Below are 246,946 nucleotides of genomic sequence, written 5' to 3' on the forward strand. Positions count from 1 at the left end.
AATCTGCCTGCTATTTGCATCTTTATCCCAATATTTTGACTCGGTCAACCGTCACCCAAGGGCTGTGTGTGTTGCCCTTGGTTTTGTAGCCAACGCGATGATATGCCCCATGCGGTGGCGATACGCGGTCAAAGAAGCCTGAAGAATAGTCCAAGGCCGGGGTTCCAGCGGACCACAGCAGGGCGACAGATCTAAGTTCAGGATACCCTTTCAGATTTTGGAGATAATAGATACTATTACTTCTTTCCTTTGAAATAGGGATCCAATGATGTTTTATATTATTTTCGGTGCCGTTCTAGGGTGGGCTGCGGCACTGAGCCCGACTACCATCAGAATTGGTAAGTACATTGTAATTTATTTTGATGTGTTAATAAGGAACCAAAAAAGCCAGAAAAAAAATCCTTGTTGCAGCTTTAAGAAAAGCCCTCCTCACGCTAACGTACATGTATATCGGATATCAGAATTTTTCACGAGAAAAATAGGACATGGCCGACAAGTGATTTATGTTAAAGGGATGTGTAAGCCTGCGGTTTTCCCTATTAACAAAAACTACACGGGGTCACTTTCTCTAAATTCTTTGGTTTTTGCTGCATTTCGTCTCCTCCAGGCTTGGTTTTAGACGATGGCTCAACGATCAACGCGACTGACATGAACGCGGCTATCAACCTGGTGAACGTTGATAATACTCTGCTGGCGAACACCTCTCTTGATCTGGATACGATCACGCTACAGAGCGGACTATATGCTCAGAAACTGAGTAAGTTTGATCGGATTTTGTCGCATTGATTGTAATTTGAGTTTAAGTCTGCTATCCTGCCACATCACTTAAAGAGAGCCAAAAGTAAGAGCTCATTTCTTTTTTGTCCTCGCTGATCGAGGTAATTGTCACTGGTTTGATCGGGGAACCCACCATTGCGGTTTTCTATGTGATGGGGTTGATGGTGTGTGGCCAGTCCTCTTCCTGGTCACCACCAGTAGACTAGGTTATTGATATTCAGTATAACATTGTCACTCCCCAAAGCCAGGTCACGTCGGGTCCGAAATCCACTCTTTGAAGCATATAAGAAGGTAATGCAAAGAGATAGTGACACTACCTGATTATTTTACAGTATGCGATGCAGCCTCGAGAGGCGTTTCAACAGCGATCGCCGCCACGCGATGCAAGAACCTCCCCGCAGTCAAGTCCGCCTTCAACAACTTCAACATACCCGTGATCAACATCGGGCCAGAATCTTGTCCCATAGCTGATGACAGCCTCTTCCTAAACGCAGAAGGACAGCTATCAAACATGGCAATATTCGTTACGGAAATCGTGAAGAATCAGAGGTGGAAAAGGACTCACATTTTCTATGATTCTAGTTTTAGTGAGTCTTATTTTCTTCACTGGTACCTTGATCCACAAATATATCGCCTATCAACTGTATAATGCCCACTGGTTTAACATCAACAAATTCAACAAGAGGGCACTTCGATTTATTTCGCAGCAGTAACCGACTTGTAGTGGGAACCGTTCACTGATGGTAGCACAACGAGATGAGGCTAGCGGTTATGTCTGCTTTGTTTTGTAACGACGCACTTGGCGCAATGTGGACATCGCGTGTTCATAGAAAACGTCTTGACTTTGAACTGAACAATTCAAATTATTTCAGGCTTTGCTGTCCTTGACGATTTACAAAACCTACTCGACGCCGAAAACATCTACACCACTCTGATCAATCTGTCAGTCGTGTCGGACTTGGAGGCAACCATGAATATGATTTATAACAACTGGCAAACAGAGTATTGGCGGTACATGATCGCAGCGAATACTGCCAATACTCTGAACGTTTTGCAAAAGGTACGGTGATCTTTCATATAACGAAGTTAGAAGGTCTTGCAGTCGGCTCCGAGTCATATTAACTGGATTACTCCTCTATGTCTCCCTCTTATTCAGCGAGTATAATAATTATATCGGGTAGAATGGGATATTTGTAGTCCCTGCATTATTTGATGCATCGGGACATCAATCAATATCATAGGCAGGGGCTAAAATTAAACCAGGGCTTCAAATACCCCATAAGGCCATTCTACCTCACGGTAAACCTTAGAATAAGTGGCTCCACGCGAAAACAGAAAAGGCCGACCATGTCTTGTTATACGTGGAGACAGTGTAGAGTGACCCCACGCTCAGAGACCGAAGGACAAGAGACGAAGGCTGTGATATGGCAACTTTTATTGGGCAAGTGCATGTATATATAAATACCGCAAAACTTGGAATATAATAGGCAGGTTTCGCAAGCCCGACGAACTACGAAGGTCAGTCGTCTCTAAAGTATATCACATACTTCGTACTTCGTCGTTCGTAGCTCTTCGTAAGGATTGCGAAACCTGCTTAATAACGCAACGTGTACAACAACGCAACGTTTCATACTGCTCGCGCCGCTTGGGCAATCGGGCGGAGGGATCAGATGCGGGGTGTGGGGTGGGGTTTGGGGTGGAGGGTGTTGCAGTGTCGATAAGGATGGGGATGGGTATGGGAACAAAGGCAAATGGCAATGACATGATAACAATTGAACAAAGTACAGGTCGCTTTCAAGGTGGCAAGAACCGATTGATGACCAAAACAATGGCATAGTCTGTTAACACCAATGGAGCATTCTCTCATATCTTACCCCAAAACCGCTCAATCAAAATGGTGCAGAGACTTGATATTGACGTTGATTGTCTTCGAGAGGAAATTGTTCTCAAAACTGATATGGGCCTAAAATATTAATAGTATCCTACCTATCCTACCTAAACATTCTCTGGGCCTTCTGTTAAATTAGGCCTCCTTAAGAAAAAAGAAAGAAAAGCTAATAAAGATATAAGCCTTCAGAGCAATTATATTGATCTACAACAAATTCCTCTTGAAAACAAATAATGTCAATAAGGCGCATCTGTGCATCATTTTGAGTAATTAATGCAACGTAGAAACACTTTTTGCTGTGACCGAGACAACTACCCAGACAAATAACTCCATTGCTGTTGCACCTCGTGCTGAGAAATAAATCAGTCGTTATCAAGTCACAACCATCACCTAAAACGGCAAATTAATTGCCACATTGAAAACGGAACAAGAAATAGCAATATTCTGGATCAGCGAGTACATACATAAAGTGCTATTGATTCCAGCCCAATGGGGATTAAGCACATTTTTTTGCAAAGGTTCACTTGGAACAAAGTAACAATGTTTGATTGAACATTCATGAGTCAACCCAACAGCATAAATTACAACAAGAAAATGGTAAATTCCGTTGGGAACTGGTGTTCCCTGATCAGGGCCCTTGACCTCTGGCCTGGAATAGAAAGGAATATGGAAACATACAATTTAAGAAATGAAAGTGAGGATTTTTCATGACGTTTTTTTTTGGGGGGGGGGGTTACCTTCTATTATAGTATATCATGTATAATATGGCTATACATATGTTCATGTCTGTGACAGCCTCATTGGCACTAATGAGATGAATGAATTAAATTGAATCGAATTTTCAGGCAATGGTGGTCAAACTGCATCGGGTTTGTCCCAATATCAGTAACATGATGACGGAACTGAAGCCTCATTTCATCAACTGCAGCCAGCTTATCGAGTTTTATCTTATTTACCTCAATTGTGCTCCACAAATCTGGCATCCTGAATATTTCTACTTGTCCCCAAACGGGTAACTTCCCTCGCATAAGTGGTATCTGTCGCATTGGCTCGATTTTTGGGACGGGACAGCGAAACCACACGAGATAAAGCAATTATTCACCTGAAAAAATTGGAGACAATTAGAATGCTGTTTCAGTCAACAATGGGCGATCTGTTCAGGAGACGTCTTTCAAATCGCCCATTGTTTCATAAACGAGAGCTGAACAGACAGTTCCAGCTACTCTTTGCAGATTTCCTTCTTCCAATGCATCCATCGCGTTTTGTCTCCACCACACTTGCATAGTTATACTAGCAGTCTGCATTATTGTTTGCTTATCATAAATTTACTTTAAGGTCACGTGCAGGTCTTATTGGTAATTGCTGGGGTGAAACTTGGTACTGCTGGACAAGACTTACATGTCCACAAAACGGAGTGTCGCTGCTGGACTGATTTACAAGTCCACAAAACGCAGAATCGGACATGGACACCATTACCCCAGCAAGAACCCAATGTAACCCCACAAAATAGGGCCGTTTATAATGTTTAAGACATGTTTATACAATAACAATACTGAAGCTATTGCCTGCAGTGACCTTGCGAATGATTTTTATGTGGCAGGGGTCAGGGACCGTGACTATTGATAAAGTCCTCACGATATTATATTCGTCAACAATGGGGCACAGACTTTCAGATATTTTCGTGACTGACCTCTATTACCAGTACAGTCCAATATATATTTCTTTTTTTCGTGACTGACCTATATTACCAGTACAGTCCAATACATATTTCATTTTTCGTGACTGACCTATATTACCAGTACAGTCCAATATATATTTCATTCTTCGTGACTGACCTATATTACCAGTACAGTCCAATATATATTTCATTCTTCGTGACTGACCTATATTACCAGTACAGTCCAATATATATTTTATTTTTCGTGACTGACCTATATTACCAGTACAGTCCAATGATATTAGCATTTGTATTTTTGGTTTAGTCTGTATATCTTTCAAGGGCTGGGATGGGGACGGGGAAATTCTCCAGTGACAAACTTTTTGATTGTCATTCTGGTAAAGAAAAACACGTCCAAAGGGGAAATTTATTCTCATAACGTTTTACAATGCTCGAAAAAAACTTTAAAAATGTACATGTGGCGAGTCGCCACATGTACTGACTATACCTGTGGATCTAAATATATATATCAAAATTGAAATCCTTAGGGAAATTAATGAAGACAAAAAGGGTTCCATGCCCTGGGATTCCATGTACCGCGGACGATGCTAACGATAGGATTTAGCTGACAGGATTTGGCCACATGAACCCCTCCTGTCCAAAGACGCGGGGGTCGTCAGATCAATTTGAAACCGCCATGGACATCACTTCTTCCCCCTCACAAGTCGGTCGCGATGACCTCCATGTGCAAACCATTTTGGCTGTGGATGCCCTGGTAACCCATGTCGCCTAACCAGACATAGCGCGCTGCCTGACTAGAAGTTACCGCCTCTGAGACCCAGGGTTGAGACACTGGGGTCTGCCCCTAGCTGACAGGTGGCTGGAGATCCATATCATAGAGCATACCAACCGTACATAACCGGCTGGACTGGTACACCCTATCAGGCTCAGACTCCCCAACGGAGTCTATTGAGCGCAGCCGCAGCGCCAGTTAATATGGATGGATTTACGTCGTCAAATTTCTGTCGACCTGATGAGCATTCGTTCACGGTACATAGAGTTTATCGGGGTAGGGGGCGAAGAGACAAGACCAGGAACTCCTGTGGGGTTGCGGGCGCAATGCAACCCGAGGAACGAGATGCACCCAAAGTACAAGCTCGAAAATAACTGGCTCATCCTTCGCCATAGGTGTCAAGTATGAACCACTTATACAGACAGGCGTCATTAACGTTGGGTAACACCTCACAAGGAGTAATGCCAAACAGTTTTCAAGACCTCATATTTAACGAAAAGGTGTGACAATAATGATAATATATCAGATCCAATACCAGTCCCTTGACCAAACCCAACCATTTCTTTAAATTTCAAGGGGACGTCAGGGCTTCTGAAAGAAAAAGTATGGGCATGATAGCTACGATAGAAAGATAGATCGAAGTGATAGAAGGGCTAACTCGTTATCTGAAAAGGGTAAGCGTGTTGAGTGTTATAGTTACACGCAACAAGGTCACATATCCATCTGTGGCCTGCAAGTGTCGCCAACCCAACACTGTTCTCAACTGGAGCTACATGTAGTTTTTTTCACGATCACTGGGAAGGGTGTCGGAGCAATTTGAAGGTGTGTTTTCATCCTTAATTTCACATTATTTCTCTCGCATTTTCGGGAGTGAGACAAAACCAATTAATCCCAATTAATTTGGTCGAGGGCAATTTCATTTGTTTCCCACAATTAATGACCAGTTTGGGCCATCACGGAAAACCGCGAGGATAATGCTAAACCACACAACCACATACATTTTTTGCAAGGATTATGTACAAAGTACATTTTTCAAGAGCTCATTTAAAAGTTGGATAATATTATAAGAAATGTGATAATACTTGCAATTTTATTTGTACCCTTTTTAAAAAGAAGTTACCCTTTTTTAAAGTGGAACTATTTTTTCTCCTTGTGCATATGTGCACAAGGACCCAATGCATTCATGTTCCTCACGGTTCACCACGATGGCCCAGACTGATGACCTGGGCCATGATGCCATCCATGCACGTTTCAAGAAAATCGCCTTGGTAGAAGGCCTATTTAATAGCAATCATGTAGTTGTCCCTAAATCACCCAGCCAGCCCCTTTCACTGGCAGTGGTTCATGTATGGGAAGATTCAGATACTATGTAAGTAAAGGGGGTACAAGAGCTATGGTACAGGTGAGGGGTACAAAAGCCCCAGTATACAGTTAGATAATAAAATGGTTACAAAATGACCACAATTTATCTTCGCACACCATCTTTATTCTTGTATAGGGGTTATAGGTAAAACTTAATGGTGACCAGAATATAATGGCTCGCGAAAGAAATTTTAAGTCAGTCTTTTATGCTGCTGATTTTCTGCGGCTTTCAGCAGCTTCCTTCTACTGCACTTGGAAAGATATCTTTTGAAAGCCACCACGTGACCTCAGGGCCAATGCATTGTTCTCATTATTCACACTTAACAGCTTCGCGACCACTCCAAAACATACTTAAAAGGGACAATCTGGGTGTGGGATTTCTCTGGCCTGGAGATAATACCTCTGCTTGCCACAATGCGCCGGTACTTATGCTGATCTCGCCAGTTTTGGGCATGGCTTATGAAATGCAGGCAGGCCTTAAGGTTACACCCAGTTTTTGTACACTGTTTATTGAAGTTCAATGATATTTCAATGTTCCTGTTTGGAGAAGCCACGGTCCTGCTGGAAGCCATTTTTATAGGAAAAACCAACATATCTCATGCCACAGTTGTCCCTTTAATACCACTGAATACAAGAGGGGGTATCACTAAACTATGGTCATTTCATCACACAAGCCGTTTATCAAAGCTCTGAGATGCTGATCTCCTATCGGATAGGATAGATTGATACTCGATCGCTGCACTGGTCAAATGAGACGATTGGTAATTTCTGCCATGTCTTTATGTAAATGTCTTTGAACTACTTCGATTTTATGCCTCATCTTTCTGAAACGGCCAAGGTCCTCATCATACATATCGCATGTCGCAGTATCAAGGGCTGGTTGGTTCAGAGATAGAATGTGTTATGAGCACGTGACACATTGCGCCAAGCATAGGGCGTGTGACGTCATAAAACATGGCAGATATGACCGATCGTAGAGCAACTGCAGAATACACGGACACCCTGTGCTAAATGAGAGGAATGTGTACATAATGTACAGAGGGACAGAGTGTACATATTGTACAGAGGGACAGAGTGTACATAATGTACAGAGCTACTTCTGTCCCGGCTATTCTGCAGTTAGGCTGTTATTTCAATTGAGAAAAATGACTCACCATGATGGTGTTCACGTCGTTTCTTGTCATAAACCGGTTTGGCAGCGGTGGTTGAGCAGCATTAGGTGTGCTAGAAAGGACAACATGTCTGGTATCTGCAAGGAATGAAAATGACAAGATAAGATTCTACACAGTATCAAACAATAGTCACAAAAGTTGTGGAGAAAAGGTTGTGGAGAAATCATGCTGAACTTACCAATGTTGAACCAGCGCTTCGACCATGGAACATATGCCTTGTTTGTGTCGACACAACTGAACGCTTGTGTTCCCAAAACCGGTCTGTCATACCAGCAGCACAGCCAACTTACACCCCTAGTTAAGTACGTTACGTCAGAGAAATGACCAAACCACACATCTATTCAAATTGTGATTTTCAATCAAATTTAGATTGACCCATTCACGAAAATGCTCACAATTGAAAGCTGACGAGTCAAATGAATTAACCTCATTGGGCAAATAATGAGCCCACGGTCGGATGAACACGAGTCGAACAGAAAGTTATATAACTTCGCTGAATTTTGGCATTTATGGTATTTTTAAACGAGTCTATACGTGACACAACATGATTGATGAAATTCATTGCCAATTACGTATTTACACAATTTAAATTTTTTTTAAATTCAAGTTCAATTTTGCGCACATGTCGTCAAAGCAAAATTGCGTAGGGTGTGATATATCATGCAATCGAATTAAAATATATTTGACAGTAGCGGATTCAGAAATCTTTGGAAGGGGCTTACTCTGAGGAAAGAGTGGGGATCAGTGAATGTACCATCGTGGAAACCAGGATGGTACGAGGGCCCTGACCAAGAAATAATTTAAGTTTGAAATATGTGGTTTTCCGGCCATATCTGGAACCATCGCAGAGAATTCTGGAAGGAAAAAAATAAAAAGGTTCTCTCATCGGGACTCGAACTCGAGACCTGTGGTTCTATTTGCCAACACTCTTATCCTCAAGGCCAGTGGACTGCTTCAAGCGCATCGAAGCATTGGAGGTGTATCATGTTTCAGGCCGTATTCAGAAGGGTCTTTTGTTCGTTTTAATTTCTTACTATTGCCGCATGGGGTGCTCTGGTTTTGTGCATGCAGTTCAGCTTTAAGTGGTTAAAAGATGGATGTAGGATATTATGAGATAAACGAACGAATTTTATGACCTCTAAAGATGCAATCATTTCTTTTCGCAGGCACACAAAGTCGGTCTCCGCGACAAGGGTAAAATGTGGGTCCTGCTGAATCCCGAAGTTCCCTACACGGCCATCGAACCTGAACTCGATATCCTTGATAACATCGGGATCATTCGGAAAGTCATTCGGAGAGAGTCGTGGCTTTGTGAACCTCACCAGGTAAAATGTTGCAACATATCTTTTTGCTGACTATTTGGAGGGAACCACTTGGCTATGAGACAAAGCTGGTCGATCGCTCATTACTTGGTTGATACAGGGTCTTTAGTATTTTCATGTAAATGTGGCCGTTTGGTGTAATGAGGTATAAGATGAGAATAGTTTCCACCTCGGGTAAGAATATTTCTACTGGAGTTAAAAATTTGAGGAAAAAATAAATATTTGCAACCGTAAACATATTTACGTCAGGATTCCCCACTGTTCCAGCAACAAATATAATCCGAATAGTAGCAGTCATCAGTTTTGTCTACCTTCCAGACTGCCCTCGCGAAACTGATGAACACTGTGGCAAGTGCGTATCAAGATCTGATGGACTCGGGGACGTGGGAAGACCAGACAGTGGCAAACTGTAGCGGCGGCTGGTCACTGGGAGATGAACTCATGGCTTTCACGAAGGTACCGTCCCGTTTGCTGAAAATACGCAAACTCATCCTCTGACGATATCAAAAACAATTCTGTTCTGTACTGGCATAGTGGCGCTGTGTCGAAACGAACATCAGTGTCAGAGTTGCTGTGTTCGTTTCCCGATAGAAAAAGATCTACAGTCATTTGAGGTCGGCAGTTTGAACAAAATCTTCTCTGGTGCCGGCAAAATCATGGCGAACACTTAATGTGCCGGTTTGTTTTTCAGGCCCAAGCCAGCCCCCTCATCGACAGTTGCAAGAACTTCACCCAATACGAGCTCCGTTCCTCCCGTATGGAAGGTAATACCATGGTCCTGAATCGTGGAGCGATCTGGAATAAGCGCGATGGGATGACTGTGGATGGTCAGATGTTTCCTAACACCAACACCGGGTTCAATGGGAAGACCTTTACCGTTGGCACGTTAGCTGTAAGTTTGATATAGTCGTATCACGGGCGCATAATCACAACAAAAAATGTATCTTTAATTTCTTTGTTGACTGTCGTTAAGTGCGAAGAGCGCGTGCCGTGTTTTGGTGGTATGTTACTATGGCCCAGCATCCTCGCCTTCCGCAGTGTTGGTGCTCTTGACTATCAGTCTTCCTTTTCCTGATTGCTGACCACACCCCCCCCCCCCCACCCCCACTTCTTTTGGTAACCATGGTACCCAGTAGTATACTTAAGTTTAAGATAAAAACACCAGCTTATCAATAAAATGTTTACGAGTTTTCGGCTATTTCAGTATTCCTTCTTCCAAAGAAAGACCACGGATGCGAACGGTACGGCGCACTACACGGGACTTACGATCGATATCATGGACATTGTTGCCAGAAACATGAATTTCACGTGAGTATAAAAACCATCTCAGTTGAATCCTTTTGGCGACGTTCCTTATTTGTGACATCACCCAGCTAGATAGGAGGCAACAGCTGACAATTTCATAGACGGCGAACAGGGCACTGCCGCCTATAGGCATACTGAACTTCCAGTATGCCTATAGACACACCTTCACAGAATGGGCTTGCGCCGAGAATCATGAAGTAAAGAGAGAAATAGGCCTACCGGCCAAAAGGACAGAACTGTGACTGAGAAACTCTCCAGCCAGCCGATGGCAAAACTCACTTGGACAGCCGATACCTCCACTTCAATTGAAGCCCTTTACGGTTTCATTGAGAACCAGCAACAGTGAGAATATACATGTGTCACTAAATAGAAATCGTCGGAGAGTGTTCATATCCCGAATTTACAACATGCGTTGATTTAAGACTCTGAAACCGTTCTCGGAAATGATTTCTTTCTCTTTAGCATTCGATACGTAGAGCCTGCGGACCAGTACTGGGGTGCACCCGACCCAGATGGAAACTGGAATGGTATGATCCAGCAACTCATCGACAAGGTAACACTAGGCTACAGTCTCACGCGGATTTTGCGAACGTCCTCATTGGCGATAATACAAATCACAAACATGATGTTTTGATAAAAAAGCTGAAAGCGATTCAGTATCCGCTAAATAAAAAAACACATGCCCAAATTGATGCGACGTGGTCTAACATTATGAAGTGCTAAATGACTCAAATATTCATTAATGGTCGTCTCTGATTAGGATGATTGTTCTGCGTTTCCATCTCAACCGTGGACATGGTGCTAGGCCTCAGATTCAAGGAAAAAGTAGTGGTATGTTATATTTGCACAGCCCAAAAATACCTTTCTGGATATTTTGCATGGAGGATAAGGACCCTTTCATTTTCATTGTAGGAAGTTGACATCGTTGCGGCCGGCCACAGTATCACTTCAGCCCGTTCATCCGTGGTAGATTTCGCCGATGCTTACTATTTCGAACCCTCCATCATTATGCTGAAGAACCCTGGCGCTGGAAGCAGGTTAACTGTCTACATTGAGCCGCTTCATAAGTGGGTATGTATGGAGAATGTTCAAGGCTCTGGAGATTAGAAGTACCTCTCCAAAGCCTGATCAGGGCGCTACCTTACCAAAGCGGTCCTGAAACAACCAAATCTTCCCCCAACTTTTCAAAGTGTCAATGTTTGGAGAGAGTTTCACATGCCGTAGAGATGGATACCGTTTCACAGCAACTTAAGGAACACAGAATTAGATAGCACGATCTCCTTGGCAAAAACCTGTCCGAATTTTCTTCACAGCCTTGTCTTTCCACTCAGGTCTGGCTGTGCACCTTTGCCTCGATGCCAGTTTTGGCGCTATTGATGTGGCTGTTCACCAGGTACTCGCCCTTCTACACGAACCAGGACCCAAGCTGTTACCTCGAGAGCACGCCCCTCTTCAGCCTCGGCCGTTGCTTCTGGTATATCTATGGCTCAATGTGGCAGCAAGGTATGTAGAAGTTGGTGAAATATTAAGTCTATTTGCCCTTGCTGGTTTGGACCTTTCACCACCATGAAAGCTCTTCGTGGGGGTCGATGTTGTCACGTTTTGCCCAGATAGCCCAAGACAGCAGAACAATGGGAATTTAGGCCTAGTTGCGAGCGGGCTTTGTTTAAATACAGTATACCGTGTATTGTGCTCGGTCTGAATTCTTTTAACTGCGAGGTAAGGGCAAAATAACTTAATGATCTTTTGCCAATTTTACTCTTTTGATGCCAACTTTCGGTTTTGCCAGGCAAGGCAGCATGTATAAACATGTATAAACTAGTTTTTGAAGATGGTGCTTTTTGTTTTTAGGACAAAGCGAGATGCCCCGGGCAATGAGTGGGCGGTTTTTGTTATTGGTGTGGTGGACATTCGTGGTAGTGATATTGGCGACCTACTCTGGCAACCTCATCGCCTTCTTGACCGTCACCAAGGTTACATTACCGATCTCGACCCTAGGTGACCTACCTGCGCAGGATGACTTGAAATTTGGAACTGTCTTTGGAAGTGCTTTATGGAACTTACTAGAGGTAGGCTAATGGTGACTGCTACCAAGATTTGCATAGGTTTGACTCGAGGTGAAAAGTCTATTTTCGTCGTTGTGGCCCATTGGAAGCATTACCCAGGGTACGCTTACCAAATTTGTGACCCGCTCTACCAAAACTAGGCGCTTGTCGCATCTGAACTTGACAGGTTGATACGGACTTGTTGTTCATTTCCCTATTGTAGACCTTTTGTGAAATCTATTACAAACTGATTTGGTCACATTTCACAAAAGGTCTACAATAGGGAAATGAACAACAAGTCCGTATCAACCTGTCAAGTGCAGATGCGACAAGCGCCTAGTTTTGGTAGAGCGGGTCACATTTGTTATGGAATTTATGGCCATATGGATAGACCGCGGCCGAGGATTGCGTTCGCCGCTCACCGTGTTTAGCACGATAATCCCAATTTCATCTCTGGTGGATTCTTGATTTCAGATTTCAAGTACTGGCGCACCACGGAGGGTCTGGGAAGCAATGGACAAAACAGACCAACCCAATACATACGGAGCCGGCAAGGATCGAGTATTAAAAGGTAAGTTGGTGATGTTTTGGAAAAATATGTCTATAGGATACAGGATGAAGTTTCCGGGACAGAACATTTTATGATGAAGATTATTTTGTGAGAATATATTAATCTCTGGTGCATTGAAGTTATTTAGTCTTTATTGAACCACACCTTAATCGGTCAGTATCAGGGTTCATGTCGGTCCCCTGGTAGAAATAATGCAGCAATGTACACAATACCATGTACATTATCTCTGTGTACAAGGGCATCAATGTTTCTATGTCTCAGTGTACATCATCATAGGCACCTGTACCCCCCCCCCCCCCCCTTCATAATCATCAGTGTTTTATAATTACTTGGTCAGCAAACCTCTAATAAGTTTCCCTGAATTGAGTCAGAGCAGTGCATTAGGAATTGTTTTGCATGTTTTGTGACACGCTTCTCCTAATAATGACAGGTGATTTCGCACTTATCTGTGAACGATCCTTCTATGAAGACGAGGCTGCTAACAACTGCGACCTAACCAAAGTACCAAAGCAGGAATTCTTCTTCGGTAGTTATGGCATTGGTGTGCAAAAGGGATCGCCACTGAAGGACATGATTTCTGAACAGTACGTACGAGCAATGGCCAGTCATCGGGACAGGACAGATTTCGCTGTTAGCCTAATAAACATGTAATTCAAACGATTCTTCGTTTCGAGGAAACGCTTGAGTCATATTGATTTTCACGAGAGCCAGAAAATCGTTGCCACGAATTGGACCGATCGTCGTAACAATACCTTCATCAAACAGTGCAGAGTTATTTTCTTCATTCTTGCCAAACACAAAGATTAACAGAAAATCATGCAGTTTCAGTACTAATCATCTATCATCAAGAATTAATAAAGACCAGTCTTTGCTAATTCTTTAATTGCTATAACATATATCTCTGTTGCAGAATCCTCCTCATGAGTGAGTCGGGCCTTCTCAATAAGCTCAGCAACGACTGGATCCCGCGACAGGAGTGCGCCGGTCTGACCTACACATCATCCAAACCTGCCAGCCTCGAAGATGCGCAGGGAGCATTCATAGTGTTGGGCTTCGGGCTTGGATTCGGCATAATTGCCATGATAGCGGAGATTATCCATTTCCACTGCATCAAGGATAAGATCAAGGGCAAGAAATTTGGTCCGTTTGTTTTTGGAAGCGAGACGAGTGTTAGGAGCAACAAGGTTGCACCCTTCACTGATAACTGAATAGGCACCATATCATAACAAAGGTCAGCAAACCTGAACGCCCGTAAAAAAGGATGACGTTTTCATATTCAAATATAAACAACGTCATATTCGTTCTATGGTCACCATCCATGGTTCGCCTTGCGGTGCAACAACTTTTTTCCCAAATACAAAAGAGTTGCTGGCTGATCTATATCTTGACACGATTTGTATGAAAGAATAAATGAGAGAGAAATGCCATATATTCATTGTTTGTTTGACTGAATGCAATGTACTCGATGGATTGTTAGCCTGGACTGGTTCATGTATTATTACCCAAGAACGCACACGATATACATGTATTTGTTGAAAGCACTCTTGAGATGAAGCTCATATTTCGACGTGTGATGATTTCCATGTTGTTACAAGCAATGAGAAATTACCGGAAAATGATCGGAAAAGCCACTTTTCTCATAACACACAAGTCCAATGCATCGCAGTAGATCAACTTCGTTGGAAAAAGTGACGAAGTGAAATTCGTGATAATAAAAGGAAACTCACCAAAAGATCAACAAAATCTTATGGATGACTGAGGAAACTTCATTTCCCTATGTTACTGCATGATGTATTTGTTTAAACGAGGTACTATTGGTGTCGCACATTACAAAGTACATGTATGTCCACGTGTAATGCATATGCATATACGATGAAGGTGTATTACTGGAATAAAAGTGGTTTGCAAAGTGTGACGAGATTTATTGCTTTATTATCTAAATCGCAAAATATGTTCAAACCGAAGCCATTTGGTCAGGTTGGTCGTGAGCCTTCGTGTACATGTATATACCAAAATGAACCCTTGATAGCAAACTTAAGTTCGTACGTGCCTCTTGAGAAGACAATAGAACCAGCATCAACTCGTATTTTTCTGCCCTCCGAAACCTAATGCCCAACAATCTCAGTTAGTCGGTTAGTTGCCCGTCTAATTTTTTTATTTAGAGGACAAGTTTGGCTGTAATCGATCGGAATATGAAGGTCCACACATTTCAACCATTCGTCTAATCAGAGTCTTTCAACTATTTTTTATTTGAAAGACTGGTCTAATCAAGTCATTTGATGGTGCAATGGTGTCATCCATATGCCTGTGAAGTAAAACGTATCTTGTCCTGTATTCTCCGCTCCAAGGGTAGGTACTGAGCGGTATGCCTCTCCGGACCCAGGTCGTTGAACCTTCACACCCGCTTTAAACTGCATTGGGCCGGCGGGCGGACCCAGCGCATGACACAAAACTGTTGCTAGGCGGTGAAGTATAAAAAAGAGCCATTAACAACGTTTATTTGAACATGTATTTAATAACAAAAGAAACATTCCGTCATGATTTCAGAAATATAATGTTTACAAAAAGATGAAAAGAGTATTATGCATGAAAGTATCATATAAGACTGCTCAAAATTCTACTCACTAACGGAAGCGTTCGACTTCATTATCACAACACGGCTTCATGCCAATTTTGTGATTTTGCCTGTAATTTGTGACTTATACATTGTAACCATAAAACGGGAATGCTGCGTTATCCCGAGGCCTGTTTCGTTAACATTTGCTCCCATGCATTTGCTGCCCTGCTGCATTCTCTCCACCAGGGGCTGGTCCTGTCTGCGGTGGCTATCCGTCTGCCTGGGATGTTTGTCTGTATCCAGTCTACTGAACACTCTCACCAACACTAAATTTGTCTTGAAGCACAGGATAACACAACGGAGGTTGGTTTGGGTCAACACCTGGCGCCATCATCGTCTGGCCTGGTGGCGCCCCTACCGGCGGATATAGAGGAGCCGGGACACTCTTGACAACACAGCCAGGTTCTGCAGCCTCGCCTTCTATGGCTTCGCCGAAACCTAGCGTGAAATATATATTATCCCAGGAGTAGAACGGGTACGACGGATGAAATTCACCTAACTCATCCACGTCGACAGGTCCTTGTACTGCTTGGGTTTCCTCCTTTTCTTCACCCGCCTTCCTGTGTTCGAGTTTATATTGTTTCTGGAAGAACGGGAGCGGGACCAAAGACACAGGCGCTGAAAACAGATAAGATAAAAATCAGGCAAAAAGTATTCAACCAGTGGCAAAACATCTAACTATGGCAAGCTAAAGAGGAAATGGTTCAAGGAGCTGAAAGTTTATTCAAAAGGTTAAATTAGCATTCAAAGACGTAAAAACTTGTTGATTTATGCTACTTACGAATTGGTTGCATGCCTCCATACATAGTTTGCATCGGCACCGGTTGCTCTGTGATGGCAGCACTGCCGCTTAGTTGTTTCCTTTGGTAGAGGTTAAAGTTACCCGGTACCGGTATGGTTCCAACGTTAAATGGAAGTTCTATTATGATTGGTAAGCCTGTGCATAGGCCTATTGGATCAACCCAGATCTAAATCAAGAGAAAAAAATCACAGGTGTTGGAAGAGAAGTATTAGACGAGGTGCCTGCAGGTAACAGTAATGAAGGCATGCGTGTTACAATTTTACCTCAGGACTACTGCAACTCTCTTCTCTCCTTTGTGCAGCATGATGGTTTAAGTCATCAAATGTGCGAGGGACCTTCGCCATCGATTACCGTTACTGGCAGCTTCCGACAAGTCTTCACCAAGACCAACTGACGCACCATCTCACTTCACTACGTCAAGCCATCTGACGAGCGTCCTACCCTTCTCCTCTTACCACTCTTACTACTGTAACAGAGGTGCCTGGCATAATCTCAATGTTGGGAGAAGGGTAGGTCAGAGTAAGATATTATTCTCCTTCCAAGTTGTTGTCTTATTGTCTTAATGGAGTGGGACTAAATATAGTAAGCATAATCGAACATAAGACATTTGGCATTTAAAATGACGGCAGCGTTCTGCCATTTGATAACGTATCACCCACCTCAACATGATAAAAGAATTGGCAGTAGGTGAACATCGGGGAATCCGGTGATGGTGATTGTGGTGCGCATGGAGGAACTTGAATCGTGTCATCTAACTGCACCGTCTGGCCAGCGGGTATGATGCCAAAATCCTGACATGTCAATTCGTTTTCTTCGGATTCTTTGTGGCCAGTTATGTTACACTTAACTTTCTGAAAAATGGAATGGTGGAAAAATTATTTGTGCATTGGTCGCGGTGACATATTGAAATAAACTCCTTAAACACACAAAGGAAATTTCAAGTTCCACCTGTCATCTCTAGTCAGTTGCTCTTATGAGCAGTTACATCATTTCAAGTTCCGTGTAAGAAAAACAGTCAGGGTTGGACTTGTCTCACTAATAGTAGTGGACTTGGTCAAATTCTCGTGAAGCCCGTTTCGAATATGGTCGCAAATATGTATAGCGGATTGACAAATCTGTAAATTCGGCGAACTGAATGAGGCGAATTGAAATCTTAAGGCATTCTCGTGATCAATACGTAACACCAAAATTTCTCAGTTTTACGACTAATGTATTTCAAAAGCAACATACCCGTTTAAACATGACTGATGCCTTCAGTATCCTGTTAGAAGGATTAGTGACTGTTCCCGTGACCTTCACTGCTTCTCCACACACATACACGCCCTTGTCCAGTCGGAACTCGCACGTGACTTTCGGTGTTGCGCAACACAAGCAGCAGAACGTTCCGTCTTTCGACATCTCAACTGGTTCCTAGAAGAGCGCAACACGACATCATGAATACCCGAACAAGCATGCTAAGGTCAACCATATCCAGATCAAAACAAGCATTCATAACAGTAAAACGTCTGTATGTGACGCACAAGGATGTCTACAAATATCAATCTAGAGGTTGTGACAATGTCTCCGGCTCTTGTGTTTTTCTTGCGTGGTCTGACTAGTGTGTGGTCTCCTCGTATTGGAGTGGTTATGGTTCTTTCTCAGGTCAGGTTGTCACTGGATATGATGACTCTCTGAGAGACCGACTGTGACTTGGATCAAAGGCAAGCCCAAGTGACCCGACAGCGTAACCTAAAGAATCTGTGATCCGTAAGGACAAGGACTCGTTTACTTCTTCCAATGGAATTCACACAAAAAACTACTGACGTACGAGTAAAAGGTTTGTGATGTAGCGCATCGTTCAAAAACTGAAGTACGATGATTTCAAATCAGTTCATTTGTAACCAAACAGATTACGAGGACGAATACATAGAAGTAGTCTTCGTCAATCGTTATTCCTGGTTGATGCGGAGCCTCACTATTGTATAGATGCAGGTACGTACCCTAGCTGCGGTGTAACACTGATTCAAATCGACCGGTGTGGTCACCGTAAAGAACTTCGTCACTTCGTGGTCGAACCCCATTGGGATATCTACGGAGCACTTTAATTTGTACCTGACGTGCGCGTACTCGCTTTCCATGGATGTCTTCATGGCCATGTGGCTGTTGAGATGAAACCGAAATGGGTACGTGTAGCGGTTCGGCGGCATCTTACCCTGCGAAGCTGGAGAAAAATGGAGAAATGGATTTGTGTCTGAGACAAGTCTGTGCCTGGTTAGCCCCCGTAGGGGTAACCTGGTCTTGTGGTCGAATTCTGATTGATCTGCACATACTGGATTATACGGAACCGACTTATAAAAATTGCCACCAAGACCAGGCCACTGACCTTTTCGAGCCCGCATCCATTAAATAACCAACATGACAAGATTCGAGACCCAGGCCTCAGATGGATTTACCCAACGTAGACACGAGTAACAAACGATTGTAATACCTGGTGTGTATAACTGGATCTTTTCATGAATAATCTCTGTCTTCTCCAAATAGACCTTACGATGCCGCCCAGTCCCTTCAGTTATTCTCACATAATCTGTGCCCTTTGCTTCAATGGAAATTCCTGAAATGGAACAAGTGTATCGTTTTCATGTTCGGTTACAGGGTGTTACAAGTATTTAAAAGATAATGAAAAGCACCAAGAAATCCCTAACTGCTAATAAATCATTTAAAAAAGGGGCAGCATGCATGGAATTAGAAGCCTGTCTAATTTGGTTCGTACATCTTGTACCCACTGCAATCGCTATAATCAAAATACGATACGCCTGTGAGAAAATGTGTGACTCGCTCTACCAAAACTAGGCGCTTGTCGCATCTGAACTCGACAGGTTGATACGGACTTGTTGTTCATTTCCCTATTGTAGACCTTTTGTGAAATCTATTACAAACTGATTTGGTCACATTTCACAAAAGGTCTACAATAGGGAAATGAACAACAAGTCCGTATCAACCTGTCAAGTTCAGATGCGACAAGCGCCTAGTTTTGGTAGAGCGGGTCACATGTGTCATTGAATCAGGTCAGTTTTTAGCTATCGTCACACCATGCTGGAGTCATACATGGCGCATCTTCTTATGCTAGTATCGCTAAGAATAAAAACATGAATTTTACCTCGGACATTCAATTCCTCCAGAATTTCCATGGTAACGTAACCATCAACATATTCTCCTGGGAGATAGGATCCATGTCGCCTGCTTAAGGTTATTTCTAGTATGTTCACCTTCCCCATATTTATGAAGTACTACACTGGTACTGGTACTGGTGCTGGTTTTGATGATGTCCTACACGAAGGTTCGCTCAAACTAAGATGTCAGTTGTGTGCGAGAAGTATTTCCAAAGGTTTCCATTGTTCCTGAGATGGAAATACACATGAAGTAATGGTGTAACTCTCAACTCGACAACATTATTGGCATATGACAGTTAGCATAAATTTGAACAAGACCGCGTTCTATTAGCGTCTGTTTTCCTGGCTACCAAGCTTCAGCGCCGCATTTGATGTTGTTTCCTTCCAGCGAAAGTATATTGTATTTGATCAGTTACCCAAAGATTCCGGTTACCAACATCACCGCTTGCGATCAACACGATTTTTTGTTTTGCATCTCTATAGCCTCCATGGCAAAAGCACATTCAACTATTAATCGTCTAATGCGCTGTGGCCAATACAACGGTAACCATGGTGATACTGTTACCAGTTCTAGAGACGATTGTAGCACGAAATATATATACATGTATCTATCGCTTATCAAATCAGCCTGGAATTGTCTCCATAATTTTACCCGCATACAGGGAGGGGGAGCCGTTGATTGGAGCGCTGACCTGCCTATATGCCATCATTGCATTCTAACAAATTGACACAATTACTATTTCAGATGACAGAAAATTAGCTAGGAGTGGATACACAGTCATTACAGTGTCCGTGGAGGAAATATTGCACAAGTTCACTTTCGCATTCATAAGTTCAAGCATTGTTCTACCGTGTGGGGCATCATGAATTAAATGTAGTTGCGTTTAAGCAACATTTAGATGTACAGAACGATAGACAAATGATCATGTCCTTACTGTCTTTTAAGGTAGTACCGCACTCGCAATCCATTCGCTGATCTTATACTCATAGCCAACATTCAAAAACACAATCAGAAATTTACAGCCCAAAGCTATCCTGCCCAACTGCTAAGGATACGGTAATACATGTACATACCTACCACTAGCGTATACGTACGGCCATTTAGTCAGACTCAGCTCCAATACAGATAGTTGAGATGGTAATCATTGGCTCCACGGAGTGTACATGAACAGCTAGCAGCAGTGAGAATACTGGCCTTGCCAACCCACAAACGAAACAAATTCCCGGAAAAATTCACACAAAGTTTTGCCTTCTTCACAATCGCCGGGACAATGTCGAGTACCAATTTCCCCCACCATTCATGTTGAATACGGAATACCAAAATGAGAATGCATCTCCTAGCTAGCTCACGATGTTCTAATGGATTCAGTGTCAAGGTCGATAATGGGTTGCCAGGGAGAATCTGGATCGATAACAACAGCATCAGCTGTAGCTCCTAGGAGAGCATCTTTTCAGGGCGGTTAATGTGGTGGCGTCAGTTACGAATACGACCGACTAATGATATATGTACATGTACATATAATCAAGAATTAATAAAGACTAAATAAAGCACCTTGTTGTCAAAATTTGATACCTAATGCAAGCTGAGGCTGTTTTAGGCCTATTGCATCCAAATTCTTAGTCTTTAAAAAGTCTTGATGATATGATGGAGTAGGTCTATTTCTACTGTGCTTGGCGCTGTAAACCAGCCTTGTCCCAATGGTGGCGGTCGTCCATGAATTATCACTTGTTCAAGACGGATGCAGTGTGAACGTCGCATCGGCGAACGTATCGCAGCCGACACCAAATCGGATGGTTATCGACCCCGTTCTTAACACTGACAGTCTTAAACAGGCTTTTGTGTCACCCCTCCTGAAAAAGCCATCACTAGATTGTGAAGTTCTGAAGAATTACAGGCCAGTCAGTAACCTTTCCTTCATTTCCAAAGTCCTGGAAAGAGTTGTAGCATCGCGATTGAATGCTTCATACATGACAACCCACGATCTTCATGATTCATATCAGTCGGCCTACAAAGCAGGACATTCGACAGAGACTGCGGTGCTCAAGGTTCAGAACGACCAAAGAACCATGGCGGACCAACGTGGAGCTGCAGTTCTCGTGCTATTGGACTTAAAGTAGATCTCTCCATCTTACTGGATAGGCTTCAGAATCTCCTGGGCATCACCGGATTAGCCCTCGAGAGGTTCCGTTCCTACTTATCTCAGCGCACACAGCAGGTTGTGATAAACGGTGCTAAGTCCAACGTGAAACACCTTGACTATGGAGTCCCTCAGGGGGTGTATCCCCATTTCGCCTACACCCATTTCGCCTACACCCATTTCGCCTATTACCCATTTCGCCTACCCCCATTACGCCTACCCCCATTTCGCCTACACCCATTTCGCCTACTCACCATTTCGCCTACACCCACTTCGCCTATTCACCATTTCGCCTACTCACCATTTCGCCTACTTACCATTTCGCCTACTCAGCATTTCGCCTACTCACCACTGTGTTCACCTATAACTGAGTTCACTTCAGGCTGAGACAATAAATCAAACTTAATGAATTCCTTAAAAACAAATGCAAGTGAATCCTATTATATGCAATGTTTAATACTTGAACTATTTATGAAAGCTGTGAGGAAGAGATACCTGTATATTCAGCTAAATCACTTTGTAATCACTTTGTAATTTAATAATTAACATTAAACCAATTAGTAGTAAACCAATTAATCTAGCCAATAAACATGCATAATTGATTATTATACACTGAGTGTGTTTCTTTGTGATGTTTTGCTCAAACTAACACTTAACGTAACTCAATGCTGGCAAGTGTTCTTACAATACACAAAATGCATCCATATGAAAGCCATTTTCATCGATGTCAGATTATCAAGCTCTTGACCCTACTCATGGCCCTACTCAGTTCGTCTGATAGTATTTAGTTGGTATTTAGTTGGATAAACTGCATCTTTCTAAAAGCATTACAAAATTCTGGCACCAATAGACATTTCAAATTAGACTAGAAGGCTGAAACATCTTTTGAATTTGAAGTCACTATCATGGAGACACTTTTGGAAAGGAGGACATTGAGATACATCGAACATATATTCAAATCAGATAACATTTACTTAATGTTATGTAAGAACTTGTTACTGGAGGGAAGCGCGTCGTACCTGAGTAAAAACTTTATCAAAATCAGTCGGAAATATGGTTTTTGTAAATATGACGCTGTCCGCATAAATTACTCATATTCAATTGTAAATGGAGTTGATGAGAACACTGAATCATTTAGAATCGCACAGCAAAGAGGTACTAAAATTGAGGGATTCCGGTCATTGTCTCTTATCAAAGGAAGAGTTAGGACAAATTATAGACTTCCTTTGCACTATTTAATAATACATAAGATACGTTTTTGTAATGCACTTAAGGTTCAAAGACAAGTTAATCTGCACTATGCACAACAATCTGTACTAGTTTTGTACGAATAAACATTATATATTATAAAACATTTGAAATGATGTAGGCGAAATGGGTAATAGGCGAAATGGTAAATAGGCGAAATGGGTGTTGGCGAAATGGTGAGTAGGCGAAATGGTGAGTAGGCGAAATGGATAATATGCGAAATGGTGAATAGGCGAAATGGGTGTAGGCGAAATGGTGAGTAGGCGAAATGGTGAGTAGGCGAAATGGTGAGTAGGCGAAATGGGTAAATTTTGTAGGCGAAATGGGTGTAGGCGAAATGGGTGTAGGCGAAATGGGGATGAACCCCTCAGGGGTCTGTTTTGGGACCCTTGTTGTTCCTTATTTACATTCTTCCACTTGGTGACATTCTGAAGGGCTGCTCCATTAGTCCATTAATTAATTTATTTATTAATTAATTTATAGATAAATAAATAAATTAATAAATAAATAAATGAATAAATTAATTAATTAATTATAGTTAATTAATTAATTAATATTCTAATTCTAATATTTAGGTTGACCCGCGGTTTTGCATTGAAATGCTGAAACTTTTGCACCGTGTCTTCTCTAGATTAGTATTTTCAGATACACTGTCTTGCCTGTTATTTCCTTCAGAGAATAAATCCATTATATTAGTAACAAACAAAGCAGGGCGGAAATAACAGCAACATCAACAACAAAATTAGAAAAGAAACATTTACATTTATTTACACCGTTTTACAATGTATATACATGTTTATACATGGATGCATAAATTACAGTGAGAAAATGTACAAATAACTTAACACGTGTAATATGCAATGTCCAATCTGTGGACCGGTTGGAATTATGTTCCGTTGAATCTGAACACACAAAATTTTATCCAATCACAATCCGTACATGCATGACGTCAACGCTGCACCTGGCCTCACTGTATTTCGGTTCTGGTACAGACAGACTCCCGAGGCAGTTACAAGAGACACTGGCTTTTCGAATGCGTAAATGCTTCACAACGACGTATGATTTGACAACAAATATTCGGTATAGGTCTATATATACTATAGCGCACTCACACAGTGTCAACATTCATAACTAAAAAAATGCTGACAGTCAAATTTTCAAACTAGTAATTGTGAGTCACGTGAACAGTTTTGTTCAATTTCCGGAATACACATGTACAGTACAATGTCAATGTACATGTAAATGACCAAATCTTATTCAATGATAGTTTTCTGTTGATCTGACCCTACTCACGAGGCTAGATGATAGCATCAAGCCTCTGCTGCACGAATAACACCTTATTTTCATTCATTTTCCCGAAATCTATTGCAGTACCAGCACTCCACTTGCGAAATGAAAATATCGCTAAGTCAGTTTGCAAGACAAGTAACTTAAACATTACAAAGTCTTTCAAAATGCAATACTGTATTCGTTTTCATGTCAACTCATCCTCGTTTGAAGTCAATCGCCTTTCCTACTGCTAGTTATCCCTGAGCTACCTGCAAAAACGCAACCTCCAACCCATGTGTCCAAGGTCATAGTCTATGGCAATATGCGTGGGGTGAAGCCAAATAATGTTACTTTTTGCCACAACCCATCCGTATCGATCAGCAGCGGCACCGATGACCGCTCTCATCAACATCAAGCACCAACACACCGCCTCGTATCAAGGCTTCAACATCCGTATGCGCATGCGCAGTGCATGCTATGGCAACGACCTTGACCCAAGCTCGATCAGCTCGGCAAATGGTAGCACCTCATGATTCCTCCATCCACCGCTAGGAGTTTCTACCGGAACGACGAAAGAAGTTGGGCCTCGTTCAGCGTCGCATCGACATCAGCATCTGACTTTCTGTTTTGCGGACATTTTCGTGTTTTTATGCACCGGCTGTTGTGAAGTACCAACCCGGCTGGGCACTGGCAACCAGCCACGCACGGCTTCACACACGTTTCTTTTTTATCGTAGTTGTCGCACGTTAACGGGCAGGCGGGTCCGCAAGTGTCCCATATTGCTCCGATCGGACATTTGGGTGCTGGAAAGAGACAAGAGATACGGCACATGAATAAAGGTTAGTCACAAAAAAATCAAAAGATGAAAAGCGACTGCAGAGGCGGCTGTAAAAGCCAGAATAGAATAAGGTATAAAAGCACTGCTTATAAGGTCTATCTCAGCACAAGCGTTCCACGTCGCATATCAAATGAAAGGCATTTGGTACTACTGCCGATAAACAAGAGCGGACAGCACTACCAAGAATTCTTACAGATATTACGGCTGTGATTAATGACGGAAAATGGTAAACACTGACTAATCGTCCACAATATCAGCAGCAATTTCTTAGAATTAATTTTGATAATTCCGATAATGCTGATAGTGGGCTAATTGGTAGAGTAAACAAGTCAAGTGAGTTACTTTGGTATTTTGTCTCTGCTGAACAGGAAGGATATCATGCTTGAAATACATTGATTTCTATTTATTTTACATTTTTGATATACATGTTACTCTGTCCAGATAGTTATTTAAGACCATTTTGCCCTACGTGGTAGTAGGTGTTGTCCCCTGGATAATTAGTCCAAGTCTAACTTCTACATCCTGGATCCTTTAATCCAACACTATAAATCAAAACAGTGAAGAGGTTTCTACTACCGGGTATTCGAAAGATGAGTCACAAAATTAGTTAAATCACTCGCGCTATCTTGATAACGGATATTCATAATTTTGAATTTGATCTCGTGATTGCAAAGCAAGGGAGACAAATGAAGCAGATTTAATTTTAAATCAACTTTGCTAAATCTTTTCATTAGCACATAAAGGGGGAACGCGTGTATAGGCAGAAGCCAGGTAGATCAAATTGTGTTACACGAATTTGTCAATAGGGGTCTCTACTATCTCACAAAGCCATCGAGGCTATTCACGCTTGGCGACCCAGGCAACAGGAGATTAGTCACCCGAAGACCATGAATTCCCCCGGCAAGCTCCTGCCCATCGCCCCCTTTAAGAAGTCATATCACGATTTTGGCAATTAGTTATGGTGATGAAGCAGCAGGTTTTAAGAATTCCGTAAGCTGAACCGGCGCAGTGATAGCAGTGATCTTCAGTAACAAATGTCATATAGATGATGCTTATTCATTAAGATCCCATTAAGACTTTCCCATTTCTCTCAAAGCCCCGACCGATCTTATCCCACTCAGGCAATCAAGGGTCGCGCTGGCCAACAAGACTCGGCACTCGTAAACAAATTTGTGGAGTGAAGGACTGATTCCGCTGGAGCTCTTGCAGACTTCGGTCGCCGACACAATAAAACCTCACTTGGCACCTGCGGGGTATTGGGTAATTTGAATTACCCACCGTTGGTAGAAGCTACAGTATAATGACCTTAGCTCGATTGAGAGAGAGAGGCCATATCGTCTAATCATTGGGACAGTCGTAGATCCCATCTTAAAGATTCTGAGAAAACGTGGCAGGCTTCTTCAGACTGATAGATAAGGGTTGCAGATAGCCAGGACGGGTATTATGAAGACACCCTAATGATCATTACCACTTGAATCAAGAAGCACGCTCTGTCCGAGGAGTTTAGATATCGGGAAGAATTATACTCAGCAACGAGAATTGGTATCAGTTGCTGTGCGCATGAACACAGTATCATAATTTGGAAAGCGCAATGTTTATCCTATATATTTTCATCAGTTTGTTAAAGGCAGCATTCATCTCTCTATAGCTGCACATCCGCTATGAGCAGCACTATCTACCTCATCAGACATTCTACTCACAAACCTCAAACAGTCTATCTCAAATGGAAAACTGATGATGGTCACACTGATTGGGCTACGCTTGGCAACTGTCTGTCCCAGTGCCACGTCTTTCTTATAAAGGCAAGGCACGCTGCTCGAAGGTTTAATGACAAGGAAACTCAGCTTACCTCCACAGAACCTCGGCGTTCTCCACTCTCCAATATCGACACCTTCTCTCTTGCATAGACTCTGATAGGCCGTCATGGCCTCGCACGAACACTGCTGGTTGCTGGGGCAGTCGCATACGTCAGTCACACAAGACCTGGAAGGGAAATTCGGATGATTAAAATCTTAATCAACCAATAACACCCAAAATGATTGAGGGTAATGGGAACCAATTTTAAAAGCTTTCAATTCCTACTGCAAGCTTCGACACTGTGACTTTGACCTGAGATGATCCCCGCAATACGTCATAAGTGCACGTGTCTCAACTACCATGTGACAAAACTACATCAAGTCACCTGCAGTGTCATTCTATTGGCCGTTCCTTGCAAGATGGTCACCGATTTTGTATTCTAGATGGTCTCTCATTACCTGAAGTTGGTGTTGATGTGGAAACATACAGAATTCCTGCAATTCCTTTTATAAGTAAGCATGTTAAATGAGATATTTTGCCTACCTGTAATATGGTTTGACGTCCACAACATCTCGACACGGTTTAAAGGCAGCACTAAAGAAAAACCCGCACTCGTGATGTGCCAGAAGTTTCCTCGAGAAAGAGTTTCCACATGGTGTCGTTTTTGCCTTCTTCTTGGTTTTCTGACATGCCGATTTACTCCCTACTCGCCAGGTATCGCCAAAAAGCTCTGAGTCCAAATACATTTGCCCGTCCTTTCCGACAAAATCGTCCGAATCGAGTCCGTTGAAATTTCCGCAGAGTCCGCAGAGTTTGTTCCTGTAAGATGGTGGCATCGTGACTTCGAGGTAGCTGTCCCCGTCCCAGATAACCTTGATTCCGTGTGGGGTTGCAAACGTCACGGAGTGCCCCTCTTTTGTTATCGTGAACTCCCCCGCCCTCTCGAATGGAATCTGCACGCGTTTTCGGTCCACCTTGACGACGAGTCGCTGTTGTAGATGCACCCGGGTTCCATTGATGTAGATGGTCGCCATCTTTGTCCACGCGTAACTCTCGGTCAATCTCGCGTGGTTTCGAACCCGGACTTGGAAGCTACTTCCATGGCACGTCCTAACCAGTGTGTACTTGCATCTGCCTTGGAAGTTGAAGATTTTCCCGTCGAAACTTCTGTAATGGGGATCTCCGAACACGGTGCAAACTGCGTCACCTTAAAGAGGAAAATGTTAACGTAAAACCTTTGCAAATGTTGATCGAGATTTCAACAGTAAGTTTTCTTCTTCCTGTCGGCGCTCTTAGATTCCAGTAATGTAGTTTCATGTCAACACAAGTATTCAGCTCGGATCTACACCAAATAGTGGCTGTTCGAAGTGCAATGCACGAGGAAACCTACGCTAAATAGCGCATCATTGTCACAGACCGAGGTGTGTAAGCAGGAAAGAAAACATCTTGCCGATTGAAAAAAATGAAAATCTACTCACTCTCCACGCATCTTGGACAGCACTCTCCAGGCAGCTGCTGCAGGCGTTGACCTCGTGGGCACTCTAGTTCGTTATTGCATTGGGCACCTTGACAGTGGACGGCACCGTTGTCACACTTGCACGTGGTACATTGTTCTTTCTTCCAAGTTGAACCATGCTGCAAGTAAAAAATAAAACTCTCTTGAAGGATATCGCCATATCGGAAGGGTTGAAAGAGGAGCAATAGTATACAAGGAATGAAGGTCACTAAAGCAGATACAAAAGAGACAGATGCCCCACAATATAATTTCACTAATACATGTAACTGCTGCCCCAAACACGGAAACGCTGGATGCCACATTAATACATATTACTGATAGAACTTATCAATTGATCCCTTGGTGAAATCGCCCGAGAGATCAATACGGGGCGATGTTCATTGAGATTACGGTCGATACTTCGGATTCAGGTTTGGTGTGTCTATGCTTCCGAGCTAAGCACTTGAATGTGAATACTTAGTAATGATGCGGTGATGACATTTTGGTTGACGGGGATCGGGAGTAAGTAAAAGGCATTCATCCACATTAAGATTATTGTCAACCATGGTCAACGTTATGTTAGATAGATCATGGGAGACAGTTTTTTAACTTACGTCATATGTCTTTCCGTTACTATCACACTGTTTTTTCGGCTTGCATCTCGGGCAGCACTGGCCCTCGTCCGTCACTTGGTCCTCGCGAGGGCAGTTGACCAACGGGCAGGACTGGGCTTTACACAGGGACGTACCGTCCTGGAGGAGAAGGAGCAAAGAAATTGAAATATGATATTGCCATACGAGAGGATCGTTTCTCGGAAAGAAATCAGAAGATTATGATAGAAACAGCTTGGTATATTGATCTTCTTGTTGTGCTAGATGTAGACGAGAGATTGACTGTTGTGCAGCAGCTGCCGGCCTTATTTTTACACTTTTTTTATAGGTTTCTACTTTTGCGAAAGGCGCGCCCGGTCCGCAGGCTTTTGGTGACAGAAATGGCAGTCCGTGGTATGATTTGCTGTGCTTAGTATCATTTATTGTCAGACCGTTGACCGAAAGAGTCAACGTATAGACCACTCCTGAAAGTCTGTCCAATGTACAGATAGGGAGTTCCTTAAAACATTAACACCGACACAGCCAAGTGGACAAACGTCCTTGCTGATATTTTATCTAAACTTCCACTCGGATAAGCTTTATTCTGACTTTCTTAGGAGAAAAGGGAGCGAAGTCTGAAAGTGGTAAGCTGATCAATATCGCGTCATAATGAATAGGGATGGTTCTTGGTTTATAACCATATGGAAATGTCGTGAGACCAACTAATTTCGGGTGCCAAATAACCACAAATATCCAAGTTTAGATAGCAAAACTGATAATGATTGTGCTGTCGACAAAGAGAACTGGGAAGTGCCTAACCCGGAACACGTGCTGGGACTTGATATCGCGGCCCCTTGCGGTGAGACGCCCGGCGCCCTTGGAACAACAATGGAGCGCCAGCTGCGAAGCGGCCATTTTGGAATTTTTGAAACTCTCGCCGGCCACATGCAAATCACAACATGGGGGCAACGATGATTACGCTGTCAAAATCACACAATCTGACCTCCTGTTTTCAAAACGAATTAGAGTTGTGGGTCAAGTTGAAGTTTCGGTCAGAAGTTTTGATGAAATTTAGTCATTTTACACCTACCTGACACACGCACGAGGTACAAGCGTCTGCTTCAAATGTGGCGCCTTTTCTGTAGACATGGCGACCGAATAGACAATGGTTCTTCAGATTCCAGGTGGTTCGGGATCCTACAAAAGAGAGGGGATGATTAGACTCATGACTACATTAAACTCTTCTTCATCTTCTTCTTAATATTCACGATCATATTTTGTTGCAAACATTGTAGTGTTTGGTAAGAATAAATAAAGATCTGGGGGACAAAAAATTACTATGACTATATGAAGGTCCTGTCCAAGGAGCCAATAATGTGCTCACGTGCTCTCCATACAGTTATTCAAAGAAATATTTTTGTCCAGAATACTGTCTACGCTGTGCAAAGAAAAATCACCCTGGGGCGTCGGTAAAAATGTTTCTGCCAGACTTTTCGAGCAAGCCCCGTCGAGTATGTGCGTCTAGGCGACCACCCGCCTCCCCTTAACTCATTGCTTGAAGAGGCCTCTGCCAGTCACTCAACGCGCCATAATTCTATCAAACTACAAACACCACCATCGTTCAGATCTCACTCAAGATCTCGTTGGGACGTGAACAGCCACTCCCCTGGTTTAGGAGGGGGTAATTACCCATTCATGCTGTCAGCTTGACCAACTTCAACAACACTCGACCAGTCGTTGACTTTTGCTCGAGTTTTATTTTTCCAAATATTTCAAAAATGAAGTGGTATCGTTTTAAGACGCCAGAGTATATTTAGCGGGAGGTTCATGACATCACTCCTGACGCCTTCGGGTGATATTTCTTTGCTTAGAGTAGACACATTTCTGTGGCGATGGTAATTTCTAGTCTTCCGTGTTTGATTCACACGAATGAGTTGTTTACCCTTGGCTACTGTATTGTCTTCCGACGCCAAACTTCTAATTATTCATTGAGATATCACAGGAAATCGTGTCCATATTTACAACAAACATTATTGCAAATTTGCTGGGTGTTTCTGAGATTATGTCAATGCTTTTTTAGCTTATCGATCCTTTCGTTCTATCTCATTTGAAATACATAAACATGATATCTCTCCTGACGGTATTGGTTTTTTTCAGAAGTAGAAAGCTTTTGGAAGGCTTGAAGCAATAAAAGAGCCAAACATCTTCCCAATAATCAATCAGACGGCATTCCATACACTTGTATCAAAATCACAAAGACAAAATCAATGAGGATATTGGTGGAGGGAACTTGAACCATCGTGGGCATTAACGGTGTACTTACAAAACTGATGATGGGCACGATCTATAAATTCAAGTTTGGGACACTTCTTGAGATGCTTTCGGGTCATCCAGCGCCATATACATGTACGTTTGTACTCCCCTGGTGATCAGGGCTAGACAAGGAAACTACATAAACCGCATCTTACCTGTGCACACTGGACAGCAGGTCCCTTCCTCGTGGATTATGAAGGTAGCCGGACAGTTTGCGACAGGGCAGGCTTTCTTCGAGCAGATGGTATTTCCATTATGACATTTACACGAAACACAGGGATCTTGGGTCGACTGGAATGTTTCACCATCTTGAAATGTTTCACCATCAACTGAACAACCTGCAAATAGAAATAGAAGTTAGTACATTTTTATGTTACACCAGATAGATGTACGTTTTCGTTCAATCCGCGGCCATTTTGTCGGTGCGTCGTCCGCGCCAGAAGTCTTCTGAAGCATGCTCTATGCGTGTTCCTTTTCCATGATATTTGTATTTGATGTGGTGAAACGTACCTGTGCAGGCCGGGCAGCATTGTCCAGGTATCTTGGTGGGGTTGGAGCATGGGACATGGCACTTCTTTACTGTATCCGTCACGGCTCCTACCTGGAAATATAAAATATTCATGGAACATTGGATAACGGATCGAGGTTCATTGAGAAATGGGCAAAATCATTGTCTGAGATGTTACATACAAATAGTACATGTATGGTTTTTGGAATCAATTGCCTCTTTGGGCTAGCCGCTTTGCTACCTCAGCAGTGGTTGTGATCATCGGCATGAATATACGTCGGTGTGATTTTAAGCAATTTCCGATAGTAAAATATAGTATAACTGGAACTCTTCTCCGACGCACACACTCTTGGCCAATTGGTGTCCATCCTCAGTCGTAAACAGCAAACTCTCAAGGCCGGGGTGAGCGCAGCATGGAAGAAGATCGACTACGACACAGACGAAAAAGAAGGACTATTACCTGACAAGTTAGCACCCTACACGGGTCGGAGGGATCCGTCCACGTCTCTCCACTGTTGTAGGAGACTCCATTATGGACACATCCTTTGCACACGTCACAGCATGAATTGGTCGGCTTGGGATAGAGGATCTGGTGGCAGCCATCGAGAGGGGCACACGTGGTCTTGGCACACGTTACTTCACCACCCTGGGGATGAAAATGGCATGAATTATGAGAACAGGAAATGATAGCTATCACTCAGAGATAAAGTCTTTTTCCCCCATGATTTTCTCAATCTTATAGCAATTTTAAGTCAAAGTCGGAGAATTCAATACATCTATAGGAGTTTCAAGTTAGAGTACATGTATATAAAATATCGGCTCCGCTAAAACGTACCGCTTTACCGATACATGTACGTGGATGTTTATTTTCTTCTGCACCCAATATACGATCAGTAGCTAAGCAGATGGGGACCCCAATCTCTCTATCCACTTAATTCACCACTTAATTGCGCCGATAATGATAAGGGGACACGGGTAAAGTGCACAGCAGTCGAGAGTGTAATGCATCGATCTATTACAGCTGGTCGTGTATTAGAAGCAAGGACAATCGCATTGGTTTCCATCTTTGCAAATCCCAGTGTAGAAGTAGAAAACGTCCCCCTGTAAACATTGCCTGTCCTATTGTATTGTGACGGTTAGAGAATATAGTCCATCAGAGCTCATAGATTAGGCTGCATTATAGAATCCTTCATTCTACACTAGGACAGTAAGTTCTTACTTCTACAGCTGGACTGGTCAGTGACTTTCTCAGTAACACCATTAATCACCTACCATATAAACTGAATGGGTTGGTTACTACAAGGGCTACACAGTCGGGTTTAAAAGATGTTTTTGAAAGTGTATTTACCTTGCAAATGCACTTGATACACGGATCGTTTGCGACTAGATTCACTTTGACTTCTTTGCCCTCTTCTTCACACGTGGCCACGGAACCTGCAAATATAGTGAAAATGGAATGCATAAGAAAATAATTCTGTTTATACTTCTGTTTATGACCTTGGGCAAACTATTTTTCCTTTTTTGCAACGTTAGACGGAGGTGTGAAACTGTGCTGTTTATGTAGTAAGAAGCCTTTATTCGTCATCAAACGATAGGGTAGGACTGTCTCCATAGGGAATACCTTTACATTCCCACCAGCGCTATGAATTAGGCACACATGAAGTAGTCCATGATAAAGCGGTGAAGTCGGCATTTTAGAACGAATCACAAAGTGGAATTTAAAGCTACTTATATATACATTGTATGTGTTCTTTTGTCCGCTCATTTAAACTTATTTTAATCCTATAAAAGAGTCACCAGTTTTGAAGAAGTCTGTGTTCTCTAATTGGATGGGCTATACATGTACTTGTGTATTATTATGGAAGACGAGTCAATAGTCCCTTTTGGATGAAGTCTACAGGGTGTCACAGAAAAAACAACTTGATAAGTGTTTACGGGGCAACCCATAAAAAATCGTAACGTGTAGTTGCATGCGCTGAGCACTGAGAAAGGCAGGTGACTCATGAGCGACGAAACCCCGTCGCGATTCTGATTGTTCTGTGGATAAAACGATATTTCTGTCCCAAATCCGCCGCCAGAAACACCTTGGATTATAGGCTATATAGATCTGATGGGCAAGCCAGGGACTTGGATTTGATTAGTCAAAAGGTCAATAGAGTTACCGGGTATCTTCAGTTGTCGGGGCACCCCAAGACTGAGAAGCACGTAGCAATCTAGCACTGATTACCATAGAAATCAACCCTGCCTACTGTGATACCGTGACCTTTTATCAGCTGTCTTGCATGAAAGCCAAGGACGCTCCTTATTTTAAGAAAGCAATCAAGTGAGTCAATAATGTCAGCTAGCGCATAAATTATAATCGAACCGGCGACCTTCGGATTATCAAACCGCTCATACCTATGGCGCTATGGGTCCTTATCTCTGCCGAATTAACCCATGCGCAACAACATAGATAACATGACAATCGCTCACCCTTTAATGTCTCATATTATGTGAACAAATAAATACTAACAACACAACAATAAAGTAGTTTTCCACAAATTGGTAATAGCTGTTCAAAAGAGGCTAACTTTTATAATCATTTGAGTGGTTACTAAGATTTGTCAAGTCGTTGTTATCAATAGGTTTGGCTGCCTTTGAAGTGACCCCGGGCCCCATACCACCCACTCTCGGAAACTTTACTCACCCATCGCACTATATTATTAATCATATTTGAACAGGTTCTATGTACTGTCAAGATAGTTCAATGACAAACATAGTGGCAATCTTCACTTTTTGATCAACATTGATTGTATACGAGTTTTTCGAAGCCTTTTTCAGTTGTCAGGTAGGTCAGATTGAGTTGCAGGAAGTCACTCATAGAGGTCACTCCTGATCTCACAGCACATAAAAACTATCGAACCATACCTAAATCAATCAGCACACACACAATAGGAGGACACATTTTTCAGGGGACATTCAAAACTGCTACACCGTATGGCTACACTTGCCGTGTATGTCATAGCCGTGGGTGCAAAGACGAATGCTTACAGGGTGGTCGCCTTTCTGTTTGCCCAAGACGTCTCCAGTAGGTCACCCTGGCAAGGGACAATTAGGACAGGGCCGTCTCGATTGTGCAGTGCGCATTAGCCGAAAATTGGTCGAAGATAAGAATCTCGTGGTTTGTTAGTTCGAGTAAAGAGGAGTTTAATTGCATTAACAAAATTTTAAGAATTCGTGGGACCATGGGGTAAGTTTCGTGAACAGAGAGTTCACGTCACGCCAGAACACTGCACTGCAGAATACTGGCTGACGCGAACTACTATAAAGTATCTGCGATGGATTTTAAATTAACCTGGTTTAAGCATTTTGATTAAATTTGCATCGTCGAAGGCAAGATTAGCAGATGAATTTGTAAACTTGATACATCTATGAAACATGGTGAGATTATACCTATCACAGTGTCAACTACAAGACCCCTGCCGCGCCCCGAATGACCTCCTTGCCAAGGGCGACGCGTGTCACAGTCAAGTCTAAAACTGTCAACTCGTGAAACTGACCGCCACCGAAAGAGGAGATTGTCCATCCCGAGGACCCTTCCCATTGTCCCCGTGTGTAGAAAGCGTATTTTAATTCGCTCAAGTTTATTTGTTGAGAATCTTTAACATGGAAACATAGAGTTCTGTCCGCCAGTTTGGAGCCAAGTAAAATCAGGTTATTGGGTCCTCTGCAGTGTACTTGGACCGGTTCAAGAGACGTAGAAGCATTTCGGACACCGTTACCGGTAAACCCAAAAAAGATTTGGCATTAGTTGCTCAACTAAACAGTGGCCTCACGCAAGAAAGCGCTACTAAAAAAATACGGTTTTGTGCTTTTTTACACAGCGACAGATGCGTTAGTCGGCTGTGCTCGGTTAGAGATGTTACAGTAGTTAGGACCAGTACATGATGTGCTGTTCCCAGGTTTCAGCACTAAGTTAGTATATATAGGTTAGATTTGTGATGTTTGCAAAGATGATTTTTTTTGGTACAACCGTAGGAATTTCCCCCCTCCCACTAAAAGGCTTCTGCAACAGGCCACGATTTTCGTTGATGCGTATGCGCTCCTCTGAACGGGTTAAGGAAGTGAGCAAAGACGAACACCTCCTCAAAAACAGAAACCCGACCCGCCCTCGACCAAAAACCGCACCAAAATAGCCGGAGATGTAAGACATTCCCCTGGGCAGTGAAGAGGACACCGCTTACAAAAACGAACAAGATTGAGAATAAAGGTCACGTCAACAGGACAAGGGCTATAATTTGTGACGACATGATTTCCACGCGACACTCTTGAATAAAAACGTCTGCATTTTTTTCTAATAAGACGAGAGGTGTTTTTCTTCCGCCTGCGCCTCGTTTGGTAAACCTTTGTAATTTAACAGGCCTATTTTGACATCATAGGCCTACCCAGCTATTTTGCCAATTTGTTCTATAAACTTGGCTAATTTACTTGCCGGTTAAATTCCTGAATGCGGTGAGACAAGATACATGATTCCTACTTTGATGGGTTGGCTGGGAAAGGTCGACATCACATTTTGTTCAAACTCGGGATCCCGGTCACTTGGTTGTGACTCTGTTCACAAGATTTTTTGTCTTTCCATTAGAATAGGGGTCACAACTGAATTGGCTCTACAGAGCATGGAAAATGACGTGCTTGAAAAAGACATTTCACATTTTTGTAAATTTTGTAACACACTTTATATGCCTCTTACAGAAAATAAACCGACTTAATCAACAACCACCCATACGATTTAAATAGGATGTTTTATTTAAGCTGATAATTTGTTTATGTAGTTAGGGTGTTTACATATCCTTAAATGTATTTGGTCCGATCTTGAAATTGTCAAATCTAGGATGCGTAATATAAGAAGTGCGGCGGGAGTATTTATTTTGTAAATTTGAAATCCAGCCAGGATTTGTTAACTATCAGTGAATAAACGTTGAGGCTACACGTTTTGTAAAGTTGACCATCAGATCAAGGACCGGTTTTCCAAAAGAACGTTAGTCACAAGTGCTGGTGGTGCATAATTATAGATGTACGTTCAAATTGTCAATGTTTTGACGATCATATACATATCTTTGAAAGGACAATATCGGAAATATATGAGAATGAGAAGTTGGAATGATATTTTAGCTGCTTGGTACACCTTTTCCATGGCCTTATTTGAGATGCTAGGTCTGAAATTGGATGTCACCATGCTATTGTTGAAATTCTCACACAGTTCAGATTCCACAGAAGTGTTATTCCATTGGCAAACCCAATGCAAACAAACTCGCTAACTGCTCGAGATTATCATTGTTTTAGCCTTGAATCCGCCAATAAAACACTCTTTCTGGCGCCATATCTTGGCGTCAAAGGGAGGCGCGGTCTTTGTGAACGTGGTCCGCCTGTCCCCAAAATGTCTCAGCGCGGTTGGGAAATCTCTTAGGCCTATTACTTGGCGTGTGTGTACACAAGTCGTTATCAGTTTTCCAACAATTTTATCGATCTGTTTCGATACTGAATTTAGTTTCTAGGCCCAGGAAATGGTAAAACTACATTTTGATACGTTCATTTACAAGTCTTGTGAATTGAGTTTGCCCTGTAATTAAGGTGATTTTGTCATTGCGGTTATCAAGTCCGTGGTTGAGACGATACCGACAGGTGGGGCCTGCATAAAAACGTATTGACGTATTTCTGCCTCTTGTAGTAAATATGAAACATACCCATTAGTCTCAAAACAAATCATGTAATTTACTTTGCGTTTACGTTAACTATGTGTACGTGTAGGCGTTATCTCCTTCCATTAGACTTAACGCTGAAAGTAGCTAGCTTCTTTTGAACAACATGCGCCCTGGTAGCTAATTTGTCAGTTTATGAAAGGACTGTAAATCAAATACTATAATCGGCTGCAAATTACGTGTTACTTTTTCAAACATCGTTAAATACTTATAACCAAATCAAACTTGCTCCCAAACATGCTTTGGTGAATAGCTTTTGTTTGATCACCCGAAGTATGTTCATCTAATTAATTGGCTGTTTAATTGGTTGTTTGCGAGTTGATTAGGGTCGCATCTTGTTTGATCAGATCAGATTCTCGTCTTCTGTATCTCTGTTGCGGTACGCAGTTCGGACGGTTCAAACTTTCACTTTTATGTTTGGCAATAATTTTTACCAAAAAATTACTGACTACTTCTCAACTAATTTGGTAATCATTGGAGTGCACCTATGATCAAGCGATGAGAGAGTTAAACAAACAATACGACTTCAACAAAATGGTGAAATACGACACAATATGTATGATATACATGAACATATAAATCAAAAGCATTATTACATCATGAGTATACCAGGGTTTATTATAATAATTTTTAGGGAATAGGAGCTCTCTGGTTATACGTATAGGCTTTACAATTATTATTTGGCCAAGATTTAAACATCCTATAAACCTAAGGAAACAATTTCATATTTCACTCTCTGTCCTGCCATCTAAAAACCTTATTCTATATTCCAAAATAAGGTTGCTTTGGTTATTGGTGTCAGAGCTAACCAATTTTGACCCCCCTTTAATGTCAGCGAATTGTTGCATTAAACATTACAGATACATTTTATTAAAATATGAAAATGTACATTTGAATGTAAAAAATATCAGTCAATCTTACCTGCTATAAATGCGAAAGCCCCACCAAACAGCATGCAAGATACGAACAGCGAAACGAAAGCAACAGTACTCCACGTGGCAGCCATGCTTTAATTTAAATCCTGAAACTTTCCAATAAATAAACAAATAGATCCGAAATTATAAACAAAGAATTAAAAATCACAGTATAGTCCAAGAGTGATTTGATTTTCGTGTGCAGCTGGACAAGCTTAGGCGGATATGATGGTTTGATGCAGACTCCGTGAGTTTTATACGGAGAATGTGATTTTCACTCATTGCTAGTTTCTGACTGTCACCTCAAGTTCTATTTGGATTGGACTGTCAGACACTTAATCCGCGAGACTCGGTGGGGGATTGGGCACTGACATGACTGAGCCGTGATTGCGCTGATTGGCATATTCGTCCCCAGGGTGTGAATGGGCCTGGGGACAATTATCACTGACTTGGTATTATTTTAGATGTTTTGATTATCTAATTTGAATGCAAACTCCATTTATGTGATATTATTGGCTGTTTTTGCCGAAGGCGAAAAAGGTATTCTGAAAAATATGCATGAATGATGTTTTATTCTTTCTGACCTTGAAAAGGGAATGTGCCCCGAGTGTGGGACTTTTCTAGAAACCATGGGCGAAGTTTATTTTTAGAATTTGATGGTACTTTCCCGATGTCAAAACCGATACGGGGTAGGTTAATACATCGTACTGCACTAAGCGTCGCCATGTAATTGGCATTGGCCTTTTGGAGTACAGAACATACACGTTCTAAACACACATCAATGGTAAAAAAACATGCCTTTGTCGAGTTAAAGTGAGCGAGTTTTTATGTTCCCTTTCATTTAGATGCATCGTCTCTAAAGCATGGGGTATTCATTGGCTTCAACTATTGAATTTCAATCTACTTTTCGAATCTTTAACCAAGTTTTATTCTAAACAGCCATATTTATTCTATTATCACATTTGCAGTAACATGAAATTCCTCTAATCCATGTAATCTTGGAGACGAGGGCAGCACCAATCCGCTCTAGCCTGCGGTCTCCCGACCCAGATAATTACCCTAATTAGCATACCTGACTCCTAATTAGCATACCGCACGATTTAGATCTGAACACAACTCACTCCTGACCGAAATAGCATCACTTTTTTAGGTGTGATTTACTCTAAAATTTGCTGTAGTTTACAGTAAAACAGTGTTAAAAATTAAGTCTTTCGAACCCCGCCCCACAGACAAATAAGCTTTGAAAGCACTTCTGTTGATCTTATTAACAGTTTCATGAGAATAGTGTTGCCAATATTTTACGGCGTTTAGCAGGCCCGTCGTCAGACCAATTTTGGCGCCTGCGCTATCTGTTGTCATAGAACTCGGCACGCGCTTATAAAGTACGTGTAGTTTACATTCATTATAAAACAGTTTTAAAAACTAAGTCTATCGAAACCCGCCCAATTAACGACAAAATAAGCTTTGGACGCATTTCTGTTTATTTTATTAACAGTATCATGGGATTAGCGTTGCCAATGTTTTCACGGCGTTCAGCGGTCACGTCGTGAGGCAAATTTGGGACCTCGGATTCTAATGGCAAGTGCAAATCAGGCCATGTTTGTTTGGTAATAAGACGTAGGAATAACATGTAACGATATTCTACGGGAGACGTTTCTGACTTGGATTAATTGGCAACAAAGGTACTCTCCTCGGGCTGATTATGCGTCTATCAGCAACCGTTACCGTCCTCATCACTTCTCTCCAATTCCTTTCCGCGAACACTTGTTCTGGTCAGCGAACCAGTCAGGGCTACAAGTTCCACCGAATCAACACAGTTCATTTTCTCGGCAGCCAACTTCTTTTGCTTTTCGGTCTCTCTTCGTTCGCGCCGGTATCTCAATAAACTAAACACCAGCGCGCCACAAGTGATTATTACAGCGCCCACTAAGGGCAGCACCGTTGGGTAATGTCCAAGAACCACGAGTTGTAAACAATACGTCATCGGGATACTTGAAACTAAGACTGTAGACACCAAAGCTGCAGGAGCTTTCCAAAAAGCCGCCAAATATAACGTCTGAGCAAGCAAGGAAAAGAATATGTAGCAAGAGAGATAAATCCATTGCAAGGGGCTTGGAGGGAATTGCCACAACCCGAGTGCGGTGGCTGGGATAGCCGAGAGAACTGCATTGGTAAGACTACACTGTGCCAACGCCGTCGGAAAGAAGACTTTCCCACAACGCCGGATAAAAATGTAGTTGCAGGAGACAGCAATAGCCGAACCGAATGCTATTACTCCTGCAATCTCGCGAGAAATCACCAGACCCCGTGGTTTGTTATTTCCCCCAATTTCCGTGAAATTCTCAGTTCTGTTCACGATGTCGTTGAAGGAAAGAGTCATGTTGATGAATCCTTCAGATGTGTTCAAATTATTTTTCAAAATGGATACAAAAGCTTGACGAGAAACTCCGGCTGGATAACCAGCAGTACGCCGAAAATTATCACAACAGTGATTACAGCGTCCACCTTAGTGAAGAGTTCCTTGAGATAAAAATGCCCGATTATGCCTATCAGAATGAGACAAAGAAGATTTATTGCACTTGTGTCCCCATAGTTCATATGCGACGCAGCCAAGTAGAAGAGGGCGTTATTGAGCGCATTTCCTGTCGCAGCAAACCAAAGATAGCGATTTTTCATCAGTAGCACTGATTTCCTCTTGTAAAGCGAGCACGACACAGCTAAAACAAATATCGCGAGGCCACGAAATACTAGTATTTCGAATGAATCCATTTCACCTGTTAGTTTGAAGAACATACCCCCGATAGCACCCGATAATGCTGACAATAAAGCGAGAGAAACTCCCGCTGTTCGGATTATGAACTTCTTGGCATTCTCTTTGAGCGTTGCCCGCTTTCCTGATGTGGGATCTTCACCCTCTCTCTCGTGGTCCCCTTTACATGGCATTTGGTTGTGTTCTAGAATCGTCTCTCAGAGACATGCTACCTGTAAAAGGTAATGTGTAAGGTATAATAGGTAAAAGGTAAAGGGTAATCGATTGATGTCCGATTGTCTCACAAGATACCACCAGCCAAGAGGACGAAGGCCAATCGATTTCGACTACCTTTTTATGTAACTATGTGTCTAAAATATGCCAATTCAATTTCGTTCCCTTCCCAGATGCTAGTGGGTACCCGCCATGCAGAGCAGCCTGCACGTTACCATCGGTATTTACCACGCCACACACCCACTTTTCTTGGTGCCCTCTTGCAGTGTCAAGCTATTTGTACACGGAACACCATAGACCGGCCTGACCCGTCCCCTACACGAGGTCTGGTATCATGCGTTGCATCAGTTAATGTCGTTGCCGTGGTAATCATAATGGTATTTACCGACGTGTACCCTTGAACTCGCGCGGTGGACGGCGCGACCGACATGTTATCGGATAGGAAGTGTCATATCATACTTGTCACATGTCGTCCTGAACCTCATGGTCTATACTCCCTAACATAGCCGGGGTGTATCTTGATGAGATGAAAAAAGCTTGGCGGTCAAGATGGTTACATGTCGACCCATTTGTTTTAGAACACCCTACAATTTACTCACCTCCCTGCTCTGCTCCATGTCTGAGGAAATGTTAAGACGGTCAACTTGTATGTAATTGCGCTGTCGTATCATAATTTGGATAGGTCTATGTAGGGCTACTACATATCATGTATGATGTAGGCCTTGTTTGCACAACTGGTGCAATCACGGTGTCTAATTCATATGGCAATTTGATTTCGATTGGGTCAGAATGATTGTTTATCATATCATATAGTTCAAAGGATGTCATTGTTTTGCGAAATTCGCGGAGTTACAATAGTCCCTGACTGTTCCATTTTGACGTATTTCACGAGACAGGACAAGTTCGTGATCATATAATTCGCAAGAGTCATCGACCTTCGCGCCAGAGGGCGAGTGTGCGTGGCGGGCCTACGAGAAAGCCTTGGTCTGGCCTGTCCAAGTAACAACGGCAGAAGAAGATGAAATGGCGGCACTGTCAAGATCCCAGACACATGCCAAGAAGACAAAACAGCAGGAGTATTGGTGCATCGTAATACTTACATCTGGGAACCTTGATTCGTAAACTCCTCCTCCTTCTCCATACATGATCCCTTCCGCTTACTCATCTGACAGACATACAGCATGATGACGCCCAGGAAACCATTTATTGTAGAAAGGTCGAGTTGGACACAAGAGAGAACAAGCCAAGGGTGAACTAAAGCTCTGAACATGTGGTTTAGATATATATGTACGAGAACCTAAAACTATTCTTTGGTATACGTTTCGAATTTCGCAGACTTGCTTTGCACGCGTCGACCATATTTGTTTTTGATGTCATTTTCAATCAACTACCGATTTCAAAGCGTTTATATTTGACCTTTATATGCGAACTGTCAATGCATGTGAGACACCGCTTCCCTTATTATTGGCAAGAATTAATTTGGAAGCAATACATCGGGATCTTGCCTAGTACTCGGCACCACATTCTGACAGTCAGAGTTGATGAATAGAGTCGGAGTTCTGGAATAGTTGGGGCAGCTTTTTGAAAAAAAGAAGAATTTTTGCATTACTGAAGTTTCAAATTACTAATCTTTATTATCTTTTTAAAATACACATGTACATTACACGACTACAGAACTGCGTGGGGTGTGTATCTGTCAGCCACCGTCATGACCGTCGTCAGCACTTCCCTTCTCCCTATCGTGTCTGTTAACCCTTGTTCTGGTCAGCGAACCAGTCAGGGCTACAAGTTCCACCGAATCAACACAGTTCATTTCCTCGGCAGCCAACTTCTTTTGCTTTTCTGTCTCTCTTCGTTCGCGGCGATATCTCAATAAACTAAACACCAGCGCGCCACAAGTGATTATCACTGCGCCCACTGAGGGCAGCACCGTTGGGTAATGTCCGAGAACCACGAGTTGTAAACAATACGTCATCGGGATAATTGAAACTAAGACTGTAGACACCAAAGCTGCATGAGCTTTCCGAAAAGCCGCCAAATATAACGTCTGAGAAAGCAGGGCAGATGATATGTAGCAAGAGAGATAAATCCATTGCAAGGGGCTTGGAGGGAATTGCCACAACCCGAGTGCGGTGGCTGGGATAGCCGAGAGAACTGCATTGGTAAGACTATATTGTGCCAACGCCGTCGGAAAGAAGACCTTCCCGCAGCGCCGGACAAAAATGAAGCTGCAGGAGACAGAAATAGCCGCACCGAGTGCTATTACTCCTGCAATCTCGCGAGAAATCACCAGACTTTGCTGTTTGTCATTTCCCACACTTTCCGTTGAATTTTTAGTTCCATTGACGATTCCGTTGAAGGAAATCGTCGTATTGAATCCTTCAGAGGTGTTCGGATTATTTTTCAAAATGGTGGCGTTTGTTATGTTCCTGTTGGTGACGTCTTTGAAGTTGTCATCGTTATTCGGATATAAAAGCCTGACGAGAAAGTCCGGCTGGATAACCAGCAGTACGCCGAAAATTATCACAACAGTGATTACAGCGTCCACCTTAGTGTAGAGTTCCTTGAGATAAAAATGACCGATAATGCCTACCAGAATCGGACAAAGAAGAAAGATTGCGCTTGTGTCCCCATAGTTCATATGCGACGCAGACAAGTAGAAGAGGGCGTTACTGAGCGCATTTCCTGTCGCAGCGAACCAAAGATGGCGATTCTTTACTAATAGCACTGTTTTCCTCTTGTAAAGCGAGCACGTCACAGCTAAAACAAATGTCGCGAGGCCACGAAATACTAGTATTTCGAATGAATCCATTTCACCTGTTAGTTTGAAGAACACTCCCGCGATAGCACCCGCTAATGCTGACAATAAAGTGAGAGAAACTCCTGCTGTTCGGATTATGAACTTCTTGGCATTCTCTTTGAGCGTTGCCCGCTTTCCTGCTGTAGGATCGTCGCCCTCCCTCTCGTGGTCCCCTTTACATGGCATTTGGTTATGTTCTAGAATCGTCTCTCAGAGACATGCTACCTGTAAAAGGTAATGTGTAAGGTATAATAGGTAAAAGGTAAAGGGTAATAAATTGGTGTCTGATTGTCTCACAAGATACCACCAGCATTAACCACCATCTTATTACGCCACATAAGCCGCATATTACTTCATACAACCACCTTTCTTAGTGCCCCCCTTGCAGCGTCAAGCTATTTTACATGGACACCACAGACCGACCTGGCCTATCCCACTACAAGAGGACGGATAATCATAATGGCATTTACCGACGTGTACCCTTCATCTCGCGCGGTGGACGGCGGGACCGACATGTTCTCGGATAGGCAGTGTCATATCATGCTTGTCACATGTCGTCCTGAATCTCATGGTCTATAATCCCTTTAACCATAGCCAGGGTATACTCCCATTAAACATAGCCAGGGTATATCTTGATGAGATGAAAAAACCCTGGTGGTCAAGATGGTTACATGTCGACCGAGGTGTTTCGGAACACTCGACAATTTACTCACCTACCTGCTCAGTTCCATGTCTGAGGAAATGTTAAGAAGGTCAGCTTGAATGTAAAGTGCGCTGTCGTATCATAATTTGATAGGTCTATGCAGGGCATGTAGTTGGCCTTGCTTGCACAACTGGTGCAATCACGGTGTCTGATCAATATGGCAATTTGATTTCAATTGGGTCAGAGTGATTGTTTATCATATCAAATACAGTAGAGCCTCCCTTAGCCAGGCGGACACCTCTACATTACGGACACGTCCGGCCAGTCCCGATTTTTTCTAAGTCATTTCCAATAACAAAAACCTCTGCACGGCGGACACCTCTCTACTCCGAATTGCGGACAGGGCGATGGCCAATTTTTGGTCCAATTCCCTCCCAATTACAGATAGTAGGCAAAAACAATGGTTTCCCACGTGCGCTTGGAGAGTTGAGTAGGCCCGACAGGTGTGATATTTGCGTAATTAATCAACGTAATTACCCCATGGCGTTGTGTTTTTGTATCCTAATTAAGCCGCAGCATTTGTTTACTCATTTTTTCAACTAATCACATAGGCCTATTGTGTCAACGGACACTCATAAATCCACGCGGTTTTGTCAGTATTGCGGCGAATATGCGTTAGTAGAGAAATTAGAAAAAAATAATTATTAATCAAAGGTGGCTGATGGACAGAAATTATGGTGTTTTTTCACACATTATGACATGTCGAGGAGATTTTGCAATAAAAGGGGCACCTTTTACTCGAGAGATTTATATATTCACTCTCTGAGTTCCAAAGTAGCTCACGTCATTCAACGCAACATTACAAGCAAATACCGATCAGCCAACAGGTTTAAAGTTTCTACGCTAGATGTCGACACAGAGAAAACCAAGACCTGCAAGGCGGGAACTTCAAATCCACCTATCGGACGATTTAGCATAACCTCTCTATTGTGGACACCTCTCTATTGCGGACACCTGGGCCCAGTTCCATGGGTGTCAGCAATAGAGAGGTTGTACTGTAGTTCAAAGGATGTCACTGTTTCGCGAATTTCACGGACTATTCAAACAAAGGTCCCCAACTCTTCCATTTGATGTATTTCGCGAGACAGGACAATCGTCATCGATCATATAATTCGCAAGAGTCATCGACCTTCACGCCAGAGCCCGTGATGGGCCTACGAGGAAGCCTTGGTCTGGCTAGTCGAAGTAACAACGGCAGAAGGAGATGTAATGGCGGCACTGCCAAGATCCCAGACACATGCCAAGAAGACAAAACAGCAGGAGTATTGGTGCATCGTAATACTTACATCTGGGAACCTTGATTCGTAAACGCCTCCTACTTCTCCATACATGATCCCTTCCGCTTACTCATCTGACAGACATACTGCATGATGACGCCCAGGAGACCATTTATTGTAGAAAGATGGTGTTGAAAACACGACCGAACAAGCCAAGGGTGAATTAACGCTCTGAACATGTGGTTTAGATATACATGTACGAGAACCTAAAACTATTCTTTGACATATGTTTCGAATTTCGTATAATTGCTTTGCCCGTGTCGACCATCTTTGTGTTTGATGACATTTTCCATCAACTGCTGACGAAAAATAGCCGTACTACACTGGCTTTTGTTGATCTGATATACAGTATGCGAACTGGCGATGGCTGTACGATACCTTTGCCATTGATATAAACAAGAATTAACGTGGAAACAATTGTACAGCATCTTGTCTAGCACTCGGTACCGAATTCGGACAATAGAGGGCTTTTACAATATATTTTGTCAACTATTCCATCGCTACTAATGGCCGGTTTTTGTTTGATTTCTGTCATTGTTTGTTTATTAACCAAATGAGGAAATCGTATTCAAATGGGGTACCATTAACTCAAAGACATGCAAGCACCCATTGTCGAGCTCTTGCACTTCAAATGAAATAAATGTACATGTAGGGCAGTTTGTACTTTGACGAGGTCGAAATGCCCTGCATCTCCTTCAACTTTAAGGAGATCAGAGCTAGATAAGGCATTGTATCATTATGCTAATCTTGGTGATATATTTACAGTCAGAGTCGATAATTCGATCGAAGTTCTCGAATAGATGGACAGCCTAGCGTTTGGATAACGGAAGTTTCAAATTTCTAATCCTTATCATTTTTCATATCAATACACTACTAGGCCTACTACTGCGCCGAATATGCATCTGTCAGCCACCGTCATGACCGTCGTCAGCACTTCCCTTCTCCCTATCGTGTCCGTTAACCCTTGTTCTGGTCAGCGAACCAGTCAGGGCTACAAGTTCCACCGAATCAACACAGTTCATTTCCTCGGCAGCCAACTTCTTTTGCTTTTCTGTCTCTCTTCGTTCGCGCCGGTATCTCAATGAACTAAACACCAGCGCGCCACAAGTGATTATTACAGCGCCCACTAAGGGCAGCACCGTTGGGTAATGTCCGAGAACCACGAGTTGTAAACAATACGATAAAGGGATATCGAACACTAAGACTGTAGTCACCAAAGCTGCAGGAGCTTTCCGAAAAGCCGCCAAATATAAAATCTGAGAAAGCAGGGCAGTTGATATGTAGCAAAAGAGATAAATCCATTGCAAGGGGCTTGGAGGGAAGTGCCACAACCCGAGTGCGGTGGCTGGGATAGCCGAGAGAACTGCATTGAGGAGACCATATTGTGCCAACGCCGTCGGAAAGAAGACCCTCCCGTAGCGCCGGGTAAAAATGTAGTTGCAGGAGACAGCAATAGCCGAACTGAGTGCTATTACTCCTGCAATCTCGCGAGAAATCACCAGACCCCGTGGTTTGTTATTTCCCCCAATTTCCGTGAAATTCTCAGTTCTGTTCACGATGTCGTTGAAGGAAAGAGTCATGTTGATGAATCCTTCAGAAGTGTTCAAATTGTTTTTCAAAATGGTGGCGTTTGTTATGTTCCTGTTAGTGACGTCTTTGAAGATGTCATCGCTGTTTGGATACAAGAGTTTGACGAGAAAGTCCGGCTGGATAACCATCAACACGCCGAAAATTATCACAACAGTGATTACAGCGTCCACCTTAGTGTAGAGTTCCTTGAGATAAAAATGTCCAATTATGCCTACCAGAATCGGACAAAGAAGACTTATTGCACTTGTGTCCCCATAGTTCATATGCGACCCAGCCAAGTAGAAGAGGGCGTTGCTGATCGCATTCCCTGAAGCAGCGAACCAAAGATAGCGATTTTTCACTAATAGCACTTTTTTCCTCTTGTAAAGCGAGCACGTCGCAGATAAAAGAAATGTCGCAAGCCCACGAAAAACTACAATTTCGAATGAATCCATTTCACCTGTTAGTTTGAAGAACACTCCCGAGATAGCACCCGCTAATGCTGACAATAAAGCGAAAGAGACTCCCGCTGTTCGGATTAGGACCTTCTTGACATTTACATGGAGCGGGGCCCGCTTTCCCGCTGTAGAAACGTCCACATCCCTCTCGTGGTCCCCTTTACATGGCATTTGGATGTGTTTAAGCAACGTTCCTTAGAGACATACCACCTGAAAAAGGTAACGTGTAAGGTAGTAAAAGAAGAAGTAATAGATTGATGTCCGATTGTCTCACAAGAGCAAGCAGGACAGAGGACTAATATGGTGGCATTTACCGACGTGTACCCTTCATCTCCCGCAGTGCATGCGGGGACCAACATGTCCGCAGATGGACAGTGTCACATTTCATCCTGAACCTGACGGGCTAAACATAGGTGGGGGTTTATGTTGATGAGATGAGATGAAAAAACCTTGGTGGTCAAGATGGTTACATGTCGACCAAGGTGTTTTCGAATTTACTCACCTTCCTGCCCAGCTCTATGTCTGAGAAAATGTTTAGAAGGTCAGCTTGAATGTAAATTGTGATCTCGCCATATCATCATTTCGATTGACCTATGCAGGGCTTACATAGTAGGCCTTGCATGTGCACGGCTGGTACAATCACGGTGTCTGATAAATATGCATATGGTGATTGATTTCGATAGGGTCAGAGTGATTGTTTTATCATATCAAAAAGTTCAAAGCATGTTATTCTTTTGCAATTCTTTAAAAGAAATAGTCCCCGCACTAGACGGTTATAAACCCCTGAGGTCATTCGCGGTGATTGGTGGAGTGCCCAGTGCAGCAGCGAAAGCGCTCAATCAGAAGTCAGCTCACAAGTCGTGTCGTCAAAACAGCTGATAAGGAAAACATCCGGGACTTTCCTCGGCATCGGCCTTGTAGCGCGCATTTCTATTAACAAGCATATTATATACCCGTGGCGCGGGCTGTTCGAGGTTTAAAAATCGGATTGTGTTGGTGCTGGTATTTTGTGGGTTTGGTGTAAATGGGGTGCTGGTTTGTGATAGGTTGGAGGTGGTTGTGACTTTGTTTTCATTTTGAGGTCCTCTGGCGAGAGGTGGGGTGTGGGGTGTTCTCCAGCAAGCGCATGAAATGTGTGCTGATGACACGTTTTGTTGTGAATTCTCTGGACACTGGGCTGAAGTTTCCGTTGTTGTCCTTTATGAGGCGCCCGAAGTATGATGGAGCGTCTTTATGAGTGACGCTCTTGGGTTTGATGTTTGAGTGTTCTGTTGATAGTGGTGGAATTGTTTTGAAAGTGGACTTTGGGATGGAAGGCATTGATCGCATTAGGATCCTGGAAAGGGGGTGTCAGCTATGAAGGTTTATATATAATAACATGTTGATAATATCCTTGATACTTTGTACTGTAAAGACAGTGGTGGCATCATGAGAATGCTCCTTGACTTAATTAGGAGTTTCTTTGAGCATTGGGGGTTCATTTGCTGTCTTTTGAGGAAGGTATTGTGCAAGACTGAAATAGATTCTGGGTTGGACACGTAAGTGCATCATTTGGCTATGTTTCATGTGCAGATATATCAGTTGGCACAATTATGAGGTAGTTATTAAGTAGTGTTGTAGACATACAATACATGTTAACATTTTCAGCAGCAGGTTTGACTATGAATGTAGTACCCTTGGGTAATGAATTTTGGCAGGAGTTGTGTGTCTACAGAGCGGCGAGTATTCAAACATGCACCACATGCGCATGCACCACAAAACAGTAAGGGCTTCAGGGACGTTTCTTTCAAGTAAATAAACATTGACTAAAGAGACTTCTTTGCAATGTAGTCTCCCAGACTGTAGAGAGTGGTGTCAGCCTCTTGCAGATATGACGCTGTTGTCGCTTGGACGGACATGCGGAGAGAAGCTAAACGTTCTCTTGTGCGTGTGAAGATGGATTGATGAAGTTTATATCGTAACTCATGCATTGTAGTCTCAGTGGCTGCTGTGTTGTTCTGGCGTAGATTAACCTCAAGGTGGGCACTATTCCGCAGCCACGCATTCAGGGCTTCAGAGATGTCTGTAATGATGGACATCAGGATGTTGTGGTGAGGTATGAAAAATGCCATATCTGCAAGAGGAAAGAATCATTTATTACAGTTAATGGTGGAATGCAATTGTGCTGGGGATGCTGGTTATAGGAAGGTATGAGTAAGAGTCGGGACATAGGGAGAGCTGTGCATGTAAATATTATGATAAGGTGCTTCGAAATGAAGTTGATACCTAATTTGGATACCTAATTTGAATTAATTTGGAAGCAATACATCGGGATCTTGCCTAGTACTCGGCACCACATTCTGACAGTCAGAGTTGATGAATAGAGTCGGAGTTCTGGAATAGTTGGGGCAGCTTTTTGAAAAAAAGACGAGTTTTTGCATTACTGAAGTTTCAAATTACTAATCTTTATTACCTTTTTAAAATACACATGTACATTACACGACTACAGAACTGCGTGGGGTGTGTATCTGTCAGCCACCGTCATGACCGTCGTCAGCACTTCCCTTCTCCCTATCGTGTCCGTTAACCCTTGTTCTGGTCAGCGAGCCAGTCAGGGCTACAAGTTCCACCGAATCAACACAGTTCATTTCCTCGGCAGCCAACTTCTTTTGCTTTTCTGTCTCTCTTCGTTCGCGGCGATATCTCAATAAACTAAACACCAGCGCGCCACAAGTGATTATCACTGCGCCCACTGAGGGCAGCACCGTTGGGTAATGTCCGAGAACCACGAGCTGTAAACAATACGTCATCGGGATAATTGAAACTAAGACTGTAGACACCAAAGCTGCATGAGCTTTCCGAAAAGCCGCCAAATATAACGTCTGAGAAAGCAGGGCAGATGATATGTAGCAAGAGAGATAAATCCATTGCAAGGGGCTTGGAGGGAATTGCCACAACCCGAGTGCGGTGGCTGGGATAGCCGAGAGAACTGCATTGGTAAGACTATATTGTGCCAACGCCGTCGGAAAGAAGACCTTCCCGCAGCGCCGGACAAAAATGAAGCTGCAGGAGACAGAAATAGCCGCACCGAGTGCTATTACTCCTGCAATCTCGCGAGAAATCACCAGACTTTGTTGTTTGTCATTTCCCACACTTTCCGTTGAATTTTTAGTTCCATTGACGATTCCGTTGAAGGAAATCGTCGTATTGAATCCTTCAGAGGTGTTCGGATTATTTTTCAAAATGGTGGCGTTTGTTATGTTCCTGTTGGTGACGTCTTTGAAGTTGTCGTCGTTATTCGGATATAAAAGCCTGACGAGAAAGTCCGGCTGGATAACCAGCAGTACGCCGAAAATTATCACAACAGTGATTACAGCGTCCACCTTAGTGTAGAGTTCCTTGAGATAAAAATGACCGATAATGCCTACCAGAATCGGACAAAGAAGAAAGATTGCGCTTGTGTCCCCATAGTTCATATGCGACGCAGACAAGTAGAAGAGGGCGTTACTGAGCGCATTTCCTGTCGCAGCGAACCAAAGATGGCGATTCTTTACTAATAGCACTGTTTTCCTCTTGTAAAGCGAGCACGTCACAGCTAAAACAAATGTCGCGAGGCCACGAAATACTAGTATTTCGAATGAATCCATTTCACCTGTTAGTTTGAAGAACACTCCCGCGATAGCACCCGCTAATGCTGACAATAAAGTGAGAGAAACTCCCGCTGTTCGGATTATGAACTTCTTGGCATTCTCTTTGAGCGTTGCCCGCTTTCCTGCTGTAGGATCGTCGCCCTCCCTCTCGTGGTCCCCTTTACATGGCATTTGGTTATGTTCTAGAATCGTCTCTCAGAGACATGCTACCTGTAAAAGGTAATGTGTAAGGTATAATAGGTAAAAGGTAAAGGGTAATAAATTGGTGTCTGATTGTCTCACAAGATACCACCAGCATTAACCACCATCTTATTACGCCACATAAGCCGCATATTACTTCATACAACCACCTTTCTTAGTGCCCCCCTTGCAGCGTCAAGCTATTTTACATGGACACCACAGACCGACCTGGCCTATCCCACTACAAGAGGACGGATAATCATAATGGCATTTACCGACGTGTACCCTTCATCTCGCGCGGTGGACGGCGGGACCGACATGTTCTCGGATAGGCAGTGTCATATCATGCTTGTCACATGTCGTCCTGAATCTCATGGTCTATAATCCCTTTAACCATAGCCAGGGTATACTCCCATTAAACATAGCCAGGGTATATCTTGATGAGATGAAAAAACCCTGGTGGTCAAGATGGTTACATGTCGACCGAGGTGTTTCGGAACACTCGACAATTTACTCACCTACCTGCTCAGTTCCATGTCTGAGGAAATGTTAAGAAGGTCGGCTTGAATGTTAAGTGCGCTGTCGTATCATAATTTGATAGGTCTATGCAGGGCATGTAGTTGGCCTTGCTTGCACAACTGGTGCAATCACGGTGTCTGATCAATATGGCAATTTGATTTCAATTGGGTCAGAGTGATTGTTTATCATATCAAATACAGTAGAGCCTCCCTTAGCCAGGCGGACACCTCTACATTACGGACACGTCCGGCCAGTCCCGATTTTTTCTAAGTCATTTCCAATAACAAAAACCTCTGCACGGCGGACACCTCTCTACTCCGAATTGCGGACAGGGCGATTCCCTCCCAATTACAGAGAGTAGGCAAAAACAATGGTTTCCCACGTGCGCTTGGAGAGTTGAGTAGGCCCGACAGGTGTGATATTTGCGTAATTAATCAACGTAATTACCCCATGGCGTTGTGTTTTTGTATCCTAATTAAGCCGCAGCATTTGTTTACTCATTTTTTCAACTAATCACATAGGCCTATTGTGTCAACGGACACTCATAAATCCACGCGGTTTTGTCAGTATTGCGGCGAATATGCGTTAGTAGAGAAATTAGAAAAAAATAATTATTAATCAAAGGTGGCTGATGGACAGAAATTATGGTGTTTTTTCACACATTATGACATGTCGAGGAGATTTTGCAATAAAAGGGGCACCTTTTACTCGAGAGATTTATATATTCACTCTCTGAGTTCCAAAGTAGCTCACGTCATTCAACGCAACATTACAAGCAAATACCGATCAGCCAACAGGTTTAAAGTTTCTACGCTAGATGTCGACACAGAGAAAACCAAGACCTGCAAGGCGGGAACTTCAAATCCACCTTTCGGACGATTTAGCACGTGGAGGTATTATTAATAATACCTCCATGTTTAGCATAACCTCTCTATTGTGGACACCTCTCTATTGCGGACACCTGGGCCCAGTTCCATGGGTGTCAGCAATAGAGAGGTTGTACTGTAGTTCAAAGGATGTCACTGTTTCGCGAATTTCACGGACTATTCAAACAAAGGTCCCCAACTCTTCCATTTGATGTATTTCGCGAGACAGGACAATCGTCATCGATCATATAATTCGCAAGAGTCATCGACCTTCACGCCAGAGCCCGTGGTGGGCCTACGAGGAAGCCTTGGTCTGGCTAGTCGAAGTAACAACGGCAGAAGGAGATGTAATGGCGGCACTGCCAAGATCCCAGACACATGCCAAGAAGACAAAACAGCAGGAGTATTGGTGCATCGTAATACTTACATCTGGGAACCTTGATTCGTAAACGCCTCCTACTTCTCCATACATGATCCCTTCCGCTTACTCATCTGACAGACATACTGCATGATGACGCCCAGGAGACCATTTATTGTAGAAAGATGGTGTTGAAAACACGACCGAACAAGCCAAGGGTGAATTAACGCTCTGAACATGTGGTTTAGATATACATGTACGAGAACCTAAAACTATTCTTTGACATATGTTTCGAATTTCGTATAATTGCTTTGCCCGTGTCGACCATCTTTGTGTTTGATGACATTTTCCATCAACTGCTGACGAAAAATAGCCGTACTACACTGGCTTTTGTTGATCTGATATACAGTATGCGAACTGGCGATGGCTGTACGATACCTTTGCCATTGATATAAACAAGAATTAACGTGGAAACAATTGTACAGCATCTTGTCTAGCACTCGGTACCGAATTCGGACAATAGAGGGCTTTTACAATATATTTTGTCAACTATTCCATCGCTACTAATGGCCGGTTTTTGTTTGATTTCTGTCATTGTTTGTTTATTAACCAAATGAGGAAATCGTATTCAAATGGGGTACCATTAACTCAAAGACATGCAAGCACCCATTGTCGAGCTCTTGCACTTCAAATGAAATAAATGTACATGTAGGGCAGTTTGAACTTTGACGAGGTCGAAATGCCCTGCATCTCCTTCAACTTTAAGGAGATCAGAGCTAGATAAGGCATTGTATCATTATGCTAATCTTGGTGATATATTTACAGTCAGAGTCGATAATTCGATCGAAGTTCTCGAATAGATGGACAGCCTAGCGTTTGGATAACGGAAGTTTCAAATTTCTAATCCTTATCATTTTTCATATCAATACACTACTAGGCCTACTACTGCGCCGAATATGCATCTGTCAGCCACCGTCATGACCGTCGTCAGCACTTCCCTTCTCCCTATCGTGTCCGTTAACCCTTGTTCTGGTCAGCGAACCAGTCAGGGCTACAAGTTCCACCGAATCAACACAGTTCATTTCCTCGGCAGCCAACTTCTTTTGCTTTTCTGTCTCTCTTCGTTCGCGCCGGTATCTCAATGAACTAAACACCAGCGCGCCACAAGTGATTATTACAGCGCCCACTAAGGGCAGCACCGTTGGGTAATGTCCGAGAACCACGAGTTGTAAACAATACGATAAAGGGATATCGAACACTAAGACTGTAGTCACCAAAGCTGCAGGAGCTTTCCGAAAAGCCGCCAAATATAAAATCTGAGAAAGCAGGGCAGTTGATATGTAGCAAAAGAGATAAATCCATTGCAAGGGGCTTGGAGGGAAGTGCCACAACCCGAGTGCGGTGGCTGGGATAGCCGAGAGAACTGCATTGAGGAGACCATATTGTGCCAACGCCGTCGGAAAGAAGACCCTCCCGTAGCGCCGGGTAAAAATGTAGTTGCAGGAGACAGCAATAGCCGAACTGAGTGCTATTACTCCTGCAATCTCGCGAGAAATCACCAGACCCCGTGGTTTGTTATTTCCCCCAATTTCCGTGAAATTCTCAGTTCTGTTCACGATGTCGTTGAAGGAAAGAGTCATGTTGATGAATCCTTCAGAAGTGTTCAAATTGTTTTTCAAAATGGTGGCGTTTGTTATGTTCCTGTTAGTGACGTCTTTGAAGATGTCATCGCTGTTTGGATACAAGAGTTTGACGAGAAAGTCCGGCTGGATAACCATCAACACGCCGAAAATTATCACAACAGTGATTACAGCGTCCACCTTAGTGTAGAGTTCCTTGAGATAAAAATGTCCAATTATGCCTACCAGAATCGGACATAGAAGACTTATTGCACTTGTGTCCCCATAGTTCATATGCGACCCAGCCAAGTAGAAGAGGGCGTTGCTGATCGCATTCCCTGAAGCAGCGAACCAAAGATAGCGATTTTTCACTAATAGCACTTTTTTCCTCTTGTAAAGCGAGCACGTCGCAGATAAAAGAAATGTCGCAAGCCCACGAAAAACTACAATTTCGAATGAATCCATTTCACCTGTTAGTTTGAAGAACACTCCCGAGATAGCACCCGCTAATGCTGACAATAAAGCGAAAGAGACTCCCGCTGTTCGGATTAGGACCTTCTTGACATTTACATGGAGCGGGGCCCGCTTTCCCGCTGTAGAAACGTCCACATCCCTCTCGTGGTCCCCTTTACATGGCATTTGGATGTGTTTAAGCAACGTTCCTTAGAGACATACCACCTGAAAAAGGTAACGTGTAAGGTAGTAAAAGAAGAAGTAATAGATTGATGTCCGATTGTCTCACAAGAGCAAGCAGGACAGAGGACTAATATGGTGGCATTTACCGACGTGTACCCTTCATCTCCCGCAGTGCATGCGGGGACCAACATGTCCGCAGATGGACAGTGTCACATTTCATCCTGAACCTGACGGGCTAAACATAGGTGGGGGTTTATGTTGATGAGATGAGATGAAAAAACCTTGGTGGTCAAGATGGTTACATGTCGACCAAGGTGTTTTCGAATTTACTCACCTTCCTGCCCAGCTCTATGTCTGAGGAAATGTTTAGAAGGTCAGCTTGAATGTAAATTGTGATCTCGCCATATCATCATTTCGATTGACCTATGCAGGTCTTACATAGTAGGCCTTGCATGTGCACGACTGGTACAATCACAGTGTCTGATAAATATGCATATGGTGATTGATTTCGATAGGGTCAGAGTGATTGTTTTATCATATCAAAAAGTTCAAAGCATGTTATTCTTTTGCAATTCTTTAAAAGAAATAGTCCCCGCACTAGACGGTTATAAACCCCTGAGGTCATTCGCGGTGATTGGTGGAGTGCCCAGTGCAGCAGCGAAAGCGCTCAATCAGAAGTCAGCTCACAAGTCGTGTCGTCAAAACAGCTGATAAGGAAAACATCCGGGACTTTCCTCGGCATCGGCCTTGTAACGCGCATTTCTATCAACAAGCATATTCCCGTGGCGCGGGCTGTTCGAGGTATAAAAATCGGATTGTGTGGGTGCTGGTATGTTGTGGGTTTGGTGTAAATGGGGTGCTGGTTTGTGATAGGTTGGAGGTGGTTGTGACTTTGTTTTCATTTTGAGGTCCTCTGGCGAGAGGTGGGGTGTGGGGTGTTCTCCAGCAAGCGCATGAAATGTGTGCTGATGACACGTTTTGTTGTGAATTCTCTGGACACTGGGCTGAAGTTTCCGTTGTTGTCCTTCATGAGGCGCCCGAAGTATGATGGAACGTCTTTCTGAGTGACGCTCTTGGGTTTGATGTTTGAGTGTTCTGTTGATAGTGGTGGAATTGTTTTGAAAGTGGACTTTGGGATGGAAGGCATTGATCGCATTAGGATCCTGGAAAGGGGGTGTCAGCTATGAAGGTTTATATATAATAACATGTTGATAATATCCTTGATACTTTGTACTGTAAAGACAGTGGTGGCATCATGAGAATGCACCTTGACTTAATTAGTAATTTCTTTGAGCATTGGGGGTTCATTTGCTGTCTTTTGAGGAGGAGCTGCATGACGTGGAGGAAGCATTTTTGTTATGATGCCTGTGTTGGACTGTTTTGAGAAGGAAGGTGGACGTAATTTTGGAGATAAAACTTTTATTCTATTGTTCTTGGACTATAAAGAATTAAAAATATGAAAGAGGTTCTTTGCTGTCAGCAGGAAAGGCTGTTCTATACGGAACAACAATGCATGGGATGCATGGACAAATGAACACTTGCAAATGTAATCAGAAATGTGGCTAATGAATAAGGTACATTTGTATTGTGCAAGACTGAAATAGATTCTGGGTTGGACACGTAAGTGCATCATTTGGCTATGTTTCATGTGCAGATATATCAGTTGGCACAATTATGAGGTAGTTATTAAGTAGTGTTGTAGACATACAATACATGTTAACATTTTCAGCAGCAGGTTTGACTATGAATGTAGTACCCTTGGGTAATGAATTTTGGCAGGAGTTGTGTGTCTACAGAGCGGCGAGTATTCAAACATGCACCACATGCGCATGCACCACAAAACAGTAAGGGCTTCAGGGACGTTTCTTTCAAGTAAATAAACATTGACTAAAGAGACTTCTTTGCCATGTAGTCTCCCAGACTGTAGAGAGTGGTGTCAGCCTCTTGCAGATATGACGCTGTTGTCGCTTGGACGGACATGCGGAGAGAAGCTAAACGTTCTCTTATGCGTGTGAAGATGGATTGATGAAGTTATCGTAACTCATGCATTGTAGTCTCAGTGGCTGCTGTGTTGTTCTGGCGTAGATTAACCTCAAGGTGGGCACTATTCCGCAGCCACGCATTCAGGGCTTCAGAGATGTCTGTAATGATGGACATCAGGATGTTGTGGTGAGGTATGAAAAATGCCATATCTGCAAGAGGAAAGAATCATTTATTACAGTTAATGGTGGAATGCAATTGTGCTGGGGATGCTGGTTATAGGAAGGTGAGGGTAAGAGTCGGGACATAGGGAGAGCTGTGCATGTAAATATTATGATAAGGTGCTTCGAAATGAAGTTGATACCTATTAATTGGTCGGCTATCTATATCGACCTAGGTGTTCCCGAGAAATTCCGGCTGTTCTCGCAAGTGATCTTTTCCCTCCGCAAATTGAGGAACTGTCATTATATACGCTCTAAACAGCGTTTATCAACTGTTTCTTACTTACTTCCCAATGAGATAACGATAAGGGAATAACAGAAAACCAATACATTTTATTTTCTTACAAAAATCGTGAATAATTAATCAAGAAGAAGATCTCATACCGTTGGTATGCACAACTGATATACCAGCCTTCTAACTTCCCTGAACGCCGCGAATGACCTGAGGGGATTTTGTGGTGAGAGAGCAACGAATCCTGAAATTTCTGATATTCTCAGGATGGATAGTAGTGACGCAAAAGCATGATAATCAGGATGCGACGGTTCAACCTTTAGTATCTCCAAATTATTCGCAGTCAGCTCACACGGCGTTTCGTCAAAACAGCTGAGAAGGAAAACATCCGGGACTTTCCTCGGCATCGGCCTTGTAACGCGCATTTCTATTGGTCGGCTATCTATATCGACCATGGTGTTCCCCGAGAAATTGCAGCTGTTCTCGCAAGTGATCTTTTCCCTCCGCAAATTGAGAAACTGTCATTATATACGCTCTAAACAGCGTTTATCAACTGTTTCTTACTTACTTCCCAATGAAATAACAATAACGGAGTAACAGAAAACCAATACTTTTCATTTTCTTACAAAAATCGTGAATAATTAATCAAGAAGAATAACTCATACCGTTGGTATGCACAACTGATATATCAGCCTTCTAACTTCCCTGAACGCCGCGAATGACCTGAGGGGATTTTGTGGTGAGAGAGCAACGAATCCTGAAATTTCTGATATTCTCAGGATGGATAGTAGTGACGCAAAAGCATGAGAATCAGGATGCGACGGTTCAACCTTTAGTATCTCCAAATAATTCGCAGAAATTCGCGTAGCGAATAGCCACGAACATCGTTTTTGACACTTTTTTCAAGAAACGAATTTTCGTCGCTGGTCACAAATTCGTTGCAGATTCTTTTCATTTTTAGCGCTGAACTTGAAACGAATTTTCACTGCGCATATTCAGAGGTACAAAATCGTTGCATAACCGCCACATCATATTATGGTGGCGAATTTAGCGTCGCTTACAATGTATCATTTCGTAGCGCAAGAGAATTATGTCGACGTTCACGGGAAAATGCAGGTGAAAATTACGGGTGGCTGATTATTTTTAAACGAAGTTTAGAAACTGCAACACATTCCATCATAGGCCTACGCACTGGTACACTTCACCCCAAACTGTACACTACATCCAATGATTGGCCATAGCGATCAGTAATATGGGTCGTGATCACGTGATGTGACGTCACTGCGGCATCCTCCTTGCACTACATCGTAAAGCATCATTTACATCAAAAAGATCGGAAACAGGTGTTTATTTGCATAACAAGTGATTCCTCAGTGTGGGTCATCGGCCATCCAATCTCTTTTCGTAGAACCAGAACCAGGCAAGCGGTCTTTTATTAATTGACAGGTGTCAACAGACGTCATGACCACCATTGAAAGCCGATTGGTCAAAGCAGCGGACAAGATGAGAAGCCGGGATCGGGGAAGGTTTTCACGTCAACATTTATAGCGGCGGGTCTTCTGATGTGGCGACACCTCATTAACCTCTAAAGATGCAGGTGGCCGACCCCGATTCCAGGAAGATAGCGTGGTAAAAAGTGTAGGCAGAAGTGTAGATTCTAGATTGAACTGGATGCGAGGCCGCTATTGTTGGGAAGTTGCAAGTTTTGAAATATCGTGACACGTGTATGGTATATGGTAGGTCAAATGCTTTTGGGGAGCTTTGGAGTTGTCAACTGCAGCTACTCACGTAGGTACGCTAAAGTATTCATGTGTTCTGAAATTACCTTCGCCCCACACATCCGGCATTGCGACATTATTGGCGACACGGCCCGTTCACTAAGTGCAACTTAATATTTTTCGTTTTCCTTTCTGTGACATCGTGTGTATAGCAAGGCAGACGATAAACTGGGATTTCCTGAGATATCCTGCATCTTGTAAGGACGACTGCGAAAATGTGAGGATTGCGACCGGATGTCTACCTGGTGCGGGAGAGGTAGGTGTGATTTCTGGATCGTTTCTGAGACATCCTGTGTCTGGTAAGACAGATTGCAACATCATATCTAATCGGTGTGGGAGAGATAGGGTGTGACGATGCCGGGTGTCAATGTTGCCATGTCGGGCCCTTGACTTGATTATAAAGCTTTAGAGATCCTTTCTGAGACGTCCTGTATAGCATGGACGGTTGTGACAGTAAGTCCGATTGGTGTGACAATTATAGATTGAGCCGATGTTGCCATGTCGGGGCCATGCTTAGGCTTCATAGATCGTTTCTGAGACATCCGCTGCATAGCAAGATAGATTGAACAGTTTGAGTTACGACAGTGATTGGTTGTGACCATGTCTTCATGTCTGGCACTTGTGACTCTATAGCATCATTCAGAGACATCTTGCATAGCCAGGTAAATTGCAATATATTGCAGGTACAAGAGGAGATGTACATGTAAGTTGTGCTGATGTCTCTTTGTCAGGCCCATGGTTTTTTTTGGTCAACCAGGTATTTGTCATAACAAGAATGTCCAGTATTCACCTGGTCCCTGGCTTGCACCCAATAGAGTTCATGTGTCCATCTTCAAGAGAAGCTCCCCTTACGAAAAAGATCTCGGATTTACGATGCTCACCATGGTGAATGTAGGATTTACCATGGTGAAACTGAGACACCTTTTTTCCTAAGGGTAAGGAGGAGGACATGCATCTTTGACTACATCATTTCTTGACAGACAGCTAGTAGAGACCACCAGCCTAGATGGGATTTGTTAATAAACAACCTTGTACCCAGGATCAAAAAATGAAAACTGCAGGTGTAATCTATCAAGAACTTTTTAACTTTTTCCTAGGAACAAGGTTTCTATTAACCCTCTCATCCCGTTTGGCTCTGACCGTGGGAATATTTTATTTTTGCAAAATGTCTGCCTTATGAAAAGGATAAACCTTTTTGACTCACCTGTGAGCCTTTACAATTACGCAGTGTCCGTCATCCGTCGTCGTCCGTCGTTAGACATGGGTGGCACATTTCATTACCGCTAAAAATATGCCATTATTCGCTTCATACTGGTCAGAAAAGTTAGAAAAAATATGGTAGGTACTTCTAGCAATGATGCATCATATATCATCTGCAGTTTTTTTACCTAGTTTTCAAGGTCCTTTGACACAGGTGAGCACATGGTTCCTGGACCATTTCTTTTCTCTCAAAATTAGATGGAAGCTCTGATAAAGACAGGAGTGCATCTTGTTGGTGTTGTTGGTGGTGCTACTGCAAGTCTTACTAGGGTGGGAATGGATAGGGCTCTCTACACTAGTAGAGTATCACGTCATGTGGGCGTCTTCAAGAGCTGAGTGATATACACCTTTCCAGAAATGGGGCGCTGAGTGTCCGAAATAGTGGTGTCAGAAGGGGAAACTAGGCCTTATGGTGGAGGGACGAAGGAGATAGTCATGGTTGACCAACACACTTGAATGCCTTTAATGACGGACAAGGGGGAAAAAGTTAGTTCCAATGCAAGCCACCAATTTCGGGAAGCATGTATAGAAGCTCTGGTTAAGACAGTAGTGTCCTGTTGTTGTCTTTTGCGCTCTAAGGCTTCTGATGCTGGCTCAGATATATGGCCTACGCCAAGTCTGAATTGGGTAGGGATCCCAGTGTGTTCCATGTATTTCACCCATGTGAAAATACAATAGAACCTCTCTATTAAGGACACCCTCGGGACTGGCCATTGCTGTCCTTAATGGAGAGGTGTCCTGATTAGAGAGGTCAAATTGAATGGAAACAACCATTTTGGGATCAACACTAGTGCCCTTAATAGAGAGGTGTCCGTTAAGGGAGGTTTTCTGAACAAGATATACGAAGAAAATCAGTCAACAGATCACATACATTAAGATAACTTTTATTTAAAAAAACAGAAGTATAATACATCATGATATAGAGAAGTGTGGTTTAATAAAATCTTTATTAATCATTATTGACATTATCTGAGACCGAAACATTAGGAGAACTTATTATGACATTTATGCAAATGACGAACTCTTAATGCAATTGACCACTTCTTTTATCAAATTATGTATGCTAATCACACTGAATGATAAAATCAATCATTATATACAAGTAAAGGACTATGAAAGTTACTAATCCGTTTTATTCTATGAAAAAATTGAAATGAAGGACTGAATATCAAAAATTAACAGTTAAATAATTGGGTATTTCAAGATTTTAGAAAAAAACTTTAAAATGAGCCAAAAGTTAAAAGAGAGAAAAGAAAGTTAGGCTGATTTTCTGTTGCCTGTGTGTCATACTTTAAAGGGGGTATGTTGTTTATATTGTATAAACTTGTGGCTCACAAAAGCACAAAATACCCAATGCCGCCGGGCAGATCAAGTATCATGCATGAAAATCTGCTGAAACTTGGCATTGCTGACATTTGCGTATTTACACCATTAAAAATTTTCAAATTCAATTCTAATTTTCAAATGATTTAACGAACGGAGTAGGCCTCAAAGGGTCCTGCCATCCATTGGCAGAGCTTGTTTCCATGTGATATGGAAATCTTAAAAACATCGGTCACATTGTCACTATCAAGCACGAGATCTTCTGTTAAGATTTTGAACTAGACGCTCTAAGTGTACTCTATCGTCTACTATTAACATACCTTTATTTACAAAACTATTTAGTATTATGTACAAAAGTTTACAAGTAGTTACATAATAATTCATTGGCGTTGTCTCTCTAACTAACGAACCTGCGCCACAAGGTCTTCGAAATTCATCGCATATGAACGACTAAATCAAGGGCGACAGCGGCAGCGAAAAAACTGTTACGCTGATTGGTAAAAAGTACATGATGATTTATTGGTGTTGTGTGTCAGTTAGTCTACTGACTGAGGGGACCATCTGACACAAAAATGTAAAGAGTCAACTGAATACTTTTATTTTCTCAGACAATGGAAGGTTTCTGTCATGTTCAGTTAGATTGCCTTTTGATTTAGTCGCCCATGTAGAATGAACTTTTGACAAAAAAGCCCCTGAATAAATCAATCCACAAAGGCTTCGCAGACACAAATGCCCCAATTAAAATAACTGCCCCAAGCTGCTTAAAACATCTGAACATGTTTTATACGAAAACTTCTGAACTTCCCCCTTCAAGTTACCCCCAATAGCTCAGGAAAACAAAGCCTATGGTTGAAACCAGCAGTGACGAAAACCAAATTGACCAATTCAACCACACTCACTGCACATGTGTTTCGTGGAAAAGAAATATGACTTCAGTTCAGAAAGCAGGGAAAACTGGGCATCCCTGCCAACTGGACTGGGGCCAGTAAGATTCATGGCATAAGTAACGCCATCAATTTTACTATCATTAAAGACATGGAAAGGTAACCAGTCGAGCTATGGGTGTCCCAATACCCTTGGGGCATTTTTGGGTCCAAAACAATACATCAGTACAATCATTTTAGAACAAAGCCAAAATTGGTACATCTGTCACATGCTTAGCTAATCTTAGTCATAATCCTACCATTCTTCAAAGAAATCAGCAGCCCCTAATACGCACCAAGGAGAAATTTAGATGATCAAATCAATATATCATTTTAACAAATATATTCATAATTATACATACATATACATGTACATTCTCATTTAAATTAAAATTTAATTTAGTCAATAATTTTAAAAGTAATTAGCTTAAATGTGTTAAAATTTCAAAAATGAACAGCATTTTAATACATTTTCTTTCTTAAAGAATCAAATAATTCACATTTATTTAGAAATCAAACATAAAAATTCATGATCAATATATTATTCATACAAATTCCTCCTTACACACTTTATCACCAACATTTCAAAAAGTACCAGTTAGTGACAGCTGACAGTAAGTGGAAATGCCCCACAAATGAATAAGTGGACAATGGGCTGAATCTCATTTTCCTTTAATACCATGACTAGGCTCATTTTTCTGTGACATCCTGTGGAGACATACCTTCTGCAATTGAAAGAGGACTTACATTTCCACATTCTGGCAGACTTACATGCACTGATTTACACAATCTAATTGAGTCAAACACTTGTGGACATGTTCATGGAATCAATAATATACTTAGCTGTTTCATCAAGGCAATATCACAAAAGTTCCATATCTGGGAAAAGATAGTCGGTAGAATTTCCCAGTTCGTTCATGTACATTTAGCACTTAAATAGTTAAAACCATTATCATTTAACATAATATTTTGATAAATTGATGTAATTTATACACATATTTTGTTCAAATAAAAAACATTTCATTCAGAATCGTCATTAAAATCAGTTTTTGAATTATATATCATATTATTCTGTGTAGAAGAGTGTGTTCAATCATAGATATTTATAACATTTTGAAAAGAGGCAAATAAAATCACGCTGTTCAAAGCGTCTTCCCATTTCTACTGTACCAGCACAATGGTCTTAACAAAATTTCCACACCGAGCGGTCAAACACAATAATCTTGCCTCAAAGCCAACTTCTAACCATTGAGCACTATTTAAGCCAACACTGCTTCCATTTTTACAAGAAAATATCCAGAAAAGAAATGAACTTTTCCTAGTACAACCTCAGAGTTATGTTGATGACAATATTTCACAATCTTTAGTTTCCATTAATGTTGCATTTCAATGGGCTCATACATTATTACTGGAATATTTAATGACTCCCATCAACTATGTACCAAGGTCAAAGGTCATATGATATTTACAATCGCTATTTACACGTAAGTGTGGAGTCAAATTTTCTAGTACTCAAGGGAGGTTGGGGCAGCACCAATTTATGTGACAGAGACCTACTTGCCTAGTTTAACAGTGGCAGAGGTATTAAAGCAAGAAAAAAAACTCAGAAAGATTAGAAAACCATTCAGCGTAATCAACCTTCAGGTTTTTTGCCTACTTCATTCATTCCTTATTGATTTCATACCGATGGATAGCTTTAAGAGGACATAATTGAAAAAACCAAGCTTTTCATCTTCAATTTAGGTCTTACAGTGAACTTGAATAAAACCCTATTTCAAAATAAACTAAGGAAAACCAAGGAAAAAAGAAAATATAAAGGAAAGGGGCTAAGGCCAGCAACAGAAAACTAACACAAACGGAAGACATGAATTTCTGAGTTCAGTTTGGAAGGCAAGGATACAAAAGATGTTAATTTAACTGGTCCTGGCATCACCATGGATGGAACTTCCTTGGCAACTATCAGCCATGGTAACAATGGAATGAGTTGCTTGGCTACCACAGGACGAAGCTTATTGTTGCTATGCAACACGTTTCTAGGCAACCACAGGATGAAGCTTATTGTTGCTGAGGAACATTTTGATATTTCGAAGAGCTAGTAAGAATTAAACTAAATTTGTGAAATGATTGTCTGCTGCAGCATCAGCATGTTTTGGAATTTTAGTAATATATCTGCAGGGTGAAGAAAGCAAAACTAAAAATATAAATTGTAAACACAAAAACAACAGACGTGAAACAACATGGACAAAGTCGACATTTTTCTACAAAAATGAAGAAAAAAATGTATTAATTCTTGACTGCTGCCACTTGTCTGTGATTGGTACTGCCCAACTTGTTTGAATAAGAAACATTTTCTCCCTCTATCATAATTTGAACATTAATTGATTATAAAAGTGATCAACAAGTTTAAGTGTTAGGGCAGACAATTCCCAATTTTCTTTCTTTAAGCTGGCATGGGTGATTACAATGTACTTGCTTCAAACAATGTACAGTACATGTCTGCCTGGTTAATAAGTAACCAATAAGTAACCAACATTTATACCAATTACAGCACTAGTCCATTGAATTTACATCAAACTGAGTATTTTCGACTCTGAGCTAATAATTTACATTTATAACTTCTTCAATTTATACAGTTTGACCCGTTTTAAAGTTGAAATCAAACAGAATCTGACGATCATCATCGAATGTGAAATAATTTACGCAAAGTTCTTGTGACCAACCTGTTTCATAAACCATTTACATGTAGATGAAAATAGGGAAATGTTCTTGAAACTGGCTGAAATTATCAGGAAATTTGTAAAATTTCTTGAAATTTATAGGTTTCTGTATTAATTTGAGTTCGACTCGTAAAACAATCAGAGTTAATAATGTAACCTTGCAAAATGAGTATCAATGCATTTCTGACTGAAGCACACCCACAAACATTGCAATGTGCATTAGGTGAAACTCTTCAGAGGTTTACAGCGTTGTCCAAAATTTTAAACTGATTTTTAAAAATTTTTAAATTTCAAAATTGCTGTTGTGTATAACGATATGAATATAGTCTTCTTCATGTTGAATATCTGGCAAGTTTGATGTCTATTACTTATTGCACAATACAGCAGAATGAACACGGAACGACATAGGCCTCTAGGAATGAGAATAACACTTTTCGAGAGGCACTTTTTCCTGAACATTTGTTTGACAACCAGATTTGTGAGTGTGCAACAGGCATAGTTGTGCGTATGCAGTATGTCAATAACTATTATACACTCAAGAGAGTTGAAAACTTGAAACTATGTACACATACTTAAAATTTACTTTGGGAAAACAAAACATTTGGTTGCTTGGTAACGATATGCAGGTTCCCTAGCAACCATTATGTTTCATATCAACTGCATATGGTTGCTTGGTAACCATTGCAAATGAGCAACCCAAAGTCAGTTTCATAGCAACTAAAATTTTCAACCCCATTTCTAAATCATAGCATCTATCTCAATATAATCCACATGAGTTGCAGATGCATCGGCCGACAGTGCCCTTGCATTAATCCAATCTGTATTTCAAAACCCAAAATATGTGATAATTCAAAATCTTTATGATAATCCAGGAGAGCCTCTCTGATGATTGTGCAGCTAGAAAGTCAGCTTGGCAAATTAGTAGAACGATTAAAAATATTGAAAGACGGCGCTCCTTGGTGAAGAAATTGAACCATTCAAATGTCTCAGTTTAAAACTTCATTGACAATACATTATCAAGTAGTAAACAATGACCCGGGTAATTTTCCCCATGATAACTCACACAATGTGTGAATAATATAAGAGCAGGGAATTTAACACACTCCAGAATACTCTACAAACAAATACTTCTTATACAGTTTCAACGCAGAGCACATTCCTTGATTATATACACATATGTACGGCAGACTTATATGGTTAAGTTCCGAGAAATATTTTCTTGTACACCTAGTAGTTTATAGATACGATCACAACCATATTTTCACAAAATACTCCTGCACCCCTATATAAGAGTGGGGCTACGCCAGACATTCTGTGTTAAGTCCACCCCTCTTAAGAATAGGACACGTCCATATATACACACTAACTTGGGCGGGATAGCTGAGCACGTGCAAATAGTTAGTTCATAAGCTGCGTAAAAATTGCAGGTTTTGATACTGCTGCCTTAACTTCAATGAAGTCATGTGACCTAAACCATGTGACCATGGTAACCATATGGTTGTCATGGTAACATAACTGGACGCCATGGCAACATGTTTGCATCCTCTTTAGTCTTTTGTAGTGTAGTCTAGTATACTCCATAATGAGAAAATTCCGAAGTTAAAAATTTACTCTCAGAGTAATTTACCGCCAATATCCCAGAATGCAACGCAGCATCAATCGAATTTGCTTATACTTCCTCTAAAATTACCAATGAAATCGTATGATTTTGGCACTTTCAAAATGGTCAACCACAATGTCCATCGCAAATAACATCACAGCGCTGGTAAATCCCTTATTCTGACACAGCCATATTCTCGTTCCATTGAGCCATAGAATCACAGAAATTCCTTTTCCAACGATATCGTGACACCGCATTTGTCGAGGCGTGGCACTGCCTCCGATATGGTAAACAACAGTCCATTTTTCAAATACTCCAAATCCTAGCACAAAGATAGTGACACCTATCAGCCATTTACAACACTTTCTAACATAGTCTTCCTTGTAATCTTAATTTACCAATGAAGGTAACAAAATCCTCGCATATCACCTTTGACGTCACTCCTCACATCACTAATGACATTGCTATGACATCACTTTTATGACATCACTCATGTCATTACTTATGACATCACTCGCGACATCCTGCACACACACGGTATCTCACTGGCAGCATTTTCACACGGGAACCGATCATGCACATCAACAACTGGCCAACAGTTGACTCTGGAATTCTTAGGGTCTCCTTAACTCCGAATTTCTCCACCAATCAGCAGCTGAGATAAGTGAGCCAATGAAAAGGCTGGAATTCAAAGGGCATAGCACTGCGCTCCTTCTAATATATTTTCCTGCCTAAGACCCGAAATTCCGTAGAGTGATTCCGAATTTATCACCGATTTCTCGATTTAGTTTTAGTTACAGATATGTACACGAGGGGCGCTGAACTACACAGTCGTCTCACCGGGATGCAGAACCGATGGGTCGGATTGCTGTAGTCTATTGTACTCATTATAATATTCATGCCCTGGTACGTCACTGTCCGGTGAACTCGAGTCTAACCGTAATTTTGTTTCTGACGTTGGGCTCGCAGGTAAGTTATCATGGTGTCCATTTTGGAAATATTCCGGGTTATCGACAGAGTTTGGCTCCATTGAACGAGGATTGCAATACATATCAGCTGAAAAATCAAAAAAGACATGTCACTTTTATCACGTACTCAAAAGATATGCGAAAGGATTCTATGGAGTACAACAAAATTGTTTTTGTAACCTTATTTAAACAGATATTTTTAGAAAATAAAAGGCATGCAAATACTCTGGTTTACACTATCATTTTAGGTCTCATTCAAATAACGAGGCAAGTGAAGTGACTTGCCCAAGATAACACGTTCTAATCTCTGCCCATATTACTTACTATCTATGATGTCCATGTAGTGAGCGGGTTTCGATGATTTTGGCGTTAGGTAATAATCTTCATCAACTGGCAGATGTAGGGCATAGTCTTTCATTGGGTCACGGCCAAGAAAGTCGTTATGATCATCTGCAATGATGAACAAAAAGGGTTAAAGGGAAACAGTATTAAGCACAAGCAAGATGGGGCAGATCAAAGTTGCACAAAGTGGCCAATAGGAGTCGCACAGACCGTCAAGATTATTCACGTTTGTATGATGAAGATTTTTAAGCGAATCAAACCAAGGTTTCTGAATGTGCATGTCACGGACCTAGAAACCTTGAATTGGACCCCATCTCCTGCCTGTGGTCCGCCTTTGATAAATATATTTAAAGGGTACAAAGGTCACCATCCCCTAAGCTTACTTACCTCTGGGATCTTTTGTTGATAATATCTTGCACGGATCTGAACTGTACCGGGACCCACCATTGCTGCCTCTGTCTCGATTGAAGTTGCCCTCGAGGTGGGCGTATTTCTTGTCACGTTTCGTCGGCGTGATCAAGAACTGGTTTTCCCGTGCAGGGCTGTTTGCGGGTGTCCGTTCGTCATAATCTGATGGTATGTGCACCTAAACAAGAATAAGTGAAAAAATGATAAGAGACCTGTTCAATGGTACCACTAACCGGGCCGATTTTCCACAAAATCCTACTCCGGCTTGGTCAGTTTGCAATGGACACCACAAACTGATCTGTCTGGAGGGAGGTTGAGGATTCCAACGGGTGTAAAAATCCTGATGATACCTACCTTTCCATTGCTGATGCCATTCATGCCATTCGCCAGGACTGGGCTGTCGATCTCATCTGTTGTTTCGGTCGACTTTGGCATCAGATATTCCTCAGCATCTATCACCTCCTCCGGCCCGTCGACCGCTATGCTCATATTCCGCACGAGATCTTGAGTATCAACGTTGTGACTTGGCAGACGCATTAGCTTATCACCCTGGAGAGACAGAGCAAGGTCGAGGTCACTTTGTGTACCAAGGTCATTCACAAAGTCAAGGTTAAAGATTGAAATCAAGGTCAAAGGTAAGGCTCAAGCGAACTATCTATAAATTCATAGAAGTGTGCAAACTATTTGAAACTGAACTCCATAGCAAATAAGGCACTACAGTTTGGTAAAAATCGACGGCTTTGAAGAAAACCGAACTTGTCACAATTAGTTCACTAATCCTAGTCTACAAACTACAGCAATATGTCAAATAATAGAAAGATTTAGTATTAACGCAACTTAGTTATCAGAATGGCTAATAAGCTGGTAATGATTGATATTTTGAATTATTTGGGCAGTCTTCCAGCTACATGTACCCCTCAGTTATGCCAGTTTTTGTACTACATGTCATGCAACAATCAGAATACATCTATACACAGAATACAGAGACATTCTATTTTTTCAATTTAGGTGCATAAAGAAGTGCAGAGAGGATGCTTACATCTGGGAATAGAAAGAAAGATGTGTTATCAGAGAATCTCACATCATGGTGATGTAAGCTACATCATGATAGGAAGACAGGTTTGGAAAAGTCTCGACCATCAAGGATTTTACACAGACAAAAGAACTTCTCTTCCCCAACCTATTCAAGCTAAGGACACGGGTAAGTGGGTTATCCAGTCAGCACCAATGCTATTTACAGAGTTCCTGTTTAGGTAGTAGTTCTTCAATGCATCAAAAAATGTACTCATACATTCTTCTAACTGTTGTAAACACTTTCAAATGGATAAAAGCGCCCTCTATGCGATTGATTTCCTATAAATCCGATCAAAACTTGTGAACAGACAGTAAAAGAGCGGGAAACATAACAAACATGCAGGCGCCATGCATCACAATGCCGAGACAAAAAGACAAACTGACGGCTACGGTGTCATAGGCGTGGCCGGGAATATTAGCGCACGAGGACGAAGCGTATGACGCCCAGCTGACAGACTTGTGGTCGCAGACGTGTGGGTAAAAGTCCGCCATCAGTAAATTGGGCGTGCTGAGGCTGGCAACCGTTGCCAGGTCTTCAAAACGACACAGCTCGTCGTGCTGTGGGTGGAAACAAAACGTGGGGTTGTTGACGGATGCGAAAGCAACAATAAGGTTAAATGCTAAAATTTTGTGGGCTATTTATTTTTGTGGATTTTGCAAATAACCTAGATTCCCGAAAATGAAAACGGCAAAAAACTTTTTTTTTAGGAAAATTCCGAAAGAGTTTGCATCAGGAAAAAAATTGTGAAAATGTTTTTTTCAGAAATTTTCGCAAATCGCAAAAATAAATAGGCACGAATAATTTACAGTATGCAAAGTATGGTTGGATTGAATGTAAATATCAACAAAATACCGTTTTTAAATTTGGAGTTGTGTTGGTCAAAAGTGATGTATACCAATGTAGGATACAATGATATGATGGTATGAAAGTATTTCAGCAGTTGTGCTTGTATTCTAGATTTGGGCATGTTTTAACGAATAGGAAGCAAATAAAGGACAACAAAAAAGGCCAGCAAAATATTGCAAGAAGGGGTATTTCAAAAGCTGCTAATACTATTGGTTCAGGTACACGTGTGACTATTGGTGGTGTGACATTTGGTGCATGTGCGCGCACATGACTATTGGTGAAAATGTTATTGGTGCAGGTACACGTGTGGGTAAATTTTTTAAGGTGGTTCTTTGAAGTTTGTGGATGTGTAGGCACTGGATAAGCATGCAGAGAAATCTCCAGTTGAAACCACATGGGCTAAGCGAAGAACATTACGTGGTTCTACAGAAAAATATGCCATAGGTTTTTGATCGAATAGATACTGAGCCAAGCCTTGGAAGGCAAAGCCTGGAATCTGTCATGCTGTGATTTTGGTTTGTGGTATAGTTCTTGCCGTAGTTTCAATCGAAGCAATTTCTCTGCATGCATGCTAGTCCAGAAGATGTTAGTGGAAAAATGTGGTTGGGCATAACAAGAAATTCACAAAATATTAAAAGCATGAATGGAGAATTACAAGGCGAAAAGCTTTACACATAGTTACAGATACAATAGAAAGGTTACGGAATCAAACATATGGCTTTATTTGTAACTTCGCTTGAATCATGAGTATTCCCCGATTTATTCAAGTTTTTGGCAATTACAAATTTGGGTTTAGAGTCGAAGCTGTTAGTCTTAACGAAAGGGTTAACAGGTCATTGCAAGGTCACATCCTGAACATCATAAAGGGCATTGCAACGTTATAAGCATTTATTAAAGCAGCTCTCAAGATTGGAAAATCTCATTTACCGTTATTACGAGATATCTTCCCGGGTCTCGCGCCATTTTTTCAAATTCGTCCGCTAATTCTCGGAACGAAGGCCGGCTCTCTGCGTCCAGCATCCAACCTGGAAATTATATAATTTGTAGATTGAAAAGAAAGTAACGTCTGGCTTTACATTTCTATTGACCAAGATCGACCCTTGGGCTAGATCCCAAGCGACTTTGGTGGCCAAAAAAAGAGATTCATCTTCAGGACCTCTATCTCTGTGGGAAACCACTGCTGGACATTCCTTTTGAGATAGAATTTCTTCGAAAGTCAGAAATTATCAAAACCTATTAACATGACCCTTTGGTGGAAAGCGCTCAATAAGCACTCTCCGATGACTTACATTTTTAGATTAATCAGAATTTCTCAATATTTTGGAACTTACATTTTATCATGATCATGTATACGTCAATCGTACAAATGCTTGGCTGTGGAAGACGTTCGCCCTTCTCGAGGAGGTCCGGCACATCTCGCGCCCGGACATTCTCGTACGGCCGCTGACCGTATGTAAACAACTCCCAAACAGTAACACCTGCAAAGTAAGGTATGGTTTCAAAATCTATCATTTTCTTAAAGGAAGTGACTATTTGGCAAGCCCGGCTCACCAAACAGCGCCTTTTTTCTGCCCAAGATGGAGAGCCGAACTCATGCATATTCAACCATCCAGGAGCTCATTATCATTTGTGGCAACACGGTCAGCAACACCGGAGTTACAGTGAAACGCCTTTAGAAATGCACACTAATGCATTTAACATGTTTATCAGTTAAATCACGTTTATGACTTTTTTGTAAATCCATACAGTCATGTACATGTACATGCCTCTTCATGGATTATTGACCAAAACCCGAGTTTGGTAACAGAAATTGAATCGAGAGCGGGAAGTCGGCCATTGTTAAATATGCGCATATAAATTCGAATATGACGTCACTGCTCTCTGATTGGCCAACATGTTGTAACCTCTCCGGCTCGCCAAAGAGGGTAGTATTTTTGCCCTGTTTGGCAAGCCCGGCTTGCCGAACAGGGTGGCTTTTTAGTGCTGTTTGGCAAGCGGCTCTCCAAACAGAACAAAAAAAGATGCCTGTTTGGCGAGCGGCTTGCCAAATAGACCCGGCCTTTCTTAAAAGTAACAAAAATAGGAAGGGTTTATATCACATCACCTATAGGAGGTTGAAAAAGACCGCGGATGACGGAGCTAACGGGTATAATGTCAAGGAACTCACCATAACTCCATACATCACTTTTGTGTGTAAAAACTCTGTGTTGAATACACTCTAATGCCAGCCATTTAATCGGCATCTGAAATAACGTAAAATTTCCATAAATACCCTGTAGATACATGTATCACCATTTAATGGACATTAGGCTGTAACTGGGTGGGACACACAGTCTATAATAAAAGAACAGATGATGACATCTGTGGGTGGAATATACCTTAAGGCTTGTCAAACATATCAACATGACCATTTATTGGAAAGCTCTCGAAGTGCACTTTCCGATGGTGCTATTATGTCTTAGTTGATAATTTTTTTAATAATTTGTAAACTTTGCTGAATTTTGTTCTGAAACTGTCTTACTTTTCCCCCAGCTGCATGGTACTCCTCTTCATCATAGTCTAACAGTTTTGCCAAGCCAAAATCTGTGATCTTCACCAGGGTGGGACTTTGCACTGAAAAACATGAAAGAGATGACTCTGATAAGAAGTTAGTTTCATCTGTTAAGACAAATCTCGAACAGATGGCTTTAGACATGATTCGAAGATATCCATTCAATGTTACACTCTCTGCCTAATTTTGGAGATGCATGCAATAAAATTGTAGAAAATCATCCCATTGGCTCACCCGATGTCACGTGGCATAGCATCGTCCAGAGCAATATAGCAATGTAAATTTACTTTCACGTTACAAGCAAGATCGTTCTTAACCTTACCCAGGACATTCCTCGCAGCCAAGTCACGATGTACAATCGCCCTGTCCTCCAAATACGTCATCCCCTTAGCGATCTGCGTGCACCAATTTAACAGCGCCTTGGAGCCAATATTTGCCTTATTCTTGCGTACGTAATCCAAGAGACATCCTAACGGCATCAGCTGTGAGACCAACATCATCTGGGCCGTCATACAGACGGCAAGAATCCGGATACAATATGTGTTATCAACTGACGTCATGATGCGCGCCTCCTCAAGTAATTCCTTATTCTGACTCGGGCATGTTCCTTCCGACAAGACCTTGATCGCGACAGGTATTTTGACATTCTCGCCCTCGGGTACCCAGACTCCTTTGTACACAGTACCGAACGCGCCCGAACCGATGATGCCACCTTTACGGAGTTCAGACTCCTTGATGAGGCGAAGTTTCGCCAAGTCGGGCTTTGCATCTGTTGGGGTAAGCGGCTGCAAAAAAGACAAAAATTGACTTTGAAATAGATATATTTTGAATCTTGATTTTATTAGGCATTGCTAAGACAAATCATTGCTAAAATAAAGAATAGTCTCCAAGATAGAGACAAACCAAGCTATCGTACTACTCACCACAGATTCGTCATAACCGCTCATCCTCGCCGTCAGCTTCAACATGTTCTCCTTGGCGAGCATTCGCTGGCGACACCAATAGGCAATGATGATAATACCGATAATCACAATCAAGATACACGCCACAGACGCACCGATGACGATGTTCATTTTTCTGCAAATCGAAAAGATAAAATTTGATTGAATGTGGCATTAAGTCCACACCTACAGAATGCAACATCTTTTCCTTTCATTTTACCTCAAAAGTTCGTCTACGTAGCATCATACGTTGAAAACTGAACATTCCGTATTATGTGATTGTTGCTAAACGATCCTTGCTCAAATCGTTTCGTCATTCAGGAATACTCGTTTGAGTCCTTTGAATCAGAACGTCAATTGACACAAATCAAATAGGATTGAACCCTAGACCTCTTGGTCAGGACCCCAATACACCACACCACTGCGCCCCCTATTGTGATGAATCTTTGACCTGCATACTGGTTCGATCTGTGACGTTCTAAAAGAGAATGAAAATACCCATACCTTGCCCTCAGTTTTCTGCATTAAGAAAATGAACAAATGAAAAAATAATGATTCTGTCGATGGTATAACAATTCAAATGGTCTTTTTGCTAATTCAAACTTATGTTGATCATAAATAAACTTGGACACTAACAAAAATGATTTGCAATCATCTCTGTTGCAGTTGTCCAGGTCCTTACGTGGTCAACAATATCACACCTTTAGCATTCATACAATGTGTTTCAAAGAAGATGATTTTTGAGACACGCAGTATGATTTGGTTAAATAAAAGTATGAACTAAATAGGAGTTAACAGTATAAGAAAGAGATAAAGTTCAAGAAAGTACAGAAAGAGGAAGGATTGTGAAGGATAACTTAAAGATGAATGTCACTCTATAAAGCTAACTTTTTTTCCAACATGCTCATATATTCCATTCGCAGATATCTGCCAGCATCCAGTTATAGTTACTTAAGGGTTGAAAATATTCAAAGAAATTAACTTTAAACAGTAGGTGTATACATTATGTGCTGAACACAGAAGAAGTGCTTGAAACTTAAAGCGGACATGTGATTTTGAGACAAGAGTATAAAACAGGCCATACAAGATCAGTAAGGGATATAATAGTCCTGTGACAAAACTGAATTCTGTGATCATGTCTCAAATCTATTTCATGAAAGTGACACTCTCATTTGTAACATTTGAACAATCATGTTTCATCAGCAACCTCAAAGTCCGAGGTAGCTACAGGGACTGCAAGCTGTGTAGATCAGAGAGAGTCAATAATTCCATACATTTGTGAGAAACAATAAGAAGTGCAAAGCCGGAAAAACACTGCCACATAAACATGCCACAGAGTTCATGAAATAAAGTGTTTGGCTTATATTTTGCAGGGCAGGTTAAACATCACTAATGGATATAACACTACGATGATAGAGATAAAACAATTAAGCATGCCTTTGGTGTGAAATGCTTTGAATTTGCAACGAGACCATTTTGATAATTTCATACACTCAGCATATTGCCTGCAGCAAATGTGAGACTGTACATTGGTGACACCTAGTGGCCACAGCACAAAACACCTTCACACGAGGCTGTGGTGCCCACTGATAACGAAATCGACGAACTTACGATGAATTCAGTTCTCCGACGCAAAGATCTTCGCCAGTTTCTGGGTCACTTTCGACATATGGTAATTCCTCTGGACAGGCTTGTGTACAGTTGTGCTGAAAATACAAGGCATCACGTCATATAAACCAAAGTTTTTATAGCATGGAAAACCATTTCTTCGACAAAGTTGTTATCCCAAAGTATTGACACAAACTGAGGTATATATTTGAATAAACTGAGTACTTTCTGCAGAGTCAGAGGACATTTCTCGACCATGACAGCGACACTTACAGTTGTGCGAATCTCCCCGGTGACATCATCCTGATATTCCGTCACGATCTTCACATTCGCGCAGTATTTACACTGCGTCGACGACGCACCATCACACCCTCGCTTGCACTGGACATGGCACCGTCCGCACTCAATGTCGAACCCCTCCTTCTTCATGGGGTAGGTGTCCTGGGTCGGGCACTCACTGAAGCAGCTGTGTTGGAAGCGATAGTAGTGGCAGATGGGGCAACTGTAGGTACCGTAACCCAGACAGGTCTTGCACAGTTTGTGGCATTTGAAGCATTTCTGGAAGGAAACATTGAAATAAACTTCAGGACCTTTTGAGTAACTATTTGTGAGCATCAGAGAGTGATGGAGTATACTTCTTTTATCTATTGGACACTACAGTTTCGTGAACAGGCCCATTTGACATCAGTGTTTGCAGAATAATTGTCTTTTGCCTTGGTGGACCAGCTTCTAGCTTGAGGGCTAAAATGTATTGAGTTACGATTATTATCTCAAACTCAAAGAGAAATATGGAAGGAAACGAGAGACCTTGGAGGAAACCAAATATGATGAAGGGAGTCAGCCTCTGTGTTGCTATTCCATATGACGAGGTGGTCCAAAAATGACAGACCCCCTTTGAATTCACACTATGAGCTGGAGCCTTTGTATTCTCATTGTACCTACCGGTAAACCTTTCCACATATTTGTTGGCGTCGCAGTGTCTTTCCCACCCTGGCCCGGCTGCAGATAGTAACCGTCTGGGCAGAAATACTCTGTCGGGTTCTTATCGAGACACTCGTCAATCGTATTACCATCCTCCTTCATCTTCAAGAAGCCACATTTGTTACAGGCCCCCTTGCCGATGTTATTTGCAGGACCGGTGCAGCTACAAAAGAAAACCGACGCTGACTTTTTTGTCATATTAGGAAAACATTACGCCCAGGGAGCTAATCTCAAGCGTCTCGTATTTCTCATATCAGTAGGGTATCTTGCATTCGAGGATCTAGCAATGGATTTAGCAAAGGCAATTACGTCATTTGCCCAAGATCACAAGCAATGAAGATGGATTTTTCACCACGTTCAGATCATGAGTCTTACACCTCAACCACTAGACCATTGCCGAGGTAGCAACACCTCTTTGGAGATGGAAATGCAGATGTGAGCTTTCTTCAAGGCTCTGGTTGCTGTTCCTGTTTGTTCAATACTACAATGCTTTCCACAGAAAACCATGATTTCAAAAGTCGACCAATTTTAGGCTTACCCTCCAACACAGTTTTCATGACATGGCTGACATTGCTTATTCGTGTCCGGGTACTTTTGGATGGGGCACGTCGACACACAAACAGGCCCATCGTTGAAGTTCTTACAGTCGCCAGTACAGTTACGAGGACCCTGAAAGATGTAAACAGCCGTGAAGAGCGTGATGTGACCAAAAGGTGCCACCTGTTAGACATGGAAGTTTGAGTTCTTAAGCTTGGTGGGAATTGTTAGAGAAACTTACCGGCCCACGACAACCCTTCGAGCACTCATCATCACATTTTTTACAAGTCTTATTCCCGGCGTCGTAAAGTCTCGGTTGGGATTTGCAGGATCCAATACACAGACCGTTGAAAGTGTAGTTGTTACAGGCCTGACACTGGCTGTTCCCCGGGCCCCAACACCCATCACACTCCACGCTGCAGTTCTGGGCGTCTTGGTCTAGAAATGAAAATAAACGAATTAAGAAACAGCACTGAATCTGAATCTGAATCTTGCAGGGGCTGGCGATGTGGTTTTAACCTGTTAATCAACCAATATGTTCAAAGAAACTAGTCATGTAATGTAAAAGGATAAGCATGGTGTTTTCGAAAGTAAGCAACTTGTCGCATTCATCTAATGGTGTTTCCTGAAAGTAAACAACTTACCACATTGATCCTTTTTCCGATTCTCCTTCAAATACAGATACTTGTTTGGTATTGTGAACAATTTTGGATCCTTGATGATTTTCTCCCATTTGACGGTCATGGCGTAACACAGCTTACGGTTGTCAAAGATCATGACGCCTCCTGCCATGATACTCCGTAACGACTTGAGCCCAAGCGATGTGATGCTGGTGTAGAGGATTGAAAATGACAGATGCGTGCTGAAAGGAAGGGGAGACTGTTAAACATCTGACCCATGCAGTGTATTTACTGTCCACTCATTCAAGATGCAAGCAGACGGCTGACTCAAGCAGACCACATCGACTGGCCATGTTTTCTCAGGAATTATGTCACTGGTGGGAATATATTTGAAGAAAAGTTGATTTTCATAAACACCTGATGAATGATGGTTCAGTTTTGTTTTCAAAACGATGTAAGACATCTACAGGTCCAACCCAACTCTTCTCAATGATTAAGACATGTATGTAAAAAAATATTTTTGATCTATCATTCATTTTGTCAAAACAGTGGAACCATAACCGTGTAACATGGACACACCAACAAAAATTGCACAAGATTTCTACATGTCCGTGGTGTTTACACTATAACAAATTGCAATGTCTTGCCTCGATAATTTGCATTTATGACGTAGATCTACCTCACTGAGCACCCAAGATGATAAGATTCGACAAGCCAAAGGTTGTGATGCTTGTCTTCTCTTGAGAGGGGAGGGTACAAAATACAGGTTGAGAGTAGCATAAATCTCCTGCTTAGATTCATGCACTGACAGATAGATGCAATGGCATGCTTTTAGATAATAAAAATAGTCAGCCAAAAGTCCACTACACACAAAGATACATGTATCTTCAAACCAGACAGGATGCGATTTAATCATCACCCCATGATATGAACCAAACCAAATTGGAGATTTAAGTCCTGCAGCTTGCGGTGGAATCGTCTGGATATTTCTGGCATACCATCTTGATGAGGGAAGACAAAATTATTACTGGCATGCCTCTGTAACTTTAGACATGTGCCTGTGACAGTTATGGCAGCCTTTAAATCTTAGCTTCCACAGCAAGCTGGTGCGCACCTTATTTCCACAGCAAGATGGACATTCTACTTTAACATGCATGAAGCAGAGGTTGAAGTTCTCATTCCGTAGGTATGTTGGGATCTCCAGCCACACTTGCTTTCATTTTTGACATTTCCTCAACGGCTAAATGTGTAAATGTGTAAATCCATGACTACATTGTTTTTGGGATGCCCTGTATAACCGATTCCAGCATACCTTCAGGATGAGATGAACTTCATCGCAAGTTGAAACAAAATGTGAATACTTATCCACCACTGTCATCAAACAAACAAAGTACACAAACAAATGAATAAGACGTTGGGGTGAACTAAACAAATAAATACAAAATAATCCGGGGAATAACAGCAAAAACTATCTTAACAATGCAAAACCAATTGATGCTACAAAGGAACATTTGATATCAGAGACCCCTGTTTTGGAACACTCGTCCAATTAGCTTTTTTTGTAGCTGTTCGGTCTCTTGGATACCCTGTCCAGCACAACACATTTTGGGTGACCAACCTTTCACATTAGCGTATAAAGAGAGCCTTCCGACAAAGGAAAGAGCAAAGACCTGAATGGGTAATTGGTGACCGCAGACTCTTCGATCTGTTGTTACCCAATCTCGGAGGAACAGGTTTGCATTCCTATTAACAACCACCATCACCACATCAAAGATTCCCACTTCAACTGGAACAGTCTTGTGTGTCAAGGTGATGTCAACATCTCAAAACGTCGCCGCTAACAGTCGCTAAATCACTCACCTCAAGACATCCCTGCCCGACACTTTCTCCAGATTCCCAAGAAATGACAGATTCTTCACCTCCAGAGGCAGATGCTGAATCGTCAAATACCCGGTTATCTCCTTCACTGTTGACAACTTAAACAGTTTCGCTGGGTCCAGAGCAGTCAGATTCTTGTACGGATCGTTATCAAAAGTCGTCTTCAAGATGCGCAGATTTCCGTCAATAATGGTGCAGTTTGTGAAATTGTGTATGTTCACCTCATCGAGATATTCCGATTTCATTCCAGGGCATTTTTTCGGGCACGGGCCATCACAAGGGACGCACTTTAAATCTGTCGTGGCGAGTTTATCCGGCGGGCAAGACTTCACACACGCACTCCGATCCGTTAACATGTTATCAGGGCATTTCTTTACGCAGATAGAGCCGTACGTGTACCGTGCATTTGGATTTGGGACGGTCTTGAACTCTGATTTGTCATAGATTTCCAACGGCGGGCAAAACGGTTCGCACTGGCCATCATTGAAGAAATTCTGGCAGGCTCGGCATTCTGATTTCCTTGGTCCAGTACATCCTGCAGCGCATTGCGCGTGGCAACACTGGTTGGGGTTAGGCCCAAAGCATCGTCCATCGCACTGGGGACTGCACATTTTCTTGAACACTGAAATGAAGAAATGATGTGGTAATGACTGTGGTGATGAGATATAAAGTATCTACTGCAATACATCTGGAGTGAAACCTCTGTTTTTAGTACCAACTTGGTCATTTCCACTCAACTTGACCTGCATAGCAAGGGCACCGACTTCAGCTTCAGCCTGTGGCCAGAGGAGAAGTCCATTGCAAGCTACTGTCCACTTGGGTGCTGTTGTACGCCTCAATCCAAGGACGAAGCAATCTAAGTTAAGTGATTTGCTCAAACAAGTGACAGTACTGGGAGTCTAACCCCACTGAAACCAACTTACATGTTTGGCAATAGTCCGGTCCGCTCCCCCAGCATAGTCGTCTGCCATCCACGTCGCATGCTTTAACACAAGGGGTCGTACCTGAAACAAAACTGGCCAGATAAAATCGTGCAGATTAGGAAATACTGGTACCCGGTGGTAAAACACCATAAAACCATAGAATTATTTCACTCCTCCTGATCTGCCAAGGCCAAGGAAGTATTTCCACTGCTTTTACTCCAAAACAAAGTTTTTTCACCACATTTACTCCAAACTAAGTATTTTTACTGTCTTTTATGCTTTTTCTCCCAGGGAAGTATTTTAACCACTTTTACTCAAAAATTAAGTAGATTCACTGCTTTTACTCCAACGTAACAAAATCTTTGAATATCTATTACAGTTTTTCTACAATGCCATGCAGAGAACTATCAAATGGTTTTAAACTATAGTTAACTAGTGTACAACAAGCAGTCAATAGTTGTCATCAAAATGCAAGAAGCAAGCACAGAATGGCTAGGAAGTTCCAAACGGTAAACGTTTAATCTATTAGTTCAGCCCCCCCCCCCCCCCCCCCCCATGACAGACATGGCCCATTACTCAAAATTTCTGACTAGGTGAAGATATGGTATTTTTGTCAAGAATGGTAGATGATTGTTTTCAATAGAATAAAAGCTAGACAGATCACTGCCCCCCCCTCCCCCCCCCCCCCAACCTCCCCCGACTACCAGTCCAAAGTAAGTGAAATCCCAGGTGTTGCACTGTGTATGTTTCTCCTGAACTAGACAACTCATGAACACCGTATCTTCTAGCATGTTTGCCCCATTGTGTGGGCAATTATTGTGTAAGCATAGGCATAGGATATGGAGAGGACGAAGCTCCAGGAGAACAGGACTCATTCCAAAATTTTCCATATTTACACAGATTCTCGCATTGAAATTTCATCAGCTTTAAAGATGGACTTTGAAAAAAAATTCATGCTGTGGCTTGTTATACCTGTTTTCACTTCTTTTTAGGGCCTGATTGTTCAAGACATGGTAAGTTGGGTATCAACTTCCAATATCAAACCAAGTATTCAACTAAGAGTTTTGAACGACCTGGCCATGATCATTCGTAACTTAGATATTATCTTCAAGGGTCTTAAAGGGTTAAAAAATACTAAAGACTCCAAGTTGTGGCATGCGTCAGTAACACAAAAATACATGCAAAACATCACAAAATGTGCACAGGAACATGCAGAATTTTAACATTCGACAAAATTTTTGGGACTCCATGCAAATTCACCTAAAACCAGTGATATTAGTGTACACAGTTGTACGGAATTAAAGAAACTAAACCAAGCTCTGTTAGACAATGACCAGTCGATTTCACCAATTTCATAAATCTTTTCCGTCCCAATCGGGTTTTTTTCACCGATTTTTTTAAAAACTATTATGTTTAATTTCAGCAATAGCTCTACATGTATACCACATGTGATAGAAATTGTGACCAGCTACGGGATTGCAGGTTTCCTCCTACCTCTTCATGGGAAAAGGTAAGTCAGAGGACATAACATCTTTTTGATCAGTTCCATTTCTGGTCATTGCTGTTAGCGTTAATTAGAAACAAAACCACATGCAACCAAATTTATTAGAAAAACATGTTCATCCTTAAAGCCTGTGTTACTAAGCCTCCATTCAAATTCAAATTGTCTCATTGATATGAATTTTTTTGATTTTTCATTGTCGGAAAATGATATTTTGAATTTGAATGTAAAACTCAGGTGAACTTAGCCACAGAATGAGACATGTAAATCCTTAAAGCCTTTTGTTATATAAAGCCGCCATTCAAATTCAAATTGTCATTGATATGAATTTTTTGGAGTTTTCATTGTCGGAAAATGATATTTTGAATTTGAATGTAAAACTCGGCTGAACTTAGCCACAGAAAAAGACAAAAGTGGAATTAGATAGTCAATATATTATTTAAACCAATTTTCTGACCTAATTAATTGAGAAAACTAAATGTTTTCTGAACCAAACAGTCTGATTCTAGCAATTTCATTTAGGATTAACTCGGACAAATGTTTAGTTCAGAAAACAATTTAACATCTCAATTAATCAAGAGAGTAACTGACATAATTAACTTATTGACCATCATAATTAAGGTAATTAATGATACAAAAATAAAGCGAGAAATTAAAAGTGAGAAAAATCAAGAAACGAGCGTGCGAATATAAACAAGCCCACCTGTTACATCGAGAAGTCACGACGGCCATGTTAGTAGATGCCTACAGGTCAAGGGTCAAGGACATACTTACACGGCCTTCGATAATATGTGCTATCGAATTTAAAATTTACATCGCCATCAAGAATATCCTGCCAGTTTATTTGGTTTTCATAACAGAGCAGGTTATTGTTGTGAAACATGATCTCCCCACGCAGGATCTCTGGAAAGAAACGTGGAGAATAAGACGTTGAGAATAGTTTCTTCGTTGTCGTGGCGACGGTCGTCGTGGCAACGGTTGCTACCGGCGACCAAGATGGCAGTACACGCAACTTGACTGCTGATGAATGCATGGCAACAGATTAAGGGAATTTTTTGTGATGCTTTTTTTAGAAAATCTCGGAAGGATAAGAAAAGTGTTTTGATATTGGCAATTTGCCAATTTTGGTAATTTATTTTCATAACGTCGCCAAACATTTTCTCAACAGTTTACGGACTGCCAGGTACCTGAAGCGCAGCAGACAATGACCCTGATCACATGACAGGTGGCGGAACAAATCAAAATAGCGGAAAAGATTCAAAATTTGAATATGATTTGCGTATTTCGATAACATCTTGATCAAAATAATGAGCAAGACTAAAATTGTATGCAACCAGTGAACGTATTCAAGGTCACGTCTGCTGCTGTGGGTGGCGGTTCAAGGTCAAAGGTCAAAGCCCGCTGACCCATAACCAGCCAATCATAGCGGGTTCGGTATAAAAATGGCCCAATGGGAACATACTTACAATCGCTCACAAAATAAGATGTGTCTGAAATTATGGACACAGTCTTGTTTACTGGACCTAAAATGTCGGTCCAGTCAATGGTCGCCGCATGACAGAGAAGGTTGTTATTCACAAACTCTATATCGCCATTTAGGATGTCTGCAAAAGAGCATGATGGGTAATTGAGATTATCTAGGTCATGTGAGAATAGGGTAAGGGTAGCCATGTTGCAAGGTTGTAACACCATAGTTGATTTTCGTCCAAACTAACCACCCAATATTGCTCAAGATCGATGGCACTGTAGGATGCAAGCATTTTGCTTTGTTAGTTCTGCTGTCAAAACCCAGGAGGCACCACCATGCAAGAAAATGTCTTCAAGGAAGGGTTTTAAAGGCTGTCTTCGTAAAAACACTTTAAACTTAAATTCGAATCTATTTATGTATTGGCATGTCTTGCATCTTGCAGAATTTTCATGAGCTTGAGTCATTAAAAATTTGCTTGGGTACATACCGGGTGGGGGAGGGGGAGGGGCAAGATGGGTTGGATAGAAGGTGGGATGATCTGAGCTGCAGAGACTTCACCGGCAGGGGGGGGGCTGAAATTTGTTGGGAAGGGAGTACCCTCTAAACTTGATCTAAAGCCAAGATGAGAAAGGTCATTCTACATAAGACTATCTTATAGTTCTTACATGGAACGAGACACTTTTCCCCGGACTTCAGATGAAAAATATAATTTTGGTTTGGGTGGTTAGTTTGGACGTTTCGGACGACTTTTTGTTATCAATCAAATTTGTGGGAAATTTAATGTTTGGGCAAATCCAGAGATCACGAAACACAAATATCCAAATTCTGATTGCCCTTTATGTACAGAGCACTTTCTTTTGAATGAGACAAGCCCTAGACCCCCCCCCCCCCCATAATTTCTTTTTGAATTCTAATGCACAACCTTGCAATGGACTCGTATGCTTTGAATAGAGAACTTAAAGTCTAACCTTTTTCGGCTATTGCTAACTCGCGACTGACATTTTTTTACGATTTTATCTGCAGTGTATTGCACTAACACTCATCATTGAAAACTGCTTTTTTCAACCAGAGCAGTTTTGATTTTTCTCCTTTTTTTAAAGAGAAATTCCAAGATCTTCTAAAATTTGCCAGAAAAATAAGATTTAAGTTCCCTACCTAAAGAATTGGACATGGGGCGACATTTAGGCATCGAGGCATTGGTTATGATATGCTACTAGGCATATCAAATATGAGGGAGAACATTCACTGGGTGGCTTGACGCAATATCTCATTTCCATGAAATGGAGCCAAAAAAGTCTCGCACCACTGCCGAAAATATTGTCTACGCCATTTTGATCATCTTCCCACAGAAGGCTGTCATATTATCGTTCCTAAAATACACTCAATCGAATAGCACCTATCCAGAGGCCTACTATGAGGCGATAATGATGATAGCCGACGAAAGCAATGGAAGGCTCACAGAGGTTTAAAATTGGCCACGGTAGTATGCAGGCAACTGACAATGCCTGCAGACATCACTGCTTAACTGCATCCACAACTTCCCCTAATAAAACACCTGTGAATCTTCATGATTGACAGTATCATGCAGACATGAAAAAGAGTTTGTAGAAGGAAAAGGGTTCAGATGAGTAGGTTAGTTGATGATACCATGACGAACAAGGAGTTAGATGATACATATATATCAGAATTGTGCATTGAATGTAGGTCACTCTGATTCTCAGATTGACCTTGGCAAAAGTGAATGCCAAGGTCATCTAATTTAATTCCCAGAAGGACCTTGAGCAAGTAGAACAAAGGTCAATGGGAATCGGCAAGTGACCTTAAAAATGTTGAATGTCAAATGAAACTTGACACACAAACTATCAGAGTGACCTTGACATAGAGGGATGAAAGGTATATATAAATTGCTCTAAACATACAGATAGTGAAACGAAATACTCTTGTTTCAAAGATCTAAGACTGGACAACTTGGTGTTGTCAACCCATTGTTTATTCAAACTAAACATGTTATCAAACAACCATGCGCATGGTATCAAGCTTAAATCAGTCTTGGGTCAGTGAACCTGGAGTATTTTAGGGGTATCCATAATTACCAACATTTTCCAAAGGGTACCAATTCTTGGGGTCAGTGATGAATGTATACTTCTGAACTTTTTTATCTTCAAATGTTAATAAATATCCTAAGTAATCCCAATTTCCAAAAGTACTATTTTAGGAGAAGTAAGAGGGTTTTCAAAAAGAGTATCTTTTGTACCTTTTTGAAAATGCTGATGATTATGGATGACCACATTGTGTGTACATGTATCTGAAATTGAATGCAAAATAGTACAAATACCCACTGGTATTTAGAATAGTATTTACTTTTGCTGGACACGCCCTTCTCCCCTCCCCCTCCCCCCCCCCCTGCAAAAAAGGCCAATGTACAGATCAATAAGTATGCAATGTTGATTGAAAATTAGAGGAAGATTCTACTCCAGGAACTGCTGACACCTGGTGATGGAATGATCAACAAGAAAGCTAGTTCTTTCTTCTTTGGGTCAAAAAAACCAACACAAACTATGCCACCTGCTGTTTGGTAGAACACATGCTTTTTGATTGTTTACCTAGGTTTCCACAACCCCCCCCCCCCCCCCCCCCCAGATCAACCAATGAATCCCAGATTTTACCACCTTACCTCTCAAATTGATGAATCTGAGTTCCTTCAGTCCAACATTCTTATCATTCGGTTTCACGTTGGCCACCACGTATAAGCTGTATTTCTTCGGCTCGCCTCTCCGCGCGCTAAACAGCGTCTGCCCGCGTATGATCTCCAACTTCTTGAGTGGGACATAGTCGGCGTAGACGTATGCAATCAAGACGTAGCCCGTCACCTCGCGAATATTTTCCAAGAAGCCCAAGTCATAATTTATTGTCGGGTCGTCTAAGAAGGTAATTTCTAAGTTTCCATTGACGTACGTGCAGTTCGTGTATCGTTCTCGCAGGAAGTCGTATCTGAACTTGGCCGGGCGCGATTGGAGACCTTCGTGTGTGCCAGCACAAACTGTAAAGACAGAAAGCGATAGTTTTAACATACATGAAAGCTACTGTGAAATATTTTTCTTAAAATATTTATCATTTGATGGCAACATTTTAACTTATAAGTTCAAAATATAAAGTGTTTGGCTCAAGTCACCCTTTGATTCCGAAAAGTTTACATCTTCCATCCTCATGCCCCCCTCATTACCACCCCTGTCATAAATAAAAGTTTATGCTACGGGCACATTCAAAAGTAACATATTATAATAATGGTTCCACAAAACATTGAATCTATGAAGATCAGACATTCCACAGACAGCATTCAGTTTGAAAGGTACCTCAGATAAGGTTCAAAAGAGTTGCAAAACTGTGTGTACGACAAGGGACATTACCTCTGTATAAACAAGGGAGTTTAATTCTGACCAGTACAATGCACTCTGTTTCTCCTAAGAAGCTTGACAGAAAGCAATAAAACAATCTTAAGATTGCAAAATTTATGGATAAAACACCTCCTGCCTAAAATTCAACGAAGCAATTTTTTCCATCAAAAATGCCAAACTCAATTAACAAATCCTCAGTTAAACTTCACACATAAAATCAAAAATTGATTTTCAAGGCAACCGAGGGTACTGAACGACCCCTAGTGAGCAAGAAAAATGACACCTCTGTCGTTTCGAATAATAAGTTACTCAACGTGAAAATACGTTTTGACAAAACAGTCAATTTTTAACGCATCACTTCTCCCCGAGTCCCAGGGGTTGGTGTTTGCAGCTCAATTCGCATAATTTTCTTGGCAAATTGAATGATTTCTCAATGCCCGTGCCGCTGCTGGGATTGTGCGATATGCTGCATGATTATCCCAGAGAAAAGGTGTGGTTCTGCGTGATAAGTTTGCAGCGAGCGTAGAGACCCTGGGCATTAACCCTTCAAGTGTGAGGTGCAGTGGATGACAATAATTCACAGAGTAATCAGAACTGTAATGAAAACTTTGAAGTTGAAGTTCTGTGGCGGATTTAGGGGGGAACATTAGGCGTGTGCCCTCCCACACATTTTGGTGGAGAAAAACGATTAAAATATTTTAGCCCAGGGATGATAAATATAACTTCTAATTTCAACCATAAGCTCCAACCTCAGGAAAACTGAAGCAAACTGAAGAGAAATCCATACGAATCATTGTAATCTAAACAGTTTAATCAAACCAGGAAGTACATCCTGGGTTGAGGTAATTTTGCTTAGTTCCAGCAATGTTTGCATGGACTTTTGCTCCTAAGAAACTAAAATAAACTTTTCTTTCACTGGCTGGAAAGTGATGAAATATTTGTTAATAAGAGCTTGGCGTGTGTCCTCCATGCAGGATTTAGATATTCACAACAAATATAAAGTGCTTTTCGTAGATTTTCTGGCGACACCATTACCTCTAGGCCATCAAAAGGAAATGGCGCAGACCTCTCTTCATTATGATTTTTTTAATCATCTCTGGTTTATTTCGTGCAAAATCGCATCAAATAAATCAGCGATGGTCCGTTAGTTTGTGACATTTTAACACCTAAATATGAAGAACACACACTCAACCATGGGGTACCGGAAGTTGCAATCCAAAAGTCAAACAAATTAAAAGGAGCAATCAAAAGAGAATGGGTTAACCTGGCCATAATACGGAAATCTCACAAAGTACCTCAAAAGAAAGGAAGTTTACTTAGATTCATTGACTCAGAAATGTATCCTGAAAAACCACTCCAAATTAGAATTGTTGGATTAAAGTGTTCACAGTGTGGACAAGCTGACTATTCCATTGTTTAGTTGGTCAGTTTGGGTTTTTCATTAACCCTCGCATCTTGACACGCAAGGTAAACTGTCTGTTTTTTGCCAAGACCCAAGACTCTGATCTCCAATTTCAAAATAGCCTTGAAGAAGTAATTCCCTATTTCAATATTGATAGATTTCAAGGCTGAATCCTAAGACCAGTAAACCTGCCAATCCCATCACAATTTCCTAAAATTAGGATAACATAAATCAAATGGGGAGTCAGTGCGTCAAAGACCATGAAAACCAAACCATCGGGAACCTCGCGTTATCTTCTGTTTTTCAACCGGGAGCCTAACACTTCATCTTCATTCGGAAATAGCTGAAACTCGATGCCGAAAATCGGCGTAAGATTTCAAGATGCAAAGTTGCGTTTTGATGCAATCTAAAACCAGGCAGGATGGGACAATTTGCAGTTTAGCATCTCACATTTCGGTGGTTAGTAGCGATTACTGCACGATGCATATTAATTAGCGGCGATTTCACAACCAGTGATCAGAATGATCATTTTTTTGCGCAGCATTTTGTGCCATTTCTCTAAGGATGTTTTGAAGACTCCAGTAATAAAATCAGCCAAGGTTTTTCAGAATCTAGCGAAGAGAATGTTCCAGATTCGAAATAAATATAGCTATTATAGCTGTTTTGCGGCAATTTCATTATTTTATCAAGGCAATTTCTGATAAGTGATCAAATTCAAACTGTTTTTGTGGAAAATCTCTACAATTTCCCCTATGAGCTACATGTAAACAATAACATGTCATGTGTTATATAAATGATTCTAAACAACTGAATAAAATCAACATTCCCTGAACTGAGTAACCCCAACTGGCAAATTTCTTTTTCACAATTAACAGATTACATTCCAAAGTTGCCAATCTATTTATTATTGAATGCAATTAATAAATTTTTAACGATTTTTTTCTCTCCAGTATGTCCAGACTGTGCAGGAATAATTGATTGCTGATTGTTTTAATTAATGAATTAATTAGAGAATCGGAGCAAAAACATTAGAGGTTGACTATTTCGGAGACTTTTAGACTCCAAATCCAATCTTCAGTTCAAAATTCTAAGAAATTGATATGACAGAACTGCTTTGCATTTAAGTTAAAATTGGTGTGTTTCCAGAATCAGCTCAAAATATGAGACAATCAGTACAAATCTTCATTTTTAGAAAAGAAATGAATCGGCCTAAAAAAGCTTGAAAATTTACATTTAGAACAACTGATTTTCATCTTGTATGGTACATGTACTAATTGCTATTGTATCTGAGGTATTTTAGAAAAACAACTTCTCAAATTGATAGTTATGAATTGTTTACTACACTCTATTTTTAGGCCAAAGATATTTTTGGAATAAACTTTGGCCATTCATGAATTTTTTTGCCAATTTTGTCTATTCTGTAGGCGGTCTGGCTATTTCCATCACTAAGTCTCTAAAATTAGATTTGGCTTAGTCGATAAATCGTTTGTCGTTTGATGCCGATTATGCCTGGTGATGTCATAGATAGACAAATCAATAATCACGCACTTGTATCAAATTTTTGCCATGATTTCTGATGTGATATTTGCTACTCAGTCACTCTTTATGGTTTTGGTTTAAAAAATTATTATTAACCCTTCAAGTTACACACACACTTTGGACAAAATGACCAAGGACAGGAAAACATAGTTTTGAGGAAGTTTTCAGGGTCCCCCGAAAATGACAAACAAATTGATACGGGGTAGTGCACAACCTGCGCCTTTCAACAAGCGGCTTCACCGGGAAAATGTTTTGTGTCATGCCAACACGATGGACCAAACGTTGTCCCGCGCAAAACTGCCATACATTTCCCATTGAGATAATCGACCATGAAATGAAGCTGCAACCAAGCAAAACAATACAGCTTTCATTTTGATTTAAACCAGAACTAAAAACAGCGCAGCTATTTTTGAACGACTTCAATATACGAAACTGATCAAAGATTTATAGGTGAAATCCCCTAAAGATCGTGAGAGCAGAAGTCAATTGTGGTGAGCAGAAATGCTAGGAGGAATTTCCGTGATATGGACAGCTTTGAAATGTCCCAGGGGAGACTGGGTATCGAATATGACGATTAGTTCAGTCAGTGCAAGTTATTGCTTTCAGTTTATACTCCTGTAAAAAAATGAGATTTAAATCGCTCTTTGCAGGATGTTTCAAGCTCCATCAACACTACAGGTTTGGAATCAAAATCTGTGTCCTTGCAAGAGGGGGGGGGGGGCTTAATTGAGAGGTGTCCAGTAAAAGAGGTTCCACTGGAGAGGCATACAGTTATCAGGAATACAGGTAACTTGACACATTGATATCGCAATTATTCTGTGCCCTTCGACCTGGACAAAATCCATCCTCCTTCAAAAATATTATCACTATGTAACTTGGATATCTATAAACATACGGTGAACTAGTATGTTGAAACTTGCAAAAAAGACCGCTGAGATAAACAGATCCGAAATTTATGCGAACAACCCTGGAGAATTAACGATAGCAATGTAACTTACAGGCAGTACAGCAGGCCTACTGAACCTGATAACAAAACTTTTTCTTCTCTGCCAAATGTAACCATCTTGACAACTAAGTTGTCCTAGCGTTTTTCAAAGGTTGAATGGACTACATTACTACTGTACATGTATTAAATAATTAGTCAAGCAAGAAATCATTTAGAGCTCGTGACTAATTAATAATCAGTAAATTTACACCTAATTAACATCACAAAACTACAAATGTACAACTACTGCTGTATCAAATACATAGTAAATTGTATTGGTGGTAAAAAGCATGACAGTTAATTTGCATAATTTTGATATGCGCTAAAAGTAAAAGCAGCATACAGCAGTTACTGATTGTTGAAAGCAACACTCGCATCAACCTGCGAAAGCACCCATCTTCCAAACCTTATCAGACAGACAGATACAGCATAGGACTAAATATAAGCACAATACATGCATCGCATACTGTAGGCATAGCTTTTAATAACCAAGCTAGACTATTACACCAGATTTTTAAATTCTAATTTCGAATTCCAAATCTTTAATCAGAGCAGTGCACCTTTAATGGCAACAAAGCACCTGAATTACTCATGACCCAACTCAAAACAAATTCAACAAAGTCCAATATTACCATAAAACAAGAGCAGATTTTGAGAAATAGTTCAAAAACAATTTTTATGACTCTGCCATTCTGCATCATTCTTAGCTTTTTTTCTTCAGAACGGAGTTCAAGAACACGAAACCTTTTCCTCCTGGTTGCAAAGATTGCAATTCCCGCTGTTTAAGATTCTCGCCGCCTCCCATCTCAATCCTCGGAGGCCGTTCCACGGTAGCTTAATGTTCCACATAAATTCCAATAGCCATTTCGTTAATGAAATGTTGAATAGAAATGTGCATTAAACTCGACTTTGCGGAGAAAGAAGGTAGCAGGATTTGAATGGGTGGTTCAGAAGTGGCCGTGGTACCAGACTCCAGCAATTCCATCATATGGGCATATGGGTTCCATCTTGTTTGATACCTGACAAATTTAACTCAGCTTGTGACCTAAAGCAAGTCACTTACATCAATTTCCTGTTGGTGAAACATAATAATTGTCCAACAAAGATTTCAAGATATCAGAAATTTGCCCAAACCTATTGACACAACCATTCACTAGAAAGCCCTCGGTATTAACCTCATTTGATGGTACCATAATACATGTAGTAAACCTATTGACATGACCATTCATTAGAAAGCCCTTCATGAGCTCTTACTGTTGGTGTACCATAATATTAAACCTACTGACGTGACCTTTCATTTGAAAGCTCTTATTGAGCACTTTCCGATGATGCTGTTCGCTTTACAGATACCAGACTCTGGCCTAAAAGGGTTAATCAATGACTTGGCCATGAATCACCACACGCTTCGCAATAAGCAATTTGTCAATCGACAATCCAAAGGATGTTGAGAATGAGATTAACTCATCAAGATGGCTTTCACGAGAATACAATCCTATTGTTCGCTAATTAAGAGCAGCGCAGGCGACCTGAGTGAAAAAATCTGCATCCTTGGAAAGAGCGGTATGTCTTGTTGAATTGCGTAAAATGCTTTTTGACAGACCTTGAAAAGTGGAATATGGCGTTGTGCTGTGAAGCGGCAGGAATTTTAGTTCCTTGAAAGCCACGCCGGTTCATCCAGACATACGATCCTGGGTTCTCCCCGGGATCGAACCCGGGCCCTATTGCGTGGTGGCCAGCAGTGTAAACCACTAGGCCATGAGGCTCCTTGTTAAGATGACAATTAAATTGATCACCTTTTGTCTAAAGAGAATGCACTGGGATACCATTATGCCTGTTCGAAATGTAAGATATTTGTAATCTTCAATCTCACTAAGATTCAACTGGATAATGCATTAATATCTTTACATTGGAAATCAAATCAGTCTTTCATTTATTTGGTCATTTAAAAAAAATCTAATAATTGCAAATTTTTGGCAGCTTTTTGCAGATATTAGGCTCGGTTACAGTAAATCGACTACGTATTTTGGTATATTCACACTTAAAACATAATGGTGCCGTTCCTTCTCATTAGCACCCTTTTCTCACATTTTCTGAAAACGGGCGAATTCTTGAAAGTCATATTTTTGAAACACCCAGTAGCCTCGCTGCCAGCAATAATCATTCACGCTCGCCACTAATCACATGACGGGTATCTACCTCGTTATCGCCGCCCGAGAGAGCCCTGATAATTGGTTACAAGAAGATCCACACAAATTAATTACTGTCTCATTAAACGACTCGTTAATGTGATCTGTTTGTAAGAGACTTTTTACAAGCAAGTTGAGAGTTTTCAATTTGGTTGGCACAATGTTTTGGGCAGGCCCATATTTGTGCAACTGCCTGCACTTGATTGTGTTCGTCAGCGTCCCAAAAATCTGCATTTGGAAGTCCATTTTCTGTATTTTTTTCATTTGATCAAAGTTAAGTGCTTTCGAGTGAGTCTATGGAGGAAAAGTTGGCACTATAGTCAGTGTGGAGGAATATCTCCTCAGTATTCCACCAAGCCAGGGCCAAATGCCAAATGATTTAAATGTAAGTATTAGTGTATCTTACGCCCTCCACCTCAAGGAATGACAGTATTTTGATGTACACACCAACCAAAATTAACACAAAGATTTCGACAAACCTCAAGTATTGGAATGGTTGTCAAAGATTCACTCACAAATCACCAATAATAAATTACCACTTGAGAATTGACAGTGTCTAATATTTAGAGGGTATGATACATGCTGAAACATGCACAAAAGGTCTATATTTCGATCATAACAACCCAGTCAAGTCAGTCGTATGTACTTTATGCAAAAGTCACACACAAAGCACATGCAGTTGAACCTCCCTAAATAGACACCTCATAGGCAAGGCACCCTCACTCTTAGGGACACTGCTTTTTGTCTAATATAGGTCATTTTTTCCATTCAATATGACCTATGTAATCAGGACACCTCTCCATAAAGGATAGCATTTGTCAATCCTAACGGTATCCTTTCTAGAGAGGTTCTGTTGTGATCATTTACAACAAAATATCTTTTGATAGGTTTATGCACATGACATGGTGGTGTATTACCAAAAGACTATTTCTGGCAAGGTGCCCGGCTATTCTAAATTTTGGCACATGGCCACTTTGGTTCCTGGCTCTATGTATAAAATAAATCACAAAATACGACATGCGACAAAAAATGATAATGTTTTTTTTCCTCTGCATATCACAAAGATATTGACAGATTTCGACTGATAATAAATGTCTGTATCTATCAGTATACCTTAGTGCAGTACACCCAGGTTTGAATACCGTTCATGTTGTCACACGTGATGTCACACTTTCAGAACGAATGAGTCATTCCAAAGAGCAATCTACATATGATTCATGATGTCAATTTCCCCCAACTTGTCATGATATGTCATGTTATCAAGTGCAAGTCAGTCAGTAAATGAACAGGTATGTCACTAGTCACATGTGACACACGGCCTACCACAAGACAACGATATACCTGACATTAAACAAATCAGCCATTTCCAAAGAGCAGGCTGAATAGACGTCTCTTTTTTACCATCCCGACACATCAAATTTACTTAATAAGATTTTTTGCCCTACAAAAATATTTTCCTTGTGTTGTGCATTTTTAAAGATCCGCTCAGATGCTGCGCCTGGGCGTGCGGATGCAGCGACCAGGCATCGAATGACCCGCTACTCATTATCGCCTGCAGTGGCCATGGCCGATCTGATTCTTTGATGGCGCATTGTCTATCTTGTAACAATTAGGATCTTGTTTCATAACATTTTGTCTTGCCTTTTATCAATAAACACTGCATTAATGTCGTTTTTGATGCCTTCTAAGAAATTCGCGGAGTGATAGCATTGTTCTGGGTTAACCCTTTCTGTCACGAGAAAGAGTATATCAAAGTCGAGTGCACACAAAATAGATCAAGACCATACATTTGAGCTCTTCCGCAGTCCCACATTATACACCGCAGTAACTTTATGCTCCCGTAAATGACAATATATTGACCCTCCCCTTGACTGAACGAGCTCTTCGAACCGCTGACGACAAAACGGCATCATAAAAATATCGCCCTGTCATGATTAAGGACCAATCGGGCTGGCGACAAACCAATCAATTCTCCTATTAAACACTTTCTAAACACTGTCAATTTCTACAATAGTGTGCGGAGAACTCATGAAAAGAAATGTAATATTTACACATTTAATAATTGAGCGCAAACCAATCTTTTGACCGGTAAGGTGTTACGGGCTGATACAGTCCTCGGATGATTCCCGGTGGTTGCCCTGGTGTGCATTGATTGCCCGTGATGGGTGCTGACAGGCGCATTATTCAGCATTTGGAATAAGATGCAGAATTTCTAATTCTTTTGACATTATCGTCACATCATCCGTCTGAGCTGTGCTGAGTCCATACTCCAATCCATCTAATTTTTTCATGTTCGTATTTTACATGGTGTGCCATAATTGATTCACTATTGTTGAACAAAACAATTCATGTTTATCTTAAATCAAAAAGGTAGCCAGTGTTTTTTTTATTGAGGCATTTTGAGGGTGCAACTGTGCAACAGATTCAAATTCTGTCATTTAATTCGATCCATCTATCAAAAAGCTTTCTTTATGATATCCGGCAAGAACGATAAAGGTGTCGGAGCTTTTCCTAAATGGACACACGTGTGCTTTTTAGAAAATAGATTTGGAGGATGGACATTTTAACATTTCATTGAAATGTTTTGTAATTTTTCAAGTTATGCAGTTGTCGGTGTCTATGCTTGACCGACATTGGATTCTTTGTACATAATTATTTGCATTTGCCACAAATTTGGTAAGATGTAAAGATGTCAGTGATGACAATGGCACAGGATGCATTTAATCAGCGATTGACACTGACAAGATTTGATAGCTGGGTGCGGATGAAACGTGGCATTGTTGCATCATCATCCGTCATTCTGTGAGACAGGATAAAAGGTGGGCATACTAGTCAAAAGTCACAATCATTTGTATGTGCACAGCATTTTTGCAACATTTTATGGTACAATTTCATCGAAAATCTACTGCACGAGGTGGAATTTCGATTTATGGACCAATTGATTTCATAAAACCTCTGTCATGCAGTCAGAGAAAGTCTCTTTGTTAAAGCAGAGTTTACCATTTATCATCGACTGCACAATTATGTCTCCCCCTCCATAATTCCGACCCATCATATTCAAAGCCAAAAGAAAACAATGCATTTTCCTTGACACAGCAACCTTTTTAGAGGACACTGTGCAAATCAGGTGCCCTAATTAAGTAATGGCCACGTAACACGTTGATGTAATAATGCTGGCAATCTTCATCATCTCATTTTCTCATCCACCTCACATGATAGTGATGGGCTTCCGCTGCTCTAACGGAAATCAAGAATCTACGATAACATGATAAGGACAGGTTTCCTTCTTACATCATCATCTTTTCTAGTACTGTTATGCCCATAGGTGGCGCCATGATTTGACGATAAGTTTTTCCACCTTCGTTGTATACCATGAAGGTGGTCGTCTTGAGTGAATAAAGTTACTTTGCTTTACTTACTTTTACTTTTCTTTTCTAGATATTTGTCAAGTTACTTTACTTTACTTACTTTTACATTCTTTTTTTCTAGATATTTGTTAAGTTGCTTTACTTTACTTACTTTTACATTTCTTTTCTAGATATTTGTTAAGGCAGCTTTTTGATAATCTGTATTGCTACAAGAAATTATAGGTTGCTGCATTTATCATGAAATATTACAGTACTGCCCATATGGATCTTGTCTAACGCGCACAACATCCACACCACACTGTATTCTAGACAGGTCACTACGGACAAATATGTTGGAAGGCAAACTTTTTCAACATGTTTTTCCATTGATCGAGAGTAAGTGGCTTCCTGAATGGTACAAGACCCTCGGCTATAATAACCCCGATAAATATTTATCCGAATCAAAACGGTAATTTTAGGTGGCATACCTGTATGACTCCCGCCTGTTCCATACTCAGTGATGATTGATCTTTAATTGGCTTCTAGTACATGTCTTCAAAAAGAGTATATCAATTGTAAATAGCTAAACAAATTGTGATTCTTGCGAAGAGGTGGTCTCACAGGCGGTCTGGCCAACTCTGCTTTTTCTTACCTCTGTAAGTCCACTCAGGCAGTTCTGAGAGCGTGTTAAAGGGACTATGCGATCACTCACCCTTCTGTGTCAAGATGCTTTTCCTAAACTTTTGAACAAAGTGCATCGTTGCTAAAAATGGTGTTGCAGGTTGAGGGTGTTTTTTCATGAAATTTTTGTGAATCGCAAAAATAAAGAGGCTGAAAATTTGGTTTACCGTAATCTCATTAGTGAGCTTCCTCATCAAGAGTGGTTAATTAGTAATTAAGCGACCCACAGCTATTAACCTCGTTTGCCTAATTCTTCTTTCTGTTAATTATTTATGGAAAATCCAAAGTGAGGAATCAAATAGAGTTAATTATCCCAGAGAGGCTCTTCATGGTTGTGGAAATGGCTGGTATTGTCTCTTGGGGTATTTCTCTATTGTTATTTGTGTGAATTCTATTTGCATTTTTCGGTAGTTCTGAGGTCAGGTTTTTGTGAAAGCGGAAAAGTTCTTGGTCGAATGATGAAGGTTGCATTCAATCATCCAGGCCTAAGAGTGCTGCAAACAAGTGATTTTTGTGGCCCCAACCTGTGATCATGATGGCATGCAACAAAAATCATATGTAGAAATGAAGAAGATTATTTCAATCTACTTCAAATAAAACTCCCAATCAGCACAGTACAACAAAGCCATCGAACAGACAGATCATTATACACATCGTTGCAAATTTCACAAATCAGCAGCCTTGACAAACGTAGATCATTCCAACCTTCAGGCAGACTCCACCCTGCCCAGAGGCTGCAACAGACGCGGACTTCAAATTACAAAAGCATCCAACTGAATCAATAATATTGAAAACTTTAAATCGTTTCTGTTAACATCATTTATATTTAGAAACTTCCGAGCTATTTTTAGGGCAGAAACCGCAACGTTTTTTTCCGTGAAGTATTTTTGGCATTGTTGCTAAAATTAGTCGTCGGTTTATGGATACTGCTATTAGGTATGATTGATCTAAATGATCAATCACTATTTATACAAATCTGTTTGATTATTGATTATGATATATTTTAGAGTCTAATTGGAAACTACGGATTCAGATGTATAGATTTTTTGTCTATGTCTACAAAGTGTCCAACATGTACATTTCACTGAGATGTTGCTACATGTATGGCAGTGAGGAAAAATAGAAAGAAGAAACTTGACCTGAAACCTACCTTAAACCATACCAGGGGTAGAATTACACTTAGCCCTGGTCAAATATTGGCCTTCATCAATTAGTCACCCCCCCCCCCCCCCGTCAATGACAGACATCTAACCACATAAAGACATAAAGACAGAATATTTTGCCTTCTTGGACCACCTAAATTGACTCATGCTCGGACTACATTCGAGTAATCTAGGTATCCACTCATCTTTCTGACCAATGTTTGATACAACCATGCCCCTTTTATACCAGCATGCCCCTACCCAACTATCAAATGGACTACATTCGAGTAATCTAGGTATCCACTCATCTTTCTGACCAATGTTTGATACAACCATGCCCCTTTTATACCACCATGCCCCTACCCAACTATCAAATGTCCCCCCCCCCCCATTCCAGCATCAACAAACTACAATGACACCAACACACAAAACTCTCTATGAAAGTCAAAGACAGATGATAAATAATCCAAACTGCTTTTCATAATACATCGATTACACATCCTCTCTCCACAAGACCCTGCACCAGCGTACAACCCACGTCAATAAAATGACACATCCCAACGACACGGGCCAAAATCGACTAATTTGAAAACTCATCAATAACGAACCAGGAACTATTTAATCTGGAATCAATGGAATTAAGTTTATCCCACCCTGCACTGAGGCGATATGTGGGCAATTTTTTTTCAAAACGTTAGAAGGGTTTATATAGTATTTTCTCGAGAATCTTTGAATGAACATAATCTATGTTGCAGGAATCGCAGAGGTTTTACTGAGAAATCCTGCTGAATTTAGATATCACAAAAAATCAATGGAAGATCTGCTTTACGCAGAAGGTTGCGTGTGGAGTTCTTTGCAATTAGTTAGTGTGCATAGGGCAGTGTGACATTGGCTTGAAGCAGGGGTAGTACTAAGGGACCTGGTCACAGAACCTAGAGGCTGTTGGTTCAATTCGACCACTGAACCACAAGAAACTTGAGCTGCACGCCAGCCATGTTTTCCCGGGCCTACCGCACACAATCAGATCACCGTGCATCGTTCTCAGGTTCTTCACATCCCTCCCTGATTATGCGCTGCATCAACGATGAACCTAAACCAACGAGTTATCAAAACATGGCGGCAACCTGATACCCTCGTTCAGCTAACGAGAAAAAATGCTGCAAAACATGTCCGGGTTCGTGTAGCCGTCGTGTTAGCTTGAAAAATACAACCGTTATCTCGAAGATGCCAAGAGGTGGGTACTGAAGTGGAGTTGAGTGCCGCTAGAATTACGGCGGAGTAGATGCACATGATCGCTCCAACTTCAAAACTTGGCAAAGATGGGATTGGAGAACCGTATGAACAGGCATGAAGTATATTCCTACGCCATCTAATATTAAAAACTGGCAAAGCAGAGCTGGCGAATAACATGACAAAGAAGCAAACATACATCTTGACAACATGAACCTCTCCTAAAAGGAACTAACATCATCTGCATGGCAGGTCAGACAACACCATATTGGAAGACCTGGCGAAGGTGTTTGGACACCATCATTGTGTAAGAGGAAGCATTCCCTTATTACCTGGCATGACTGTTGTACGTAGGTGATGTCACCAGCTTCTAAGAACTGAACACATTATACTCTATCAGTCAGAACTGAATTATTCAGACATATTAGTTGTTTCATTGATAGAGAGCATGTTACAGAATGATTCAATTCTCATCAGCACAAATATACCACATCTGACAGATGGTCTAGCAGTTACAGGCATCCTATTTGGTATAAAGATGGATTCTAGACAAAGATAGACTTAATCACTCCTCCGTACTTTGCTAAAGGTTTGTTTTTCTCGATGACAACAACAAGCCTTAAAGCACAGCCTTCGATATCTTTACAAACTATTGAGCATTTAAAACAAAATGGACCTCAATATTCTGCCATGCCATTTACTGCAAAACTTTGATATCATTTGCCATCAGCAAGGCAGAGATCAAAGGGTATGATAGGAGGAAGTGATGTCATGTTACCGTGGCAAAGATGGCCGCCAGGGCGGAGAGTTGCAAAGGACAATTAGCTGTAGTTACAACCAATTTAGTCAAGCAGGGTAAAAGGTGAAATTCGCCAAATGTATCTTTTGGAAATGATGGCACTTTTTCTCGGGGGAACAGATGTACTTTGATTAACGTTTCGTAAAGAAAGATGGCCTATATAAATATCATTCACCGGTGCTGCAACAATACAGGGAGACCTGTTATAGCCGCCAAGCTAAGACAAGATTACCCTTTAAGATCAGGTATGAAAATGCTGTGGACGAACTGAGGCAATGCATTTTGAGACTTCAAAGTGCATCTTTCTATGATGACATCATCTATAAATTCAAATATTTTCATCTTTTCCAAGAAATATCACGGTCAGGACAGTGAACCCAGCAAATCTTACAGCACTGTCATCACAGTTTTTTATCACTATGAGCAAATACTACTATGATTTCTGAGAATTATTTCTTACAACGTCATATGAGGGTTAATTTTTTCCACACACTCGCGTTGATCCCCAGCCAGTTTCCACTCTAACGTGACCAAATCTCAATAGAACTCAACACAATCTAACAGTCGTATGCACTACAATCATGAGGTGGAACGCAACGAGGTCATGAGAAGATGTCATCTCAAGATGAAAAGAAATGCATCTTTAGATCTTTGTTGACATAGCGGCCTTTGTCGTGGACAAAACATGTCATAGTTGACTTCAAAGATGCTAAAGACTGATTAAGGTGTCCGTGATGCTCTCCCCAGTCACGCAGAAAATACTATGCAGAAATATCAATGTTTGGCGATGCGTAAATCCTAAGGTTGATGAAGCAAGTGTAGAATATTTGCACAGGACTTTTCAACACAATTTTAAGACAGTAACCTTGACTGCTGGATCATAGTCAGCATCAACATGAAACCACACAACTACAAACTTAGCAATATTATTGCCAAAAGTAGAAGTATCGACAAAATAAGCAAGTTGCAACAGACATATTGTCAACACTTTATGGAAATTCTGACCAGAGAACAGTCCGGTACGAAAGCACCAAACATCATCCGGGGATGTTTTTGTACAGTCTTTTTTGGAACATTTTGATTTATAAGTCCGAATTCACACGTCTGCCAAAGTTAATTCATAATCAGTTTAAAATGTCCCCCGAACCCTCCTCTCAAATTTTGAACATTCATGGTCAGAATTCCACAAAAAGACAGAGGCCACCAAAGCTAGCATATAGAGCGACTGATTTATATAATTATTTAGTAAACCTCAGAAAAAGGTACATTTGCGCTTAAAAATTGTAATTGGATTTGTTACAACTATTTTACTTCTAACCCTTCTAGTAGTATGCATGGCATTAATGCTTTACTTAATATGTTAGAATACATCTAATTGCCATAACTGAACATTCAATAAATTTCAACAAAAATTTTTTTTTGAAGAAAACTTCATTTAGAAACCAGTAATCTTTAAAACATTTCAGTATTCAATTGAATGTCTGAAGTAGGAATTGAATATTCAGCTGGGCAGTACAGGTAAAAAGCGCATTGGCGAAATCTCAATATTATTTTCTATATTACTTTTTATAGTTTGAATATTGGGTTTACCTCGCATATCAAATGCTGTAAAAAAGCAACAGAAAAAAACGTAAACCAAAAATCAACAAAACACAAAAGTAGCACTGAATCTACAAGAACCTGAAGATAGGTCAAGGCTTTTAAGATATGACCTTTAACTAAAAGGTCAGGTTGAAGAAAGGGGCAGGCCATTTGAAAAGGCTGAAGAGCCAGATGGGCATCCTATAAAGTGAAGGGCCGTCCTGGGCTGCATCAGACTAAGTTAACACTCAAACGTAGCATTGAGTACACGCCATCTGATTCAGCCCTGACCTTTTCATGACCTTTGAAACCTTGCACTAGATGTCAAGGTCGCAGAGATGCAGTTGTCAAGGCATGCGTTTAAAGTTTGCATGCAGATTTCGAAATTAGGGTTGGGGAAAAGGCACCTTACCGCATCGGACAGAAGAGGACTATTTTCAAGAATATTTACCTGTAAATAGAGAAAGAAAGGAAAACATTAGAAACAATACAAGATTTAATCAAGTTACTTTTTTATAAAGATCCAGGGTGACACCTTTTGATACGACCATAGGGTTTCATTTTGTGGCAATTGCTTACAACAGTTCTGGGTGAACAATACATTGCTATCACCCCCCACACAAACAATGGAGGGATCTGAAAAGTTCAAAGTGTTGCCTATTATGGAAGAAACCAATGTGGAAAGAGGGGACAATTACTACGACATATTGATTGGAAATTCAAAACATTGAAATAAACAACGCAATAAAAGTTCAAGGCTGCTATATGAATACTGTAGGAGCATTTTGATCGACTACAGGGCCTACGCTTGTAGCGCAAATAGAAGATTCTTTTATCAGTGAAGCTATTATCAATAAGGGCTGGCATAGGTATTGAACACAACATGCCAAATGGCAAAATGCACCCACATTTCGATACAAGTAATAAGACAAGTTCATGATGTGAGATTTTGTAGGAAAAGCTTGGCAAATTGTCAACTGGCATTTGAACAGGAGACAAATTGATTTTGGAAACTTACCGATTTGCTCACTTACAATGATGGCCTACAAACTGTTTGAGCATAATATTTATAATAGAACTAAAGAACTATCAAATAATTGTGTAGATTGATTTCATAATTTGATATTGGTAAAGCAATGCACAATAACTTGGTAGTCGTTTTCTAAGGTTGTATATTTTCAGGGTGCATTCAAATAAGGCAGCTAAGCCTATTATGCCCAATGGTTGAGATGGATGTAAAACATCCCAAGTTTTAACCTTGACAACTTGGTAATACATATAGCTGTCGGATCTGAATCTTTACAAAGTGATGAAAGAAACTTTTTTAGTTTTTACAAAATCTGATATTCGAGATTCACAATCAGCAATATGATCATGGGCGGTGAACAGTGCCTCTCTAAAGGGTTCAAAAGGTCAAGGTCACAACCATCTTTTCCATTTTCATTAACGTTCTTTTGCACAACAAAAACACCTCGAGGTAAGGCTAGCTCGTACAACTTTATTGGAGATTGTGGGATTAGAAAGAATATTGTTTTATCGAGATCCTGAGGGGTGGGTGTTTTTCAAATGTCACGATGTTCATTGTTGTACATAACGAGATGTTTTTCTAATACTGCACTGGCTAGAAGTAATATATCTTGCTGAGCGCAAAGGTACTATCTACTCTCATATCTTCAAAATAACATCATGGTGAAATCGACTCGTTTTTCATGATTTTCCGGTAATTATATGGTTTCCACTTTTCATTTCCAGGCAATTTCCAGGGCATTTTCTCACATTTTTCTCCAGAGGACAATTTTACACAACATAAATGAATGAAGCTTATCTTATAAGTCAAGAAACAAATAATGAATGGAAATCGAAACTTCTTGATAGCAAAGGGTGAATCCAAAACAGTTACCAGAAGACTGCTAATTTGATAGCATAGCTCCTGCCTATAGTCCCTTTAAGTGACTCACATCCACCTATCAGAATGAGAGTCTCAGTTGGTGTTTCACGGTTGCAAGCTCTGTTATCATGCGTGAGACAATGAAGTTTGAAAATCTAATCTCATTCTAGATCCAGGCCAAAGTTGACCTTTTACTTCAAAGAATTTTTCCTTTTAAGATTTTTTTTTTCATTACTGCACTGATATCGGACCAGACTTGGGCCTTTATGCATTTTAGTCATAAAACACATGTTTCTGTGTGGTACAATATACATGAATGTATACAAATATCTGCTATCCTTGGGTGGAATCAATGTTCGGCACGTTACATCTGTCCCAGAATTTTCTCCTCTTTGATGGTGCCTGTTCTTTGTTAGGTATAGTCATAACAACTCCATTTCTCCGACCCTAGAACTACTGTTCTCAAAGTCTCGTGTAGTCACAACATCACAACCACTGCAGGGAAAACCAGGCACAGTGCAAAATACGTAGTAAACGACACTACATGGTATCCAAGTGTTTTAAGTTTGTTTTTTGTTGTTTTTTTTTAAAAACTTAACCTGCCGAAAGACTTATCATTGAGAGCAAGGTTTGGCCGATCGCCATTCGTGTGATGAAGCAAGGTTCAGCAAGAAGTCAATCTGGTCATCTGAACACCACCAGCGGATTTTCTCCCTTGATAACTGAATCGAAACCACCTGTCCGATAGTGTACAAATTAACCCGAGAACATCTTTACCAAGTTTCTGATATTCTTCCCGATAAGCTTGGTTTTGTTGTCAGGGATTGAATGCACTCCCTGAACCGAATGCAGAACATCTTTTCAGCTCTACGACAACCATTCTAAAAGGCCTTGCTCACACAGGATATCAATGTTTGCAAAGGAAAATATGTTAAAACTCACTTTGTTCATAGTGCAACACGGAAGGACCAACGGTTCACTATGAACCCTTTAAGAACCAATATTCCCAACCAAGAACAGTACTGATCCCCAAATGTGTAAAATCTGAATTTCATCACTTATGTGATCCAATTCAAAAACTGAAAACGATTTAACAATCAAAAAGAGGTAATCTCTCAATGTAAGACAAAATACATCTGACACAACAAATTCTGAAATGCTCACTACAATAACTTTTGCAGTGCACCAGCAACCAAGTTCCTAAAACGCCCTAAAAATAGAACTTTTCATTGCTGGCACGACTCCATTCATAAAGTTACAGAATCGTCAGCAACAGGTGACAGTCACAGCAACGCGAACGTTGTAGAGTACGATGACTCATTCCCCATTCATAAAATGACCGGCAGATTCTGTCAAAGATGAAAAAGTGAGAACGTGAAACAAACCTTGTTCAATCTCCGTCGCAAACGCTCCATATATCACAAATAATCCCCAAAACAGAACTCGGCTAACAAAATAATCCAAACAGCTCCGTAACAACATATCTCAACAACCAAACAACAAATCCTGAAGTTACACTATCACAGTCCACCGCATGATGATCGAACATCGTCTGCGAGAAATATCACCGTGACGACCAAATCATCGAATCCACGATCTCACAGAATCATCCAACGTTTGTTGTAAATCCAGCTTCCACTTGATGCACTGTGCTGCAACAGTTGCACTCATTTGCATAAACCTCATTTGCATAATGCTAATGAGGCTCATTAACATATTTATGAGTGTGGGCGTTGGTTACGTACGCTTTCTGCGAGATCTTACTCGCGGATCTGCGCTTACGTTGTGGGTGTCGAAATCAATATTGCGACGAGTCATGTGACCACTTGTTGCTACCGATAGAATGAACCTGTTGCTTAGCGATGATCTGATGGACTGTTGTTGTTGTTGTTGTTTCAGGTTTGTGTTACGCTTTAAATTCACACCAGATGAGGAGAAAACGTAATATTCCTCAGTTCTGTGTCTTTGTAATAAGATAATCACAAAGATAGGAAAAACAAAGCAGTCTACTTCACGTTTCTCTGAAGTACGATATGCAGAGTGGCCCAAAGAAACTAAGCAACTTTGTATCTCTAACGAATATTAGGTTTTTTACCACATACTGTAAAACGACAACAGTTTTTGTTCACAGGAAGAACCTAGGCTTAAAGGTGAGCCGTAACATACAACATGTAACTATCTCATGATATTCTCACTTCTTGAGAAAAAAATCTTCAAAGTTAGTGTCGCAAAATCAACTAAATCCTTTCAATGATGCTGCACCTATCAACATGTTATAGGTTATAGCCAGCGAATTAGAAATTCCATCGGCGTTCGTCTCGAAAGGAGTGGCCGTCAAGACTTCATTCGATGCTCTTAACGCCTCATTTGGTTTAATTCATTGCCGGCAGTGTTAACGATGCAGACTAATTAAAGGGTGATGTGATTTCTCAATGTTCGGTACTTAACATTTCTTTTGCTACCCGAGTTGAACGAGAAGTACTAGTCGTGGGGGGGGGCTACCAGTTTGTGTAAAATTTTATATGGACTTTGAGATTTTGAGAAACGTATAGTATTCACTCAGAAAAAGTATTAGTAAGATCATTGAGGCAGGTAGTAATCAGAAATTGGTAATTGAAAGGTTTATAGGTTTTCATTTTCCTAACTTTCGGGTGATCTTCTGAACTCGCCAAGATATCTTCAAAGAGCACGTCGTCTGAGACAAAAAGTGCACCAAAAGAGACAAACCCATCTTCACCTCATCAAAAATTCAATTGAATTCCGCCCGAGCCAGGTTCAAGTAATTTAATTTTCAAACAAAAGACCGAAAGGTATGGTTAAAATTCACCAGAGGAGCTGAATGGGAGCATAGAGCAGAGTCAATTCATCTTCTAGCAGATTGTCAGAATGGCTCAATCCCCCTGGACCATTTAATCCACGGAACCCTGAGAAACAAAATGGGCACTTAGCCCCCTAGGTCAATTTATCACGTCATAACGCGAGGACTTGATGAGCATTCATTGCCATTCGGGCGGGATTTCTCATCGTTGTTTAGGGATGGGCTTGATCTGCTTGCTGGTGATATTCTGTGGGCTGGGGAACCACAGGGTAAGACAATGACCGAATTTATCAAATGTCTGAAATGTGTCAGAACCTAGACTTCGCGATAATCTAGATAACCCCAAAGTACTTGGCAATCTATTGTTAGAATTTCTCGTCCAAGTTTGCTAAAAATACACAATGCACTAAATATTGTTCTATTAAAAGACAAAATATACAAGGCTGATATTGAGGCAATATCGAATCGTACTTTTTACTATAGGGAGAGTAGCACTCCGAGATTTGGTTGCCATAACAACTAGACTTACTCCACCCAATGGTAGTATTTCTACGCACTACTATCATTCAATTTAATGATTACTCACATCGAGAGTATAAAGCTGCTTTATTATTGCAATTCTTGAAAATTTCTAAAAAATGCAAAATTTAAACGATTTTTATTTTACCAGATTTTGTAATTTCCTTCAGATTTCCAAATTTTTTTTGGTGATTTATGAAGCCATATCTCAACAGAAGGTCTTTTCAGTGCAATACTAATACCAGCCAATTAATAACCTCCGTACATTTGACATTATCTAGTATTTTTCATTAAATAAAGGGTAACATCATTCAACCATAATCTTTTATTTCATTATCGGAAAAATTCAAATGATTACAAGGCTAAATGCCTTATAGTCAGATGTGTACTGTACCGAGTTTACCCCCCCCCCCCCCCTGATTTCTGCCTGAAGCAACTCCGATATTGTAATTTTGTTAACCGGTAAGAAGAGAAGGAAACTTGATGCGAGGAGTGATGCAAAAGTGTAATAAAGTATAATTACTCTCTAAAGTTAGGGACAATAAAGTTAAAGAACTACTTTGCCAGATAGTGTGTGGCGGCTTGTAAACTGCACATACATGTACCTGCACCTACTTTCACCATCAAACTTGTAAACATAACACCTCAATTCTAAGTCGAAGCATGCAACGAAGAAAAAAACCATCCATCGACCACACCCACCCTTGATTACCATGAGAGACAGAAACCTGTGAATGATGCAAAAATAATTGCATCCGAAATGCTTCTTTCCTCTGAAGTACCATCTTCAGGCCATTCAAAAAGACAATGTGACTAATGTGGTAGGAGACTTCAAGTCGGAATGGGAACTCATCCTTTGAAAGCGACAAAAAGAAACAAACATAGCGCTATTTATTGTCTTCGGTCCTAAGGAGAATCAGAACTATATTTAGATCTAAATGTTAGACAACAGTTCTTCCTCTTCTTCTTCAAAGTTCACATGGATTTGGAGTGATTTCAATTCGACTGGCATTACAATACAAATCGGTCATAAATGTGCACATATTTTCATTCAAGTTAGGCCGAAACGGACAAAATAATATCATTTGTCTTCACGTTGTCAAGATCGTCATCGGATGTTTCGATTAGCTCTTCAGTCTTTGGAGGAGAGATTATCTAATTGTCGTCAATCATTGTTGGGAGTAGTATGGGTTCTTTTATTCTTGGCTTTGTCATCTCTTAATTAACGAGAAAACAATTAGCGATGCAACAGTGCGTGTAACAAGGTGCAAGAGGACCCAGACTGACAGATAGAAGCAGTGCTATATTGTTTTATTTGTGATTTATCTGCATTTTACTTTGACAGACTGGTAAGGGGATGGGGATGCTGATAAATTTTGTGGTGGGAGCCTTCCTCTTATTGCACAAAATGAACACCAAAGAAACTGGAATCAATGGATTCCTGGTTTTGTTCAGTTATAGATCAGACTAACTATAAACTCAATATGGCCGCCATGGTGGTGGCCATCTTGTTTGAGTGGTGATTAATTGATGAGCACCAACATATCCAATATGGCTGCTGTGGTGGCCACATTGGAAAATACAACTGTTGTTCCCGAATATTTTTCCACAAAACCACAATATTGAATTGCGTGGACCGGTTATTGATCGAGGGTTTGATGAGAAACACTCCAGGAGAGAGACTAATCCAATATTTGGGGTCAGGTTTTCGTGGTGGGTAGTTGTTTCTGTCGAGGTTAACCTGGTACGCGAATACAAACCTTTGAAAGGCATATTGTGATAATTGTTAGCTGCTGGCAAAATTGTCGAAAGTGTTTTTTCAAGCGATTGTTGTAAAACATACTTTTGATACTTGACATTTTTGAGTTGATTTTTTTTACAAATCAGGCCTCCTTAAAATTTGCATCTAGAGGAGTATTTGTTTTCGTTGTTATTTCCAGTTTTAATATATTTACCAAGAAGGGGAAAATATAAATATTTACACCTCTTAGTGTACAATTGTTCATTTCTTATATTTCATGTCCAAATTCATGTCGGAATTCTCCTCCTGAGCAAGAAAACATGTATTCTCTACGACCCCACCCTAAATAATGAGGGTCCATTACTCGCGTAAATCTCCACTCATCGATCCGTCCCTCTATTGATTGATTGGCAAGTATAGGTAATCTTTGAATATTCTAGTTTGCTGAGAGTATATCGAGTGGGTAGCGAGCGGGGACTGTACCAAGGTATTGATGTACACTGCTTACAATCGCTACTTCCTTTTATAAACAATGTCTTGTTACTAAAAACAGATGAACACTTGGCTCATCAACAGCATTATCTTCCAGGCTTTATTGAAAGGTGTAGCTTTATGGATTAGCTTTATGGATGCTGATTAACCCCCTAGGTGCTGGTGTCGCATCAGTTGCAGAAAAGGTTGTTTTACACATCAGACTCTACAAACCATAAAACTCAAGTAAACTTCCCATACTCCACAAACAGCATTTACCAATGCTAAATAACAGATGTTCAGATCTGCAACTACCAACTTAACTGCACACAGCATCAATACACACCACACTCAACAAACACTAGTACTCGAACTTGGGACAACCTTCCCACGGATAACAACATTTTTATCAGACAAACCATAAATCACGTCGGCCCGTATCCGAGGAGGGAATTACTAAACTCTTTAATGAATGATTTAATTAACCGGGGAACTCACTCGTAGAGCCTCTTAATGAGCCAGCATTATGTGCCGGGTTCAATTTTTCCCTAGTGGATATTATGAGGTGATTCGCATTCACAGCCACGGCTTTGAGATGCCCGTTTATGGGTTTCAAAGCTCTGGAAGAATTTTTGCATTTGAAACGGATTTTGGTGGTTGCACATTTGACGGATGGACTCTAGGTTGCATTTTAAACCGCTTTTGGGGTGTGTTCAGTGAGCCCATCCAGTGTGGCTCACTCATAGAGGGTGCGTACAACCCTTGAAAAAGTTAAAGTTAGGATTCTTCAAGATTTGTTCCAACTAATACACGCACAAAGTGCTTTGGCATCCTTGGGTATTCCTTGAGAATCGCCTGCTTTTCACTGCATCATCTCTTCAACGGAGACTTCCAGCAACAAACCGCATTGAGAAGTTGAAAAGCCCTGAATACAATGCATACCTAATTGACACAAAATGCCAATTAAGAGGCGTTGCATAATGAACACAGAAGCTGCGCACTATCGGTAAAATTGAACTTTGACATTTCAATTCCGATTCATATCAGACAGTAAATTGATTTAAGCCTGTATTTTCCTTTTTCAAGACGGATGAATATCGGATCGGAATAATAGTTAACACAAACTGTTCACCTTGTTCTCCAGGGAAACAAAGTCTAGCCTCATTGAGAAACAAGTCTGTGTTGTGATATTTGTTTTAATCGTCATGGCAATAGAAGTTTAACATAAATTTGTTGGGAATCATTTCGATGCACTTTAGTGGAGAAAAAAACTTTGACTTTAAACACCTTGTGCTCCTGATAGATCTTAAACAGCACACAACAAATCTTATGCACCTGATAGACATTGTGCACCCGACATATCATATGCACCTGAGTGATCTTAGGCACCCAACAGAGCTTATGCACCTGATAGACATAATGCTGCCGACAGACCAAAGCACCTGATTGATCTTGTATCGGAAATGCAAGGACACTGACAAGTTTTGTACTAGACCTTGCTATACGGTAGCATTGATCAGTGACGCTAAGTTATTGAATATTTCGATACTGCAACTTATAAGTTGTCTGCGATTTCGGCAAATGACTTATTACGTTATGATTACATAACGAACAAATTTGCAGCGGTAATTAGGACATACTTAACGAGAAAGAATTGATTCGTTTCCTGTTAATTATCGGTGTGTTATTTCTTTTCACATCCCCATGGATTTTCAGAACAACATGGGAATCCACTTGGGAATACATAATATCATTACTTTACTGATTGAACACAGTGTGTTCCAAAATTCTTGAAATCTACACACGCAATTTCAAATCCATATAACTCCTTCTCTAAACCTGTTACCTAAAAAGTCACAACTTTTTCACCTCAATGACTAGAAGACATCAACCTTTTCATTGATGAAGCTTCTTTATTAATCAAAACTGACATTCAGATTCATTCTAGTTGAAATTTAACAAATTGATATTCTGCACAACTGCATCTTTTAGGATCTGACATTTCTTGCGCATCGCCATTTTGTTGACTGAAGTTGATCAATAATTTCACTTTTCAGCCTATGCATCAATGTATTGTATCACCAACCAAGTGGAGATGAAATTATTCCCTAAAAATTCCATATTTCTTACAGGTGTGGCTCGATTCTTATTTTATCAAATTTGACCTAACTGTGAACCAATGATGTCACACAACCACAGGACGAGGACAAGTGACATTACATTCACTTACTTTGAATAAAATTAAAACATCCGCACTAACCATAGACAGTAATTTAATGACCCCACCTAGAATTTGGAGACATTCAGAGCAAAAAAAAAATTTTTAGATAATGTCGAAAACTCCCACAGGGCTGGAAGAAATTATTTTCAACCTAACCATTGCCTTCGAGTATCACCACTGTAGCAAATTAGTTCAACAACTTTTGACAAGATAAAACCCCCGGGTGAAATTTTTCAAGATCTGCGTTTTGCCCGAGGTTACAATTGTGATTCAGTGATTAAATTATTAGAGCAGAAGTAAGTTTCGTCATGAAGGATCAGTTCGACCTTGAGCTGTCAAATGTTGAAGGTCAAGTTGGCTTTTGTCTTCAGCTAAAATTTGCCTTCTTCAAGTTTATTTTTTGATTTCTCGTTTGAATTTCTCATTCCAGGTAGATTTATCAGAATGCAAACATCATTGCTAATTCCAAATGTTGATCAACGAAGTTCAAGTTTTCAAACAAAAGAAATTTGCAGAAGACAGGTTGCATGAAGCAGATTTGCTCGAGGTGACAATTGTGATTCCATGATTAGATTTATGACAGCTTGAAGGAGGGTAGGGCAACCTTGGGTTGTCAAATCAATAGAGTTCAAGTTCAGATCCCTTTTTGAAATGTAATTTTGAATTTTTTTCTGCACGGCCTGAGGCAGAGGAGGCAGGGCCCAGGGGCAAGGATTATTGGTCTGCCTCGGTAGCAAGAGGGTTAAGTTCATATTTATGAATTGTCACAAATCGTGGGGTAGATATGAGGGTCAAAGCTGCCGTTGTTTGAGGCAAAGACATCTGAGTAATACACTAGTATACTCACAAACTTCAAAAAGATTAAGTGGCACCATCTTCAGACCAAAACCTCAAACAATAGCACTATTAGATAAAAGAAAGAAGACGTTTTCATTGAAGGACAATAAAATGGTTGAACCTGGAAAAATATTTTTGGTCCAAAAACCTACTTGAGGTAGTGATTGTGCAGACTCACAGAGCAATGAAAACATGATCACTTATCATCCCAAGACAAATCTGAGAGCAGCCCCTCTCTGCCCCTTTAAATATTTGCCACAGCCTGAATTACATCAAATGAGAAGATTCCGACTCTCCTGCCTCTCATCAAACCTTAACGCAATGCCTGTGAAATCCTTCACTTCATCGCTGATTCATTCGAAGGAGTGTCTGTTTTAAGGTTTGTCTTTCAAAAGTAATCCGAACCGGTCATCATAAAACGGAGAATTTATAAAATTTATCACGCTAATTTAGCATCTTGTGTTCCATGGTTACCAATTTGATATTTTACACCACGATGATTTCTCGTCTAATTAAATTCGTGCAGATTTGGTTTCTTTTCAAATTAACGCTTTATTTGAAGTTAGAACGTTGGAAGAAAATGCTACATCGAATTGCAACCCACAGGATCATAGGGATCACTCGTGTTACAGACATTGAGCATGAATTAAGAAGGGGCTAGCAGTCAGCTGAATTGATAAGTTTCTAAGGGTACCTATCCGTACACTTCACTTCCTTGAGGGTACGTAAAACGTAACCCTTTGGCAGAGATTCCTGGTAGATATAAAACCACCCATATCAAAACCATCTCAGTGGGAGTGAACACGGTCCTCAGAACAGCAGGCATTGAATGAACCCGCTCGATTACTTCAAAATAACTTTGCCAGCCCATGCATCAACGTCGATATAATTTGAACGAGCACGCACATACAAATGACACGCGCCTTTTCGATATCTATCCATTTTGATCACCGGTCACATTGATCGCAGTTGTCGTCATGAAAATGTGAAAATCAGCAAATAATGCTTCGTCACCTTCCTAAATGACGTTGTCAACTGTTTAGTACGAGCAAATGTAACTTCGTTAAAAAACGATTCTGTCAAAAATGTTTTTGTATAGTGTTGAATGAAAAAGGTACTGGTAGTAACTTCCTCAGAAGAATATTCAAATTTGATACAAATGAATTGCAATTTGATTGAGTTAGCATCCACTGTTTTCTGGCTCTATATTTAACCCTTTATAGACAGGCCGCGGGTGGCTCAGGGATGAATAATGGAGTGTAAGAAAATGTTCTACCAGACCCTTCTACTTGGACAGCATATACAAGTCTGATACGAAGAGTCTTCTGTAATTGCAAAAACAGTTTTGTTATGTGTCTGCACATGTAGGATAAAATGGTCATTAAGGATTATTGTAATCCAGGGAGCCGCTGTGGTGTAGTGGCTTGGACTCTCGACCAGCGGTCAAGAGGTCCCGGGTTCGATCCCCACTGTCGGCATGAGACTGTAGACAGGTCTCACTGTTTTACCTCTCTGCACCAAGGTGTATAAATGGGTACCGGTCAGAAATGCGCTGGTTGAGCAGCTCATCTGTGGTCTTCTGAACGGTTTCAGGACAGACCGGGGTTGAACTGAAAATCACATGATAACCTATATCGTAGTTGATATCAGACTATAAACCAACCCTAAACTTTAACTTTAACTTTTTAATCAGTCACAACAGGATGGCAAAGGCAATAACATGATATAGACAGGTGCAACGAGGTGAAACGTGAAGGTCTTTTCTTGCAAAAATAGCATTCAACTCTTTACAAAGGCTTGCAATCATCCGTTGGTAACTGAAGTCTGCGTAATGAAGGGTTGAAATACAGCATCATGATAAATCTATCAAACTGCCTTCATATCAAGGGAGAGGGAGTGTGCTCAAATGAAGGAAGAGCATTATTAAATGGTACTGGACAACGAAATGAAATTATACGTTGTAAAACAAATTATCGCCGCCATAACAAAAACTACGACAAGAAACATATCTAATGGAATGGTCCGATTAGGTCACCTGACCTAATCATGGTCGCCAAATGAATTAACGTCCAACAATGGCTGCCCTAATGACAAAGAATGACTACGTAATAGTCGAGGAGTCCATAACGAAGTGAGTATTTAGAACAACGGAGCCAATTGTCTTAGGAACAATCACTTAGCTAATTGCAGAGGGCAGAAACAAAGAATCATGAAGTTATGCTCGGAAGAGTGGACATTTGGCAAGCTTTCAAACTGACACAATCATTTCATATCCATTTAGCACCCCTCAAGTGATTGAAAATTGCAGCTATTTGGGCACAAGCTATGAATGAATTGATAGTTGCATTACACCAGCCTAGAATATGTTTAAGTGATACGTAAGTCTTGGGTGACAAGATGACCACAGGTTGTATAAGGTCCATCTTTCCAGCCGCCTCTTATTTTCTGGCCACCTTTTTTTCAGCCATTTTGTGTAAGAACACTGATATATGCTACATTGTCCTTTCAGGATCGCCATGTTATCAAATGACCTCTCTGTCTTCCACTGAAAGGACCCAACACAAGACACATCATCGTCGTTGACAGATAATAGGCCACACTCCCAATAGCACCTCTGAGAATTTCACCGGCATAAAACAAATGGTTATGGTGCCAAGATGACGAAATTAGAACCTGGGTCAGGTACGGCGGTTCTTATCACGGTCATGTGATTTATAATGGCCCCCCGAACCTACCTGTCATTTCGGCATACGGACCCAGGGGTACGTTTATCAGCATTACAGCTTATTCAGGCGCACCTCGGCAAATTGGTTTTTGCGCCTCATTTTACTGCATCAATGCGGCGATTTATTTCGACGTGACCCTAAAGGTTAGACGTTCTTATTTGTTCACACACTCTTTTGAAAGAAGGTTTCTGAGCTTTGGTTATTTTTCAGCCATCACAATCAAAATCCGTAGAGGTTATTCAGTGAAATAAAAAAACAGAGTTTTTCACAATCTCAAAACCGTTTGCTGAAAAACCTCTTCAGTGGTGCATATGTGTTGGCCTCAAAAACACCTTGTTTGGTCGAAATGATATCCAACGCTTTATATGCCCCAGTAAAAAGATGGTGATAAAAGTAACACTCGGCCAGACGCACCTTACGAAAACCGTCTCATCCCTCCATCATTATGGCCCATTTCCTTCGGAGATAACAAGATTTTGTCCTGATCTCCATTTTACTACCAGGATGATACCACCTTGATCGTCCCACGCCAGCAATTTGTTCCTACAGTTAGGATTCGCACAATGAATTGGCCACGGTGGATAAGGACTCCATAATGAAGTCTCGGGTTGATTATCGCAATATCTTGTCTGCGAGGGTGGCGGCGTTAATTAATAGTCCCTTGACCCGCCGATTCTATAACATTCCGCTATCGGAACGAACTTGCACTGGTCGTAAACTGACCATCATTGCAGAGTTAAGACCCATGTTGTGGAATCAATGATGGACATGGAGTATAGAGAGATATTCCAGTTGGTGTTTTCACCCCCTTTTTGGTTGATTCTTGTCCACATTTTGAGATTTCTTAAAATTACTGTTTCATTTACATAGTTTGTTTCAGATAGCTTCTGGTGGAATTATGGAACTGATAGTGCATTCTCATCAATAGGTGACAATATATACAGTAGAACCGCTCTATTAAGGACACTTCGGGAGATGCTGTCCTTAAGAGAGAGGTGTCCTGATTAGAGAGGCCAAAGTGTTTGCCAAGGGAGGTTCCGGTGTATTGTGAACATGACCAGTTCTCAACAACGCTGATAAATTCAGAGAAATCTGATCACATCAAAGGAAAACTGATGCAAAATTTTACAAATTATGAAAGATCAAATTTCAGAACTTCGAAGAAAGTCAACTGAATAAAGACCTAGAATAATTCCAAACAGTGCTCCGAACCACAGCCGTGAATACCATGCCACACATTAGCACCTTCCGAATTAGAGATCAAAGTCTAATACAGACATTAACATTCCGTGCGTGCACCGAAATTGACGATTTAAGCATCGCGAAGTCATTGGCGGCCATTAACGCAAGGTGTTGATGGCCAGTGTCGATTTCACCGCCCATGACTCAGGCGAAATTTTATAAATTTTCGAGTTCGGTTTTCTAACAATCCAGAATAGTTTTTCCGACAGCGTACAAGATTTGCATCAAAATACCGCTGTAATTTTTCCCATGCTATTTTGCTTTAAACACTCCACTGGGACGCCTAATCATAAGATTGCATGATAACCAGGCGTTTTGTACCACCGCTATTTTCACGTTGGCGGTTTTTGTCCATTTTCTGCCGTGGAAACACTCCTAAAGGTGTCGTTAACGTTCCAAGGTGTAAATTTGCTGCAGCATGTAATTCATCGTTTGTATTCGTATGAGGACCGTTAGTTTTTTATTAACCCTTCCCTTTGCTGGAAACCACAAAACCTATGCAAAAGAAACAACCATCAGATAGAGAAGGGAGGGATGGAATTCAGTTTTCTGGACACTATAGGCCTATAACTGCTGTTGGATTTGAGAAAGATGCCCATATTTTAGTGAAATTTAGTATTATCTGACGAATTTGCTAATTTGGAATTCGGACAAAGCCTTTTTGTATATCTGGAAAGCTATCCCTCTTCCCTATAGGGTCGGAACAGCGCCTGAGAATTCTAATTCTAATTCAAATTACCAATGACTGAATTTTCCCTTTTTATGAATGCATTCTTAAAGAGAGAAAGTCCCTTGGTAGAGACTCGACACAATGTGCATGAAAATGCTTGGGTAAAAAATCGATTGTAATGACATTTTATTTTCAAACGAAATTTATTCCTGGCGCAAGGCGATAATTCTCAAATTACTCCGACTCCAATTGTATAGAATAACGGAGACGCAGTTGTGAAACAGAGATAGTGCTGGAGTTGTAATATGCGGCTGCTTCAATGAAATTTGATTAAGGAATTGTTGTTTTTTTTACTAATTATCAGTTGACTGCTGTATACCAGCATCCCGGTTGAACCTGGTATTTGATATGATCCGGTGACTGTTTTATGTTCAGGTGGCTGTCAGCCAAATGGTTTCAAAGGTACTTTTAAGGTTTTTCGGGCAATTTGTCCATTTTTTTAAAAGTCATCGAGAAAATGCTACATTGGGATAGACTGCTTACGGTCGAGCTTTCGGAAACTGATAGCTCCGTCCAGAGGGCAGATAGGTGCAGTCTTGTTTATAACGTTTAGAGCAAATCAATATTTACCCAGAATACACCACTGAATCATGTACTTACTTTCCCACGTGAGAACTCTCATAGGTATTGCAAGTAGCAATAAGCATTTTCAGTCAAGGCCACGTTGTCAAGGATGGCAGTGTTGCCATCTGGGAGCAGATACACAAATAACATTATCGGTGAGGTTGTGGTACAATATCGAGCCTCTTCTTTCAACAGCAGACGTTGATCCCAGCGATAAATCACAAGTTGTTGCAAAATCGCAATACCGCCCTAGCAGTTGCTCAACACAATACAACATCATAACCGCCATTTGCACGTCCAGCAGATACATTATAACGCAGCTGCATTTGCACAATTTACGGCGGCCATTTTGAAGAATCATTAGCCACCTCTCAAGTACGGAGCCAAATCCTTCAATTATTAATCATTATCTTTTAAAACATAATTGATTGTTTCGTTAAGTTAATGTCACGGTGGCATCAATTACTGTCTGTCTGTTTATGGACGACAAATCACTGCGGAAAGGCCAAATGAATAGTTTCTTATAAGTAGCACAGAATCCTGGCTTTTAGTGAAGGGGCTGTATGGGGCCAAGAAATGCCAATTTCTTCATGATAGGTCAATACATGTTGGGGAAATAGAAGGGCCAAGTCATCAAGTACAGTCACACAGCAACTATCTTCTTTTGATTTAGGTCGCTGATCGGCGTATAACCACAGCGAAAGGGATAAAACATGAAATTATCAATTCATAGTACTGTCGTGGGAAAGTGGAACACATTCTTTATTAATGGGCAATTTCTGCAAGTTGTCTTTTCATAATTCATGAGAAACTAGGAATTTATTTCAAATAGCCTTCATTGTAACCAGCATGCGTTTTACAGCTTTTGCCTGTCCCGTGCCATGTCCGAGCGTGTTGTCGCATAAAGTACAGGATGCGCATTAATTAACGACATAAGATTATGAAACTGCAGAGCTTGAGGACTCTACTTCGACAGAGGAGATAGTGAAATACGATTTTGGGATCGCATAAAAGTGATACTACTGTACACTGCCAGATTTTCACTGGTGTTGGATGTTCACGGATTTTGCTCATGAACTATAAGCAAAAAGGAAATTGGAAAAATCTGAAAAGAAAATTGTTATCCGCCAAAATAAGATTTGAAATTTTTTTATCGTTTTCAAAAAAGATGGCAAGAAAATTTGACAGTTTACATTATTTTGCTATTTCTTGGGCACCAAACGCTGCTTTTTGTCTCCTGCTAATTAAAATTAGCTAATTTACAAACTTTTTTTGCTGATAATAAGACGTTTCAGCATTGTCTTTTGAAGCTTCCTCACCCAAGTCTCATAGTGAAACCGGCAGAGTACATTCCACATTTTCTCCGCCACCACAACATTAGTCTTATCTGCCGTTCCCACACCGTCGTTTACTCACACCAAAGAGACAAATTTTTCGCGTGAATGAGAAGTAACGGTCTTATACGGATTAACGCCGTCTTCAAAATATGATGAGGGGCGATGATTACTGCGAGTGTGTTCAAGATCAACCAATTGAATTAACCCTCTATTTATGATGAACGTTCTTGGTAAATGTTGTGGAGAGGAGGTCTCGGTCTCAGCGCTGCACAAACCTTAGACAGAAATTGCTGCAACTAGCGATTATGATACTATGTGCACCAACTCCTACTGGGACTCTACTGGGTGCCACTGGACTTACACTGGTTATCACAAGTTGTCAAGGTGATTGATCAAAATCACAGTCCCCACACCAACTTTGAGCCAGTAGTTGCAATCCACTGCCAGTATGCTGCAGCGAGGGCCGCCGATTGATAAAAATTCTTCACAAAGTTTCAATAGGAATGTTCATAAGTGAGACATGGCTGACACGTTCTGCCCACAGTGGTAATCCCACGTTACAAATGTGACACCAAGCAAACCACTCGGGACTCCTCAGAGTCAAATTGCCTCCACACGATCGGGTGTGACACAGGCGAGATTAGGTATGCGTGGTGCAGCAGCGCAACGTTTAACATGACAAGTCGGAGCGCGCGAGGCTAAGAAGTCTGTCGCTAATCACTTCCTAGGGATATTGAATTTTATGAGGCATAGAGTCGCTTGTCGTGCTTGTCAGGCAGACCATGATTGAAAAATTTATTTGAATAGTTGCAGATTCTGTGCATGGTTCGGACGGCCGTGGTTTCTTGTGTTGTTGGTTGGAATTATAGAATTGTAGAATGAGGTGGGTCTGGCTTCTAACAGTGAGTCAAATGGACTGACTGCACGCACGACATTGTAGTATGGAAAACTATGCACCATCAATTCTGAGTCCAAAACCATATATTTGCAAAATATATAACTCAAAAAAATAACCCTGGCTTACAGCAGCCTGGGAGATACCATTGACATGAGAATGCACGGTATGTCGTGTTGATTGCGTCTGCCAACAGACATTAGTAGGTGAAAATTTATGTTTTCCCGAAGATCGATTCTTTCTTCGCAAAAAGCAAGCAAAACCTGGCACAGATTCACTGAATCACTGCAACAGATACCGAATGATCACGCACGATAGCTACGACTTGCAAAACATAGAAGCGTTTCTGATGTTTCTGTATTTTCACGCTTACGTTTAACACTTTCGGTTTACCCTTTCATGGAATTAGAAAAAATACAGTTGATTAGAAATGAAATGAAACTAGAGGCCTGTCCCAACAAGACCAAATTCCCCCAAATTACATGAAGAAGGTAGCAATTTGCCTTGAGGATGTTGTGAACTCAAAGCCTTGCATGTCAAAAAGTACTGTAGTCATTATCATTTGACACGGACTGTAGGCCTCCTCATCAAAAGGTAGACCAGGGAACATGTTCTGTGTTCATTTTATCACTTCCCACACTTTATCACGAAATCTTACAAGCTAAAGGATAACATCGGGTGAAGACATCGAATAAATCAAAGTTTTCCCGCTTGAAATTGACAGGCCAAGGTTGAAATATAATTGACTAGCAAGTGGATAAGATCGGAGAAGGTCTGGTTTTTTATCATGGAAGTCTTGTTAACAACAGGTTAAAGATCTCCATCAGGGATGGGCAAAGAACTAAGGGAAAGCTTTTGTCTGCAGAACGATCTCAAACCGATGAAAGGGAGAAAATGTGCTTGTGAAAGCTCTATCCTGCCGCAGACTGGCAAGGAATGGATATTTTCATAAACTTCCCCACTCCTCTCCAGAAATCGCATGGTGCAGTTAGAATATTTTCAGGATGAACTTTGCTTTTGCCTAGACTGACAAATAAACAGTTGAAAGCAGATCTAATGGTTTCAGGCGTCAGTCGCAACGCCCAAACCCCCTCCCCACTTCCCCGATAGGCACACTATTGACATGTTTCATGAACGTTCTCCAGTAAATGGTTCACAGAATGATCACAGCACCCAAACCAGAAACCATCAGGAATGAATAAAACTGCATATGGAGCTGTTAAAGCCTCCTTCCCCTTGAATTTGTGCTCACAGTTGCGGCTACGTTTCTCAACCAAGCAACACTGTCACTGACTGAGCAGCAATTTCGTAGTAATTTTTCAAAACCGCCAATCAAAACAAAGGCGTATAAGTCCTAATGAAATGTGGAAAGGTTAACAAGGATACTGACTGGTTCTTAATTACAATGCCAAGACCAATAAAGATAAACTCAGAAAGAAATATATGAACTTTTGCAAACATTTCCATCACCTGCCGTACAAAGCCAAAGCTGTTAAAAATAGTGTAGAAAATTACGACCAGATCAGGCAGGTATTTGTTGCCCGATATACCTCCAAACACCCTCTATTTTTTGCATTCTTTCTGTTTTTATTCCAAAATATGTTCTCAAGAGTTCTCGTTCTAGGCTCTAATCAAGCGTAAACAGAATCGGAGATGAGGGTTGCGGTGTGTGAGTTCTTGTAAGAGTGGCGCTACTGAATGAGTGCTGCCTTCAGCCTGCATCGACTGAGCCGAATCCATCACAAACTCTAGGTCTGCAAGATAAGGCTAAAATGTAGGCCATAACCAAGGGGACTGGTCAAGGATTTGGTTAAAATGTCAGCGGTGCACCCGAGCCGTGTTTTTTTCAGACAACCAATACCGACAGTGTGGTATCAATGTCTATTCTAAAGGCCTTCAGACCTAACACTGAAATGTGTTATGACTGCTTCGGTACCAACACCAGCGGTTGTGCCGTAACACCAGAACTGCTGCTGCCAAACCGAGGCGCAATGTACTTAGCGAAGAAAACAGCACATGCATCAATATCAATTTTTTTCCATTCGCAAGCAGACTAAACCTGCTGCTACTCAATAATACCGGTACATGTCCGGTACTTTGAACTGGAACATTCTGTTAGAGCTTAAAGGTTAAAGACAAATCAACAAAGGTGAGATCAGCAGACATTTACTCAGGTAAAACTTTTTAAATGCATTCTAAAATCAACTCCGGCAAATAGTTTATGATATTTCATCTTTGTTGGGTCACTGAGTGCAGATTGGCTACAATAATGCGCCCAAATCAGCGTATTTTTTCAGACAAATGACTTGACTTCAACTAAAAGCTTTCAAAGCATCTCTTCTATTAGCTGCATTGGTGGTAAAAGAGGGCCACATTATGATGGACTGTTAACTGGCTACATGTAATTGTATCGGCCTGTACTAAGTGCCCAAAGAGGCCTGGGTTTGGCTCGAATTAAAAGCATGTTCAAGAAGAGATACATGTAACTGAAGGCTAGAAGCCCTGAAGCATGCATGGACACCAAAGATGCCTTTACTCTGACTAGCATCTTTGGTTTCAGGGATTGTCCATCTTGATTTCATCATTGCTGAAAGATGGACATTTTGTTGAACATTCCTGAGAGATGAACATCGCTCATTGCTGAAAGACACACATTTTGACCCTGCAAGATACTCATTTCCTTGCATGCTGCTTCTTTTTGTCGCACAGAGCAGAAACTATAGTCGCATGTGGCAGGAATAAAAATTGCTTGTTTTCACAGTGAAGGCTAAAGGATATGACGAAGATATTCAATGAACTTCTCAAAGTTCCAAAAACAGGTGTTTCTTGGTGCCCAGCCTAGCAGCATATCCCATTGACTCAGGAAGAAACTGTCTGATAAGGCAGTTTCATATTCCCATTCTCAAATTTACAGGTGAAAACAGTTTTTTGAATGAAAACTGACAAAACCAAGGTTGATAGGTTTTCTTAGCAAAAGATCCACAAATCACGTTGAGTAGGTCTATGTTGAAGTGTAGGAACACGGTCAATGTTTGAATACAGGCTGTAGTTTGTGTGGAAATCGCGCTTGTGGGTTGGAGCAGGTATAATCAGGATTTGACCAAAGAGCTGAAGTAATGCATAATCCCAAGCAAGTGCCAAAAAGTCTGTGACGAATGATCTGGTGGTTTTCCCAACATTCCTTTTAAGTGGAATGGTCACGAGAAATGTCAAAAACATAAGAATGTGTCAGGCCTACAAGTTAGAATTTGATAGGATTTTGATCATGGAGTTCAGGAAAGTTCATCTGTACAGAAGGGGCACAGCCCAGAGGGCCTAAGGATTGGCAGACCCACAGACACAAACTGTGAATGAAATTGAATAGTCCGCAAATAAAAAGGATTTTTACAAAAGAACTTTAGTGTTTTCTTTTGTTTTGAACAGATCGTTACAAAAGAATCTAGCTGAATACTTGTTTTTGCAACAGGTACTGGGTAGGCCTACCTGAAACCCTTGAAATCATTAATGGAATCACATCGGTACTGTCGCCATTATTCTGACTTCTAGACACGTCGCCGATAAAACCAGTGACCCCCATCCAGTAGCGTATCTGAAAACCTCATTCAGCAGTCGAACTTGATGACAAGTTTATCCAAAATCATGTCAGCATCGTTACTTAGAAACTTGCTAGGGTATCATGAAATGGGTATGTCCGAACAAGAGAAGAGCCACAAAACTGAGCATGTTCAAATGGTAGAAGAGCTACACACTTTCTTCGAAAGGGAGACAAGATTGACCACATCGTCAATAAGTTTTGTTGATCTAACGGCTCAGATACACTTACCCTTTTAGCTTTGTGCCCCTGACACGATTGAGGGCCTGTTTGTGACCCATAGGCCTATAGAACTAACAAAGTCAACAGAGGGCCTGTCCAAACCCAGCAGACAAATACTAGAACCACATTTTATTTGGGGGGAATTCAGATCAGGGAAACGAGAATTGAAGAAGGAGTGGTGTTTGTGCCATAGAGTCACAAGCAAAAGTCTCAACCCTTGGATCAGAGGGTTTTATCAATGTCTCCTTCTGATATTGGGCGAGTCACTCGCATCTATAGCTCTCAAATGGGACACAGAACCATGATTAATTGTGCAAGGCCGGTCATCTGACCAAAGTTCCCTGGCAAAAGTTAACATCTTGTGGTAGGCAGTCTTTACTAAAGACCAAGCCACTTGAAAACCAAATGCTACGAGACTTCACACACAAAAGAAACGAATTGGATCAAGTTGCTATATATACTCCGATTTCTAAAATAATCTGTTGAGTATTTTTATTCTAAACTTGGAACGTCTTCAGATGATCCATTACAGTCTCAGAAATGTTACAGAATTCTTGCATGAAGTGATAACACAAACTCCCACACCTAGGCCAAGCAATTAGTATCGTGATAATGCACCAAAGCCTAAGCATAAATCTTCCCACAATAACCACAGGTAGAAGCACAACAAGGCACAACATCGTACCATACACCCCACAACATAGAAATAGTTTGCACACTATGTGTAATCTATGAGTACACGATTCTTGGAAGCGTCTCTGACAAAGCCTACAAGTTGTTCATTGAACACTTTTCTATTCTGTCTTCTGACTAACTCTAAGCCCCCAGCAGTCCTACATCTCATCCGCCCCAAAATAAGTCTGGTCTAACCGGTTCCTGGTTGTGGCTTACAGCAATTCAAAAATTACAGCCGTAGCTATTTAACTCGCCTCACCAACAAAGAGGAACATCAACAGTTCGCGTCAACAGCTCATCAAATTGCTAAACTTCAAAAACTGGCATGCTTTGGAAAGCAATATTCAACGAGACGACCAACAACAAACTGCAGTATGTTGAAGACATCCTGTAGCTACAATCAGTCCTTCAAATTAGTTGTATGCCACCACTTGCTACAATACTGGTTCTCTATTTTTAATCAACAAATTCCAAACACATTTCACAATGATTTAGTATGCTTCTTATAGACAAAGTATCAATTTCCAGAGAAAAAACACGTATTTTTTCCACCACATAATAAAGTGATCTCAGTGCTAATTAATTACTACAAAAACATAACTAACAAAGTTTGATTAAGTAATTACAGAACAAACACTAATTATGAAATAAATCATATCCACAAATTGGTAAGTGCTGATAAAACACTGGACCCTGGATAGATTCAGCCAAAGTGTCAACAAAGAAAAAAATAAAGAAAAATCAATTTGTCTTTGGCTGGGATCCGCACTGCCTGGCACAACTACCCCCTCAGTGCTGAACAGCAGGCCTTGCAGGAATGGGCCTCAGAAAAGAACACAAAATTCTGCGAATTCACAGGAGAAAATTTACCCTTCTTCAAACGATAGTTCTCTCATAGTGAGAGGCCTGCTATCTCCCATGATACAATTTGAAGAGGAATGTTCTCCATTGCCTCCATGCCGATCTTTAACCTTTTGAAAAATCAAATTCTTGCAAAATATTGCTTTCAAGTGGTTTTAGAAAACATGCACCTGCCATTTGAACATGTGTTTACTGTGTTGGAGTGTTAAATTGAGTTGAAACGCTTGTTTCACAAACAAGTTAAACATGGAAGACGCTCGGGGAAGAAAGTTGTGGAGAAACTTCAAATGATTTCATATATCGAGGAGTATCTTCTGGTCATTTTATAAATAAAGTGTTTATAGTCACTTCTTTGTCACTTCACTGTCTCAACTGAGAGGGTGCGCAGACCGACCAATATTGATGTCAAACTGATCCTCCACACGACATGATCATGCTTGATGCTATATTTAGGATTTTTCGCATTCCAGAGAGCGACACGTCAGACACCATCAAAACAAGTCCCACTTCTGCCCCCAGAAACCGGACCCTCTTTGTCACTGTGTTTTGTCTGGTATCACCTGTGCAGGATTCTAACAAGTCAGGTGCATATTATTGTCAATTCCAACTTAAATTTGACCAGAAACTGTACATGATGTACAACAGCTTGCACACAAATTAAGCTTTGTCTGCTGAATCGGACTAGCTATTGTTACCGTAAAGTTATGTATGGGCTTTCAAAAGACTGCTTTTGTTGTTTGACAAATTTAGCAAACTTTTTGAAGGGATATATGCATCCCAACATTACTACACACACTTTATGGTAATAAGAAGCTTTTTTGGGTGTGAGTGACAGGTAACAATATAAGTTGCAGATTTCAACTTTTTTACATTTTAAAGTATGTGGACAATACACAAAATTCCTAAATTCAGGCATTTTGCAGGGTCCTGCTTTAAAAAGTAATTCAAGGGCCCCACTTATGGTACATACCTTTTTTTATGGTTGATATCGTGGAACACACTCTCAAAATAAGTGGTAGGAATTTGTGTACTTGACCTTCTTTTACTTGAGGACGCAGATGCACCCGCAATATTTAAAACAGAATATTTTTTATCTAGAGAGACCTGCAATACATGTACCTATTGTTTCTTCCCTGCAGGAAAGTAAGCCTCATCTTTGGTCAGAATCTGTGAAACTTCTCATACCTTTTGTAATAATTGACCACGGCACCGCCATCTTATCAATTCGCGATTTCTCGTCGAGTACAACCCCCGCACCCTCCACTTTGAGCAACGATAATCCACAAATAAATATGATCAAAATCAACGTCAGATGAAACCAACGACACTGATGCAAACTACATATCCCAGAATGCCTTGCAGGCGATGACAGGTTATGTAACCAATGAGATTGCCGCTCACTGCTTTGCCGAATTTTATCACATTGGCATAAGTCACTTTCAGCACCATTTCGTACAAGGTCCACATTTGTCCTTCCTTTGGAGGCAAACTTATCCATACTTTGCACCAGGACGGAGTCTGACTTAGTTACCACCATTTTGCAGTGCAGATTTCAGCTCGATTTCGATACTGTTATGACTAGAACAAGCACTTATTGGCATGAACTTATAAATCAGAGTCACATCTCAAAGCAAGTTCTTGCTACTTTTTAAACAGTCTTTTGAAGTTTAGTTAGTTAAAATTTTGTGATAGAGATTGCAATCCTTGAAGCATCTCATTACAAAGGTTGTTTGATTTCGTTATAACACAGCAAACTTTCAGTCCGGCACTTGTTACTGACTTCTCAGAGAAATACCCAAACAAGTGTGCATCTCCTTGCAATAGGAATTTTCAAATCTGTGCAAGGACAGGAAATTCTGGCCTTTTAAACTTCCTCTCAGTTTTCAACTGATTAGGTGACGACAATCAGTTCATATTCAGGCAAAGGAGAGAAAATCCTGTCGATATTCTTGGAATATGCCTCAAGGAATGAAAACGTTTCATATGAGCAGCCCAAACGAATGTTTATGTCGAGCAGGATCATCCAAGATGCTTGTGACTTGTGTTATTGCTTTAATCCATGCAATTACTGAAACACTCCTCAGATAGAGGAAAAAGTCACCCACATTGGTTTCCAAACTGGACAGCAAACTTTTCCAAACTGTCAACTGTGACTGTCACAAATTTGAGATCAGATTTTGATATCCTATTCAGAGATGGTAATCCTACATTTGAAATTGTTGTGAAATTTACGAGTTAATCCAAGTATGCTAGCCTAGCATTCACTGACAACACTAATACTTAGATATTCCAATTTTCGCTCCTGCCCCGTCCATAACCTACACAGTACAGTAAGTTAATTTACGAAGGGACTGTGGACACAGCTATAGGGCAAAAATTACACAACCCTCGAAACCCTTATGAGCCAAAATGTACACAACAGTCAAAGTAGTGTTGTTTTTAAAGATCTAACTCCTGCTCGGGCATTTGGGTAAGAAAACGACAAACAGCAAGTAATGGCACGCCAAACAACCACAAAGCCAAAGTAAACAACATGACAATACGAGAAACTGCACTATATGAATATACAGACATAACCACAAATATGGTCGGAGAAATTTGCAAATGAATTGAACTGATATTTATGATATCACACACGCACGAACAAATTCACTTATTTTTGCTTGAAAATTGTTCGTATTATTCATATGCAAAATATTCCAATTTTATCATAAAAGCCTAAGGTTAAGTGCCAGTGGCCTGAAAACATTTCTCGGTATACTGAGTGTGCCCAAAATATGATCAGGACATCGCTATTGATTTGAATCCTTAACCTTATTTTCTTCCCTGAAAAAGCATATACATGTACACAAGGCCTAGAATGTGGGTGAAATTTTGATTTGCTGGTATCAAAAATGCCAATCGGACATCCTGGATGACAATCGATTTTTAGCTGCCTATAAACAATCATATCATATTTTCGGAATTTCTATATAATATCTATCCAGGACGGATGGGGTACTATCAGCTAAAACTCTTATTCCTAGCAAGGCCATCAGCTTTACCGAAAGACTCAATATGAATCATAACTCACACTTGACACCTGAGAGAAACAAAAGCATGAAACGTCATCATCATTTCTATCAATGTACTTCATCAGGAAAGGGTTAAACCAACCTTCAACAGTGATATAATGTGCTCTTTCCCTGTTCCACTCGCATAATCAATCGCATGATAATCTATCTACCAAGAACACTCCGGCCATGAGACCCTTTCCATTGGCTTCACCACCACCAAGGTGCATGAAAGGTATTTTGTTGATTCAACAGTTTTGTCAGGAATACATGATTTGCCAAGAAGGGGTGTCTTAGGTCCCCTTTAGATATCAGTAATAAGTGTTTAAATGCATAGTTATCTTAAGGTGCAATATGGCTGGCCAGTTAACCATCTGCATTTATTCAAGCCTGTAGCTAGCTATTTTGTAGGGGGGGGGGGGGGGCAAAAGCACATTTTCAGTGACACTCGGGGCGGGGGGGGGCATCTGCTGCCAAAACTCTACAATTACACCACAACCAAACCCATAACTTGTCAAAGCCGTTGTTTGCCCCCTAAGTCAACTCAAAAGTCATTTGGCGACATTACCTCAAGTAGGCCTAGCGGTAAACTCCGCTTTAAGTGACAGTATTTTCTCTTAGTATTGTTTTATGCTTTCAAGGGATCTTGTCCTAGGCCTGGTGTTGACCTAATGGCTTGGGATGTCAGACTCAAGGGCCAATAGTTCTTGAGTAGTTAATGGAAGGAGTTTAATTGATTTTTAAAGTCGATGATTTTATTTCATTGATAGGTGTGATACGTGTTAAAGCATGTTTCGGTCAATATTTTAAAGATTTTTAGACTGTCAATGACCTGGTTGAAGATCGAAGAATTCGTGGTAGAGACAATCTTAAAATCAATCAGTCATGTGCATCTACTAAATCCACTCACTTTGAACATCAAACAATATGTGGGTGCCTGACTGCTGGTGATATGCATTGAACTTTCAAGCGCACGCAAAAGAATAAGGATTGCATACTCTCAGATTTTCGTGATTTTAGTCACTGAGAGCATATTCATACCATCAAAAACAGAGTTTTCGATATCACCAATACTTATACTACGCAGACGTCAGAACCCCTACAGAAGCAGTGGCGGTTGTTTGGTGACCGCATGGCGATCGAGCCCTGGGACACAATTGTCACTCTTGAAATTTTGGCAACCGACCAACTGACGCCAAATCCACATATCAGCCTATACAATCGAACACAAAATAGGCCATCCTGGACCTGGACCAGGCATTATAATACAGGCCTGTATTACGATATTCATAACTTTACAAAATAATGCCGTCCCTGGGTTACACTGTGACTACAATACAACAAACCGAAAACAAAACTATCCAGACTTGTTTTGAACATGAAGTGTAGTATCGAAACATTGGGGCTTGAAAACATGGAACCTACGTCATAACTACCCTGGGCATATTGTAACTTTGTTGATATTTTGGCGATGGTTCCAATTGTTGTAAGAAATACATATGGATACCTAGGTACAACCCAGTCTGGTGTGATATTCAGCAGGGGATTGCAGTAGTGTAGTGGTTTAAGCGCTATGCAAACAAGTGATATCTGTCGCTGCAACGTGCAACAAAGCCACGACAACATGACGATCGCCATTGAAAAGCAGCCAAACCACGATCGCTTGGTTGCAAGCGCTTTAGAGCATCCAACTTCTAACTGAGAGGTTGCAGTCGGGGCGATCTGATATGTCTAATACTAGACATACTAGCACAATGGCCTGGGTGTTGAGGCCAAAAATCCGCTCTTTGTCAGCTGATGAAGTCAGAAAGGTCCACTTAACCCTAATAAATCAACTCAATCTATTAGGTATTTAGGTGCATAACGAGGCAATCGATATGAATTATGTGTAATATACACCAGAGAAAAACACCCCTCAAATCTAAAAAGTGTTTTATATGTCAGAGGAGATCATAATGAATTATGAAGGTAAACAAGGCTGTTTTTACCATTAAAAGTAGCACCTTTTTCTACTGTATACGATCATATTCCAAGAGGAAGAAGCAAGAAGCAGCAACCTGTGATTCAATGTCAAACCCAAGTGAAACCCGATTCTGTCCACAGATTGGCTATCTTTATTGCTCATTGCAGTGATAATTGTCACAGGTTGAATCAGTAAAAATCTCGGGGGGACAACACCCTTCCTCTTATTTGCAGAATATCTTTGAAAATAACAATGAATTTAGGCTTGATTTAGGGAAACTGCATTACGGACACGCTCTCAGACTTCGGGATACGCATGCACAACTCTGGAGTATCAAATCCAGGTACAACCCAACCCGTGCACTGAGGTAGCTTCCTGGATGGTCTGAACCCAGCAATTCTTTATCAATTTGTTGAAAAAATTGCGATCATTATTTGTCTTTGTTGACTGAGTAGGCTCATCTACGTTGATATATTAGCGATCAAGGTGGGTGATTTGTGTTTCTCTCAGGTTTCAAACATATAATCTGAACCCTAAAGTAAAAACTTTTGCACCCAAGGACGCAAAAAACCGCACACGCTCACGACTACACATGGTGTGAAAGAAAATGAATAACAAGAAGAAAAATCATGACGATTCCTGCAAAAACTTCCGCCACTAACAATTCTCAACAACCTCGGGCAACGATAGCCAATGAAAACTGAGTCCAACTCCTGCAGCAAACCGGACCCAAGCAACCGTAAAACCTTACATTCATAACCTCTCATAATTCTCTAATGGGTTCATTCTTTCTGGCAAATTTTGCGCAAACGCTTTACGCGGCTGATAAGCGAAATATAAAGACGCAGAACAGCGAGTGAAATTGTGATTGAGGACGCATGCGTTATACTGATAAAGGCACTTGGCGACTTTTTATTATTGTTGAGCTCACCGCTGGGATGGAGCTCGGGAAGAATAGAGATTTCTGCAGTTCCTGGTGGTCTTTCTTTGCAAGCTGTGCAGAATTGTAAACCCCAATATCATTTCAAGTACATAGAGGTGTCCCACCTATAGGTTCCCAATATTTCAAAGGGGACCATAGGCAGGAGTTAGAGGGTCAAATAGGTGGTCTTCAGGTGGCTAATATGAACATTTAGGGGCCAGGGTTATGTTTGCTTCAGCAATAATCACATTCCTTACAGGCGTGAATAGCTTTTTTCCACCGTGAGACAGGAGACACCCCTTATGTTGACGACTTAGTGTAACTTAATTTGAACCCAGTTCATATCTATAGTCTCCCTTTAAAGGCCAAAGGGCTGGATTCAGTACTGAAACGTCACCAAGAATTTAACTCTCAAGAAAAAGGTCATGTTATTTGTGCAAGCTTGAGATCATGGACAGACTGATATGATGACAACTCACCAATGGTTTCAGCAAATGAAAATGCAACAATCAAATGACAGATGATGCTACAACGAATCGCAAATCAAAATCAATACACACGTGTGTCACGCCCTCGCCAGACGTTAGAGCAGTCAAGCAGTGGCGCGTTTTGTGCACCCTCACTCTGAGTCATACGTCTCGCCGTATCAACTCTTATCACACGTAATAATGCCGACTATTGTCTATTAAACAATGTTCGTCCAAAATGAATGGCGGCTAAAGTGATTCATCAAAAGGACGTCTGCAACTGCCCTTTAGCATTCTGGGAAATGTGGTCCTGATCTTTCTCTAGCATCGCCACGTTTTAAGATCGTACATTATTGATTGGAAGTCAATTGGAATGGTCAGAGATCTGCACCGTGGCAGGAAGAGTGGCCACAGCGTACGAGACGGGATTACCACGATCAACTTACTTTCTGCAATGACAACTTTTACAACCTTTGGTTTCGCTTGAAAGCCAATAAGGGACCAGTGCAACCCTTGGGGAACTGCAAGGCTATTTCAGTCAACGCTTCAGGCTTAACTTTTCCACTTCTAACAAAACTGACCATGAATACTTAAGTGGACCTTGGTGGCAGTTGCAATGCTAATGTTACCAAAACAGCAACTTGGGATTCTGCACGTAACACCCATATTGACTAACAAAATTACTTAAGGCTTTTTTTATAAGTCACATTCACAGTGAACACAGCTTCGTACGCCGTCTTTCCGTAACACCTCGAAACTATTATCAAATATTTCGATATCTAATCGCTAAATCAATAAGTAAATATAGATTTTTAATACCGCGATCTCCTAGGTGATATCGGTAGTGTGTTTTATCAAATTGTTAGGCTGGCAAGATGAAATAAGCTGAAGTGGTATTTACTAAGTGCATGCACTGAGATTATAATGTCATGGATGTGATGATTTCGAGCCATAGTTTTGATATCCAGAGCTGGGTTTCTGCAAAGTTTTAGCTCACGAAACTCACAGCACATCGATGACGAACTGTGCGATCCAAACCTGTCCAGAGGTAACAATTCACAAAGACTACTTCAACAACCCTGGTCAGAGTACGCCCCCCCCCCCCCCCCCCCTCGGATCAGCGCCTTCAACAAAACGACACTAACAAATTCCAGGAACGAATGTTGCAGAAAGAAGCAGCGCTCGTGATCATTTGAAATCAGTGCTACTACATTGTATATTCTCAAGATCACTGGAGCATCGTTGATGGAACTTAATTGTGTCAATCAAGTGGTGTATCGAAAATGTGGAATCTCAAAACGTTTCCTCGTCACTTAATTGTGATATCATTATCGAGAAGAGCAGATTTATTTTTTGGTTTGCAATGATAAGATGCACAAATTACGTTAAATTTGTTGCTATGTGAATGAATTTGATCATTAAATTCTATTTTAACGACGAAATTAACCCTTGATGTAGCCAGACAGTTCTCTAGCCTGCCCGACACAGAATATCTTGTCAGATACAGTTAAAGGTCAATACATATCCTTACTGGTAAGTATTTTTCTAGGGCGCATAAAAAGACTTCCAAAACACAACTTTCTCAAATGCACCTTGTAAGCAACAATGGATGTTACTTCAGACCAGTACCACAGTTCACAGTTGGCTCGATCTTTATAGACATCTCTACAAAATTGTCACATATCACATTTAGTCAATATTGTCTCTCTTTATCTTCGTGCTAGATCAATAAGTCTCATAGATTATATGACCAGGCCAAAGATGGCTGAAACACAAGAGGTGAATAACGGCCATACATTTTCAAATTCAGTATTTTATCAGCTATTTGCATGACACTAAAAATTTGGCGAATTTGTTCATTTTCACTTGTTGATATATTGGCCAAAACTCACGTTTGGTACAGTGGCTTATGCATGAGAGTTGACATTTTCAGGCTTTTAAAGAAAATCACGAAATAAAATGCTCACAAAAATGTCACTGTTTACAGTAGTACCATTCCTGAGTTTGTGTATCTAAATTTTGAAAAAGAGGCACAGTTGCAGGAAGTGGCTGAGGTGGAGTGTTTGACTGAGGTCACCGTCAATCCCAGAGGTACTTTGTCCAAATCCTAAGGAATGGTTTCATTTTTCTTTATATAAAAGCGCTTCTGTGCCCTTGCTCGCCAAAGAGTCTCCTGGTTTGTGAAATGAAACGTCCTAGTGCAGTGATGTCCACCATGGTTTGGTTCAGGTTGTCAGGGCCATCACTGTTGAACTCAGCCGCTGGGGGGGGGGGGGGGGGGCTGTGCTTGCCATTGCGATATCACCACAACGAGCAGAGTTCAATGGCAGCAATAAATCATGCAGTCATTTCCAAATTCTCTACCCTCCTTTGGCTGGCAAAAGGCAGCAAATTATCCACTCAGTGACCTGAAATCTATCATTCCAATCGGTCGCACACAATACTAGGCCTATTTGCTATGCTATGCATAAATTTCAGACAAATTCTGGCGACAAAAGGACTCATCGGCTTAAATCATAGACTAGTCATCCCATAATGTAAGGATATGCGTTGAACATTTCGACATGTCAAACAAAGTCACGTCTGCTTAGATATAAAAGCCGTAGAAAAACATGGGACTTTTTCTGACATTGACTTGGGAAGGCTGATACCGCCTTGTTTGCCATTGGCTTGCCTGACACTGATATATGTTGTAGGCATTCTTTACTGAAGATCAAACATGACCCTCATTTGGAGCTCGGAAAGACGTGCCATGAATTGTGAGTGATTTCAGAGGCCAAGTTCTCTCGTTAAGACTGCTGGTGGCACCTGGCTGTGACGTCTGTTTCAAAGTACTTTTCAGCAGTCACTTTTATACAGGTGTTAAATGACATTAATGCCAATTTCAAATGTTGATTCATTCTCCTTGAACAAAACCGATATCATCCTGAATCTTATTTTTCAGTCAGAAGTAACGAATGTGACATGAGAAGCAGGTCAACCAAACCAAATTTCCCATCGCCAATTTCTTCAGAGCGGACCACAGCCCCTTGAACTCTGATGTTTTCACCTGCCATGTGATGCAAGAATGATAAGGCACACACACACACACCAGCAAATGCTGCACCACCAATCCACATAGGACCGGAACCAGCCCAGAGAGTCACCCTCCGACAATCAAGTCTCAAGTGACCTTCTTGTTGATAAAGATAAGTCACACACAGTCGAAATTCTCCATGTTGCACTAAGAATTTTGAAAAGAATTGAGCCTAGCACTGGACATACTTCAGTTTGTTCTCCATTCTGATGTGTATGCACCTATATATTTGGGGTACATGGTAACCTTCGGTTTTGAGAGTCACCTAGGTCGAGTGGTCGCTGGTATTTGGAAAAGGGTCAGTCTTAAACTCAGCTTGGCTATCGTAGGGTTAACCTTGATATGTGTACAAGTGAGAAACCACAAACTCTACCAGTATATTTGAACCAAAGGAATGTTTATACTTTCACCAGTTTATTTTTCTTTATTTTCACCAGGTATAGAACTTCTGCAATTCTAGAGGTTGTTGGAAATTGTCAGTTGCCAAGTTTTTACAGAACATCTAAGAAGAAGAAGAAGAAGAAGACCACTTATTCAGAGGAGTGTGTTTTTTTACTATTATTGGAATTTGACAAAATTATTTCAAATTCATCAAATATTTTTTGAGACACCCAGTATAAGACAACTGTTGGTGAACGGGATGCTCCTTGACCGTATCAACCTGATCGATCCAAAACCCTATTATCATTTCCAAAATGTGATTGTTTTATTTTGAGACACCCAGTATAAGGAGATGACTGGTCAACATCCCCATCCTGTAATCATTTCCATTAAATGATCGTTGTATTTTGAGACACCAAGTATAAGGAGATGACTGGCCAATCAACTGATGTCCCTGACCAGATCAACCTGATCTATCTGGACCCTATTATCACTTCTATCTCCGATAATGGATATAAGATGAGCACCGTGCATCAATCCGACGTCCATTCAATCATTAATGAGCAGAGAGAGTTAATTAATGGAACATTAAGTAGCTGCAAGATGAGGTTTCTGGTATGTGCCGTATGGTTGTGTGCAACCTTGATGACAAAATAAGAAAACTGCACGAGTGGATGATCCGAGTTGCCAGACCGGTTTCTTCAGACCGGTCACCAGATCTCACCAGGTTGAGAGATGATTTTCTCCAGGCCACCACCTTTTATAAACTGCTGATACAGCTAGGTACGTAATGGCATTGATGACGAAGAAATGACAACTCGGCAAAGGGGTCAAAATCTGTAGAATGCATTTTTGTTGAGGCAACGGCACACTGTATCAGCAGAAAGCATGGAGCCAAGGCTAAATTCATTCTAACAATGCGATCAGGGGACGTGAGGATTGTTGGATAATTTGACAAACGGATGCAGAAGTCAAGCTCATCCAGCACATAATGGCATCAAATTATAAACAAATTGTGAATAGTTTCTATCTTGTCATTCAGAAGTTATTGAGTCGGCCTGAATGGCTGGGAGTAAAATAGTTGCCCTCTAGGTCACAGGTTTTCTGCTCAGTGGAGGAAAAGGAATAATGTGTGTTTTGATATTACCTTGACACAGGCTGAGACAATAGACACATTAAGTGTATTGATTAACCCAATATGGCCTAAAACCGACACACCGATCCAAAAGCAGTCTAAAAATACCCATCACCTCCATCTTTAAGCCCTTGGCATTAAGTTCAATAATCCAAGTTGTACATCTACAATTGTGCACTTCTGTGCCAACCTCAGACCTTCTTTGATATCATCATGGTCAACCCACACCACCAAATATGGCGTCAACAACAACGGGACACAAAATAACATATCACGTTAGATTTTCATATATCCAAGTACCAGATATTCAACTTATTCAGCACAGCACGCTTTTTCTCAAACAAGATTACAATACCAACAATGTCTGACCTTATTTCTTTTCTGAAAGCAAATTTAAATTCAAAGATTTTACAAATCGTGTCTATTTGTGTTCAATACTTCAATTATATGTTTATGTGGCGATAAACTGGTCATATAAGTCTATAAGAATAAGTCGTATCTTGACCATAGTGTGATATGAGGTTGAACATTGTGTCATTGCATGTATCTACAATGACCTTTGCCGAAAGTTTACAAGTTTACCTCTGACATTACCTCCTTTTGCTGAGCAGTTTTTTCTTCCCAGAACTGTCCACTAATATGTGAGATTAGCCAAGGCTACTTCATACCCCTGAGTCCAGTTATACCTTAGAGTAGGCCTATCCAGCCTTATATTGAAGTCATGTCCTTCAAGCCTAAAAGGCCTAACTAGCATTAAGTAGTTTTCGTTATCAGTGTTACCTGGCTAGAACAGTTGAAAACAAACAGTTCAAACCGGTAATTACTTTGAGGACAATCCTTCGAATGCATCGTCACTTGATAGGCTTCCAACCAAATGCTTGTGTAACCAATACCGAAAATGATTCCCCGTTTCTCTCCCAGGTGCCAGCACCGTACACCAGGCCTTTTTTAAAGGGGCAATGTTTGACAGTTAGATGAGATAAGTAATTGTTGAGGAACAAAAGGAGGAGAGGCACAGATTCTTACCAGGCAATGATGATAGAAAGTCTCTAACAGTCTTGCCATTCTTAGTGTTTTCCCTCTTTGATAGGGAACACTAGAAAACAAATAAGCTTGTTTCTCCCAGGCCAGTGTCCCCAATGTCTGACTTCTATTGGAGATCACTAGTTTAAGTCATGGGGTAAAAAGATTAGCACTTCTGCCATAGCATCTTTCGTGACGCCCTGTACAACATCTTATCTGATCATTTTTATCCACCAAGGAAGTGACCTTGTTGACAGAGATGCTGTCAAAATACCTTTTGTTGGTGTACCCATCCATGACACAATGACCCAGTATCATTGTTGGTCACCCATCGACCGAATAACCCACTCAATTTGGCAGTACACTTGTTCTCGATTGGATCAGCTTGAGACACCTTGGGCACCAAGGCCAAAACCGAGGTGCCTCGCAAAGGTTTGCGGTGAAATACAGAACAAGCATCCATTGACCAAATTACCCAATCAAAGTGGCGGGCACTTGTTCCGTATTGGGTCAACTATTTTTGCCAAAATGACAACTACCAGCTCTCTTCCTTGTTGGCCATTGTCGACATATGATTGGTGCCAATGGTAATGTGTGTTTTTTTATTTTGATAAGGCACCATGCAAAATATGAAAGTTGATGAGGAAAATCATAGCCAACCTCATCTTGATGAGACACGCCAATCTTATGAACTTACCTGCAAAGAGAGAGCGGAGAAATAATGATTAACAAGCCTGGTGGTGGACATCGTTCACAAGGTAACAAAAAGCCTTGCGGCGGGATAGTTCACAAGCATCTGACAATGTCAGGTCTTGAAGAAGTAATATTGTACATTATACATACATGTACACTTAGAAGGGTTAGACGGACAATGAAGCATTCCAATTCTTCATTCACAAATATATCCCTTTACTACACCACTTCGAAAACAAAACATCCCATTTATGAATATTGGGGTTAAGATCACAACGGGAAAAGACAGTAGCTTCATAAGGTTGAATGATTTGTCATCCCATAGACTATCGAGTACAACATGTGTAACAGTCCACACTGAAAGAGTCAAGACAAGTCGTCAAGTTACTGACTTTGGCTTAAAAAATAATAGCCTCTGCATTACACTATGAGCCTAAACCAATTTCAGATGGACCGTTTTCCCTTTAAGTTTGCTCAATTCATAATCATGGCAATAGGAATGATGATAATGCTGTGCAAGTATTAAGAACATGGTAGCAAACTGCATCAGTTGCAAATTACAAATGAAACAAGACAAAGCAGAAACTACAAATGGACATTTCCTTAAAGTTTTGAGAGTTTAAAACCAAGAGTGAACTTGGCAATGTGCATGTATGTGTACACGATATTGTATTTTGTAGGCTGTGCTTAATAGTACTCAACCCACAGAAAGCAGGCCTAGTAACTCAAATCAAATATTTGGATAACCTATAGGGAAACTCCTCCATACAGGTTTAGTATCACCAAACGTGATACATTCCATCAAACAACAACTTATTGTACACTTAGTAGAGTACTATGTCGATTTAAGCATGATGATGTACGGTACGCAGACACCAGCAATTTTGCAACTGGTATACCAATTGCCTACTAACAAGCCAAATGCAAAATGCTCCTTTACCAAAATGAATATGCCTTTGGTCCCAGGGGAGCACACTCAAATACATATTTAGAGTATCCTTGTACCCTGAGTTTTTAATAAACCCCCTCCTGCGGGGAGAATCCCAAATCCCCAACCCTTTTTGGTGACATTGTTTTCATCCCTTCCCCCTGCTGGTATACATTCGCACACACAACATCCTGTACTGGTACTTTTTACACCGACAATCATGTGCGTAACGCAATTTCCTGAACTTGTGGATTAATATCGAAATTAATATCCACGTCTCAAGAAAACGCAATAAAACGTTCATTAGTTGCATAATCCCAATTAACCTCACTATTCTCCTGGAGACCAGGTTAATATTCCCGGGCACCGAAGTTCGCTCGGCATAATTAGTAAATGAGCGGATTATGCGAGCTTTACAGGGGCATTATGGGAAACCTATTCAGGCAACTTGCGAGTAATTCGCGCTGAAAGAATGTCAAGAGTAATCCAACCCGAACCGTCACATCAGTAAAATCAAATCAATGGTTATTTTTGCGATATTTTAAATCGCTTTATGGTGAGGTTATTTTTTCTCATATCTATTTAACCCAGCCATCGCTGGGATAGAAATTTACTGATCTCAGGAACTGGTCGAAAGTCACCACGATATTTTTTATTAAGCCCCCAGGGAAAAATGAACAAGGTCTTTTCTGCATCAAAGAGGCAAGGGGAGGAGAAAAGGAGCTCTCCATATCACCATGATAAAATATCATGTGAAATATGTAAACAAAGAGATATATGCCGACTCGACTGTACTGCTCTAAAAAGTTTTCCAAATCACTCATAATTCAATTGCCACAGAAACTGTTTTTACAGTACAATGTACATTGTATTTCAAGAACACTGCAGAATTTTGATGATATGAATATCTGCATATGAGATTTTTTATAATATTCTGACACAATCTTTCCTCAGAATACCATATTGAACTGGACACAAAATCATCACTTTTTAAACAAAGAGTGAACAAAGAGCTTTTGAGTGTAAAATATTATAAAAAGGTGGGTTTGTTTTATAATTCTGACACACTTTTTCCCAAGAATACCATATTGAACCGGACAACACATCATAGCAACAAAGATACATTGAATCGAGTTCTAGGAATCATCATGCCGCGTTATGTATCGACGCCGTTCTCCTGAATCAACGACACCCAGCCATGAGTGCAGCAGCTCATGGAATCGAACCGTTAATGAGTAGGCGAAATCCGATACTTCAGCATCGGTTGCACAGGCGCTCGGATGGACATGCAAAGTGCTGCGTCAGAGGACAATACCGTTGACCTGTCCTGGTCACCATAAACAACGACAGCAACGCAATCTATAACGCTCGTTTGAGTCTATCGATGGATTATTGGGCGTCGATTAATGAGACTTGGAAATCCGGGATCAAGTACTTGAGGCCACACTAATGCAATTTTTGTTTCTGAAATTGCTATTTCACTCTTCAGGAGCACTGTCTGCTAGTACCATTCCTAAACCTATTGACATGACCATTCATTTGAAAGCTCCCAATCAACACTTTCTGATGGCACCATTAGTACACCTCTTTACATGACCATTTGTTTCAAAGCTCTTAATGAACACGTTCCAATGGTACCATTTGTAGGCCTATTGACACGACTATTCATTTGAAAGCTCTCGATGAGCACATTCTGATGTAACAGAATGTTACTTCTACATTCTCGGGTTAATACAAAACATTCATCAGAGTAGCAGGCCTTACTTCCATTATCAAGCTATTTGCATCATCCCACTGCCCAGGATATAAAGCGAAGTCGATAACCTTTTGTTTCTGACCACTGCATATCACGGATGCAAGCCATATTGCCATACCAGATGACACCGGATAAGGGTTCAATCGATAGACAATAGGCGCCACCTACTGGGCATCTGAATCACCAGTCTTGTTGACATGCATTGGGATTTTGTTGATTATTTACAAAAGGGTGTGTCACAATGATGCACATCGGTGGTGCTTCCCCTGTTGAATATGCACCAGTGTGTCACTTGAAATGGGTAGCGAGAAAAAAATAACACATATTAGAGAAACGGTCAAAAGTGATAGAACACAACCAATGCATATCATTTGGCCTGAATTCGGCGTTGGTTGGCTCCCAGGGTGCAGTGCCCTTCCTGCCCCGAACATCACTGTTTTATTTCTTCCTTTCCCGGCATTATCAACGATGACCAGTTCCTCGTTCCTCGACCTCAGTTCGCGATAATGGCCCATTGTCATTGCCAGATCCAGGGTTTCAAGTAAAGACCAACCCATTGCAATTTGTCAGAATCCGAGATGCAGATCCAAGGTTTCAAGTGAAGAATCATGACTTTGAACAAATTTAAGCTTCTCAGAGCAATAATCATTGCAGGTCACCGCAATAAAAACTGCCAGTCAGCAGGGTGCACTGTGTGGGGTTCGAGTGTACCAGATTAATGCTCTTAAAGGCGTACAGCGAGCTCCGGGCCATCAATATTAACACACACGCAACCTCGCTGGGGTACAGCAACAAGCGGATGTGAACCCATTGACAAACAGACCGGTAAACAATGCTGTTTTTTACATGCAACCACTTACAAGTAACGATATTAAGAATCGCATATAAAACACAGATTTCATTGATTTTCGTATTTGTGCTTGAAGCGGGATCATCTAGTTGAGTGCCATGTTTTAGTTGCTATAACGACCACTTGAGACGCTTTTGTTTCGATTCTGCATTTTAGGAAGACCCTGATGTGATTATTGTTGCCAAACATAGACGATTATTGGTTCGACTCCCACATACAGCGACCATTAACCCTTTGCTGGAGCAAATCAATGACCTCAGGCGGGGCTAAAATGACAATGTCGATAAGTCTGATTAGTCAGCCATTTGGCAATGACTTCATCGTGAGAACTCTAATCAGAATATTTTTATGCGACATACAAATATAGTGAGTTTTATTTTCATGTTACTCTATCTCTGTGTGTCATCCTCCTAGCTTGAGGAGGCAGAGTTAACAAGCTGTGAACGGCAAAATTTTCACAGGCTTTTAATATTCACGAATAAAAATCACAAAAAACCAAAGGAAATTTCTTAATCTGGGAAAAAAATGCCAGATTACGTGAAAAGGTTTTTTTCCAGAAATTTTTGCAATTGCAAAAATTAAAATTAAACGACCAGGTGCCATTGTGCTCACCGTCTAGATATTTGGTGGTAAGGAATTCATCCTGGTTAAAAAATATTCTACATGTATAATATATAGGTCAAACCAAAGTCGGTATGATATTTGGGGGGGGGGGGGGTCCTAATAATATAATACTAATAATAATAATAAAAATTTATATAGCGCCGCTTAAAAATAAATTGTCAGTGGCGCTTTACAGAGATAAAACCATTTTGTACATGCATAAAAAGCTAAGATAAAACAATTACCCAAAAGCTTCAATAAAAAGGTGGGTCTTGAGTGATCTTTAAAAACAAAAACAAACAAAAACAAAAACAAAAACAACAAAAAACAACAACAAAAAAATTTAAATTTGTAGAAAGGTTCAAGGTTCAAGGTTCAAGGTTCAAGGTTCAAGGTTCTGTGTAGAAATGTTCAAGTTCGTAGCCCTAGCGGTTAAGAAACGTGCCACTGTTTTTGAAACAGGATACAGACAACGATGATGACGGACACTGCAGTGTTGTATAGACTCCCCTGTGGTGAGCCAAATTTATCAAGGACAAGTTATTTGTATGCTATCAGCAGTTAATTCGAGGCAGTATGCTGCCCTTTGGCAGATAAGCCGGTACCACCTAGGTACCAGTGTAGCTACCGAGCTACCGAGGTAGCTCATTAACATTCAACAACAACAATCAGTTCTTCAGATTCATATTTGGCCGGCTGGCCTTGTCATGGGTACCCTCCTTCCTTCCTTCCTTCTTGGCTATAAGCCTTTTGCAAAACTCTGCACCCTACTATACTATCCCCATCTGTAAACATAATAATGCAGAAGTATTTACGTATTAATGCGTAGCGATTCGCTGCACGCCAGCCCCTGATATGAAGATCCGTGGAACCGAATACACTAAATAATTTAGATTGTCTCCCATTGTTTCTAACTCCGAGTGGCTGACAGTTGGAGCTTCAAGAGCGATGGGAACTTTCCAATGCTTGTTTGCCACGAGGTACATTTTGGCTACGGTCCCAATCCATACATGCATATATATTTATCAGTCCTGTTGGAATATTATATTTTATTGGCTTCTGTGAGAGAATTGGTACTTTCGTAACGGGCAGTTGTCGAGTTTCAAAGCCAGGTTAACCCTTCACACCCAAAATGGGATAGCATGTGGATCATTATCAGTTTTCTCATTGCTGAACAAATCTCAACCCCTCCCGACCAGTCCAAACAAATTACAGAAGGGACATTGCAGTCTTGGAGCATTGTGTGTCTACATGCTGTAAACCTGCATGTATCTATAAACTTTCATCTGAAAATGGCAGGAATAATGCTCTAGTAGCTTCTGATATTGTCTAGAATATTCTAGTAGATGTTATTCTATGGCAACCCCATGAATAAATTCCCAGGGCTGACCAAAGCGTACAATAAAGCACAGCATGAGTTACAGAGACACACTTTTCAATAGGACAGTTATTTTCACCTTTGGATGATCCATTACTACAGACAGAAGCATGCAAAGAACCGTCAAGTTTAAGTGGCCATTGCAATTTAGCGGAAACTGGGGACTTAGTGGAAACTGGCGGAAACAGCCTAAAAACAGTAAAAAAAGATTCTGTAGAATCGTCATGGTTAGTCGAAGCATTTCCAAAATGTTTTTTTAATGGCAGGATAAAACAAACAAATAGCATAAAAGGCTGAGAGATGTACATAAAACATCGATTCCAATTTGAAAGTGAAAGAGTTTGCCGATTGAAATTTAGAGTTGGGTTGCGGAACCATGAATGCGCTGTCAAATTTTGAGTTGAAATTCCATGACAGAGGCTGTTTGGTTAGCGTCGTGCATCGATTCCTTTTCTGGTGATATTTTGATCAAAAACATTGAGACGATGCCTCAAATTGTCGCAGATTGATGCACTATTTCCGGTCGGAGTGCCACTCACAAAGTCGGCACAACCAGTGGTGCAAAACAGAATTCCCGTCTGTTTTGTGGTAAATGAAGTTATTTTCAAGTGTTACAATTTTCTCAATGAGGAGCTAAATTCTTGTGGTTTGCTGCATCAAAGAAGTGAAAAATATCTTAACAAAAAGATTTGACCCACTTTATACCATCGTTTTGTGATTTTTGAGAAGTTACAATAACAAGTCTCGTTTCCCAGCCCCCTCATCTAAAAAACTAGGAAGTAGTGGTTGAAAAGATTTTTGTGGTGCAACCTTGTGACCTCGTTTAAGATTCTTCAGCAACATCCCCTACTAAAAAGACAATAAAACACAATAGTGGATTGTCACTCACAAAAGATGATAAAATATTTCTTTAGAGGAATTTGATATTTTGTCTTTATTCCGTACAGATATCGTAAACAGGAAATGCGGTTGACCTGGTTTCCATGTTTCCCCTTTGTGGTCATGCCAAGCGAAATCGTTTTCCTGCCTCCGTATAATTTTTTGGGGAAACACATCTTTTTTATTCTTGGAAATTCTTCTGAACAAACAGATTTTAAACAGGTGTATAATGTCGTATGCCTCTGTGTTTTGGACGCTTGACCTATTTCGGTGAAGGTTTGTATAAAATTGCAATTTTTTTTTACCCTCTTTATACAAAGGACACTCGACGATCCGGCTGGCAAAATGCTCTCCTCGATAAAAAAGGTGTCACAATCTAGTGTTCTATACAGTCCTGTTGACTGATGTAGAACCTTCCTTGTAGTGGAACCCAGTCTCTATCAAGGACACTGATTTGACCTCTGCAACTAGATTAATCTTTTTAGCTGTTTGAGTGTAACTATGGCACTTTTCTGATGGGTATTCTGATATTCTATGCCATATACGAAAGCATTTGGTGTGTGACTGTGGTGGTTTCTCATAACTTACTATGGCTTGTATGATTGACATATTACTATGTATGAAGTGGGGAGCTTGGGTTACGTAACTGACACTTAATTGATCAATTAACTCCAACTATTTAGGGGCTTAGTCCATACATTTCACTGGATTATTTCAATACAAATTGAAAGACTCTGATTATAGTGTGTATGAAAATGAGTGTATGAATTGGGAAGCTTGGGTTACATAATTCTGACACTTAATTGAGCAATTAGCTCCCCACGGTTTTGGGGGTCAGTCCATGCATTGCACTGGGCTGAAGTGTGTGTAAAATGAGTGTCTTCAGGGCCTCTCAAATTTTGAATATTTAGCACTCAAATTTTGGATTATTTAGCAAAATTCTCAATACCAATCTGAGATGCTGATTATGCTGACAACTAGGTGAGTTGGTTTACAGATATATTTCGAATGTCGAATGATGAGCTCTGCAACATATAATAGCTTTTAACATCTCATGCTCTTTTCCCACACAGCACCTGAAAACGTCTGTAGACTACTCAAAGGTCAAGGTCAACGAAGCAGGAAGTTGAAATTAAACAGTCTAATGGTCACTTTTTCTTCCGAAAAGAATCACAAAGCACTCAGAATAAGCAATGTCTTGCAAAATCTTGTACTTTTTACGAGAAGCTGAGGAGATATTCAGGATCGCAGACTTGTGTAGGTAGGCGGAGAATGCGGAATCGAATCTGAATTGGACCAAGGTTTTGTATAAGAAGTGGAAAAGAGGAATTTGAAGAACAGCCATGAGAATTGTTGAACCCACCTATGTGGAGATACAGCATACAGTTGACTCACTTCTGGAACCTTTCAAACATCTCTAAAGAGAGTACACTCGATGGTTTGACTAACGGCTAATTTTATCTGCTCAAGTGAGGTTGTGGATTCTAAGAAGTAGCTTTTGCTCTTGATCTCATGTGCTTTTGCTCTTCATCTCATGAGAGAGAATCCTAACCGACCTGCCCCACTTGGAGAACACCATTGACCCATAGATGCATGCTGGTCAAAAGTGATGTGAGAAATGACCACCAGTGCATTTCACTTCTCAAGCCCAATTCATACATTTCCTTGGTGTCTATTGGTTTCTATGTTTTGTTTTGATGATTTCCGTGCCACAGTGCGGTATTACAATACAAAACTGATGCTGCGTGCTGGTCATGTATCGAAGTATGAATTGTGAGTTCCATTCTCGGACGAACTTGTTCCTAAAGAGAAGAGCTCTGGTCAATGTTTTATTGTTTAGAATAGACCTATGGCTTGCTCGTTTTGCCATATGTTGATCATGAACTTCATCACTGTAGTCGCAGCTATATTATTAGAGGACTCATAGGAACGGTTAATTGCAGGAAATCAGGAAGTACTTTCATCCAGATTCCAGTTCCAGAGGATTGCAGTCCAGGCTGTTGGTTTAGAAACCTTACCGTGAGCAAGAAGTATGTGGAAAGTTTGGACAACATGGTGCCTCATCTCAGGCAACACGTAGTTAAGTGTTGTTTTCCCTTCCTGGAACTGGTGAATATTATAGTGGGATTCGAGATGAGCTGTGGGTTATTGCATCGGTGTTTGACCAAAATTGCTGATGGGAATCCAGACAGGGCCTAATTTTCATAACAGGACATCAGGACAGGTAGTGGCCTCTGCACTGACACAGCGTGTGCAGCCCTGGGGAAAAACTTGTAAACGCGCACCCCGAGCTGCCCTTACACTATTCTCAATGTAGTATCAGTAACTCGACACCACATTCTATGCAACACCAATCTCGCAACACGATTTCTCTTCTCGGTACTACCATGTTTTTCAAGACACACGCATTCTCCTGGATGGCGAAAAACTGCTTATTTGCTGAAACTGGAGATGGTATCAGAGAGTTCGAGTTAGGTGAATCCAAAGATCATTGGCATTATTTAACTTTGAAAGTTTTGCAAGGCTAATACTTTTGCAGTCAATTGAGGCCTATGTCTTGGCTTCAATGCCATTTTATAATTTCTTACGAATCACTCACAAGACCTTTTATGTGCGATATGGCAAAGTCCATGATGAGACAACATCATAATGCTGTCCCATTGACTCAAGGCTCAATGCACTAGTGCAACCTGGGACCAACACAAAGACTTAGTACGAAACACAGCGTGACCCATCAATGTGGAGATGGCAGCGATAGAACAGAAACATCGACATTGCAAAATGTGTCTACAGATTTCGAAAGATTCAACATTTTGATGCCAATAAAACCGGAGTCATAAAGTCCACACTATAGAACTCTCTGAACAAAACACCGACATCATGGATGCGTTGGCTGCCTTCAAAGAAGCCAAGTTTTTATTCGAGTTGGCACCGAAAGTGCTGGTTGAGACTACAACCAAGATAGTCACATGGGTTGTATCGCAATGGTACAACACAGTAGTGCAACCTACGCCAAGATCAACAACACGCTCGGTTGGATACAAAACCTGGAATGGTGTAAATTTGGCAGAGTGCGGTTCCCGAATAAACATATCTTCTGAATTTTGATATCATTTGTAACCAGAGTAAGACGCAGATGAACATTCTTAGCCTAGAATAACCATAGCGTTTTGTTTCTCATACTCGGCGCAGCTTAGAAACTAGCCAGGTTGTTAAATCATGGATTTGTAGACCAATTAACAAGAATTAGTTAGCTAAGACAGTAGACTCCTTCATGCTCGCACGACTATGTCGTTATGAGACCGCTAACACAGGACACCAATTTGGTCCGCTAGTCCACGATTTGTGTAAACCTAGCTGTATTAGGGTATTCCCGGTACATCCCCATCTTTACTGGACTATAATGCCCGATACAATATTTCAATCCTTTAAAATGTGTAGTTTCCTCCATTTGCGGTCTGCGTGTGCTGGGTGTGGGATTAAATATGAACGACACTGCTCCTGTAGCAGTGATTACATCACTGTTTAATGTCTTATCATCATGGTCTTTGATCTGTCAGTCAATCAGTTTCGTTTTCTCAGTGCGTGTACATATCCAGTGCAACGCTCACCAGAATCATGCAGAACATATGACCTGATATTGCAATTTATTCATTGTTGACACTTAATCTTGGTTGTAAAAGTTGCGACAAATTAATTCTCGTTCATAATTATGGATTGATGCTGTGTTTTGTTCGTTTTGACAGTACTGGTAACTTATGAGGTCGTATTAATAAAGCTTTTGCTCTGAATTGTAGCAGTTTCCGAGCGCAAGACTTCCTGTTATAGAGGTTGGGGCTGGACTTTTAAATGGGGAAATACTACATCAAATTATCACAAAAACCTTTGTAGTATTTTACGGCACAAAACAAGTCGTTTGTTGTGACATTAATCAATTAACATCACCTGAAGAGGAACCTGGAAGCATTGATTGATCGGGTGATTAGCTGCTCCACTGATTACGCTCTTCCACTCACTTGTCTCTCCCCCTCCCAAATATGAGCAAGGGCACAGGGTAAGTCAAAGACTGCTCATAGTATAGATGTTATTCCCCCACACCGACCAGATGTCCATCCCTAATATATTTCAGCAGAAATTGCCCAATGCCCAATAAAAAGCTAATTGGGATTTTCAATGCATCAGGATTGCATTTTTTGTCTCATTACACGATAGAATGGACACTGCCAGCATCTGTCTCCAGTTCTGCGCATCATGGCCGAACCAGCTTACTGTTGCCACACAGTACTCTCCATGCCACAGTAAAGGAAACGATCATGATATTTAGTTATACTAGAAAGTGCAAGACTGTGAACTTTTATAGAAATCAGACCAGGAGTTTTCAATCAGCTTGAAAAATTGAATGCATAGTGTAATTGCATTCACGATGCAGATGCTACCAAGACTGGATCGGACTTGCCAAAGAACTAAGGGAAAATGTTTGCGCGTAATTACCAGGTAATACGGTACTGCGCAGGACCTTTGGCCGGCAGTGCGTGACACGAGTAATTCTGTACGACACGATGACTGGTTAGTATATCGAGATGATGGGACATGCGTGGGGGCTCTTACATCAATTATGCACACCCCTTCTGAGTACTTTCAACATGTGCTGGGATATTTCGGTGAAGAGGATTTGGCAAAGCAATCCTCAATAAAATTAACCATCTGACAGCCCCTCACTGACAATATCATTTTTTTCAAATTAATTCAGTTGAATCTTGACTTACTTTACTTTTAAATAACGATGGTCCAGATCAAAATCTTCTCAAGCAAAACAACTCTTACCTGAAATTATACAGAAGGAAATCGGAGTTAGACTATTAAAATATGTATAAAACCTTCCTGAAAGTTTGAAGTGAACATGGACACTAAGACAATTTTCATCCCCCACAGAAAGGTTTTAGAATAGACCATCATTAAAGTGTAAAGTTGGATGATAATCTAAACCATCATTGATATCAGACTACACTTAGTAAACCCAAATTTTACGTAAGAGGGTGCCCACATTCTGTACAATGCTCCCCTCAGACCAATGCTTGATTCATCTATAAAGATTCATTCATTTCATATAGAACCAAGCCACACCACCCTGTATTTACTTCATCTATTACTCAATAGCATGCCAATGCAATCGCATACAAAATAGGAATTTAATATTTCTAAGAAAGGCGTCGACGTGCCATATCCTCTAATCATAACCAACGACATAAATATATCGACATTTAAGACCACACGCTCAATGAAAACACCATATTTGATGAGCGTAAACTCGGTAATAAAAGACGGCACTTGATTCGCAGATTATTCGACCAGAACAGGATCTGAGATGTTTGTTTTGTCATCGGGCTAATATCCGATAATTTTAAAACGGCATGTCTACAAACTAATTGCGACATCAGACGCCAAGTTGAATTGACAATCGGGTAATTCTGTAATGAATACAATTGTTTTTAGGAAATTTAATCGTAGAGTAAATTTGATCTTTGCTCTGAGAGTCGCATATATTTGCTAAGAGAATCGAATAAAAAAAGTCAGTGGAGGTATTTTTTTGTTGAAGGTATCAGATCCTTGCAGCAAGACATGTTATGTTGCTGAAATTTTCAGATGAGATTTTAATTCTGAATTATGCATAATGACTGATTTCAGGTGGCAGCACTGTCTCAATGTTTTAAGCATACCTCCAAACCCCAAAAACACCAGATCAAGACTTTCTCCCAAATTTCAGAAATTTACCTAAGAATTCGAAAAAAAAGAACAAAATATGAGTTTGTCTAAACGACAAAAGGTGGAGATATTTCATATCAAAACACACGTATTTGTATGTACCGACAATACACAAATTCCAAACCTGTTCAATAAGGCCCGCAGGATGGAAACTCTGCCCCAATTCTGGGAAGGACATTGTCACGTCTAGTACGAAGAGGCCAGCGGTGAATCTCATTCCTTGCGGCCTCCAGGGGGCCGAGAAACAACAATGTAACGGTGCACCATGCCCGGGCCTATTTATTGAGATTTCACTGAAGACTCTGTCCTCTACAAACTTTATATATCAGAAGGCCTTTTACTATCATGGCATTCTATATATTGCTGAAAGTTTTTTTATGTTGTTCAGACTCGGAGGAACAACAGGTTTCTGGGTGCTTTTCCCAATATCTAAAGAGCATGGAAAACTAGAATTTTTCCTTTGACTCTGACTAAATCTATGAAACACATGGTACTTTCTTTTTAAAATAAGAGGGAATGACACTGAACTTACAGCACTTTTAAAATGTGTCATTTTAGATGTACTTCACTCCATTATGGCAAAGATACTCGGCCCCCAATAACCAACACTGCTAAAACCACCGATCATCCTTTCTCCAAAGCAGTTGCTAGTCATCTATCATCGAGCTGCACAAGCATTCAAATTTCTACATCCGCCCCACAGAGCAATGGCAATGAAGGAAATCATAGATAATGTGAACAAATTGTACAGAAACACTGACAAATTTCCACGATTTGTATTCTGGGCGACAAAGACAGGATAACAGAACTCGTGCACCCTCGTACCCGGACCCACACCATCACCGACATGAATACAAACGCATCATTAACACCGCCCTGCATCATTTGTCGCCTCATTGATAGTTCCGCATTCGTAGTTAATCTACATTAGCACCTCATTGTCCGATTAAGTTATTCCTAGGCAGACGATTATTTAGCGCGGAGATGATGATTGTTCCTCGGTCATCATCATTCCTCGAGAAGACAAGAACATTTATTTTTTGTTTGTTTGGTCATAAGGTCATCTGTAGCTATTGTATGTTGCATGAAAAACGAACAATAGAACTAATCAGCTCTTTATTAATCATCTTTGACCTTACTCCCCGATTTATTTTAAAGATACAGACCCATGAACTAAGGACCTCGCATCGACATATCTTGGAATATATCGGTGTGTAACTTTGTTGCTCAGCACTAGCAGTCCCAGGGTACCTTCACTCATGTTTGCTCAAGATTTCCTCTATCATACAGCAGCATTGTCACTATCTGAAAACAAACTAAGATCAAGAGGGAAAGGCCTCCAGGGTTCGAGGAGGCACGGTCCCGAAAACTGTCTGCGCAGATGGAATTACGATTTTCTTCTGCACCAGATTATACCTATTGATCCAGGATGTAAGATACAAGAGAGACCACCTGAGTTTAAGTCGAAGTAGATTCCAAGTGGTATCTCTTCCAGCTCGACCCAACACCCCACATCAGTCATATCCAGAATGTCAAAATCTTGTTTCCTTATAGTTTTCCAAGCAAAAATATTTCTTTGCCATTTTTATTTTCACAAGTTGTGGTTATTCAGTGAGACTCTGTACTTTACCCTATTGTTGCTGAACTTTACTTGCCTCATGACCTGAGGTTGGTACAATATTGTCCATCAATTACATCAAGTGCTTCTTCCTGTTCAATGGCTGGATGGCCCCAGACTGACATTAAGAATGTTTGAAACGTCTTCCAAACAGACGAACATGAACTACCAATATTGGACCAAGGGTGACCTGTGGTGATGGTCAAGTCAGGTCATATTAGGACAGGGCAAAGTTTCACAACGCTGCAACAATTAAGTTCGACCCCCTCCACTTTTTTGGTGTAGTAGGGGCTATAACCTTGTAAAATGAACTGTTGGTACTGAGAGAAAAATGAGATGGTAAGGACATTGACCAGAACTAAAAGGTTGGTCATGTGTGTGTCTGGATTTGCTGTAGCACCATCAAAGTAACATTTCTGGCAGGATACTACGGTTGGTCACCATTTTGTGTCGGCTGTTATTTGCTCCAGAAAGTCTGAAATGTGGGTTTCTTCACCTAGAAGCTCTCCGAATCTTACAGCATCCCAACAGATCTACAAAGTTTTCAACAAAACTTTACCCTGCAATCACCCATCCTAGTCTTACTGGGCGGGCTACTGCAAGCCAACAGACTGCCAAGCTGGCGCCGAGGCTTCAAAATCATGCACATCCCTGGGCAAAAAAGAATCTGAAGAAAAAATACGCCTAGAATTGTTATCGTTATCATATGTGTTTCTGTGCACTAGTAATGATTGTTTTGATGTTTTGGCGAAATATTGTCTGAGGTACACAAAACACTTATTCGACTAATTTCTGGTTAGCATCTCAGGTGGGCCCGGGGTTCTAAGTGTGAGATAACCACACGAGGTGAGGGCTTTTCGGAACCTAACTAAACTGTTGGCAGTATTTCTATCAAGTGACCGAGGAATGGTTAGGAGGTAATCAATATTGCAGAGTCATTGCATCTTGAAGAAGACAAGTTGAACTGTGTTCAAGGCCAGGAGTCGAACCCACAGGACCCAAATGTAGCATTCAAAAGTAACTAATGCTCAAAATGACAAGCCGTGTGCTGGTACTGCAAGCTGGGTTCTACTTACAGACCTCAAGGCGTTCATAGCATAAAATCTTGTAACTCGATCGGGAGGAAAATATGCGCAAGTTAAGAAATCGAAATCAAAACATGAGATGTCCAGCAGTCGAAATAAGCATAACAAAAGCGGCAGGAATAATAACCTTTTACCGCGTACCAGGAATATAACCTGTAATCTACGGTGCCACAAAAACCGTCTCCTGTAAACTGCGGGGTGGTTCACGGAATCGCAATACAGTATTTTTGTAAAGTTACCTTGCCAATATGTCAATTACATCCGCGGTGAGTGCTGTGTGAAAAACGCTTTCAATAAATGTTTTTATGTTCGAACAAGAACTGAATTACTGCACGTCGTCACAGTTATTGTAGAGGTGTCTTTGGTCTAGATAGACTGGAACAGACCAAGTCGTAATCACAGTACTAATATAACGCTTGATATCTTGATGAACTGTTTATGATTTGGTAGAATACATGATTCACCAATTATCAGGATTTTTTAATGATTTTAAAGGGGTGTATACTGTATTCGATGGCAGCTCGTGAAATTAGAAATACATAAAGTGCAGTGCAGTTATCATGCATGCACATTCGATGAAAGTAATACAGACTGTAAAATTACGGTCTTTATATACTTGGATGCATTGAAACAGAAACTTGATGAATCAATCATCATTTCCCCGCAATGTCAGGAATGTCAAGAGATCATGATGTACTATGATCCAATCTGACCAATGATTAAAACAATGGGACAAAGGCCAAGCATAATTTTTGCATTTCTTTCATCTGTGTGATATTAAGAGAAGCAAAATTCCTCCCCAGTCCTTTAAGGGCAACTGAATGAGAGTGTTCATGTCGGCCGGCACTAGTTTAGTTGAAATTTCAGAGAAATTTCTTCCTCTTTTGATTAAAATTATCAAATTATGAAAATAAATAGGTGCAAAAATTGGCTGTTCAAAGTAATGATGATTTTTCTCTATTTCAATCCCCACCAAAATGAAATAAAGCTCACGAACTTCTCAAAAAAGACCAAGAAATACTACCAAAATTGTATGATGCCCTACTGAGTAACCATAGATTTGTTGTCTGGCCTAATTTGCCTGAAGAACAAACATGGGTCATCTCTATAACATGATATGACACTCATTGCAACTCTGACCGACTGACCAAATATTTTATCTCTAATTCTAACGGAAAATGTCAACCTTATATCAATATTCCTGAGAACTCTGCTCTCAGAAGGAGTGGGTATTTACTTTTGGCCATTTTGTTTTGTGTGTACTGCACATGAGGGTGCTTTAATGTGCATCTGCGCAATACAGCAACGAACATTTTGGTTGAAGTAAGGTTAGGGCCATGGTTACAAATGTAGAGGGGAAGGGAAATGGGAAAATCCCGCCCCACTCCAGGATCACCAAAAACCTTGTGTTTTGCCTCCCGTCACCAAAGAGCTTGCTGAGGGCCAAAAGGCGCATGGTGAGCCATTTACTTGTATTTGCTGGACTACCATTTCCATTGACTGATCCTGTGGGGTAAAAACATGAGCAAACTAGTAATACTGGTCAAGCCAGACAAGTTCCTAATCACGATCTATGAAAACCAAGAACAGTTTGTTTTATTTTTCACACGACAATATTATTCTATTGAATAGTATCCGCATAAAGAATATGAATATACGCGTGCCTGTATTATCCTCGAATCTTATTTATCGCAAGTTTTGGGTGTGTCGCATATGTATATCAGGTGGTATCCATGCACCGTCCTCTTCTTCGCCAGTGAGACAACCAATAAAACTGGTTTACAGAATGAACAATTGCAGCTAGAATTCTAATGCAAGATTAGTAGCATTGTGTCTGCCCTCAAGTTTCTTTTTAAAGCAAATGGTGCAAAAAATTTAGTCGGTCATCATGTCAGTTAATGACTATGAGTCCAGAATTGGGTTGTGTTTTAGCCTCATGAAACATGCACGGCCCCCACCACTTTTTTCCTGACAAGGCAGTGTGACATAAGGTAATGAAATTTTTCCGAGACGCACTGTCTATCACCATTGAAGTCCAGTCATGACTTTACAAGGAATGTCAACAAAGAAACTCTCTACCTCCTCAAGTTGAAGAGCCCATTGAAGGAGGCTATCTTATGCTAACAACAATTGATTAGTTGTCGAGCTAACATATCGAACGCCTCTTTAGCAACCGTCAAGCAGCAGCTAACAAGCACAATAGTATCGTAAGCGACCAGTCGCGACTGTCCGTGACAATTAAGAACGGCTCCACGCGAACAAAAAAAATTCTTTTTCGCGATTAATCGATGTGTGGGCTCTTGCACGAGTGATTTCGATAGCGTAAAGTGGAAAAATTTTTTTGCCAAATCAATGCTAGAGACGGAACGCTACATTGGAGAAATTTACTAGCGTCATCTATAAAGACACTGCCAAATCAGGCACGAGCGTCTCCCACGATAATCTTGTGTTGTCAGAATCTGCATGAGTAAGACGTCTGGGAGTCCTGACGCCAATTATGATGTCAATTGTTCCGAAACTATGGCTTCAGTTTTCTTTAATAAGCTGCTGCCTGGGGTCATAAGGTTAATTTCACTCTGTATGATTTGTTGCGATGCTGGCTTAATGATGCTATGGTTTCAGTTTCTGAAATGAGGGTTGAAAAACTATTGAAACAAAAGGAGAAAATTACACTCTGTCAGTTAATATAGAAAAGGATCCCCCCCACAGGTTCACAGTATCTTTCCTTGAACTCCAGTTCATCAGACCAATCTTATTCAATCATATACATGTAGTTTTTCATAACATTCCATCAACTGAGCTTATTTACTTTGAGTTGGTATCCATCTGAGAAGGTGGAAGTCTTGCATAAGGTGACCAACTGATTGAAGGCTAGACTGATAATACTAGCTTATTAGTGGTAAGATACTTGTATGTGCGGATGCACCCAACAATTCCTCCTGATAAAGCTTGCAACCACCTATAACCCACAGAATGTTTGGAATGTGTAGATTATGCATACATACACCTTCAAACTTTTCAGTTAATGCAGGCATCTTCAATTGTCATAAAACCATTCCTTCGTGACCCAAACCAACACACGTTTTTTCAACCATACAAACGAAACTGGTTAAAAAATACTAAATATCATGCGCACATGACATGGAACAACATTATACACGATGATAGGTGAAAGCAAACTTGTGTTGTTGGAATTACAACCAGAAAATCCACTCTGTTCGCAAATATTGACTTAGGATTAAAAACATGAGTTCGATTAAAAATAAATGGATTGAAAAAAAATTGGAGAAATTATAACCATATTTTCTTTCACTTTGATGCAATTTTCTTGCATATTATTTTCTGCTATGATTTTGCAGTTTCTTCAATTGAAATGTTCAAATTATTGATCAACAAAAACTAATGGTTTTTTACTTTTGAATTACAGTCCAAGAGAATTAGCAAACCGTTCCACCCATTTTTCCTTTTGATTAACTTGATCCTCGGTTGAAGTCGAACCGTGCATTAATTCTGCGACTAACGCGCGCGGTTCACCCAAACCTATTGACTCATTAACAAGGTGGTCATTTTCTATGGCGTTGAGTTCAACGAATGCAGAGGGTGTTGAAATGCGTGGTTTATGCATCGTGGGTAGAGATCATTTCTGCAGGATTATGGTGTCTCATCCCGCTAATCTGTCTGCAAGATGAGTTAGCGAAAGGCAAGATGTCGTTATCAACACAGGAGCTAGCATGTTGTATACTGCCACACAAGACCTGGGGACATTTAACCCCTAGCTATCAGGAGTTGGGATTATCTAAGAAATTTCCAAAAACAATAATTTTAAATGAAGAACTCTAACTTAAAATGAAGAACTCTAACTTATTTATTGAACTTTTTAACGAGAGATATTTTGGACATTCCAAGCAGAACATTTTTCTTCGTCATAGCATTTTAACATTTGAACCCATTGTGAAGGAACTGTCATTTCGGGTGTCATTTTGCCCAAGGCCACAGTTTTGGCCTACTTTTTAGCTCAGAGTTACAATGATTGGTAATACAATCAATACCTCCCATTCAGTTACAATTCCTTAATTGAAACATGGAAATATCACAGTAATTGCGGTGGAACTAACAACTGTCATAATGCAAGGATAATTCTAACTACTGACCCCATAACTTTCCTGACAAAACAGTAATTTGCCAGATTAGTCTTGACTAACTTTGTCTCATGCAACAATTGTTGCAGGTCATCGCAACAGCAATCTCTTGTTTGTGGGGCCTTTTAAATCATACATGTAGACTGTCATATGATACAAAATTGCACAGATTGTCCAGAGCCAGGAGATGTACTATAGCCATCATAGTCCCAGGTGACGAGCAACTCAATTGGTAGACCTGTCCACCCCATGACGAGAAACAGAGCTCGCAATCAATAAACTCCAATGTGTCATCCAACAATTAATTATGGAATTAATCAGCAAGGTGTAATTGTTTTATGACCAGGTAATAGTGATTGAAGTCTTGTGCGCAATACTGCTGGGATGCTACATTCTCCATATTAGCAACTGAGGACAGATTCCGATTAAGCACTTGTGTATTTGAACATGAGGCTCAGGATGCCTCTTTCTTTTGAGTCATGGGTCCTCCCCATGAAAGACTTCACTTCAGTCACCACCCAAAGGAGAATCTTTACGAACAAAATGCCTAAAGAGCTGAAAAACTTTTCTGTAGTCAATCACCATTAAAAAAACAAAGCGCGGTGAATCGGCAAGCCAACATCAGCCCATCGAGATCAATCCGCCTAATAGGAAAATTACGATATTTATAGCTCTTGGCCATCAGCCGACAAACTTCATGAATTTTTCAAGACATTGATTGACGCAGACAATTAGCCGATGTTGCGAAGACACAAATGGTATCTTCAGGTTTTCATGGCCGAGAAGATTTATGGTCGAGAGAAGATGGCGGCTGTGATTCGCCGAGAGGGTTGGTAAAGAGTGCAAAGGAACGTGGCCTGAGCCTGTCTTGGTAATGTTGATCAGAGAAGGATGCAACTGCTTTGGTCAACAAAAGCAGAGTTTTATTTCACGTATTTCAGGCAAACAACAAGGAACGAACAAAGCGATATTTTCAACACGATTACGGAAGACGATGCTATTTTTGATAGACGATTCCTTCAGGTCATCTCCAAGCCACTTGTAGAGATAAAGAGACAAAGGGAGGGGGTCCAGGGTAGGGCAGAATGGCCAGCCAAGTGTTCCCGATTCAATCTGCCCCTGAGACACCTCCCAGGTGGAGGACTGTGTTATGTGTGTGCAATGTTGGTCACAAGACGGGTAAGGGCCACCTGGACCATGAGATTTTGCAGCTTTAGGAGAAGATGTGATGGCAGACATGGCTGGGCCCAGAACTTTTCATGACATGAGCTCCCATAAACCTAACCCTGTTTGCCTATTACATGGGTACTCACCCAGAAATATTTATGTACCTCTTATTTTTGTGTTTACAGATAATTTCTAAAATATATCACGAAAAAGGAAACACAGATGAAATTACTGTGACCTCTTCAATGCTATGGCAATGTTTCATTTATAGTGTCAATAAATTAACCGCCAACCATGTACATACATGTAATGGCAAACGAAGAGGCATTAATGAACTTAAAACTGTATACTGGAGACCATCAGGGCTATTACATGTAAAACACCAGGACCAATATTATGACCAGAACGAATGACCGATTGTTACAAGTGTGGCGCTTAGAATAACCTTAAGGGTCATTGGTTCACTGACTGAGCAATTTTATGAATGAAGAGTCGATTTTTTAAGGGCAGGTGGCGATCATAGGGGCGATACCCAGGAAGCAACACCCATCCACCCTCGACATTGTAGAGGCCAAACTAATCCTGGAAAACTATGCCAGCCCTTTCATGAAATGTTAGACTTACATATGTTCACCAAATGGACTGGAATGTCCAAAAATCTAATATTTGTGGATATACAGTCGCCAAAACAATGTGGGTTTTTTTCTGTAACTTGAATAGGGGATTTATTCTGCATGAGATACTAAGGTGTTCAAATTATTCAAATATATATAAAGCCCACTGCTGCCAAGGCTTATGATCATTATAACTTGACAAGCACCTATGCCACTTTTTCTGCCAGGCCAATGAATTTCTAACATGAAAATTACTAGGTCTACCAGTGGTAATGTCATGAATAATTCAGCCTGTATACTCGATTATAGGTATTTTCGAATCATAATATCATTATTGCTGACAATGAAAGACCTCTGTCATATGTACCTCACAAGGCAATAAAACAGTACACAGCTCATGGGCCCAACATTGGACAAATGCTCGTAGTGTCCTGGCCTGATTGCCCTCACAGCGTGAGGGATGCCAGAACATTACCTTATCGAAAACAGCATGTGCTGTGACAATCGGACATAGGCCCATTGACATTATTGAGGTCAGCTCGGCCTGACATTATAATGTGTACATATCTATCTAGACAGTCTGATCTCGTTATTCAATATAGTTTGTTATGCAGGTGAGAGCAAACAATGATTGAGATAGTTTTTAATGGAGTTTTTTCGATACGTTTTGATACGGGCAAATGCTCTCGGTGACAATTAATACAGGGCACATTATTTCAAACCAGAGCCTTGGCTTTTCTGTACAATCAGTCTAAGCACATCACAATACAATATAACCTCTCAGCGGACACCTCTATTAAGGACACTAGTTTTGGTCCCAAATTGGTTCTTTTTCATTCAATTTGACCTCTCTAATCAGGACACCTATCTATTGAGGACAGCACTTGTCAGTCCAAAGGGTGTCCTTGATGGAGAGGTTCTACTGTATCGTAAAACCATATTGTTGTGTCAAACACTATTTCCTTTTGTGGGCCAGATAGAGTCAGAGGAAGCAGAGGATTCAGAGAACCGGCAAAAACTATGCCATTAGAGACGTTATCATTGCGTTTTCATCATAAGATTTCCCCACTTCTAAAAGCGTTCTTGAATCAAGCTCTGTAACCTAATGATTCATGAAGCAGCCAAACGTCACCTGACATATTTTTTTTTGAGACACACTGTAAAGCAACCATGGCATGGATACCTATGGCAAGCCAAAGCGGAATTTATTCAAGACCGTGGAATTACTATTCAAGAAGTTAAATATATGTTCAAGACCAAAATATGTTCAATCCTAAGTCAAATATTGTCAATCTTGAATCAAATATTGTCAACCTTGAATCAAATATTGTCAACCTTGAACAAAATATATTCAACCTTGAACAAAATATATTCAACCTTGAACAAAATATATTCAACCTTGAACAAAATATATTCAAGACTCACGTGACCATATTCAAGACGCACGTGACCACAAAAATTGATGACGTAGTTGCTCATGTTTTGATGCTTTACGGACTTTCCCGAACCCGCGTCCGGACTTTCCCGAACCCATGGTACTTGTGTTGCGTTTCGGAGCTCGAATTGTTCGCACGAGGTTTTGACACATGGTTGTACACGTACCTAGCCGCCTACACCTGACATGTACTGTAATCCTACACATCATGACATGGATGCCGAGTGAATGTCAGAGTCGATACATGTTTCACAGACATATCAGGCAAATTATAGGTTCAAAATGCGCAATGCCTGTCGTGAAACAGAACGCATCGGAAGTACCACAGATTCTACGCTCTACGTCATCAATTTTGTGGTCACGTGCGTCTTGAATATGGTCACGTGAGTCTTGAATATATTTTGTTCAAGGTTGAATATATTTTGTTCAAGGTTGGACATATTTTATTCAAGGTTGAACATATTTTATTCAAGGTTGAACATATTTTATTCAAGGTTGAAAACATTTGATTCAAGGTTGAACATATTTTAGTCTTGAACATATATTTCCTTCTTGAACTTATATTTAACTTCTTGAATGGTAATTCTAAAGTCTTGAATAAATTCCGCTTTGGCTTGCCATAGATACCTGTACCTGCGCTGTTTACTACAGTAACCGGGCCTAGGCTGATTGTATGGCTCACCAAGGCACGAGCCAAGTGGCAACCAGCCAATAGGATCCCTCTTTCATGTGACTTGCCATTTTTAAAGCAATGACTTTGCCAAATTTCAACACTTCTGTATATCACACAAAGCCCATCGGCCATGATTGATTTTGAATGCTTGCACAAGGCTGAGAAGAAGTCATTTGTTTGCTCTGTACTTCTTGAAAGCCTGCCATCAGATAGTTCAGATCGGGAGCTTTCCAATGAGTGGTCATGACAAAGGGTTTTGAAAAGTCATTACAGCAGAACCTTGATGGCATCCTCAATGGAGAGGTGTCCACTAAGGGACGTTCCACTGTAAACTCTTCAAATAGTTGCAAAAACCCTTTAAAGAGTTTTAACTCTTTAAGAGGAATCCTAAAGGCACATCATCAAGATTCCATGCATCAAATCAGGGAGAAAGGATGTCAACACCTAAAATCGGATTACTACCAGCTTGAACAAATTTGCAAGAGCCTATACACAAAAACTTGCTTGACTAGGCCCTAGGGACTACAGATGACCAAGCGCTTCATTCGGTTCCATGAATTACTGCACATCTTTGACTTGTCCATGTAAATCATACGTGAATGCATTACCCATGTAAATCGTCTGCTTTGCAGATAGTTCTCTTGACCAACACAAGCACTATTCTAATGTTTCCAAAGGCATTGGTTTGGAAGACACAAATACATGTATATTATATATGAGGTTAGATTTTAGACAACTGAGTCCTGTTTACATCAGAACTGGGATTGTCAGTGCTAAGTAATGTGCAGTCAAAACAACATGTTTTGGTGTAAGAAAGGTGAATTTTACTGGAATCTTTGCAGTCCATTAAATTTTCAACAACATTGTAGGTCGAAGAGGGCGAGGGATGCTTTTCTACTGTCATTTACAATTACATACACTGCAATATGTTTCTTGCCGTATTAACCCAACATCTGGTACAACATGTCAACCATAGTCCACTCCAGTACCTTTGGCCTTGATAGTAATGGACTGGAGGTCGAGGGAATTGTGTGTCATCTTGAAAGTGACCCACTGGTGAATACTCTCTTATTTTCAAGCACCAACAACACAGAACAAGTCTGGTCTGGTGGACAAATTAACTCAAAATCCAGGTCCTGTCCCTTATCAACAGAAAGACCACAGACATTATACCTTTTCATGACTAGGACCCTTGATCGCCTAACTTTCCTAATCCCAGCTCATCCGCCTCAACTCTTGGAAAAATCCTCAACTACACGTACCCCTTACAAAAAGACCCCTGCCAAACAAAAAGTGGATTTTCTTTGGAAAATTTCAATTTTGGCCCAACCACAACTTTTGTTGCTAACTCTTTTCTAATCCGTCTAATTGAATACTAAAAAAACCGTATGGTACACACCAGATATAAAACTTTGAAAAGGATCATGTATTTAAACTACCATAAGTCCTAACGGTAAAGATCACAATGCGAAAACAAGGTTTGGGGTTATTTCCTCGGCAAACTTACTCATGTTGTGTGTGGGGCCTACCCCGAAAAAGACCCCTCCATGCTTTTCCATGACACTCGGCCCCAAATACTGTTGCAATATCAAATTCTGAAGTGACTGTATTCAGAGTTTCACGTTATTTTTACGAAGAGAGTATGTCTGTTGTTATGTTACAGCTAAATGTAAAGAGAAGAGCATGGGTATCTCTTTATGCATTTTCAATCAGTCATGTTAAGGTCATGTCACGAATGCTGTCAGATGGAGCATGAGAATGAAAGTTGTGCAATATTTCGACATATCCTTTATAGCCTGCACCAACCAAAAGCCCTCTAACTGCAACAAATGTCCAAAATCGACAAAAGAAATCAATTGTTGTCTGGCCATAGCAGAGACTACACTTACAACACAGCACATACATAATTCAAATTCAAAATATTATTTTTTCCCATTCACCACCCTAACAATATTTAGGAACAAACCAAATGAATTAGGCAAATATTGTGAAACCTTAAAATGTGGCATTGGAGAATTAAAATGTTGTCACAAGTTTGCAAAAACAATTTATATGTCACTATTTATATCCATAAAGAAAACTAACTTTTCAACATAGTGATTATTGGCAAATTTTCAATATCCCTTGGTCCACAACAACACTTGGAGAAAATCCCTCGATTATTTGTAAGTAATTCGACCCCTTTTGTCCAAAAGGCCGTTTATTCAGTGTTCAGGGGCCATAATGCAAAAAGTTTTTTAAGCTAATTTGGCATTGTTTCTGGGACAATCTGTACAGTACCAATATCCACAATAAGATGCAAGGCAATCCAGTGCAGATTTATCACCATCTGTCTTCACAAAAAACATGTTCTTTCAAATTTGATACGAGTTACAGACAATGACAGAGGCAGACAATGATGACTCTGACAGGTGATGAAGTAAGAATGTCGGAGCGCATGCGGACAAAATGATCTTCATAGGTTGCACACTCACAAACATATTCTTCAAAGTATGCCTCTGCCAGAAGGTGCAATACTTGTCACTGGCACAGGCCTTATGACCTTGGGCATGTTAATTTGAACTGAGTTATAGAGTGAGAAAGGGTTAACAACACATTCTAAATCGAATGTACATATGACCTTTTAATCCTCACATATTATCACAATGTACATACATATTGTATGATATAATAGTGTTGCTGAAACAAGCACTTGAGGCAGAGATGAAGTATTTTCCGATAGATTATTGATTTCAACGAGATGCAATTGTCAGCTGATTGAAGCTATTTATATACTGCAGAATTAACTCAGGATCAGAAGCGAATTCAGTGCAAGATCTGTTGAAGTCAGTAAATGTAGTGTTGGCTCATTGTTACCTCAAATAGTACGGGATGTGACCACCTACTTATACTTTTACTGCAGACTGGGTGCAAAGTGAAAAATTAGCAAACTTACTCATTTTCATTTCGGGGAGACATTCCGTGTTTGATGAACTGACAGAATATTGGATTTTATTATATGTAAGTGCACCACCATGATGAAAGCGTTCTCATGTTCACTAATTAATTATTAGCTGACACGATTAGTTTCTCTAATAGCTTCTGTCTTCGGCAATAACCTAATTAACGCAATATTAATTGAAAATTGAGATTTGATTTCTTCACCAAAAATGGATGTCAATATGATGGCGCTACATAACGCATCAAGTATCTTAGTGCACTCTCCAAGGTAAAAATGACTTCAAGTGGCCAATTTAACTCCTACATGAACAAGTATAGAACAGATTCAAGGCAAACATTACATTGGGATCATTGCTGTAATAAATGTACATATGTAATTCTTCAATTTCATGACCTAACATGCACCTTTTCACCACAGACGCCAGAGACCAGTTGTCAGTGAGAAATTACTGTGTGCATGTTGTGTATGACAAGCAAGGTTACATGTACTTCTGTATACAGAACGTTATCGCCTAGAAATCAATTGGTCATTCATTTTTAAAATTGTCAATTCACCAGTTCCACGTAACGTGAATAACCATACAAGCAAGAACTGATTCATTCAATTCATGGTCGCGATGTCGCCCTTCGATTTTTTGTCCGAAAGCAAACAACAAACAACCCAAGCACTCTTGCCCAACGCACCCATATCCTGCTCTTCAATCAAGTTGTTGAGGTCTTTAAATTTTATTCCAATCTAAAGCCAGGTATTCAGGTCAACACATGAACATGAATACTCCCATCTAAAATCACCTGTGTAGAATATTGTAATTTTGACACAAAGTAATTTAGAAGATAAATTCGTGTATAGGTGTTTGTGTCCTCGAACAAATAGAACAACCTATGACCTACTTTTTGGCTATACCCATCTGACAATGAATACCTGAAAATCTCAACATCCTGACATCTAGCAATCTCAAATTCCAAAGAAAATTTATATGCACGTTGATTCTTCGTTGAAGTTTGCTGCGCCTCGCACGTGTCTCGGGCATTTAAATGTCCGCCAGCACTGTGGCGTAATTGCGGAATATTTTATTTGATATGGCCTTGATATAGCCCTGAGGACGATAGATCCCGATGAGCCTTGACAAGTCACTTCAGTACTGCTTGCATTTTACGCGATAGGAGAGACTATATTTCATAAACAATACATTGATATTTATAATAAAATATGTGATGGTGACCCCTTTCCAAAAAGCTGCTGAGATTGGTGTTGAGATGGTGGAGTTTCAACCTGACAACTTAAGAGTTGAGATAGAGAAGTTTCAACCTGAGATATAAATCTTAGGAGTGAGATGGAGAAGTTTAAACCCGAGATAAAAATCTTAGGAGTCGAGATGGTGGATTCACAGCTAAAATCTGCACATTGAGATAAATGAAGACAGAGTTTTTCTAACAATATATGAATGTAATATCAAAATAGTATTTGCGCACCAGTTTTCAATATTTGAGAATCGACACGGGGAGGTATCGTCATTGATGGAGATATCATTATAAACTAGGTCAGGTATTGAAAATGGATCAATTGACTGTTTTGCCCACAGCGTCAATTTCTTAGAACTCAATAGTTTAATCTATGTAAGTGTACATAGAATTATTTGTCAATAATACCCACTACCTTGGGCAATAATACAATACACTAATTCGGTAAACAGGTTGATAGGTGAGTGGCTGGTAGGCCTAGAATACAAGACCAGGGTTCGATTTAGACTGCTGCCACCGTTGCCATCACTTTCAGTGTCCATTAAAATGACGTTGTGCCCTCTTCAATCTTCTAAGCCAGTAGCAGAGGTTAAAAGGTGCAAAAGATAACATTCCCATCACCGCCGCAACACCACCGATGGGCTTTATACTTGTCTTATGTACAGTACTGTTCAAAATAGTAAAGTCATATTCCCTTGACCTCTGCTTGGCTCAATTTCAACACATGGGCTAATTTTCCCTATCTAAACTTAACCTAACCTGCAACACACTTGCTACGAGTACAGTAAAACCTCTCTATGAAGGAAAACCTCGGCACTGAAAAAAACTGTCCTTAAAAGAGAGGTGCCTGATCAGAGCGGTCAAATTTAATGGCAATGACCAATTTCGGACCAAAACTAGTGTCCTTAATAGAGAGGGTGTCCTTATTAGACAGGTGTCCGCTATGGGAGGTTCTACAGTATATTCTTCTAGTATACATCAACAACACAACGCGCCCTCGCGGTCCACCGTAGGGAACTATCCAACACTAACAGGAAAGTACATGCATATCGCCTACCTTTTCCCAAGTATTCAATGTCTATGCTCCAACCTCCCCTAAACACCGCAAGAAGGACGAAAATCCCTAAAAGATCACGTAAATGCATTGTCCGTAGTCTTCCGTTTCGTCCAATATGCAATATATCCTATATTATTCCACAAAAGTTACTTTAAAACAGAGTTTTTCATAGTTGAACGCGAAGTAGCGATCAGCGTGCGATAGTTATCGTTGGCATAGGTAAGTAGTGGAAATACGGAACTGCGTCGATTCGTGAATATGTAATTAGATTAAGCGATAAATCCTTGGCGCCGATTGGCGAAGGCTGTGATAAATATTCCCGCCATTTCCAGGTAAATACACGTGGTTTGGGTGGCGTTTGTGTTTGCGTTGGGGTGGTTGGGTTAGGGTTGGTTGTAACATGTTATACTGTGTGGACTGGTGGCTTACAGTCTGGCCTGGGCAACCAAGGTATTTTACATCTGTATTGTGAAATTGAAAGTACCAACTAGTCGGTAGGCAACTGGGAAAAGGAGGGTCCGAATAAAAGAACACGCGCATCTTTGACACACGAGTATGTAATGTAATAATGTCATAAAACTTCTGTCTGTGAGGTCTTGTCCTGTCCTGAGATAACTTATTTACGCGACAACCGTCAATCATCTTTATGTACATGTATAGTTGAAGAATCAATGAAGCAGGGAAACGTTTCTTAAAGTCGTTCAAATCCATTTAAATATATACATTAGAGAGGTCACGTGAAATTGAATGGAAGCAACCAATTTGGGACCAAAACTAGTCTCCTTATAAAAAAAGGTATCCTTAATAGAGAGGTGTCCGCTGTCTCTTCAGGCCTGGTGTTCTGATTTCATGCAATCCCTTTATGGAAATTATCAGGTTGTGAAAATGAGACAAATGAAGACAATGTCCACCCTGTAGAAACATGGTGCACTACGTTGGGAGAGTACACATCTAGATCAGACAGAGTACGCATTGTGAAGGGGCATGGCACATCGAGCAAAGACTTGGTACACTTTCTGGCAACATGGCGAGCTATGAAGGGGAGGGCACATCCAGAAGAGATACGGTGCACTACTGTCTCATTGACCGAAAGTTATTTCTGCAGGTAACAATATAGAGCGACGGTAAAATACACAGGCCCGTTGCGGTGGAAAACAGAAATGCCGTCGTCTTTCACTTTCGCTCCGATGTCTTTAAACAGGGTGACAAGCTCATGTACTCATGGGTGGCCAAGAATTATTTTCCCTAACACAATGGATACACAATAGAATTCTATTGTGCAAGGGAAAACCTTTCTGGGCCACCCTGTAGAGTTTCGTGAGTTTCCTCCTCAGCCTCAGGTAGGCCAATGATTTTTACAGGACCCCAGCTGACGCCATCTGAGCTAAAAAAGTTGAACTACGCGGTTAGTTTAAATTAAAAACTACCCCGTCTTGGGGGTGGAAGTTTTCCCCCGGGGAAGCGGGGGACGAGTTATTCCATGAACCCCCAAACATGGTGCTGACGACCGTTATGATCACAGCTTATATTTATTCCTACTTAGTTACTCCTGTGGGGACGTTTCATGTGCGTACTATGTAGTATGGATGGCCAACGGCAGGGGAGCCAGGAGCGGGCTCAGGACACAATTAAATCTGCGATAGGGTCCGTGTACATTCTATCATATACATATACACACATTCTCGTGATTTAAAAAAAACGATGCTGGGAGTTTTACCAAACGTTGCAGAAGTGTAGTCCTACATCTTGTCAATGTCATAAGTGAATTTGAAAAAGTCGTCTTGAGGAAGCCCGGGGTTAATGTTCACTTTTCACTTCTCCAGCCTTGCATGCAGGGTCACTCGAATATCTAATTGATTGGTCATCAGGTAACCAAGTAACTCGTCCTCGATTACCAGAGTCAGTCGTATGCTCCTCCCCTCGCATCCGTTAGTGCCGAGTTTTGGCCTGAGTTCAGAATATATACCCTCACGAATCTTGCACTAACTTACTGACTTGGCCACCGGGCCGTAATAAAGACATCCCCATAGCCCTTTACTTCCAATAGTCTCATATTGAACTTCCAGTGGTATAATTGCCTCCGTAGCCTCCGCCCTCCGCGTTGTCTCGAAGCTGAGCAATGTCCATTGCGGGTCAAGATGAATAGCCTCAGACGTCATGCCAATGTGGAAGTATACAAAATGTATAGGCTGTGGGCAAGATTTTGCGTGGCCGCAACGACTGGCAAAGGAGTGTAAAAGGGCAACTTGTGGGTTGAACCAACATATACTGCCCGCCACGACGCTAGTTTTCATCGCAATTACCCACCTCTACACAAATTCGTTATCGGAAACTATTCATTAACCGGTGTGTTTACGAGTGGGTTGCGTTAACCTTTATCAAGGCTTGTTTATATTTTCAATACAATAGCAGAGCATGTTTTCAGATTACATATGAATGCACTGGTTGATATTTGTTATACAAGTAGTGAGACGTGCCTATCGATCCGAGCCTATATTGATTGATAGAAAATATCCAGGGTCACGGAACGTACTGTGCAGATCTTATCAACTGCATAAGTTAGCTGAAGCCTTGGGTTAGCCCAGCTTAATCGATGCCGGTTTCGAAAACCCCTCGAACCGCCACCTCGAATGCCTACCACGTTTTTCGGTACCATGGTCAGGGCGTCCAACATTGAGTTAGGTGTTTGGAGTTGACGTTTCGGAGGCTTTGCGAAAACGGACCATCCACATACCGGGGTCTTCTAACATCTCACACTTTCTTCTTAAAGACATAATAGTCGATGCTAAGGGAGCAAGACGGGAGGGAAAGAAAACTATTCACTTTCAGCGCATTCCACTCCCTAAATCCAAGATAACTTTCGATCAAACGCAAGACAGTCTTTACTCCCGTGCGCTATCAGTGTCATCTACAGACTTCAGTCGCTACCTGGACCAATGCGTAGGAGTGTTAGGTAACTGCATGGGCACTAAAAAGACAAGGCAGCGGATTCGGTCATACGCTTTAAGATGTGCCTGCTGCATACTGTCTGCACTTTTAGCCGGGATATCTGTCCCCGTTTACCTCTACAAGTCATGCAAAGACAAGGTCACATAAAGTTTTTACAGAGTTCGGGATCCCACTTTTAAATCTGGCGCCCTTTCCACGCCGTCCGCAAGTTCTTACAGCGCCACCTACGTACAGCGCGATTAACTACAAGTGGTCGTCGGCTAAAATTTAGCTGAAAAAATTACTCGCAAACATGTCTTATGCGTATCATTTAAGAGGCTGGGTCGGACTGGTGGGTTTGATGGCTATCGGAAACACCATACAAAATATAAAGTTTTTATGCAAAGTTCGGGATCTCACTTTTAAATCTGGCGCCCATTTCCACGCCGTCCGCAAGTTCTTACAGCGCCACCTACGTACAGCGCGATTAACTACAAGTGGTCGTCGGCTAAAATTTAGCTGAAAAAATTCCTCGCAAACATGTCTTATGCGTATTATCTAAGAGGCTGGGTCGGACTGGTGGGTTTGATGGCTATCGGAAACACCATACAGTGCTTTGTTGACCCGAGATTTGTCAGAGAAAGGCTTTATACGGCATCCACCGGTCGAGGTATTGTGGTGTGATAAGGAGATAGAATGTTTCAATGCATGCATGTACACACTAGAGTGCATTGTACTGGTGTGAAAGAAATTTAGTCCGCCTGGAGAATTAGTCATTCTCTGTTGTTTAGTGATTTTTCAATGATTTTGAAATCAAATTAAGACCAATGCCTTAGTTTACAACTCTGCAGAATATAGTCTTTCCTACAAATTTGGTCCTAATAGATATTCGTCGCACACTGCCGACTGCGGCCCTCCAGGACCAGGAGGACTGACCAAATAACATCCTACGCACAACATTGAATGTTACTCCTGGTCAGTGCTGTAGGCCACAGTTTGTCCGTATTGATTTCGACAGTGTCTCTGGAGATCGATGTGGTTGTGACATTGTCCCTTAGGACTCTCGTTGGTTGTGACTCTGTCCTTAACTTGCGCCCTCAATAATTCTGTTTACAGTGCATGTAGTAGCAAAAATTTGATAAAGACTGAATGTAGTCTTTACTATTCTTGGTACTGGGTATGGTTTATTCACCACCTGAGTATTTTCATTTCAGCCAATTCTCTCACAGCCAGGCTGTTTGGAATGTGGACGTTGTTGGCGGCCATTTTAAGAATATGCTGTGCCATTGATATACACAATAAAAGGTACGTACAGTAGAACCTCTCTATTAAGGACACCCTCGGGACTGTCCTTAATAGAGATGTCCTTATTAGAGAGGTCAAGACAAAAAGTGGCACGAAAGCAGAAGCAGTGGCCATTTCGCTTGTCTGTTCTCTCAGCTTTTTACGTTAGTGTATGTCTCTGTCCTCATTCCAGCATCTACAATATTACTCTCATCTCCTTCTTTCTGGCCCTGGGACATTTTGCAAGTGAAGTCTTCATCTATAAAACTGCTGACCTGACGATAGGGATTGTCATACCGTTGATTGTGTCAAGTAAGTACACAGTATTGGGAAGTCGCTGTGTTTCCAAGTGGAGATCACAAGTGTGTGTGTGTGGGGAGGGCAGTATAGTGAGGTCTTTTTACATCATCTATAAAACCACTAACCTGACAACAAGAGTTATCATACCTTTAATTGTGCCTTTAATCATACTGCATCATGAAGTCCCTGTTCCTGTTCTAGTGTCGGCCTAGGTGACATTTAAAACTGTCTTACGACCTAGGGAACTGGTGTAATACTTCAGAGAGCTTTCAGTTTTCATTTCATGTTTCAGGTTTTTCCGTCCTTGTTATGGTCATTGGTTATTGGTGGACGGCGCCCTCTCTAGAGACAAATGGACACAAGAGAAGAGGAATGAAACGGGAAATGCTGTTTCAGACGGACAACAAGAGTGATTAAGATTATGGAAGAAGATGGACAGCCTGATTGATGATGAAATTTTAGCAAATGAAGAATCCACAAATTTATGGACTCAAAACGTATCATCTTGACCTTGTGGCGTGGCTCTATGTGTAATTAAATGACCTCATGTGCAGTCATTTGTAAAGGTCCAACCAAGTTCCTTGGTTCCTCATATTATCGATGTTATTACTTCAGAAGATTTGGATGTTATAAATGGATGTATATTTTCACCTGCCAAATGTATTTTGAAAATAAATTATTTTTATATTGATTGTGAATACTCGTCCTCAGTTTTTGGAACGACATGCTAAACATCATCCCGACTCACCTCCGGGTCAAATGTGCTCAAGGAGGGTCACCTTCATTACTGAGCAGTACATGTACTTGTGGTTATAGAAATTGCAACAACCTCCTTGATGAGCTTCCCCAAAATGAGAACTACGATTTTGCTGACCATTGCTGGCTTCAAATTGCGCTTGGATCAAGGACATGCTAAAACAAACCCGCAGCTCCGAAAGGGAAGGAATATGCAGTAACTAGGCCTGGTCTCAAACCCATCAATCTTTTGAGTGGAAGGCAGTGGCCGCAGCTAGTATGCCATGCTCATCAGATCAGGTGCTCAGATGACCCATGAGCTGTGGGCTCAGCCTGTACAAGCTAACAACGGGTAACATCATCATTTGTATCACAGATGTTTATTTTACCTCTGTACACATTTATTCTGTACATGCATGAATAAAGAACACTTATTATTTTCCAACAAAACCACACAAGATTCTTTCCAAAATGCATAGAAAACTTGGCAACCAATCAAAACGTTCCAATCCTTGAACTAAACATCGTAATTTATAAAATGTACAAATTTAAACCCTGTTCCCTTTGTTTGTATTCGTATCGTAGTATACAAATTTTTATTTGATGTTGGTCAGACCTAACTCTGATTAGGGACCGTTTTGACTGTTTACAAGAAAAGTGAGGCTGGAGTTCAGTTTCGACATCCAGTTGTTTATGTAGACTATCGTCTGAAATTCCACAATCTGCTCTTTTTTCTTTACCCATCTTAAACACAACAAACATTCCCAGGGACTGTATGCCAAGTGGATCCAGACTTATGACCATGTCCAGTATTCATCTGGCCTATCACCCCACACATCCTTATGAATACTACTGCTGTGTCATGAAGAATGTTAGGAATCTGATATGGAAGCAGGTTCTGGTTGCACACCGAACCTCTATTTACAATTCTCATATTTTTACATCATTTTGCTAAAACATTCCATAAATCATATTTCAAATTTACACATTGCAAATCAAGGTATATAAACTATCAATGCAAACATATATAGAATGCATTGTGATCAGGTAAAACCTCACAAAACAAAGGTGAACTTTATACTCCGAATTTCTCTGTTCTGGGACAAAAAATATTTCTTGTAAATCATCTTGTAGTTGTATTCTAATCTAGCTGATTAAGACGCATGTATCCAAATTGACAGATCGAGAACATCTGACTGACCTTCCTAGTTCAACTCTTCAACCACAATAATAACAAACTGACCAATCCTCCTCACAAGACCCACAGTGAAATACCTCGGGGCCAACTGAAGCCAATAAACTTGGCCTATAGAAAAGTGCTGAGGATCCACTGGGTTTTAACAGATATAAAATACTCCCTCAGCAAAATGAAACGTAAAAATTACCAACAACTGTTGTCACTGGACTTGAACACCTTCTGGCCTTCTGATGTACAGAATACACAGTAAGAAAGTATGAAAACTCTATGACAGTTTCCTATTTCTTGTTTTTTAAATATTTACCGTGTTACCTGTCCCGTTCGTTGAGATTTAACTACGAATTAAAATGTTATTCAAAATGAGTGCCTCGGCTTACAATATTCAACTAGACAAGACAAGACAGTGCAAAGTGGCATCTATAAAATTTTCACATACACATGGACTTCTGTGAAACAATATGAAGCATCTAACAAAAAACAATCCCATCTAGATTCGATAAAAAATCTGTTTAGATTCAATGATTTTTTATACCAATGGTGAAATCAAAATCAAACGAAGAGTCTTTTTCTTTTCACACTACCATAAAAATCTTCTGAACAGAAGGGTTTTCCAATGATTATATCATTGAAGAAGTCATTTCTGCGACATTGATTTCTCCGTTTTGGCAAAACTCGCAAAATTATTGGGCTTGCAATAATAAAAAGGGGGGGAGGTTTAGATGATCTTGTTCAGCAGAGCGTTGTGGATGCTCACGGTCTCGTCTCCTACCAGAACGATGTCATAGTTCGCCTTGAAACATGGAAGCAGATGCTCAACCTGGAAAACAGGGAAATATGATTAATTCGTCACAAAATGCATCAGATCCTTATTTGGACGGTTGTTTGAGGCAACGTGAATGCCTGGTTTTCTCGATGGAAAGAGTGATTTGTCTGTGAGAAGTCGATGGGGTTTTAGTACCATAATTACACGTACATTCCAAAATCGGTTGATTTTTTACCGGACACATTGACACACAGCATCACATCATTGCATGTTGCCTTAATTAAGTTGCTTTACTTCACAAGCCGCTGGCTAAGTCTTTTAAATCAGGCATACAACTGAGATCTCTCATACTTGATGTCTATGGCAGGAAAGGCAAAGGTCCCTATCCTAGAAAGAAACGTCTTCAGCTTGCGACAGTCTACTCAATCCAAGCCATCGATGGTGTCACTTAGCAAATAAACCCAAACAAAGGTCAAACACCGAAGAACTAAAACATTATTGCAAAGCTATCGACTGACCTTATCACTATCATTGAGGAAACCAATTTTGAGGATATTCGTCACGTGTCCAGCACCATCGGCCATTTTCAGATCACCAATTGTATCACCCATCAGTATCGCATTTTCGCGGCTTCGCAGTTTCCCGAAATAATCAGAGTTGCCGATAGCACCTTCATTTTTGTTGAACGTGTGAATGAGCTCTCCACGGAAACCTCTCAGTAAACCCTGAAAAACATAATGGAGACAAATTAATCTTTACTGCACGTGGTCACGAGGCAAGTTACATAAAAAATTATACAGTGGTCAATGAAAATATGTACTCCCTGTCAGGTACTGACGACAATTTGATGTTTACAATTTATTTTACTGCTCAGGATTCAATTTTTTCCTGCACTAGGCTCTCCAATGCATTGACAGGAATTTAGACTTGCCCGCGGGGCTGCAGACTCGAGTCAGATTTCGTTTCCTTTTCACATTATTAACATTTTTTAGCAGGCAGTATCCCATTGATTTTCTGTGAAGCCAGCTTTTAAAACATTCTGAAATCATGGAAGTTGTGGGTGTGTGCGTCTTTGGGAGCCAAAGTGGGCAGGGATGCAGCAAATAACATAGGGAGGAAACACAGACAAAGCTGGGGAGAGGAAGAGCAATTGTACATGCAATTGTTTTATGTGGCAGGGGCATTAGGAGGACTTGCTGAAGGCTGAGTTCTGGGGCAAGTCTGCAGTGATGGAGATTAGCTGTGAGCAATCGAGGCGATATGTGGTTGGAGATGGATTTCAGGGCCAAAATGGAGATGAAATAATAATAATAATAATAATAATAATTGAGTTCTTATATAGCGCATTCCCAGGTTCCCTGCTCAATGCGCTTTTGGGACTACATTATTATCATCCCGGTCTCCACAGAAATCAATCTGGGGTTTCAATGAGCAGCTACTGAGCGCTCGATTGAACTCGACCAGTAGGAAGTTTCTAAGTGGCGACTCAGCCGGGAATCGAACCCACGACCTTCCGGTTATGAGACCGGCTCTCTGCCATTGCGCCACCGCAAATGGAAAAGGACGTCTGGGATGAGATGGAGATAAGCAGCAATGGAGATGGAGATGACTTTTGGGATGAAATGGAGTGACCTGTTGGCTGAGATGGAGATGATTCTGTGACAATATGGGGGTGACCTTTGGGCGGAGATGGAGATGGCCTCTGGGACAAAATTGAGATGACCTGTGGGCAGAGGCAGAGATGACTTCTGGAAAAAAATGGAGATCACCTGTGGGCCGAGACGACTTCTAGGACAAAATGAAGATGACTTGTGAGAAGGGATGGAGATAACTTCAGAGACAAAATGGAGATGACCTGTGGGCACAGACGGAGACGACTTCTGGGACAAAATGGAGATGACCTGTGGCCAGAGATGGAGATTTCTGAGAAAAAATAGAGAGGAGCTGAGGGCAGAGATGGAAATTACTTCCCAGACAAAAGGCAGATGACCTGGGGTGGAGATGGAGAAGACTTCTGGGACGAAATGGAGATGACCAGTGGGCGGAGATCAAATGATTTCTTGGACAAATGGAGATGACCAGTGGGCGGAGATGAGGACTTCTGGGACAGAATGGAGATGACCTCTGGGTGGAGATGGAGAGGACTTCTGGGACAAAATGGAGATGACCTGGGCGGAGATGGAGAGGACTTCTGGGACAAAATGGAGATGACCTGTGGGTGGAGATGAAGACGATTTCTGGGGCAAAATGGAGATGACCTGTGGGTGGAGATGAAGACGATTTCTGGGGCAAAATGGAGATGACCTGTGGGTGGAGATGAAGACGATTTCTGGGAAAAAATGGAGATTACCTGTGGGCAGAGACAGAGATAACCTCTGGGACAAAAATGCAATGAAATGGAGATAACAGGTAGGCAGAGATGGGGGTGACTTCGTGGACAAAATGGAAATGACCCGTGGGTGGAGATTACTGCTTAAGACGATGTAGAGAGGAGTTGTTGGATCAGTGGAGATGGAAGGTTAAGGGATATTACTTTTTATTAGAAAACAATGAGATGTAGTTAAACATGCTGTTTGTTATTTTTTATTACATTTTCTTTATTAGTCTTTCAGACTTGCATGCACCGGGAAAGGGGACGGCTCCAACATGCGTCAATTCCTTATATGCGAGTTCATTTTAGAATCCATCGTCTGGAATCCAACTGACGATAGTAATAAAGTGTTCTTGCACAATACCATCTGGTCGATTTAAACGTCCGAGAAGGTGAACGCCCAATAGGCCCGGCCCGGCAGCAAGAGCCATTTAAGACACCCCCGGCAGAAACTGGCTTCACAATAGTCTCGACCAATGCATTTCACTGGTCCATAAACTACACATGTGCTTCAGGAGCACATTTTCATCCTGGTTGAGCGAGACTTACAGATCCATTGAAGTCCATAAAGTTTGAGACAATTTTCATGTTGTCATAAATTCCAGTGTGAAACTCGATAATTTCTTGAATGATATCACCAATTCCTGCCGAGAAGATGAGAAGAGGGATGCTGTTCTTGTCAAGGACCTTGAAAAAGCTGTCGCAGCCCTCCCTGAAAATTAAAACAGAGAAGCATTTTAAGTTCGAACACGCACAGGGGCACAGCAAGGAGCAAGACAAAGTGAGAAAGAACGGGTGGGTTTTTTCAAATAGGGTCAATATACCCAAAGCGATTTCATACCTGAGTTTAGATCCAGATTCCCTTACTATCCTCTTTAGCTCTTGCTGCCGGATGTTACAAGCGACCATTAGCTTGTGGGCCTTTGTGTACCTGCAACAAGGAAAACCAAAAATTTGAATGAAATACATTGATAACGTCTTCGAAAATTGCAATTTGGTAGAAATGTGGCAGAAAGAGTGGTTTCCTGTGTGACATAATCACCGGCCATGTTTGAGGGACAGAAAAAAGAAAGCAAGCCCAAATGACCAAGACAGGGATTTGCGCCTCATGTCCCCTAAATCAGCCATTGCTCAGTCCTTGATTTGATCTGTTCAAATTCATTGAAAGTTTGAATACACGGCAGGTTTATTTTATGTAATTTTGCCAAACCAGGGAGGGGAATTCCCATACTATCTGATTGAGCCTGACAGTAAGAATCAATCTAGATCTAGACATAGACATGAAATAACAATCTTCTCCGCACCAGATTTGATTTTGTTCCAAACAATCATATTTGTAGCACTTAAAAATAAAAGTGCACTTTATCTGAATATATATAATCTATTCTGTTTTTTTAAACTTCCTGCCCTAATTGGTTGACATAATTTTCTCCACATTATAGAAATTTCAATCAAAAATCAATAAACTCACAATGACCACTCAGCACAATCGATTGGCATTGAAGTTGACTGCCAATAAATAGTGCTCCATGACTGTCTCATGTGATCCCGTGTGTGACAGAGAGAATGTTCATGATACAACATGGGAGTAGTTCACAAGTGACGTTCAGAATTACATGTACATCATTTCTATATTCTTCAAGCACGCAGTGTTGGCAGGCAAATTTTCCAACCCGGGCCGAGGTATTGGCATGCAGATCACACCAGTGCATAAAAAGCTAGCACCAGTAACAGCTGCAACTGCTGTCTGTGCAGTCAATAGACTCTCACAGTCCACTCCAATTTCTATGCAATGATCACCGCATTTCAACCTGTCCCGGGCATTTCAATTAGCTTTTATTAGCTCATGACCAATGCTAATTGTTACAAGGAGAGGACTTTGTTTCCCTCTGCCCTCCTTTGCACATCACTGGGAACGTAACAACCAGCGTTCTCCACAAGGTCAATTGTCAGGGCATCCCACCTATACCTTGCTATAGAATTTTATAAAGGGTTTCTATTGGGCCACTCAAATTTAACTTGCTGTCTACCCTACATACCTTATCTTGCACACTGACACAACCACTTGAATATCAGGGTACCACCCTACTTTGACAAAACTCTGTGGAAAACTCTGAACGTCAGCAAAGAAGTCGAAAAATGTCATCAAGAAGCGACAAGACTCGATACATCTTCATCTCTGAATCCCAATGAGATACACAACTCTATATGAATCCTGATTGCCAGCACTTACCATTCAACCATGTATGGTTTTTTCTCATCAGATGTTAAATCTGGGTCCATCTCGATGGCATAATATTTGTTGCGCAATGTAGTTGCCTGAAAACAAGAAAATAATTGTTAGAAAACTGAAAAGATATGTGCTGCATTAGTCCAAATGACGATAATGATTTCCAAAATCAGCCCTCTTCCTTCTTGACACTTCAATTGTCACTCACCTCTATCCGATAAGACTCTGGCAAAAGTGTGCTCTCATCAATGATTCCATGACATGTCGGTACGATATCTCCCTCGAACGAGAATCTGCTCAACGTTCTGTCAAAGTCGGCTATTACTTGCAGTTTGTCTTTTCCACCCTCAATGAGTGCTTCGATGATGGATGCCACCCGCTGTGGGTCTTCCATGTGGACGTGGGGGGCTTGAAGCTCCTCCATCTGCAAAAGTAACCCATAATAATAGTGAAAGATTGACATTTTCATATCATTTATAATCAACTAGGCTACCACTGGATAAGAAAATCTTTTCCATAAGCACCTAAAGCCCGCTACACACGAGGGATTTCTCACCAACTTAGTTGGTTTTAAAATTAAGAACAGGTGCACAGGTGACTGGAAGTTGAGAGTCGTTCAATCCCAGCAATATTTAGGTCCTGCACTATATTTAGGCCAAAACCTTGGTCAAGGCTGAGTGCAAATATCTATTATTTCTGGCGGGGAAATCTTAGATCTAGAAACATTGCTGCCAATGATTTTGTTGTGTACAATGAAAGGAAGAAAAAGAAGATTTTATCTACTATTGTAAAAAGTATCAGTGAAAAGAGGAAAAGGAGAAATCGATGGGATAATAGGAGGTTTTGGGCAAAATCGTGGATTATGAGAAGGTACAGCCTTGGCGCCTATAAAGATAAAGAGTCAAAATATGGCCCAACTATGTTGTTGACTGAATCACACAGGAAATTTCTCCCCCACACTCCTTATATAAAAAAAAAATCCTTATATAAACAAAAGATGTCGTCGAGAAATAGAACAAGTCAGCAGTACAGCCAGCAACTCCAACCAATCGGGCAAAGTATCAGTTACCTGGTCTGGATTCCTGTTATGAATTAAAATTCCAACTAAGTTGGTGAGAAGTCCCTCGTGTGTAACGGGCTTAACAAGGCAAGTGGCTGCTTTTTAGCCCCAGCGGTCTGATATCTTGGCAAGTGTAGCGTTTATGTGTCTGCGTTGAAACTTACGCAGTGTACAGAGAATATCAAAAGGGCAAACCCTTGTGAGGTTGTTTTTAAATCCAGTTCATATTCGCAGCGCAGTGGTCATGGAAAGTGAGGTCTGTGTGATCGCAAAACGGGTTCACCATATCAGATCAAATTTGGGGGAGGTGCACCGTAAACTGAGGCATGCGATATACAGGAAAATGACACGCAGTTCTTCAGTGGTATGGGCGGAGGCTATGGAGGCAATACCACTGGAAGTTCAGTAGTATGTGAATATTCTGACCATAATGAACCCTTGTAATGTAATCACTACCGGTAATCATCAAAAATCATAACAATCATACTGTGTAAAAACATTGTGGAAAAATTACATCAAATCAGTCTATGATGCTATGTTTCCCTTTCCAAAATTCTATAAAAATACTCTACTTTCACTGATCTGAATCTTGTCAGTTTTAAAAATACTTCAAATCAAATCAAATGCCAAGACACTGAAATCATGATCAGTGTCGTCAACCATATGTCTATCAAACTGAACATGCTGAATTGCATCGAAAGACCGTCAGCATTAGGGTATATAGTATTCAATCTAGGTTTTAGATTGAATCTTCAGAACGGTTTTACTTACTTGTTCAATAACCAATGATTTCTCCAAATCAACAGTCATATCAGTACAGCAAGAATCCGAGGATGGGATCTTCATTTTCACAAATATTTGACAAAATCAGACGCACAGAGGAAAACACGATCCAATATACAGAAACTTTTGGACAAGAAATAGAATGAGATGATCCACAAAGTAACGATTACGATGCTTTTCCTGAGGTCACATCAACTGGACTGATCTGGTATATTCAGGACATTCAATAATAAACCAATCATTGATTGTTTTGGCATCTAGAAATGAATCGAAACCAGGACCAGAACTAAAACCAAATCTAAACTGGGTCACCACTTGCCCTGACAAGATTCAATGAATCCTTTCCAGGGAAAGTTTCACGGTTGAGCGCATCGTAGGACAATGGTACACACGTAGGCCTTGGCCTAGCAACCTATTATGTGGGTCATGCATGTACAAGTACAAATATTTTATGTAGGCCTAAGCCTAATCATGCTAATGCAGGGTGTTTCTGAAATCTGAGCACTTACACCCAGAGAATCTATTCCCCAGATGGCCGAGAATCAGATAGATAGCAGTGGAACCTCCCTTAGCGAACACCTCTCTATTCATGACAACCTCTCGATTAAGGACACTTTAGATCGTTGCACTTGATTTGGATAACATTTACGAAGACGTAGCGTCACTTCACGTTACAGTAATGTAAAACCGTCAGAGATGTAATGCATCGTGACTTGACGACGGCCAACACCATGTTATGTAAACGTTGTTCCCAATCAAGTGCATGCATGAATCTATCGATTTGGTCCAAAATTGGTTGAGAGCACTGGTCAGTCACAAGGTGTCCTTAATAGAGAGGTTCTACTCTATTTTGATTTTTTCAATCAGTTCATCGAACAGCCAGTGTCAGTGCATGACTTACAAAATTACAGTGCAGGAAAGTTTTTCATTCATAACATTTCTACTGACTGATTCAACGAATCCGACCCGTTTTTGATATTTCACAATGTTTACCATACTAGACCATCCTATTTTTTGAGGTGAATGAGGATTGACATTTCAGATAATCTACAACAATGAAATCGACAAAATTAATTAGGCAATAGTCAGGCTATGGATAAAAAAACAATTTGGTGCCTAGGCCAGGGCCTGGTTTTCAAGTTTTGTCACACTCACAGCGTCACAGTGCAGGATGATCAAGTAGGCCTAGGCCTAAACACTCCTCTGTCCTATCATTCAACAGTGCCTGGAACATGTCATGCATGTAGCATTGCATATGTGCCGTGGAAATACTGACATTTTTTTTTTTAGATTTGTCTCACTAAACTTACCATCAAAGATGCCCGTCTTCTTCGACGGTTTTTTTGTCCAAATACAAGTTTGATGCCTCCTATGACAATCAGGCCTACAAATACACAGATCCAGAGAGCGAGTTTGTTTTGATAAAGCGGCATATGAGGGCAATTGCGAGCAAAATCAATAATTCCAGTTAAAAATCAAAACTAGGCCAGCTCAGTATTGACAAGGTCAAGGCCGAATGGGCAATATTCTCCAAAATTAGAGTCTATATTTACATGTCACTTTGACATGAGAATTAATGTTTCTGGAGTTTTGAAGACACCTAGAATACGAGTAAGATATCCATATTTGTAACTTTATTCATTTATCATCAACCAATTGACGTGTAGCAATTTCTTTACAAGTGAAAGACACTTATCTTAAAAATTATAAAAAGCGATTTTGAGCACTGCAGTTGGAGAGTAGAATGCAGTATTACGGCACTGCTTTCCTAATAATTTTGTGGCGTTTGTATTGAGGCAGATATCAGGGGCAGTTACACAAAATAGCTATGTCATATATTAGCAAAGTGATATCTTATCGTAATCTAAAAAGTGACAATGACAATATATGTGCTATTATTCATAACAATATAAAACTATTTTAGCACATCCGGAAGTAGACAAATTACCCGTGTGTGCATACACCTCATACCAAGATTTAGTACATTTCGGGAATGGTCCAAATCGCAATGGCTCTAAATTTTGAACTGAAAGAAGTTTTTTAATTCATATTTAATACCAATTTTTGCCTCAAATAAGTAAAGATCGTAACATTTCTCTGAATCTAGATGAAGAAGACGTGCTTTAGTACTAACTGATTTGAGGAAAATGATGAAAAGAGCTTCCGTAAGTGAATTTACAGTGTTTGTTATGTGAATAATCAACATTATAGAGGGTGTACCAAAAAATAAGTGTCTGTTGTGTAGGGCCTTTGATGATTTAAATAAAACAGCAGTATCATCGTGTCATTTTCTATGTTCGGAACGAGTTTACAATCCCCGATCACATCCCAAAAAAAGGTCATTGGTTGACTAACCAAGCACCACTGTTCAATGGATTTATAGTTGAATGCGATCAAACTACGTCATTTCCGAGTTTAGCCCTATGTTCTTATGTGTTTAGTGTTATTGAATTCACTGCCTGTCGATGCTGACACTTGAAAGTTCAAAGTTAAAGTATCTATCATGATTATAATATCATTATAATCATACAATGTTATATAATTTTGCCCTTGCTTCACTTTTCAGTGTCCCAGTCATCCACATACCGTACTCATGATTTATTTGTTCACATAATTTCCCATACAGTGGCTTTCTATTTATCAGCCCACTACTCTAACACTTGGTATCACCTTCGAAATTCTTAAGATTTCTCAGCCAGGCAGGTACAACTATTCAAGCAAATAATACCCTGAATGCTCCTTTGTGTTCTCGTTGACATTAGAGTCTGCAATTCAATGCAGAATCTGAATACCCGCCAAATTCAGCTGTGGTGTGGGGAACCACCCGCCAGTCATATGATGCACTATCCACTCTCGGTGCAGGGTCTGTGATTTTTTCCTCCGAAAGTACTAACGGGGTATTATAAATGCCTCAAGATTGTTTGGATGTTTTTGTCTACAGGTAACACTGCTTTTCTATGACACACAAATTTTTGGTAGTTGTAAGTCTTCAAAAAAAGTTCAGTGTTTTCCCTGGCTTGAAAATCGAATTTTTTGGTGAGTATGTTATTGGTGATGAAATTTCTGAAAAACTCATATTTCACAAATCACGATTGTATGGACTAAATTGTTTGCTTATATCTGAGAGAATTATATTAAGATAATTTGTAAAATGACTCAGGGCAGTGAAAAATGTGATTCCTCTTTGGTTAATTTTTTAATGAGCCTCCTGGCTGCACCCTGCCTGTCAGGGAAAACACTGATTTATACTTGCTGGGTACCCAGCTATAGACATTGGTCTGGCCCTGTCATTGTGGATCATTGCATGTTAAAAGTTTCAGGAATAAATATTCATATAAAAAATAAACAGCATCCAGAAAGTAAGAAGGCCTATATATATATAACACACCTTTTAATGAAACCTGATTTAGTGTAAAAAAGACTTGAAAGAATTATTGGAAAGAATTGCTGAATCATCATTTACTACCTGTGGTGAAATTCTTATGATTTAATCCTCTTTTGAAAGCCAAAATGTTAAGAAAACAATTTGACTGATTGTGATTATGCCCAGGCCCATAGCTGGCCACTGCTTGGTTGTATGATCACAGTGCCGTCTATATTTGGTCAACCTTTTAACATTTTACTGAGACATGCAGGGGTAGCCCCAACAAATCACGTTGACATGTTATTGAGGTATTGTTTGAATTGAGCCAAACAGATATTAAGTTGATGTTGAAGTTTCAAGATGGTTATGCCAGTCAGAGTTCAAGTTCAAAAGGATATTCAAAAGTGTTGCCATCTAAAGTTTTCTAAACCTAAATCTATGCTAAGCGTGAGTTCTCTAATTTTGTCCGTCAAGCTGTCTGCCAAAAATCGCAAAATGACAATTTTAATCTATGGATACTATGAAAAACAGCTTCTTCTCAATCTCAGGTGTTCAAATCTCCAACATTACAGCAGGTCTATGATGATGTCATGCGGACATTTTCGCCAAGGATGGCCTACTCTTTCTACTATGTTTGTGAGAAATGGTTCTACTAATGGTTCAATGCCGACATATCAAAATTTTGTGTTGTCAAGTTCCGCACCACTGCGGTTTTATGCCCAGGTACGGCAATTTTAAATGACGCAAATGGATGGGAATATTGGCTGATGTCTGTGTCATGGTGTATTTTCAGCCTTCAACTTTCTTCACTCTGTGATTGTAGGTACCAAACACGAAAAAACGAACAGCAGCGCCCGCGTCCACAAGTCAACGGAAAACGTCAAAAGTCCAGAAATCAGCATCCAAAATTGTTAAGGCGCCACCTAGAGCTGATACCGCTTACTCTTTGTACTCCATTTCTTCCGATTCTGAAAGTGATGACGCCCAGAAATTGAACAAGGATTTGAATAAGTGTGCACAATTGCTGACAGATATGTTGGATAGGGAACCAGGAAAGGCGAAGAATGGTAACAAGAACTTCATGAACCAGTCTCGACATTATTCTTCATCTTACCGTACCGTATTACCTAGAACAAGCTTCTCAGTTCCCCAGCACCAATGTGCGGTGTTCTCCAAACCATTACAGAAAATGGAGGTGCACTATTAAAAATGTTTTTGCCCTTTTACCCCTCCTAAGACTTTCCCCCTCTTGAAAGTTGTTACGGTTTTTCACTAGCAGTAGCACCCCCTTCTTAAAATTGGACCCAATGATTATGTTTTCAATAAAACCTTTAAAAAAATAAAAAATGGTTTCAAAAAGATGACTGAATTTTATATTTACAAACTCCATGGCAATGTATGATAGAATATATCTTGCTCAAGTTTGATTGTCTATTCTTCAGCTTCTCGTCCAAAGAAGCCATCAAGATCCAAGTCTAAGTCCCGGACAGACAGACGGACAGAAGATAAACCAAACCATGGCTCGGTGGCCGTGCGATCACAACCAAAACAGACTAATCGCAATCCATTGACTCCAGCAGACAACAACATCCAAGAAGGTACGTAAATTTTTTTACAACTGCAAAACTTCTTTTCTGATTCCACAAAGCTGGTTTACAAACAACACATTTAGCATCAGCTGAACTCTGCCATTGGTAACATGACTTTCTCTCTCTTCTTGATTTGAATGTGGACTAGCGACTAAAGATTTTACTTGTGTTAATTTGATTTTCACGAGTAAATGTCCACCAGATTGCGATACACTGGATTATAGGCCTGAACGCCACAAGTCGGTCCAGAGCATAAAATAAAACTGCCAAGCCAACAAGCTCTTCATATAGACAGAAGGATGAGAAGAAACACTTGAAATTTATTCACCTCTAAACACTTTGTTTGCTCTTTCAGCCATTCCGTCGAGTAAAGGACAAGCTGATATGCTGTATGCCAGTTATGGCCAGCCATCAACTGCGTTTAACCACCGCCTATCGAGTTCCACTCCCGAGGCGAAGAACCAACAGCAGTACAATGCCGACCAAAACTGCCCTCCTCGGACGTTCATACATCCAAACTCGGCAGAAACAATCCGAAAAGAGAGGCTGAAGTACACTGTCCAAGGTCAAAATGGCTATCCGTCTCCGCACGTATCACCTAATGCAAATTACCAATACCAGGTGTCACCACAGGGCGGTGTTACGGCCAATGTTGTCACGTCACCAGTGTATCACGGATATGGTCCTACCTCGAATGCTTTGCATCCTGAGCCCCAGCCGCCGTTTCATATACCCGAGGATGCCCAAGGTCAAGGTCGGATGAGGCATCGCAGCAGTACATTTCCTGTCGATACTGAGACTTTCAAGAACTTAGCCGACAAACATTTCCAAACAACAAATGCAGCAAACGTTCCCCGACCAGCAAGTGTTGGCCCAACTGATGCCACCGGTTACCCAAATCAAGGTCTTAATCACGCCTTTATACCAAGAGACGATTATTACCTACAGACGAAAGGAGCATATCAAAGTCCTAACAAGCAGCTGGTCCAGTTTGAGTTTGAACAGCCAGTCCGAGACACTGAAGGTCAAGTCCCTGTGAGAAATGGTGAACCAGCCCAGAACTATCAAACTAATGATATGCCTGTGCGTGAGGCTCTAAGCGGGAATTTCCCTGCGAGCATATCTGCTCCATTCGTCTCAGTAAATGGAGTTTACACCTCCCCAAATATGGTAGCAGTCGATAATCAGCATTTTCAGAGTGCTCCTGGAAATTACCCATCCGCGCTGCCGCCTGCCAGTTTGATGGAAGGTCAGCACGACAACGACTTGTTGTTGCAAGATAGCAGCCAGGATGTGACGATGACAGATTTGCGTAGCGAGTCGACGTTTGTCCCACACGAGATAGTTCAGTCTGAGGAAGTTCTCGTTGATCAGCCAGGTGTTGGAGCAAGGCAGTTCAACCCGATGGAAGTGAGGAGTCGGTATGCGAGCATTCGATATTTGATTGGGGAGCTGAGAGCATTAGCTGGTGGTAAGTTTTCCTCCTTCATCACTTACTTTACGTGTACCTAACAACTTTAAGCATGTGACAGGGAAATAAATGCAGTGAGCTTTGCAAAAGAACAAAGACAGTGTTCAAAACATTTGACTGAAGACGGCCTCCAAGATATCCTTTTCTTCTTCATTGTCTTTCTGGACGTTCACTGTGATGAGCCCACTAGGATGACATGAGCCTAGAGGCTTCAAAAGCACCACAGTGTAGCCTACTTAACTTACACTGGTCACAGTTTATAACTCTACGGAAGTTTCAATCATTAATTATCATTTAAGATAATTACATGTAGCCAAGCTTTCTAAGATTTATTTGCTGCTGCTGATAAAGTTTTGCTTTGAAGTTAATGTGGTCAATAAAGTTTCATCAAAATCGATTAAAATGTTCCAAACAAGCAACTTGTTTTCTGAAACAGTCAAAAGATGAAAGCCAATGTTTCATTCAGATGCTTTGATCAGTCCAATGTTCATACTTGTTTGATTAAGAATATCTACCTGGTAGTTAGTTAAAATATTTCAGCTTGTAGGTAATTAGTCTATCCTCAAGACATGGCTTTGGCATTTGCAGTATGTTTGTAATTACTGTCCACGCTAATTAAGGTGGTATCTGTCCAAACAAACTTTGATGATTTTGAAAAAGTGGAAGTTTTAATCCAATGTCAAAATTAAAAGATATTATCCATAAGACTATTGAAAAGTAATTTATTTGTGTCAAATTGCAATGGAAACATCTCTACCTTCTCTGTGTGATGTCTGAGTTCTGTTATTGAATCGACATGGTATTAGTTCTTTTCCAAAATCCCTTTCCACTTTGCAATGACAAGGATGTTTTCAGACGAATTTTGAATTTGTTTCCTCCAACCATGCTGAGAGTTGGCTCCGAAAAATGTGTTGAAGGAGGTTCTATAAACCTTATTTGTCTAAATAAAGGACAAATTTGGTTTCCATTGTTTCTTCAAGAAACACCACAGTAAGAAAAGCAATTTAAAATCTTATCACTAATTCAGTTCCATTTCACTAATTACTCTCTTTAATAAACAGTGACGGTTCACTGCACTCAGTTGGACCACTCCATCTGTGGCCTCTGTATTCACAAGCCTCAAACAAGAACAAACCAATTAGCAGCCAATTAAGCTCCTTAATTGATTTAATTAATTAGTTTCCTTATTGAAAACTACTCAGGTATCACTGTATAAATACTAGTCTGCCTACCAAGTCTACATCAGTTGTGTCAGATCAATCAAGAGTTGACAACCAGAACCAAATTCACTCAATTTCCTTGGAGACATCAGTGCTAGCTATAAAGAGTTGTGATGTATTCTGGAGGACCAGTTGCAGTTCAGTCCAGCTGGGAGACACAGACAAGTTTATCTGAATCATTTTGTGAAAGTTCTTTTGATAAACGGGATCAGGTTATAATACACACTAAGACCATGAGGAATAAGAGAAATATTGTGCTCAAGAATACATCAGTTTGTAAGTTATATTTTGGCTAATTGAAAGATTTCTGTTAGTTCTTGTAAGTTTCAGGAAATATACTTGGGTGATCATTTTGGAGTCATGATATCGGTCAATCCCAATGTTTTTCTATATTTTTGATTGACAAAAATTAACATTTTAAATCTGGTATTCAAATTTTTCTTTTCTCTTCTTTCTTCAGGTGATGCAGAATTCAAACGAATCGTCTCTGAACTCGAGACATCAATCAACAGCGTATCCCCGGTGAAGGGCGCCATTAATCTGCAGGCGGAGATCGACCTTGCTCTCCAACCGCTGAGGAGTGAGAATTGTCAGCTGCGGAGACGTTTGCGGATCGTGAATACGCAGCTCAAGGAGAGAGAACGAAAGGAGAAGGAGAATATCAAGCCAGACAATAGCTTTGAATGTAAGTTTAAAATTTCTTTTTGTTTTGATGACTGTGATTTTGAGAGAAAATTTTGCAACTGAACAACTGAAATCAAGCCTTATTTTATGAAAACTAGCCTCGACTAGCAAATGTGTGAGTGGGACATCAAACTAATTACCGTCTATGTTGACTTATGTCCTTAATATGTCTGCGAATTTGTTTGTCATACATTTTCATTGCTGATCATTTTCTTCCAGTCGCACATCTCCATGCCAAGTATTCCTCCCTCCAACAAAAGTTTAATGAAGAGCGCGAGAAGAACAGTGGGCTGCAGAACAAGATCTACCAGCTAGAGGGCGATGTGGAAGCTGTCAAGACAGATAGACAGAAGATGATGTTGACACTCAGCGAGAAGGTATGTCCTCATTTGACTAACTTCAAGTTTATATTCTCATTTTAGAATGATGCGTGCGTCAAGCGGGAAGTATTTCCCTAGACGAAAAACCGACATTTGTTTCATTTTAAACCTGCATAATTAGTTTTGAGTTTCTGCCCATAGTGATTTTTTAAACTTGCAAAAAATACACAAGCCAGCAAATAAACTTCTGAATTGAGCTGGAGATTACTTGGGAGTTTACAGCACACCAGTATGTAAACATAACTGGGTTTGCTCAGTTTAAAAAAGACCTTTCATTTTAGAAGCAGGTTCGAATCGAGTTCTAAAAAATCATATCTTCTTTTCAGGACACCGATCAGATGAAGACACGTCACGACTGGCTTCAAGAGACAACCAAACTCAAGAAAGACCTCGACTCCTGTAATAAGAAGATCGACGACTTGAAAATCAAACTGGAAGCATCGGAGCGAGAACGTCATATCAATTCGACATCTCTCCAACAGAGGGACGTGGAGGTGAACAGGATGACCGACCTATTACAGTAAGTTGAATTTATGTTGGTGTCTTGCTTTTTAAACTTGTTCTCACATCATTTCGTTTAGCCAGTACACAAGCAACATTTCTCAAAGCCGTTCAGTCGTATCCCTTCAAAAATAAGAGTTATCAGAAACCTCAATTCGAAGTTCAAAACCGCTTTAAAATCTTGGCTTTTCCAAACAAAACATCAAATAGGAGATGTTTTATTGCGTAACAAAACCTTTATCATGTTATACTGTATTGTATTTTGACTCTTTCCAGTGAATACAAGTTGCGTTACGACCCGTCACGCCCCCAGACTCCATTCTCCAATCGCAGCAGCCCTGCAGGTCAGGGGACCAGCCGGTTGACTCGCCAAGCCCTGGAAGAATTCAACAAAACAAACCAACCCGCGGAAAAGGTCGGCTCACCTCTAGCCGATATGGAGGTCCGAGAAACATATTCCCGAAGATCACCCAAAGTTAACGCGGAACAAAACATCGAAAGGACAAGTCCATTCCGTCCAACGCGATTCGATGCAAGGCCAAGTCCGCAGGGATTTGAAGGTAGTGTTGAGGAAAAACGTAGCCCTAACCAGGTTGTCCAAAACGACGTGCACACCAAATCAAAAACTGTGAGCTTCATGAAACAGTTAGATGATCAGTCAAGTGTCGTTTCATCTGTTTCTGAGAAAGTTTCCCGAAGATCTACTACGCCACCTTTTGTTGCGATATCCAGGACTACGGAGACAACAACTTGTACGCCATTGACCCAGGAACCGACCACACCACGATCAGACACTTCAGCTTATTCACGTTACAGTGTTACGGATTATTTCAACAAATATCCACAAGGACAGTTCAGGCAGTATACGACTGGGTCGTACCACATGGAATCAACGCGGCAACAATCCGATTTGGATACTACAGTCTTATCATCGGTGACGTCGAGTTTTGACGACGGAAAATCCATCGGCTCGGAATCAACAATAACGTCCTCTTCAGTTTCGTCAATAAATTCACAAGATGATCGCACATTCCGTGAAGGACTTGCTAACCTTGATGCTAATATTGCCCGCTTACAGAGCGCTTTGAAGAAGACGTCTGTGCGGTAATCGGTCAGGTGGACCATGCACTAAATCAGTTAAAACCCATTTTTGCTGGCCTGTTGATGAACTCATTTATTTTCGCAAATGCCATTTTTAATGGGGCAAGGGTTCAAAATAATGATATGATCCTGGGAAAGCTAACCGTGAGGATTTTTTCTGGAGGATGAAATCTCATGATTTCTTTGCTGTGTCTGTGGGTCAATGTTGAACACTGACTGGGTCAGATTTGATGAATGCACTGTACATAAAATATGGCACATCTTTGAAATGGACGAAAGGCTGGCCCTTCTTGTGCTAGATAATTTGAAATTATATGATTTTATGATTGTTGTTTATTTGGAATAATTATTTTATTGATAGTATTATAGTGGTGAAGGTATGCAAGTACCTTTCTGATAATGCTGGGCAGCTGAATGAATAAACCTCCAGCAAATGTACACAATATAGGCTATGATATCGAAAGATGCGATGATAGCTTAGCATGGCTAGTTGTTACATCATGGACAGTGCTCACATTTTGCCAAAAACAATAATGCTCTTTTGGACTAGGCATCTGTGCGTCCTGAAATATGGAATGTAATGCTCTACCAGGTGCTGCCCTCGTGTGTATAATGATGTGTACATTGGAATGATTCGCAGGTTTGCCCTTCAAGAAGAAACATTTTATTCAATCTTACGTAACATTAAATTGGTACTCAACTATTTTATGGTATCGCTATTTGTGCAAAGTGAATCACGTTTGTTATCATGATAAAAGTGTCGCGTAGTTTTAGGTGTATGATTTTGAAGGAAATATAAAATTTGTGATTAAAATTGATTTGTTGTTTCTTTCTACTGGTGTGCTGGGATTATCTTCTGGGCATGCTTGCCTGCTAAGTCCTTCTCCAAGGAGTTCATGTATTACATAACCAGGATGGGATGCCACTACCATTGGGTACAAATTGGGTTGATTGGCCAAGTCACTCTGTCTTCAGGCCTGGAGAGGAGTGCATCTTATGCTAAGGTCCACTAAGATGGGTTTTTTTTGTGTCTCAGGCGGAGGTACCAGGTACAGGACACGTGATGGGCCTCATTTGAAAGATGAAGGAAAGCATGGTACATGGTGATCCTTCCAAGAGTTCACTCATGTCCTTCTGATTATGGACCTGACACTCACCTACTTGCCACTGATCTCCAAGAGGTTTTGCAAGAGTTTTTCCATGTCAGCTTGAAGATGAGCACTTGGGGCTGCTCCTTGTCACAAAAACGATCACAACCATAGCCGTTGCTGGCTGGATGTCCAAACCAAACCCTGTTATCATTTGAGTATTTCCGTAAATGCCATATGTCGACTTACCGCACTCTGAACCATTGGAGTTATAATCGGTCTGTTACCTCCCGGAGTCCGGGTCGGCGGAGTGTATCCAAGGCTTGAGAGTCAAGATGACTTACCGCGGCAGTTAATATCAATCCTAAGCTCTCCTGAAAGAGTAAAGGATAGATACACGGCTAAACGGCATGTCAATGCCATCCACAGAGTCAAGATTTATGCCTTGATTTATAGCTTATATTTCGTAGATGAGGGCCGAGGAGTAAAACAGCCTGAATATCTGGATCGTTGCTACGGTGCTCACGAACTTGAGTTGCCATGCATCATGCGTTTGCGTCACCATTATCTTCACCACTATCGAGCTACATTGCGGGTTAAGATCGTAACTCTGTGGACAGTCCCGACGGACATGTAGGACCACGAGACCGGCGGGACCACGTGTCAGCGGCGATTTTTGCTCCAGAACATTTGGGGCACTATAGTTGACATTTGTACAGGGACTTTCAGCCAATCAGATTTCGACAAATACATGACGTGAGACGACTTAGAAACTTTAGAGCAGTTGGTAGAGCGCTCGTCAGAAATGGCAGAATACGATGTTCGATTCAAAGGTCGCGAGTTCGAATCCGGTTATGGACAGCATTTTTCTTTTTCTTTTTTCTTAATATTTTATTTTTATAACGCGTTTGTTTTCCCTTGTTATTTAGATTTTAGATACTTGAGTTATGCTGCCTGCAACATACCTACAGAAGGACAATAACAATAGCCCATCTCCAAGATCCAAGGGATAGTCCTTCAGATATCATATTGAATAATGAATATACAATGAGACTTGTCTCATGTGAATGGTCTTCCTCCAGTATGAATATGTTTCTCTGCAATGAGACTTGTCTTTCGATACTGCCTTATATGTACGGTCTTACTCCAGTATATTTTGATACTGTATGCTTCGAATTTGAGTAACAAGCAGAAAACAATACAAGCAAAGATTTTCAGGATTTGTATGATTTATTGCAACAGTGAACACACCAGAAATATACTACATTGCTAATACATATATTTCATCACCAGGAATAGCATCAGGCATGTCACAAGAAAGAACAGCTGGAGATTTGAGAACAGCGTTATTTGAAGCATCACTTTACAGAAATATCTATTAATGGCAAGTTCTACTGAAAGGTTTCATGATGAAACGCCGATGACGACACAGATTTATCGGATTCTGATTGGCTGAGAACCTGTGTACAAATTTACACTGTACTGCCCGAAATTTTCTGCTTTTACACCAGAGTCTTTCCCCCGACGTATCCCCTGAAGTATCGGCGATCTGTGACCTGATCATCCTGATAATGTTGATGTGATTGTGATGTGACTGGGCACTGCCACCTCGTCATTCTGAAGACTGGCACTCATCATTCTCGCTTTCACACCTCATGGGCCGAGGGGTCAGTCACCTCTGAAATCATGAGACAGATCAAGTTAATGGTCAAATTCAGGAACACATGTAAAGATCAAGATTTCCTTCCAATAAATTTTCAGCAAGACTAGCCTTTCACTTGGACAATCGCAACGTGAATTAAGGCTATAGACCTGCCACCTAAGTTTTCCTGGCAATATGGTCCATCAGAATAGCACCAGGTAGCATACTAGCACTATGGCAAACTTCCATCTCCAATCACATAACGACTGCAATGCTTCCTAACATGATAAATGAGGTTTATGGGTAGGTGGCGCTTGAGCAATCATGACGGACGGACATGAGGGTGAGGAGGACGGTAAAGAGATCACTCAGAGATAACCTAACTCCAGATCTGAAAGACTTCACAAAAAAGACCACCCTTAAGCCACAAATTCCCTTCCAAGCAGGCAAAGATAAATCATAGGCAAGGAGAAGGAGGCCCGGGGTTGGATATACTGAAACCAAGGAAGGGACTGAATATGGCATCTTTCTTCTCAACATGCATTGTACTTTTTCAGCTGGGTGGCCAAGATTGTATGTCCTTGTGAGATGATTACCATGGTACAACCAAATCTGTTGTCCATTAGAATGTACCAAGTACCATCGATATTGTCTCTATTGCTTTCTTCGAAACCAGGTCGAGACAGAAGCTCTACCAATGACAGTGCTCCCTGCTGTCATCCCTGTTTCACATAGACTTCGAGTATCGCATGTGCCTGGGACGGTAGAGAGACTCTTCGGACTCCTGAAGAGCTCCCGGTACGCTTTAAGACGGACGGAACTGAAAGACTTTCATATGGTCCTACATAGGCCTATACCTACCCAAGAGACACACAGCGTACCTCATGTACTTGGGGGAGCATCAGGACTCTTCTGACTTTGGTAGGGCTCTGGGCTCCCTTGAAGACAGGCCCAATTACCCCACTTGCTTACTCAAGTAGTTTACTTGGAGTAGCTCATGCACTGACAGGGTTGGCGCGCCCGTTCGCATTTTCGCCACTTGCGAATGCTGCACATGAGTGACGAATGTAAAACAATGTCTGGCTAAAGATTTGGCGAATTCAATTTGAATAATTGCCATGATTTGGCGAGAGAGTAATAGTGTTGTGCGAAAATTGGTCAAAGTCTATCAAAAAGATCCAACCTCCACACCAAATGCACTAAGGAACGATCGTTAGTCAGTCAAACTTTGTCATATTTGCGGGCGGTCGCGCTATCACCCGTGGTTGCTATCGTCTGCATTGTAGTTCTACCGTTCCCGCTATTGATTTTAGTAGCGCTGCTGGTCGCCTTACGCATACATGATCGGCTAGTTTCCCGCTTGCTTCGTTGCCATTGAGTCCACGGTCACGGGTTCCTCGAATCGTTCGTTGATTTGCTAGTCTCAGTACTGGCGGGCTGCCATTCTCGCACATGTTACTGTAGGCTGGGTCGGCCCCAAGATGGACAAACGAACGGCAATGGCCAGAGCTGACTCAATATGGCTAAAAGTGACAGCCACTTGGCTAAAAAGTGGGTAGGAGGAAAAAATTCACAAGAGCCAACCCTGACTGAGGTACCTCAGGAACCAGAGACATCAGCATTAGGATCCTACTTGCCATTGACATTGAGGCCACTCATGTATCTGCAGGTTGTACCTGATACAGTACATCCCAATATGCTTTTCTTGACAGTATCATCGACTGTATCAAGAACACCTTCAAGGCCCATGGCTTCTCTAGATGTTTAGCAGGGTCCTTATGCTGTCTTGAGTGCATCATAATTATCACACAAAGACATTACATCTTATTCCAAGATCAATTTTATTCACAGGACATTGTGTACGTAGATACCGGTACATAATTTTTCACAGAGGGCGCGTTTTGAATAGATGTGGACAGTTTTCTAAGCAAACTGCACTGCTATTAAAGACCAAATACATTGCAGAACGTTTTGGATGATCTTTCAGACTACATTAGGCCTATGCTTTGTCTTTTCTGCTGACAATTTCAGGGTCCTGGTGATTGAAATAGCTGTGAACATTGAGCAAAAGAAGGCCCCGCTATGGTCCAGTGGCTCGTACTCTCGACAAGACGCCAGGAGCTCCTACCCCTTCTTTGTCTAACGAGCCTTACTCCACACAGGGAAAAATGGACGAGTCAGAATGCTCAAATATAGCGCTGGTTGAGCGGTTCATCTGAGGTCTACAGAAAGATATAAGGAAAGACCAGGGTTAGAGTGTTAATAACCTATATCGTAGTTGATAACATACTAACCCAAATCTACATGTAAACAGTACATGATAGACTAATGTAGCACAACTTCTTTACTCAACCACACAAGCAAACAGATTTCACAAGCAGTTTATCCACAAATAAAGATTGTCAAAATAAAACTATTTGAGAGGGAACTGTCTTTTGAGGACGGAACTTATTTCTAAAAGTGGATATCTTCCAAATCGCTGAAACAGAAGACTAACATAGTTTTTTCACATAATTAAGTACAGCCCTTTTTAAAATCATTGTCCCTTTAGCAGACGGATGTCACTATAGTTACTTAACAACATATTCACAATCACATTATAAACAACAAGAATCCAACAGATCTGCTCTAACGGTAATGTACAAGCATAGTATTAAGAACAACACGATTCAAGTAATGGGCTCCTATGAACTTGATACATCTCTTACCCAATAAGACTGAGTTTTCATACGTCAGAAGAGCAGGCGTTACACACTGAAACTGCACTGACTGTCTCGTACAGAAGTATGTATGAAGAATGTATGTCAGAATGTATATCAGCCTAACAAGAATGTACAAAAACTTACAGAAGAAGAACACAGAAGAACAAAGGCCTCTACTAAGTCATGAAAAATGTAGACAAAACTAAGAAATGTATTTAGGATTTACTTGGAGTATCGCTACTTCAAGTAAGGTACACATTTTTTCTGATTTTTAGGACCCCTGGTATGCAAAAACATGTACACGTCTCCACAAAAGTGCTCCTCCCTATCATAAGCCAACCCGGTACAGACGAAAAATATGGGCCCTTAGCCTCAGCAGCATATTGAAGTTCAACATGCTAATTCAGGGCCTTCACAGATCTTTTCATATCAGCCCTGAATCAGCCTATTCAACAAAACATTCTGTTAAAGTTTAAATGTTTCAAGAATTGAGCACTGAAAGAGGAATTGTTTATACACATTAGCGTAGTCCTGGACACCCAGTGGCGATCAGAAAAAGAATCTGAATGGCACTACAACACTCTCAAGCCTTGGGAGGTTCATTTCACTGCCGACAGATATCTGTAAGAGCCTAATATCTGTACCAGGATGAGCAGACAAGGCCTAATTTTATGATGAATGGATGAATAACTGGACGGAATAAGTATTGGAATCTCTTTTTAAAACATCATTAAAGCAAAGCACTGTCATGGGTATAAACACTGCAAAAAGGTTTGACAAATTTCAAGGTTAAAACGCCCTGTCACAAAGCTTAAAGCTGACACATCATGGGCAGGGAAAGAAACTGGATGTTGTTTTTAACACTTGCGTTTGTGTCCCCTACCACCCACAGATTCTTAGCAAGAGACCAGAAGCATCACACCCATTTTTACGTGTCTGTAAGTACCATCCAGTAATGTATCCAAATTCGACAACGATGTAGGTGTTTTATCTTTGAATCTGGTCAGCAGTCTGCGTTGAATGCCGGGCACGGAACTGGGATGCCCTCTGGGCAAGAAGGTCCTTGTACTTATTTTGGTTTGAACGCACCTACAAGTAAGAAGTCAAAATAGAAACTCTTATAAAACTGTCAAAGTCCTCTAGGTGCACTTTAGATTGGTGAAGCGACTGATTTTTTAACCGAGTATGAATGCAGAGTGCTTGAGAGCACGTAGAGGAGCATACATTTGTTAAAACTGTAGAAATACATGTTTCTTTTGATAGGCACAAATCTGTCCACCCTCCAAATTTATCACTTACTTCAAAATGTTGCTCCAGGACCTCAAAATATTCATGCAGCGGCAGTGCACCGCTAAAGGATGCCTGGAATCCATCTTGGTTTTTACCCTTAAAGTAACCGCTCAGTCGGTTGACGAGCTCGTTGGCGAGTAGCCACATTGGTTCGAAGCTGTCACACTGAAGACGGTAGCGCTCTGAGAACAGAAAAGTTTATGATTTGATGACAGTTTTGGGGAGAACTTTATGACTGTTCTGTTGATTGCAGGTTATTGCACAGGAAAGTTTGAAAGATCACAGCAGAATCATCTGAACATCTCTTCTGTCTTACTGTTGCTTTTTCATTTCTGTTTTGGCTCAAAAAGGCAATCTAAACGTGTTTAATTTGAATTCCAATGTTTTTACTGACGACCCCATATCATCAGGAGAAGAAGATAATCGCAACTGGTGGGAAATTCCATTATCCTGCATTGGAGTGGAAATGGAAATGTCATGGCCTACATATTATTATTCACAGATCTTACGTGATATCTTTGATGCCAACATTGTGACCACAGGACCCCCATAGTACTGGAACCCCAAGGCATTGCCGGGACCATCAGCATAGTCACCAAGAAGATCTGAAAATACAATCAATAAACCTTGTTGTTACTTTTAACACAACTAATTTCTTGTGCGAATTGAATCTAAACTAGTGCACTGGCACCACACACTTTTTTTACCTTCGGTTGTCTAAGAGTAATAAATAGATAGACCAGTAAACTATGTCAACAAATGAGTGGTCATAAGATAAAAAAAATACCTATGATATCACTCTAGGCCATGGGACAAATCTCAAACTTGTTATCACTGAAAATATTGACTTGATAAGGCTCATTATTCAAAACACCTACCCAGCTTACAATGGTTCCTAAAAGATTGCCTTTTTAGGTCATGGTTTAGTTCTAGATTCGGTATCATAACTACAACCAGATCACGACAAATATTGAAGACGGGCGTAGCCAGGGCGCACTAGCAAAACTGACTACAGCTGACATCAAGTTAGGTGTAATATAGAACAGGTTTGCCTTTAGTTGGATTTTGTTCAAGTAGTTTGTGCCTTGATAAGCACACAATAACCAGATTTATCAACAGAAACATTGGTTGAGTATACAAATTCTTCGGTGTGTGACTTATCTGATATACAAGCATGCAGCTTCGCCAATGGATGGAAATAAATTGTTATCTCAGCCACATATCCTTCGCCAATGGATGGAAATAAATTGTTATCTCAGCCACATATGCGAACAGGAAGGAGTTCAAGGTGAAGTCCAACATACCAGTGTTAAAAGTTAAATCACTTTCTTTTGGTCACATTTGAGGAAGCTATGCAAAACACATACTTTTCAATGGATCTTCCATGGAGAGTTGGCAACATGTATGCACATTTTGAAGCATAACGCTATGAAATATAAGTTTTCATATCAAAACTCAAGGCACTGGATGACATTAGAATATACCTTCCATATCTAGTGAATAGAGACTTAGCTCACGACACCATCTCAAAGGATCCTCGGAAAAAGGTAAGAATTTTTTCTCCAGCTGTTACAGTAAAGACCAAAGTTTTGCCAAGAGGTGTGACAAGGTCACCAAAGCTGGTTATGCTTGAAATCATGTGAAAAAGTTATTTGCAATAAACTATGTGAACACAATATACACGCAATGTACACAAATTTGATTCGTGTACAGAACCCTGTAACTGAAGAGGATCTTTGGATTGCTGACAGTGGTGACCCCTGTTGCAGTCTGAAAAAATAGCATCGCAAAGCGAGCATAACCCCTCAGCCTATTAAGGTTGAAGGTGAGATAATGGTGAAGTTGGCTTAGTGGAGTGGCTAGTTTGCATATGGAAATTAAAATTGTGGAAACCTATTTTGAGGATGTGAGCGTGGCGGCCATATTGAATTTCGAATCGCGCTGATTTTCGAAAGGAACCTTCCCCTTACAAAACTGCATTAGGCCTACACTCACTAAAAATTGATTCCATCCTCCAAGCCGTTCTCCTCGAAATTGACGGAAAAAGATTTCAAGCACGTTGCCCTGGTGACTATATTGAGAATCAGAACGAGCCTGTTTTCGAAAGGAACCTTCCTCTAGTCACCCCCAACGTACATACCAACAAGAGGCCCAAGGGCCTGGCGCTCAGCTGAGTTAATATCATTAATATCTTCCCGGTGTTTAGTTCATTATGCATGAAAATGGCATGCTCCATGGAATTTGATATCCTTTTGCGTTCACTATACGGTACCAATGTTTTTGGTTGACATAATTATGCCACTGTTCATTCCTCAATCCTGACCATAATTCGGGTGAAATCATCGTATGAAAATATTTACCGAAACATGAAGTTTATGCCATGAATGAGGATACGAGACAAGACCACTAATGAATATTCATAGATTGGAGGGTCGAGGCCTATCAATTAGACGAGTGCATGTTTTTTACTCTCAAGTACATATTTGGAGAGGTATTGAAAAAATATTTGTTGTGGCAAGTCTACAGATATAAAGAAATTATTTGATGAAAAAATTAATTTCGAATTTTGCTAATTGGGTAATAGGGGGCGTGTTTTGAGTTTTTTCTGCCAGTTGGCTGAAAAGAGTGGAAATATCAAAGTCTGTCTAATTTGTCGATTATCAAAAAATTTCTGTGGTCAATCACCATTTTATTTTTCACCATTTACTTGCCCGACTGTCCGGAATAACATAATCTAAATTTCAGATTCACAACACCACGCGTTCTTTGATGCGTCGCGGTCAAACATTGACAATTTAACTGCTAAAAGGCTTAAAAAATCAATTGTGGTCTTGTCTCATACTCATTGTCATAGCCTCGTTTACAAGTACGAAGTATTTTCCCGCGAATATTCAAAACTGCTTGGCTCCTTGCCAGTTAAATAACATGTGACTATACACAAAATAGAAAACTTTGATGGAAATTGTAAATCATTTTTTTATCTATCAGGGGAAACAAGCTGATGATGATCAAATAAATCATTCATGAGAAATCGTTTTGTTGCTGAAGCTTGCATGACAAAGTTAATGCTAAACCTTTTCTTGTGCTCTACTGCGCCACCGTAGTTTTCTATTTAGACCAGCGATGACGTCATTTCTGGTGATTCCCAACGCTGTCCAATGAGCGCTTTTTAAAATGTGCCAGTATGCAATGTATTTTTTCAGCGCTGCCAGTTGCCGAACAGAATGCCGTAGCTCCCTCAATTTCCAATCAATTTTCATGGGAGTGACATTATTGTATTGCTTAGAATGTCTACTTTTTACTCATGAAAGAATCGTAGAACTAAAACATAATAGGCGAACAGAATCATGCCGATTCACTGCGCATACTGTGGGAATTCTCCACTTCAAAATACATCGGCGATGTCATCGCGAACAGAGCATGCAATTCCGATATCGTTTTCACAGAAATGTGGCCAAATTTTCAAGAACTAATTTCTGAATTTAGTCCCTAAAGACCTTATGACTACCACTGAAACGAACTAGTGATAATATCGCCTACCAGACTACTTTTTAAGCAGAAAATTGGGTACTTGAGTGTCATTGAGCTCCAAGATTATTGCACATGGCGTATTTCGTACGCCGCTAATAATGCACCTTCTCAATTAAAACCAAAATAATAAGGCCTTACATCGTTGATTGAATAGGAACACCACACAAAACACAATAAAGTGGGGGTACAATCGATTACGAAGCTGAAGTGAACAGTGATTTATTCCTGGAGCTACTGCTTTTGTTGTGTAGCTGCCATGTTTTGAGAACTGGCAAATAGGAGACTTCATTGATGGCTGACGTCATCGGGCGGGAATTTGAATCGGCAGAAATAATTCAAAGGCAGGTAGCGCCCTCTCCTGTTAAAATTTTGAACTTTTTCTCAATAAAATAGATTTTCAAGAATTTTATCTTAATATTAGAGCATATTTCGACTAATTCTGCTGCTCCTAGGCCGATATAGGCCAGTTTCCTTCATGCACTCTCGCTCGCAGGAAGTAGGTCGAATGGCGACAAATTTTGTTTTGAAAGTAGAGTTTGACCAGAAGTATCCAGAAATGCAAAATTGAAGTCTCTAGGTCTTACGGTTACAAAATGTGCACCATGGGTTTAACGGACGGATGGATGGATGGATGGATGGATGGATGGATGGACAGACGGACGCCACTGAACAACTTATTTGACAAGCTCGGCTGACTTAGTCAGCTGAGCTAAAAATGAATTTGATCGGACAAACGGTTCGCCTCGAAATTGACGGAAACCGATTTCAAGCAAGCCGCCCTAGTGGCCATATTGATAATCGGAACGCGCCCGTTTTCGAAAGGAGCCTCGCTCTAGTCACCCTCAACGTACATACCAAAAATTAATTTAATCAGATGGTTCTCCTCGAAATTGACGGAAACCGATTTCAAGCACGCCGCCCTGTGAGCATATTGACAATCAGAACGAGCCGGTTTTCAAAAGGAACCTTCCTCTAGTCATCCCCAACGCACATACCAAAAAAAATCATGATTTTAGCTAGCGTAATTCCTGAGATATAGCCGAAAGTAGTTTTTCGCATGAAGCGCCCCCTGGGGCCAAGTGTAGGTTGAAAACCGTCGAAACTGCCAAAACGCACAATGGTACCATAAAGACCTTCAAACCACCCAGAGATGAAATGCCCAGCATTTATGGTTACGGATATATGTTCCGGAAACCACTGATGGTCAATTTACGCTACTTGACCCCTGTGACCTTGAAAAGTAGGTCAAATCAAAAACCCGGGTATTATGTGATGTAGTCTCATGAGTACTGTCCTCAGTAAAAATATCATGATTCTAGCTAGCATAATTCATGAGATATAGCCAAAAGTAGTTTTTTGCATGAAGCGCCCCCTGGGACCAAGTGTAGGTCGAAAACCGTCAAAACTGCCAAAAGGCACAATGGTACCATAAGACCTTCAAACCACCCAGAGATGAAATGGCCAGCATTTATGGTTACGGATATATGTTCCGGAAACCACTGATGGTCAATTTACGCTACTTGACCCCTGTGACCTTGAAAAGTAGGTCAAATCAAAAACCCGGGTATTATGTGATGTAGTCTCATGAGTACTGTCCTCAGTAAAAATATCATGATTCTAGCTAGCATAATTCATGAGATATAGCCAAAAGTAGTTTTTTGCATGAAGCGCCCCCTGGGGCCAAGTGTAGGTCGAAAACCGTCAAAACTACCAAAAGGCACAATGGTACCATAAGACCTTCAAACCACCCAGAGATGAAATGGCCAGCATTTATGGTTACGGATATATGCTCTGGAAACGGACAGACGGACAGACAGACGGACAGACAGACGGCGAACGCCTCGACAATACCCCTCTAGCCTTTATGGGCTGAGGGGTAAAAACCATAGAGATGGGAGATCACCAGTGTATGGGCGGTTATTACCGCAAATAAAGACAAACCAAAGCAAAGACACTTGTGTAGCATATCAAGGACACGTAGATTGATACTCCTATGTGTGCCACATCAAAGACATCTGGAATGCATGTTTTGTTTTTGTTTGATACAGCATAGATAAAACTAGACCGCAACCTCTCTGGGATAGACAGTTGTTTTCATGAGCCATACACAGCACAGATAAGACATGACCGCAATACCTCTCTGGACCATACACCACGTCAAAGATAACGATGCGAAGTCAACAGGCGGCGCCACCGTCTTGGGAAAAGTAAAAACGATTTCGATAACTATAGGTTTTTGTTGATATAAGCGACTAGCGGGAAAATGCACATGTGTTGTTATGTCACTATTGCATCTATTCGTAGTAGACTGTCGTATTTTGAGATCCCCTTTCTTTTCAACATCATCAATCATACTAGCATATCATAACCATGGATAGAGATAAGTTAGAAAACTGTGTCAACCTCCTTCAACAAGTTGTTGGAATAATGGGGAGAGAGGTGGCGAATAACAACAACGTCAACAAGCATACGGCCGCCAGCAATCTACAGTGGCGCCGCCTGTTGACTTCGCATCGTTATCTTTGACGTGGTGTATGGTCTAGATGTCTTTGATGTGGCACACATAGGAGTATCAATTTACGTGTCCTTGATATGCTACACAAGTGTCTTTGCTTTGGTTTGTCTTTATTTGCGGTAATAACCGCCCAGGAGTATAAATCTACGTGTCCTTGATATGCTACACAAGTGTTTTTGCTTTGGTTTGTCTTTATTTGCGGTAATAACCGCCCATACCAGTGCCCATATGTAAACGGATACCTTCTCTGCAGAGCACACGTCATTTTATTATCAGTTCTACTATCTGACAGTCAGGGATGGTGCCTTTGTTTCTTTTCTGCGTTAAATATTGGCCATAATACTCTGGCAAGTCGAGCAGGTTCATCCAGTGATCCCCACAGCTTGGTCTTTAGCTCTACTGCCTCTGGCCAACTCTTTAGTCATGGCAGGGAAGTCAAGAAATCCTGCAGTATGTCGCTGAAATTTGGATGGCACTCCCGTACAGAATGTCAAGTCTTTTTTGAGTAGGCTCATCACCTCTGTTTCCATTTAAGGGAAATAAAAGGCTTCCATTCTGTCTAGGGGTCTGAGAGTATTCAACATATGGCTGTAATTTGCTCATCGCCAATCGAAGCAATCAGGATGGTGCATTGCACCATGGTCTCGGCCAGCCTCTCCTCTTCTTCCTTTCTCAGTTTCTTTAAGTCGGAGAATTACTCACTATCAGGTTGTTCACTCATTACAGGAATAGTCACAGACCAACCGGTTGATACAAGAACTATAGCGGTTTGATGATGGAGGAGACACAAGCAAAAACAGCTGACCAACGACTGTTGGATGCAGTAGATGAGGGGAAATTGAAAGATGTTAAACACGCAATCACCGCTGGTGGGGATGTGAACCAGAAAGACAAAGATGGTAAGCTACTTGTGCAAATAGCTATTAAAAACCTCATTCAAGCACTAAAAGACCAAGACCAGGCTACAACTCAAGATGCAAAGAAAGCAATTGTAATAGAATTAGTAGAGCATCATGCCAATGTCAATGAACAGGGTGTATATGATACAACTGCGTTAGGATATTTGCTAGCATGGCAATTAAATTCATTATACAATGAAAGGCAAAAACTGATTCTGCTTGATGTTGTTAGAGTGTTGTTAAATAATGGTGCTGATGTCAACATCAAGGATATTGGTGGTAAATCTCCTTGGCACAGAGCAGCTAAGACCCCTTCCATTGAACTTCTGAAGTTATTTTTTGAGAACCAGTCTGATGTAAATGTCAGGGGTACAGGTGATCAAACCGCACTTCATACTGCTGATGACACAGACATTGTTAGATTATTGATAGAAAACAAGGCTAATGTCCATGCTACAGACAAAGTAGGCAGAAGTCCACTCTCGTATGCGGCACAGAGACGTAACATTGATGTAGTCAGATTATTGATAGAAAACAAGGCTGATGTCAATGCTAAAGACATAGTAGGCAGAAGTCCACTCTCGTATGCGGTCGAGGAAGGTGACATTGATGTAGTCAGATTATTGATAGAAAACAAGGCTGATGTCCATGCTACAGACAAAATAGGCAGAAGTCCACTCTCGTATGCGTTACAGGGAGGTAACACTGATGTAGTCAGATTATTGATTGAAAACAAGGCTGATGTCCATGCTACAGACAATGCAGGCAGAAGTCCACTCTCGTATGCGGCACAGAGAGGTGACATTGATGTAGTCAGATTATTGATAGAAAACAAGGCTGATGTCCATGCTACAGACATTGCAGGCAGAAGTCCACTCTCGTATGCGGCACAGAGAGGTGACATTGATGTAGTCAGATTATTGATTGAAAACAAGGCTGATGTCCATGCTACAGAAAAAGCAGGCAGAAGTCCACTCTCGTATGCGGCACAGAGAGGTGACATTGATGTAGTCAGATTATTGATAGAAAACAAGGCTGATGTCCATGCTACAGATGATAAAGGCAGAAGTCCACTCTGGTATGCGTTACAGGGAGGTGACATTAATGTTGTCAGATTATTGATAGAAAACAAGGCTGATGTCAATGCTACAGACGATGAAGGCAGAAGTCCACTCTCGTGTGGGGTACAGAGAGGTGACATTAATGTTGTCAGATTATTGATAGAAAACAAGGCTGATGTCCATGCTACTGATGATAAAGGCAGAAGTCCACTCTCGTATGCGTTACAGAGAGGTAACATTGATGTAGTCAGATTATTGATTGAAAACAAGGCTGATGTCAATGCTAGAGACAAAGCAGGCAGAAGTCCACTCTCGTATGCGTTACAGGGAGGTAACATTGATGTAGTCAGATTATTGATAGAAAACAAGGCTGATGTCCATGCTACAGACAATGAAGGCAGAAGTTCACTCTCATACGCAGCAGAGAGAGGTCACATTGATGTAGTCAGATTATTGATAGAAAATAAGGCTGATGTCAATGCTACAGACAAAGAAGGCAAAAGTCCACTCCTGTATGCGTTACTTGAAGGTAACATTGATGAAGTCAGATTATTGATTGAAAACAAGGCTGATGTCCATGCTACAGACAAGGTAGGCAGAAGTCCACTCTCGTATGCGGCACAGAGAGGTGACATTGATGTAGTCAGATTATTGATAAAAAACAAAGCTGATGTCAATGTTACAGACGATGAAGGCAGAAGTCCACTCTCGTATGCGGCACAGAGAGGTTACATTGATGTAGTCAGATTATTGATAGAAAACAAGGCTGATGTCAATGCTACAGACAAAGTAGACAGAAGTCCACTCTCGTATGCAGTACAGAGAGGTGACATTGATGTAGTCAGATTATTGATAGAAAACAAGGCTGATGTCCATGCTTCAGACGATGAAGGCAGAAGTCCACTCTCGTATGCGTTACAGGGAGGTGACATTGATGTAGTGAGATTATTGATAGAAAACAAGGCTGATGTCCATGCTACAGACAAAGTAGGCAGAAGTCCACTCTCGTATGCGGCACAGAGAGGTAAAATTGATGTAGTCAGATTATTGATAGAAAACAAGGCTGATGTCCATGCTACAGACAAAGTAGGCAGAAGTCCACTCTCGTATGGGGCACAGGGAGGTAACATTGATGTAGTCAGATTATTGTTAGAAAACAAGGCTGATGGCCATGCTACAGACAAAGTAGGCAGAAGTCCACTCTCGTATGCGGCACAGAGACGTAACATTGATGTAGTCAGATTATTGATAGAAAACAAGGCTGATGTCCATGCTACCGACGAAGTAGGCAGAAGTCCACTCTCGTATGCGGCCGAGGAAGGTGACATTGATGTAGTCAGATTATTGATAGAAAACAAGGCTGATGTCCATGCTACAGACAATGAAGGCAGAAGTCCACTCTCGTATGCGTTACAGGGAGGCGACATTGATGTCGTCAGATTATTGATAGAAAACAAGGCTGATGTCCATGCTACAGACAATGAAGGCAGAAGTCCACTCTGGTATGCGTTACAGGGAGGTGACATTGATGTAGTCAGATTATTGATAGAAAACAAGGCTGATGTCCATGCTACAGATAATGAAGGCAGAAATCCACTCTTATATGCGGCACAGAGAGGTAACATTGATGTAGTCAGATTATTGATAGAAAACAAGGCTGATGTCAATGCTACAGATAATGAAGGCAGAAGTCCACTCTTATATGCGGCACAGAGAGGTAACATTGATGTAGTCAGATTATTGATAGAAAACAAGGCTGATGTCCATGCTACAGACAATGAAGGCAGAAGCCCACTCTCGTATGCGGCAGAGAGAGGTGACATTAATGTAGTCAGATTATTGATAGAAAACAAAGCTGATGTCAATGTTTCAGACAATAAAGGCAGAAGTCCACTCTCGTATGCGGCACAGAGAGGTGACATTGATGTAGTCAGATTTTTGATAGAAAACAAGGCTGATGTCCATGCTACAGACTTTGAAGGCAGAAGCCCACTCTCGTATGCGGCAGAGGAAGGTTACATTGATGTAGTCAGATTATTGATAGAAAACAAGGCTGATATCAATGTTACAGACAATGAAGGCAGAAGTCCACTCTGGAATGCGTTACGGGGAGGTGACATTGATGTTGTCAGATTATTGATAGAAAACAATGCTGATGTCCATGCTACAGACAATGAAGGCAGAAGTCCACTCTGGTATGAGTTACAGGGAGGTGACATTGATGTAGTCAGATTATTGATAGAAAACAAGGCTGATGTCAATGCTACAGACAAAGTAGGCAGAAGTCCACTCTCATATGCGGTACAGAGAGGTGACATTGATGTTGTCAGATTATTGATAGAAAACAAGGCTGATGTCAATGCTACAGACAGCGGAGGTCTCAAGCTACTTTGTCTTGCAACACAAAACAAAGAAATATTCGATGAACTGCTTAGATGTGGGGCAGAAATTGATGTCTCAGATCAAAGAGGTCTAAGTATCCTACACATTGGATTAGCGAGTGTTAGTGAGAGCTTATTGTATGTTCTTGTGGAAACTGTCAATGCTCCTGGAAGTTACAACAGGACAATGCTTTATGTCGCTGCAGCGCTTGGGCTCACTAAACACATGGCAGTCTTGCTCCGATATCGTGGAATAAATGTGAATGCCTGTGACATCTTCGGCATGACTTGTCTTCATTATGCAACAATAATAGGAAATGAAGACATAATCCGTAACCTTCTCAAGGCAGGGGCCGATATTGGAGCACTGGATACTGCAGGGAGGTCTGTTTTGCATATTGCAGCAATCTATGGACATTGCAAATTGATAGAAACTTTCACTCAAATTCAAAAGGACTTGCTTCCTCATGCAGGAGACAACCAAGGACGGAATTGCCTACACTATGCTGTAATCTACAGAAGAGATGAAGTAGTAAAACTACTTCTCAATGATCAACCAGATTCTCAAATTAATTCTATCAAGGACAATAAGGGAAAGAAGCCAATGGACTATCTGTACAAATTTGAGGAAAACACTTTGATATGGAAACTGTTTGGCAATCAATCTCCAGTTATCAAAATTATCAACGAATACACTGACCTCTCATGCCACAAGAGTGAAACAAATCTCTTAGAGGTATCAAAACAGTGTGGTATCGGCTCTGTCAAGACAATTTTAGGTTTTGATCTGACAACTTTTGCAAAACAAATCAAATCAAAAGTTGAAGAGGTGATCCGTGAAGCTATACCACAGTCTGGTGATGTTGAAGTCATTGGCTGTGGAAGTTCCTCTGAAGGTTCAAAACTTGGACTTCCAGATGAACTAGATTTCATGGTCAAACTATATTCAATTCAATACCAATATCTGGCTAGTGAGGGCTATGGAGAGATGGTAAGAGATAAAGAAAAGAATACAGAACTGAATACAGAAAATACACCATATGGTATATGGCTGTGGAATAGACTGATGATCTACTGGAGTGAACATCAGCATCAAAAGGAAGGTAAACATCAAAGAACTGATCATGAACCCGAGTTTCAGATGCCATTGCCTCCAGTGCGACACCCTGATCAAACAACTTGTACAACCTGGATCTGGTTATATAGTGATAGTATGTTCAAGGATTTGGCAGTTTCAATAGATTTTGTCCCTGCTATTGAAATTAAGGATTACGCCATGAAGCGCTTTATTGTTCCAAAAATACCACACAAAGAGAGCACCATCTCTAAAACTTTCACCACAGAGAAACTGAACCAACTTGGTCGCATATCCCATCCAACGATGGAGGTCGAGCTCCTACTCAACTTGGACCAATACTTGATGGATGTGTTCATAACAGCAAAGAGCCTACGAAAACCTGAGGTTTGTGGATTCAAGATGAAGAATGACAAAGATGAGACAGTTCCAATGGGCGAGTACATTACCAGCTACAGACTGAAAACTTCATTTATGCATTTCATAGAAGTGTTTAAATTTTCAAAGATGTCACTTGGCAAAATGGTGCTGATAGTCTATGAATATCTAGAGAAATGCCTCCAAAGGGGCAACCTTCCATCATTCTTTAAAGATGAATTGGAAAGACCAGTGAATGTGCTGGCTGGATCCAAGTTGAGTAAGGAAGGTAGCATTCTGGCAGCAACGAAAATGACAGAATTTGTAAGGTGTTTGTATGAAAGAGATTTCTCATCAGTTAAAGACTTGGATTTAAAAGAGGAGCAACTTGCAAGAAGAAAGTTTAGGGCCATTTTCAGATAGGAAGACAGAATGAACATGATGACTGGAGCCTGTCAAATTCAGTCTGCAATCTAGGCCATATCATATCCTTATCTGCTAAAACTCAGCCTCGTTGCTAAAACTCAGCCTCGTTTTGGTACCAATGCATGATAGTGCATTGGTACTGCAATGTACTACCTGTCTGATAGAGAGTAGCCAAATGATTATGTGTCACTAAAGTGTCCCCTGTGACCATACAGTTACCCACATCTGTTTCAATCTTGCTGATATTGGAGAATAGGTTACTCACTGACTGTTTATGATATTTATCCTCGAACATATTATCCTATTTAGCTCCAGTAGACAGATTAATAATCCTAAATAATCCTGAAGGGTGTGGCTGCCCTTTTTGGGCGTGTTCTGGGAGGCTTAAAGAGCCTTGAGGGTGAAAAATCCACTAGGCCTCTCTCTTGATATCTTGACTAATGGTATGCAAAATGTTGATTTCATATCTCAACTGGTCTCTGCTATATTATTGGTTATAGTCATGAGGGGCAGGGTTCTAAAATGCCAATCAACAGAAAAAAGCTGTCGTCTTAGCGTAGTCTCAGCCAATTAGCTCAGTATCTATGCACATTTTGGCACATAATGATGCCTTCTTTCAGATGCAAGCGGTCTGATGGCTTGAAATTAAAATAGTTCTGAGAAATCTTGAAATAAACAGTGGCTTGATAGATGGGGTCAAACATGCTGAGAGACACATGTTGGGTGCCATGTTCTGTGAGGCTTAGAGTTCAAGACAGTTGATGTATGATATCCATGGGTGCATAATGTCCTAAGGTACCAAAATATAGTCATCTTAAACTGAAATATACCACACATGATGTAAAATCAGTACTTTGTTGGTGCTCATTTTGCAAATCAGAGTTAAAAATCCAGGACATGACCTACTTCCTTGATGCACATTCTGTATACCCTGCACGAGTATGCATGTGTCAGTTTAGGCGTTGGTGTAGTGGTTGCTATGGCGAGGGCATTTTCACCATTAGTTAAGTTAGTTCATTGTAGAGTTTGAAGTAACTAGTACATATACCTAATTAATAATATATCCCAAATGTCCACTTATATTAGTTAGCATAGCCCCATAGGTTTATAATATTCATGAATTTTTTTATCTTTCACCCATGGGTGGATGGAGCCCATGTGGTCAGCATGAGTTAGTTGTCCAACAGACAACATGCTTGGGGTTGTTTCTTTTGGATTGCTATCCAGTCATCACGGATGCCTCTCTATCCCGGAATGGCTATATTGAGCGTGTCCTAATTAGAGTCTGGCCTGCATGTAAGCAGATATGCCACTCAGCGTAAACCAAACCGAGGCCATCAGATTATGCGGGAACTGATATCAATTACATATTCCTGGTCTGGATCGTAGACTGATTGGATGTTTTACTACAAAGAGAGCATCTTTACATTTTGAGGGTATTTGTACAGAGGTATACCTTGACATCAGAAGGACTCAATCCATTCAAAACTGCATCAGAGGGCATATGGAACAGGTACATAGTAACTCATATTGGCCTACGGAGGTCAAGTCAGAGGTTCCAGCTAATACTTGCCCCCCAGTTTATAGTAGATTAGAACAGGCAAAATGTGCAAACTTGTACTCTACACTGTACATCAGCTGATCAGAGCTTCCAACCTCTGCTGTATGAAGAAGATCTTATTAACTATCGAATATATCCAACCCATGACTCTTGGTATTTTTACACTTTTAGCGTCTTACCCAAGTGTAAGAAGATGATGATTGACCCAATTTAATCTGAGTATTAGCAAACAACATTTCAACCTGTGCTAGCGTCAGAACTATTTCTGTGAAGACAAAATAGTGCGGATATCTTACAGATCAAATCATCTTATCACAAGTGTTACTGCAAGTGTACCAACACTGTGGCAATATTTTGGACACTTTTTTTTAATCATCAGTATTATGGGAAGCAGTAAGGAAATCGCAGCAAACCGCTTCACATCGCAAGGTGCATTTCAGCCAATCCACTAGCAACATGTTTGCACCCTTCATACAGCCGAGAGGGTGCCACAAATAATCAGACTCTTGAAATTTGCCAAATGTGCAAACTTGGTCTAATGGTGACAACAGAGTGTACATGTTCACTCAGTACAATCGAAATTGGGACTTTGCTGTCTGTGTCAAGCTGTGGGCTCCATCCCAAATGCTTTTGAGGTTATCTTGACATCATTACCATATCATGACACGATATTTGAGCACAGTAGGTTTATGACACCTGAGTACAGTAGAACCTCACTACTAAGGACACCCTCGGGACTGACAAGTGTTGTCCTTAATAGAGAGGTGTCCTGATTAGAGAGGTCAAATTGAATGGAAAGAACCAATTTGGGACCAAAACTAGTGTCCTTAATAGAGTGGTTGTCCTTAATAGAGAGGTGTCCACTAAAGGAGGTTCTACTGTATATCAGTGTCTTTTGCTTGTAACAGAAAGTAGGAATCCAATGCTAGTAGCGAGGAATATTCTATAGTCCTCGACCAACTGTTCGAAACTAAGCAAATTACAAACTTGGTGTGAATTTATTAAACGTGGTGGCATTGCATTCATATCAGCCCATTAGATTCAACGTTAAGTTGAACGTAACCTAAATGTAAATGATGCTTCCTTTCTTGTGCCATTATTTTAGCCTATAAATAGCACCCTCTCTAATGATATGTTAGATGTAAATGATGTTTCAACTGGCTGAGTAATAATAGAAATGAGTGACAAATAATTTCTTGTTATGTTATGTTAAATGCTTATGATGCTGCTTCTAATTTTTCTGTAATTATAAATGTATGATAAATATTCCATATTATGTTGTGTTAGACTGATACAAATGATGAAGCATCAACTGTTTGAGAAATCATACCAGTGTATGATAAATATTCCATATTATGTTGTGTTAGACTGATACAAATGATGAAGCATCAACTGTTGGAGAAATCATACCAGTGTATGATAAATATTTCATGTTATGTTGTGTTAGACTGATATAAATGATGATGCTTCGACTGTTGGAGAAATCATACAAGTGTATGATAAATATTTCATGTTATGTTGTGTTAGACTAATATAAATTATGAAGCTTCAACTGTTTGAGTAATCATACCAGTTTATGATAAATATTTCATGTTATGTTGTGTTAGACTGATATAAATGATGAAGCATCAACTATTTGAGTAATCATACCAGTGTATGATAAATATTTTATGTTATGTTGTGTTAGACTGATATAAATGATGAAGCTTCAACTGTTTGAGTAATCATACCAGTGTATGATAAATATTTCATGTTATGTTGTGTTAGACTGATACAAATGATGAAGCATCACTTGTTTGAGTAATCATACCACTGTATGATAAATATTTCATGTTATGTTGTGTTAGACTGATATAAATGATGAAGCTTCAACTGTTTGAGTAATCATATCAGTGTATGATAGATATTCCATATTATGTTGTATTAGACTGATATAAATGATGAAGCTTCAACTGTTTGAGTAATCATACCAGTGTATGATAAATATTTCATGTTATGTTGTGTTAGACTGATACAAATGATGAAGCTTCAACTGTTTGAATAATCATTCCAGTGTATGATAAATATTCCATATTATGTTGTGTTAGACTGATACAAATGATGAAGCATCAACTGTTTGAGAAATCATACCAGTGTACATGTATGATAAATATTTCATATCATGTTGTGTTAGACTGATATAAATGATGATGCATCAACTGTTTGAGTAATCATACCAGTGTATGATAAATATTTTATGTTATGTTGTGTTAGACTGATATAAATGATGAAGCATCAACTGTTTGAGTAATCATACCAGTGTATGATAAATACTTGATGTTATGTTGTGTTAGACTGATATAAATGATGATGCTTCTACTGTTTGAGTAATCATACCAGTGTATGATAAATATTTCATATCATGTTGTGTTAGACTGATACAAATGATGAAGCATCAACTGTTTGAGAAATCATACCAGTGTATGATAAATATTTCATGTTATGTTGTGTTAGACTGATACAAATGATGAAGCATCAACTGTTTGAGTAATCATACCAGTGTATGATAAATATTTCATGTTATGTTGTGTTAGACTGATATAAATGATGAAGCTTTAACTGTTTGAGTAATCATACCAGTGTATGATAAATATTTCATGTTATGTTGTGTTAGACTGATACAAATGATGAAGCTTCAACTGTTTGAGTAATCATACCAGTGTATGATAAATATTCCATATTATGTTGTGTTAGACTGATACAAATGATGAAGCATCAACTGTTTGAGTAATCATACCAGTGTATGATAAATATTTCATATCATGTTGTGTTAGACTGATACAAATGATGAAGCATCAACTGTTTGAGAAATCATACCAGTGTATGATAAATATTTCATGTTATGTTGTGTTAGACTGATACAAATGATGAAGCATCAACTGTTTGAGTAATCATACCAGTGTATGATAAATATTTCATGTTATGTTGTGTTAGACTGATATAAATGATGAAGCTTCAACTGTTTGAGTAATCATACCAGTGTATGATAAATATTTCATGTTATGTTGTGTTAGACTGATACAAATGATGAAGCTTCAACTGTTTGAGTAATCATACCAGTGTATGATAAATATTCCATATTATGTTGTGTTAGACTGATATAAATGATGAAGCTTCAACTGTTTGAGAAATCATACCAGTGTATGATAAATATTCCATATTATGTTGTGTTAGACTGATATAAATGATGAAGCATCAACTGTTTGAGTAATCATACCACTGTATGATAAATATTTCCATATAATGTTTTGTAAGATACCAATGAATGATCAATAATTTCATGCTCTGTTACATTAAATGTAAATGATGATGATGATGGTCTTTTTGGGTAATGATATTTTGATGCGTGTAAAGTTTGTAGACTTGCCACCACAGCGGGGAAATGAATTTGTTTTGCCTTGGGCTGTTTGAAATATAGAATATACGATCCACGTAATGTCATTCCCTATTACAAGTGTAAACAATGATTTTATGCTGTTTGAATTATCATATATGTGATAAATTCTTATGCTGTTTGAGTTATGATATTGATAAGCTAGGAAGTCTTTGTGGAGACCTGTTCACAATGAAGCTTTTGTGCCTTGATACAGATCCTGGTTATCATAAGTGACAGGTGCTGCAGAAAAGGCACCATTATTATAGTCCATTGATAAATGTTATGTCCGCATCATTTGGGGCTCTGGAGGGCGAATTACTGGTCAGATTTCTTTGAAGTTTGGTTTTTATTGGTTTTCACCTCAAAACCAAACACGATTTTTTACCTTAGTTACGATTTTTTTTGTATTTATTTGTGCACACTGATGTCCGCCCTGTACGGTTTATTTCTAGACCAATCTGTATGAAATATATTAAGGTTATTATTTTTTGTGTTCATCTGACATAAAATTTATGAGTGGACTAGTATAGGAATTGCGTAAAAAATCAATGAAATTTCAATTCCCCTGTATTAAAACGATAACTTTGCTGTTGTTTGTGTAACTGTAATCGATAAATGATCCCAAGTAGGCCTATTGTTTTACATGACCCATAAACAATAATGCCTGTGCTAAACATGCTAAATGAAATATCATATGAAATAATATTCTATGTTGCACTTACTGTACATGGGAATGTTACCCTCTTTGTTTCATCAGACATGATCTGAACAGGGATCGAACTCAGAACCTCAGAGGTGATAGGCACTGGTGATAAATTTGAACAACAGTCTTATACTGCTATGCCAATCTGTCAGCCGATATATGCCCACAAACAGAAATAGAAATACAATCCATATAAGCCTATGTATTAAATGGATGATCCTCTAAGCAACTGAACACTGACTTTCAATATTTTTTATTACGCGGAACATTTTCAATATTGTCATGGTTTATATTAAGAAACTCTGTCAAACTTTGAAAAATAAATTGTAATGTGATTAATATAGAAAAGTTTTTTTATTTCCTATGTTATTGTTATGAAATGAGATGTAATCAATGCATATGCCCCAATCACAAGCTTTGCAGGCAGAAGGGATGTCATCTGAAAACCTGAGCCCACTGTCAGATTGAATGTTGGTATATTCTCAACAGGGAAAACATCACCAAAGTCGACCAGTGACTGATTCGGGTCATGGTCAGGACATGATCCAATCTTTCTTACCTGGGGAGAGATCATTGACGTTTATAGCCCTAGTCACAAGTTTGTAAGGAGACGGAAAGTCATCTGCCGAGCCCTGGGGTTTGTTGTCTGCTGTGACCAGACAAATCATGGTCCATTCTTACCTGGGAACAGGTCATTGAGGTTGACCGGTGGTTTATTTGTATCAATGGTCACTTTGTAGTTGGCATTCTTGATCGGAGCACACGCCTTCATCACAAGTTTTGCAGGCAGACGGAAGGTTGTCTGTGAAACTCTTGGCGCACCTGAAAGTGAAATAACATCATTAAGAAATGAAAAGTTTAAGATGTAAACAGTTTTGTTGATAATGATGATGTCAACACTTGATTTGAGGAAGCCAGAGCCAGAGACAATTGGAACATTGATTTATTTTTCACATGACCGATAACAAATTTGGTTTATAAAACCAAACAATGCCATGTCACATTAGTTTAACATCATGAAGAGAACAAGAACAGACTGTAAGGCATCATCATCAAATTTAGCACCTGGCTGCATGTGAATTTGGTAGCCCGAGCCCCGACTTCATTGGCAACCTGACTGACAGCAAGAAGACGATGTCAACTTCTCACTAATTTCTTTTACTACAACTGATTGAGAAAATTTTCCCTGATGTTTAAGGTGGATGTATAAACTTTCTCAACCGAATTTCTCGAAGCGCTAAATGGCCTTATGGAATTTCGAGCTCTTGAAATCTTTACATAGTTGTCTTTGATGTAGAAAGTCGCTGAGATTTCACATGGGGTGTTTGGACCTGCAAACGGATGGACGAACTCAGTGAATAAGAATATGCATTGAAATAAATGTCTGTTATCTTAGGAAGTCGATCAGATATCCAAAGAACTGACTGAATTGTTTTCAAAACCATTTGACTAAAACAGACCGACTTTTCAACTAACCCACTTTACGACGGACACTATGATTCATGGGGTAACGTCATTGCTATGAATGTTTGGGCCTGATTACCACCCAGAAATACTGACAAATCAGTTCAGAGCAAGAAGACATAGCTAATCCATTCACTTTTTTCCAGCTTGCAATCAACAACTTTCCTGATAATTTCACACTGATCAATATTTTATGGAGAAAATTTCACCGAAATGAATGACTTACTTATTGTGTTGAATGTAAATGAGCTCTCATTGACTGTCAGTGGTGGGGGGACATGGATGCTGACGACAACATTGGAGACGTGGGCCTTGGCTTTTATCATCACCTGAAGAGATGACGGAGACAATGATAATGGTGAGTAAATGTTAGATTTTCTATCATATCAAGTCTGCATTCAAATGGACAAGAAGGGGAATGGATGTATTGAAATGGAGTATAAAATCCCAGATGACCATAATGGGTAAACAGGGCTCCCAAAAAAACGAACAGTCACATTATTTTCAATGAAACGGCCAAGGGCCATTGTGCTCACTGTATACATCTTTAGTAGACAGTAACATGCTTAGTTTACCATGTTTACACATACCCAACACTAATAGGCAATTTATTTCATTTGACCGCTCTGACCTTGAAAAGCAAATTTTAGAGTTTGACCTCAGTGACCTTGAAAAGAACGCAATATCGACCTTAAGTTTTGTCAAAACGTACAAATGCCTAATAAGTGTCTTCATACCACATTTAAAGACTGTACAACAAATAATGACAAAACGTGCCACTATCAGTGAAATTTGAGAGTTTGACCTCTGTGACCTTGACAAGTAGGTCAAATCAAAAACCCGTACGATATGTTCTGTATCCTTGCTAGGGGTACCCACAATGAAAGTTTTAGCAAAAACAAATCGGTAATACATGAGTTATCACACTTTTTAAGTTTTTGGTTTTAGCCCCCTGGTGGCCAGGTGAAGAATCAGATCGGACCGAAATTCGCTGTCGGAGGTCATGTGACCTAGGTCATAATGTGTACAAAGTTTCAGCTCATAGCACAAGCGGTTAAGAAACGTGCCACACAGGATACGGACGACGGACGCCGGACGACGACGACGACACAGGGCTATGGTAGAGACTCCCCTGACGGTGAGCCAACAACCCTTGGAGTCCAAGCACTTGTACCAGAGTCGATGGTGGTTCTTTCTTTAGGAAAAATGAGACCTAAGATTATGATTTGGTCCAGAAGTTGCAGCTCCAGAGCCAATCTGTAAGGCGAAGTCAGGAGAAAGTTGCAATTCCTCTTTCAGCTCAAAACACTCCAAACTTTGCTTCACAAAGGTGACTCTGGAGCTTTATTTTCTTGACTGAGTGCTGTACCAGCAGTATTTCAACTACTCCCCTCAAACTGAAGTGAAAGAAAAGTTGGCTTTTCTTAGTTCACTCTCAAATGATTGGCAGTTTCATGCTAAGCATTACAGATTCCCAGAGTTGTTTCTGGGACGTCAACAAAAAGTTTCATATCTTACTGTGACTGTGAGGGATGGAATCACATCTTCGTCTTGAATGATGTCACCCTGAGCTCTCTGAAACAGACGTTGCAAGATCATAGAAGAAGAAGGTTGAATATGTAGGTTAACTGTTTTCAGTTAGGCACACAACACTGAGGAAATGCAATGTCATCCCCCCTCCCCCTCCAAGGCTCTGACATCAGACTCAATCAGAGCTCAAACGTGAGCAAGAGTTGGAACGGTTTCGGGTAAATGGCCTGAAAAAAGTGATTAAGAGGAGCATGAACGCGAACCATATACTATCTATTAAGACCGACAATCATTACAATGGGTGACTTTAAGTTGGTGACGAAACCGGTATGGATTTCATCATTGTTGGTACTAAAATTCTCTTTCTTGTCATTTTGTGTCTGAAATTGAAATGATTAATTTTGTGAAGAGCTTGAACTGTGTCGTGAGTTATTATCTTGCAAATCAATGAAAACATGGAACAGGAACTCATTGTTAGATTTGAAGCATGCAAAGAATCACAGTCAGAATCCCTACAATGAAATCATTACTTGCAGTTTCAGCAAAATCACTTCAGCACCACTTTTACTTGCCCCCAAAATGTTGTCACAAATAAAAAATCAAGCTTTGGATTTGACCCCCAGCCTACACTATTCACCAAGCTAAAAGTTTCCGAAACAAAATTTGTCAAGATATGTTGCAATACCTACTGATACTCATAGGCCATGAGGCCTACATGTCAGCGACAGTATAATAAATCTCGGAGTTGGGCGGAGAGCACTGAGGAACGCATTTCAGCTTACTCCTTCGGTCGAATGACATGATTTTTCCAATGTGTGTTACTGTCACTGCTATCTTGCGGCTGCCCCACCGAAACCAGGAATATTTGGGGATCTTCCCGAGTTTTTTAAGTGTTTTTTGATCAGATAGTGGTGATTCTGTGACAACTCCATGGTAAACCACCCCGTGTTCATTTCCGAGTCAGCCGTGGATCGCGCATCTATCTGTCTTCGGTCATATGGATATGTGTTCGGTGAGAAGTCTCGGGGAATGCGACCATCAGCAGACCTTGGGCTAACTTGACGTCTCGGGGTAGTGACAGTGGGTGTTCAAAGAAATACTCAATTGCCAACGCCCGTACCAGTACAACCCATCCGTAATATGTAAAGAGCAATCTCTAGTGAACTCACACAACTGTTTGACATGGGGAGCCCCCCAAACTCCCGTCCTTCTGACATATATAGCCAGTACATTGGGGGATGAGTCCCCCAAACCCCCTCCCCCGTTCTCTAAAAGTGACAGGTTTTAGTCAGTACATTGGGGGGAAGCCCCCCCCCCCCACCCCCCACCCCCCCTATTGGACTCTAAAAATAGAATTCCTTGGAGACGCTGAACAATAAGGCCCCATAAAGAAATAGTCCCCGCCCCGGTAGCTGTCTCATATCTGCTGGAAGAAGCAGCTCTTTGTGGTGAAATAATAATTGAATGCATGTCATGACACCCAGGAGCTTTTTCTCATTTTTGAAACAGTTGCATGGTTGGAATGAATTTCCAAATCTGTCCGTCAAATCTCTATGCAATGAAAATTGAAATGTCACAACTGTCTCCACCGACGTTGTCCTGTATGTCCTAGCAGACGATTTTTAAATAAATGATGTGATTGATATACTTGTAGATTGGAATGAATTATTTCTTCAATGATATGAAAATTTAAAACCCTCTGACATGCCTGAGTACAAAAATGCAGAGGCAAGACACACCATGCATGTCATGACACCCAGGAGCTTTTTCTCATTTCTGAAACAGTTTAGCGCATGGTTGGAATGAATTTCCAAATCAGTCCGTCAAATCTCTATCCAAATGGAACATGACCACTCTATATTTGTGCAGTAGTGTTAAAACTGACTTTTTTGAAGTAAAGTACGTAAATCGAGAAGAAGAGGACGTTTACTTCGTCTGCAATGAAATGTCACAACTGTCTCCGCCGACGTTGTTGTCCTGTATGTTCTAGCAGACGATTTTTAGATACACTTCAAGACAGTGGCGCCGGTGTGAATAAATCTACTTGCGTGTTTGGTCAATGGCTCATGACGTCATGAAATAATTGCGTCAACAACGGGAATCATGGTAACTGTGGTTGCGGTGCGTCGTGAAAGCAGGATCGGCAAGCGCGGCCCGTATGGAATGCAACAAACTGTACCGGAACCGGACCTGTCATGGGTCTGCACAAATTTTTTCAGATTCGATGGACATGATGGATATATGAATTTTGTTTACACTTTATACACACGTAACCATTACACTCACTACGTTGTGTGAGTTAATATGTAAAGAGCAATCTCTAGTGAACTCACACAACTGTCCTTCTGACATATATAGCCAGTACATTGGGGGATGAGTCCCCGAAACCCCCTCCCCCGTTCTCTGAAAGTGACAGGTTTTAGTCAGTACATTGGGGGGAAGCCCCCCCCCCCCATTGGACTCTAAAAATAGAATTCCTTGGAGACGCTGAACAATAAGGCCCCATAAAGAAATAGTCCCCGGCCCGGTAGCTGTCTCATATCTGCGGACAGTTGCATGGTAATTGGAATGAATTTCCAAATCAGTCCGTCAAATCTCTATCCAAATGGAACTTTAAGACCACTCTATATTTGTGCAGTAGTGTTAAAACTGACTTTTTGAAGTAAAGTATGTAAATCGAGAAGAAGAGGACGTTTACTTCGTCTGCAATGAAATGTCACAACTGTCTCCGCCGACGTTGTTGTCCTGTATGTTCTAGCAGACGATTTTTAGATACACTTCAGGACAGTGGCGCCGGTGTGAATAAATCTACTTGCGTGAATGGTCAATGGCTCATGACGTCATGAAATATTTGCGTCAACAACGGGAATCATGGTAACTGTGGTTGCGGTGCGTCGTGAAAGCAGGATCGGCAAGCGCGGCCCGTATGGAATGCAACAAACTGTACCGGAACCGGAACTGTCATGGGTCTGCACAAATTTTTTCAGATTCGATGGACATGATGGATATATGAATTTTGTTTACACTTTATACACACACGTAACCATTACACTCACTACGTTGTGTGAGTTATCAAAGTATGTTGGATCAAACACCCACACAGGGTCTCCTAATTATCATGATCATACATTATCAAATAGTAACATATCGCCTTCTTTTCGGCGAAAACGAGACTGCATGAATTATTCACAATGTGTTCAACTGCGTTCATTTCGCAGTACATTCATTAGTTAATATGTAAAGAGCAATCTCTAGTGAACTCACACAACTGTTTGACATGGGGGAGCCCCCCAAACCCCCGTCCTTCTGACATATATAGCCAGTTCATTGGGGGATGAGTCCCCGTTCTCTGAAAGTGACAGGTTTTAGTCAGTACATTGGGGGGAAGGCCCCCCCCCACCCCCCCCCCACCCCCCATTGGACGCTTAAAATAGAATTCCTTGGAGACGCTGAACAATAAGGCCCCATAAAGAAATAGTCCCTGCCCCGGTAGCTGTCTCATATCTGCTGACAGAAGCAGCTCTTTGTGGTGAAATAATAATTGAATGCATGTCATGACACCCAGGAGCTTTTTCTCATTTCTGAAACAGTTGCATGGTTGGAATGAATTTCCAAATCAGTCCTTCAAGTCTCTATCCAAATTGAACTTTATAACCACTCTATATTTGTGCAGTAGTGTTAAAACTGACTTTTTTGAAGTAAAGTACGTCAATCGAGAAGAAGAGGACGTTTTCTTTGTCTAAGAATTATTCAGGACGAAATGTATAATATTTGGGGGTTTTCGTGATTGTCCGGCCCAATTGGCAAAATTGCCATTTGGGATGGTGAACAGAGCTAGGAGCAAATGCGACGCTTATGATTTATTTAAAGAAATAAAATGCCCGATTTAATATCCTGCAGAATCAGGGGAATCGGGCGTTTCCAGTGATATACGACACAAATGGGTTGTCCTCATGCATTCACTTTGGAAACGCATTTTAAAATAGATGTTACGTCCTGTTAATGGGACTCGTCATCATCGCGTACATTTGGGAAAAACTCCCTAACGAGACCCTAGCAGACGATTTTTAAATACATGATGTCCCACACCCGCACTTCAGTGGCGCCGGTGTGAATGAATCTACTTGCGTGAATGGTCAATGGCTCACGATGAGGAAGGAAACAATGGGAATCATGGTAACTGTGGTTGCGGTGCGTCGTGAATGCAGAATCGGCCAAAGCGCGGCCCGTATGGAATGCGACAAACTGTACCGGAACCAGAATTGTCATGGGTCTGCACAAATTTTTTCAGATTCGATGGACATGATGGATATATGAATTTTGTTTACACTTTATATGCATACGTAACCATTACACTCACTACGTTGTGTGAGTTACCAATTAGAGGGGGCAGAATGGCACTGTTTAGACAAGAAGTCTTTCCAACAGCCTCAAAGAATATTGGATAGAACGTCACTGTACTGGGTCCCAGTAATAAATATTGCCATAAAGACATGTGATATTGTTCTGGGACTTATGTAAGATTAGTTTTCTCCGCAAAACCCAAGACTGAAGGATTAAAATCTTGTGTTTATAGGCTAACAAATGCAAACACTTCCAAGTGAACCCCCTACAAGAGAAGAGTGGCTCTTCTTCTCTCCGACTTTGACACCCTACTGCGAACATATCAATAGATCAGCCAGTGGTCCTTGGTGTCGCCGCGTGGGTTACGTCCAGTGAAATTGTTTGCAAAGGTCAGGGAACCACGATCTGACACTCCATAACCAGCGTATCCCCTTTTCATGCCAGTTACAGTCGGGTGCTACACCACAGTCGGGATAGTGGCCGCCAAATGAATGGTTGTTGAGTTTAAAACTGTTAACTGTTTACGTCAATTTACATATAATTAGACAAACCTTCATGAATTCAGTGGAGATTTCCACATCACAGGATAGAAGAGCAGTGATGGGATCTCGCAGACTCAACATGATCACTTCCATCTTCACCATCATGACTTGGACGAGCGCCTTTAGTTTCTTTGAGCAAATGGCATTTGATTAGGGATGGGAATTAAAATTGCCGTTGAACATGTACATGAAGTGCAGTGATGTACATAATTCAACATGTCTGGCTTGAAATTTCAAACTGCGCAGTTAATTCCTGCCTTGATTGTATGACTATTTCTACAATAAAAACCCTTTGAAACCAACCCATACCTTTATCAGGAATAGATACTGTGCCTTACCTTCTGCTGCAGCCGTTTTGATTTGTTTCGGAAAATTTTAAGGCATTTTTACGTTTGAAATCGGAGAAAGTGTTCCCGCGATGTTCTCCGCAGCTCACACACCAACCGACTGGCGTTCAAATCAACCGCGACCGATCATGACCAAAGACAATACATTTTACGTCACAGCATCCGGGCACCCCCTTGAACCAGGCCGGCCAGTAGTTATCTGCTCAAGCGAGACCTTTGTTCTGTCAATGATCAATATGACAGGCATTGTTAAAATGTGGGATTTGCTTTAGCATACATACTTTTACATGTACATATGCTGAGCTGTGGGAATGCATTAGGCAGGTTCCGTAAGCCAAAAGATTATGTAAATGCATTTTATCGACGATTTCTTTTTAATCATTTCCCCAATTCCTTCTGCAACCAAGTATAAAATATGGTTCAGTGTCGTGTAACCAATTAGCAGATAGAGGACGTGATGACTCGACAGACATTCATACTTTGTAGTTCGTCGTTCGTAGGGCGGTCAGTTTCGAAACCTGCAATCATTCGAAACAGAATACAATTGCCAACTTTGATAGCATGATATCAAACTTGATTCGGTCGGGTCACTTGATGTTGTCCATTAAACACTCCTGTCTCCTGGGTAAGACGAACTAAAAATGAGTGATCCAATCTTGCCAGGCTTATTATAAAAGCTTCAGCCGTCATTGGATTGCCCCACCTGAAAAAATTGGCATGTGGGTATGTGGGTATGTGGCATGTGTAATGGGGTTTTAGATAGCAACAGGTTGTGAGAGACAGGGGCTGACTTCATGAAAGACATGGGCTCAAGTCATACAAGACGGAAGACTGTTTCGCCCCTCGCACCCATTCTGAACCATCAGAGTTAATCGGTCCGTTGGTGTAACGGAGTCCGGGTCGGCGGAGTGGCTCCAAGGCTTGAGGGTGAAGATGCTCACACCAGCCGCCGGCTGTGAAAGACCGGAGACTTCTCGTTTACCACAGCCAACAAGTTCTGTAGGTCCCCACCAGGGGAATGACACAAGCCGCTAGCGAATTTTTTTTCCTGAACATTGTACATTTGTACAGGGACTTTCAGCCAATCAGATTTCGACAAATACATGACGTCAGACATCTTAGAAACATTGGAGCAGTTGGTAGAGCGCTCGTCAGAAATGGCAGAATACGATGTTCGATCCAAAGGTCGCGAGTTCGAATCCGGTTGTGGACAACACTTTTCTTTTTCTTTTTTCTTTTTCTGTTTTGCATACAGTAAGCAAAATTTATCATTTCGTGTGTTTTTTCAAGACTGATTGCTTTCAACGCACTTCACCAGATCGAGAATGAAATGTTCCGTGGTGTCCTTAATGGAATGGACCATGTTTACATGAAGTAAATAAGAAAATGGAAAACAAAAGAGAAAATTCCATAAATTCTTTCAATAATGTTTATTTCCCTGCAAAAGCATCGTTATACAGACACTGTTGTTTTCTTATTACACCCAATCTGGACATTGCACATTGTACAAAAAGCCCTAAAAAGATGCATTCTGGTCCAACTTGCAGGAAAGTTGGATCCTGGATTGACACAAACACAAATAAATTACTTAGTTTAAGTTTTATAATATGCACATGCAAAAATTGGTAGTTTTTCTAGTCTCAAGCAAAGATCGTAGCATTGTCTGTCAAGCATAGCACATGGACGTCACATCAAATTTTGGTCATTACTGCACATGGGAGAAATAACAAAAGTCCGCATATTTTAATTACTCCCCGCTCTAGCCAAGGCCATAAAGTGTCCCTGGAATACAAATCTTTTGTACCAAAGTTATCTCTTTTATATTTAAAATTGTGGGTGTTCATGTTTATGAATGACACGACTGTCCATCAGTCAAGGAGCAGATGACATTTTTACTCCCGACATGGAAAGCTGACCTGGGTCCACTTGCTCAACCAGTGTTAGAGACAAAGGCCAGTATGACTGAGCTCGACTATGCTATCGACTTCAGTAAAACTCATTTACAGTAGTAGGCTAGCACAGAATGCCAACGTTACTGACAATGCCGATTGAGCAACCCGGCCCAGTATGAGATGAGAAAACTACCAAACCATCAACAATTCAACGTATCGATAAAGCAACCTCGTTCCCAAAAGTATATCCTGATTTTGAGCTTAAGATGCCAACATCGCCCAAAAAACTAAAAGGTAGGACAACGTCAACGCCATCAACCTCAAAACCAGGATATTGTACAATGAGTATGAGGTTCTCAATCTTGGGTATCTAAAATTTGTATGTATTTACCAACTGGGTAAAAAAGTCGCTAACACACTAAAATGACTTGAAATAATTTAAGGATCTACAATAAATTTACAGCTAACAAATTCAAACGCCATCTAACAGTGGCAACTCCTAGGAATTCAGGGTAAAACTTTCTTGTCGGAATTTGATAGAAATAAAATGCTAAAATTCCATCTGTACGTCACTTCTTGTTGGTACTTTTCAAATAAATTGTACCTGTTCGAACTTGTCTACTTTCAAGGAATACTTGGCAACAAGTCCTCCTGAAGTAAATTTGACCCCACCTCCAACCTGAACTAGGTTATGGAATACTAGATAGACAGATTAATGGACACTTATATGAAATATTGCCGGACTGCAAAAATACAAACACTGGGCAAGAAAATTCACTCACAATATGACTAAGCGCATTTGGTCCAAATATGATTAATCTGAAGTTTTTTGAGGTAATTATGGTAACCTTATTAAGCACAACATAAACCATGAATTCACTTATCACCTCTACCAACATGAAATAGACTACTCCAATGGCTAAAGCACACATTACATGGACCAGTCCAAATACCATCTAGAGGTAGTTTAGCTATAAATAATTTGATTAGAATTACTTTATATACTTTCATAACACGACAAAATATCAAGTCCGTTCCAACCTAAAACTTACTTTTTAACAGTACATTTTGTGTACATCAACCTACATCATTCCCAGCATTTTAAGGATGAAACGACTTTGCAATATTCTGCTTGTGGCCGGTTTAGACAACAAAGAACTAGTTACAATTAACAAGATTTAAATTTTGGACGCAGCAAAAAATGATATAAGGAAATTCAACACTCAACATATGGATTCACAAAGAACTTTTACACAAGATTTTCTGATTTGATACTAGCAACACATTTTGAACTCCTTCCTTCAAAAGTATTGTACTCTTAAGCCTCCAATTTTCACAGAAAAAGGTATTATTACCTTTAATCGAAACCTCCAAAATTTTAAAGTTGTTACCTCACCATCTACTTAAATGGGATTTAGTTAGTTTTTTTAATTCGATTTGCCACAAACACGTGAAACGGGCATTTAATAACAACTTCACTTAACTCCAGCACATGAGCACCAAGACTAAGCACACTCAAAGCACAAAATATGGCACAAGTTTTTTAGAGTCTCTCACGTTCAACGGCTCATGTTCAAAGGGACTTTTAATCTCTAGTAAGGTAAAGTGGTCTAATTATAGCCACAACAGTGTAAAACACAACCGGCAGTACCAATTATGCACACAGATGTTATAATTGTACATGTTATAATTGTATCTCTTGTATCAATTATAACCTGTACAATTATAACATCTGTGTGCATAATTGGTACTGCCGGCTGTGTTTTACACAGTTGTGGCTATAATTGGACCACTTTACCTTACAAGATGGGAGTAGAAGGTACAACTTTGTATGGTACTGTTTTCAAACTAGTTTAAGCAAGACCCTTTCTTCCCATGTGTTTTTTACAGATAAATTTTTCAAACATTTCCACCCCTTTCATCTTGTATATAAAACAATGAACTCATTTGAACAAATGAGACCAATAAAGACCAATAAAGCTACTTCACTCTACATTGCAAGAAAATTGGAAATATCAAATTTTCTGCAACCAGACCATGAAATCATTGGTGTCCAATTTTGAAGCTCATTGTACCATCTATATCATAAAGAGTGACAGAAAACAGGAATGCTGATTCATCAAAAAGAATAAATTGACAAACCAGAAAATCAAATTCCTGTTATTCTGACTTGTCACTCTCAACTTTAGACATCCGATCCGTGTACTGGACAAACAACCATATTTGTTGAGAAGAAAAAAATACAATTTTTTTTCTATCTTGAAGTTCTACACTAGGACAAAATCACCTTCAGCTCGGTCTAATCACAATTGCTATTAAATTTAATCATGGACATTTCATCACATCGCCTTATATTGTTCACAAACTCTAACCCAAGGAGACAATTTCCAAATTAAAAGTCTCACGAGTATTAATATTCCAAACTGGAAACCTCCCTGCAAGGATTTTTTACAAATTCAATAATTGGAATTCTTCAGAACATGAGTGCTCAGGACCAGTAGCCCAATCCTTCGTGGTTGGTGAACAGTCCCACATTTTCGTTTTTGAATAACCAAAAATTTGGAAATTGTTTATTTGGGTTGAAATTCTGCGAATCCATATCACACCATTATCTTAAGTCCCTTCGTTTGTGAGGTCACAACTCGACCAGCACTCCCCTATGTCACATTCTCCTCAAATTACAGCTTCACACAGATTATTACATGTAAAAGTACATGCAGTTCGAAGCAACTTGAGGCGGAGTGATCTCCCTGTTCAACGCAACCCATGTACATTACACAAAGAAAGCCTGACATATACTGACAATAGCATTGCACTATAGGCTTTTTCAGAAGTAAATGACCAGGTCCATTTGGGCCACTGTGCTTTAACAACTGGGCCAAATTTCTCCAAAATTTCTTTGGGAACCAAAAGGATTCTTACATTTCAATAACCATAGTCATAAGAGAAATATTTTTCTTGAAAAAAGCCTACATCAAATTTCTGCACTTGAACTAGTATTTCTGCTATTGGCAGTATCAAAACATTCTTTTGTGAAGATTTCATTTTCACTTGGTTAAGAAACAATTTTCGTCTTTCCTTCAAAACCTTAAATACATGTACACCTTCAGACGGAAGCTTATAGCTTGTACCTCTGTTGTCTCACAGAACAGGGCAACTCATTTTTGAAACATGTTGTTTTATAACAATACCAATAATTACATTATCAAACGAGTCATTAACTGTACAGAGACACCCTGGGGTGAGCTAATAAATTAACCACATTCGTGGGGACACATCATATCTACAGGACCAACAATTGCACACTTACAATGTACACCATTAATTCAAATACCTAATCTACACACAATTTGAGAACAAATTTTAAAAATTTCTGCGACTTATTGCCATTCATTAATATTACTCGCTAGGAACATACTCTCGGACGTAGTTTTCTGAAAATTTGATCCAATACAAAATGGGGCAAAATTTCCCCACTTCTCCAAACCTCGCAAATTACGGAAAAATGGTTCATGACCAATCAAATTGGGGAATAAAAGTCACATGATCAGGAAATATCAGCCAACAGACAGTCATATTTTGTCAACGTTGGAGAAGCCAATAGGATTCACAGAAAGATGTCACATGACATAGTTCTTATCCAATGAAATCACTGACTGAAAGTCACATGATGAAAATTCAGCCAATAGTAAAAGGATGATCCCTTCTCGACTATAAAATGTATTCTGGTTCCTGTTTTATGTTCGCAGTTGGGATCATTGCCCGTGGTGACGATGGTATCGAGACAGGACTTTCACGTCTGGGGGACTCCTTCTTGCACAGGTTCAGTGGCTCTTCAATGTGTGGCATTGCTGGCTCCGAGTTTGGTGTTATGGCACGGGAGCTGGAAAGAAAACACATGCATGTTTTAACAAGGGAAAAATCCACATCTCAGATTTATATCAGAGGTAATATATTTTGTCGACTTTTTTAGATTTGGCGATCTGGGGTAAATGAAACAAGAAAGGAGAAGAAAGTGTCATCATGTAATCACTTCAATAACAGTATCAGTCGTTGCGTCAAATGTGGAGCCAACTTTCCTTCCAGTAGGCCCTATGCTGCATAATTACAAAAGATGTCAAAGTTATTCACTCACCATGGATTTGATCTTTCCATTTCAACAGGACAGGATGCGATGGACCGAGGACTCGGTGCAGGATCCCTCAGAGGCGACATCTGGCGCTGCATACTCTCAATTGTCTGGCCGTGCGACGCTTCGGAGTCGAGCATATTTGGCGACTCAGATTTCTGGCTGCGAACCTGGTCCAACTCTTGATCGTTTTGTTTGTGCATCTTGGCAACCGGAACTTGTTGCATCATCCTGAACGGATAGGCCACTGCCGGATATTGTGAAGATATATAGGGATAAAACGGTGGCTGTCCATTCGCGGCCGATGCCTGGTACATTGAAGCCAACAAAGGCGACGGGCCTGAATTTGAGACTTGTTTCTGACCGTTCAAGATGTTACGCATAGTTTGAAATCCTGCTTCTTCAGCATAATTCCTCATGGAACCTTGTTGATTATTTCTGTGTAGATTTTCTGAAGAGTCTGATTTTTGCAACAGTTTGTCTTTAAGATTCGAAACAGCACTTGCATGCACTAGATCTTTTATCGTCTGCGTGTAATTCACTGAATTTAATTGAGTTCTCAGTGCATCAAATTGCTTCTGCGGTGAGATTTTCAACCGCTGCTGTAACTGATTCGTAAATCTTTGATTCAAGTCCTGTTGCGAGTTCAAGTAACTCATGGCACTATGATTCATCGACCTTCCATTCATCTTCGACATGTATACCTCGCGACTTGTTTTGGCAGTATCAGAGTCAACTCCAATAGGGCGTTGCAGCTGTCCCGTCAGAGCGCGGTAATTTTTTGCAAGGCGTTCATTAACCGCTTGCCTCTTTGCCAACAAGTCTTCCTGACTAGTAGTAGAACCGAACGAATCCGACCTCTGGCTCGAACAAACGGACCCAAACGAGTCAGAACGATTACGCACAGCTCGTTGCTTCTCCAATGCCTCAGACATACACCTCTGAAAATCCAATGTGGCTTTATCGAGTTTTGGAAATCCATTAAAGTCAAATCCTTGCTGATATGGATTCACGTCGCGCTGTTCCGGCCGTTCAGATTCAGGTTGTTTCATCGGATAGTTTTCAACCGAGGGAGGTGACTGCGACCGTGTGGTACTGGGAGTAGAAGATGCAGATGCAGATGCACTATGAGATTCTTCACCATTCGACGACAGTATCGAACCGCGGCGTGAATTGTCAAAAACATCCTGCCGTAGACTCTCCTGTTCTGGTGTCATTATTTGTGAGATGACGCCAAACTTTGGTGGCGTTCCAGCGTGGTATAGGTCACTTAACTTCCCAAACTCCTCTTCGGCACTTGTCAAGCGAGGCAACTTTGGTGCAGGCGCTTCTTCATATTCTAATGAACGTTTCCTGAGTGGTAAACATTCTGTAGGAATTGCTTTTGGTTTTTTCTCCATGCATTCTTGCTCGATGATCCCGTTTACATGCTCTTCGAAGCATTTTGGAGATTGTTCGCCCCCGTTTGTTTGTGGTGCTACCTGATTTGCTTCAGAATGAGGAATGTTTATTGAAAGCATCTGATCCATTGGGCAACGGGCGTCCGGCAGGTACGGCATCCGGGCCGTCACGTGCTCGCGTATCAGAGTATCGACACGTAATCCGTTAGTGGTCATCTGACGACTCATATTCGAGACTAGATCCGAACTGATTGGAAACGGTACGGAGTTCTTCGGATATGGATAGGCGGAATTAGCATTCGGTGCCTCCTGCTCCACTGGACTGGCCCGTTTTGAATCTTGCTGAGCATAGTCACGTGGAGGATACTGTGGTACCTTTGGAATATAGCCGTTCGTGGGATTCATAGGTCTATGGGTATCGTCGTCTATCTCTGTTGAATCCATGTAATAGTCTTCATTTTCATTTCTGAAAGAATAACAAATTTTCTGTGAATATTCTGCATCAATAGAGACTTGCGGCAAGTTAAAAATTCATGCCCTTATTTCGCATCACTATCGATTTTACGTATGACATAGTCACACCCTGCGCAATGACGGTAGGTGAAATGAAATTGATTCTTTCATGCAACTTCTGAAATAAGTATCATTTACATGTAAATCAGTGTCCCTGTCAGATATCACGCATTGGGAATATGTAAGATGTGAAAACACCATACCGATCGAATAGTGTGATCATATGGAGGCAAATATTTCTGTTAGTAAACACTCTGCCATCACACATCACAATGAAGAAAATCAATGAACATTGTATCAAGCCCTTCACACTTGGCCTTGGCTTGTTTAGGCAGCACTTGTATTTATACTGCAACATTTCAACAAATATTTACGGGACATATGGCAGCTAACAGCACAGGTGCACATACAATCCACTCTGGGAAGAGACAACAATCGCACTAAATTCCCATCACACCTCTTAAAATCCCACAGGAGAGCTGTTTTACTCCTATGTTTCATATAGGAACAAACACAACACTTACTTGCAGATTGCATTGGTCCCATTCAATGAGATCTTGTCGGGCTGTTGACGTAGATTTACTGGCACCATCGTCATGCCCAGGAGTTTCTCTGAATGTAGCGTATTCAGGGTCCTGAGATCAGGGATCTTCATAAGGAGTTTACCAAACATAGCTGAAGGGGTACAAAACAGAATCATGAGATGCGTTTCCCTCAAAATCTTAAATCTCACTATAGGTGTAAAATGGATTGGAAATGTCTGCCGATGACTTGAGACTTTGAGAAGATTCAATGAGTATTTCCAAAATTTCATTTGGAGAACTTATAAACTTTTCTCGAGGCAAAGAATGAAAATTTGAGTAAAACAACTTACTTGGATCCTCGGGATGATTCTGTAGCATCATGTTCTGCAGACCATGGGTTAGTTTGGCCTGGATCCGCTCCACGTGTTCAGGATTGCGCAATCCTGGCCGATCGGACGCAATGATTACGATGGAAGAGAACAGTGCCACCTCCTCATCTGTCAGACGCAGCTCGTTGAGACGTTCAGCAAAGTCAAACATCGATTCTTGTAGGAAGCCTGCGTTGCTGTTGTCCTGAAAGTAACATTTGGAATTGTGGTTTTGAAGACCTGGTTCGACTGGTATCAACATTCACAAATGGAAAGTTACTTGAAAACTTGCCAAAAGGTATTTCGGAGTACAGGAAACACCTGCTTAGTGAGAGGAACATAGAGTTTTTCATTCAGGACTTGAGATAACACTAGAATGTACCTGCAATTTGAACACCTTGCTTGGTACGATAATATGATATATGATTATTATTAGTTGCAAATGTGATTTTTCACTTACCAACGCTGGCCTTTTGTACAGTTTTCCATTAGAGAAGAGCATAGTGTTGGTCTGTGTGTCAAACATACAAGCCAATCGTAACAGCAGAACTTCAAATGTGCCAGCTTTCAATAACGTGACCTGGTCTTCTTGATTGAGGACCGTGAAACCAGGGATACCCTTGGAGAAGTCGACGATGCTCTGGATGGCGGGCGTGAAGCTATCGGAGAAGTCCTCCCATTTGCTGCCCTCGCCCTCATCGCCTGGGTTAGGGTTCAATGGACAGGCCTGCAAAAATTTTAAAATAGGATTAGACTAGGTGACTTCTATAATCTAAGATGTACATGTATGGCAGCATAGACCAGTTGTTCAAAAGAAGTTAGCGACCAACGAAAATTGATTAAAACTTTAAGAAATTTTTTCATCAAAGTTTTTTTCACCGATGATAGGAAATATAATACCGGATGTAATAAGAGACCAGATTATGATCTAAACAGCTGGGAATAAACAAGAGAATTGTTTATAGAGAAGATGTGTTCTACTCACCCTATGCGCAGGACAATCCACAAACACTGGTTTCTGCCACGCTTTCTTCTGAAACCTCTCAAACTTCTCACGTGTAAATTCACACGTCTGCACATGGGCTTTTATCGTCTGCTGGATAATATTTGTCTCGTTCTGAAGAATCGCGCTGAGGTAGTTGAATTGGGAATTTAAGTTGACTTTCTGCATCTGTTCCATTATTTTTGCTTTCTCCTTCTTTGGGACGCGGCCGAATCGGACAGCGTCCCTGGACATGCCGACGGATATGCATTTCTTTAACCTAAGGGAAAAAGCAACATTTGTGAGAAAATTTGAAATATGGAAATTCAAGGATATCAAATAATTGCCCATGGGGTGCCCATGCAGAACCTATCTCCCCAGAAAATGTTTCAATGGGATGCCTACCTGCAATATTGGCACCTATTCCTGTTCACCCGCATGATATTGCATTGTTGATTTTTGAGGCACGGCCGATATTGAATCTTCTGCTGGATGCTACGTCGGAAGAATCCCTAGAAAACAAAGAATACAAAATCAAATTTTCAGCACAGCAGAACTCAGTGTCGGTACAGATTTTGATTGAAAGAAGGATGGCTCTATATAGAGCTTCCTCAGAAGTTTAGTATGTAATTCTGACCAAATAGTACACTTGACAAAATGGACTCGCTAAAGTTTCCAGAGAGTCTGAATGCTTGGGGTACAATCAAGTTGAGAAGTAAACTCACCTTGCATCCCTCACAGGCATGCACGCCATAATGGAAGCCACTTGCCTTGTCGCCACACACCCGACACAGGACCGTATCACCATCAAATTCTATAAATATAGAACAATCAAAACATAAACAATTTTGTTGGGCTTGATCAAGTATTTCAAGTGCAATTGTGATCAAATGAAAACTGGATTCTGCAAAAAAATGTTTTCATGAATTCATGTTTCCAGCACTTAAATCTTGATAATGGAGTTAGCACCTAGAAACAAACCTCAACACAAAGTCAAGCCCTTTGAAAAAACAGCAACTTAGCAAACTACAACAATGCACAATCCCAATTGGGGTAAGAAATACAGTATTTACCAATAACTTTTTTCGTCAAGAGCAGTCCGTTGTAGGAACAAATCTCAATGAAGTTTGACGACTGAGCAGCCAAGCTGTACTCAGGCAACGAATAGATGTACCTCTCAATTATATTGAGGCCGAGCATCGAATAGTCCATGTTGAACATTTCTGAGGTTTCAAACAGATTTGGAAGTTGACAGGAAAAGTCAAACTCCCAAGAAAACAAAGTGGATCTGAATAAATAGTCCTAATGAATTCGCACGGGCAAAATACCGACCAAGTTGAGGCAATAAGCAACTTGCAGAAAACACTATGAAATAAGATAACTGGGACAAAGAATATGGTCTTGTCTATCCAAATTTCCCCAGAATTTCACGATTTTGAGAAGTTGATCCAAGTCCGACACAATAGCTTAGGAGTTTTGGGAGAGCACAATTTGAGGTTTCTTGGAGATAGCGATGTGCGCACTAACAAAGTCACACTTTATCTGGTTATAAAGACAGTATGCTCGGATTTTAATCAACCACAAGATAGAGACAAATGGAATGAGAGAATCAGGACCGAAGAACATGACATGTGTCATCGGGCTAGCCAATCAGAATTGAGAACAACTGAAGACGCAATCGTAAAATTAGCTTAGTCGGTTGGCGGAGCTTGGTAGTTCTCTTTGGTTGGCTGCAAATGGTGAGTCGTTGGATTGATGAATTATGGTAAATAGTCAGTGGTACTGACCAATGCGCTGGTGACTGAGCCAGTGGCCGCAATGATAATTTACAGTTTACCTATTGACACTTCTTAATCAAAATAGATTTCCACATGCTCAATGAGTAAAAACGTGGACTCATATATGTTTTTAACTTTAAAAGGAAGTAGGGCACTTTAACTTCCAAACAAAGTGAACACATCCTTGCCTTCTGGTCGTGACTTTGTCCCCAGAGTCAGAAGACCAATTCGGGATGTTGGGGTCAACTCAGCATTTTTTGAATGAATTGAGAACAGGGACTATCATTTTCACTACAACTTTGTAGAATATTTGCAAGGCTGGAAAAGAATCATCTAAATGTTGATTTGTCTGACTCTCATAAAGTGTCAACCACTATGTACAATGTACTCAAAATTTTGTTCATAATATTTTAACATACAAATGCTGTGATAATCAGACTCCCAGCTCACAAGACCAACATCACAAAACCAGCACGTCAGAACCACAAAGACGTCTGTCCCACCAACCACAAACAGACCCCCTAATGAGGCCCTGTCTCGAAATGACAGCACAACCCTCATTATCTGATCAACGTCACAACAAGTTTACGGCATCTGTCAACATCTAGGATATCATAAGAGGACAATATTAGCAAGATAAAGTTCGCAAACTTACAAATCTTGGAGGGATCTGACAGCGGAAACGTCTGCCTTTAATCTGGCTTAGTGAGGCTCTTTGTTTTCGAGCATTCCGGCATCAGGCCGATGGCATGCTAGCATCATCTCTCTTACGAAGCTAATGAACAAGGTAACAAGACTCGTTCCTCGCTCTCGATGAGCGCTTATATGTCGCTAATAGCCAAATGTCGTCCATCGTACTAATAAAGTGACGTTGAATTATTTGTTCTTAAGGCGCTTTAACAGGAGGAATCTAATGACAGAGAGAAGCTGGCCGAGTCCTGTCAGATAACTGAGTGAAGTTCACGGATTTATAGGCTTTGAGTTTGTGACCGAGAGCCAGAATGGTACATGAAGGCTGATTATGACTTGGTGATTTGATACACTGAAAACTGAGAGTACCCATGAGCTAAATCGATGAATCACAACAAAGAATAAAAAGAAAGGTCCTGTGGCTGTGCTTAACAAATTCAACTACATGTGTATTGATATTGATTCTTAGAATGTTTTTTTTTAGGATGGCAAACCAACAGTAAAATTTCAAGAGCTCAACTCATGGACCAAAATGTCTATCATCTCGGCTTCAATCGTTAGCACTCCTCTCTTGTTGAGTACACATTTTCATGTGTTGGGCAACCACTCAAATGGGTATCATAGTCTATTTATAAGTAATTTTCTCTTTTCTTAAAATTTCCCTTGTTTCCAAAGCGGCCACTATTGCTGCATGATTAGCATGAATAACATTTCCTCTGATGCTTGTCATGCCACCTGCCCGTGGGGTGTAAAACCAAACCACCAATTACTGATTGAAAATCCGAGTCATGTGGTTTCGGATCGGTAGACAAAAGACGGGTCTCTGTGACAGTCTTCCACGCCTGTAGCTATGCGGTAGCAATATTGGCAGTATACGCTTCAAAGTTGGAAAATATCTAATTGCGACAACATCTGATTTTGCCTTTTGACTTTTTCTTCAGTTTATATTACCGTTTGAGGTTAGAATTTCACAAGTTTAGGCCTTGTGGTCACAAAAGATACCACTTTGAACAAGTTCAAATCAATTTGGTAACCAGACAATAAGGTTCTGGTGTTTTTTTACAAGTTCATTAACAAAAACATTGTTTCGTACATCAAGTTTTCCTGCGTTTTCTCAATTTGATTTTTTTTTCAAAATTTCATTGGATATTCCATGACTTTGGCATTTCCTCCTGATCCTCTTCAGTTTCTGACAAAATTTTTAGGGATATTCTGAAAATTGTGTACAATGACACCACCTTTTGTCAAAATTCGGTACCTGTGTTAAAGATGTATTGCTTCCACATTTTTAGTCTTTATCTATGACTACTGCATAGTTCCTCCAGATAAAACCAGATGGCAATACCATTTGAGTGAGTTGAACCAAGCTATAATGTCCTATAATGTTCTTGCAGCTGACATTTAAAGTGCCACACGGAGTTGCAGTTGCTCAAGGTGGTACAATACGATATCGTCCGCAAAGTACTTTTCGGGGTATTAGATGATATCAAGTGTTTGGAGAGCACACAAATGCACCACTTCCAAAACCAAACTAAATATTACACAAACAGACTTTTAAATTATTCGTACTTTAGCTGTGAATGTGACTGTCTGACATTTTGGCTGGCAACACAACAATACAACAATAGTGCAACAATTCCTGAGAGCAGACAGCACTTCTTTTTTCTCCTCTTTCTTTCAGCGATCTGGCACTTTAAACTAGGCGACTGCAGTTATTTAGACCCAAAATAAGAGTGTGGGAGAACCTCTAAAAATAATCACAAAAACACACAAATTTCAACAAAATGACCTATTATCGAATATCGGTGAATATATGAAGGAAAACTAATTAACTATACATAGATGTCATATTTGCATATACTTTAGTTTTACCAATCTAAGACAGGTTCTGAATATCAAAGCTTTTCAATGCTATTCAATAATATGTTCAGTTTGTTTCGACACGGGTTGGTGACACCAAGGTCTGATGGTAATGACGTCATGACCTACTTAGCATTTGGTTTGATTTTCATAGAGAAGTAAATTACCCATCGGTCTTAGATCTGTGAACGAGAGTATAATCCGCCAAGGTTAACAAACAACTTGGCTCAGTTAACAAACAAGTTGGCTCGGTAAACAATGTCTGACCTTTTGAAAACCTTTTCTGTCGGCCAAAAGGGAAAATGTCTGGAAATGGACTCCAAAAACATTCCAGAAGAGAGGCTTGAAGTGGAACACCGAGCAACACAAATCTAAAAAAACAAAACTTCGTCTAACTTTTTTAAGAGCCAAATCTCTCGACAACATAATCAATTTTTCTCCCTCAAACAAATGGTATGTCTAAAATATGGAATTCGTGATGTTTGCAGTGTTATAACACCAACAATATAGGGTGTTTTCGTGTTTGCGAATGATGATGAAGTACCCAGCAAGGTTATTCTGAAAACAAAACACTTGAACAGGTGTGTCAATTGTGGCAGAGCCAACAAGTCCCTAAACAGATGGCATGCACTTGTGGACAGCTGAAGCCTATTTACTGCTCATTGGCTGATCAATTCTGAATTTGGTTACTGACTACTGTTAACTATACTCCTCTAGTTTGGCAGTTTTGCTACATTTAACATGATGAGGATGCAATGTTTAAAATGGGACAAAATAGAACTGATCCAGTGAACAACATCATTCTGATATTCTCCCCATTTGCGAAACCAATTCAAAGATTGCAAGAGAATATTTCCATGAAAATTTAGGGCCACGATGGAGTAACACTCATTTACAGTGACTGACTAGGTAACCGACAAAATAGACCACGATAATGGTTTCAAATATCCTGCCCATGACACCTGTGTTGGCATAAGCATAATTCCAGGTTGAATCAACCTGGTTCACTCCTCATAATCAAGGTCAGACAATGGTTTTGGCGTAAACAAATTATTCAATTCGTTTTTTGGGTCAGGCCGATATTTCTGGCATAAACTTGGCTTTTATTCAAGTCATTCTATATATATATGTGTAATAAGCTTTCATAAAAGTATTAAGAGAATATCCGGTTCACAACTGTGCACTGCGGGCATGTGAACAACAAGGATGCTGGGAGACAAATTCCACATATGTAGAGCGTTGTGATGGAAGAAGTAAACCAATCTATCAGGATATTGTAAAGTAATACACTATTCGTGTTCAGTTAGTTTACTCACGGCTCAGGTGAATAGAAATTCTCTATGCTGAAGTGCAATTATATTATATAATGCATGCAAATTAGCTGAAACTTGGTATTTGTAACTTTTTTATAGTTCAATTACAAATTACAAATCTTTATCGACCACATATGCCTTTAAAGGCTCTACTTTGTTTTCAACAACTTTCGTAGGTCAAAGTGACGTCATATTGATTTAAGGCTTGTTATGATCTATCCACTACAGGTTACAACTTTCACAAACAATAGGATCAATCTCACTCTGCTGGTAGAGTTACAAAGAATGAAAGATATATAGCCCATTTGGGCCAACTAAGGATGAATCAGATCAAGTCAAGTAAACATGTTTTCAGGTCGGGCAATGTCGGTTGCTGCAAAGATTTCCCAAAATAGTTCAGAGGATGTGAAAAAATACCCATAAATAGCATCAGCAGACGTTTGGACCAGGATGTTAGGAGATTGACACACTAAATGCTAATAGTAGGTCCAATCAATTTTTATCTCTGCAAAATCAGAGGACTTTGAATCAGCAACCCAATCGGCAGAGTCTGGAACAACATTCCAGATACTGGACACAAAATCCTGATATTCTGTTCATGAACTTCTGCTAACCACGACCTTGATTCAAGGTTCTCCAAGGAGAATAACATTCATCACTCTCATAAAAGAATTTATCGAGATTTCCTTTTGTCACCTTCTGATTATTTTAAAAAGGCCCTTGCAACTTGTCGGGAATCCTTGTAAGACCTTGAGGTTTCGATTAAATATGTGTTATTGAGTTAACAAGGTGTGAAGAAACATTGGAGGTGACAACACCCCCAAGTTTCCTTTAGAAAACTGGATAATTTTTTCTGTTTAACGCCAGATGTTCGATACAGGGTTCATACGTTCAGTAGGCCAGTGTAATCTCCATCAACGGAAACAAACATCAAAGATATTCAACGCAGGAGATTTTCCAGAAGATTGATCACAATTACTCGAATTGAAGTAGAATTTTCTGGTTCTTGTCACCATGTACCCCACCGAATTTCGAGCCTGCACTAGAACAATTTATCACTGAACTTTTTTACCCAAACACGGTGAGAAATGAACATTTTCACTAATTACTTGTCTTTACTTATTCTTGGTAATATTCAATAGCAAAAGATGTGGATATAGATCGTTACAAAAAATCATCCTTGATTTCACTGGTCCAGAACTGGGTGTTCCCCGTCCCCTTGACTGACCAGACCAAGTGCCCACATTGTTGTGTCCACCTTTGTCCGTAAGTTGCCTACGGTGACCCTTGGCCCAAGAGAGTTCAGCCGGGCAATGGGTCACGATTTGAGAGGACACACCCGGAATAGATCAACAATCACTCTGCCAACAAGGGGTCGGAACTTTGCCAAAGGGTGGGGCGATTTTCAAACATGGTTGCCCGAGACATCATCAGTTACAATAGTAGCGTCAGGACTTAAATGCCAGCGATACTGCTTACGCCTACCGAACAACTAGGCCATGGTCACGATCATCATAAAAACATTGTACAAACATACTGTGTCAACCAACGGAAAAAAGGTGGTAGAGAGATGTCTTTTCCACGTTACATTTTTAAACCCACCCCCACTGCAGCTTATATTTGTAGCAAATCTATCGAATTATGATAGCTCAACAAATGGCAAAACGAAAATCACATAAAGATTCCAGTTGTCAAACTGAACCCTTGCACCCCTCAACTCATATAACCTCATCATTAAACCGAAGGTCACCTGACCAGTGTGTCAGGCAAATATAGAACACTGCCATGACCTGCTGCAAAAGTTCATCTGATTCACCGCTGTTTACGAGGTCAATTCTAAGAAGCATTCGCTGCTCGCAAGCAGAATAACAAGCTGCTATATTTATAGGCAGAAAATAGGCCAGGGAATTTATTGATCTGTGTAGCCTGTTGTGTTTTCTGTATAATATCTACCAGTATCGGTTGGTCTAATTTTAGAATATATCTCATCCTGGAGTGGAATTTGGTTGAGTGATTTACAATACATCAGCTCCAAAAGTTCAAAAATTCTGCCCACTTTTCCTTCTGAAATATTATTGAAATTTAAATTAAATTGGATTCCATCCTTATATATTTCTGCTACCTTCCATATAATTTATGACAATGACATGCCAAAACAACTGTTTTTAACAAGAGGCCCTAATGACTGTCACTCAGCTGATATGAATGAGTTTCAATTTCCCCAAAAATGTGTAATTTCTAAAAGTAAAAAGGCTCATTACACTTCATCAATGAAGTAACAGATGGCATCAGGAACCAAGACTATAGTGTAGTATCCAGGTTCTTTTTTTAGCAACCAGTTACTTAGAACTAACTACATACCGGTACCTAATGCTAGATATAAGTCACCTAAAACCATGAACTAGTTTTCCACAATCAATGAGAGTTCAAATAACAGCTGGTACCTTTTGGTAAAATAGCATGCAGAGTCAGACTCAGAGATAGCTAGACCAGTCTAATCAGTGGGGCTGCAAATGTATAGCTGACATTTGAGGTAATTTGAGGTATTTCGAGTATCACTCCCTCGCTGGTCCATCACATTCACAACTCTCCAACCTTCAAGCCGAGAGAACAAATTTAAGTCAAAAAGTGTCTTGTTCGAAGCACAAATGCTCTGAGAAATATTTAGTGACAACCACTTGTAAGTTTTGCATGTATCGGAAAGCGCCATTGCATGCGCAAAGAAAATCGTCAGCGCATGCATCCAGTGAAAGTATATTGATCGCATCCCTGTTGAATTCGATGACTCACATCGTTTCTTTCAAATGCAAGGGAATGCTGTGTGTCATCGAAACACCTGGTGACTGTGCACACTGTCGATTTCAGGGACAGCGAGGAAGGGCTCCGTCGGATCACAGGAGCTGCTGATGCAAGGGATGGAGCCGCCAGACGATGAGTCATCGGGCTAGTCATCATTGTCAGTTTCATCAAGCCCCAAGGACAACATTTCTGAGAATTGATTTTTTTTTATGCGCGATTCGAATTGCCTTTCTTGGCGATGTGTACACAACTTTCGGGATTAACCCTGCAACCCTCACATTCAGCATGGGTATGGAGGGGATGCTTTTATGACTGTAGTTGGAGTTGCTGCATCTAATCAACAGAATCAACAGAATTGTGGTCTCCAGATCTATAGCAGTTTACCCCCCCCCCCCCCCCCAGAAAATCAATATCGCAAACATAAAATTAACTGCGGTCATTATTAACATCAATTAACTAAATACAGCAAACAGCCAACAAGGGTTAACCTAGATGTCCTTGAACATGCATTATGCCATACACGGGATTCACCCAGAATGCCCTTACCATACTCATGAAAGGATCAATACCAGTGACTCACCGTGTAACGCATGCAACAGCGCACGCGCTCAACCGCCAACATATAATACATGTAGCTTTGAGCAACTGGTACTTCGCATGCTTCTGAGTGAGATCCAGGAATGGCGAACAACGAGGCTGGCATCATCGTTAGGTCACCAAAGTGCATTGACATTGGCAGCGGAAAAAAAAGTTCACTTTGTATAGTTTGTAGTTTGAGCAACTGTCTGTGTCACTCGGCTGGTCTCAATGAGTCAATGCTATTGCGAAGGAGGTGCAAATTATGTAGCCTAAAACTTAGGTCACTGATGAAGCCAGTGGCAATCTTTGGGGGTGGGGGGGGGGGGTTAGTGACACTTTGTATAACCTTTGGTTTGTATCTCGAGAATCGGGCATTCTGCTGGTCTGCACAGAATGGTATGAGGGCTAGGACAAGGAAATAGCATCGGCAGAGGCCATTACGGCAGAGGCCATTACGTATGTTTAGAATGGAGAAAAACAAGTTTTCAGCCGATCTATAATAACATTTGCTTTACACAACTTGTAACAATTGCCTTATTGATTATTGACTACAGATGCGCCACAATGGCACTTATTTGGAGTACAATACAAACCCTGAGCTTCAGGGCTTTTTCATATCTATTGCCATCTCCATAATAAGCAGGGATTGGCATAGGTCTTTGACCTATATAAAGGTCTAGTCAGGTTGCATCCCTAAGCCACAAATTTTCAGCAATGAGCTATCCAAAACAGCAAACTTTGTAAATTTTGCATGACCAGCACTTTAGTTTTATAGCCTACTTTTCACATTATTACCATCCGAGTAAATGTACTTGCTGATTTTCCGGTTAGATTCGGCCAAATGAACATGTGGACAATAGGCATGATAGGGCTTGCATTGGGTTCCATTCAGAAACTTGCGCATGATTGAGACTTGATGTATCAACTGCTTGGTCCCGACTGAGGTGCAGGAAGGGCATTGTATAGCTCCCACAAACTAGAAATAGCCTACCTTGGGTTAAACCCTAAAACAGGTCAAACATCTTCTCCCAGTATACCCAACTAACCCGATTAGTTTACAAAATATATTCACTGTAGGATATTGGATAGACTACATGTAAATGAAGGAGAAATCGTTCAAGAAACTCTCAGATGGATGGAATCCAGGAGAAGAGAGAGCGCTTACTGGGTGACTTAGTTTCCAGAGAATTCCTAGAAAGCTAAAAATACCCTGGCAAAAGCTCCTGGCTGGTACAATGACGGGAAAAGCTCAGTTTAATTAAGTATAACCCTAATGTACTCGTTCTGCGGGATAAATACACTGTCTATGAATAGCCGTCTAGCTTTTTACAAATGAGACAGCCTGACCTTATCGAACTACAAAGAAACCTCCCTGCATGTAAGGGACACCTACATGAATGTAAAAAGGACAGTCAATTTCACCGAGCTGATGAACCTCTTGGTAAATATTGTCGACATTGATGAAGAAATTTTCAAGAAACGACAACAGAAGACCGAAACAGACTGACTCACTTTTAAAAACACGAAAGTCATCAACATAAACACCTAAGTCATCAAACTTTAACATGAAAACAACATTTTATTTTAAGTCACTACAATTTACTATTCTAAAACCAGCCGAGATAAAAACAGTAACCAGTCTACGCTAAAGAATATTTTCATGCTTCCAAATAAAAATAAATTGACGGCATTGACCAACAACAATAAAAATAAGCGAGTTGTTTTCCACGAGAGGAGGAACACGTCATTCTGGCATCGATCGCGGATATGCTCACGCTGGCTAGGGCTGCAGAGTACATTGACACAGAACTGGATACGAGCCAATTCTACCCAATAGCAAGCGTCATGTACTAGCGTAGCTAGCGAATGTAGATCACTGAGCTACTAGCGCTAGCATGCAGCAGTTAAAAGTACATTTTCAATAGTGGACTTTTTATGGGGTATGAGCCATGCAATTGATTTTTCATGTATGATGTCTGCTACTGATTTCCGACTTCTTTTACAAAAATATCAGACAAAACGATACAATTTCCAGAAGCATCCCTCGATACAGTAGAGGTGAACCGAATCATGTTTCCAATAGTACATTGTATATTATACTTCCAATTTATATGTGGTCGATTTCATGTACTTCAACAATTTCAGAGCGGTACAGCGGTGTAGTAGGCCTTTGGCAACTGGAATCAAAACAACGGCATTGCACTGGAAAGCTGGCAACGTCAATGAATGTGCCCCCCCCCCCCCCGTGCACCTTCAATAACTAACTAGAGTAGGGATGGGACATAAAGCGCTTTGAAAAAGAAAATTGTGTAAGCCATGTCAAAAAGTGCACCAATGGCACTGGGACTGGCAGCAAGTGACAGCCTACATTTCTAAACAAGGCAAATTTCAAAACCAATTGAATGCTGTTGCTGTAATAATCAGAGCAATCGACCTGCATGACCTTTATAACCAAGTATCCAAACCTAAATTACATGTAAAATATGTTAAATAATACCGTATATAGGCCACCATAAATAGACCCAAAAAAATGTGTTTACGGAATATCGAAATTGTCATTTGCTCTTGGCCCACTTAAAATATAGGTCACTGGTCTGTGGCCGTGACAGTTCATTGGAATGAGGCCAGACAACACTTGCATATCATTCATGTTCCTTTTTTTGTCTGTGCCTGACAAGAAGTTTTATGGCCCCACACAAAAACACACAATGAAAAATATCGATGCGTGACATAATCAACTCTGGACTGGTGTTATCCGAATTTTTGCTCGTTTTAAACCAACTGTACCTGAAATTTTGGTGAAGCTATTAATTTCCTGTTTGAAAAAGAACTTAAAATCATGTCATGGTAAACGCCTGTTCCCCGTAGGCGTAGGAAAGGTGATACATGTATCAAAGTGACCAATCTACTTATTTTCAAAAACTTATTTTTGATAGCAATCCTGCCACGCCAACCTCACTTCCAAAAATCACGACTCGACTGGGCCTTTAAACTTTTCAGTGTTACCATACCTTCAAACGGGGGCTGTCGGCTTTAACTGACCGGTCACGGTGTACATTGGGCATTATACATGTAGATGTAGGCCCCTACATTGAAGATGAACTTTTCGAGACAATGGAATGTTATACTTCACGAATGAAATCTGAACGTATGCACAATAAAATTTAACTCACCTAAAGACTCAATATCTATAGGGGCTGTTCTTGTTTTCCCCGGCATGATTGGATGATCCATTGGATTAAAATTGGGAGAAATATTCGAGTTCTGCGAACTAGAGCCAGCCAATCGCCATCCGCCCAACAGCTGATCACCAATCCGAGATCGGTCGGAGGTAGTTCGGAAAAATCACAATATATAAGTGAAAATCTGTCCAAATGTGTAATAAAGCCACATAAAATTGTTCAGTAAGTCCAAGAGATCATTCCCTGTGAATTCTATGTGCAGGTTTCGTGTATTATCGCTCAAAACTGCCAATCTTCGATGCACCCGGCGCGAACTGTTTTTCACTTCTCCGCTGACACACTCGGAATCAATGCCATGACCTAGTTCTTCCAGATAGGTTCAGAATGTGGTCGCTCGCAGCGCCATCTGCGAGCTAACCTAATCACAGGGATTTGATAAATGTTGTATAATATTGGCCTCCATTAGCATATGACATCCTGACATAATCACAGTAGTTTTCAATGTATTCCACATGTCGTTGATTTTTCTGTATATGACGTAGGAGAAAAAAGGCTGATATCAGGATGAATTCTCCAATTTTGTGTATATTGTACCATTTTGTGATAAAGAGATCCCATCCACAATGATCCTAAATTACATCATTTGTATGAGCAGACAAATGCATTTAGAGGCCTATTTAAGAACACAAATGTGACCCGCTCTACCAAAACTAGGCGCTTGTCGCATCTGAACTCGACAGGTTGATACAGACTTGTTGTTCATTTCCCTATCGTAGACCTTTTGTGAAATGTGACCAAATCAGTTTGTAATAGATTTCACAAAAGGTCTACAATAGGGAAATGAACAACAAGTCCGTATCAACCTGTTGAGTTCAGATGCGACAAGCGCCTAGTTTTGGAGAGCGAGTCACAAATATTATGCAGCGATGCTATGGGGTCCCGCGGTGTAACATCTGTGGTTGTTCCCCATGTTTCAGTGTTTCCAAACAATAGGCAGCTAGAGAGACCATGACTTTTCAATAGGGGGGATACACAGAAAAACTCGTCAAT

General features: G+C 40.7%; 13 protein-coding genes across 24 annotated transcripts; 4 read left to right on the forward strand and 9 right to left on the reverse strand.

The window, feature by feature from the left end:
• Positions 1-11,766: 11,766 nt before the first annotated feature.
• Positions 11,767-14,100, forward strand: LOC135499434 (glutamate receptor 3-like). The gene is made up of 5 exons (XM_064790178.1): positions 11,767-11,779; positions 12,128-12,345; positions 12,796-12,892; positions 13,323-13,476; positions 13,803-14,100. Exons 1-5 carry the CDS (start codon positions 11,767-11,769, stop codon positions 14,098-14,100), a joined length of 780 nt encoding a protein of 259 aa, XP_064646248.1.
• Positions 14,101-15,406: 1,306 nt separating this feature from the next.
• On the reverse strand, positions 15,407-20,819 carry LOC135499711 (arrestin domain-containing protein 2-like). Of its 3 annotated transcripts, none has more exons than XM_064790647.1 (8): positions 20,556-20,819; positions 19,448-19,688; positions 18,779-18,901; positions 18,291-18,511; positions 17,542-17,721; positions 16,971-17,162; positions 16,291-16,477; positions 15,407-16,127 (listed from the first exon to the last, which is right to left on the reverse strand). In XM_064790647.1, exons 2-8 carry the CDS (start codon positions 19,563-19,565, stop codon positions 15,754-15,756), a joined length of 1,395 nt encoding a protein of 464 aa, XP_064646717.1. In that variant the 5' UTR covers positions 19,566-19,688; positions 20,556-20,819; the 3' UTR covers positions 15,407-15,753. The 3 variants fall into 3 exon arrangements, with proteins under 3 accessions (XP_064646717.1, XP_064646716.1, XP_064646715.1); XM_064790646.1 differs by having other exon boundaries at positions 20,539-20,819; XM_064790645.1 differs by having other exon boundaries at positions 20,535-20,819.
• A 2,769-nt stretch (positions 20,820-23,588) lies between these two features.
• Positions 23,589-42,030, reverse strand: LOC135499968 (BMP-binding endothelial regulator protein-like). 3 transcript variants are annotated; one of them, XM_064791043.1, is made up of 12 exons: positions 41,891-42,030; positions 41,083-41,290; positions 33,005-33,090; positions 32,117-32,302; positions 31,659-31,749; positions 31,304-31,486; positions 29,926-30,032; positions 28,860-28,997; positions 28,229-28,385; positions 27,294-27,957; positions 26,803-26,936; positions 23,589-24,918 (listed from the first exon to the last, which is right to left on the reverse strand). In XM_064791043.1, exons 2-12 carry the CDS (start codon positions 41,249-41,251, stop codon positions 24,674-24,676), a joined length of 2,160 nt encoding a protein of 719 aa, XP_064647113.1. In that variant the 5' UTR covers positions 41,252-41,290; positions 41,891-42,030; the 3' UTR covers positions 23,589-24,673. The 3 variants fall into 3 exon arrangements, with proteins under 3 accessions (XP_064647113.1, XP_064647115.1, XP_064647114.1); XM_064791045.1 differs by lacking the exon at positions 41,891-42,030 and adding an exon at positions 38,316-38,421 and having other exon boundaries at positions 41,104-41,154; XM_064791044.1 differs by lacking the exons at positions 41,083-41,290; positions 41,891-42,030 and adding an exon at positions 38,316-38,743.
• An 896-nt stretch (positions 42,031-42,926) lies between these two features.
• On the reverse strand, positions 42,927-44,941 carry LOC135499737 (uncharacterized). 2 transcript variants are annotated; one of them, XM_064790676.1, is made up of 2 exons: positions 44,805-44,941; positions 42,927-44,312 (listed from the first exon to the last, which is right to left on the reverse strand). In XM_064790676.1, the coding sequence occupies exon 2, from the start codon at positions 44,275-44,277 to the stop codon at positions 42,988-42,990; it is 1,290 nt and encodes a 429-aa protein (XP_064646746.1). In that variant the 5' UTR covers positions 44,278-44,312; positions 44,805-44,941; the 3' UTR covers positions 42,927-42,987. The 2 variants fall into 2 exon arrangements, with proteins under 2 accessions (XP_064646746.1, XP_064646747.1); XM_064790677.1 differs by having other exon boundaries at positions 42,927-44,316; positions 44,805-44,932.
• A 4,655-nt stretch (positions 44,942-49,596) lies between these two features.
• LOC135499692 (uncharacterized) lies at positions 49,597-52,553 on the reverse strand. Its single transcript, XM_064790615.1, has 3 exons — positions 52,426-52,553; positions 50,551-51,937; positions 49,597-50,211 (listed from the first exon to the last, which is right to left on the reverse strand). The coding sequence occupies exon 2, from the start codon at positions 51,896-51,898 to the stop codon at positions 50,609-50,611; it is 1,290 nt and encodes a 429-aa protein (XP_064646685.1). The 5' UTR covers positions 51,899-51,937; positions 52,426-52,553; the 3' UTR covers positions 49,597-50,211; positions 50,551-50,608.
• Positions 52,554-53,856: 1,303 nt separating this feature from the next.
• LOC135499691 (uncharacterized) lies at positions 53,857-56,434 on the reverse strand. The gene is made up of 2 exons (XM_064790614.1): positions 56,240-56,434; positions 53,857-55,947 (listed from the first exon to the last, which is right to left on the reverse strand). Exon 2 carries the CDS (start codon positions 55,906-55,908, stop codon positions 54,616-54,618), a length of 1,293 nt encoding a protein of 430 aa, XP_064646684.1. The 5' UTR covers positions 55,909-55,947; positions 56,240-56,434; the 3' UTR covers positions 53,857-54,615.
• Positions 56,435-62,589: 6,155 nt separating this feature from the next.
• LOC135499658 (epidermal growth factor receptor-like) lies at positions 62,590-167,294 on the reverse strand. Of its 5 annotated transcripts, none has more exons than XM_064790544.1 (23): positions 167,053-167,294; positions 102,883-102,897; positions 87,261-87,626; positions 83,893-84,021; positions 81,618-81,698; positions 80,677-81,316; positions 78,841-79,058; positions 78,438-78,634; positions 78,198-78,328; positions 77,621-77,822; positions 76,952-77,236; positions 76,682-76,776; positions 75,053-75,206; positions 74,452-74,914; positions 74,100-74,191; positions 73,746-73,821; positions 72,910-73,056; positions 72,506-72,603; positions 71,116-71,289; positions 70,012-70,206; positions 69,637-69,835; positions 69,232-69,357; positions 62,590-68,995 (listed from the first exon to the last, which is right to left on the reverse strand). In XM_064790544.1, exons 1-23 carry the CDS (start codon positions 167,138-167,140, stop codon positions 68,763-68,765), a joined length of 4,404 nt encoding a protein of 1,467 aa, XP_064646614.1. In that variant the 5' UTR covers positions 167,141-167,294; the 3' UTR covers positions 62,590-68,762. The 5 variants fall into 5 exon arrangements, with proteins under 5 accessions (XP_064646614.1, XP_064646612.1, XP_064646615.1 ...); XM_064790542.1 differs by lacking the exon at positions 167,053-167,294 and adding an exon at positions 127,398-128,687; XM_064790545.1 differs by lacking the exon at positions 102,883-102,897.
• A 3,175-nt stretch (positions 167,295-170,469) lies between these two features.
• Positions 170,470-172,262, forward strand: LOC135499558 (ergosterol biosynthetic protein 28 homolog). The gene is made up of 4 exons (XM_064790407.1): positions 170,470-170,650; positions 171,195-171,285; positions 171,458-171,576; positions 171,857-172,262. The coding sequence occupies exons 1-4, from the start codon at positions 170,521-170,523 to the stop codon at positions 171,979-171,981; spliced, it is 465 nt and encodes a 154-aa protein (XP_064646477.1). The 5' UTR covers positions 170,470-170,520; the 3' UTR covers positions 171,982-172,262.
• Positions 172,263-172,663: 401 nt separating this feature from the next.
• On the reverse strand, positions 172,664-182,499 carry LOC135499557 (cytosolic 5'-nucleotidase 3-like). Of its 2 annotated transcripts, none has more exons than XM_064790404.1 (7): positions 182,015-182,499; positions 179,070-179,285; positions 178,865-178,950; positions 177,473-177,562; positions 177,181-177,343; positions 174,779-174,985; positions 172,664-174,314 (listed from the first exon to the last, which is right to left on the reverse strand). In XM_064790404.1, the coding sequence occupies exons 1-7, from the start codon at positions 182,135-182,137 to the stop codon at positions 174,213-174,215; spliced, it is 987 nt and encodes a 328-aa protein (XP_064646474.1). In that variant the 5' UTR covers positions 182,138-182,499; the 3' UTR covers positions 172,664-174,212. The 2 variants fall into 2 exon arrangements, with proteins under 2 accessions (XP_064646474.1, XP_064646475.1); XM_064790405.1 differs by lacking the exon at positions 182,015-182,499 and adding an exon at positions 180,693-180,950.
• A 246-nt stretch (positions 182,500-182,745) lies between these two features.
• LOC135499587 (uncharacterized) lies at positions 182,746-191,800 on the forward strand. Its single transcript, XM_064790446.1, has 8 exons — positions 182,746-182,869; positions 184,892-185,135; positions 185,511-185,666; positions 186,013-187,128; positions 188,809-189,033; positions 189,252-189,409; positions 189,739-189,932; positions 190,190-191,800. The coding sequence occupies exons 1-8, from the start codon at positions 182,852-182,854 to the stop codon at positions 191,019-191,021; spliced, it is 2,943 nt and encodes a 980-aa protein (XP_064646516.1). The 5' UTR covers positions 182,746-182,851; the 3' UTR covers positions 191,022-191,800.
• Positions 191,801-195,613: 3,813 nt separating this feature from the next.
• Positions 195,614-219,583, reverse strand: LOC135499684 (protein PTHB1-like). 2 transcript variants are annotated; one of them, XM_064790603.1, is made up of 8 exons: positions 219,344-219,583; positions 218,643-218,699; positions 217,351-217,453; positions 216,939-216,991; positions 216,342-216,482; positions 198,246-198,341; positions 197,746-197,918; positions 195,614-197,535 (listed from the first exon to the last, which is right to left on the reverse strand). In XM_064790603.1, exons 5-8 carry the CDS (start codon positions 216,430-216,432, stop codon positions 197,434-197,436), a joined length of 462 nt encoding a protein of 153 aa, XP_064646673.1. In that variant the 5' UTR covers positions 216,433-216,482; positions 216,939-216,991; positions 217,351-217,453; positions 218,643-218,699; positions 219,344-219,583; the 3' UTR covers positions 195,614-197,433. The 2 variants fall into 2 exon arrangements, with proteins under 2 accessions (XP_064646673.1, XP_064646674.1); XM_064790604.1 differs by lacking the exons at positions 216,939-216,991; positions 217,351-217,453; positions 218,643-218,699; positions 219,344-219,583 and having other exon boundaries at positions 216,342-216,752.
• LOC135499504 (serine/threonine-protein phosphatase 6 regulatory ankyrin repeat subunit B-like) lies at positions 198,748-215,992 on the forward strand. The gene is made up of 2 exons (XM_064790295.1): positions 198,748-199,283; positions 204,509-215,992. Exon 2 carries the CDS (start codon positions 204,555-204,557, stop codon positions 209,976-209,978), a length of 5,424 nt encoding a protein of 1,807 aa, XP_064646365.1. The 5' UTR covers positions 198,748-199,283; positions 204,509-204,554; the 3' UTR covers positions 209,979-215,992.
• A 5,719-nt stretch (positions 219,584-225,302) lies between the features above and the next one.
• Positions 225,303-246,227, reverse strand: LOC135499282 (uncharacterized). Its single transcript, XM_064789962.1, has 9 exons — positions 245,888-246,227; positions 234,421-234,509; positions 234,101-234,207; positions 233,699-233,975; positions 233,174-233,440; positions 232,696-232,918; positions 232,346-232,496; positions 229,915-231,774; positions 225,303-229,662 (listed from the first exon to the last, which is right to left on the reverse strand). The coding sequence occupies exons 1-9, from the start codon at positions 245,946-245,948 to the stop codon at positions 229,491-229,493; spliced, it is 3,207 nt and encodes a 1,068-aa protein (XP_064646032.1). The 5' UTR covers positions 245,949-246,227; the 3' UTR covers positions 225,303-229,490.
• Between the last annotated feature and the right edge of the window lie 719 nt (positions 246,228-246,946).

The sequence above is a fragment of the Lineus longissimus genome, chromosome 15 (assembly GCF_910592395.1).
Source record: "Lineus longissimus chromosome 15, tnLinLong1.2, whole genome shotgun sequence".
Lineage (NCBI taxonomy): Eukaryota > Metazoa > Nemertea > Pilidiophora > Heteronemertea > Lineidae > Lineus > Lineus longissimus.

Excerpts from the sequence above, each read along its gene's own strand:
- LOC135499968 (XM_064791043.1), bottom strand. The coding sequence starts at position 41,251 with ATGCCATGTAAAGGGGACCACGAGAGAGAGGGTGAAGATCCCACATCA. Across the intron at positions 33,091-41,082 it reads TATGTTCTTCAAACTAACAG|GTTCCGTGGCCACGTGTGAA; the intron begins GTGAAATGGATT and ends CTATATTTGCAG. Across the intron at positions 24,919-26,802 it reads AACGCCGAGGTTCTGTGGAG|CACCCAAATGTCCGATCGGA; the intron begins GTAAGCTGAGTT and ends GTCTCTTTCCAG.
- LOC135499558 (XM_064790407.1), top strand. The coding sequence starts at position 170,521 with ATGTCTTATGCGTATTATCTAAGAGGCTGGGTCGGACTGGTGGGTTTG. Across the intron at positions 171,286-171,457 it reads ATTGATATACACAATAAAAG|CATCTACAATATTACTCTCA; the intron begins GTACGTACAGTA and ends TCCTCATTCCAG. Across the intron at positions 171,577-171,856 it reads CATACCGTTGATTGTGTCAA|GTTTTTCCGTCCTTGTTATG; the intron begins GTAAGTACACAG and ends TTCATGTTTCAG.
- LOC135499557 (XM_064790404.1), bottom strand. The coding sequence starts at position 182,137 with ATGCCGCTTTATCAAAACAAACTCGCTCTCTGGATCTGTGTATTTGTA. Across the intron at positions 179,286-182,014 it reads GAAGACGGGCATCTTTGATG|ATGGAGGAGCTTCAAGCCCC; the intron begins GTAAGTTTAGTG and ends TTACTTTTGCAG. Across the intron at positions 177,563-178,864 it reads AAACCATACATGGTTGAATG|GTACACAAAGGCCCACAAGC; the intron begins GTAAGTGCTGGC and ends TCCTTGTTGCAG.
- LOC135499692 (XM_064790615.1), bottom strand. The coding sequence starts at position 51,898 with ATGCCATGTAAAGGGGACCACGAGAGGGAGGGCGACGATCCTACAGCA.
- LOC135499737 (XM_064790676.1), bottom strand. The coding sequence starts at position 44,277 with ATGCCATGTAAAGGGGACCACGAGAGGGAGGGCGACGATCCTACAGCA.
- LOC135499684 (XM_064790603.1), bottom strand. The coding sequence starts at position 216,432 with ATGAAGGCGTGTGCTCCGATCAAGAATGCCAACTACAAAGTGACCATT. Across the intron at positions 197,919-198,245 it reads GTTGGCATCAAAGATATCAC|AGCGCTACCGTCTTCAGTGT; the intron begins GTAAGATCTGTG and ends TTCTGTTCTCAG. Across the intron at positions 197,536-197,745 it reads TCCTGGAGCAACATTTTGAA|GTGCGTTCAAACCAAAATAA; the intron begins GTAAGTGATAAA and ends TCTTACTTGTAG.
- LOC135499711 (XM_064790647.1), bottom strand. The coding sequence starts at position 19,565 with ATGGGGAAGGTGAACATACTAGAAATAACCTTAAGCAGGCGACATGGA. Across the intron at positions 18,512-18,778 it reads GATCCAGTTATACACACCAG|CTTCGCAGGGTAAGATGCCG; the intron begins GTATTACAATCG and ends ATTTTTCTCCAG. Across the intron at positions 16,128-16,290 it reads TGGAGGCATGCAACCAATTC|CGCCTGTGTCTTTGGTCCCG; the intron begins GTAAGTAGCATA and ends ATCTGTTTTCAG.
- LOC135499434 (XM_064790178.1), top strand. Across the intron at positions 12,893-13,322 it reads CAAGGATCGAGTATTAAAAG|GTGATTTCGCACTTATCTGT; the intron begins GTAAGTTGGTGA and ends TAATAATGACAG. Across the intron at positions 13,477-13,802 it reads AAGGACATGATTTCTGAACA|AATCCTCCTCATGAGTGAGT; the intron begins GTACGTACGAGC and ends TCTCTGTTGCAG.
- LOC135499282 (XM_064789962.1), bottom strand. The coding sequence starts at position 245,948 with ATGGATCATCCAATCATGCCGGGGAAAACAAGAACAGCCCCTATAGAT. Across the intron at positions 232,497-232,695 it reads GAATCATCCCGAGGATCCAA|CTATGTTTGGTAAACTCCTT; the intron begins GTAAGTTGTTTT and ends GTACCCCTTCAG. Across the intron at positions 231,775-232,345 it reads GGGACCAATGCAATCTGCAA|AAATGAAAATGAAGACTATT; the intron begins GTAAGTGTTGTG and ends TTATTCTTTCAG.
- LOC135499658 (XM_064790542.1), bottom strand. The coding sequence starts at position 127,749 with ATGGTGGTAACTAAGTCAGACTCCGTCCTGGTGCAAAGTATGGATAAG. Across the intron at positions 77,237-77,620 it reads ATATGTGGAAAGGTTTACCG|AAATGCTTCAAATGCCACAA; the intron begins GTAGGTACAATG and ends GTTTCCTTCCAG. Across the intron at positions 68,996-69,231 it reads CTACATGGACATCATAGATA|CTGATATGTATTGCAATCCT; the intron begins GTAAGTAATATG and ends TTGATTTTTCAG.
- LOC135499691 (XM_064790614.1), bottom strand. The coding sequence starts at position 55,908 with ATGCCATGTAAAGGGGACCACGAGAGGGATGTGGACGTTTCTACAGCG.
- LOC135499504 (XM_064790295.1), top strand. The coding sequence starts at position 204,555 with ATGATGGAGGAGACACAAGCAAAAACAGCTGACCAACGACTGTTGGAT.
- LOC135499587 (XM_064790446.1), top strand. Across the intron at positions 185,667-186,012 it reads AGACAACAACATCCAAGAAG|CCATTCCGTCGAGTAAAGGA; the intron begins GTACGTAAATTT and ends TTGCTCTTTCAG. Across the intron at positions 189,933-190,189 it reads AGGATGACCGACCTATTACA|TGAATACAAGTTGCGTTACG; the intron begins GTAAGTTGAATT and ends GACTCTTTCCAG.